Here is a 214,087-nt window from a genome sequence, read left to right on the forward strand (position 1 = left end):
ATAAGCTCAACTACTTAAAAAATTAGTTTATAAAGTATTGTAATTACGAACTGTAAACTGCATATATGAAAACAACCTCGAAAAAAAGGGAAAAAATAAAGTATTATTAAAAAAATATATATATATATATATATATAAATATATATATATATATAAAAATATGATATAATATTATACATTACATTTACTCACTGGTGGAAAGTAACTAAGTAAATTTACTCAAGTAGGCTTCTTTACTTAGGCTAAGTACACTTTTGAGGTACTTGTACTTTACTTGAGTATTTCCATTTTATGCTATTTTATACTTCTACTCCACTACATCTCAGGGGGAAATATTGTACTTTTTACTCCACTACACTTACTTGATAAATTGAGTTACTAGTTACTTTTCAGATTGTGATAATTAAAACATCATCAACAAATACATGATGATATATTATTATAGATTGAGCTAGCAGTATATAAAGTTAAATTAAAATTAGCTCCATCTTTACCAGCTGTAACATTAAAGTGATACATACATTAATTTATGAATGAATATAATACATTATTCTGACATACTATACTTTTACTTTCGATACTTGTATATTTTGATGCTAATACTTTTGTACTTTTACTTAAGAACAATTCTGAACGCAGGACTTTTACTTGTAACTGAGTATTTCTACACTGTGGGATTGTTACTTTTACTGAAGTAAAAGATCTGAATACTTCTTCCATCACTGAATATCTTACATTTCTCAAAGCTTAAAGATGATTCCAGTTTATCTATTTCTTTATACATTTCTAACTGTGACTGGTTTAACAGAATATGGGACAACCGTAAAAGACAAAACCTGGATTTTATCTGTATAAACAGAACATTTATCTAGTGTATTATTACTACACAGAGTAATATTATTGTAGTATTTATATGTGTTTATCATATCTACACCAAGGAAAGATTATGATTGTTTATGGAGCCACAAACTTGCATTTACTGTTGTATGAGGGACAAATGACAAGTACAAACACTTTGTAGTCCTGGACTTTGTAGTCCCTTTGCAATGCATTTATTTCAAGCACTGTTAAGACAATAAAAAAAACACAATGTCACACCAGTCTGCATCAGATACCCACATGGTAGGAATTTCATAAAGGCCAGTTTGTTTTTTTGGGGTCAACAACTTTTAATACAAAAACACACTAAAACAAGTGGGGAAATGATGGAGAATGACAGTTGAGCACCCATATGAAGAAATGGAGTGTATCTCTCTCTCACACACACACACACACGCTGGCAAAACTAGAGATGAGAAGAGTCGCTGTGGAGCTTCATTTCGATGTGTGATGCTGAATCGCTGGTATGGACTGCTGCATGATGATACAACTTGTGGTACAAAATAAAAAGATCAAATCAGAACAACATAACAGGATGTATATTGCATCAGAAATTCAGTGATAAATCCTACACAGACAGTTTTTTTCCCCAAAGTACAACAAACAAACTTCTAACTTCTAACATGAACCCCCGCGGTCTACAACCACCATTCAAGGCTTAGTATGTGCTAATCATCCATTATAAAATTCCCAAATTATCAGTTCCAACTCTACAAAATAGAAAGGCGTGCCTTCGTAAAACTTAAAAACAAAACAAAAGTTTCTTCTGTGTTACAAATTAATCTGAAATAAGATTTTTGGTTGCTGATTCAAACATTTCCTGAATAAAAACAATAATTAAAAAAAAGGCTTAAAAAAAAAATATAGAAAATAAAGAATACATAGCCTCATAACAAAACTTGATTTATCATCTTTCAAGCTCAAATCAGTCAAATTTAAGAATTCCAAGGCCCTTTGGACGAGATTAATAACTTCCAAAATGCTTAAAAAATTGAAATATGTTGTAAAATTGTGGGAATATTATACTGGGATGTGAAGCATACACAATCCTTGAGATTAAGACCCTATGCCACATATAAGTATCCCGAGTCCATCTACCCTTACAAGGTCACTTTCAATTAAACACCATCAACAGCTGTTATAAGGTCCACCATAGTTTATACAATATACATCAACAGCATAGGTTATTATTAGTACTGCAACAAGACTGTTTCCATATCAAAATATACAAAAGGAGATCACCTCTACTCATTCCTTCATCCACTCAGGGCCTCTGGTTGAATTCCCCGTCATTCATCTTTCTTTTTTTTTTCATAATAATTTAACAAAAACCATGACAAGTCCACACACATATTTGCACTAAAATGTAAACATTCATTCATTACACGCATTTTAAAGGAAAACAGCCAAGGAAACCGGTTTTGTGTGTTGCATCCACTGTACAATTTTTGAATCTCACGGAGAAGGAAATCCTGAAATATAAATGTGCTCCAACTGTTACACGGCTACGACAACTTGTGCAAACACTTCAGCTAGACTAGGTTCATAAGGAGCTGGACGGAAGTTTATTAGAGGACAGAGACAACAGTCTGGTTCCCGAAGGTAGTCACAAAGCTTTATCTACACACCTGTATGTTGATCAGGTTAAACCACCGCTAGATGAGTGACACTTTTTTTACAGGACAGACATGAGGTGGAAGTAGAGCCCATGCATGCATGAAGCTTCTTATGTACAACTACAGTACCTCTTTTTTTTAATGGTTCCTATGGCTAAACCATGCTTTGGCACCACTGCTAGGCCTCCGAGTATTGAGATGTTGATATTTTTTGTCCTTTCAAAATGTTTGTACAAGGCCTGTGTTCGGGATTGATGAGTCCAAATGGTCGCCGACCTGTGTGATAGAGAGGCGGCACTGAACATCTTCTGAAATTCTATAATACATTATATGTCGCAGGACAAGTTTGTTTCAAAGACCCAATCTGAACACAAAACAACACCCAGTTCTAGACAGGCATTGAGGTATAAAAACAAATATGGTACAATATCGACTGCCCTTTTCAGCGTCGGCTGTAAAACCACACTGAGAAGTTGTTGCGTGGCTTTTCTTTTGTGCAATACCTGAACTAAGAGCAGCTGAAGCATCCAAGGCATTTTCAGCAACTGAAAAAAACAAGATGAGCATAAAAAGTCATAAATAAGTTTCTTCATTTAAAACAAAATATATTTACAAAATACATCAGTTACAGGTGCCACAGTGATTTGAGAACTGAGAGAGAAAAACAAGCAACGAGGAAGTAAACATAGTTTGGCAGTCATTATTCTGTTAACAGTGTTGCAGGATGCATATATTACTGAGAAACGTCGATGTTAACTTTGTTCTTCAAGCAGTTGCTCGTGATGATTTGGGACTTGGTCACAGTTTTCTGGACACACATGCAAGGCCTTCAAATGTAGGTACAGTAGTAGGTCAAAGACGTATCTTCACTTCTCAGTCTCCTGAGTGAGACTCTTCGTTGACCTGTCATCCCCTGGCTAAAACCCTTCTTTGTCTTTCGACTTGGCTTTCTGCGGCGTTGTTGTACCCTGTGATCCTCTTCCTTCCGGCTTCGCGGCTGATTCTGATGGAGCCGAGTTGATCCAGGACGCCTTGAACCCCTTCGGCTGCGTGACGGGAAACGTTGGGCTCGGCGTCTTCTCTCTCTCCTCCAAATCATCGAAACTCACTTCCTGCACTGCCTCCTGTTTCTTGAAGGAGTCTCTCCGCTCCGACAGCGCCAGCTTCCTCATCACCACCACCTCTTTGGAGTGGTGGTTGCCGCCGCGGTGTTGTGGCGAGGCGGTGGCGCGGTAGTGTTCGTTGCCTCCGCTGGCTGCGTCCTGGTGGCCTCTCTGCCCTCCTATGTACGGACCATGACGTCCGTGTTCGCCGACGCAGACGAACCCAGTGGCGGTGTCGCCCTCCATGTCCTCCAGTCCCTCCCCCTCAGACAGAGGCACCTCCATGGTGTGGCGGCGGGTGCTGTAAGCCTTTCTGTCCCCGTGGTAACCCCCCGTCATCTTGTCTCCCGTCAGCTTCTCTGCGGACTGGACCCTCTTGAGGAGCGGCGAGCGCGGCGGTTCTGCGCTGCGGGGACGCACAGAATGGCGGGTGATGGTGGGAGGCGACAGTGTCTTGCCGTGGAAACCCTGTAGGGACTTGGGGTGACTGGGGAGGCAGGATGGAGAGCACTGGGGAGAGAGGGGCTGAGGAGGAGGGATGCAGGCCAGCGGTGAAGGAGGGATGCTGCTGGTGGACTTGCAGCGGCCGGCTTTGGTGTAGCGACCCAACACGTGTAGGGAACTGGGACGGGCCTGTGGGACAGGAGAGTTAGGGGAGCTGGAGCTAGGAGAGGAACTGGAATCTGACAGGAAGAGAAGGAAATAAAACAGTTTAGCATTACTAGACATTTTTCACAAGACGTGACATAAAAACATAACACACAAAGAGATCGACAGCTTCCTTTTTTGAGATGCAACTCACCTCCGGAGTGATCAGGAGCAGGAGAGCGACAAGGCGTGGACGGCCCGGGAGAGAGACTCTGCGTGGGGGAACCGGAGAGGCTGTCGCTAGATGACTGATGGAAACCCGACGAGAAGCTACGACTGCTCTGCATGGGCGGAGGAGGTGTGTGCTTCGACAGCTTCTTCAAGATGCTACGTCGTCGACTGTTCAAGAGGAAAGAGGTGTCAGGTGTGTTAATATTGTTCTTTGCATGCTTACTTGAGTACAAAGAGTCTCTCTCAATGAGCCAAAAATAAGAATGAGAGGTAAAACAATGAAGAACAAGAAAAAGACACATTTGATCAAAGCTATATTAGTGCATCTGTCTCTTTTGAGTCATAAATGAATGGAAATGTATGACTGTTATCTACAGTCATTGGTGACTGAAGTCTAAGTGGTCTATCTGAAGTCTAATGCTAGGCTTCAGACGGGTAATGCTGTAATGCTGCTGCTGCATATGACTTAATTCTCCCCTCATGTACCTGTCCTGTCCGTCCTTCCTCTTGCTCTTCTTGCTGCGCCGCGCCATCTTGGCCTTGTAGCTCGATTTCCTGGCAGGGCCCACCTTGATGGACGTGTTCTCCAGAGCAGTAGTCTGCAGGGTCACCCTGTTGCCACTCTGTTGAAAACAGATCATTAACATAAACACCTGTCTATACGGCATTCTCTCTGAGTAGGAGCAGAGCCACAAAATGATATATGGATGTATGATTTGTTTGAGAAAGACGCAGCAGTACATTTAGACTTGTCCCTACTTAAAAACATTGTAATCATCAAAATATGTATGGAGAAAGTTATCCTCGTACCTTGAGCAGGAGCTCCACCACCTCAGTGTGGACGAGTCCCTGGACCGACTCCCCGTTGACGTGAGTGATGAGGTCACCAGCCCTCAATCCTGCCTCGTGTGCGGGACTGCCGTCCTCAACACACTGTGGACACAAACACACACACAACCTCAGATTAAAATTACTGGTCAAGCAACCATCCAATCAGCTGTTTCCATGAATGACAGTGTTTCACCTATGCAATTATTACAACCAATGTTTTCGCTTTACTCATTCAGTGAAAAAAAAGAAAGTCTTGACTTTTTTTATAGAATTAAATGTAATAAGTACACTCTAAATGTGTTGAATATACTGTACAGAATCAGCTACAGTCAAGGTTGAGGACACATACCCAGACCATGTGGTGAACGGTGTAGACGTCGCTGTCTCCCATGTAGACTCTGATAGCTCGCAACGCAAAGCCGAACCTCTTCCCCGAGCTGTGGATGACCACGGGAGGCCGGAGGCAGCTGATGCTGACAGAGAGGTCCCTGCTGGGGGACGAGTCTCTGGACGAGGGGTTGGACGACAGGGACAAAGACGATTTGGGGCTCGTAGGAGGACCTGCTGAGTCATCTGGACCGGGAGAAGAAGGCGATTAGAAAGGTCATCAGATGAGTGTTTATGGATTCTTAATTTTTGCATCATTCAGCATTTGATAAAACTACTTCTACCAAACCATCTTAATACTAATGCTAAAAATTGAGGTTATTCTACTATATGTGATTCTTAGTTAAATAATTGAAATGGGAAAACATCATAATTAGTCAAGTGACATTCTTCTAACCTTGGCCACAGTATTAATATTTATGGTTTGTGTGTTTACTGTGTAAATTACACTGCATCAGGCTGTAGAGGGCACTGTAAACACATTAATAGTCTTGGCAAATATAAACAGATTACAGTTGTGCCTCTAAAAGACTTGATTAAAAAAACATGATTGTGGCTGGAATTTGAGCAAGCATTTGAATCTATACTAACTTCAATGGGAACTTGGGAAAGTTACATTTTAAAGACATTACTATCATCCTGTCTACCTGGGGTGATGATGAGGGACAGGCCAGAGACGGAGGCAGACTTGGGGACTTTTCCAGCTGTGGATCTGGGTTTCTCTGGGGTCTCCAGCTGGTGGGCGATGCGCCGGGACGCCCCTCTTCGGAAGGACGGCCTGGTGCCCGTGCTGTTGCTCCGGAGCCGGATGCGCCGCAGGTTGGAAACCATCCCGTCTAGAATATCAGGAGGTGCAGATTGTGAGCACTGGTGTTTCTGAATTGCTAAATAACAGGAGAAGAGAGTCTGTGTTTGTCGGTCTTTTACCTTCCTCCTCGGCAGAGATGGCAAAGCGAGGCATGATGTCGAGGCTCTGGGTGCTGTTCATCACCAGCGGGCTGGCGCTGCGTTCTGACTGGGAGGAGCTGGATGAAGCGCGAGGACGCAAACTGCGAGGAAGACACAGTAAACATTCAGGATGTCAGTAAAACATGTATACTGATGTAGAACTATGGAGCAACTAAGAATTAAAAAAAATCCATAAATCCAGATTTGTTTTAGCATTTCCATATGTGCAGGTGAATGAGCTCTGGTATGTTTCTCAACCATTAGTTATTTGGTTACATTCATTTTGAGGAAAAACATAACCATGTAGTCCCCATTCATTATTTTAAAAATGCTGATCTCATCACACATCACAATTTTTTTCCCAGTATGCACTGAATGGAAAGCATGTCCGGTGGAGGAAGTCAGAGCGTACTGAGAAAACCCACATCAACAAACATACAAACTACATATAGAAAGGATAGAACATTATTCCAAAAAGACCATTTTCAATATCTCATAAAAAATTGCTCATTTGAATATAAAGTGCTTCATATTTAACGAGAGAGTATTAACACTTCAATCTCACATTTTTCATTAAATTGATAGCTAACAAGGCGAGAACGCTCTCATAATAAGGACATCACTCTCTCACGTTTCATGCTCCCACCTCCCCCTGTGTCCATCTGCCCTCTTGTCTCCACTAGCCAACTGTTTGTGTCCGTCGCCAGGGGAGAGGACTCCCCTGCCCTCCCATCGCTCCTCCTTCTCCTCGCTGTGGCTTCGCTCCGACGACGACAGGCTCTGGTTGGACGGCGTGGAGGTGGACAGGTGCTCTGTGCTGCTGTACACCTGCAGTTTGAGAAAGGAAATGTTTGAACAAGATATCTGGAGAGATCACACCAATGTTGTATTCTATCAAAGAGTCGTTAATGTGAGATATATCTTTTAATAATATATCTATATATAAATGTGTGAAATAATCTACAGGAGAAGACCAAGAAGCAGGGCAGTACCTTGCTGAAGCGGTGGGCCACAGAGGAGAACTGTCGGAGCTCCAGAGATGATTCATCATCGTTGGTTTCATCGTCGTCATCTGAGTCCAGGTGACAGTAGCGCTCTGATCGGGCTGGAGGAAACACAATGATAGTGTATTAAATAATGAAAAGCTGACGACCCTTTTTCATCCTAACAGAAATTACCGCGAGGCGTTACTGTATTCTCATAGGCCTGCGTCCTTCTGTGTTTCTAACAAAGGTGTGTCTGGGTTTGTCTGTGTCATGCAGACAGAGATCCATATTTGCATTGTAGTTAGGCGAGTCCATACTAGGATCAGGAAAGGTGTGTAAATCTAACTGGTGTGCCACGTACTGTCAAAGTAACTGGTGTCCTCGTCCGTCTCTAGTTGAGGTATGAATTCAGCTTTCTGTCTCAGGAGGCCATTCCAGTCCAGACCGTGGAAGAACATGTGCATCTTCACCTCAGTGGTTCCACCTGGAGAACAAAATCAACAAGAAAAATCAGACAATTTTGGGCCTGGTTTTCAGCTCCTCCTCAGCCAATATGTGCCCAGCGTCTCCCTTGATACCCTTTGACATACTCAAGTCAATAGTTTCTGGAGCTTTCACCAGTTATCCCAGCCCTCCTTGTTTACCACGGCTCTGCCTCACTCCAGATGTTGCCTTATTAACCCTCATTATCACAGCTTTGATGTAAACATAAAAGTGCGTATTTGTTGAACAATTTCCATCAAATACAGCCACAAAAATAGCTCAAACTGCCAACAAAGTGCTGAGATGAAGTCTTTTAAGGTAAAAGAGCAACTTTAAAAGGTAGGGTTGGTAATGTTGAGAAACCAGCAAGAGTACACCAGATTTTAAAAATTATGAAACCGAAAAACCCAACCCAGTGTTGCCAACTGTTTTCCAATGAAAGTAGCAGCACTAGCTCCAAAAGTCCCTAAATCTACAGAGAAAGTCGGCAACACTGACATACCGTCCCTTCAGGACTTCCTCCAAAGCCACGCCCTCAAAATTAACATTATGAACATAAACAACAAATATGGCTACTGTTAGTACTCACAGCTGTCAAAAGCTAGCAGCTTGTGTAAGACTCCGATGACGCGCAATGAGTGCACTGACTGAGTGCACTGACTGAGTGCGCAGAGGTAGGCAGGTAGGTATTTCATTCGGACCGCATGAAATGATTGGACGGGTTTATTACAGTCCTGCAACTGCCAGAGATACCGGATCTTTTTCTTTTTTTTGTCAGAGCATTTGATTTATTGATTGCCGTCGGGATGTAATGAGAATTTAAACAAATATACCAAAAAATGTTTTTGAAGAACACTACCAACCCTACCTTTAAATATTTTAAAAACTTTATATTTCTCCAACATTCGAGTTGCATTGACTTTCTCTCTCTCTCACTCTCTCTCTCTCTCTCACTCTCTCTCTCTCTCTCTCTCTCTCTAGTGAATCCCCCCCGAGTAAAAGTGATAAGAAAATCTATTTGTGCCCCTTCTTGGCCAGCAGAAGGTCACAGTGCTTTGCAACCTGGGACCTCGCAGGCTATACTCTAGAGGGTCTTTGTCCACCCGTTCATCATCAGTCACACTGCCACCAACCTGTTCCCAGACGCTCCAAAGGGGTCTGTCTCAACAGCCTGGTGATAAGGTCCTGAGCATCAGCTGGCAGAGCGTCCTCCCCTTCTGGCCAGATGATGTCATCTGGACAAAGATGAACATACCAGTGATTCAATGAAGGGATTTAATTACACAGAAACAATGAGGTGATGACCAATAACCCAAGACTAAAACAAACAAAACATTAAACCTGTATTGTGCGAGATTTATGTGTGGAAAAACTTGCATGCAATGACTCAGTAACAATGCACTTACCGTTGACCACCTGACCAAAGAGCTGTTCTGGTGTGTCTCCAAAGAAAGGCACACAGCCCACTAAGAACTCATAGAGGATGATGCCCATAGCCCACCAGTCTACCGGCTTCCCATAGCCCTGCCTCAGGATCACCTCTGGAGCAATGTACTCTGGAGTCCCACACACCTGTAGAGAGGAAATACAGATGAAGAAGAGAGCAAAGATTGATTGTCTGTTAAGGTCATAAACACAACAGACGAGATGAAGAGATGAGAAGAGACGAACCTGTTTGTCAATGAACTCTCTGGTGTCCTTTTCGATGTGTCCTTCATACAAGTTGGTGGTCATGTTCATTAGGCCGATCTTCGACAGCCCAAAGTCTGTCAGCTTAATGTGTCCCATGGAGGTGATTAACAAACTACAAAAGAAGGAAACAGAAATGTTTCATGTTACATCAAACGCCGTCATCCAAAACATAGATCTGTGAAAAATATCAAAGGCTGAACGTTTCTGAAAATTCTGTCCCTACTTCAAAAAGATTGCCAGGCTCTTAAAGATGAAGTCTAAAAATGATGAAAGCTTGAAAAGTACTTTAGGTGCTGCCTGAAAGCAGAGATAGAAAAAAATGAAAGCTGTGAAATGAGGACTCACTTGTCAGGTTTGAGGTCTCTGTGTACGATGCCGTAGTTGTGAAGGTACTCCAAAGCCAGGACAGTCTCTGCAAAATACATCCGAGCCATGTCCACGGGCAGAGGACCGATGTTCTTCAATAGGTTGGCACAATCCCCACCTTAAAGTACAAAGACAGTCAGATGCTTTGTTTAGGTTTTCTGAATGTCTGTGACATAGAAAGACTATAAATGATATTGGTTTTGTGCCATATTCCTGGCAAATAAATGGACATATGCATGGCCAACTCAAACCTCACCTTCCACATACTCCATGACCATGCAGAGGTGCCTCCGCGTCTCAAAAGAGCAGAACATAGAAACCACAAATGGGTTTTCGGCAAAGGTGAGGATGTCTCGCTCCACAAACACCTGCTGGATTTGGTTCCTAAGCATCAGGTTCTGCCGGTTGATCTTCTTCATGGCAAAACGCTGACGGGTGTCCTTGTGGCGCACCAGAAACACAGTCCTGCATGGCGGGAGACGGGAGGGAGGAGGACACAAGAGGAGAAAAAGAAGGAAAATTACAGGACAAACAGGGATATAGGAGAGGAGTTTTATAGAGTTTATAGGCGAATAACAGGTAAGGGGAGCAGGGGGGAAAAAAGGATGAGAAAACACACGCATCACTTACTAGTGAACATCAGTTCAGACTTGAAATGAAATTGCCCAGACAAATTCTAAGTGTAAACACAAAAATACTACGGCAACACATCCTCATTTTAGTTTCTTTTCCGCTTTTATTGGGCTCTCTGTGGTGTCCACAATGAGACTGAGTCAGTTGGACGCAAAAACAAAGAAGTCTGCCTTACTCACCCATAGGCGCCATTGCTAATGAGCTTGATAGTCTCAAAGTCGCTCTCCAGTGGTTTCCTACGAGGAGGGGTGCAGGCTGCTCGGCTCTGAATCACACACGTCCCAAAGAAAACAGAAGGAAAATAACAGGAACTTAGTTGTTGCGTGACTTCTGAAAAGCATGAGTCCATGACTTTATTATGATAATGTATCTGCCTGTATCAACAACAGTGCTTTATTCCCCACTTCAAGAAACCCCTTCGGTGTTGTTCTAAATTTCTTCAGTACAACAGCCATTGCCTTTAACATTACTTCACCCACCACAGTTTATTCTGTCAAACTGAGAGTCACATTACAATTCATTATAACTATTTATAACTGTTTCATCTTATACCTGTTCTCCCGCGTCATCAGACTCTCTGCTGGACGCTCTGTGACTCGGACTCGTCTGCTCCAGGTGGACCATCTCTGTAATCACACATCAAACACCTTTCAGTTTAAATGAACACCATTGACGACAATAACTGCTTCAAACTGACTAATGATGCAAAATTACAACTGTCACTGTATCCAAAGCAGATTTGTTAGCGTTTGCTGTTGTGTTTAGTTTATAATGGCTCTGTTGAATACATGTAGTTCTGTAGAGGGAGTATTTTGCTAATATTTAACAGACCAAACACACAACCTGTTTAACTGAACAATGAAGGGCTCAACAACACTAAGGTGTGAACTAAGACTAGAGAAAATCAACAGAAGTTGGGCAACAGTGTACACAATAAGAACAGATACAATAAAAAAACAGAAAAACAAGTACAAAGACGGCAACAGTGCGAGCAGTAGTAAGTTGAGTAAAGTTCAATGAATGATGAACGCCAGCACACATTTAAGAATGTGCCTCGTATTTACAATTACTTGCTTATCTGTATTTGATGTTATGTTTGTTAAGTTACTCTATTTACTGAGAATGTTGTGCTATTAGGGATGAGAGGGACCGCGTTTGTGGAGGTTGGTTCTGTTTATTCAAAATGTAGGTGGCAAAAAGCCAATAAACATATTGTGAAAAAAAGGATTGTTTTCATTCAAAACAATAAAATGTTGTAATGCATAAAACGCTACATAAAAATATCAATGATTCCTGCAATAATAAAAATGGCAGCAGGAATAGTGCCATTACCGTTTCCCCATGTCATTTAATTTTTTACAAAGTTCTCATATCGAGAGAACAGATCTTTTTTTTAAATCATGATTTTATTCTGGTAAAATAGTGAGCATGCAGTACAATTCATCCAAAACAAAGTATTCTAAAATGCCTAAATAAACCGTTTTGTAGGTTAAACACTAAAAAATCAACACTGCACCTTCCAAGGGATCCCTAGTGAGGCCGAGCTGGCTGATGATGTATCTGGGGATGTCAGTCTTGATGCCCTGGCCCACCTTGGCGTGACCCTCTGCAACCTCCAAACGTTGGTAAAACTCCTCGGGATCAAACTCCTGTAAAACAGAAAGGGAAGACATGTTGTGGTTTCATTTAGGACTGCAACTAACAATTATTTTCACTGTCGATTAATCTGTTGACTATTTTCTTGATTAATCGATTAGTTGTCAGAAAATGGTGGAAAATGTCGATCAGTGTTTCCCAAAGCCCAAGATGACGTCCTCAAATGTCTTGTTTTGTCCACAACTCAAAGATATTCAGTTTACTGCCATAGAGGAGTAAAGAAACCAGAAAAAGGACTATGGGAAAATTAAATTAAAGGAAAAAGCTGAAACCTATACACTAGGAAAAAACAGGAAACACAACTGCTATGTGATGACAGAGCTTGTAAGAAAGAAGGTTGAAAAAGGGGAACTTGTGAACATAAATTAACAGCTACACACCTACTGTCAATATCAAATAGCTTATAAAAAAGGACTAAAACTCCAAACAGCATCCTGTCCGACAAGTTAAACCTGCTGTTGGTTTATTCCAACGGGCAACTGTGTTATTACTACAGCTAAAACTGTCATTACTACACCATATCATCAATGCATGAGTCACCTGTGACATGTGTATTTGAAGGGACAGATATTTTGTGGTAAGCATCATGTTGATATTGTGTCATGATCACTGCTGTGTCTGCCGGTGAGTCTTACCAGACACTCCAGCAGCCTGGCAGGCCTGGAGATGATGATGAGAATCTTCTTGACCAGTTTGGTGATGACGGCCACCTCCTCGCTCTCTGAACGCTCGTACGCCTGATCAGGGAAGGACAAAAAGGATGATGGATTATTATTGTGACTTAATTCCAACTGGCACCAGCCATGAGGCAGCGCATCTCACCCACAGAGAGGCTGTCTGCTCTCTGGCTCATTTTATTTTTAGCATCCATTTCATCTTCTTACATTATCTGTTGGTGATTCAACAGATCAGGGCTGGTATTTCAACAGCTTGCATCAACACTCATTTCTGTTTGCTGCCTTGCCAGATTCATAAATAATAGAAAACACTTGCGAACATACTTTTATTAACATGCACAGTCTCCATATCTTAGTCTAACATTGCCTTGCCTTGGTCAAACAGCAGGTTCAGAGTCAGAGTTCAGGTTAGACAGCTGATCATTTGTAACAGGCTCGGTGTCTTACCCTGTTAAACCTGTTACAAGATTTGTTTTTTTAAAAAAGGTATAATCTTCCAAAAGTTGCAAAGAAAAACAGCATTACAAAACAGAAATTATAATTCCAGAGAAGAACTAGCAAGCGCAGGGACATATTCAAACATTTTAACATGTGACAGCGGGGACCATTTGCTTAAAATAAACTCCCTCTTTCCAAGCTGGAAAACCATTTTATTGGCAAGATGGAAGAATAATTACAGAAATGTGGCTTTAGTGGAAATTACAGACAAAATAATGTCTATCCCGGTTGTATTGTAGGATAAACTATGCTACTAAGAGACTGAATGAACACAAGAACGCATCGACTGTACTAACTGTAGCTGATAAATGAACTTAATGTCAATTTATCCAACTTTCTGATTAAAAGGAGAAAGTCATTTGAGTCTGCAGCAGAAGCTGTGATCTGTTTTGCAGAAGGCGACATGTGCTGCGGTAAAATAGTTGCTGGAAAGGTTATATAATAAGTCATTATATAATCAAACACTTGACCACTGCACAGATCTAAGATATGATATAAAATGACAATTACTGACCAATGAAGTGGAAACAGCGCTGAATGAGAACCAATCAATTCGGTGTGTCCAGTGAAGCTACAGTCTAGCATGCAATGTCCCAGAGGGCAATCTGAGCTACCAACAATCAGAAATCCACTGATGATGTCTTAGGCTGAGTGTCCATATAGCTCTGACTTTTATGTGCGGCCACTCCGAGCGCTTCTAGTTGAAAATCTTTGAATTTTTCAGAAAGCCTGCCAACGCTTTTCAGCCAGAGAAAAACACTACATGGACACTCAGACTTAGAAAGAACAAACACTGGCTGAACAGTTACATGGCTGAATAACAATCACAAAAACTGTGTGTGTGTGTGTGTGTGTGTGTTGTCCAAGAATCAGATAGAAAAACACATCTTTTAAAGATGAGAAACACTCACCTCGTGCAGCAGCTTCTCCAGTTTCTCCTGCAGCTCAACAAAGTACCTGGAGGTGACCAGGCCTTTCTGGGACTTGTCCAGACAGTCTCTGGCGAGCTCCACCAGCTGGTGCTGAATGAATCCCAGCACACCGTCGGCAAGGGGCAGAGTGGTGCCCGGGGATAACTCTGCGATGATGTCGAGCAGCCGACACTCCATCTGGGCTGTCGCCTGGGAAACAAACAAGATGGAAGACTTCATTTAAAATGGTGACAGCAGTATTGCATTCACAGTTTCTTTTAACTCGGTCCGCAAAGGTGACCGAGTCAAGATTTCGACTTTGCCAGGAGCATTAAAATCTCTTGTCCTGGTTTCCAGGTGTAAAAAAAGCTCATGCACACGTCAGTAGGTCGTCTTTTCGCACGGAGATGCGTTAGCAAACTGAAGATGTTAAGTAAATACAAGTCGGAGAGAGAAAGAAGGCAAGGAAAAAAGTGAAAAAAGCACTAACTATATACCTTAGGAAAGCGTTCTTTGTAGACATGATTCATCATGACAATTTCATTGTCAAATGTTCCACAGGTCCGTCCAGGGCTGGAGGAGAACCAGGTAAAAGAGAAGAACAGAAAAAAAGATCAGAAATACAACCAAATAATAAATATCATATTTTTGCGCAGATAAAGGTAATCATTTATGGATGCTACATTTGAATCATATAATGGAACAAATTTGAAAACTGATCAGGGGATGGAGGAGTGACAGTAGTATGTTTAAAGTTGAAATACTAAACAGTGATATATTGAGGCTGTAAAACAATGTCAATCTCAAAACCTGTCATATTAAAGCTACACAAAATCTATCAATTTCTTTCAAGCACATTGCAAATGTTTGACTGAAAGTGTTTACTGCCATCCGGGGTCATAAACACAGCATGTTTGACTATTACTCTAATGTAATTCAGATCAGGTTCTCATCTGCCGTATCCATGACAACATCTGTTGTGTGCACGGAGCTTCAGTTACGAGAGGGCACCTTTAAAACTGTCCGCACACATTACAAATCAATGTACTGTCATCACACATGTTAAAAATAGTAACCCCGGGTGCCCCTATACATCACATACTGCAAATAACAATATCTACATGTGACATGCACTTTACTATTTCTGGGCGAGCACAACAGTTGCAGTTGCACAGCGGTGGTTTTATTTGAGGGCAATAGCAACAGTTAACCCCTTGGGAACTATTCGGGGGCAATAAGAAACGCTTTACACACCCCTCTGGAGCTATTTTAGAGCAACACAGACACTTGTCAGTCATGGATTTCCACAGACGATACGTGCAGTAAATTAGATGTGTTTTTTATAGCATTACAAAAGTCAAAACCCTGGTGGAGATTTCTCTTTGGTGGAATTATTAGAGGGTTTGTGGGATCTCATGTTCCGTCTGTAAACCACTGATCAGGAGTCAGATTAACAGAGCATCTGAAAGAAGATGCCGCTGTGCAGGGTGCATAAGGGTGCTTTCACACGCCATCAGAGTGAAAATTGATACTTTCGGTTCATTTTCTGTTTAGTCCGGTTCGCTTTCACACATTAAAGTGGACCAAATTAAAATATAATTTGCAGAGGGTCATGTACGAAGGAGCAAATTTATCTTTTTCGTCTTGAGATGCAGGGAATCGCGGATCTACTGTGATCTACTGTGAGCAGGAATCCCTTCTCCTTCTTCCTTATTTAGCGTTTTCTGTATGTTTTCTTCTGCCCAGATGTCAAGCAAAAACATCAGACTTCTGCAGAAGTCCTAGTCAGTCCTCTCCCACTCATGTTAACCTGTCATTTACCTGTGTCCATCTCAAACAAATGTGTGAGTGAGTGAGTGTGTGTTGGTTCGCTTGGAAGCGGTCCGAGACCTCCTCCTCGCAAGTGGTCTCGGACCGGTTGTTTTGGTCCGCACCAGAGTATGATTATTGCGTTCGCAACTGCCCAAACAAACCGCACCAGGGGTTGAACCGCACCAGAGTTTGATTAAAACAACCTAAATGTTGCCTTGTGAAAGCACCCTTAGTATTTTTGCTGTGTATAAACTTTTATAACCAAACTAGAAAAGTTAACAAGCCTAGATCCTTGTAAAAGTTTTGACCTAACTATATACTGGACTATTTCACATTATCTCATCAACTTGAAATTAGAAACCCCAAGTGTTAAGAATCAATAAATGATAAAGACCTTCTTGTACAGTAAGTGTAAGTCTTGACTTCTGCATACCTGGAACAGTAGACTAATCTAGAGAGTACCTACAACATACACATATATACTGTATATACATGTATATGTTGTAGGTACTCTGTATACTGTACTGTATGTATATGTATATGTATGTATGTATGTATGTATGTATGTAGCATGGGCAGGGACACGTCACAGAAAAAAACAACCACATCAACATGTTGCCAACACCCTCCCCAGCCCATTATAAAAGTCCCCAGCAACCTCAAAACCCCCCCCACCACAAGAGCTATTTAGAGGGCTTGTTTAAGTGTTTAATGAGAGCAGCCATGCTAACTGATGAGGAAATTCTATATTTTCATCCATGGGATCACTAGCAGAGGCTTTTCCCCCCCAGAACCACATCACATAATTATCGCACCATATTCAAATCCTCCCTAGCCAGTATGCCATTATTTCTAATCACAAATGAAAGACGTAACGGAACATGTGTTGGTTTGATGCCGAGCAGCTTTCTCACCAAATGTGCTTGTTTACATTTGTGTCTACAGCTCTGCTGCTAAGTAGCACACGGACGCTAACTGCAGTTAGAACTTTCAGTGGTTGCAGTACTGTTAACAGTTTGTCTATTATTTCAAATCCATGTTTGAGTAAGCAGCTGTGTAATAGAGGGGGGGATGTACAGGAGGCTGACACTGCTGCTCCTTGTATGCCTAAAGCTTCTGGAGGTGGTAGTCTTTATAGGAGCTTCACAGCTAGCATCTTCAGGTAGAGCAGCAGAAGTTTCCAAGCACAGTGGAGGAAGAGCAGCAGCAGCATCACATTGCAGCTATGCTTAGACATGGCTCTTGGCTGGGCCAAAGAACTGACAGGTAAATGTAAGCTAACAGGATAACTACAATGGCAGAGAAGAAACTTTGGTTCAATAATGAAAAATACAAATGGCAGCCATTACTTATTTTCTCCCCTTTCATTCTCACTCACAGGCTTTGTCTGAAATCACATACTGTGCACTTCATACCCAATAGGTGTACTCTCATGCAACACACTTTTGCATGAATAAACTGTAGTATGTAACTTTTTGGACGCACTGAGCAGTAATTTACGTCGTCACTTCCCGAGAGCCTCCTTGCCCGTTGGAGACGTGTAACCATGGTAACCCGTGCCAACCACCTCAGAATCAAAGTCTGAATTCATTTAAACTATACATTGCGCCTAGCAAAGTGAAATCTTATACGTACAGTTAAATTGAAGCGTTATTGATGTTACAGAGCTGTCTGTTATGAACATTGTCGTCACTACCGCATTGCATTGTGGGATATTTATGCCACCGTAGTGTCCAGCGTTGCATACTGTAATAATTCACTGGAAATAGTACACAATTTGCGTACTATTGGTTTCATACTAAGGTTTCTGACATACTAAAAAAATCTACTTGACAACACAGAACACTTGACTTGTATACAGACGTTTTATTTCTTATTTTATTGTCGGTCATTGGTGTTTTTTATATATAGTTATATAGTATTTACGTAAACACCTATTTTTCCACGGCTTGTGTACATAACAGCCCTGCCTATTCTTTACCTTTATTTGTATAGCGTTGTTGACCTTGTTCATATTTCTATTATGTTATTTCTATTTCTGTGTTAGTACATCAAGAGAGATGCAAAACAGAGTCAAATTCCTTGTATGTGCGCACGTACTTGGCAAATAAAGGTGATTCTGCCAATCATTTTTTTTCATAAATGAATGTTAGAGATGTAAGCAATGCTGGACTTCAGTGCCATGCCTCATGACATCATCCTCACTCATTTTAACCTACAACAGAGGCGTGGCTCTTTGGTTCCCATTCAAAACAAACTAATCTGATGAGATTATCACTTCTCCCAGCGGAGTGCAGTGTTACAGAAATGTTTGTGTAGTCCACACAAACATCTGCGCAGTATAATTATTGTATAATTCAAATCGAGGGCTACCTGAGACTGCGTGAGCGGAGCCTGACGGGGGGCGAGGCCTGCGCTCCCTCTTCGTCCGCCACACTCTCCGTGCTCCGGAAGTGTTTGAACAGGAAGTGGAGATCATCTTGCGTGGGCTGGAAGGGCAACTGGTGCAATAACTCCTGGGAAGAAGATGACTGGAGGGGGTAAAGACAGAGATGGGGAATGTAAAAGAGAGAAGTGGGAAAGAATAGTGTACAGAGGTCAGTGTACTGGAATATATTGTAAATGTGTAATAAAAACAATAATACTGGCTAAATACTTCTTTACGTCTTCTTTTATTTGCACATTTGTATCCATGTCAGGCCGTGCTTCTGCTGCTTTGATGATATAACATCCTTCGTCTAATAAGAGAGTCACACACTGCTCTCACATTCACTCATTATCCTGTTAATGCTCAGAGACTTAAAGGCTTTCATGCTCCACTATAGATCTGATTTAGATGTAACACTTAACAAGGACATGCCGAGAAAGGCCGCAGTAAAGCAGAAGATCCCTTTAGTTTTAAAAAAAAATGCGTCCGTGAGCTTCAGTGTTCTGCTCTCCTAAAGCAGGATTTTTTTCTTCCCTGCTGCAGCATGCCCCGAGGCACGCAGCAACGGCTGTTGTGTTGGCCATGCATGCTTTAGTTTTCTCTTTCCAAGACAAAATGTGTGACACGCAGCCTGGAATTTATGAGAACTCCCATCTGGCTGGGATCTTGTGTTTCACTGGAGGAAGAGCAAAGGGAAGAAGAGTGGCTCATCTGACTGGCGGAGAGAGAAAAACGTGAAAAGGGGAGAAAAGCACACAGAGTAACAGAAAGTAATGGCTAGAAAGAGGGGGAGAAAGATACCCTGAGGAGGAAACTAGAGACGTGTCAGAAGCGAGCGAGAGAAGCATAAAGACCTCACTGACAGCGAGCCTGAAAAGGGGCATTGTGTGGGGAGGAATGACCTCACCATCTCCGAGCCATGTGGTTGGCCGTACAAAATTACAGCCGTGACAGACGAGAACGGGTATTGTTTTTACAGCCAACTGCAGTTTCAGTAATGACTTTCTAGACAAAGTCTCAAGATAATCAACGCAGAAACCGTCAATAAATAGTTGGGCTCCCCATTTGGACTTTTCCCGAAAGGAAAAGCCACGTGAGGAAATGTGAAGCGCTGTGCAGTCCCTACTCACGTGTGATGTCATCCAGGAAAAAGAAGCACATGCTTTTCAACAAGACCCGTGTTATTTTAGAGATAAGACTTATAATGCCTGTACTTTCCCTCGGTTACAAGGGGCTACACAGAGTACGGCTCAAATCGTTTTGGTATGAAGTCATTTATTTAATGGATGGTCACATGGTAAAATATTAACCAACATCACTCTTGTTGTGTTCCCACTAAAAATAATGTTTATTTTTTAAGTCAGGCAGTAACATTTTGTGTATTTGAATTGTCATGTATGTATAAAACACTCCATCTCTACTATTAATCATTCCAGCAAAACTCTGGGAAAAGAATCTGAGGATTCATGCCTATTTCCTGTCTGTAGAGGAACGTGCGATGAAGGGCCGATGATGGAGAGATGCATCATCGTTGGATATATCCTGTTATGACTGAGTCATTAAAGTAGATAACATCAAATTTCCAGTCAGCTGTTCCTGTATAAATCAACTGCCTGCAGAGAGTATGGTCGACCAGACTGTCGAGTAACGCTGTTGTGATGGTGTGAAGTTTTCCACCCACCTCCGAGAATGTATTCAGTGTCTTTTACTTGCATCGGTTAAACAAATGATCTCAACCGTTTGCTCTGCAGACGCCACAAGGTCTGTGTGAAGTGAAATTGAATATATAATGGTCAGGTCACCCCCTGGTTTTTAAGAAGTTTTGTTTCTTCACCAAGAACAGCGTGATCAGCTTGGATCAAAACAGCCAAAGACATTTCTTTTTTTTTTACAGATTATTTTTTTGGGCATTTTAGAGACTGAGACTGTGGAGAGAGAGAGAGAGCGAGAGAGACAGGGGAGGGTATGACATGCAACAAAGGCTGGAATGAAACTCGGGACGCGCTGTAACCCCTCAGCTACAAAGGCGTTCCGCCAAAGACAAAGTCTATGTCTATAAACTGTCTAAATAAATACATTTATAAATGTCTCTGTCTACCTCTTTGTTGTCTATTTTATGCTCAGTCATTGTGGAGCACTTATGTTTTTGCCACTTTAGATCCAGTGTTTGGTTTGTCCATTCTGGGCTACTGTAGAAACATGGCAGACTCCGTGAAGAGGACCCGTTACCCTGTGTAGATACGAAGGGCTCATTCTAAGATAACAAAAACACAACCATTCTTAGTTTCAGGTGATTATACACTAACGAAAACAAAGTTAGGAATATTATATGCAGTATATAATAATATATAGATTATATTTCTGCTAATGGATCCCCTGAAATGCTACACAGTGTGCCTTTAAACTTTTATATGACAAGCTGAATCTATATCACTTTACTCAAGATATTAAATATGCTTGCAGTCTTTTGCTGCCATCAGTTTGTCATAAGGTATAAAACACCACTTTTACAGCTCATCTAAAGTATGGTCCAGGTGCAGCAGAGCCCTTTTATAAAATAACTGTAAAGCGGGGTCTACTGTAAATCAACAAGCATTTATAGGTGGATTTCTTTCCTACACTGTGTGTGTAATCTGATGGGATTTACGGTCCAGTCAGTCAACACCGTAAGCTTACAAGACACCATGGCCCCGTAAACTGATTGATACACTGAGTATAAGTAACACGGGGAGCTAAATGGTCCCATGGCAGTGGTTTGGAAAGAGGTTGAATATCTGATGAAGGAAAGAGGCAGACCTTACTGCCACTGACGACAGCAAGGAAATACAGACAAGGACAGAGAGAGACAGAGAGAGACTTACAGATACTGATGAACTGGGTGCATTGGTGCAGTATCCAGACGAGGGAACCGACGCCACAGACCACCTTCGCCCGTCCGCTCTGCAGAAACAAAACAGCGACAGACTGCTCAGCGGTAGCTCTCCCTATCACATAGGAAACCTACACATCCTGTTGACTTGCTCCAAACTTCAAAGCTTCGCCTTTTTACACCTGCAATCTGCCCATGCAAGTTAAAAGCGATAAGATCTGATGCTTGAAACAAGTGTGTTGATAAAAAGAAGAGACACCAGATTGTCGTTTTCTTACCTTTCAGTGCGGGCCAGTTGGCTACACAGATGCACAAAAAAGGAGGAAGACACAAATGGAGAAAAAGAGTGAGGAAGAGGGGCAGGCGGAGACACAAAGTGAGAAAGAAAATAAACAGTGTTTAATGAGAGTGACAGAGTAAGTCTGGCTGTCAGAGTCGTAGCATTGTTTGTCTGTCACAGCTCGCAGCCAGTGGCAGTCTGCTGCTGAATACCTGCCAAGCTGCCATCACACTGCAGCACTGAGACCCACAGACACTTAACTCGTGACTCATTATATACACACAAACATACACCAACAGAATGCATTAACAATGTGAATTTATGTGTGAAATTTCCACGTGTAACAGCGCCTCTATTTCCATTGTCCCCCTGCTTTTCCCACCTAATATGGCACTCAAAGGACGTGTGCCAATTTCCCTCACTGATTCAATCTGTGATGACAAGGATGGTCAAATGTTTTCTCTCACAAACCGGCTCTTGGGGGACATGCAGCTAAATCAGGGGTGACACAATGAAATTGGATGGTGGCTGAGATCTGAGGATTAGTCGGGCGAATAATAAGACGTGTGTGTTGTTTTCTCATCTGGTTCATTCATATCCGATATGTATGTCATCCGCTATGTGTCATTAAACGCCTTACTACTGATGCTAGGTTGTTGTATTAAGGTCCTGCAAGGCTTAGGGAGGGGAGAAGATTAAAAACAAGGTTTTGAATCGATGCTGGAATCAATGCCTGGGGTGTAAAAGGAGAAAAAAACGTGTTGGCGGTCCTCACATCCCAAGGTTAAAAAAAAAAGCATCTTTAATGGTAAAGAGGGAGCTGCGGCTATATGCTTGAGGTGGTTCCTTACTATGTTATTCCTTCATTTTGCATTAAAAAGATGTATTTATTCTTTACATGAATGCCAAATATTGCTTGTCTGGCTTTTCCATGTTTGATATGACAAAATAATTGCACAAACAGCGGGGCTATAAAGCTTGTGTGAATAACAAATAAACCCGGCGGAGCTCTCAAAAGTGCAGTCACAGCATCTGTCTCCACACCGGCAGCTTAAAAAGTCTCAATAAATTTAGATGAGTCATGCAGGCAATTCTATCAGGAGGCTTCCCCCTCTCCATCCTCCAGCTTATGGTGCAATACGCCGCACTGCACTGCAACATTAAATGCTAATTCACAACACATGATATTTGAGATAAGCAGCATAGAGTACATTCGGTGGGAGAGAAGCAGAACACTGTTTTCTGCTACTGGACGAGGGTGCCAGTTAAAGCTACTATTCCTCTAAACCCCAGCGAGTCTATAGTTGCAAGGAGCATGATGAGAGGGCAAGCTTTGCAATTTCTCCCCATAATCACAGAAGCCCAGAGTAATGAGTGTGTGCAACGGCTTGCTGCCTTAATTGGCTTGACAAACGCCAAGGCCCATGTCCAGCGAGTGGCCCTGGGGCTTTTCAGCTGGTCGAACTTACTTCTCCATTGCCTCATTTCCACTACAGGGGCAAAAGGAACAAGCCAGGGCATGTTCATTATTCATGCAACTCAGTTTCCTCCAAAACCAAGTTTCTTAGGTTATTTTTAGCATGTTTTTTTATTGTATTCAGCTAAAAATAAGTGAAAATATTGGTGCTCTGGTTAACTTTTGGTTTTGGATTGGTAAAGCATTAACCTTGCTAGGAAATGTTGGCGTTTATTTCTTATGTAAACCTGTCGTAAACAGAAAGTTTTAAGCATCATTGGGCAAATATTCCATAATAACCTTTCAGCATATTGTAATGCAAGTGCTATGAGGGAAAACTACACTTCTGCACCTCCTCATGGCTGTTTTCAGGCTTTAAAATATCTTTGGCCAATCACAGGTCATTTCAGTGAGAGAGCATTTTTTTTAAATCGCCTTGCTTACACTATCGCAATATACTGAATTGTAACCCCTGTATCATGATACATAACGTATCGCCACATTCTTGCCAATACCCCTAGCCCTAGTAAAAACGTGCATTTATTCCAGGCATCTTCACTGCATTGTTTCAGTCTTACCAGTTTTCCAGCTATTGTATTAGGTAGGGAAATTACTACTGCGGTAATGTGGCTGAGCTCATGTGCCTTAGAACAACTCCATATTAGAAAAGCATTTGAGTTCATTCTTACCTGCGGGCAAACTGGAAGTTGGCAGAGGTGCTGGCAGAGACATTTCTGGGACTTTCTGAAGGGCTGCTGCCAGCTGAGGAAACAAAAAATGTTACAGTTACAATTCAACTTTGAAAATGAGCAGATATAAACCTACGTATATGACTATTTCTATGTTGAAACATTCCACTAGCTGTCCCCTTGTTTTACATGATCAGTTTGCAACTTATTTTACTTCACAGTTCAACCTGAAACCAAATATTTTAATTACAGTAACACCCCCGCAGCATTCAACTAGGCCTCTTCCCTGCCTAATCAAATAATCTCAATTTCAGCAGAGACTCCTGTTGTTGATCCCCCCACACCACACACTATTGAAAGGGTCATTTAAGGGTTTTCATGCCAGCAAAGCACTGCCACACCCTGAGACACTTAAATGGGTGCAGAGAATGAATGAGCCTCCACTGTAGCACTTTATGCAGCTGGATGAAGGAATGAGTAGCCTGGAGGGAGCTACATGAAAAAACATCATCATGAGGAAAACTAGTGTATGTCTTTTGCACATTATGATCCGACAGCAATTTGATGAACACATCAGAGGGAAACCAGTGCTGGTCTTGTGAATAAAATTAGGCTGAAGGCGCATATACTAAACAAAAAAGCTAATGTGGTGCATCTCCTCATTCCATCTTCACACGATTGTCTGTGTTCCATGTCTGTGTAAAGCATATGTAATTAGCTTCCAGTCTGCCAAACAGTATCATGCACTGAGCCGAGCAGACACGCAACTAAAAGAACCACAAACAAGTACCTGTGGCAAGTGGGAGAGGTGAAAGAGGTCGTGAGAGCGTGGGCGACGGGGTCCCGACAGCCAAACTCCTTCTCTTGTTGTTACGGGAACTGTGAGAGGAGCAAAACAAACGGCAGAGAGAAAACATTAACAAACACAATCACTCAGCAACGGCCTTTTATTATCAGTGCAGTAAACAGTCAGGTAAAATAAAACAGAGTCCACCTATAAACTTGAGTTGTTGATCGCGATAAGGAGGGCCGCTGATAATGATACTAGTGATGGTGTTTATACAAACACATATACACGCATAGCTACAAACATATGTATGTAAATATATAAACACACACAGAAAGTATGCACTGTGTGTTCCTTTTGGCGAAACACTAAACAGGTCACATTTTTTATGTTCTTAAATGTAGGAAAATAAAAGTGTTTCTGACTACAGGAGTTACCGAAATGATGGAAATACCAAACATAAATCAACATCCTGTGAATACTGAGGAGTACGGACTATGTGGTGAGGTATTACATTAAAGTATCAATGATGATTTGATGATGTCTCCTGTGTCTGGAAGTATTTTCATGTGAGAAGTAAGATGGGAAACATCTGGAAAGAGCTGCGCTTGAACCAGTGGGAGCACCTGATCCAATAAAAACAGCCATGGCTGGTGGTTAATGTTATACAATGACGCAAAGTAACATGTGGACTCAATGACTCCCATGATGACATAACTGTGCAGGCATAACATACTGTCCACGCCGTTAAAGATCCATCACCACAGATGAACACAGTCTGCATCCACACGTAAACAACACAAACAGATCTATAGGTCAGAAAATCAATAATGAGGTGGTTTTTGGTTCAGCAGTTGATGCAACTTTGGATTCAAGCTTTTGGGGCTGCTGTTTGTGTTGTTTTGATGAAAGTTGGGTTTCCCTCTGCCTGCTGGTTGGTTTCACTTGCAACCAGTGCTCCACTTGGTTGGACCAGTTTTTTTTAGGGCTGAACCTATTGCTTTGAAACTTCAACCGTTGCTATGGTAATCGACCTCCAAAATCAGTATTCGAATGCTTCCTTTGTTTAATATACAAGTATGTAATAATAATGTATAAATCCCAAAATAGCCCATGAAATAAGGAATAATCCCACAACATTATTCACTATTCATATTCAACATGAATTATTATTATTTGTTATTCTCAGATGGATATCGCTGCTTGTTATGCGTGGAGGTGAATGTGTGTACAGTAGTGCGACAGCGCCACTGTCCCGAAGGTTTGAATACCTTTGAATATTTCTCACTGAAGCTTCGAAGCCCAAAAAGATGGTATTTGGGACAGTATATTTTGTAGGGATGCACCGATATCGGATCGGATATCGGGCCGATACTGACTCAAATAGCTGGATCGGATATCGGTGACAATGGGTCCGATCTATTCAATTCAATTCTATATACTCTATATACCTTGTATTATATACTGGAATTTTTACTAATTTGTTGCTGCATTAAAAATCTTTACGCTTGAATTGTAATTCCTGTTAATTTTTAAGATTTTATTACCAAGTTGCTGGTGTATTTATTTGTTACATTTTGTTTTACAAAGTTAGGAAAACAATGTTTAAGTCAAGCCTGATGTTGCCTTACACATAATAGAATGATCCCAGTCACTTCCACACAGCGAGGCATACAGCTTGTTAATTAAACACTGGTATCAGAGCGGTACTCGGTATCAGCAGATACCAAAAGGCCCAGGTATTGGTATCAGGACTGAAAAAGTCGGATTGGTTCATCCTTAATATTTTATTAGAATTCCTAACATTGCTAGTGTGCAGCTTTTTTTTGACAAATGAAAAAATCTGTCAATCACTTCCTTGCGCTCCTATAAGGAAACATTTCTCTTAAGAAATATAAAAGTGATGACCTGTTTAAAAGCTGGCAGATGCTACTAGGTGACATTTCTCTGAGCATGACTCACCAACATAGATGCCAGTGGAATCAAGATGCAGTTACTTTCAATTTCAAACATGATTTTATCCAATTCCTGCATATTTGTGCATATACGGTGCCTGGAGGCCTCTGTATGCCACTCTATGTGTGCCAATGTCCTCATACAGGATAGAATTTGGGCTCAGTTTTGTTTACATTCCACACTAAACTGGAAGTAATCCCATCATGCTCTCTGTTTCATCCAGAAGATGTCGATGCCATCTCTCTTTCTCTCTGGCAATGACCAAAAATAATTGGAGGGGCTGAGACAACAACAAAGCCTGACGTTTCTGGGTCGATGCTGACGCAGATTCGTGCAGTATATGGCCCCCCCATACTAAAAGGACTCAAAGTGGCAGCAGAGACGGCACAGCAACAGAGAGGAGGGAGAGCCAATAAATGTCTGACTTTGGCTTCAACGACACACCAACCGCAGAATGACGCTGCGAGTGGGCACCATCTTCTTCTTATCAGAAAAATAAGTAAACAGACACCTTTATCACAGGTGAAAACAATGGCATGAAAGCATCACTGTATCACACCATGACCACGAGAGAGCTTTATCAACACATGGCAGTGATAAGCTTACTCATATTTGGGACTATAACACAGTAGAGGTTTGTAGGGACCGTGCAGGCAGCCATGTAGCATGATGAATGTAGGCCACTGAGATGCAGCAGGCCTGCATGTTTCACATGTCTGCTGATGGTGAAGGGCTGCATTTATTCACTGACTGAGCTCCATTCAACGTCACGTTGTGCTGAATGGGTTACATGATTGATGCATGTTCCTAAGCTACATGGAAAAGAAGTGGATAGTTTGATACTTAGACTTAAAGCAGCAGTAGGTAGAATTAGAGCAAATATGAATTAAAAAAGTTATTTTTTATAAAACTGTCATTCCTGACAGTATAGTGCATGAGATAGGTAATCTGAAATAAATCATGCTCCTCTGTGTCCTCCACAAATGAGAAAGTTTGTGATTCGGCCACCATGTTGAGATCAGTTGAGGAAATACCAAGCACCGCCCACCAGCCGGACAAAACTTTCTCATTTTACAGCTAAACAGTACACTACAAGATGTTTCTGAAAACATTTGAGGCGAGAAATAGACATTACATTAACAGAATATTGATTCATATTTGATCAGCGCTGCTTAGTTTGACCGTTTAATCGGAGTTCGCGAGTGATTGACAGCTGCCTCCATTAAATGAACAGCCAATAGGAACGCTCTCCTTCTGAAATGACCTGTGATTGACAAAAGTCTCTCGTCACAGGGGCTAGATTTATTAAAGCCTGAAAACAGAGCCATGAGGAGGTGCAAAGTCTAGTTATCTCACAGAAAACTTTACAATATGCTGAAAGGTTATTATGGATTTTTTGCCCAATCATGCTGAAAACATTCTGCCTACTGCAGCTTTAACACTTAGTTGGAAAAACTAAGCCTATATTAATGCATAAAAGATGAGATGCTTTCTTCCACAACATTAGCAATGGGTGTTGCAGTTTATGTCATTGACAGCAGCATTTCACTATAGAAATATTGGGACAAAAGAACTAACAATGCCATAAATTATGATTAGCTCACTATGAACTCACTGATAGCCAAAGACACACATGGAAGGCACATTTTACTGCTCTACTTTGTGAGGGCTGATTACATTTATCTCGCAGATAAAAAGCACATCTACACTCCTACTTAATCACATCAGTGTATCGATCCGTGCTGGGACTTTATGTTGTGTCGCTTTATGCGACAGCTGGTCTAGCAGACAATGCAGTCTGCTAGTCCCCCATACACAACACAACACTCTACAATGGCCACGTTTCTCCGTCGGAAACAAAAACTAGGGCGGATGTTAGCAGCCGACACATAGAGTAAACGTACTGTAGGGCTATATCACACACACAGACTAAACACCACAATGGCATTATTATCAGTGGGAGAGCTGTGTGTGCTGGTAATGCCACCAAATATCAAACATTAATGAAAGACCTAGAAGATGTCTGTGTTTCTGTATATTTTCACTCTAACGTTGGCTTCAATCACTTGATTTCAATGTGTTTTTTATGATTTTATGCTATGTATTTATTTTGAAATTGTGCATTTATGTTGTGGTGTCTGAAACTTTAATGTATGTTTTAAATGCTGCTGTCTTGGGCCAGATCTCTCTTGCAAAAAGAGATTCTTAATCTCAATGAGTACTACCTGGTTAAATAAAGGTTAAATAAAAAAAAATAAATAAATAAAAAATAAAACACTATGGTGCTACCTGGTTAAATAAAGGTTAAATCATTTTTTTTTTTAAATAAATAAATAAAACACCATGGTGCTACCTGGTTAAATAAAGCTTAAATTAAAATAAATTAAAAATTAAATCACTATGGTGCTACCTGGTTAAATAAAGGTTAAATAAAAATAAATTTAAAATTAAATCACTATCGTGCTACCTGGTTAAATAAAGGTTAAATAAAAAAAATAAAAAAATAAAATAAATTGAACACTATGGTGCTACCTGGTTAAATACAAATAAATAAAAAATAAAACACTATGGTGCTATCTGTTTAAATAAAGGTTAAATAAAAAATAAATAAAAAATAAAACACTATGGTGCTAACTGGTTAAATAAAGGTTAAATAAAATTAAATAAAAATAAAAATAAATAAAACACTGTGGTGCGTTTACGGGCTGTGAATAGCTCAACATAAACGTTCAACAAATTGCTGTTTTGTCAGACAGTGAATGGCTCAGCTCAGCTCAGCTCAGCTCAGCTCAGCTCTGCAGGGAGCTGATGACAACTACAAGGCAGAGCAGACGTTTTGCAGCAGACTGCATTGTCCACATATTCATTCAGAAAGCCTATAATCTAAAACAGGCTGGTTTTACCTTTTTGATCTCTTCATCATGGCTCCAGTCACAAAGCTAGTTTTGTAGCTAGGCAACACGGTCCAGTAGTAGTTCTGGTCAGACATGGTTGATGTTGTAGGTGGTGACCGATTAATCCAATCCAAGATATGAGGAAACGGTGCTACTGTTAGAGTGGGAGCATCATGTTTTCTCTGGAGGAGTTGTTATTACTGCTGGAGGTGGTAGAGGAGGTGGAGGAGGTGGAGGTTGTTAGGCCAGTACGCAGTGTACAGCGGCTGAAACTCCATTTATCTCCGGTACAAACTGACCCAGACCAACCAGGCAGCTCGGGGATGATGATGAGCGACTGCTACAGCCATGTCCGCTCTCTGCTACCTTCTTCTTCTTCCTCTGCTACCGGCTGAATGTCCCAAACAGTCCGTGATCTGCTGGATGTGACATTATCGAGTGATATCTACGGCCAAGATGAAGAGACTCTGAGTGATACAAAGTTTCCAGCAGCAACGCACCAACCACCGCGCAGCCGCGTCAGCACCGCGCGCCGGAGGGAGGAGGGGACTAATGACGCCTTCAAGGACTGTCTGACATATTTATGTTGAGGACAAAAAAAACACACAAATGAAACCACTCTGAGAATAAAACAGAAATAATAATTATAATAATCAATCATTTTATACTTGTTAACATTTTCTCAGATTTTTTGCATTGTACTATAGAAATATTTGGTTGCTATGGTTACAGTGACAAAGACACTTAATTATTAATTTAATTTTAATTCTCACAAAGTTCCACATTCCCAAGTGTAAATTTACTAAAAAAAAAAAAACTTCTTTGTTTTTATGAAAGAAATGGATCTATATCTGTCATGTCTAGGGAAAAGGTAAATAAAGAGAACGCGCTAAGCAGCAGACGTGTGGTCCCTGTTATTGGATTCAATTCGAATATCCCTGCTTAATTCAGGAGTAAGGCAGCGATATAACAATATCTATCAACAATTTTTTCCTCACATAACAAAAAAGCAATGAAAACAATGAATGTATGCAATATCTTTAATGTTTTTAAGTGAAATTATTGTCATACTCTCGCGTGGTTCTTTTTTATTATTATCTACTTATTTATTTATTTTCATTGTGTGTTTTTTTTGCTTTCATGTTTGTTATAGCTCTTAGTTTATGTTTTTGCTATTCTTATTTTATATTTAAATGTTTTTAATATTTTCTGCTGTTACTATGTATACTGTAATTTTGAAATAAAAAAAACAAAACAGAAAGAAGACTTGAGGAATTGTGTATTTCCAGTAACATCAAGCATTTAAGCTCCGGTTACATTAAAGATCCATCACCACAGATGAACACAGTCTGTATCCACACGTCAACAACACAAGCGGATCTATAGGTCAGACAATCAATGATCAGATTGTTTTTGGTTCAGCAGTTGATGAAACTTTGGATTCAAGCTTTTGAGGCAGCTGTTTGTGTTGTTTTGATGAAACTTGGGTTTCCTTCTGCCCTGCTGGTTGGTTTCACTTGCAACCAGTGCTCCACTTGGTTGGACCAGTTTTTTTTAGGGCTGAACCGATTGCTTTGAAACTTCGACCGTTGCTATGGTAATCTACCTCCAAATCAGTATTCGAATGCTTCCTTTGTTTAATATACAGCTATGTAATAATAATGTATAAATCCCATATCCACTAATATGTTTATTGGGTTTTCTTATTTTCACAAACACAATAAGAATAAATAAAACAAAACAGCAACAAACACTGGTACAGCTCAGATAAAAAAATGTATATAGCAGGTCATAGGAAATAGTCCATAGTGCAGGGAAGTCACAGGATATATGAGTTCATGTTCAAGAGACTCCTTGTGAGATAATGGAGGAGAGATCAGGTCCAATATAATTCAGAAAGGGCTGCCATATATTGTGGAACTGATCTACTTTGGCATGTAGAATATTTGTGAGATATTCCAAAGGGACCATCTCAAATATCACTTTTCACCAGCCTTTAACAGAAGGTTTCTTATCACTGATCCATTGTAGTAATATATTTTTTTCTAGCAGCAAATGTAAGAATGTTATATAACCTTTTGTTGGCTGCATAATTATATTTGTACTTGGGATTCCTAAAATCAAAGACATTGGATTAATTTCTAAATCCTTATCAAATATCTTTTCCATTTCACATAATATTTCAGACCAGTACTTCTGTAATTTATGACACGACCAAAGGCAAAGGGTTAAGGTACCTATTTCGGTTTGACATTTGAGACACAGAGTTGGTTCAGCAGTTGATGAAACTTTGGATTCAAGGTTTTGAGGCTGCTGTTTGTGTTGTTTTGATGAAACTTGGGTTTCCCTCTGCCTGCTGGTTGGTTTCACTTGCAACCAGTGCTCCACTTGGTTGGACCAGTTTTGTTTAGGGCTGACCCAATTGCTTTGAAACTTCTACCGTTGCTATGGTAATCGACCTCCAAATCAATATTCGAATGCTTCGAAGTATGTAATAATAATGTATAAATCCCAAAATAGCCCATGAAATAAGGAATAATCCCACAACATTATTAACTATTCATATTTAACATTAATTATTATTATTTATTCTCAGGTGGATATCGCTTGTTGTGTGTGGAGGTGAATGTGTGTACAGTAGTGCGGCAGCGCCACTGTCCCGAAGGTTTGAATACCTTTGAATATTTCTCACCGAAGCTTCGAAGGCAAAAAAATGGTATTTGGGACAGCCCTAGTTTGTTCAAATGTGGTATATTTTGTAGGGACGCATCGATATTGGATCGGATATCGGGCCGATACTGACTCAAATAGCTGGATCGCATATCGGTGACAATGGGTCCGATCTATTCAATTCAATTCTATATACTATATATACGGTATTATATACTGTATATACTATTATATACAAACTCCGGTTACATACCTGCTTATTTATATCTTTTAAAACATCTATAAATGTAAATGTCTTCTTCAAAAAAGAAGAAAAATATTTTTTTGTAATTAAATTTGATGATAATCCTAGCAAAAATATTTTATTCCTAAATGTAAATTTAGAAACCTTGTTTTGGTGTTTTAGGGAAGGATGTTAAACTATGTGTACATAACAAAAAGGTCAATAAAGCAGCAGTGGGTAGAAATGGAGCAAATATGGTTAAAAAAAAATGTGTTATTTTTATAAAACGGTCACTATGTCCTGACAGTTGAACAGTATATAGGTAAGGTGAAAAAATCATGCTCCTCTATGTCCTCCGGTGTTCCTAATGGCATCTGCAATATTTCACAGACCGGAGGAAAACCACCAATCAGAGCCGAGTTGGAGCCTGCCGTCTCTGAGCAGCTGTCAATCACTCGCCAACTGCGACCAAACGGTCAAACTAGGCAGCGCTGATCAAATATTAATTAATATTCTGTTGCTGTAATGCCTATTTCTCACCTCAAATGCTTTCAGAAACATCTTGTAGTGTACTGTTTAGCTGTAAAATGAGAAAGTTTGTGACCCGGCAGCCATGTTGAGATCAGTTGAGGAAATACCAAGCAACCACAACCAATAGGAACGCTCAATAGGAACACTCAATAGGAACGCTCAATAGGAACGCTCTCTCTCTGAAATGACCTGTGATTGGCCCAAGTCTCCCATCACGGACTAGATTTTCTAAAGCCTGAAAACAGAGCCATCAGGAGGTGCAGAAGTCTAGTTTTCTCTCAGAACACTTGAATTGCAATGTGCTGAAAGGTTATTATGGATTTTTTGCCTAATGATACCAAAAATACTCTGCCTACTGCAGGTTTCATTTAAATTCTTGTTTCATTTTAGCTTCTTGTTTGTTTCATAATATTTTGTCTAGTGTTTTGTACCCCTGGCTGTTTTGTTTTGTTACTTTTTTTAATTATATACTGTCCCCTGTATACTGATTTTGTATTTATACATTTATAAATAATAATTAAAAAAACTAATTAAAAGTTTTCATGGATTTCAAGGACTGTGCAGCACATGTCCCCAAGAATTCAAACATTATTTATGATAAAACTGAAATCATCAATTTTCTGGGTCACGGTAGCAGCAGGCTAAGCAAGCAAGGTAGTCCAGGCATCCCTCTACCCAGCAACGTTTTCCAGCTCCTCCTTGGGCACCCCGAGGCGTTCCCAATCCAGATGAGATCTATAATCTCTCCAGCTTCTTCTGGTTCTCCTACCAGTTGGATATGCCTGGAAAACCTCCAGAGGAATGCACCCAGGAGGCATCCTTATCAGATGCTGAAACCACCTCAACTGGCTACTTTTGATGTGAGGGCGCGGCGGCTCCACCCAAGGTTAAGCCAACAGAGATCATCTGCAAAGAGCAGAGAAGCAATTCTCAGGTTCCCAAAACCGGGCATTTACTTCCCCCCAGCTGCACCTTGAGATCCTATCCATGAAAATCCCAAACAGAAACTGGAGGAGCCCAACAAACGTGTTTGACTTCCTCCCTAGAATACAGACACAGCTCTCACTCCGGCTGTATAGACCTTTTCAAACTTGACAACATAAACATTCTAAATGGGTCCCTTTGTTTTTCTTGTTCCAATGTTTACCAATGCAGTAGCTGACAGGAAGTAAACTTGGACCAAAGCTGTTGCTCTAGCAACAGAATGGCAATGGAACGGTCTATAAGGACCCCCCCAGGAACACGGTCGTAAGCCTTCTCCAAGCCACAAAACATATGCAGACTGAATGGGCAAACTGCCATAACCCCTCTAGTAACCCTGCAAGGGTAAAGAGCTGGTCCACTCTTTCATGACCAGGATGAAATCCGCATTGCTCCTCCTGGATCTGAGATTCAACAAATCAGTCGGAGCCTCCTTTTCAGCAACCTCGCAACAGTTTCCCAAGCAGGGTTATACATAAGGGATAATGTACAGTTAAGAAACCCCAACAGGGCGATGCCACACCCTGCTGCAAAGCGGAGGGGTTTTTCATTGCCCTGAAGGGGATTCTTTCACAACAATGACCCGCTACAGTAGCTGTACATTATCCTGCTTATTACACAGCTACTTACTTAAGAAATCAACAATTTGACACAAAACAGTCCACCAGTGTCCGACATCAGAACTGTGCCCATAGCAACGGTCTGCTACCCAGAGCAACGGTCTGCTATAAAGAAATAACAGACCCTAGAATGTCGTGATTGACCAATCAGAATCGAGTATTCAACAAAGCCGTGTAATAATATATTATAATTTATGCAGACCTTCACGTATTTGATTTACATTTGTTTGGGGATGAGTTATGTGCTTCCTTTTCTTAAGTGATTAATGCAAACAGAGGGTCAAAATGGGGCCCACAGCTAATGTAGCCCCTAGTGAGTTAAAGCTGCAGTGGGTAGAAATGGAGCAAATATGATTAAAACATTTTTTTTTTATAAGACGGTCGCTACATCCTGACAGTAGTGCACAAGACAGGTAATCTGAAATAAATCATGCTCCTCTGTGTCCTCCAATCAACCAATCAGAGCAGAGCTGGAGCCTGCCGTCTCTGAGCAGCTGTCAATCACATGCAAACTCCAGTCAAACGTTCAAACAGCGCTGGATAGGAACGATCTCTCTCTGAAATGACCTGTGATTGGCCAAAGTCTCCCGTCACGGACTAGATTTGTTAAAGCCTGAAAACAGAGCCATGAGGAGGTGCAGAAGTCTAGTTTTCTCTCAGAACACTTGAATTACAATATATTGAAAGGTTATTATGGATTTTTTGCCAAATGATACCCAAAATATTCAGCCTACTGCAGGTTTAATCCAGCCCTGCTAGGCTAGCTACAGTTTAAAATACACCATTCTGTTAACACTGAGATCATTGAACTTTTCCACAGACACACTACAAGTCCCTACTGAAATATTTGAGTGAATTGTTCTAAGAGAAACCATTCACCTTTATCAATAACATATTAGTATTATATTGAAGCACTCAGGGTGCAACAGAGAAACACTGCTTTCCATGAACAATGACAATTCCCTTGTTTGTTTTTTTAACTCTTTAAAATATTTAAATCTGTCACCTGATCTGCTGTTAGTTCCTCGTGATTCTAATTATTTCCTCTGACTCACAGAGGGTGAGACTGACCCGGTGTGATTTCTCCTCTAAAGACTATAGGGAAAGTCCCTGAACAGGTTCAAGACAGTGAAGAGGTTGATCTGGGGCAAAGGAAACTCACAAGCAGGTTCCTTCACGCTGTTCGTGTGTGTCACTCTGTTGTTATAACTTGATATGATCTTGTCAAGTTAATCATCAGGTGATTACCTTTGAATTTTGGAGAGGAAGCAGATTTACATAAAACAAACACGGCTGAGTTAATCTGGCTCAGCTTGTTTGCTCAGTTCACATATTTTAATCACCAAATGATTAACTCTACTGTAGCAAAATGGGGAAAATGATTCAGATATTCAATGTATATTCACAATAAGACTTCAACTCTTCCACTGTTATCACATCAGAGATGTTTGCACCTCACCTCCATCTCTGCTCTCCCTCTTTTACGTAAAAAACCTGTCCGAGCGGTGAGACTGCTCTGACTTTCAAGCCGTTACCAGCTTCAGAAGTTAAATGTCAACTGGTGTGAAATGTGGCATGTGTGCACAATAAAACTGACAATTGACAGGCACCTGGCTGGTCTGGTTTGAGGAGGGGGGAAAAGCAAAAGCAGACAGAGACACACACAGAATAAGTCAGTTAATAATATCCTACTTACACATTTCCCCTGCGAGGAAGACTCAGTTCTTTCTAGAAAAAGAAGAGATGGGATATATTAAAATGAGGATATCTTCTTAAATGTTGTTCATGCTAACATTGCTTTGAAATGCAGATATCAGCTGTTTGAGCAGAGAGGATTATTCAACATTTGGCTGAAGGACCTCTTCACAAATCAATTCCTTATCAAGGTACACTCATTATGAACGTCTTTGTGTGTTTCTGCTGTTATGAAAGCACAGAATAAACAGGGAGGATTGTGACTGTGCATTCATAAAAAAAATATTTTTTTTTAAATACAGCAGTTTTTCAGATGGATTTCCCTAAATGCTAACCCCCTCTCTGTCACTCCCACGCATCTTCCTTTTCAATGCACTGTAAATCTCATTAGCTGCAGTATGGCCTAGTTTCTTGCGTGACAAGTGGGTCTTCGAGTCATTTAATGGTGAGGATAAATCCTCACTAGCCCATGGCTACTGCAAAACTACCCTTGCCAGTCGTGATTTGAAGGACAGGGAACATTAAGGGTACTCTGCTAGACTAAGAGAGAGCTTGTTATTTGGAGGCTACTTTCACTGATTTCATCCTCTCCAATTTTCTAAATATAGTCTGTGACAGAGAGTGACATGGCGAATGTCACAGCTGCCACATATAAAAACAATTTGGGTTTCAACATACATAAACAAGGAGTTTTCTGCAGAGAAAAGATGTTTTGAATACAGTATTTTAAGTTTAAACACTAATCAGAACATATCTTTTTATGGGCTTAATGAAGATTATGTTGTGTCTTGGATTTAATGAATAATAATGTCACCATAACCATCATTATCATTATTAGTATAATGACAGGGCTGCACTTAACCTACATTTAAATTACAGATGAATTTAAGGCAGAAACTAATCACAACAACTGAATGGGAACACCCAGTTTGGACCAGTGAGTCTTTCATCACAAAAACACCTCCTCCATAATAGAAACAATGCAGCTTCTTCATTTATGCAGGGAAATATACACATGAATGAACTATATAGAGAGGGGAGAGAAAATATTCATTATTCCCATTCTGGACATTCCTGAGTGATAAACATGGCACCCATGCAGGAGAAGATTATTAAAAAGGATGTCAACCATCCAGGCACCCTTGGGGGTTTTAAGCTCCTATCACCAAGGCAACCATGCAGCTTCACAAAAGTACCAATGGATGGACAGCTCCAAAATAAACACATAAGACCATATAAATTATTATCTGATACAATTCACAACCAGGCATGAGGGGGAAAATGACAGATAATAAAACATTTAGAAGAATAATGGAGAATCAACATGCTACACCCATCCTCCTGGAGAAATATCCTCGCATCCGTCGCCTATATGGCTCATCTTCATCATCATCATCACCATCGTTTGCCTGGAAACAACCACATCAGAGCTGACATGACATGACATGACATGACAGCCTCCATCTCCATCCAGCCTACCTGTAGACCGCGACGTCTCAGGATATTCGGCTCATCCATCATTGAAGACAATTAGAAAAAAAGAAAAGAAGCGGATCTCGGATCAGTCAGCCCATCCTGCGATCCGTCCTCCTCTCCACAGAAGCATGGACAAATAGATAGATAGAGTCCTCCTCTCTGCTGCTGCTGCTTCTGCACCACCACCACCAGCAGCACCACCACCACCTCCAGCAGCACCACCTCCTCCTGCACGACCAGCCCAGAAAAGGTGCCCACCTCTCAGCCAGCTGATCAGGAAGAGGCTGGGTGAGGTTGGGTGGTTAGTTAACCTCGACCCATGTAATGAAGTGAGAAGGCGGTTTGACCCCACCCTCTTATTGATATCCTGTTGTCAAATGCAAAGTAGGCTATTGGTTATGCTGGGTGTCATGGGGATTTTCCAGATCATCACATACACTAATCATCATTTCATGCTCTCTTAAAAAGCTCAGTCTCTGGTCACCATGTTACAGCATCATTTGTGCACTAACTAACCCCCCTCCAGAAACACACTTGTTTCCATATGTTGTGTGGTAAACATGCAGTTAATCTGCCATTCACCCATCATGTGTCTGTCTGGTGGAATAACAGAGACGATGCAGAACAATTGTGCTTTGAAGGCAAGCTGAATAGCAGTGATTGATCTGTCACCCAGTGGTACCATGATGGTTTTTTTTTTCTTTCTCACCCCCATATACAACAATAGTCAGTCTCTTGTCCTGGGATGTCACATGATGTCCATTTGTGTGAGCCAGAGGGACTTGAATCCTTCATTGTTCTCTGGTGAAGTTCACTGTTTATCTGAATACTGCTTATTGGAAATCCAGAGTCTGCTGAGTGTGTCGGTTAGATTCAAGATTTGTTTCAAGTGATTACTTTGTATGAAAGGCATTTGTGACCAAATTAATTTTGCGGTATTCCAGCAATTAGTATTAAATTATGTGAATAATAATGCTCTAATAATAATAATACTGTGTCTTTTTCTGTCTTTCTGTGATTGCTTCATGTACAGCAGAACTTGAAGTGTCAATAAATAAATACTACATATATTTTTTTTTATTTTTATTTGATGTAAGAGTTGTGCCCATATAAGTATTCGAACAATATTTATCATAAGTAAAAATGTTTTCTAAATTTGACTTAAAATTGTATTTTGAAAGATTGAAGCAGAATATTTTGTTTCACATTTTCTGTTCGCTTGTTTAAAATTTATTTGTCTTAACTCTGCAGTAGGCAGAATATTTTTGGCATCATCGGGCAAAAATTCCATAATAACCTTTCAGCATATTATAATTCAAGTGTTCTGAGAGAAAACTAGACTTCTGCACCTCCTCATGGCTCTGTTTTCAGGCTTTAAAAAATCTATTTTGGCCAATCACAGGTCATTTCAGAGAGAGCGTTCCTATTGGCTGTGCTCCGGCTGGTGGGCGGTGCTTGGTATTTCCGCAACTGATCTCAACATGGCTGCCGGATCACAAACTTTCTAATTTTACAGCTAAACAGTACACTACAAGATGTTTCTGAAAACATTTGAGGCGAGAAATAGGCATTACAGTAACAGAATATTGATTCATATTTGAGTAGCGCTGCCTAGTTTGACAGTTTGAGCGAAGTTTGGGAGTGATTGACAGCTGCTCAGAGACGGCAGGCTCCAGCTCGGCTCTGATTGGTTGTTTCCTCCGGTTTGTGAAATCTTGCAGATGCCGTTAGGAGCAACGGAGGACACACAGGCACATGATGTTTTTCAGATTACCTGTCTCATGCACTACTGGCAGAGAGTGACCCTTTTATAAAAATAACTTCTTTTAATCATATTTTCTCCATTTCTATCCACTGCAATTTAAAATACCAATAAAGAAAAGTAAAATTCATTATCATAAAAGAAAGAAAGCGTGTGTCGTGTGTCGCATAAGTTCACACAATCACACAAGTTTTGATTTCAAATCATCTTCTGGTCAAACATTAATGTTTTTTTCCTGTATTATTTCTGTCACTAACCATGAGGTTATTGTTGTATATCACTGTGTATCTGTATAGCCTTCTATCATCAACAAACAAGAAGAGAGTTATAATCAGCTTCATACAAAGAAGAGATTTTTAAGAGGTCCACCCAGGTGACGGAAAAATGGTTAATGTTTCTGTATTTGTGTGACTCGTTTAATTTTTTTAGATGGACATTATCACAAACTGTGCCAAAATTATTTAAATAAAATGTCCATGTGTACAAATATCTAGATGTCCTTCACCAGACTGATGATGCAGTTTGGAGCTACTAAAGGACAGAGTGAGTCCCTATGCGTCCTTTTGTCCTGCTCTCCATGTGATCCAGCATAGGTCATCTTCAAATTGTCCATACTCATTAGTGAAACCAGTCAGGCATGAAAGTCAGCTCTTCCTCTTTTAACTGCCCTCTTTTTACAGTCATGTGCTCTTACTCTTTATCTCTGATCTTAACCTCATTTACCTGCATTGCAAGGCGGAAAGGTAGAAATAAGAGTTTTCTAACAGTCCAGCCACTCGGGATTTGTTTTTTGTTTTAATTCTGTGAACTGGAAATAAAGAATAAAATGAAATAAAACATAAATGGAATCAACCCTGGGGAAAAATCTCTCAAGGTTACAAGTGTTTATCTTTAAAATTGTCTATGAAAGTTTGGCTCAGTCACTGTTTCTTAGTTGAGGGGTTAAATCACAAACCTGGTCAGAACTGCTTGAACGAGATAAAAGAACCAACCAGAACCATCAAATATGAGCACTAACTTCTTATTACATGGCCTTTTCAACATCTGGAAAAGATAATTCTCCCTCTCAATCTCTAATATTAAATGTTGAGTTTCTGCAAACAATGGATTTCCTCTCATTCTCTCAACTCCATATGAGATTCATATCAATATTACGTTTCCCATGCTCCTGCTAACTCCAAATAAAGCTGTACTTGGCAAATTGAAGTCTGTAATGTAGCTTGAAAACCACTAGAGGACGCAATGGAGCTATAAGTCTATTTATGTTAACCCTGGAGAGGACAAGTTCTCCTCTCCTCTGCCAGGTGCAGCCTGGGAATGGTTCAGTCCCTCGCCACTCTGTAGGCAGTTTGATTAAAAGTAAAGGGAAGAGAAAATTGCAAGAAAATAAATAAAGGAATGGATGAATAGATGAATGAATGAATGAATGAATGAATGAATGAATGAATGAATGAAGGTATAGTGGAATGGTAGCACACTTTTCTCCATTAATTGCCATTAACACATTCATCTATGTTGTGAAAAAGTAAAATAGAATCAATATGTAAGTAAACTATTACATGTGATATCAACCTTTTGTTGCTCGTGACCCCGTAAAGGAACAGTGTGTAGGATTTTGGGGGATCTATAAGCAAAGATGGAATATAATATTAATAAGTATGTTTTCATTAGTGTATAATCACCTGAAACGAATCGTTGTGTTTTTGTTTGCTTAGAATGAGTCCTTCGTATTTATATATGGAGCGGGTCCTCTTCACGGAGTCTACCATGTTGCTCTGCCATGTTTCTACAGTAGCCCAGAACAGACAAACCAAAAACTGGCTCTAGAGAGAGCCTTTAGTGTTTTTATGTTACCCTTACTTGCCCACATTCAGACCTTAAAAAAAGGGAGGATTTCAAAACCAAAGTGGGCAGTCTTTTTAGATTTAAGATTCAGAGACTTTGTTTCCTGCATTCTGGTGACTTTAAAAGAGTGAAAATAACAAAATAATAAGTACACAGCAACAGCATTTTGTGTTAAACTTTTAATTTTACCTTTAATTCTCAGGAAAGAAAATTGAATAATTCGCCCCTCTGGTGTGAGCTTGGCGTGTGAATCTCTGGCATAAACTAATATTCATCTGTTTTTATTTATTTTTGCTCCTGCTTGAGTATTTCTTTCTCTTAGCTCTCTCTATATTCTCTCTCCGTCTCTCACTCACTGAAGGCCCTTTCAGACAAAACGCGACAACGTCACCACTGCGCTCTGAAACCCGTTATTTCCAATGGCTTTCGAAATTGCCTCGACAGCTTTTAGCTGCGTCAAGCAGAGCCCAACTCTGGGCGCTGCACGCTGTGGCGAGCGCAGGTCAAACATGAGCTCAAACATGAGCTCAAACTGTGCTGTGTCACGAGCACAGACAGCTCTCCTCCGCCGGGAAACAACAGTTAGTGTTGCTCTCATGTCGTTCACGTGGAAACAGTAGGGATTATACACACTGTTCAGTTCCAGAAACAGGCTAAGATTACGAAAAAGGAAAAAAAAGTGTGAAGATTTGCCATCAATTGGGAGAAATATGGGAGAATTGTGAACCCGGGAGGAAACTGGGAGAGGGCAATGAAAAACGTCAGTTTCCTGGGAAAATCTAGAAGGTTTGGCTTGTATGACGTTACCCCAAGGCCACCATAGTTCTCCGACACGCTTTGAAAGGGAGGAGTGAGCGGACGGGTATTCAATTGGTTGCAATCTGCAGCCTCGCCGCTAGATGGCAATAAATCTTACACACTGTACCTTTAATACAAAGCCGTGCTAATTGTGAATCCTTAAATTTCATGTCTGAGTTGTGAGCAGTTCAATCAAAAGTAAGTTCAGTTCTTAGATTGTGTCAGTTAAATAATTTTATATATATATATTTATAAGAAAAAGCTAAAAACATGATTTGAGTTTTTTAAAAAAAGAAAAAAAAACTTTTCCATCTTATTATCTGGTGACATCTTAGATTCTCCTCGCGACCCTGAAACCCCTGCACTATGCAATGTGCTGTCCTTATCTGACTTCATGTTTAAAACAGCCAGCGTCTCTGCCTGTTACCAGCATGCATGATGAAATTCGCCGTCATTACTCAGAAACTTCTGTCTCATGATGACAAAACATTTTTTTTCCCCCTCTCTGTCTCTCACACGAGACATGAAAAGAGTAGGAGGAATAGCCATAAGAAGAGAGTGACAGTCTTACATGACAGTTTAAACAAGCTTGCCAGTTTGCATGAGTCACTTTACGCCTTTCACACACTTTCAACCCCCAAGGCAGGCTCACCTTGCAGAGCACACGATTGTTTCATCACCTCAGTGACTCACTGCTCAGAACTTCAGTGTCTTCTTCGGTAACTTCTTCATATGTTCAAATATTGTCCTGGCTTTTTTTAATTTAGGGAAAACTATTCTTGATGTTGTGACCCTTTATAGCCTTTTTCAACCCCTCGTCACACATGATGTGTCGGTGAGCTGTGAGAGGTTCACCCAAAGAGTAATGCTCTCATCTCAGTTTGTTTCATTTAGTCCGAAAGAGGAAGTTCTCCAGCATGTCACAAGTAAAGAGAGAAAAGTCAGTAAAAATAACCATAATTTTGTGCAGCAGAAATGCTTTCCTTCTTCCCCACACACACACACACTGCATTGCATGAGCTTTGAATTATGACATTTAACAAGTCATTTAAATTTGCATTCACATCTTAAATTTTATAATTGTGTGGTACTAACTTTTATTGTTTTATTATATCACAATGTACATATTAGCATTGAACGATATTTTTATTAACCCTCTTAATAGTTGTACTATCTGACTTCCAAGCTCACAATTTGGCAAAAAAAGTCCATAAATGCACTTTTATGGAAATTTACCGTAAAATGAAATCTTTATCAGTTAATGTGGGAAAGCCCTCGGGTGGAGAGAACAGGGTCAATGACACAGACGACCACGTCGAAGGGTGGGGAAACTACTTTGTAATTAAGCAGTGCACTGACCCTATTTACTGATAGAAGAGAGGGTTTTTCACATGCTGATAACTGCTCGGCGACACTCAACGCTGCAGAAGCAGCTCTTAAGTCTGTCCCAACTATTGCAACTGAAAGACAGTAGATGTCAGATCAGTCAATTTAAATCGTCATAAAAAAGATAGCACTTTTCACAGGAAGCTCTGTTTGATCGTTTACGAGCCCCTTACATTACATATATGATGTGGTTACAGTAATAGACGGAGATAATTTACTTTGTCATTGGAGCTCCAGACAGTTTCCTCTTTCAACAAACTTTGTTTGTTTATCTCTTTTCTAACCTTGAGGCATTTCCTCTGTGGCCTTGTTAAAAGAGGGAGGGCTAACACACAGATAATTAACCTTTTTCTGTCTTTATTGTACAGTATGCTGTCACAAAAAGCTGATAGAATATACATGGTGAGGCTGAACTGGACTTCAGCGTCTAGTCAGTGAGAATCTAAATAGACTGTTGTACCTGCTCCTGACCTCTGACCATACTTGGCAGAGTTGCAAGGGAACAGAGCGACCCAGCCTTATAGGGATCAATAAACTACCACATTATCATTATTAACCCTGGAGGAGCTAATGTAATTGCCCCATTGTCCATCTCCTTAGAACTGGTAACTGTAAGACATATGGTCTTTTATTTGATTAAGTGACGCATTACTGGACAATCGTGGTGACTCCATGTACTCGTGACGTAACCAAACCTCATCCAGAAATCCCTTTATTTGATGTATCCTATCTCTAATCTGTCTAATTGATGTGCTAATAAAACTGGGGGAAAAAAGCTGTAAATGTTGATATTAATTTCACATATTTCTCATTTAAGTCACACATAACACAATGCTGCTAAAATGTTGCCACATAATGACATATGGCGGCTCACCTGACTAACCAGGGGTGTGGCAACACAGAAGCCCTATAAATGAAAGCAAGAATTTCATTCATAACATGGACAAACCCCATCCACTGAGCTGCAGCACTCTCACACCAGACCTACCTGGCAGGCTCACTATGCTCAGATCACTCCTCTCCTGCACGCTGCTGCTCCTCGCCTCCCTCTGCGGCTCAGGGGAGAGCTGGCCTCACGTGGCCCACGGAGGCACACCTGATGTGGACGGAAGGGACAGCCAGAGGGTGCTGCTCCTGGAGGCGGTGAAGACGGGGATCCTCGGCTCGTTGGGTATGGACAGGGAGCCCAGGCCGACCCGAAGGGCCTCGGAGGAAGAGATGACGAAGATGTATCAGCTCTACAGGGAGAAATTGAGAGAGATGAGAGGGAACTCCAGCCAGCCGATGAGGGAGACCTGGCAGTCCACCATGTCTACGGTGCTCTTTCCAACTACAGGTGAGACATCAGGACTTGTAGTGACTGTCATGCTTCAATGACTGGCGTGAAAAGACAGTTTGAGTGGGAGTAGGAAAGAATGTGACTAGTTCAAGAAAGGTTGCAGTGTGAGTTTACCTGTGCATTTGCAGACAATAGCCGTTGTGCCGGTGTGGTTGTGAATAATCCCTCATCCTCCAGGTGAAGATCGCTGACTTCCTGGAGGAGTTTAAACATATGCGTATGGTTGGAAATAGAATCAAACATTCCTGTAAAGAAAGCAAACACATTCCTACAAGCTTTTAGAAGACATGAGCGTGACAGGCACGCCTTTCTACAGTGATGTTACACTTTGAACACATGTTTTTATCAGGGTCATCAATGATAAACCGACCAATGACAAGAAGGCATTGGAATTCAAAATAAAAGATTTGTTTTTCCACTCTCTCCACGTCATGATGTTTCTAATGAAGCTTTTCCTTATTTGTTTTTAGTGGAGCCGATGAAAGTGGTTCGGAGAGGAGAACACCCACATCCACATTCAGGTCAACGCCTTCAGTGGTACAGAGCTGTTTTCCACAAGAACCCCAACATCCAGACCGAGCTGACACTAGCTCGGGCTGAGCTGAAGATCTCCAGGCAGATTCTAGATAAACCCACTTCAGTTCAGCCTGAGGCAAGACCAGAGATTAAAGTTAAAGTGAACCGGGTGAAACCGGTGAACTCTGATGCGTGGACACACATAGACCTTCCAGTCAGCGCCAACGTGTCGAGCACTCAAGATGTGACGCTGGACATCAGCCCCGAGGCGGAGAGGTGGATGAGGACTGATGGCGCTGAGGCACTGGTTGTGGATGTGGGGATAGTTATGGGTAAAAAAGACAAAGCAAACCCAACCATTTCTCTGGAGTTAGGCCTCACGCAGCCTGAACCGGCCCGGAAGAAGAGGCTGCCTCGCTCCAACAAGGAAGACATCTGCGATGAGCGAGGGTGGTGCTGCCGGAAGTCTGTCACCGTAACCTTCAAGGAGATCGGCTGGACGGACTGGGTGGTGGCCCCGGCTGAGTACACCATGCATTTCTGCGACGGCACCTGCCCCCACAACTACAAGCCTGCGAGCATGCACACGCAGGTGAAGTCTCGGCTGCATCTGATTACCAAAGGAGAGTCGCCTCGGCCCTGCTGCGTGCCGGCGGCCTACGAGCCCATGGTCCTCATGCACTATGACAGTAGGGGAAGGTTGGAGGTGACTCCTTTTGATGACTTCATTGTCACTCAGTGTCACTGTGCCTGAGGAAGTGTGCTTTTTACTTTAATTTAAACTTTTGGAAGAGTATTGCCACTAAAATAACATGTTACATGCTGATTGTGTTCTCAAAGGAAACATGGTACAGCTGCATTATTAGTGGTTAACTAAATAAAAATAGTAATTATCCACTTTATTACTTTATCAATGTTACTCCTGCACTGAGTTTTGTTTTGCATTGTGTGATCAAGCAGTAGATCTGTTCATTCACTTTTATTTATTTAAAGTTCTATTTATGTTATTTGTGTTTTATTTTAATTTTATTAAAGCATATTTTAGTACTATTTAATTTTATTATTATTTAAAGTACTGTATTGTTTTGTAAGGCATATGTTTGCTCTCTTATTCATTTCAATAATTATATGAAGACCTAAATAAATGATTTATTGCACTTGAATATAGCGACATGTACGTTTCATTATGAGCATGATATGTTTTCTCGTATTTGTCATTTTTCCAAAGAAATACTATCACTATTACGAAGGTCACGGCGTGACAGAGAAACCAGCCTGTAAAGATATGATAACTTCTATCTCCCATTAATGAGTTGTGCTGTGGCCTTGAACGGTTAGTTCAGGAACACAAGTGACATAATCATTAGTTTAAAGGGAGACACTAACAGGCAAATACAATTCATGCGCTGGTGAATCTTGAGATTTTGGGCTATTTTGCTTCCATAACACTTCTTCTTTCAGACTAGCAGAAAGACAACATTTAAAATACACATTTAGATGTTTATTTTACTAATACTTGTTAACATTAGATAATGCCTCATTTGCATATTTAAAAATAAAATTTCAGAAATCATGTAATACAAAAAACAATTCTCTTAATGTAAGTAATCAACTGGGCAAGTTTCATGGTGATGTCAATTAGTTAAACATATCTACCCGAGTCACCTGTCGTGTCTTGCAAATTGTAGTGAATTTTATAATCCATATCTTTTTTTTTTTTTTTTGGACTTAGTTTTTATTGCAGTTTCAGCAACTTAAACAATCATCATCACATTATTTTCTACTGTTTTTTCATTTTACAGCTGTCTCTTTGTTTTTACACACAATTTCACAACTTAAAACAAGAGGGTGGAGGGAGAAAAAAACAAAACAAGACTTCCTCTTAAACTATAATTTCAATTGAATTCGGAGAAAAAGGAAGGATACATACTTAGACAATCTAAAGAATTAAAATAAAATAAAGTAAAATTAATTAATAAAAAAAATTAAATAAATGTGGTGAAGGGTTGGAAGGTCAGGGAGGGGAAAAGTATGTGGAAGGGTATGTGTTGTATGGGTGTGTGTATATGCTTAGAGAGATGATCTGGGTCAGGAAGACAGAGATACAAGTATGATCCAGGATATATAAAAATATTCAGATCACAGATCACGGTATTAGTATGGTCATGGCAGGACTCCACCTTTTAATAAATGTGTCTTTTTGTAGTTTTAGGGAATAGGTTATTTGTTCCATGTGGTAAATTTCCCATACCTTCTCAATCCATAAGTTGTATGTTAGGGGCTCAGGTTTAAGCCATTTAATAGTGATGCATTTAATTGCTGCTGTTAGCAATATTTGTAAGAGATATTTTTTAGCTCTTCCATCAATGCCTTCCGGTTTTGCTCCCAGCAGTGCCATTTTTGGGATCTTTGGTGAAGTTTTATAATCCATATCTTTAAAGGTTGTTTTCTCGAAAAAAAGAAATTCTCTCAGAGATGGTACATGTCCACAGCCTCCGTCCCTCCGTGCAATGCATTCTGGTAGCATGGCGGCACGATTCATGATAAAGTTGAGGTCTAGGCTACTTTATGCAAATCAGGGGCGGCTGGCACGACTCTGGAACCTCCCTAGAAACTTTTAAACTAAACGTTGTCGATCTAAAATAAAGACAGATTCAGCAATGTTTCGGTGAACCATTTTTGTGATATGAGAGAAGAAGGTTTCCAAAAGAGCCGCCATGTTGGTTCTGGTTTGAAAGCTGGTAGCAAGCAGCTCACGGGGGAAAGCGTTCGTCCAATCAGGTGCCTAGTATCTTGTGTCTAGTGGCAGCTCATCAAGCATCCAATGCTGGGAAGTGAGGCGATTCCTCACCATAAAAAAACGCCCCTGTGGACACGTACCATGAGCCAGAAATCTCCACTTCAGTAGCACTTACATCCACCAAACTTTCCAGGTTCATTCTGTCTATATTCTGAAGGTTTTTACAGAGGAGTTCGTTCATATATCTTTCATAGCCTGATTTACAGAGCATTTTAATCCTAATATAAAATGACATGATCATTGTATCACTGAGTGATAAAAAGAGATATTCATAAACGTTGACTCTAACATGTAAAAAAATAATAATTAAACATAATTTTCAACCTGGCTTTATCAAGTGTTCAGATTTCTGTTCTGGAAATGTATGACAAAGAGCACAGATAATGCCTCATTTACACATTTAAACATTTAATTTTAGAAAACTTGTAATAATAATAAAAATTGTCTTAATGTAAGTAATCAACTGGGGAAGTTTCATGGTGATATCTATCATTACATTTGTTTTACCCTATTGGTGTGTCCCGAAAAAAAGCGGCTTGCTGTGTAAACTCCAGACAGCTCAGATTACGTATCAATGATAATAATGTAAATGCATTTTCATTACAGATTATCAAAGCTTCTTGTTGTAATATTTTATCTTTCAAGTGCTGTTGAGATAAGTCATTAGAGAAAGAACAAGTGTTTATGTGAGATATTCTACGATAAGTAACGATCGCCAAGAAAAAGTTATTCACGTGAGATAAAGAGCTCAGAAGTGGGACTCAAAAAGTGCAACTCAAGGTTTTTTTTGGTAATGAACAGATGATGAAGTGTGATATTAAGTGAGTGACCTGAAGTGAACTGAAGCAAGTTGCTCTGAAATGTTTAAATACTCCAAGTAGTGACACCAACAACCCAAATGAGTTATTAATAGTTTTTATCTTTGCATGGGTAAAGGTCACTTAAATATGAGCATGAGTTGTTTTACAATTGATAAAGTAGATGTATTAAAGAGTGGGGCGTATTGAGCGATCCTGGACGACTGAATAAAAGGCAGACGAATAAATAGGTGATTAATCAGAGCTTTTCTTATGGTAAATTCAGACCACTGCCCAGTAACCACTCACCCACTTCTTTGTTTATAACCCTGCTACTCTTTGTTTCAGGGATGACACAACTGAGGTTGGATGTCTTCAATCTTAGATTCGAGATTAGAAAGGTGCTGAGTTTGCAGTACCACCCAAAGTATACAAGTCTAAAAAGAATTATGGACAATATTTATCAAGGACCTTCTGTGTGCAATCTAGACAGCACAAACTCATTAGCCTCTTGGCTTTCTCCTGGTTTTAATCCTCACGTAGCCTTCCCGGAATACTATTACTGAAATTAATTCCAGGACGACAGGAAACAAAAATGAAAAATAACAGGAGAGAAAATGTCACAGTCGCTAAACCTCCCTCTCTTGTCATTACCCGTCCAGAGAAGCACAAATCACACTTCTCATTCTGTAACATTTGGACACAGATTTATCTCTTTCTCTCTTTCTTCCCTTATAGGATCTTTTAAGGAATAAGACGGTCTTGACTTCATATGGGAAAGGTTTTCACATCCTCTCTGTGTGTCTCCTCTGAAAAAACTGATTGACCACAAGTCACATAAAGAGGTGCTGACCTTTGCATGTTTGCAAGTCTTGATGGTGTACTTATTAAACATGTTTGTGTGCAACAACCATATTTTGCAGTTTTTGCCATTTTTGCAGTGTACATCTTATCTGCATTTACAGTAGATTATGCATACAGTAGCAAGTAAATTATCTTTCTCTATTCTCACATTTTTTTCTAAAACCTGAACAGGTGGCTATTAGCTAAAGACTTTTAAGAAAACATGAACGTTCACATTAAAATGCAATTGCAAAATGTTCTTCATCAATATTGTGTTATTTGCATCAACTTATCTTAATAATCAGGATAATAAAACCCTCCCAAATAGTCCATAACTAATGTGTAATTTTAACTAATTTAAATCCTTTTAATTGTGGTTGGTAATAAAAAAGTATTTTCTATGAGAGCAAAACAAGTTTCAATGTTCAAACGGAAATAATTTAATGAAAACATTGAAGCAGTGCTGCAGCCGTTGTAAACAAGACAGATAAATATTAAAAATGTGTCACGGCAAAAGTTTATTTACCATATAAAGAAGATCTATCGCTATTAAAACATAATGAACATTACATATACCATATAAGTGCACAAATCCACCTACTTATCAAAAATGTGGATCATTTTATATTCAAATATACCCTTTCTAGGTCTTTCTATTGTATCAAAAAAAGTAATTTGTAGATTTATTTATTTGTATATTTACCTGTTTAACTATGTGAAGAAAATAATATTAATAATCTATGCTGCTAAAATGTTTCTAGAGCCAAATGCAAACTTTCTGATACAAAAAAAGGACAACATGCATGGCAACAAGTGTGAAGAAATGGCCCACACTTCTCCTCACGAAAGGTCAAACTGAAAAGTGATTCATCGGTAATTCCAGACTTATCGAGCTTATCAACAGAGAACCATAAAACCATCAAATGTTATCAGATAATTTATTTAACTTGGGTTGTTGTCAAAATGTGGTTATTTGCGGTACAGTGTGTCTGATGTGATCTTAAATGAACTTTACCAAAAAAAAAAAAAAACAGTAGCAATCAAAGATCACAGTTAACAGAATAGATACAGCTACATATAATTATATTACTAACTTTACAGATGATACAAAATAATAATATTATACTGCATATGGGTGTATAGTCCAGCAGTATTTGTTTTTGTTTACAGGTCAGCTGTATCAAAGAAGCAGCTGCAAATGTTGTGCATTTATAGCCTGAGCAATGAATAGAGATGTGTCCTATAATGAATCTGGCATAATGTACACGTCGTCTTCTTGGGTGTCTGGGAGGATGGAGAGGTTACATGCAGGATCATTGCCGTATATTGCATCATCTGGTGAATCACACTGCAGGTACACATCCTCTTCAGATTCACCGGGAGACCTGCAGAGAAACAATAAGCGCATAGTGGTTAATGTCCCTATTAGAAAACACTTTTTCTGATGTAAAAAACCCATTGTGACACAAGGCAAATAGCATGTAAACTGTCTTCTTTCCCAGTTTCTATTCTTGCTCAGAGGAAAAACTCCCGCACTGAGTCATCAGCTGGCACGTTTGATTAATAGACTCTAAATTGTAGGAAACAACAGAAGAAGAGATCGCCTGCCAAATTGTGTGCATATATTACAACAGGGTTGTGCAAAATGGGGAAATTCAAAACCACGCACACCAGTGTTTCTTCATTTGTTTCCGTTCTGATCTCTTTTTGGACCGCTGCAGTTTCATAAATGTCATTTCAGCCTCAACATTTCCTCTAAAAGAAGGTCCTGCCTGTTAAGACTCAAAACTAAAAGCATGAAAATATTTGCTTACTTCTTCTGGTTTACTGAAGGCCTGTTGCGTCCGGTAGTGGTCAGGTTTTCGTAAATAGGAGTCTGTCCTGTTGGTTCCTCTGTGATCATACTGGTGTAGTGATGGGAATCATCTTGTGGTGTCTCTGTACTATCCTGCTTTTTCTGGCTTCTGCTTTGTACAAACTGCAACGTATTCCTCATTTTACTGTGGTATTTGTACACGATTACACCAACAACGATCATTAGCAGTAGAAAGAAGAGTGTCAGCCCAACAGCCAGACCTGCAGTGGAGCCGTGGGTCGGACTTGGGACAGTGACATTTCCATTGACAAAAGTGGTATTGTCAATCATGATCTGCAAGTGTGAAAGACACAGAATGACACTGAGTGACTGTGTGGCATTGCTCAAACTACTATATATAGTCATTTGTAACAATTTACATTTCTTGATTATCTATTCAAAAGTCACTTATTATTGCTTATTCATATTCAAAAAAGACCTCTACATAAATAAAATACACAGTTTGCTTCAGGATAACAGCTATCTATTTGTAAAAAAAATAATTCAATTAATGATTAAACATCACAATACACTCCAGGAAATGCTGTAAAAACAATCATGCACTTTAAGCCAAGACAAACAGTTTTCTGTCAATAAAAACAGTGGACTTACCATACAAGGCTTCGACGTTGTGGGTCAAGGTCTGAGTTGTGTGTGAAGACATGCAGTTTGTCTTTTAACACCTCACGCATGCGGCTGTGAAGTTCCCTTTTATTGAAATCATGGAAATGGGCTATGAAAGCACTGAAAGCAGAAGATTTCCTGTAAAAGCTCTTTCTGAAAATAGACAGCTGCTGACAGGAGCTGAATTACTGTTATATGCCTTATGACTCAATAGACACGTCTCCAATCTGAGCTCTGAAATAGTTTAGATTGATTGGACGATGTTTATGATTAAATAATTGATTGTGAACAGTATAAAGTTTGGGTATTTATTAGTTTCTCTAGTTGAAAAGTGTCAAATTTACAAAAAGAGAACTACTTTTTTCAGAATTGTGTAATGATTTTCATCATAAAGGGCTTCTTTAAACGTACTATATGTAACTTTCAGAAGATCCTTGTTATTGATGATACCTGTGGCCGTTAAGTGAACTGCAATCTCTCCCATGTCGTGCATTAATTCCTGATAATGGAAAGCTCGCCGTGCATTATCGCTTACATAATGTTCTGTAATGTTCCTATATTTTATTTGGACCATTGACTCCATGATACTAACAGCTTGCCGCAAGCAAATTACTTTATCAGCCAACCAAGCAGATCCGGGCTGCATAAGTTACAGCAAGCTGGCCAAACATAGCTTAAGCACTCAAGACAGTATTTTGCTGCATTAGCTGCACACTGTTGGCGCTTTAGGGGAACTACATTTAATTTTAAATTAGGTACACAAAAACTATTGCACTACTTTGCATGGTTTTTGACTCAAGCTACACACTAGGGAGAGACATTCAATTATGTCTATGGCTAAATTATATTCACATAAACAAAATAGCTGTAAAAATGGGAAGAGGGGGATTTATTAAAGGGACTGTTTGTAACTTTGTAAGCGTATAAATGTAGCGGGTCGGCACACATGCGCGCTCGCATATGCGCGTTCGCGTGTAGCCGCTGTACCCTCCTCCTCTGCCTGCTCGCCTTCACTCAGACAGCGCGTTATCGATCAGCTCGCTCCACCTCTAGACGTGAACGCGCGCTCACTCCACACTGCAGAAGAGTTAGTAGCTCTGAGAATATCTAGTGAATGCACAGGGGACATTTGTGCAGAAATAACTGCTGCAGCTCCTCCAGACAACAGAGGTTTCCGTGTCTTGTGAAGTGACGGAGCTGTGCAGAGAGTTACGTTACCCTCTCGTTACCGACCGGGTGCCGGTGCCTCCTCTGCTCTCTCCGGCTGCGGGCGGAGAGAGCAGGGAGACACGCTGCAGAGCCCCGCTGCCTCAGCCTGCACTTAGGCAGGAAAAGCCAACACTAGGATCAGATCTAAATCATGTTCATGGAGAGACCTTCGTCTGCTCAGCTAACATTACTGCCAAGCAGCTGAAATATGGAGTGTTATTGTGGTTTTAGCTGACGTGTGTCGCCTCACTGTTTTGAGCGATGCTCGTTCAGGTATATTTAGAGCGAGCAAGCGCGAGCCTGACGCTGACTTTCGTTGATTTAACGACCACAGGTGTCGCTGTTAAGAAGCATTTCTGAAAGTTACAAATAGTCCCTTTAAAGGAAGGTGTTCCACATTTCTTAGTCCAAGTTGCACCTATAGCAGGTGATACAAGCTGTAGTTGTCTCATCTTGATTACTGATCAGTAACCTGGTGCTAAAAAAGATGTAGCAAAGCTTCAGTAGAACAGCATGATTAGCTCTTCACTGTTCAGTATGAGCAAGTACAAATAAAATACACACTGATCTCACTGGCTGAAGGTTGAAGATAGGTTTAGATGTAGATATTAACTTTGTTTAGGAAATGTAATAGTTTCGAATCGACCACACAAAAAAGTTTTAATTAGCCGCCTGAAAAATAGATAAGTAAAATAAGCTTCCTTTGATTTTTATCTTTTGGAATATGGATGTTTAGATGAACTGATATTATTGTTGTTTTTACCCGTCAATATGATGCAATGTCAATGTTGTTAACGTTGCAGAGTTTATGTTTATTATCCCAAAAACAATAAACACACACAGATAAAGCTTAAGTTCATCCAAAGTTAAAGTTAATGTTATCTCTCATCTGCATGTCAATCAAGCTGCATTAATAAATGATATGAGATACTGTTAGAGTGAAACTGTGCTGCCAATCCCCCCTCACATACACATAAACATGAACAGAAGGGCTTTCTGGTTAATTCAACAGGAACTTTACCTCCCCCTGCTGTTACTTTCACTCGCCACACGCAGAATACACCAAACCATATTGTCACATTACTTGTGGACTAAATAATTCCCACCACATATATGTTCTGCAGAATTTGAAGAAAAGGGGATAAGCTGTAAGCTAACGGTTGTGTTGGTGATTTGAACCATCACTGTCTGGTTGTTTTCTCACACATGTCACACATGTGAGGGTGTCAGGCGGTGTGAAAGATAGTTTGGATCTTGTTGAGACAGAATCTCACACCACTTAACAGAATTATAGCTTGACATGCAGACATCCTATGGGTCCATCTGTCACCTCTGCTCCTCACTGATCCTTCATATACAAGAGACATCACTCCTCTATTGCTTTTGCTGAGGTTTTCTACATTTATTTTTTTTTTTCTGTTACTGATTTTTAAATCTATTATTATATTTTGTGTTTTTCCTCATCATGATCGAAAATACTATATAAATAAACTGGATCATTGGGTGTTCAAATGCCTGCTGTACCAGGAAAGGCCAATTTTCTATTTTTGATTTAACCCTCTGAGATCCACTGACTGACTTAACTGTCTTTCAGAGGCTCTAGCAGGCTCAGTTTTAAAGCTAGAGTGAAGATAGACATCATATGAAACTAGAATTGGTACCAACTGCGTCATACTAGCTTGTCGGAAAAAGAGGCTAAATATTGCTCCAAAGTTGGGCTAAATTTTAAGAGCAAAAACTGGCATGGCCATTTTCAAAGGGGTCCCTTGACCTCTGATCTCAAGATATGCTATTGAAAATGGGTTCTATGGGTACCCACGAGTCTCCCCTTTACAGACATGCCCACTTTATGATAATCACATGCAGTTTTATGCATGCAGTATAAATGTGTTATTTTCGCCTATTCTAAAATGGTGTGTTTGAAAATTTCTGCATACAGGGGTCCCTAAACAGTCTTGGAATTACATAAATTGGGTATCACTGTAAAGATGAGACTCTTGTGGATCCAATGAGCCCAATTGTATTCATGTGTGATGATCTTAGCCCCCATAGTAGCCATTTCATTGTAGTGAGACCATTTTTTTAAACTTGACATCACTGTATAAAATGACCTGTGGTGACCTCTAGGATAATCACAGCCTCATGAAACTTTACAACCACAAACTAGAGACCTAGAGCATTCAGGGGATGGATGGCTTTAAGGGGACAATAAGGGGGTTTCTGAGCAGTTTCCAGAACAGAAGTGCTTGCCATCCAATCGCCGAACAATGCAATTCTTGCAAAAATCTCCAAATGTCAAAGGTTTTTGATACCAAATCACAGCATGGCCTTTTCTCTGTAGTTTCTCAAGGTCTTGGTGTATTGATGTGGTATTTTGGAGGGATTATTGTTCATTTTTATCAATTCTCGTGTGGTAAAAAATTGTTAAATTTAGCACAAAATCTGTGTAACAAATGGTATCAACCCAAAAATTGCTGCAACAACTCTTGAGACATAGACGAGCATGGGAATGGCCATCATATACTTCTATCAAAATGTTCTAAACCCTTATAGATGTTCATGTTTATTTCTGATTTATGACTAGAACAACTTGACACACAGTGCTGAGCTGCATCTCAAATTAATCGTCAGGTTCCCAGCTTTCAGATGATGTACACCACTTCTATGTGACATCTATTGTTGACCTGCTGTCTCCCCCTAAAGACCCCCTGTACCTCTTTTATATGTTAGTATAACTCGACTGGGTTAACATTATGATTTGGGACAGAGAACAAAGTCAGCTATCGTTGGTGACACAAAAATGTTGCTATGTTTAGGAGAAACACATCTTGTTTTCTGAACAAAGAAAAAAAGGTGTGTATATCTGCTTCCATTAAAATAGAAACGGCAACATTATGGGCTCTTATTGAAGAATAATCCACATGACAAAGGCCTCAACAATGAACTTTCTACACCTGGCCTTTGGTGTTCACATCATGCGTTACGTCCATTATTGTTCCAACAACCTTCTGTAACACCGCAAATAATACTCCGGGAAACCAGTGGCTGAAAATGCTGGTTTAGTGGTACAAAAAAAGAAAAGAGAGAACCAGTCAGAGTTGAGACTTTCAGACTTTCAGGTGTAACTGAGAAAGTGAAGTGAAAGTCTCCCTCTCTGCTGATACTAACTCAAGCCTCTGAGATGCTGCTGCCAATGTCAGCGCAGCGTGTTTGCATGTGAGATAAACATGAACAATATCTGGTGAAAGACAGCTGCATAATGTGGTTTTCCTCATTTTTACAAGCCATTACAAACAGGCTCAACTTCAAGGCCACACACACACCTGAAGGCTTATTCAGCAATAACAGAATAATCCTGTGCACAGTCTCCGTCCCTCCACCTGCCCTGGAGTCGCTTCTTTTTCTACGTTACCATGGTTACCTTACAACCAAATCACACTCTCCTGCATGGCAGGTGATACAGCTTCACTGTGCCTTCAGTGTGCCTGTGAAAACAACACAGAAAAAAAGAAACAATCATTGTCGGTGTGGCGTTTGGACTCTCAGTCTTATGAATTTTACATTGGCAGTTGTTGTTTTTACTGAGCCTGATGTATCATCATATATAAAGCTCCTTTTGTTGTTGTGCATGTAGCCGTTCAGTTTCCTGCTGCTGAAATTGAAACTCCCACTGTAGCGAGGAAACAAGAACGGACATGCAAAGGGCTTTTTCTCCTGATTAATGATTTATCAAAGAAATCATTGTGGGGTGGATGGAAGACTTAACAAAGATGTGCCAGAAATACCTCTTTCTCTCTCATCTAAGAGCTCATTTGTCTCCACATGAGTCTAACAGACAGTCCATTCACCTTTTAAAATGTATTCATCTGGAAAGCTGGGGGAGACACTGTTGTGACAGTTTATATCTTCAGTCAGCGGGGATGCACATACAACTCCAGCGGAGGCAGACATTGACACTTTCTGGCCTAAGACTGAATGTCACAAACATTTAGGCCAACCCAGACAAAGAAGGTCAATTATTGTACATGAATAAAAAGGCAAGTAAGCTGAATTTAGGTTTATACTTCAACACATCTCCAATTTCCTCACAACCCCCCATTTAAGGGTAGAAAAGGTTGACAATCCACCATCTGGTGCCACTGACAATCATCTTCTAATAGACTTATCACACTGGGTGAGAGCATCACCTCAGTGCCTTGTATAGAAATACTACTACCATTATTAGTAATAATAGGCCTAATAATAATAATAATAATAATAATAATAATAATAAACTAATACTACTACTACTACTACTACTACTGCTACTACTAATAATAATGGCAGTAATACTACTACTACTACTACTACCTACTACTCCTACTTAAACTACTAAAACTACTACTACTACTAATAATAATAATAATATTAATAATAATGGGCCTAGTAATAATAATAATAGCAGTAATACTACTACTACTACCTACTACTACTACTACTAATAATAATAATAATAATAATGGGCCTGGTAATAACAATAATAGCAGTAATACTACTACTACTACTACTACTCCTAATAATAATAATAATAATAATAATAATAATAATAATGATAATAAAATAATAACAATAATAATGATGATAATAATAATAACAACAACAACAACAACAAGAACAACAACAATAATAATCATAATCATAATAATGATAAAAAGGTAATATTCTGCCATGGTGTGTGAAGTCACTTGTTATATAACAGAGATAAGCACAAATTAGTGTTTTCTTAAAAAGTGGTATTTGCGGTTGTTCCGCAGTCCAGATGTGCGGTGCGCCTCCACTACACCCCCGCGCAGCGACGTGAGCACGCAAAGCTTCACCGAGGCAGCTGCGTCAAGTCGGACAGAGATAATCGCGTACATACCGGAAACTAGACGATGTTGGCTTCAAAATAAAAGTAAGCCTTGTCGCAAAAAAAAAAGTTTAGTTTTAGTCAGGCAGGAAAAAAATGCTATTAGCTGACTAAATAATACACAGTCAACAGACAAATCAGTTGCGGTGTTGATAGACCTATATATTTCAATATTTTATCAATAACTGCATTTGCTGCATGGGCACGGCTTCACAAATGTGAAGTGTTGTGAAGAGGTGAAGGTTGGTAAACAAAATAAACAACAAGCAAGCTAAAGATGTGTTTTAACCCTTAAAAGTAGCCTCTGGAAAAAAAGAAAATCTGAGATTTCGAGAATAAAGTCATAATATAACAAGAATAAAGTTATAGGTTTATGAAAAAACTTAATATTATGAGAATAAAGTCATATTATAAAGTAGTAATTTTACGTGTTATTTTCTTTTTTTCTCGTAATATTATGACTTTTTTTCTCGTAAAGATATGACTTTATTCTCATAATATTACGACTTTTTTCTCGTAAAGTTATGACTTTATTCTCGTAATAATAGGATTTTATTCTCGTAAAGTTATGACTTTATTCTCGTAATAATAGGATTTTATTCTCGTAAAGTTATGACTTTATTCTCATAATATTACGACTTTTTTCTCGTAAAGTTATGACTTTATCCTCATAATATAACGACTTTTTTTCTCGTAAAGATATGACTTCATTCTCATAATATTACGACTTTTTTCTCGTAAAGTTATGACTTTATTTTCATAATATTACGACTTTTTTTCTCGTAAAGTTATGACTTTATTCTCATAATATTACGACTTTTTTTCTCATAAAGTTGTGACTTTATCCTCATAATATTACGACTTTTTTTCTAGTAAACTTATGACTTTATTCTCATAATATTACGACTTTTTTTCTCGTAAAATTATGACTTTATTCTCATAATATTACGGCTTTTTTTCTCGTAAAGTTATGACTTTATTCTCTTATTATTATGACTTTATTCTCGTTAAATTATGACTTTATTCTCATAATATTACGACTTTTTTTCTCGTAAAGTTTTGACTTTATTTTTTGTAATATTATGACTTTATTCTGTAAATCTCTACTCTTTTTTCCCTCAATGTGGCCCTAATACTCCGTAGTACATTTGCTTTTTGGCCATCACTGCATTAGACTTGTATACTTAGACTATAAACTGTTACCTTCATCACAATGCTCAAATGTTTTGCGGCTCCAGACAGATTTATTTTTATTGTTTTTTGCCTAAAATGTCTCTTGTGATAGAAAAGCTTGCTGACCCCTGTCATAAACCTAATTAACACAACTTTTAAAATTGCACTTCCTCGTTTTGTTTTTACTGCACCCCCCTCTCACACCGGATGCGGTGTGTCCTCACTGCGCGTGTCTTGACGAACACTGACTGACCATTGAAGGAAAAAAACGGAGCAGAAGAGCGAAACATGGCGACTTCGAACAATCCGCGGAAATTCAGCGAGAAAATCGCTTTGCACAACCAGAAGCAGGCGGAGGAGACGGCTGCGTTTGAAGAAGTGATGAAGGACCTCAGCATTACCAGAGCAGCGAGGGTAACAACACCTGCTTTCTTCTTCTTCTTCTTCGTTTGTTTCCTCAGCGAGCTGTCAGATAATATGCATTAGTAGGTCGGAGAGCCGCACGCAGCCTGGCCAGCATAGGTAAACAATAACAAACGACGCTTCCTGCCTGCCAGCTGCAGCCTTTTATTATTATCTCACCACGACTGACCACCAACAGAGCTGGCAGGAGATCACAGTCCTGTAACGTAACATATGAATGAAAGGGAGCCTCGTCCGAAAAAGTTATTACATTTCTTGTCCCACGCAAGTGGAAAGCAAAGGGGCGTGCATGCGTATATTTCACATCCAACTGCAGCTTTTTCTCCTCTGTCTCGTGCAAAACGATGTTACCCACTATAACAGAAATATACACATGTTTTTATGATGTTACATAATAAGGGGAATGTATGTTACTGATGCATGGTGAGGTGTGTGTGTGTAGTAACCGTGGCTTAGTAAACTTGTCTGACAGGTCTTCTGCAGGCCTGTGTGTGTGTGTGTGTGTTTGTGTGTGTGTGTGTGCACTGCTGCAACATGATAGACATTCACACCAAACATGATGAAGGCTAGCAGCAGATTATGTTGGAAATTTAAGCCACATTCAGCACGGGCCTTCAAAATAAATCCTCTGGGAGGCAGGGCTTCATTCAGATGATGATGGGTAGACAGCCTGCAACTACACATGCAGCTACTGCAGTGTTATATGCTTCATTAAACTGTCAATATATAGTAGAAGAATGTGCATAAAAATGTCAGAATGCATCCCTGTTGTCATCTTATTATATCGAGCTGATTATATAATTTTTTTAAAGGCCCCATATTATAAAAAAGTGCGATTTTCATGTTGTTTTATTATAAAGCAGGCTTAAGTCCTATATGAATACTGTGAAAGTATCGAAACGCTCAATCCACAGGGAAATACACACAGCCCGCATTCAGAAACTCTACATTTGAAACATGCTGTCAGGATTTCTGCCCATTTGTGATGTCACGAATATACAATATTTAGACCCTTTACACAGATTTAAACAGTTTATTCCTGGTTGCAGTGTATGTGAATGTCATCAGCTGACAGGAAGTACACATGGACCCAAGCTCTTGCCTAGCAACGCAATTCTGTTCTAATTTCGTCGCAATTCCGTAGAAATGCGCTAAAACGGAGCGTTTCAGACAGAGCGTAAATACAGGCATATTCAGGCTGACAGTATGAGGAAAGTAAAGGCTTTTTTGAACATTACAGCATGTAAACATATTCTAGTAGAAACACAAAATACAAGTATGAACCTGAAAATGAGCATGATATGGGACCTTTAACATTTTTTCGATGTTTTAAAACCGGAAATTTACTCCCACCAACAGGCTCAAAATAATAATAATAATAATAATAATAAACAACTCTTGCTGTAGATCTTTATGACATTATGACATGTCACAGTATAGGAAAAGCACAGGTGTAAATAATACAATTAATGATGGCTGAATTCCATTTAACTGCTTTGGTTTCAGGGTTCTAGTGTTGTGCATGCAAGCTTGTTAATGTTATTATAACACCTGTGCTTGTCAAGTGAAAATGTCCTGTTTATGAAGCTTAAAGGTCCCATATTATGCTCATTATCAGGTTTATACTTGTATTTTGTTTTTCTACTAGAACTTGTTTACATGCTGTGATGTTCAAAAAAACTTTATTTTCCTCCTACTGTCTGCTTGAATATGCCTGTATTTACCTTTCTGTCTGAAACGCTCCGTTTTAGTGCATTTCACCGGAATTCCTACAGAATTGCGTTGTCTGGCAACAGTATGGGTCCATGTGTACTTCCTGTCAGCTGATGTTAGTCACATATACTTCAACCAGGAATAAACTGGGACACATTTAGAATGTTTAGGTTTAAAACCGTGTAATGGTCTAAATATTGTATATTTGTGACATCACAAATGGACAGAAATCCTGAAACGGCTTGTTTCAAACAAATAATTTCTGAAAACGGGCTGTGTGTATTTCTCCGTATATTGAGCGCTTCGATACTTTCACAGTATTTATAAAGCACTTAAACCTGCTTTATAATATAAAAGACATGGAAATCTTACTTTTTACAATATGGGACCTTTAAGCACCTGTGTGGATTCATTCCTGATAAACGACTACCACAACTTATAAAATGGCAAAATTGTAATTTATTTGTTTAATTTTCTACAAACTAATTGATGACTCAGTTGTGTCAGAATTGCCATGTTGTTATACATATGTATATTTCAGGATACATGTCTAGACATGCCATGGTGGAAAGTTACTAAGTTACCTGTAGGCCTACTTAAGTACAATTTTGAGGTACTTGTACTACTTAAGTATTTCCATTTCATGCTACTTAAACTTCTACTCCACTACTATCTCAGAGGAAAATATTGTACTCTACATTTATTTGATAACTTTAGTTGCTAGTTACTTTGAAGATTCTTATTATTAATACAAAATAATAAATTAGGATGTATTATGTTAAAGTTGCAGTGGGTAGAATTGGAGTAAATTTGAAAGTTATTTTTGTAAAACGGTCGCTATATCCTGACAGTAGTGTACGAGACAGGTAATATGAAATAAAACATGCTCCTCTGTGTCCTCCGGAGGAAAACAACCAATCAGAGCCGAGCTGGAGCCTGCCGTCTCTGAGCAGCTGTCAATCACTCGCTAACTCCGATCAAACGGTCAAACTAGGCAGCGCTGATCAATTATGAATCAATATTCTGTTACTGTTTATTCTATTTCTCACCTCAAATGTTTTCAGAAACATCTTGTAGTGTACTGTTTAGCTGTAAAATTAGAAAGTTTGTGACCCGGCAGCCATGTTGAGATCAGTTGAGGAAATATCAAGCACCGCCCACCAGCCGGAGCACAGCCAATAGGAACGCTCTCTCTGAAATGACCTGTGATTGGCCAAAGTCTCCTGTCTGGGCTAGATTTTTTTAAAGCCTGAAAACAGAGCCATGAGGAGGTGCAGAAGTCTAGTTTTCTCTCAGAACACTTGAATTACAATATGCTGAAAGGTTATTATGGATTTTTTGCCCAATGATGCCAAAAATATTCTGCCTACTGCAGGTTTAAGCTACCCAGCAGTATATAAAGTAATTAAAATGAGCTCCATCTTTACCAGCTGAAACATTAAAGTGATGAACACATAAATGCATCAGTCATTATAATCCAATAATGTCATTATTCTGCATAATGAGTACTTTTACTTTTAGTTCTTTAAGTGTATTTTGAGGCTGATTCTTTTACTTAAGTAACTTTTTGAATGCAGGAATTTTACTTTGAGTATTTTTAAACTGTGGTATTGCTACTTTTACTCAAATAAAATATCGGAATTCTTTGTCCACCACTGTAGACATGTTAGTCAGAGTAGATTTTATTGTCACTGAATGCATTGATCACAAATGGTAGGAAGCTCTTGTCTGAGCCAAAGTTAGACCTGTGTGAAGTGGGCCTCTGGTTTAGAGTTTCATCCTTTCCCCCTCTCCCCTTCAGCCTCTCAATGTCTCTCTACTTGCTGTGGTTGAAAAGATTTGGATTGTCCTATTCCCGATCCTGAAATGTAACAATAAGTAATCCTCTGTCAACAGAGCAGGTATGAATGTGGTTAAAGGGAAATGCACTCTGAGGTCGGAGGCTTATCAAAAGACACCAGTGATGCAGGCGTAGTAATTGTTATTATTAGATTTTCTGCCCTGCCAACAGTGAGCAGTGGGCTTGCATGAGAACATTTAATTGACCGGTTATGGGTTCTCTGATGGGAAATGGAACTGGAGGTTGTTTTTGAAATAAACACTGTTGTAAGGCTTTAAGCAAATTCACATTAGACTGCTGTGATGACAGCTGCAAATGCAGCAGCCCGCATCAAACTTTGCTAGAAGACATCTAGCGTTGATTTCAAACAGGTGGTTAATAAAGAAAACATCAATAAGAAGCATGGTGCCGTCTGTAGAACACACACTTATACGTACTTACTTAAGGAATTAAAGGTCCCATATTGAAAAAAGTGAGATTTTCAGGTCTTTTAAATTATAAAACAGGTTTAAGTGCTATATAAATACTGTTAAACTATCAAAACGCTCAATATACATAGAAATACACACAGCCCGTATTCAGAAATTGTGCGTTTGAAACAAGCCGTTAGGATTTCTGTCCATTTGTGATGTCACAAATATCAAATATTTAGAACATTACACGGTTTAAACGTAAACATTCTAAATGTGTCCCAGTTAGTTTCCTGTTGCAGTGTATGTGAATAACATCAGCTGACAGGAAGTAAACATGGACCCAAACTGTTGCCTAGCAACGCAATTCCGTTGAAATGTGCTAAAACGGAGCGTTTCAGACAGAGGGTAAATACAGGTATTTTCAGGCAGACAGTATGAGGAAAATAAAATTTTTTTGTAACATTAAAGCATGTAAACATGTTCTAGTAGAAACAAAAAATACAAGTATGAACCTGAAAATGACCACGATATGGGACCTTTAAGGTTGGATTACGATAAATGTATATAAATGTCCGTCTTGCTGTCATTATTAATTATATTATTGACTCCATCTTGTAGTTGTAGGCCTGTGGTGTGTTTATAGCCAGTTTATTGTATTTCTGTCGCTGGAGCCTGAACTTTCCTCGACTGCCATAATTATTAATTTTGTAAAGTTCTCACTTGGCCTCTTGTCTTACTGGTGTTGTTCTGCTTCCAGTTACAGTTGCAGAAAACTCAGTACTTGCAGCTGGGACCGAACCGTGTGCAGTACTACGGAGGATCTTTGCCAAACGTCAATCAGCTTGGAAACACTATGGATATGTCTTTTCAGGTGAGGGATTATTTGTGTTTTCTTTATTATTTGGCATCTTTGGAACACTGTGTAGATGAAGAGTATAAGTAATAGATTTGCATTGGATGTTGGCGAATGAATATTTAACTTGTACCAGGATTTGTTTTGCAGTAATCTTCCACAGCTGTTTCATATAAATTAATATCCATTGGGCCCCGTCTCTGTGTGGCTAAGTAATATCCTGCAATATTTATACAACCGTCGGCCGCCCTATAAAAATGTTTACATTTGCTTTTTTAAACAGCTGGTTAATGAGTTCCTTGTTTCCTTGGTTAAATACTCTGCTACACAGGAAGTGACATACCTACTGTTTACATATGGAAAAGAACGAGAGCACTTTGTTTAGAATAAATGGCAGATAGCAGAGTAAACATACCAACCCACAGTCTACATTCGGTGTCTGTTTTACTATTGTATGGTGGACCACACTCTCCTCTCTGCGACAACATATCAGCCATGCATGATGCTGGTATTGATATTTATGAGATAAAGCAACAATGTGCCATATTACACCAAAGCTAGTATACCGGTATATATATCAGGGCTGTCCTGAATACCAGCTTTTGGGCTTCGAAGCTTCGGTGAGAAATATTCAAAGCTATTCAAAGTTTCAGGACAGTGCCGCTCCCGCACTACTGTACACATATGCTCCTCTACACATAACAAACAGCGATATCCATCTGAGAATAACTAATTAATGCTGAATATGAATAATGTGGGATTATTCCTTATTTCATGGGCTATTTTGGAATTTATACATTATTATTACATACTTATATATATATATAAAAAACAAAAAATGAAGCATTCGAATATGGATTTGGAAGTTGATTACCATGGCAACGGTCGAAGCTTCGAAGCATTCGGGTCAGCCCTAATATATATATTTCTATATTTTTTGTGGAAAGAGCCACAGGTTTGTGCCTAAGACACATTAAATGAACCAACATGACAGTGAAGTTAATAGAAAGTCAAATGTTTTTGCTTTTAATTATTTTCTGTACTTTCAAAGAGAGAAGGAACTGATAGCAAAATGTTTTCTTATTAAGTATGTGAGGGAAAATAATATTATTATAAAGTTATAATGACGACTAAATGTGTGTGTGTGTGTGGGGGGGGGGGGGCTTTTTGAAATTACATAATAATAAATATTCTAAAAAATGAAAAGAAGAAAGATTTGAAGGTTGTGTGTAATGACAATAATAGATCTTATTTCATCTGGAAAAAATATCCTTGTTATTAGGGCTGTCACGATATCACATTTTCACTACACGATTATCGTAGGCAAAAGAATTAGATATAATCACTATTTCTATAGAAAAATTGAAGGAAAATAAAAAGAAATAATGCGATCAGTAAAATTCATCTTTAACTTTGTTTATTGTGCATTTTGTCTCTTTTTTTGGCGAATGAGTTACACTCAAAATACGAGTGTTGGGAGTAGTGTTGTCACGATACTGGAATTTCTAACGTCGATACAATATCTTGAAAAATATTGATACCGTTTTCGATACCTTCGGGAAAAAAAGACAACGCTGAGGACATAAAATATCAGATTTTTATTAAAAGTTAAATAGCAGTGTGTGTGTGTGTGTCTCAACTTGCTGTCAGAGAGAAGAGAGAGCAGAGAGTGCAGCTGCTACTCGTGTAATGATACTGCGGAAAATGAATATTGAAACCGTTTCAAATATTCAGTATCAAATCAATACTTCGATATTTTTGAAAACACTAGTAGGGAGGTGGAGAGAGTCTGTAAACATAACTGTATATATAAAATGATTTAAGAGCCACTGGATTTTTTTTATCACATATGTATTATTAACATGATATCAATATTTCATTTTTAAGGAACAAGTGAGCCAGTTGAATATCAATATACTCACCTTCTTCCATGCGTTATTTTCAGAGCTGGGAACGACATTAACTTTTATTTTTCACTGTTTTTATTGTTCTGTGTGACGGCAATGCTGTCAACTGTGTCAGTCTGTATATATGATAGAAAAAAAGCTGCTCCATTTTTCTTTTTCGCTTTTCACCCAAAATGCACTGGAAACAATCTCTCGCTCGAGGCGCCAGAGGGATTGAAGCCTAACACAAAGAAATGGTATTTCTTAAACTTTTCTCCCAGCAGGAGTGCTCATCTAGCACTGCAGTGCACCAGGGCAGAAAACCTTTGTCCTATATATCTTTATGTTTCCATCGCCATCCTTGGAAAAATGCAATATGTTGTCATGACATGCATGGGTGGAAAGAGGCAAAGTATAATTTAATGACATGGATTTAGTAACTTGATAAGACCTTTTCGTTTACTCGTGTAGAAGAAATCTGATTCTGTATGGACAGAGGTGTTGATCTGACCGAGACCATCCCATTGACAACCCAGCAAAACTTAAGTAGGGGAAGTACTTATCTGGATGTTTCTACAGACAGGATGGTGGGAGTTAACAGCACTATTGTTTCCCCATCAAGGCTCAGTTCCTCCATGAATCAGCTGATGAATGACGGCCCATGCAATTATTACTCAAGAAAATATTTAAGAAACTCGTGTGTGAACGCAATGAAATGGGCACATCCCAGATCTTCATTCTTAGTTTCACAGGCATTTTCCAATTTCCTATAGTCATTATTGCCCTGAGCTCCGTTGCCTTTCATCCTCGTTCTACATGCATCTCATTTGATGGAAGAGCTCAGAACAGGTTTATTCTCTGTGGGCCAAGGACAGCGTAACTGGGGCTAGGCTACATGAACTAGTGCAATACTTCTTTTTAAATTAAAAACTTCAAAGCTTTAGAAAGGATTTAGATGTGTTTGCATTTCATATTCAGTATTTTCCAATACAGCGAACTGATTAGAGAAACCCTCACACACAAAAAGGTGACTTGGAACTGGAATCACAATTTGATCCGTTAGAGGTCCAGTGTGTAGCATTCAAGGGGATCTATTAGCAGAAATGGAATATAAGATTCATAACTATGTTTTAATTAGTGTGTAATCACCTGAAACTAAGAATCGCTGTGTTGTCGTTAGCTTAGAATGATCCCTTCATATCTACATAGGGAGCAGGTTGTGCCATGTTTCTACAGTAGCACAGAAACCAAACACTGTCTCTAGAGAGAGAGACTTACATGGTTTTATGTTACCTGAATGTCACCGTAGTTTTCCAACACGCCACAGTAACGTAAGCCACAGAGTGCAAAACCGTGGTAACGCCAGCCGCCGTCTGACATCCGTTGCTCCTAGGTAGTGTTATCATGGTAAGGACACGGTGTTGCACTCAGCAGCTCACGTTACCGCAGTCTTGGAAAGGGAGGAGTGAGCGGAGGTTGCAGATTGCAACCAACTGAGTCGTTGATCCCAATTTTCGTAGTGGCCAAACGGCGGTACTACAACTTCCGTATCCGTCACGTAATGACATCGGGCCCAAAAATACTTTTTCCCATAGACTTGTATTGGGAAAGAGACGTCTGTAACTCAGCGGATAATTTTTTTTTAGGTAAATAAACTACCCAGTATGAACACTCTAATAGCCCTTTTTTAAATCATTAGGTCCTAAAAGTTGTAAAACCTACTAATAGCCGAATCCAGAGTTATTTCCCTTCCTCCGTTCATGTGAATGAGACTCAGACTGAGAGTGAGGGTTGGGAGGAGGAGTTAGCAAGCCATGACGACAGCGTGACGGCTGTGACCTAGCCATGTGATCGAGCGGACGCCACTGCGCCTGCTCCATGGGCCCAATGGATGCGGAAGATCGCCGCCAAATCCTACACACTGTCCCTTTTAATTTGATTTTCTTCTGTCTTTATTTTGTCAGAATTCAGGGCTGGACGCGAACAGATCGACGCGACACCACGGGCTGGTGGACCGAGTCTACCGGGACCGGAGCCGCATCACATCACCCCACCAAACAAACAATGACAAACATGGACGCCAGATATCCTTTAAAACCGTATGTTTTTTATGCAGACACTTTGGTTACAGAACTTTAGGCAGAACGCTGTCTAATCTATACCCACACAGGTGTTTTAATCATTCTACTAGTAAGAATAAATAAATTTAACATTAGCTTGAATCAAACTCAGTGTATACACACCAACGCAGTCCCGAGAAGAGGTCTAATCAGGCAACATGAGTGAAAACACCTGTGGGCGTGTGTCTCATCACTGTGCTGTAGAGCTAGGTAATCAATTAATATGAATATCCAAATTGTGATGTTTGGTGCCTTCAAATGAAACTCGTGAGCTTGTGTTTACAATATGGAAAGTCGTGTACACGATATGCGTGGCGTTCAAGTGGTTAAGTCGTGAGAACACCGCTGCTAAGCAACGGGAATATTAGCGTTACTATCAGCGTCTAGAAGCCACAGAGGCTAACAATTTAGTAAGCTAGCAAGTGGGTAACATAATGTAGTAAATGCAAAGGCATGCCAGAGGAAAAAGATGAGGCCATTGGGAATATCAACATTTTCCTCAGACATGTTATAAAATTACATAGAAAAACAATATACGACTAAAATTACAACATATTAACTTATTATGTACCGAAAAATGAACTTCCAAGGCCTACGCCATTTCTGACAACGTCAACAAACTCACAACAACTCGTGAACTCTGAGCTTTTAGAAACTTTCCACTTACGAGGTTGTGAATACCACAAGAGGGGAGCGTTCGTATGGACTCACAAACTCACAAACACGACCCCATTTGAAGGCACCAATAGGTACAGTGTTGTCTGGGATTTATTTACGATAATATTTTGATAGTAATTGAAATTGTGTTTTCCTGGTCTTAAATGCTGCATTGTAGTTGAATTTGCCTGTTATTGCTGAATTAATGAATGGTGCCCTTAAAAGAATCTTGTTATATTGAAATATTTTGTCCATCCCTGTAAACACCTTTCAATATAATGCAATGCAGAACAACAAAATACAAGTGACAAAAATCTGATTTATTACATGGTAATTGTATTGTGTCACATTACATCTAGCTACTTGATAATGAGCTGTCCTCACATTACTTTGAACAATCTTGATATGGATGTAATATTTCGATTTTGTCAGTAACACCCCAGCCTTCATTCAAGAGATCAGAGATCATAAAACTTTAGAAGCGATATGTTGTTTTATAGGAGTTCTTTACTGCGGTGACACACGTACTTAAATGTAGCTCATGGATGTTACAGATGTTTCTACTGCTGCTCATTTTCTTGGCATGCTTGTAAATGGCTTCAGCCTGTAATTAATTAAAGCCAAATTATGATCGTGTTTAGCACGCACAATGAGCCAGTCAGTATAGCAGATTAAGCCCTGAGTGACAAACAGGCCGTGATGTGAAGCTCACTCTTCGTTATCCCTCACTTTCATCACGTGCTGCTGGTTTGTGTGAGACACCACTACCGGTATCACTGTGCTTCTTGATTTTATCTCCTCGTGTTGAAAGATTTCACAGGACTGAATGCACTGAATGTGCCAAGACTTCCAGTCTCCAGCTGTATTTTCTTAACCTGCGCTCTCACATTGACAGCTGTCCATATGGTTCAGTATATCTGTCACCACCACCTGATACCAGCTGGAGGAGGTAAGACAGCCCAGTCCCTGCATGACTGCATAACTGAGTGTTTACTCTTTTAATTAGGATCATAATAAAGCCCTCATAATTCTGACTTGTACCACACTGCTTTCATGATTTGCATTATATCCCTCGATGATAGAAGATGTAGGGTCAGATCAATACAAGACAAACTGGGAACGTAACACAAGACTTTTAAAATCCTAACTGATTGATGGAAACATAATCACACATTTAGTTTCACAGATTACCGTCAGGGACAAAATGCTGCATTTAGATTTTCATCATAAGACATTATAAAATACAGGATCACATTCAGATTATTCTAAATCCTTGTTAACACATGTGATATGGTAGTATGAATAAATTGTGTTGATAATTGGTTGATGTTGGTTAATACTAGGGCTGCAACTCACGAATATTTTATAGATTAATCGATTTTATCGATTAATTTGGTCTATAAAATGTCAGAAAATAGTGAAAAATCTCTATTTCAGTTTCTCAAAGTCCAAGGTGATGTCTTTAAATGTCTTGTTTTGTCAATCCAAAACCCAAAGATATTTAGTTTAACATGATATGAAACAGAGAAAAGCAGGAAATCTCCATATTTGAGAGGCTTAAAACGTCATTTTCTGCCATTTTTGCATGAAAAATTACTTTAACGTAATCAAAACAGTTATTTTTTTGTCGATCGATTAATCGATTAGTCGACTAATCGTTGCAGCTCTTGTTTTTAACTGGTTTAAAGCTTGAACTCATATAAGAATTGTTTTTATGTGCTGTACATTGTATTTGAGTTATAGTTTCTTTGCTTTACAACAGACACAGTATTTGTGTCTTAGATCTTACTATACAATGCACTGTGTGATTGTTTTTTTAATTCTTGTGCTGCAGGACAAACTCTGACTCAGCACTGCACCAGAGCACATTAACTCCTGCCCAGCAGGCCTCGTTCACTGGAGGATCACAGGAGCTCCAGCCAAAAAGAGGTAGAGGCATTCTCTCAAACAATTTCCACTTTAAAGTTGTTAAAGACGACCTATTATGCTTATTTTCATGTGCATACTTGTATTTTGGGTTTCTACTAGAACATGTTTACGTGCTATAATGTTAAAAAAACACTTCAAAAACAGCACCTCTTCACCTCCTGCCTAATTGGTCAGCTGGCCTGCTCTGTTGTGATTGGTCAACCGAACCAAACTCTTCGGACTCCGCTCTAAAGCTTTGTTTATACTCACGCGAGACACTGTGGTGCGGGCCTTCGTAGATGGCGCGCGTGATACGAGCATGCACAGAGGCGTTTATGCTCAACGTTTGTTGCAATGTGCTCTGAAACGCCAGGAGATGTACAAACTAAATATTCTGCAGATAAGCAAGAAGTCAACGAGTGTTACCGGAAAGGAAATCAGGCTGCCTGGCAACACTAGTAAACATAGACGCACCGCCAAACATTGCATTTGTGTACTGTAATTATTAACCCTCGGGTCGCCACTCTTTCAATGGGACCTTTTTTTAGCTTTTACAAAACAATCTCTCATATTCTTTCACAGCCTGCGGCAGTAAGCCTCTTCTTTCCCCAGTGTGTTGCCTACTTCTTTCCAAGTATTTAATGCCATGTGACTGTCCCCATGGTCTCTCAATGAACAGCCGTAGAGGTCGCCTCAAAGGCGTCCATGTTGAAATGAAAGGTGCAGCGCGCTGTGTGGGCGCGTAGTTACAAAAATTCAGAGGTGCACCGTAATTTTTTGGCGTGTGCACCTCACGCTGGCTTCACTACGGCGAGCATAAACCCCGTTTCACTAGCTTTATTTGATGGTGTGCCAAACTAGCCGCTAGGCAGGTATTACGCAAATCTGTTACTTGGTGACATCACCACGTTACGGTAGAGGCGGGACTTCAAGCCATGCGTTTCAGGCTGTTCAGCAGCAGTGTTTCTGTGGGGTAGAGTAACTCCCTTTGGCCTGGACTTTTGCAGACCTTTTACATGCTCACAAAACTATATAACACACTAAAAGAAAGGGAAAAAAGCACAAAAGTGGTCTTAAAATAGGTCTTCTTGATTTAAAACTACCATGAAGTCTGGATATAAAAGAAGAACATGCTCAGAATCATGACATTCATTAAAATATTGACCAGTAGGTTGAGATAAGTGTAATAAGCTCATGTAGGTACATGTTGTATAAACTGAGCTGTTAATCAGGTCAGCTCTGAACCAGACTGCTCAGGTGTTTGTCCTCCTATTGTCTGCAGTAGGTGGTGGTGGGTGGGGCTGTTCTGTTGTAAGCCTGTTTGGTTCTTTTTGTGGTATTTTCTCTCTGCGGTTCAGTCGAGTGCCCTCCAGCGTGCGATGAAAGAGTCTGAATGTGGCTTTGAAGGCAGAGGAGGAAAATGGCTGCTGAGAGAGTGCATCTAAGTGTCCGATGAATTTTACTGCTAATGGACGATATTTCAGTTTCAGAAGCACTTTGATGGAATTTGTATAAATCTTCTTGAAGATATTTTTTGGTTTTGCCCATTATTACCATTAAGTTTTTTTAATTTATTTTTTTATGTTTTTGTTTTGTTAATGTCACATTTCTTGTCTCCTTTTTTTTCTTCTTTTCCTATTTTTCTATTCTCGTCCTTCCTTTCTTCTTTGTGCTTTTTCTTTTGCATTTAAATACCGCTTGATCATATTAACAGAGGACATGTGGGCTGTGATTATTATGAGCTCAAACTGTGTGGACATCTGTAAACCCAAGAGACTGAGGAGATTTTTGTTGTTGTTGTTATTTCTCCATCTCTCCAGTTCTCCTGCTCACTGTGCCGGGGGCCGAACCAATTAAACAGGAGGTTGATGAAGACGGACAAAACCAGAACTGGGAGTGCAAAAAGGTGGAATTTCTACACTTGCATAAATGTTTTCTTTCTATCAGCTTTTATACTCTAATTGTAAATATTTTTTTCTCTATAGAACATTTCAAGGTCCAACCCTTCGAAAGTTCCAGGGATCCAGTGAGTATTTTCCTGGTTTTCCTGTGTGGAGCTGGTGTGAGGAAATGTTTCATCAAATGAACAAGTATGAATACAACATAGCTTTAAATTGAAGCCATCGGCCTGTCATTAAAAATCATTTTCATTTACTCCGCCAAAGTAAATACGAGTGCGGAGCCAAAGCATTTGCAAAAAAGTACCACTGGCCAAATGCATGATGTCCAAATATCTCTGGAGTTGTTTTGTATTGGGAAACATTTTCAAGCATTGCTCATGAGATACCCAGTGTTTAGGTTTCCTTCATTTGACACCAGCCAGCTGGGTGTATTAAGCTTGTCCTCACCCGTTTGTTTTCTGCAGCATATTCCCGTCTCCGGAGCAGCAGCTGACCATTTCACTAAAACCAGCAGCCCACAACACTGGCGGTTCTCTCCCTGACCTGACCAACATCCAGTTTCCTCCTCCGCTGCCCACCCCGCTCGACTCAGACGATGTAGTGGGCGCCTCGTTCAGCTCTCCCAACAGCTCACAGAGTCTGGCTAACACGCAAGGTAACGCCACCGACAGTGTTCCGCTCACATTTAATTTCCCATAGTTGTGTGCAGGGTATTAGTTAACTTTTCAACATTTAGCACTCTCTGGTGCCAATTTCTCTATGACTCTGTGTGCTTTTAAAAAACTCTTTCCTTGTGGCCGTTTTCTGTGTACCGGGTAGGAGTGAACACCTCTCAGCCCACAGTAACCATGGAAATGCAGTCTGGTCAGGACAACATGGTTCCTCTCATCCTGAACGCAGGAGACTCCCACCAGCACCAGAACCTGCAGCTCTCCCCGACATCTCCACCTCTCTCTCTCTCTCAGGTAGTAGAGCCCCGCTCCGTGCTCTGACCTCGGCTTTCCTGAGAAAACCAATCACGCAAGCTTAATTGATCATTGAATGCTTGATTTCATTTGTTTTAGACCATTGACCATGACCTACAACGTAAAAATTAGTGAAAATTAATACAAATTAATCTGAGATTTTGAGAATAAAGTCATAATATTACAAGAATAAAGTCACAGTACTTGTAAAGTTATGACTTTATTCTCATAATATTATGACTTTTTTTTCCTCATAAAGTTATGACTTTATTCTCATTAAATTACGACTTTTTTTTCTCATAAAGTTATGACTTTATTCTCATTAAATTACGACTTTTTTTTCTCGTAATATTATGACTTTATTCCCGAAATCTCAGATTTCTCTTTTCCCTCAATGTAACCCTAATACTCCGTCGTAACCTTTTGTTGTGTTAGGGTTATGAAGTTATGCTTGTGATTTTAAAAAATGCCCAGAATGAGCAATATTTCATAGGTAGATATAAAATAATTTGATTTTAAAATCACTCAACTGAGCAGGAATTAAAGCATTTCCCATAAAGCATCTGAACCTCATGTGTGACATTTTGCTGTACTCCTCCCCCCAGGCGGCCATCAACGCCATGAACCTTGAGCAGCAGCTGTCCCAGTATGCCTTCTTCAACCAGCAGCCGTCGTCCCAAACCCAACAGAGCCAGCAAGTGAGTTTCCCTCCAGTACTCTGTCCACAACTACTCTGTGAATTACAGGCAAGAATTTTTTTTATTTTGTCCAATTATTGCAGTATTTATGCAAAAACTAAATGGTTACTTTGGAAAGTTTGATTTTAGCAATCACTGCTGTGTAATGCAAACAATTGGAAAGCACTGTTTGAAGTCCCAAATAATTGTCCTCTTTGCAAATATATTCAATGGATTTTATTAACCCCAATGTAAGTAGCAGTTATTCCAAAGACTGTGCATTGCAGTTTCTCTGTAAAGCTGCTTCATTAAGATGTTAAGATCTCAAATCTGGACGACTGTCTTCAGCCAGCAAATACTTTTCAAGAGTTAAAACGACATCATCCAGATGTGGGCAGATTGAGAATAAATGAGGGAAATAAAACATATCAGAAATGTAAAAAAAACGTTTAAAAAGTATTTTCCGTCAGTCCGTCCTATTCTCGTTAACGCGATATTTCAGGAACACCTTGAGGGAATTTCTTCAAATTTGGCTCAAACATCCACTTAGACTCAAGATGAACTGATTAGTTTTTTATGATTGAACGTCACTGTAACCTCACAAGACACATTTTTGGTAATAGGTTGGCGGTTTGATCCCCAACTATTGCTGTCTGCACGTTGAAGTGTCCTTGAGCGAGACGCTGAACCCCAAGTTGCTCCCCGTGCGCTACACAGCAGCCCACTGCTCCGACAATGCTTAGGATGGGTTAAATGCAGAGGTCAAATTTCATGTATGTACGCGTATGTATATGACGAATATATTAAAGTTAAAGTTAAAGTTAAGTTTCTAATTACCAGCAGGGCACAGACCTCTGTCATGTTTACTACTCTGTGTTACAGTCTCTCCCTAACTGATCGTACTACATGCAGGGTTCCCACCACAAAACATCTTTGTAAAAAAGTAAAAGCAAATATATTAAGGAGTTGCACCCAAATCCATCAGTTTGCCTCAGCACTGTGGAAACTCTTCTCTGTCCTCGGATCAACTCTTCACATCCTGAAGAAAACCCTCTTGACGAGGATTAGCTCTGATGTACAGTAGCAGCCGTTCATAAATAAAAAAATAATGATTCAAACATGATTAGATGATTTGGTATGATGTCTTATTCCGAGTTATGTTATGGTTTCTTAATACAGTTATCAATAATTAAGTGTAAAAAATTATATTTAATATTTGTTTTGACATAAACACATAATGTAAACAACATTTGTAGATTCCTCAAATCTATCTGATGAACATTATTGTAAACAACGACAGTAAGAATAGATAGTAAAGTTTGAACACTTGAAAACCACTGTAAGGTCCTATTATACATAATAGTGCAGCCGTTTATGTATTGCTAATTCGTTTGACATATATCTGCCAACACACTTAATCTGTGATAAGCCAATATTAAAACTATAAAGGGATACTTGATAACTATACGACGTCTGTATCTATTTATGAGCCAGCTCTTCATGTTCCAGCAGACAGATCTGGTCCAGCTGCAGTCCTCCGTGAACTCCGGCTCCACGTCAAACAACCAGACGTCCTCACAAGCCAACATGACCATGGACATGAACACGGTGAGCAGTCTGCCTGCACCACATCAGTGTATCACAGTGATGATTGGTTCACATTTCTTACCTGAAAATGTGTCTTCAGATGGCATCAGTGTGTTTTGTCAAAGTACTCAGACTCCTTGACGTTGTGCACATTGTGTTGCAGTTATCGTGGAAAGTCTGAGTTGTATAGCAACATCAAAAATAAATATGACTAATGTTTTTTATTTGAAGTCATAACATTAGGGCTGTCAATCGATACAAATATTTAATTGCGATTAATCACATGATTGTCCATTGAACAATCACAATTAATCGCACACTTTTTATTTGTTCAAAATGTACCTTAAAGGGAGATTTGTAAAGTATTTAATATTCCCATCAACATGAGAGTGGGCAAATATGCTTGCTTTATGCAAATATATGTGTATATTTATTATTGGAAATCAATTACCAACACAAAACAATGACAAATATTGTCCAGAAACCCTCACAGGTACTGCGTTTAGCATAAAAAATCAAATCATAACATGGCAAACTGCAGCCCAACAGGCAACAACAGCTGTCAGTGTGTCAGTGTGCTGATTTGACTATGACTTGCCCCAAACTGCATGTGATTATCATAAAGTGGGCATGTCTGTAAAGGGGAGACTCGTGGGTACCCACAGAACCCATTTACATTCATATATTTTGAGGTCAGAGGTCAAGAGACCCCTTTGAAAATGGCCATGACAGTTTTTCCTCGCCAAAATTTAGCGCAAGTTTGGAGCGTTATTTAGCCTCCTTCAGGACAAGCTAGTATGACATGTTTTTTTTAGTTTCATATGATGCCAGTATCGTCACTCTATCTTTAAAACTGAGCCCGCTACAACCTAAAAATCGCAAGTTTTATCTTTAAAGAAATTAGTGGCGTTAAAACGAATTTGCGTTAACTCGTTATTATTAACTTTGACAGCCCTACATAGAATTTTTACAAAGACAAAAGACCAAAACAAAAAGCATAACAAAATGTGCAGAACATCAAGGAGTCTAAATGCTTTTTGCGAGGCACTGCGCGTCCTTCAGATCTCGGCTCTCGCTGCCCTTCTTCTGCTGCAGTGGGAATGTGTTCGGATAACTGCAGAAACGAAGTGCCCTACATTCACTCGGTCTCAGTTATTGCAGTGTCGGGTCAAGTGAAACATTGTGAGGAGGAAACACAGCAAGACACCAGCATAGACCTAACTGTTCTGTTCAGTTTAAAGATGATTGTTTTTAGGGCTTTTATTGCCTTTTGTTAGTGTAGCTTGAGAATGATGAGGAAAGGGGGTAGAGAGAGAGAGGGGATGAAACGCAGCAGATGGCCACAGGTCAGCAGCATCAAACCCGGGCTGCTGAGATGAGGTTTTGGATGTTTGCTTCCGTTTCTAAGCTGTAGATTTTAGGTCCGAAGCAAATCCAGTTACATCAAGAAATTGGAAATTTTCTAGTGGATCATTCCACGAGTTTATATCTGAATCTCGAGACCTTGAACTGTTTTATCACTTCTCTATCTAAATGCTACCAATATTTTGATATCTTATCTCATAGATTAGGAATGTGGAGGTTTGAACTCCTGTTGAGTGATAAGAGATTATCAGTCTTGTTTGATACACCTATAAATCTGAGTGACTTTATCTGTTATCTGTTATTTACTATGATATTCTTTTCCTTTCACACAGTTATGGTCGTGTATTGCTTGAGGCAAGTTGATATTGTGATCACAATACTTTTTTTTAGTATGTGCAAATATTCTTTTTGATTTTGTTGGATGAGCAGATTGAAAAGAGCAGATACGACAGAACTTAACAAAAGAGAGTCGCTTCTCTCTGATCCTCCCGTTTTTACAATATTCAGTCGCTTAGCTTTGGATTGCTGGCAGCATTTTTTCCTCTCCTAATTAATCCCCTGTAGCTTTCTCTGTTTCTCCCAGATCTGTTCCAGTATTATTAATGCATTGATGTGACATGTGGTACACGGTGTTCACTACTGTATTGGTTTTATTTCAGAACTAGATGTTAGTATGCTGGGTTACAACCATGAATCAGTATTTTAGTGATTCCTCTGTCAGGGTACCTGGCTGCTGTTTATGAATTCCAGTCAAAAGGTAAACTGGATAATAACCTACAAGCACCAGACATACATGTGTGTTTCTGCAACTACGGTCACTTTTGTCTCTCCCAAATAAAAAAAATATCAACCTCTATGAATTTTAATTTTAACCATCATTAATACAAACAAGTACAAAAAAATGACATATAGTAGTTTAGATCTTAAGCTGTAACGTGTTTATTTTTTTATGATTTTCATCACTACCGCAACATTAGCCTACAATAATGTTCATTTTATACATTTTGCTTTTTAAATTTCTATAAAAAAAATTAATAAGAATAAAATAATAAAAATATTAAATATTTTTAATTAATTAAAATTAATTTTCATCAAGCTTTGTGCATCATTGTAAATAAATAAATAATAAAACTTTTAAATAGGGGATTTCATTATTTTCTCTACACCCTGAAAAATGTAGCAATTACTAAGCTGTATGGTAAGGACACAACATAAATACTTCAGAAGAAAAGGGTGATCTTAACCTTGTTTTTCTTGATCTTGAGGGTCACCTATGTGGGCGGCCTAAACTTGCTAACTTCTGTTTCCATGGAAACTAGATTTGTTTGGATTTGTATAAAACTTCTACTATGGTATTTGTTCAGGTAAGGACTCAGAAGTTTGGGACAGGCACATTTAGATGAAAAAATCATATAAATGATTTGTAAACAAAACAAAAATGCTTTAATATGGTGTAAAGTAAATATGTATATGAAACAATAACATTTGAAATAATGATAATTTTACGTATCTCATTGAGAACCACAGTTGTGGGGCATGAAGAAAAGTGGTGTTTGGACCCATTAAAATGCTCCATAATTACATTATTTAGTAATTATTTTATGTCAAGATGGGTAATAACACTGTGTATATTTATCAAGCATTGCACTGCTAATTTTAACATAAATCCAAAATGTCATTACTGGGACTTAAAAATACCCGTAGTTGCAGAAACCTCCACATATAACAAAGCTCCATATCCAGTATACATTGACACACACAGACGCCAATAAAGAACATCCTCCAATGTGAATAACTCCAACGTATCCTCTTGTATCAGGCCTCCTCCATCCAACAGTACCGCAGTAGGGTCGGATCCTCGGCCAATCAGTCTCCAACCTCCCCCGTCTCCAATCAAGGCTTCTCACCCGGAGGCTCGCCTCAAGTAAGGGCGTGTGAACCAGCGAGCTGCTGGCTCGCTCTGTATAAACGTCACCGTCCCCCTGCATCGTAGTCCTGTGGTTATCGTTGCCGAGTAGGACTCTGTGGCTGCCCCCCCTACAGCTGCTTGTATTGTGTTGACATTAGCAGATCTGGGCAAAGAAAAGTCTGTTTATTAATCAAAACAGGCTACTAGTAAATAGTTATTTATTTACTTACTTACTTTGCTTCTATAAATATGGAAGGGGAAAAAGGACATAAATCTATCAGTATGCTGTACAGCAGACCTTTTTTCATAGCTGACATTTAAACATGTCACAGCAGGAGATTCACAGGTGTTCTCTCTCAGTGGAACGCCATAATTATTGTTATTGTTAACACCTGTGGTTTCCATGCTATGACATAGCTAAACATTGGGCCTCATGCAGGAAGTGATATAGAACAAATTTCCTCTTATTATTGTTTGTATCCAGGATTTGTTCTTGTTTTGTTAGTTCCCATTGATTTTTGGGATTCACCAATGTTTCCTTAAAGTGTTTAAGGGGCGTTACCTGTGTTAACACCCGCGCTTATATCGCGCTTAGGGGCGTTACTTATGCTAACATTACGTTACCTAAGCTCATAATAAACAATCAGCCACACGCCTCCAATTTATGATTAAGTGGGCATTATCATTCAGCACACCTGGGTAAGAGCAGATTTAGATGGTTAAGAACGTTCGATGCATTTGGAGTTGACTACTCCAAACGTTTTTTCTATTAACAGAAAATTATAAGAGAAATTAAAGAGAATGTCGCTGCATGAGGCCCATTGTCAAGTATTTCAGGAAACTCATATAAAATTCATATATCACAATATACAATTTTTCAGATGATGTGATAATATGATTACAGTACTAATAGCAGAAGCACTAGAAGTAGTCCCTGTTTTGCCCAGATCTGACCACCAGTCTCTCTAAACACTCAGTGTCATTGATGTGTTGTTATGTAGCTGTGTCCCTGACCTTCCTTCTCTGCTGCTTTTGTGGTATTTGCGTTGCATCTCCACTGTTTCCTCCCCAGTCTTGCTACAGTATAAGACTCCGTACCGGAGTTTGTTTTTTTTATGTTCATCAGATCTTTGTGTTTATTATGGTTTTTGCACCAGCATGGGGATTTAAGGTAGCCCGGGAGGGGAGATGGTAATCCTACTCCCTCAAAAGGAGAAGCTGCTAATCATTCCCATGGTTGAATCTCAACAAACTGAACCTTGCTTGCAGGGTGGTGCTTTAAGATAAACACACCCAAGGTAAACATGGATCAGGGTTGTTAATATGTGTCAGACTCAGTGTAAGCATTTGAGATTTCAAACCCCGCCAACTCGTTTACTGCTAGTGTTTGTAGAAAACATTCCCTAAATTAAACCTTGAGTTAAGGTCGCATTTTCAATGAGCATTTGCTTCTACTGTATTGTGACTTTGTGTGTGTTTGAGATACAGATAAAGAGAAAATTCTTTTTTTACATTTTTGTTCTGCTGTTTGCTTCCCCAGCTCAGTTGCGTCCTGCTGAAGTGGCTCACTCGTAGCGCCGAGGTTATCCACGGGCTAAACCACAGCTGACAGGCTGTGTGCTCTATTATCCCGCTCTGCCCTGTGGGGACATCTGCAGCACACACAGATAATTTGGTTTTGAACTAGGAGGAGCACGGGCTGAGAATATGATCCAATTACTTATACATTAAGAGGCCGCGATGAAATAGGAGAATTTCTGTCGCTGGTTCAATGAGGACATTCAAATGAGGAGGAACTTGAAGAGAATTAGCTTGTACTGGATGAGTCAGAGGAGGGAGAATCAAGTCACAAAGGGGATTATATTTTCAATGATTCCCTTTATTTCATGATGTGAATTTCTCTCCATTTGGTTCGTGTTAATTAAAACACCAAGGCCAGGAGGCAGCAGAAGAAGCTCATATGGAAGGAAGTAAGGCATCCCTGTCCGTTTTTATCTTCAGCTGACTGAGTTTTGACATTTAATAGTCACTGGTTAGTGACCTTTAGGATGATGGAATGATTCTTATTCATGTAATTAATCAATTTGTTTGCTTATTCGTTCATTTAGTCAGTCATTTATTTATTTATTTATTTATTACTCGCCAAAGACTTTTTTTGTGTGAGTGCAGGTTTTCAATAATTTCCATGTCATATTTTAGTGTTCTTGAGATAGGAGAATGCCGCCAAAGTGGCACTTGATTTGTAAGTAGCTCTCTTTATGAAATATGCATGCATTATTTCTTGTGATAGTGGATGCCTACTGATATCACAGCAAAGTCTGTAAATACCGCAAGGTTTTTGCAAATATTGCAGGGACTGGTTTAGTTTGCATTTATTATTGAAACTACAAATACCTCAGTGGGTCGTCACATGTTTGGTGTCTCTGTGTCTTAGAACGTCTGTTGAGAATGAAGAAGTTACTTCAGAATTAGGTGTTAATTACATGATTGTTATTACTGCTTCTTCTGTGTGTTGCCATCCCTTTCACATTGATGTTAATGTTTGAGTTACAGAATCATTAATGAGTGAGTGCACAGCTTTATCCTCTCTGCGATATATACACAAATATTATATCACGCACGTACAGAAGACGCATTAGCACACGGAAAATGACTGTGAGTTACTTAACCCAAAGATTTCCAGATGTTGTGAGGTGATATTAAGCATTGTTGTGTCTTTTTCATATTCCACATTTTATGTTAAATGTATAACGTCGGCAGCCTGGATGAAGTACGTTCATCGTTGATGGTCCACACTAGGAGTTTTTATTTTTTTTATTTATTTTTTTAGTCTAAATAAACAGATTTGGTTTGTTGTTGCAGCATAACTCCATACTGGGCAGCGTGTTTGCAGACTTCTACGACCAGCAGCTCCCGTCCATTCAGGCCAGTGCTCTCTCACAACAGGTACAGACAAAAGCCTAAATGTCCATGTTTACTGTTTGCTCTAAACCTGCTCTTGCTTTACACATTCGGTACAAACAGCAGCGACAGTTGTGATATTTCTCTCTGTTGTGGTCGCCAGTTGGAGCAGTTCAACATGATTGAAACCCCCATCAGCTCTGACAGCCTGTATAACCAGACCTCCACCCTCAACTACTCCCAGGCACTCATGATGGGTTTGACTGGTGGCCATTGCAGCCTTCAGGACTCGCAGCAGATGGGCTACAGTAGCCATGGCAACATCCCAAACATCATTCTCACAGGTGCTGCTGTTTCGACGTATCATGTAGCCCACTTAAGGCTTACAGCAAGTGGCACGCCGCTGCTTGTGTTAAAATCCCGCACCAGAATAAAGCTTGTGCTTCACACTTGCTTGTATATCTTGATATAGTGACACTGTGGCAACAAAAACAAAACCTTATAAGATATGATTCATTGCAGGGCTGTTATAATGCATTAGATTGCACCAGTATACCCAATAAACTGGCATTAAATTGCCTGTTGCTTATCTGCCACTCATGCAATGGGCGAATGATATATTTGAAGGTGGTGAGAACGCTTACATATCCCACGCTGCATTCATGAGCTTTCTTTCAAGTAGGAAAGTTCTTTTCCAAATCTATAGGACTGCACATGAACCGTCCTGACAGAGCTTTCACTCAATCCACAATCAGCCGGAAGTCTATAAGAGCATAAAACACATTTTGGTGGGGGGAAAATTATCATGAGTGACAGTTACAGAAACAAAAAGCAACAATAAGCCTATTAAAATTGTATGCAACTGGATTTTTCAGCCCCACTGAGTCAGTTGTTTGTGAAAATTAGCAGTGTCTGTAGTTAACGGAAATGTGTGATTAAGATGTCAAGCGTCCTAAAAGAAAGTTCTTATCAAATCATAACCCAGACTTGTCAACATCCTGTCTCTTCTTGCTGCCATTGATTTCTTTTCTAAATTTAATCATCCCTCTCCCCTTTAAAAACCTCACAGAGATAAATATAATAATAATGTATGTTTTTTCTTTCTTCTGCTCAGTGAGCGGTGAGTCTCCCCCCGGCCTGCCCAAGGACCTTGGCTCGCTGTCCACAGACATCAGCTTCGATGTCGACTCCCAGTTCCCGCTGGACGATCTGAAAATCGACCCGCTGACGCTTGACGGCCTGCACATGCTTAATGACCCAGACATGGTCCTCACTGACCCCGCCACAGAGGACGCGTTTCGCCTCGACCGGCTCTAACCACCCGCATGCTCATGCACAGGTGTGTGAATGCTGCTGCCCTGGGGGGGGGGCAGAGGGGAGGGTTTGCATCTGAGAGGATAAAAACCAAGGGGAGCAGATTTCTGGAGTGTGCTGCTGGTCGAGACCTCGTCCGTGGCAGAGCATCGATTCCACACCAACCAACCCAATCAGACCCCACGAGAGAGCTTTTAATAGAAACATCATGCATTTCAATGTTTTTTGAAGACTGGAAACCGGAAAGATGGCTTACGACTGATGACACTCAAGTTTATGGTATGAATGATCTTCACGGTTCTGTCACCACTTTTTTTGGACACATTCAATTTTAATTTCCTTAGCTTTCATTCGAGGGTGCTTGATGAAAATATCACGAGGGCAGAAGGATGCTGGTCTCTTATTCTCAATGACTGATTAAACCCTTAACAATCTAGAGTATACCTATCACACACCTGCTGACACAGAGTAGCTGGATGACTCAGAGGAAACACCTCCCTCCGTGCCGACCTGGTTGCTCTCAGTAGTACGTTCATTCTGGATATTAATTTAGTGCTATTCCCTGGGTAGTTTCTCATAGAAGCCAAAGTCAGGCCTGGTTTGATTTTTCCCAAATTTCCTCTAAAGTCTTGAGTGACGATGAGTCATTATTTTATTTTCAGGAGATGCTGAATTTTTGATTTTACCATAGTAAATAATCATCAGTTATGCATGAAATCACAGATCACTGTGCATACTTGTTTTGCCTTAATAGCTTGACATTTTGGTTTTCATGCAAAGATGACTATTATGTAAATGAGAAGAAAAAAATCAAGTCAGTTTTACTGTTTTCTAAGTGGTTTGGCCTACATTATTCACAGTTGCATTAGCTGTATTTTTGAGGTGCGCTGATCTTTACCCATCACTCCATCCACTGTCACTACTATATCATTTTTCATGCATCAGTCAAATCTAAAAATGGATTCATGAGTTCTTTGCTATGAATTAGATGTTTACAGGCTTGTTTATACTTTACATGTACAGAATGTGATTAGATTTTGCGTAATGGTATCTATGCAAAACTACAGCGATTGGTTTAGGACTGTAAAATGAAACGGATAAAAATGAACCCTTACGAAAGGAAGCCAACGTGCGAGGTTCTCATAGGATGCACAGCGATGGTGCCATGTTGTATTTCTTTTGATACTTTTGAAACATTTTCCTTTCAGACTGGTACGGTGTAGAGAGAGAAGAAGATGCTCGGTGTGTGTGCGTGTGTGCGTGTGTGTCGTACAGTAGAAACTCTCCTGGATTACTCCCAAAGATGTGACCTCAGTGTAGTTGAAATATATATATTTTTCCAGACAATTGAACTGCCTCTATACTAGAACAGCATCGTTGATGCAATGAGAATGTATTTCGGTCACATCTGTACAGTTGTGTTGTTGCCATCTTGTCATCCTCATTGCCTCTCATATCTAGCCTTCATGTACTGTAGGACCAAATGTTTTTCACCTGGTATTTTTTTTCTCTCCCTGCAAAGGAGATATGGCATACTGTTTTAAGTTTTATATATTTTGTTTCCTTGGCACTACAGTGACACTGAATATCCGTTTCCTCATCATGCTCGTCGTGTTGCCTGAGCCCTTTATCGATTTGTTCCATATCTCCGGGCTTTGGCTCTGCATTTATAAGGCTTCATGCATTTGCTCTTTAAAAAAAAACAAAAAACTCTGTGTTTCTCAGTGAGTGTGTCCCGTCTCTCATATTGCACTTTATGCATTTATTTAAAACACTGATTTATGAGAGTTTATATACCAAACCCCCCTCTTGTGACTGTTATGTGCACTGGACCTGTTTGCCCTGTCCTTGATTAAAACTTGCCTTCTTTTTTAAAAAAAAAAAAAAAAAAAAGAAATATGAAAAAAAGCTAAATTAAATTGTAGTTATTTTTGAAAATAGTCTATTTAAAAGAGCTGTTTTTACTTAATCAGTGAGTATTTTGTTAGCTGTCTACTGTTACAGTTTTTCCAAAATTTTTGAAAACATTTGTATTTTGGGGACAGTGGTGATCATGTCGGTCGTGTTCCTGTGCTGCAGCTCTTCCTGCTATTGATAGCAGCTTTGAGAACAAAATAAACTAGAAAACATGTAGAATTAATCACTGATTAGCAAATTTTATTGTTAAAATATTTAAAGATATAAAGATACAGGTAGTGTGATTTCTCAGATGAGTACATTTGAAATTTGCACATTATCACAATATTGTGCCAGATGGGATCGACCAGTCCCTGAAAAGTATTTTATGGAATTTATATTGTAATTCAGTCCAGGTATAATTATTATTAAAATTCCCATAAAATGAATAGAAGACTTATAAATATCCCACACTATATCAAAAAGGCTACTCTGTAGCTGCAACGTTATTTCTGTTGATGTGTGTCAAGGTCCTCCTGTGCCGGCATATTCCACCATTATTCTCACACAAAGTAATCAAAAATGTCGAATCAGTTAAAATGAAGCTGTTGAGCTTAAAGATTTTTTTTTTTTTTAATACTCTAATGTTTTTGATGCATCACGTTCCTGATTTTTGATGCAGTGTTTTTTGCTTTTTTTCCCCTATTTGAATAATGTTGTGACTGCATGAATATCTGGACATGTTTTCCGCTTTATGTTTTTTATTTCCTTAGAAGGGTGGAGTCAGCTTTGTTTGTCGAAGTGTTTTTGTTCTTTCTTGTTTGGTAATATTGTCCTTTGTCTCTTTTTTTAACTCAGCGTCATGTGTAGGCTATAATGTATCCGCTAAGTGAAGCCTAAAAGCATCAGAAATATGGTAATCAGCCTTTTATGCACATGTAGAAGCTGTTGTTTGGTACTATGTTTTACACTGCAATATACGGTATGTGCTTATTTTCTGTGCAACACCCACAGAGTTTTATTACGTCATGGTAAATCTAGACTAGCTTTGTATATCGCTGTACGGTAGGAACAATGTTTTTCGTGCTTTATGTGATATGATGTCAAAGTGAGAAAATGCACTGAGAAATACTGTGCTGCAATATGTCATTGTGGCTCGATATTCTCTGCTGGGCCTCAGACTTTATAGTGAGCCTGACATCTTTGTAGGTCCATTTTGTGTTTTGGTATTTCTTTTCAACTTTTTTTTGTGCTCTTATAGATAGCTGTGACTCTGATGTGTCACCTGTTACTGCCACCTTTTTTATGCATCAACGTTCAGGTATCCACTGGTATTATACCAGTGTTTACAGGGTTTACAACAGAGCAATGTTTGTTTTTCTCTCCATAAAAAAAATGTTCGTTAAATACTGTATCTGGAATAACGGACTTCATATGAACCACTTGCAGTGTAGAATAGCAAATTTATTTTTGCTATTTTGATTTAACAGTGAATCAGTAATGTAATTTACTAAGACCATAATAATATACTCTATTTCATGAAGTTATATGAATTAATTACATTATATTTCCTTCATTCATAAGCATTTCAAGGCCCTAAAAGCACTTCATTTACAGACTTTTATTTTGCAGAAATTCCCCTTCCTATGAGTTTGCTATGAGCAGCTACATGCCATCAGAAGTTGTTTCCTTTTTAAAGAATAGGTACTATTTAGATTTTATTCAATTGAGTTTTATAGTAAATCTGTCATCAGCACTGTATATTCTTCTCTCTTTAAGTTTTAAATCAACAGTTGAACCAGAAAGCCAAAGTTCAAAACAGCCATAAATGAGAGAATAGTTCTAACTGCTGAAACACACCCTCTCCCTTTGTTTTTCAAAATATTGTAATGGGGTACGAATTATGTCATATATATATAAACTATGAACGTATCAATGCATTGTTTACATTGAACATTATTACAGGAATTCTTGCAGCATAACTTAAAGAGATGCGACTGACATATCCTATCCACTACCTGGGGAATCTCTTTTTTTTTTGCATGATGCTGAATTTCAAAAAACATCTCAGAAAAATACCTTAACAGGTTGTATTGCTTTAAATTAACTATTTAGTTTTGCCTTGTTTTATAAATCTGCTGTCAAACACTATTTTGTTGTTACTATATACAGTTCATATTGTCTGAGAAATAACATAGACATACAGTAAGGAATAAAATAAGAAATAGCAGATACAAATACTGTACAGTCAGGCTATATATATATACATATACGTATATATATATATAGGGAGAGAGATATGTAGACACAACATGTTAAAACACAAATCAGGAAGATGAAACAGAGTCATATAGTCGTGTACAGTCACTCAGTGGGACATCTATGAATCCTTTGTGTGCATTTTGAGGACAGCCCGCTGCTGGTTCAAGCCTCATTACAATGGCAGCTAAATTGTTATATAATGTATTTTGTTTCTGATACTAATCCAAACACTGCACATGCATTTTACTGCCGTGAAGGGGCGCACTATGCTCCCATCCACCCGCAGCAACAGGAAACATTATGCTCATAGAATATGCAAAATCTAGCATTCTGCAGCACAGCTTGGCAAGTTGGTACTTTTTTGAGCTAACCCTTTAAAAATTACTGGTTCAAACCTTTGTTCTTCAAAAAAATTGTGTGTTTTCTATTTTATCTGTCAAATCGGACCAAAAGAATCCAAGTTGGCTGTAAATGTGCGCTATATTTGAAGATGATATACGCTTCTGTTTGAACTGTACCTGATGTATTTTTCTTGTGTGAAGGCTTCTGTCTTTGTATCTTTGCATTATTATTTGTAAATGAAATGAAAATAAATATATCTGACTAAGCAAAGAGGGTTTCTTTAATCTTGTTTTTGTCATTGGGTTGACTACGAAAAGCACTAGAAAACAATGAACTAAAGCAGTAGTTACATGATGATTACAACCCCCATAACTGGCATAACTTAGACTTTCACACCCACTCAAGCTTCACGCCCAGCATTTTGCTGTGCCTCTCCCACTCTGTCCACACTAACAGTTTTAATGAGTTGACACTGGACATTTTGCATGTGGGATGGGTATGACAAAAGTAGTGACCAAGATGACTGCTATTAAGATTTCTGTCTTTTCTACACTAAGGTTCGTGATTATGGTATGACGGTTATCATTTATTGGCTTATATCAGGAATTCTCAACCTTTTGTAACTTGAGGCCCACTTCTGATAATAAACAATTTCCGAGGACCACCTTCCCAAATAAATGACAAACTGGGCTATAAATATGTGTTATGTCACTGTCAGGTGTAATGACTCACAGAAATATTCAATTACCCTCAGCCATCACTGCCTGCCATTATGAATCCAACGTATTCAGGGTCATATTTCCTCACCACACGCTGTGTAGCTTACTGGAGCAGGGTTGTCTCCCACATCACTTTTTTGCTTCCCGACAAGCCAGCGTGACATGGTTACCAATGGATTCCTTCGTCTTTTTTAGTTTCATATGATACCAGTATCGAAACTCTAGCTTTAAAACTGAGCCTGCTACAACCTCTGAAAGACAGAATAGCGGCCGTCAGATTTTGAAGAAGTTAATCTAACCATTTGAAGTACCTCTGTGGCCCACCAGAGGGCCCCGGCCCATTGGTTGAGAATAGCTGGTTTATACCATGGCTGTCAAGAAGCTTAATATGTCTCTCCCCATTCTGCTTTCCTAATACCAGTACTAGACAATGACTTCTAACTTAGCATCCATCCATTATCTGTAACCGCTTATCCTATTCAGGGTCACAAGGGGGGCTGGAGTCGATCCCAGCTGACATTGGGCGAAGGCGGGGTACACCCTGGACAGGTCGCCAGACTATCACAGGGCTGACACATAGAGACAGACGACCATTCACACTCACATTCACACCTGTACGGGCAATTTAGAGTCAACAATCAACCTAACCTGCATGTCGTTGGATTGTGGGAGAAAACCCACGCTAACATGGGGAGAACATGCAAACTCTAACTTAGCAAATAATATAAATGTTTGTAAACCACTTGAAAACGTTGCAATTGTCATACCTGAATGCACTAAAAGTAAGCATGACTGATCCCCCAAGAATCATCTTGGTCATACTCTCTGCATTTCGGTGACTCAAATTTAAAGGCCAAGTTCCCGGGCGTCTTCACCATCTCTGATGCCCTCAAATGGCTCAATGGTGTCTTACAACCAATCTGGTCCAGTGATGCAGCATCTGCTCTTTTAGTAGCTGCTGTACCCTCTTTTGGAAACTGAAGGACTCCATCTGCTGGTGGAGTGCTGCAATATAAAGTAATCAATGTTGATCATTCATAATGGGTTGCATATTGTAGTAAAATCACCTATATCACACCTTTATTTGAATGTCTGCCTCAAAAGTGACATTTGGTAATGTTGTAAATGTAATAGGGATGTATGATAGTTGAGAGATTTTGCAAGCTGTGTGTATTTTACTTTACTTTATCTTTGGTTATCTAAATTTGATTTCCCCTTACTTGTCTATTTATTTAATTTATTTAATTATTTCTTACTATCATTCATTATTATTAATAATATGAATTATTATTAGGTTGTTGTTTTGTTTTTTTATTTAGTTTTATTTTAGTTCAGTTTTCCCTTTTGTCGTCTTCACACTGTCCTGGTATGTGTCCAACATTTTGTTGTTTGTTGTTGCTTAGGGCATTTTCATTATCATAAACACTCCCCCATCCATCCCACCCACCCTATCTCCATTGCAGAAGAAATGATACTAACAATAAAGACACTAAGCAGCAGCACAGTACAAAGAGGTAGGTTTGTCAGGACAATAAAACAAATTAAAATAAAATAGAATAAAATAAAATAGAATAAAATAAAATAAAATAAAATAAAATAAAATAAAATAAAACAAAATTAAATTAAATTAAATTAAATTAAATTAAATTAAATTAAATTAAATTAAATATAAAATAATAAAATAATAAAATAAAAATAAAATAAAATAAAATAAATAATAATTACTTATTACTTGTTATTATTTTCTGCCTTTTTCCTGCTTTAGGTTGTTGTATATTAAATACCTTTGTGACAGACCTTTTCCTTCCCATTTGACATTTATAGACTAAATGCTAATATAATATCCCTAATGTATATATATATATATATATATATATATATATATATATAATTATATTGCTTCTGACATTTTTTTCAAATTATCATCATATTTTCATTTAGGGCTAATTTTATAGGCTGCTTAATACTTGGTTACACACCACCAATATATGATATAGCGCATTAACAAAGCAGTGGAGTCCACCCTTTAGCACACATCCCTGGGTATCTCCAGTTCCTTTAACACACATCCCTGGGTATCTCCAGTTCCTTTAACACACATCCCTGGGTATCTCCAGTTCCTTTAACACACAGCCATGAGGGTATACCCTGGAGGAGTGTAGGTGGACGTTCAGTTCAGGGATGTTTACTTGGTTACGTGCAACAGACGTCAAAGCGCATCCATCGTCTCCCAGCATGCAGCAGGAGGCCGTTGAGCGCATCCAGCAGCTGGTAGTGAGTTACTAGAGCGCCCAGCAGGCAGCAGCCGACCGGTCAACACAGAACAACACATCCAACCACCAACCACTCCATGTGAGGAGGACACACTGAGCCGTCTAACCTCACACACGGGCGACAAGACACAACATGCTGTTCGGCCGCCTGACGTGTTGAAAGACCATTGTCAACCCTCCATCTCCATCCTCTCCTGGATCGCAGCACCGAACAGGCGATGACAACAACGGTCTCAGCAAGCCCGCAGCAGATGAGGGACCGGCTGCTGCAGGCCGTCGACAGCAACAGCAATGTGAGTCTGGAGCTAGTAGCCGGCTAGGAAGCTAACTAGCGAGCTAACATTAGCATGTTTACCTGCAAAACTCAACAAGGCAGTTCACCTAACAGCTGTCAGTTCATTATGTTTAAAAGATGCGTGACTTAGATGACAACCACTGAGCGGAACGACTGTGGAGAGATGCTCGAGAGAGCTCTTTGATTCTGACAGCTATGCTAAGCTAAGTTAGCAGCTAGCTCTGGTTAAACAGAGCTGGTTTATGTAGCATGCTAGCTGCTAGCCTAGCCGTGAAGCTAAAGCGGGTTTAGAGTGTTTAATGTCTAAAAGGGGATATAATACACACATGTAATCTACTTATTTTACTCTATATTGTGTTATATGTTCTACTACCTGATCTTTTTTTCGTTTTAAACCGTTTCACGCCATTAATATCTTGTTATTTAAGTGTGGGAGGTAGCTAGCTAGCTAACGTTAGCTTGTTTACCTGCAAAACTCAACAAGTCAGTTCACACAAACAGCTGTCACTTTAAATGTGTTTCAAAAAACATGCCTGAGTTAGTTGACAACACCTGAACGGAATGACTGTGGAGAGATGCTTGAGAGAGCTCTTTGATTTTGACAGCTATGCTAAGCTAAGTTAGCAGCTAGCTCTGGTTAAACAGCAACCTGGCGTTATGTAGCATGCTAGCTGCTAGCCTAGCCGTGAAGCTAAAGCGGGTTTACAGTGTTTAACGACTGGAAGGAATATAATACCCTACTTATTTCACTCTAAAGTGTTTATATGTTGTACTAAGTGATGGTTGTTAAGTTGTAACCCGTCTCAAGACATTACTTTATTGTTATTTAAGTGTTTAGGTAGCTAAGCTAACTCTTAGCTTCAGTAGCTAGTTCTTAGCTTCAGTAGCTAACTCTTAGCTTCAGTAGCTAACTCTTAGCTTCAGTAGCTAGGAACTAGTCGAACCTTTACTTCTCAACTTAGTTAAAAGCTAACGGTTAGCTAAATTAGCTTAACACAGGTAAGCTAAGTCTGCTAAGAGACTCAACTGTTGGTTGACTTCCTCGACAAGCAAAGAAACTTTGGCTTTGTGCTTCATGTTTTTGCTCTACTGCTCCACTTTGGTGAACATGTTTGCAGTGGTGAGGGTTTCTGGAGTTGACATTTTGCCATGTCAACGTTATTTTTCGATCTGAAGCCAAGCTAATGTGTCTGAAGCTAACTCACAAGCTAACTTACCCCCCCCCCATACTCACTCACTCACACACACGTTGCAGGCAGCACGATTCAACAGCGTTTCCTAGCCACATTAATATAGGAGGCTTGGTTATTAATCATGTGAGTACCAGTCATGTGAATTGTCTTCTAATATATATATTCTGTTCCTAATCTTCTATTTAAATGGTTCATATTTTGTTATACTTTGTTAAGCTTTTTTTTTTTACTGTATTAGCTGACAATAACTTGATATTTTCAGGTGGAATTTCATTTCATTCTCACTGTGCTATATCATTTTCCACTTTGTTAATAGTCTGTTTATTGTCAATACTGTATATACTGCTCCTACTTTTTATTCTTCCTTCTATTTAAATGGTTCATATTTTGTTACACTCTTTTTCTTTTTACTGTGTTAGCTGATGCAGCTTGTTTTTTGCACTATCCCCTTTGCTGCTGTACACTGCAAATTTCCCCACTGCGGGACTAATAAAGGAATATCTTGTCTTGTTTTGATAAATCTTCTTCTATATATCAGGATATCTGATTAAAATTTAAGTTAAACACTGACTTTCACTGGTTACCACTAAATAATCACTTTGTGTTTGAGCAACAATGCAGGTGAAGTAATACAAAATGTCTGTTTGTCCCTTGCAGATATGCAATATGGTGGCTGTATTGGAGGTAATTACCTGTCTTGAAAAGTATCCTATCACCAAAGAAGCACTTGAGGTAAGATTTTTATGTGAGCTACTACTTTATGTAGAAATGATGTTGCTCAGTTTGTTTCTAACTCTCACACATTATTTTATGCAGGATACTCGACTAGGAAAATTGATCAATGATGTAAGGAAGAAGACCAAGAATGAAGACCTTGCGAAGCGTGCTAAGAAACTCTTAAGGACCTGGCAAAAGCTGATTGAGCCTGGGCCGGCTGTGGCTGCCAGCGCCCCTGGGTCCACCAATGGCAGTTCTCATCCCTGCAGAACAGATGCCTCTCCTCCTGACATGTCTGTGTCAGGGAAGGGTGTCCCTGAAGTCAAAATCAGAAACGATGTTCACAACACATACTCGCCAAAAGCTGAGAAATCCGGCAGCCGCAAACGGCGAGCAGAGCTCAGAGACAGTGGAGTGCACTTACCAGAAAAAATCTCCAAGATGTCTTCGTTTGATAACTCTGTTTCCCCACCACCCACCAATGGGATTGCAGGCAGTCCTGATGCCCTGCCTGACCAGCAAGTCGTCCCGTCTCCTGACCGATCTCGGATAGAGCACCTTGATAATGATAAAATCAACAGAATTCCGGTTAATGCCGTCAAGCCTCGCCCCAGCTCCCCTGGAGTGGCCAAACCACCTAGCACTTCCTCTATGATCAAGGTTGCTGTGATGCAGCAACAGACCAGATTGGATGAAGGAGGAGGAGGGGGGTACTATCAAGCCAAAAGTCCCCGTGGCCTCACCACCAGTCCAAGGAGCATGAAGCAAGACACAGTGACCAAGCGCTCTTCAGCATATGCACCGAAAGCAACACCTATCCCAAGCCCTTCCTCTAGAGATTCCCCGTTGTCTTTGTCCCAGCCTGTATCCAATCCAGCCCAAACATCTTACGCTGACAAGCTGCCACATTCTTCTCAAAGGTCTTCAATGCACTGGGCCAGTTCGTCAGAAGTCCCCTCTCATTGCCCACCACAAGACATATCTTCAACACTGGAATCCCCATCAGTCTCCCCTTCACCCTCTCACCCCAAACACAACTCAAAACAACACAGACCGACATCTGAGGTAGCCACGTCTGTGTCTGATGACACTGACGGGACAAAGGTTCCCAGGAAGTACAGGCCAAGAGACTACTCTGTCAACCTAGATGGCCAGAAAATAGAGGACACGACTAAACCTGTACGATTAAAAGAACGCAGATTAACATTTGACCCTGTCACTGGTCAGATCAAACCTCTGGTACATAAAGAACCTTCTCAAACAGAGGAAGCCCCCACTCCTGACCCCGCTGAGTCTAGGCAGAGAACTGAAAGCACTGTACAACAGCCTGCTGTCCCAGCCCTAACCCCAGTTCCAGCCCCAATCCCAGCCCTGGCCCCAGCCCCAGCCCCAGTCCCAGGTCCCAGCCCTAACCCTTTCCACCAAACAAACTGGAAGGAGCTGTCCAGAAATGAAATCATCCAGTCCTACTTGAACCTTCAGAGTAATGTGCTCACCTCCTCTGGGGTCCAGGCCCCTAGTGCACACTTTTTCATGTCTCAGTATCTGAAAAGGGAAGAACAGGAGATCAAGGACTCGCGGAAGATACATGTTCTGCAGACGGACAGCTCAGTAGGGGATTTACCGGGCTTGAGCCGGGAGGTGACAGACGGGGACCTGGACAGGGTACACACACAGCATTGGCCGGGGGTGAACGGTTGTTATGACACCAAGGGCACCTGGTATGATTGGACAGAGTGCATATCATTGGACCCTCATGGGGATGAAAGCAAATTGAACATCCTGCCATATGTTTGCCTAGACTGAGGGGTTTGGGAAGGTTGCTGTCCTTTTCCACTCCTTTCCTTGTCTCCCCGCAGAGACAAGATACTTTGTGATTTTGTTTGTCCACTGTGAGTTCGGCAAAAGCCAGGCCTGCTAAACTCCCGCCCCCATGCCTTTTCCTCGTTCTGTGATGATCTAATGAGATTTTGGTATAAAAAGAGTAAAGATTAAAAGAATAGTTAAGTTTGTAATACCAAGGGCTGTTTCTGTTTTATTTTTCAAACTGAAAGCCACAGGAATGAGGAGGCCCTTGTTGCAGAGTGCTGCTACTAACACTGAAGGCAAGAAAGAGAGGACAGAATTATCCCAGACAACTGGAAATGGTGTTATGATGTGAATTTTTGATGTTCTGGATCATACCTCTATTTCAGGCTCACTGGGACGATACCGTTTTCTTTTTTTTACCTTCTGTTTTCTAATGAGGAATTACAATCTAGGGTTAAATTTGAGGAAAGGCTGGGGTTTAGCCGTCCTGTCCAGACCGCCATGTTGGTGCCCAGAAAGGTGTTGATAGAGTTCATCTAGCACAGGTAGAGCCGAACATGTCCAGAGTATGAACGCTGGATCATATTTGGCAGTTACAAGAAGCTTTATGTGAGATATAAAGAGTAAATTATAAATTTCTTATCATGTATACATCTATTTATTTTGACCAGTTCAGTTATGGGACGTTCATTCAAACAGACGTTCAACGTTAAAGGGGCATACAAATGTTGTTGTTTTTTGCGTGGTCTTTCTTTAAGACTGGCCAATGCATTTGGTCATTAACATTCCATACTACACCCTTCAGCTACTTTCACTCTCTGTTCTCATCACATTGCTCCTGTACTCCCATCTCAAGTCTCAAGAGGAAATTTATTCAGAAAAATCATTTGGTTTCAAAATGGTTTTCATCAAAATAGTGTGGTGCTAATTTAAAATGAATTCAACTCAAGTGGAAAAACTCACGCCTCACTCGAATTCTCTCCAAAGCTTAAAATATTAAAGAATGTGAAATCGGATGGTGCTGATCCATAATTGCATTTTAGAGACAAAAACAAGGAAATGTTTGAATACTGGGACTCACTTTGTTTCTTTTCCTTTAGATATTGTTTGCCTTCTGTAATTCCATCACAATATTGTTCAGAGTTAAACAGCCTTAGTGAATGTACAGGATTGACACCTCTTATGTTCTTGTTCATAAGTTGACAACTTGTTGCTCTCTTCATCCCTGACTTAAATCAAATGTGAATAGTGACTGACGCTCAAAACAATCTATTTGCCCACAGTTTATTCAGAGTTTAAGACGCATTAGCTGCTTATGAGAGTTTAGGATGCTGTTTGAGGAGCATTTCTTTACATTTTCCAATACAGCAAACATAAAAGGGAGAGAGAGAGAGAGAGAGCCGTGTGCATCAGATATTCTCGGCATTTCCCATGTGACAACTAATACTTAATTTTGATTTCCCTTTACACACATCAGTCATTACCACTTTTTCTCTTATGACTTAAATTAAGATTGGCTTCTGCGCAGCCTCTGCCCATTCATTCTTTCAGTCATTCATCCCTACCAATGTGCCTTGGTAAATGGTAAATCTGGATTTGCTTTCCGCAGAAAACACGCCTGTCCGTGGAGCTGGGCGTCTGTGCGAGAATTGCATACCCCACGACCCGACATGACGCTGGTATATGCACCGTTTCTGTTACTTTTTGTACACACTGATCTAGAGAGGGTGAAGCTGCAGACAATGAGAAAACTGCACAACAACGCAGCTGGCAATAAAGGAAAAGTGCTACAACTGGTTGATAAGAATCTGTTTTCTGGAGTTTTGACTGGGGGCATCTTTATTTGTTCAGTGTTTAACATCTCTCAATTGTTTGAAAAATAAAATGATCTGAATCTTCAGCTCAGTCCACTGACTTGTGGGTCTTTTACGGTGCCGTTGTGTTCGACAAACTTGAATAATTTGAAACCAAACGTTCAGTCTGAGCTCTGTTTAACTTTTGCCTTTTGTTTCGAGCTTCAGTGTTCAGGTTGCTTTATGCTGTAATTTGTTGTACTTGCGCAGTTCAACCATGTGGAGGTGCACATTGTCCATTTGTCTCCTTTGTCTGCATCAGTGTGGGATGGTATGAGTAATTTCAGTTCAGTGGGAAGTACTTGATCAGACTTTACGTTTTTCAAGGCCCACAAAGAATATATGGCCCTCTATTTTTAAATAAAAGAATCATACTGAAGATTTAGTTTGTCATCCATCGGTGAAAACCTTGAATTGTCAACTTGAACAGTAAAGAAATGGCCTTGTGTGGACAAAAGTGACTAATTAGATGCAACAAAGATTGCATATCGGGTCCCTACATGTTTGATAGACTCTGGTATTATAACTATTATAGCTACGTCACTCTGTGCTCACGGATACTAGGATGAGTAACTGCCCCCTACCCCCTTGGGTGTGTTTTCTCTCAGACTCTGACTCAGTCCTCTGCACACCTGCATGATGTAATGGCACATGTGTCCTCTGAAATACAGCTGTATTTATGAGGAGAGACACCTGAGGTTACGTCATCATGAGTTTCCAAACTGTTACATCTTGTCTTGTTAGAATCTGATGAGTAGGACAGGAACCACTACGTCAGGCTGATGTTGCACAATCCCATGAAATCAAAATTATGTCATTAGTTGATATTAGGGATTATTTTCATTATTTATTAAAGTGCTGTTGATTTTCTCAATCAATTGGTTTTCTACAAGATGTCAGAATAGCTCCATATGATGTCTTTTTTTTTATGTAACCAACAGTACTAGAGCTACAATGATTAATCGATTAATTGTCAATTATTAAATTAATCCCTAACTATTTTGATAATCGATTTAATGGTTTGAGTCAATTTTAAAGGAGAAAAAAAAGTCAAAATGATCTGATTCCAGCTTCTTAAATGTGATTATTTTCTGGTTTCTTTACTCCTCTATGGTAGTAAACTGAATATCTTTCAGTTGGCAAAACGAGACATTTGAGGACGTCACCTTGAGCTTTGGGAAACACCAATTGTCATTTTTCACCATTTTCTGACATTTTATAGATCAAAGAACTAAACGATTAATTGAGAAAATATTCAAAAGATTAATCGACAATGAAAATCATCGTTGGAGCCAAAAACCCAAATGTATTAAATTTACCATCATATATGACAAAGAGAAGCATTAAAACCTCATGTTTGAGAAGCTAAAAACCAGCAAATGTTAGGCTTTTCTGCTTGAAAAATGGCTGAAAAGATTAATTATTGATTTGTCTGTCAATCAATTAATCGACTAATCATTTCAGCTCTGGTAATATAGACACACTTTTGTTCGCAGATCGACCACAAGAAATGCTTCTCATCATTTGATCACTCTGTAGAGCAGCGGTTTGTAGACAACGTGGGACATCTACGAGTGCTTTGATAGATTTACACCCTTTCAGTGGTTAATTCTAGGTTCATTTTTAGCATGAAACCTCTCAGTCAGAAGCTTCGCGACCTCTAACATACTTTTGCTCAAGATGACACCCAACTCAGTTTCCAACATAAATTAATTCAGGTAAAAAGAAGTAAAGTAAATGTACCATGGAACCAGACTAGCTGAAACAAATGTCCATTTTTAAGGCAACTAGCTGCATCTTTGGCCAATGTCATTTTCCTAACTGCCTAATAGTCAATAGCTCTATCTTTATCAACAGCCCTATTGTCCTTAACTTGATTATGGCTGGTCTGGAAAAACAACTTGGTATGTGACACAGTGAGTAGGCTTCGTTTTAGAAAATATATGTTGGTGCAACTGTTTCTGTCTTTATTATGTGATGATGCAATGTACACGTTTCCTCCAGATGTCTCAGGAACAATCAATAATGACATGTTGCATTCAGGCTGAGGTGTAACTTAAAACATTTAACACTTAAACCTGCAGTAGGCAGAATGTTTTTGGCATCATTGGGCAAAAGTTCCATAATTACCTTCCAGCATTTCATAATTCAAGTGTTCTGAGAGAAAACTAGACTTCTGCACCTCCTCACGGCTCTGTTTTCAGGCTTTAACAAATCTAGACGGTGACGGGAGACTTTGGCCAATCACAGGTCATTTCAGAGAGAGTGAGCGTTCCTATTGGCTGTGCTCTGGCGTGTGGGCTGTGCTTGGTATTTCCTCAACTGATCTCAACATGGCTGCCGGATCACAAACTTTCTCATTTAACAGCCAGACAGTACACTACAAGATGATTCTGAAAACATTTGAGTCGAGAAATATTACAGAATATTGATTCATATTTGTCACTGTTTGTACGGTCAGGATATTACGACGGAGTATTAGGGCCACATTAAGGGATAAAGATAAATCTGAGTTTTCGAGAATAAAGTCGTAACTTTATGGGAAAAAAGTAATTTCCTCCTCCACAAAAGAGTTAGTTTCCCCTCGGTCCGTGTGGTCCTTTCTTTGGAATAAACACAGTTACTTGCACAATCTTTTCAAGGTCCTGATACTTATGATAATGTGGAGCTGATGTGCCAAAAGATGAAGTATTTCATTATTTGTGAAACCTATACTAAAGTATGACTTCACAAGACGCTCCACGTTCCTCATTTTCACACAGGCGGCACGCTGCTCTATTTCCCCTCTAAAATAACATGAAAAATTACTACTTTAGCTGTAAATGCAAAATAAAAATCAAAGTTTAAAAAAAAAAAAAGAAAAATTACTACTTTATAATAATATGACTTTATTCTCCTAATATTACGACTTTTTTTTCTCGTAAACTTCTGACTTTATTCTCATATTACTACGACTTTTTTCTCGTAAACTTATGACTTTATTCTCATAATATTACAACTTTTTTTCTCGTAAACTTCTGACTTTATTCTCACATTACTAAGACTTTTTTATCTTAAAGTTATGACTTTATTCTCATAATATTATGACTTTTTTCCTCGTAAACTTCTCACTTTATTCTCATATTATGACTTTTTTCCTCATAAACTTCTCACTTTATTTACATATCAGGACTTTTTTTCTGGTAAATTTCTGACTTTATTCTTATAATATAATCTCTCAAGCTTTTCATGGACAGAAACGTGGTTTCACTGTCTTCATGGTGCAGGCCATACTTGCTGTTTCAATGTGAAACTAAAAGAAGAGAAAGAAAAAGCCCCTGTGACCCCAAAAAGAAATCCCCTGGCCTCTCCAACTCTCAGTGCGGTTAAATTATACACTGTGTCATTAATATGTAAAGATGCTTCTTCTTTGAGGTATTTATTTATTTCATTTTATCTTTTATTTTATTTGTCTTCTTTGTTAGATAAGTGAAATACATGAAATGTCATGTCTCTCTTTCTTTGAAATTCTGACTAAACATTTCATTGTATACTTGAATTACTAATATTGTTAGTCTGTCTGTATGTGTATATATGTATATATGTTTATATGTAAAATTAAATAAAAATATTGTTTAAAAAAAAAAAAAATGTAAAGAGTGAACAGTTGTAAATCAGTTATTACTCTGGAGCAGATTTTACACATCGTGGCGTGTGAAGGGAAGCTGTGTGTGTTATCTAAAGCCCTCATAGCACCGACATTACGTCATCTCAGTAGCTCATAAACTTCTTTCTTTTCAACAGTGACTCAAAGAAAGTGCGACAACTCGTCTGGTCGGCTGCCCGTCTGGTATGCAGGGTGATGGTGAGACCAGAGACCAGGGTGGGTCCTGGTTCAGGTTCACTCCCACCATTCAAGGAATTCGGGAAGTTTCCTTCCATATAAGGAGTTTTTGATGTCAATCGCGATCTGAGGAAAAGAAGGAGAAAGGTGGAGTCTAGGATCGATTAACGAAGCGTATCACCAAAGAGTGTACAGGAGAAAGCAAGAGGAGTCCTGTCTGCGTATTTCCTTGGTTGCTGAAAGTTCCCTCGTCTGGAAATCAATGGGTTTTCTTTTAATGGGTTTTTAGTTAGAGGTCTGAAATAAGGTCTGTGGTAAACACAAGCGTAAGAGATTTTAAAGTTTTATTCTATGACATAAAATACATCAGTAAATATCTCACTTGTGAATTTTGAAGCCTTTATGTCATAGGCGCAGTTTGAACATTAAAGGTCCCATATTGTAAAAAGTGAGATTTTCATGTCTTTTATATTATAAAGCAGGTTCAAGTGCTATATAAATACTGTTAAACTTTCAAAATGCTCAATATACGGAGACATACACACAGCCCGTATTCAGAAATTGTGCGTTTGAAACAAGCCGTTAGGATTTCTGTCCATTTGTGAGGTGACAAATATACAATATATAGATCATTACACAGTTTTAAACATAAAAATTCTAAATGTGTCCCAGTTTATTTCCTGTTGCAGTGTATGTAAATAACGTCAGCTGACAGGAAGTAAACATGGACCCAAGCTGTTGCCTAGCAACACAATTCCGTTGCAATTCCGTTGAAATGCACTAAAACGGAGCGTTTCAGACAGAGGGTAAATACAGGTATATTCAGACAGACAGAATGAGGAAAATAAATGTTTTTTTTAACATTACAGCATGTAAACATGTTCTATTAGAAACACAAAATACAAGTATGAACCTGAAAATGAGCACGATATGGGACCTTTAAGTATAGTTGACAAGAAAAATGTAAAGTTACAAGTTAAAAATTAAATACAAAAATGAAATAAATGTTCTATAACTTCAAGTTTAGTTGACAAGAATAATTTAAGTTAAAAGCTAAAAATGCATGCAAAAAAATCCCAAATAAATGCATACATATATATGAAGTGGTCAAGGTAGGTAGGTAAGGTTGCTTGTTTTGGGCTCTTTTGGGGGGAAGAGTTGCTTCTTTTGGGCTTGTTTCTATTGACCTGGTTGCTTGTTTTTATTGACCTTGTTGCTTGTTTCTATTGACCTGGTTGACCTGGTTGCTTGTTTTTATTGACCTGGTTGCTTGTTTCTCTGGCATCACTGCACATGTGTCGTTTTGGCGCCCTTGTGTTGCTCTGGTGAAACCATCAGCAGTGAACTATCTTGACTCTCTCATCGCCGCTCTTCGCTCTGAACCGTGGGAGCGCTCTAATTGGAGGCCGTGAAAGAGAAAGGAAGTATTTAGTTCACTCCGAGGAGGTTTCATTGGAAGAGAAAGTCGCAGATTATCTAGAACAGCGTTTCTCCTCAAGTAGAGCTGTCTATAGTTTTTGTTTTACCCTAATAGAAAAAAAACACAACTCTTTGACACAATGTCTTTTAACAAAGTGAATGGCTACGGATTAACAGCGGAAATAAAAAACAAGGTAGGTGTAAATATATATATATATTTTAATAATCATATCATACACAAAGTAACTTTTTCTTCCCATCATGCTCTCTCTCATTGTGCTACTTTTCCTCGGAGCGTCACCTGGCCTCCATTTTGACACGCAGGTACTCAAGAGGTGGATGGAAAAACGATACAAAGAGAAATTAAAAGTTGTTTTTTATACAGGATAAACGGACTTTATATTAGTTGAGTGTGAATACTTTGCAAAAGTGTGTATTCATGTTGAGTTTTACAACTTTAGAAGCAGACTTATTGATTCCCCCGTGCAGGAGACAAAGTTAAAATCAGACTATGGGCGTTGTCCCTCTTGGCAAAGAAGTGTGTCGTTGTGGCAAATTTGTTATCCTCGTTTCCAGCATGATCTATTCCCACAGACAGGGCAGCTGGATGCCCGGCGTTGTGACCTGCATTAGCACTTAATGTAATTCCTATTAGTCCCTGGATTATTGGATGTCATGCATCCACTTTATTCCCCCTCTCCTGTGTCTTTTTATTGCTTCTTTTTGTAACAATAGTTTCCTACTTCCCCCATTCCCTTTGTGGTGTCCTTCTCTTTTGATAAAAACGTTACCATCAGTGCAAGAAAGGTTTTCTCTTTTAGTTTTTGCATTAAAAAGTCCTTTGAGTTGACTAAAGTGACACAAACCAAACAGTCTCCAAAGTGACCTCCACTCTGCGGTGATGTGTAACTTCATTGAGTGCGTCCTTGATGAGGAAAAGCACCTTGTTTATTTGGGCCACCCGGATCCACTTAAAATGCCAGGGCTGATGCTGGAGATTACTCTCCTGACCTCGTTTATTGTGCATAACCATGGGAACTTCCCCTTTAAAAAAAGAAAAAGTGTTATTACTATTTAATATCTTGGTTATCTTTTTCCTGCCTGCTTTGTCCCCCTTTCTTAATGGAACAATAGTCTGAGTTGCAGCTAATCTTGTGTTTCTTTAACTCACCTTCAACTGATTTTTTTTTTTTTTTTCTTATTATCTGCATTCCTTGTCTGTGCCCTTGTATGGGAGAGAAAGGGGTCACGTCCATCTACAGAACAACATGTGCTGGGACGTAAAGAAAACATGTAGATTTCCTCTGTCTGCTACCAGTGATGTCCTTGAAGGGGATGGCGGGTGGGTGGGTGGTGAGGGGGGGAGATGCTGACTTGAGTGGTATTTCCTGCCATCGGTGACGTAGCCACTTCTGTGAAATGTGAAGCATACGCTCCTCCTAGCCCCCCTTTAACTTTTTCTTAAAACTCATAGAAAATCAGAAGTTTTAAGAGGGCTCCAGACTAACTCTTTTACATTGGTTGAACTTGTGCACCTGACTTTTTCATTTAGGTTCACCCAAAATTCTTCGCCGTGTCTTTTGGCACCGCAATAATACATATTAAGCGTTATCTTTTTTGTCAGTTCTCATAGACATTGGCATAATGTAAATGATCAGAAACAGGATTAAAGGTGCAGATAAAGATAAGTCCGCTCGGTCACATGACTCGGTCACGGGGTCCAGACGTCACGGTTTGGCGATCGTCGCGGTTTGCGCGATCGTCACGGTCTGGGTCTCATTCACATGAACGGAGGAAGGAAAATAACTCTGGATTCAGCTATCAGTGCATTTTACAGCTTTTAGGACCTAATGATTTAAATAAGGGCTATTAAAGTGTTCATACTGGTGAGTTGATTCACCTTACAAAAAAAGTATCCACTGAGTTACAGACGTCTCTCTCCCAATGTAAGTCTATGGGCAAAAGCCTTTTTGGGCCCAATGGCATCACGCGCGTCGGACACAGAAGTTGTCGTACCGACCATTTGGCCACTATGAAAATTGGGATCAACGACCTCCGCTCTTCCTGGGGGCTTGAGACAGACCTGCTAAATGTCAGGCGCACTGGTGCGATCAATGAAAATGTTTGGTCGCACTTGACATATTTTTGGTTGCATGTGGAACCAGAATGGCAATAAGCAGCGTATTCATTCATTGCATCAACACACACAGTTGTGTCTTATATCCAGCCGCTGCGGGGTAAATTCCTCACGTTCAGCCCGTCTCTGTAAATTGCATCTGTAGGAATCTTTGTGGGCAATTAAATGGCTCGTGTTTTTTTTTCAATATGGGGATGAAATGTAATTAGAAGACAGACATTCCTTAAGAGTACAACCAGCTGTGAGCCGAGTGCAGCCAGCTTCTATGTATAGGTTAGACTGTGGTTCGGCTTCTCATGGCCCTCGGGACACAGAAAGAGACATTGTTGGCTGATTGTGGGTTTGCACGGAGCTCTGTCAACACGTTATCGTTTACAGGCGGCGAAGAAGTCTATACCTGTTTTAGTCCCACTTTTCTCTCATTTCTGCTTTCCAGTTGGTTGCACAAGCGGACGTTGTTTACAGGACTACAATGCTCTTCCTGAATGGCCTCTTTCAGTGCCAGATTTTCTCACACTTCAGTCATCAACCAAAAAAAAAAGCTTGTAAATCAAAGTCACACCTCAACAGTGACGCCTTTCACAAGAAAGTCAATCTTTGTGCCATGTTAAGCCCCTTTAAAACTCTCCACTCCCTCCCACTCTCAGCTACTGCCTTCCTGTGTTTCAGGGGAGAATTTAGCAGTTCAACAAACAGGATGTCCGTGCGTGTGTGTGTGTGTGTGTGTGTGTGTGTGTGAGGTCATGTCAGTGTAGCCTTATTTATGAAGGCTAAATAAGACAAAACCCCCTCTGTAGACGCAGCATACTACACTGAGGCAAAGTGAAATTCAAGGCTGACCATGAAACATGATCACATGCAGTCATAATAAACTATTGGGGAGTTAACATATTGCGGCTCAGTTATCTTTATGAAATTCCTCTTAAATGGCATGTGTGTCTGCAAGTGGGAGGCCATCCGAGACAGGAAGGTATTTTTTTCATCTGGTAACAAAGAAGAAGTCTGTGACAAACTCTATGAATGCATTTACTGTTTAACAAATCACCTACTGGCTGATGATGATTGCCGCCAGTGGAACATATGTGACCTTTTGACCTCTCCTCCCAACCAGATTGCACAGAAGTACGACGCTCAGAAAGAGGAGGAGCTGAGGGTCTGGATCGAGGACGTGACCGGCGCTTCCATCGGGCCCGACTTCCAGAAAGGCCTGAAGAATGGAATCATTTTGTGCACGTAAGCAGAGATGTCCGTTACACCACGAGGGCCTTGATCGTCTGTTTTATTATGTACAGTTATTCAGAAAACTTACAGTATTTCCTCTTTTTTTTTTTTTTTTGTCTCACAGCCTTATCAACAAACTCTCTCCAGGCTCTGTGAAAAAGACCAACAACTCAACGCTGAACTGGCATCAGGTGAGTTAGTTATGCCACATGCTTTTTAACAATCGAGGGTAACAATCTTTTGATGGCAACGGTGCATTGACACTAATGATAGTCATCAAACGGCTCTCTTGTGCTTTGAGAGCGTTTCCAACCAGTTAGGATGTCGGCACGCATTAATCATGCTAGGTCACGGTGATACTTGCATGTAGGCAGCTTCTTCTGCTTTTGCAGCGCACTGCTCAGAGCAGTGTCTGAAACTGGTTTTGTACTGACATGCAGCCACTCACAGTAAACATACTCCCTCATTTAAGACGGGCTGAATGTTGTAAACACAAACTGTTTTTACAGCTACAGGACTACTTCCTATTGATAAGAAACTTTAAAATGATATGCAAACAGAGATATACTTGCACCTCTATCATTCTAAAAGCAGCACACACGTTGTTGTTTTGTTTTTATTGGTTTTTAGATGGATAACCTGACGAGCTTCATCTCAGCCATCACAAGGTACGGCCTGAAGCATCACGACATCTTCGAAGCCAACGACCTGTTTGAGAACGGCAACATGACGCAGGTCCAGACGACGCTGCTCGCACTCGCCAGCATGGTGAGTCTTGAAAATCTAGCGGTGGGAGTAATGTTCTCCTTTCATCTCTGTCATAGAAAGTTAAATTATTGTTCTTATGGTGAATGGTTGGATTTTGACAACCGTCTATCTGTTCTCTCAGGCAAAGACCAAGGGCTGCCAGTCGCGGGTGGACATCGGGGTGAAGTACGCTGACAAGCACGAGCGGATGTTTGATGAAGAGAAGATGAAGGCTGGACAGTGCGTCATTGGCCTACAGGTATAGTTATGGAGATATATTTTGGAGATTCCTGGGTGAGCAGCAGGGTTTAGATTAGATTTTACTTTATATATGTATATATATATATATATATATATATATATATATATATATATATATTTTTTTTTTTATTATTTCAAACATGTAAAAATATATCTATATAAAGAATATTATATAGAATATAAGAAAACAAAACCATACCCAACAAACTCTCAATAACACTGTAATTCAATATTGCATGTCCAAAAAAATGGTGAGTTGGCAGCAGTTTCAAATCTGAAACTCTCCAACTATGATCAAACCAGGAAAAAGTGAACGCTTCGTACATTTTCTTTGCCGCTAAAGTCTCCATACCTAGCACATTACTACAAGTCAGCATGTCACATGATTGACGTTTATGTTGGTACAGGTCTGACAGTGAAACTCAAGGCTGTGTTCGACAAAATAATCAGATGTGACGGGACAAAATATTCCCAGGTTGTCAATAAAGGAAAAAAGTATGACATGACTGTGAAATATTAATCCATAAAATCAGTTATTAATTTGATATTTTTGGCTGAATCTGACAGCTGCTCGGAAAGCCGAGCTCACTACGGCTTGTGTCGAAACTATTGCGAAACCAGACTTTGTCATGATCTTATGTCAAGCATAACATACTTCAGTATAAATGCTGCTCATTGTTCCAACTCTGTTTTGTTATTTTCCGGTTGACATGAGAGCTACCTACACGGTGATGAAAACTTACAATACAACATTTGTGTATGTGTAGTCATACCTGACAGCTGACTGAAACTTTAAAGTACATGTTTACCTAGTGTCACTCACATTCTTGTTGAGATTATGCAACATGCTACCACTGTTTGTTGTTATACAAGGTCAGCTGCAAGTGCAGAGCTGCAAGTGGTTTCAAGCAGAGACGGTTCAGAAAGGAGACCTTTCTCTGTCTCCGCAACACATTCCTGCGAGATCTGGCAACTAACGTTCGCGAACGCCCTAGCTAACTAATTTTATTAATGCTAAATATGGCTGTGTAAATATCTAATGTTAGCAAAAGAAAATATAAATACATTGTGCAAATATAACTCAATTTGCCTTCATCAATTCACACGACGTTCACAATACTTACAAATGAGGATGGGGGATGGGGGGGAGAGGTGAGCACGCTATGACCGAGACAGGAAGTGTATACCATTTCAAACCATTGGTGGGGCTTAAAATGCATCATCTTTGTTATAGAGCATCTTTGTTTAAAGCAACATGTCCATTTATTGTGGTGCTTCTGTCTTTTTTTAGATGGGGACCAACAAATGCGCCAGTCAGGCAGGTATGAACGCATACGGCACCAGGAGGCACTTATATGACCCCAAAGTTCAAATCCAGCCACCAATGGACAACACAACCATCAGCCTGCAGATGGGAACCAACAAGGGGGCGAGCCAGGTACTGCAACATATTCACAACTTCTCATGAAATCATAATTATAGGACTCCAGTGGCATTAAGCCTCAGGGCATTGATGTCCTTCCACTGCTATAAACTAGTGCCATGTTTAGACTTGTTGGAAGCTGCAAACTCCTGGATTGTCATCAGCAATGTGACACTTGATCTGCTATCAGTGAACTCAGCATGTTGTTTAGACGTGTTTAATGCCTATACAGGGGAACAAAACTGTTCTTGTTGATTCTTATTTTCTCTGTCCCCCCCGTCTCAACCACAGGCTGGGATGACGGCTCCAGGGACAAGGCGCGCCATTTACGACAACAAGCTGGGCACGGACAAGTGTGACAACAGCACCATGTCCCTACAGATGGGCTACAGCCAGGGCGCCAACCAGAGCGGCCAGAACTTCGGCCTGGGACGGCAGATCTACGACTCCAAGTACTGTCCTAAAGCCGAGGAGGTTCCAGAGGAACAAAACGGGGCAGCCGTCGCCCGGGACTACATCCCAGATTTCCAAGACGAGGGTTACCAAGGTTACCAGGAAGAAGAGCAGGTGTACCAAGAGGAAGGGACAGATTACTAGAAGGAAGGAAGGCTGCTGAGGAAGGGAAGGAGATTGTCTGAAGGACACAGAACAGAAAGAAAAACCCTCAAGGCTCACAGGATGTTGCACCCTTTTTCTTTGGTCATATCCTTTTTTTTAGTATTGTATGAATTTGTTTTGTTACCCTGATTAGTGCGAAACCAATGTTACACATATCATGATGAACTGTATTTCTGTGATTTTTTTTTTTTTTTTTTTTGTGTGTGCATTTAAAGTGACCATAAAAGCCAATATTTTTGGCTTAGCTAGTTTTCTATCCCAGGGATTTCTTTTAAATGTGCCAAAGCCCTACTATTACTTCTTTTTTTTGCTGACTCATTAGTTACATTAAGGGAGATCCCCATGGTTTTTGTAAGGGGAACATGAAACTAAAAGTGAAACATTAGGGAGTTTTTTTTAAAACCATTTTTTAAGAACTTGTATTGATCAAAACACCGATGCTTGTGTTTTATCTGTAATCGCTGTATCATCTGTGTAAGCAACATAATTCCTGTGAATGTACATTTGTTTGTTACTTCAGTATCGTCTTCATGCCCTCAGTATTGGTCATTGACTTACAGCAGTGAGCACTTTTGGTTGTTCAGACAGATGAGGGAGCAAAATAGTTTTTAGAACAAACTAACCTTTTCATATTCTGTTTCTTTTCATTTCACTTTTTTTTAATGGTAGAAATATTTCCTTTGTTTGTATAACCAGTCCGACTGGAGTTGAGCTTGTTTTCTTTGGACTGAAGATGGCGGGGGAGAGGATACAATAACACAAGTGAAGTTTTGAACATTCCAAGCAAGAATACTGGATCTGTTTTTTTGTCACGCGTAATGTGTAAGTTAATCAGTCTTAAATATTGGTTGATATGCAAACCAATCATACAATTTATATTTGATCATTTAAAGATTATTATTTATGCATATTTGGGATTTGAATGGGGACCGTTTTGTACCTTGACTCTGAATAACATTTGATATTGGCCTATACTTTTTACTCTGGAATAATCTTTATGCCAGTATTAAAAAGAAATGTCTGCATTGAGAAGTATTTTTTTTTTTGTGAATACGGTGTAATAAAGATTTGCATTCCTTATCATGTGTTCTTTTGGTTTGTAAAAATAATACTAATGTAAAGTTTGCCACAAAGGATTTATTCACTTAATCTGCAGTCATTGTTTAGGCCTCGGATAATAAAGGTAATGCACAAAAATCAGTTAGTAGCTGCATAAAAAATGATGAGATGACAAACTAGTTGACCAGAGATGATATCTGTTACACAAAACAGGAAGGGTCCACAAGTTTCACTATCACTGCAGAACTACACACTACTGCATAATACCTCCTTACTAAATAGACATACGATATGTTTTTAAAGGGTTGGTTAAAAGGAAAAAAGAGCCTCACTTACAGTCTAGTGGTCTCCAGCCATACACATAGTTTTGGTTATAATTGTCAAGGTTCTGAGATCTTGAGATTAGAATAAATACTTTAAAAAATCCACTTTGTATCCCTTGTATTAAGATGGAGGCAAGTAGGATGTCTCAAAAGCAGGGTAAATAAAACCAAAAGTGTCTGAATTACTTGAAATCAGTAGAGGAAGTGAGAAAATACTGTATGTGTTTTTGTGTGGGTAAACTGACCCTTTAAGTTCCTATAACAACTTCATCGTGGTTGATAAAGTGAAGTTACAGGGATCAATCCTTTAAAGCAAAGGCTAATATATTGAAAACTTTTACTTAAGTAATAGTAGCAATAATGAAAGAAATCCTGCAAAACAAATAAAAGTCCAACTTTCACATTTCATTTTAATCATGTGATTCAAAAACTTCATAGATATCCCAAAATGTTCTTAAATTTAATGAGGATAAAGTACCAAATAGTACATGTGTTTTAGGAGCTATTACATTTGTTTTTACAAGTAAAACTTTATTCTGCACTGTAAGTACAGATACAGGCATTGGGTAAATGTATTAAAAATAGATTGTTAATCTGAAATGTGGTGTCTCTCAAAATGGAAAAACCAAAGTAAGGACCCAGTACTTGAGTAAATGAATACTTAGTCACAGTGGTGGAGGAAATATTCACTTTTTAAGTACAAGTAGCAATACAACAATGTAAAAATACACCATTACGAGTAAAAGTACTGCATTCAAGTAAAGTAAAAGTAAAGAAGTATTAACAAAATGTAGTTAAATCAAAAGTCAAATTTGTAATATATTGTAGAGATCTTTGAATGAGTCTGGAGGGGAAATGTATCTTTAGTGGAAATGCTAATGGGAAGGTAAATGTAGGTGTTTCCCACCAGTTTAATCTTTAACGATGTATTTTATTTATAGTTTATCATATGTTTTTTATGTAAAATTATAATCTGAAAATCTGAAATCTGTCAAATAAATGTTGTGCCATAAAAAGTTGCTACTATATTTCCCTCTAAAATGTAGTGAATAGAAGTATAAAGTAGCATCAAATGGAAATACTAAGAACAGTTGTGAAGAAGTACTCAGTAAAAGTAGAAATACCACAGTCAAATAAAAAATTCCTGAATTCAAAATGTTACTTAAGTAGAAATACAGAAGTATTTTCAGCAAAATGTACTTAAAGTATCAAAAGTAAAAGTACTAATTATGCAGAATGGCTTCTTCCACAATGTTATAATATTATAGAATATTATATGATCACAAACAAATACATGTGAGAGTATTTAAATGTTGTAGTTCCTTAATGCTGAGCCAATTTTAGATACTTTGTATACTACTGGGTAAATTAGTAGCATAGTACTGCATCATATCATATGAACATATCATGTTTTTATATGTAAAAAGTAACTATAAGTGTCAAATAAATGTAGTAATCTAGTAAAAAGTATAATATTTTCATCTGAAATGTAGTATAAAAGTATAAAGATGGAAATACTCAGGTAAAGTACAAGTATGACAAAATAGTTCTTAAGTACATTACTTGAGTAAATGTACTCCATCACTGATTAAGTACAAGTAGCCTACCTCCAAATTGTAGGCTTCACAAGTAAGCCATAGCCAAGTACTTGAGTAAAACTTTGTTTTCCACCTCTGATCCTTTCATTAGTTAGTATACATGTCAAAAAATACAATCACATACATTTTCTTTTAAAGCTCTGTATGGTTTGACACCAAGCTACATCACTGAGCTCCTTACAGCCTATATGTCACCGCATAACCTGAGGTCCTCTGACTTGGCTCTACTGGTTGTACCCAGGTCTAGGCTGCCATCAATGACCCTAGACTGTGGAACAGCCTACCTCGGGACCTCAGGTTAGCTAGCTCTACTACCAATTTTAAATCTCTTTTAAAAACCTATTTTTATTTAAAAAAAGCTTTTTAACTCCGTAAGGCAACAGCTTGGTGCACCTTTTTCCCCACACTTTATATTGTCCTCTTTTGGCTCATGTGTAGTAGCTTATTGTTTTGATTGTTTTGTCTTTATGTTTTGTTCTTTTATTGTTGTTTTTATTTTGTCTGTATTTCATTGTATCTGTGCAAACACTTTGAAACTATGTTTAGAAAGGTGCTACACAAATAAAGATTATTATTGTAATTATTATAATTATTATTATTTACTGTTTAATTTTTCCGCTTTTCTTCCTCTTGATATGTAAAACTAATACTGTACAGCTATATTATGACTCTACACGATAATAATAAAAAAGGGACACGTTGGTAAGAAACCTGACACTGTACAGAATGAAACCAGAGTTATTATACAACAGCATCACCTGCTGTTCACACTGGTGAACCACCACCGGAAGTCACCACCCGGATGTTTGATCTCAAATCGCGCGATATCAGGCCTAACGAGACTTCAGCCCGTTCTTTTCCTCCCGGAACTTCAGGCAAGATGGTAGGTGTTCAACCGATCGTGAAGCTTGTCAAAATGCAATCTATGTGCATCTGAACTGTAAAATCACTGATTAGGATAACTGTCAATATCATCCGACAGTTATACACATTCACTGACTATCTAGTAGAAAATCGTTGCTTAAAAAGCCACATAAATGTGTGTTTAAAGGCACTGAATTAGCCGTTTGTTGCTAAGCTAACCCGGTGGTTCAACGTATCCTAGTAACTAAACATGACATGACTTTAATGCATTGTAGGTTCCTGCGAGGGTTAATAGTCCCGTAACTGTTAACCAGTGACATTGAATTACTTTGAAAGCATTTGAACAACAGTAATTGTACAAGCTTCACACTTATTCTGGATTATGTCTCTTCTTCCAGGCGGATACCGAGATCAAGAAGAAGCGTACCTTCAGGAAGTTCACCTACAGAGGTGTGGACCTGGACCAGCTTCTGGACATGTCCTAGTAAGTAAAACACAACACACTGGGGTTGAACAGCTGTGGCTGCATGGTGGTCAGCTGGAGCCACTGGACTACCTGTATTTGACTTGTAAACTGACATCCTCCTTCATAGGGATGTCACAGTACCACAGATCTAGTAGATTCAGGAAATTCAGGTTTCCAGCATCACAGTTCCATAGTGCAAAACATGTTAGTAAAAAGTTAGTAGTGCAAAGTACAAAAAACTATACCAGATATAAAAATACAAGGAGATGAATAAAACTGTTAAAACTGAATATAGTGCAGGGTAACAGCTGTGATACAGGACTATTAAAAAAGTGAATATAGTGCAGAAGAGACTGTTCAAAATGAGTATAGTGCAGGGTAACTCCAGTAGCTTAGTCTATGACAGTGCACTGTGTGCATTCTGTCCTGCAGACCGTCCTCCTTTGTCCCCCCCCTCCCTAGAGAGGTAGTAGTTGATACCAATACCAGTGAATTTACACGATTCTCGATACCAATTCGACACCATGGTTAAAAAAAACAATAAATCCCATGTAATTCAACACGCACTCCTTTTATTAAAACATTTGAACATTACAAAAGACAGTTGCATGTAGCCTTCGAGTATTTAACACAAACAATATTGTCTGGAAGTCTGTCTTTGAGGTGTTTTGCTAAATTGTAATAAATGATTTCCTCTTTGGAAAGACAAGTACGACGGCACCGTTACTGCACCGCATACTGGTTTTTGCGAAACTATTATTACTCCTTGTAAATCCGCCTCGAACGCAAAGTACTTCCATACCTGACTCTTGCTATTTGTTTTCTCAGCGAGTTGAGGCGGTGGTAGCGCTGCAGCAGCAGCTGCCATCTTTCACGTCTTGTGGTGTTGTTTTTTTTCCGTGCTGCTGTTACGGCGTTCTTACACTTGTAAACGTATACTGCCCCCGTTAGATCCGGAAAAATCGCATCTCCAGTACCAAATGACCATTACAGGCATAATGGTACCGAAGAAAACGAGTACCGTCACATTTTTAGAATTTTGGTACTGAAGTATCGGTTCTTGTTACATCCATACTCCTAAACAATGTAAATCTTAGCTTTCAATCCAATGATAAAGTCCCATGCTCAGCCCCTAAAAGAATGTTTTATTGTCGCTCAAATATGAGTTATAATATTGAGAGATTTACAGTCCATCACATTAAATGATTTATAAATTTGGAGCTCAACATTTAACAACGGTAATAATGAGATTGAAGCTGACTGGACATTACACTGAAACAGAAAACACAGGCTCCAACTTAATTGAATGTGAGACGACCGAACGGTTATTTAAAAAATGGCCAGGGGCCTCATTGACGATACCATCCTCTTTCCCTGTGTAGTGAGCAGCTGATGCAGCTCTACTGTGCCCGTCAGAGGAGGAGGCTTAACCGTGGCCTGCGCCGCAAGCAGCAGTCCCTCCTGAAGCGCCTGCGCAAGGCGAAGAAAGAGGCTCCCCCCATGGAGAAACCAGAGGTGGTGAAGACCCATCTGAGGGACATGGTCATCCTGCCTGAGATGGTCGGGTCCATGGTTGGAGTGTACAATGGCAAGACTTTCAACCAGGTTGAAATCAAGGTGAGATGTGCTATAGGTCAGGTGGGAGGGAGAGCATATTTGTACATTTTGAACCCCCAGCTTTCTTGAACCTCCTGTCCATCACCAAGACCTATGGAAAGGAGGCTGGGTCAAGGGTGGACATGGGTCTTGGGGTATGGGGTATAACACATGCGCAGCGTAACTGAAGCTGCGGTCGTGCGTTGCAATTGGCTCAATTTCGGAGAGTGCGGGCAACATTTTACTGCGCATGTGTTATACCCCGGAGATATGACACGTGACCCAGCCTCCTTTCCATAGGCCTTGTCCATCACTTTACCATGCTCCGGTGAAGGAATATCACATGCAGGTCCAACAAAAGTTGACATTTGGGGCTAATGTAGAACATCATAGGCATGAATTTTGGCAACAATAAGGTGGGGGTGTATTGCATTTGTGTATCTAGAGCATGGTAAATGAACGATGGTTCCATTATACACATAGAACCGTCCATAAATGAACAATGGTTCCATTATACATATAGAACCGTCCATAAATGAACGATGGTTCCATTATACATATAGAACCGTCCATAAATGAACGATGGTTCCATTATACACATAGAACCGTCCATAAATGAACGATGGTTCCATTATACATATAGAACCGTCCATAAATGAACGATGGTTCCATTATACATATAGAACCGTCCATAAATGAACGATGGTTCCATTATACATTCAGAACCGTCCGTAAATTAACTTTGGTTCCATTATACATACAGAACCGTCCGTAAATGAACGATGGTTCCTTTACACATACAGAACCTTACATGAACAATGGTTCTATTATACATGCAGAAACTTAAATGAATGATGGTTCCATTACACATACAGATCCGTGGTTGAAGACTTGCTGCAAGTTATATGGGTTGTAAGGATAAATCTGTACTGGATGTATTGGAACATTGATGCATCACATACAGCAGATGATATGACGCTGAAAAAATATTTTGGACAATTGGCATGCCTGTATACGATTCAGTTATACCTACTTGACTTATCCACTACCTGAAGAAAATATCCATCCACGCTCCGAGTACAAGACAAGTCTGAAATCTCGACCAAAGAATTGCAGTGTGTAATATGTGTACGACCTTAAAATATACCTGTTATAACGTCCAATTTGTTTCGAAGGAGGCAGGATAACGGTGCTGATTAAAACATTGCCTACAGGACCTGTTGGCAACTGACACTACTTCCAGAGTACACTAACTCCTAGCTCCTCCATTCAAAAGCACCAATTAAAGCTTCTAGTTCTAAATAGTCACTTTCGTACTACATACTGTACATGCAGCTATAAGTGAACCTAAGGCATTTATCTGGTTACCTGGTTACTAACATGTTTCTCTTCTCCACAGCCTGAGATGTGCGGCCATTACTTGGGCGAGTTCTCCATCACCTACAAGCCAGTCAAGCACGGTCGCCCCGGTATTGGAGCTACACACTCTTCTCGGTTCATCCCACTGAAGTAGAATGGCTGTATTCTTTGTATAAATAAAAAAAACTGGTTGCGCCACAAAACTGGTCTGGTTTGCTTTCTTTATATTTTAAAAAAAAAAATGATGAATAAAACCGCTTTTACACAGGGTATATCTTCAAGCTTTTTACCTTTTTTTTTTTTCATCATTTTCGGGTGTCTTACTAACGATGTGGTCAAGATAACTGTGAAAGAATACACAGAATGGCTTTTGCTCTGTTAGTATTGTCAAAGATGTGATTGGGGAAACCTGAATAATTACATCAGGTAATGTGATTGTTTTAACTCACTATGGGATATCAAATTATTTTCTTTCATAAAGAATATGTTAAATGATACACTGTACAGATGCACACCAGTGGATTGAACACATTGCTTTAATTGGAAAATACTGTAAATCTGTAATAACTAGTACATTACCTGTCATGCTTTTCAATTTTTCTCTTGATTAGTCAAAGGTTAATCTGGGTGGATTGTTACATGTTAAATGGTAATATATAATAAATATATTACTATAATATATATATGTACATATAATAAATGGTTAAAATAAATAACTAGATAATGAACAGTCCTGCCACATGCCGCGCAGCACTGACCATCACTGACGCCTCCTCAGGGCGGGCAGTGCGACCCTGAAAGAGTACCGGTGTTGTGCTCCTCGCGGGGGCTTCTAAGGTTCCTCCTCTTCCACCAACTGGAAGTGAAGCTAGCGTTACATGTTTGTGTGTGGCCGCTGTGGGCCATGGATACAACCTCTAGCAGTTGCACAATCTGTTTATTGTCACCAAGCTAATAAAAACCTACAACTTGGTTAAAGAAAAACAGTGGCCCAATTGGTAAGTAGTCTTCTTAAATTTAAGCTTGTTCCCGTAGAGACGGTCGACAAAAGCGTGTTGTCACAGAAAAAACAGCCAGCGGTAGTTAACGGCTCGCTAGCTTCTGAGCTAGGTAGCAAGCTAATGGTAGCTAACGGCTCGCTAGCGTCTAATGTAGGTATTAAGCTAACGATAGCTAACGGCTAGGTAGCAAGCTAACGATAGCTAACAGCTAGGTAGCAAGCTAAAGGTAGCTAACGGCTAGGTAGCAAGCTAAAGGTAGCTAACGGCTAGGTAGCAAGCTAAAGGTAGCTTTTCTTTTATATATATTTTTTAAATTGTATTAAACAAATTCAAATTTACAAACAACATGGCTCATAGATCATTGCATTCAAGTAAAAGGACAAGGTGCATACAGAACAAGAACAAATAAAATATGTAAAATGATACATGGAAATAATAAATTAAATTAAGGCCTATTTACCTGTAATTCATATTAATAATAATAATCATAATAATAATAATAATAAATTAAACTAAGGGCCATAGGGCTGTACCTGTAATTCATATTATTAATAATAATAAATAAAATTGAGGGCTATAGGGCTGTATACCTGTAATTCATATTCTTCTATTATACTAAGAAGTTTCAATGCATTTTTGTTTTTCATGACTTTAAGGGCTTTTTTGTAAGAAATAAACTCAGAAGGAAACACATTAAACCTATATAGATTTCACTTTCATATACTTGGATTTGTGCAAATAAAATGTTCCAAGAATAAGAATGTTATTCACCAGAAAGTAATCTTTGTTATTGTCAATGACAAGACCATAAACAATGTCCTTTTGAGAGAAGTTTCCCAGATGAGAAACTTTTGGGAAAAGCTAGTCATGTATATCATAAAGCCATAAAGCTCCAGAATACATACAATGAAAAGATAAATGATCAGTAGTTTCAGTATCATCACAAAATACACAGGTATTGGTTTCAATTACAATAACAAATCACTGGATGGATGGTGATACACTCCATTTAATATTTTAAAATGGATTTCTTTTGCTTTGGGAGTTAAGGGGAATTTTAGATATTTAGTTCGTAACATGTGAATAGTTTCTTTCTGATAGATTTGTAAAATTGAGTTTCTGTAATATACTATAGGGTATGAGATGTGATTAAACATATTTCTAATTGTTTTGTTTGGGATTTTGATTTCACTAAAGTCACAGCCACCAAACTAAAAGTTGAGGTGTGATAGGAGTAGGATTTGTTAAAATGCCTCTAAATCAAGCTTATAATAGAGATGGGGATGGCTTTAGTTATGGATTCAAATATGTCACGATTAAATGATATCTAAGACAGAAATTCTCATATGACATGATACAGCCACTATTATCAACTAAGTGAGTCACCGACCAAATTCCTTTATCCATCCAGTCCTTGTTAAGCTAACGGTAGCTAGCGAGCTAACGGTAGCTAACAGCTAGGTAGCTAGCGAGCTAACTGTAGCTAACAGCTAGGTAGCTAGCGAGCTAACTGTAGCTAGCGAGCTAACGGTAGCTAACAGCTAGGTAGCTAGCGAGCTAACGGTTGTTAGCTTCAACAGCGAAAATGACAGAAGAGATCTGTCATGTCAAAAATGTAGCTAAGTAAAGATATTTTAATACAATATAAACATAGACACGGCTTTATTAACTGCTATTTTCTAATAACTTTTATGTTTTTATCATTAACTGTCAATTGTAAGTAACGTTAGTACCGTTTAAAACTGTTAACAAATGAATTTGCCGGTGTTTCTCCCGGTGTGAGTGAGTTGTTGAAATCCGAGAACAAAGATCTATTGTAGGCTCGCTAACTGTTCACATTTAACGGTAATGGTGTTTTACTTTTATTTCATCTGTGTGTTCCTTACTCTTTAACATGAGATTGCTATATAGACTCGAGTAACCCTCTGAGCAAAATAGATAGGGCCTTTTCCATCCATATAACGGTACAAGTTGCAGTGTAATTCTTTAAATTTTAACTTATTTTGTTTATTTATTTTGCACAATTTAAGACTACACTATATAACAAAACAAATAAATGAATAATATACAGTGCAGAAAGAGGCAAAAAACCCACTGGGCTTATCTGAAGCCTCCACCTATTGAGACAAGATTAATATAAAGAAATAATATGACTACATAATAGTGATAACAAACAATTAGGACAAGATATATATATAATAACAACAATAACAATACAGTAAATATATCACAAAGCTCTATTGTAGGCTCGCTAACTGTTCACATTTAATGGTACCGGTGTTTTACTTTATTTCATCTGACTTGTTCCCCCACTATTAAAATCAGATTGCTATATAGACTATTGAGTAACCCGCTGAGGAGCAAAATAGATAGGGCCTTTTCCATCCATATAACGGTACAAGTTGTAGTGTAATTCTTTTCAATTTTAACATATTTTGTTTATTTTGTTTATTTATTTTGCACAATTTAAGACTATACAACATAACAAAAAACAAATAATTGATTAATATACAGTGCAGGAAGAGGCAAAAAAAACAAACACTGGGCTTATCTAAAGCCTCCACCCAGAGACAAGATTAATATAAAGAAATAATATGACTACATAATAGTGATAACAAACAATTAGGACAATATATATAATAACAACAATAACAATACAGTAAATATATTAAAAAAAAGACAAGTGTGTGTGTTGCGTGGAAGTGTATGGTTAGTGTTTGTGAGGAGAATATTGATTTAAATATCCTTAAATATATTTTACATCATACCACTGAGGCCACGTTAAGTTAAAGTTTAATGTTCAGGGGAGGATTTTTAGCGGAATACAACCAGTATAAGACGATCTTCTTGTACGAGTAGTCTACATTTTGGTTAATCTCCATTCATAAATACACTTCGCTCAGTCCACTCCTCATACAAATATCCCTAGTAGGTACCAGGTGACAGCTTAACCTGTGATACTGGTTATTGTTGAAATGACTCTTTAGCAGGTAGAGGCAGGGTCTGAATTTAATTTTTTTCCTCACCTACCACTGTGGCAGGTCACTGGACATTTCTACCGGCCACTAAATGTTTTTGTCTGCCTCTTCTGAAATCTAGGTAGAATGCTTTAGAATTGTAAACATTGAATCATTACCAGACAGTATAAATATGGAATATATCATGCAACTTTAATCCCTGACTATTTTAAACTTAGGAATTGCTTTTTAAAATGATATTTCGTAATATAAGGAAACATATCACCCATGGTGGCAGGTGACCTGAAATTTCTACCTGCCACAGCCAACATTTACCCTGTATTTGGCAGGTGGCAGGTGCTAATTTCATTTCCTGGGTAGAGGTATTATGCTGTATGGTGTATTTGTTGTGAGCTCTGTGTTTCTTAAACACCACAGTGTCAGACCAGTCTGCCAAAACTTCCTAACACTAACATAAGAAAGACACAGTTATTTAGAGAATATATGTTTTTTCCCCACTGCTGTTTGCTCATACTAATCTCTTACCCAACACAGAAGGATAAAGGAAGGAATGTGGGGTATTCCCTGTACTATGGCTATATGGCTCCATGTTTTTGAGTCAATATACTTTAAAGTCTTCATGAATGATTTATATGTTTCCTCTTCTCCTTGAGGTACATAGTGTTGTAGTCTGAAGACTGATACAGAACAACTGTAAAACTATCCCACAGTCATGAATAGGGGTGTAAGAAGAGTATCGCAATATTATGTTGTGTGATACTGTATTGATTTTCCAAAACAGTGATGATTTTAAATTAACGTCTTAAAAATCCAACCGCCTTCCATTGGGCCCATCCGCTATTTGATCTTTTGGAGGTTGTAGCGGGCTCAGTTTTAAAGCTAAAGTGAAGTTACTGGCATCATATGACTAGATGCTATCTAGAAAACCCAAGGAATCCATTGGTACCAAGCATGACATACTAGCTTGTCTAAATAATGCTCCAAAGTTACACTAAATTTTGGCGAGGAAAAACTGGCACGGTGATTTTCACAGGCGTCCCTTGACCTCTGATCTCAAGATATGTGTATGAAAATGGGTTCTATGGGTGCCCACGAGTCTCCCCTTTACAGCTTTTATGATAATCACATGCAGTTTAGGGAAAAAACTCTGCAGTTATTTGCATGCAGTATAAATGTGTCATTTTTGCATATTCTAAAATGGTTTATTTCTGGTGTGTTCTTTATATTATGACAGTTTTCCTAAAAAAATAATTAAAAAAATTGCAATATATTTCCTTGCTTACAGTATTGCAATATATCACAATATATTGAATCATTGCCCCTGTATCATGATACGTATTGCCAGATTCTTGCCAATACACAGCCCTAGTGATGAATGTCTTATCAGTCAAGAAAGGACACTGGCGCAGACAAAAGTATATTCATAATCATACCTAGCTAGTACCCCTGTTAACTCTATTTGTTATAGTCTATTTTGAATGATCTTAGTTCTATACTTTGTTCATAGGTTGCAGAATCGGAGTGAGGTGTGTTGACCGGTGAATGCATAGAGTCAAGAAGGTAAAACTCTGTGACAATAAAGAGGGTATCTGGAAAAGGTACAGTATAAGGTTCATGTTATATCTCCTTTATCTACTTGTGATGCTTAGGAAAATGGATGAATAAACAATTTAACCGATTCTATTAAAGGAATGCATAAGTGCAGGTGTGTCTGGGTTTCTGCACCTCTTACCATTTCTTTCTTATGTCAACATCCAGCTGTGTGACAGTGAGCATGACGGCTGTGGACGGCCTTTCGGACAGCACAGAGGTGGTGGAGATGGAGGACGTCCCATCTCAGTTCTTTGTGGAGAAATACTCTTGGGAGGGCCTCCGTGATATTATCCACTGTAGCAGGAAGTACTCGGGCATGATCGCCAACAAGGCTCCCCATGACTTCCAGTTCGTGCAAAAGAAGGATGAGAATGGGCCCCACTCCCACCGGTTGTACTACCTCGGTAAGCTGATTTATGCTTGCCGATGGGGCACCCTGCATCAGCTTATGATATGTAGCTTATGACCACACCTTTGTACTCCTTACGCTAGACCTCAGTCATGTTTTCCTCCTGCAGAATATGATTGCCTCATGATAGTAAAATAATCACTGTGTCAAATTTCTCCTTTTCCAGTTAGCACAAGCTTTTTTATTTGTTGTTGTTGAAATTGCCTTTTCTATGTGCTTACCAGGAATGCCTTATGGAAGCAGAGAGAACTCATTACTCTACTCAGAAATCCCCAAGAAGATCCGGAAAGAGGCCCTCTTAGTGTTGTCATGGAAACAGATGCTGGATCATTTCCAGGTGAATTCCCCCTCTCTTCCCGTTCCTGCAGTGCCAGTACCAAACAGCATAGCGGGATGTGTCTCACAGTAGTTTTTTTTTTCTTTCTTTAAAGCAAGTGTCACTTTGAGATAAGCAGTCCTTGAAGGTGTGGTAGTATCGTTGGCTTTAGAAACCCGAGATATGTTCTGAAACTGGAAAGATTAAGCATCCATGGTATTAACTATGAGAAGAATGCTTGCACTCCATTGTACGGTTATTTGATCTGGGGGGGATAGGTCAGTTGAATGTGGTTCTGTCAGATATATTTCATAGTAATGATACTGTATATACTAGCACACTAAAACGTATATACCGAGCAAACTCATATATATAAAACACTTCCTTATTCTAATATTGTGCATCTGATTTCCTGTTGTATCTTTAAGGCTACACCGCACCAGGGGGCCTACTCTCGAGAGGAGGAGTTGCTGAGAGAGCGTAAACGTCTCGGAGCCTTTGGTATCACCTCCTATGACTATCACGCCCAGACGGGCCTGTTCCTCTTTCAGGCCAGCAATAGCCTCTTCTACTGTCAGGATGGAGGCAGCAATGGCTTCATCGTGAGTACACTGCTGTTTTTTGTCTTTAATTTGGAGCTCTTAGATACTAGGAGGACATATTTAATTCAGAACAAGGTAAACGTCTGCAGGTACAAAATTCCGTAAAGGTCCGTAAATGGTGCTAACAGCGCTAACAGTGCCAACAGCAGCAGCAGTGCTGACAGAGCATCGGTCAGGAAGATGTCATCAGCTGTTATTGCCATATGAGCGCAGTGCAGAGCGGCGGCCATGAGCTAGCCAGTGGGGCATGCTCACATGTACCCAAAAAGGCACGCGTGGCTGGCTTGGCGATATCAACAAAGCACAAAGAAGCTCAGAACAACACACACAGATGGAGAGCGACTTCATTCTAAGCTCAGGTAGACATTACTCCTCTATATCTTTACATAGCAAGTAGTTGTTTGCTGCTATATTAATGCTCTGGATATTATACAGAGCACCTTGTAAGCAGTCAACAGCAATTTAAAAACAGGAAGGATGTTATTAAGCATCTGTTAGGTAGAGATATGCTGCTGATGTGAATCAATTAATGATTATTTTGTATTTATAATAATAATAATCTATATTACTACTGATCTGCTAGTGGCATCATGCTCACCATACAATGCAACCGATGTTATGGGATGAAAGACGATTAAAAGACCATATCACTTTTTTCTATTGATCAGGGCTTTGTGGTTTTTACACCAGGTTGTTGATCTTTGTGCATTGGCCTTGGATACAAATGACAGCTCTGCTATAAACCGCAGCTCTAATAAGCACATGATGAAGTGTTTTTTAAGGCTGTCTCAGAGATACAGAATACTTTTTGTGGCAATCTATTAACCTATAGTGTGTGGCAAACGTTTTGTTTTGTTTCTGTTTGTCACTGTTAGTGATATTAGTGGTCCACTGTTTGCATTTGGTTTGAATCTGGGATACAGCTCAAGATTGTTTTGAGTGCATCTTCAAATATGACCCCATTTGCATTTTTCCACCGTTTTGTAAACTTTTTCTCAAGTAGGCAGGGTGAGTTCTAATGTGCTACCCCTAAATATTACTCTGTATTTGATTCAGAGTTTAACGGATGTGCGTTAGTTGTACCTCATCCTCTTCATGGGTTCGAAGAGATACATTTTGAGTGAACAAACTGGATTAAAAATAGCTTTTACATATTAATCTTGTTGTTTTCACATCTTGAATATATTTGTGTGCATGGCATGCGTTTATATGCAAGTTAGGTTGTTGAAAAGAGATGGGAGGAGCTGATACTTGAAAAGTGAACATGTCCGTTGATTTGTACTTATAGCTGTCATTTGGTTTTATATTTGAAGAACACAACTATTATGTGAACTATCTATGAATCTTTTCATTTAAGACAATGCTTGCATCAAACAGTTATGCTATATCTTTTCATTCAAAAGTCACTCTTCTGTCTGCCTTGGACTAAGACTGTGTATGTTGGTTTTAGCAGTCTGCTCCTGTAAAGCCTGTGGAGATCAAGACCCAGTGCTCAGGGACCCGCATGGACCCCAAGATCTGCCCCGGAGACCCCGACTTCATAGCCTTCATCAACAATAACGACCTGTGGATAGCCCACATTAAGACTGGCGAGGAGAGGAGACTCACTTTCTGCCACAAAGGTCCGAATGCAATAAAATGTCCTCAAATATCCTCTTTAATTTACAATAGAACTGTGAAAAAAATATATTTAATTAATTTTGATACTAGATCATTTAAATTTTCCTTGTATTTTCATCTCGTACTACAACATGGAAAGAAAATAACATTGAGATGCCTTATTCTATCTTATTTTTTCAGAGGAAAGTGCACACTATTGTATTATCTGTATGTTTAGCAGTATACCAATAATACTACATGGATGTAAGCTTTTTTCCTAACATATTTAATTTTTTCCAGGTGTGGATAATGTTAAGGAGGACCCCAAGTCTGCAGGTGTAGCAACGTTTGTCATCCAAGAAGAGTTTGACCGTTTCACTGGTTACTGGTGGAGTCCCTCAGCAGTGGAAGGTATTTGTTATGCCTTACATTACAAGTTTTACCTCCATCTGTAATATTAGTTATTTCTGAGTTTGCGTACACTATTTTATGTATACACTTGCCTCAAATGAATAATTTTTCTCCCCCTATCAGACCCTAATGGAGGTAAAACAGTGTACCTGCTGTATGAAGAGGTGGATGAGACGGAAGTAGAGATTATTCATGTTCCATCTCCAGCACTGGAGGAGCGGAAAGCAGATGCATACAGATATCCCCGTACAGGTCAGTGCTGCCTATACACTGTACACACACAGGCTTGGATTAGTGAAATGTTTTGTGAATTGTCTATTTCTATATATTTTACATATTTCTTTATTTACAGGTAGCAAAAATCCCCAAGCTACCCTTAAACTGGCAGAGATCAAGACAGACCATCAAGGAAGAGTAAGTCTTTCAATACCGTTTTTTGTCTTTCTTCTTCTCCAAAGTGATAGTTAGATGTTCCTAATATGTGTTTATGGTTGTACTTAACAGATTGTGAGCACGCAAGATAAAGAATTGGTCGTCCCCTTCAACTCCTTGTTTCCTGGGACAGAATACATCGCCAGAGTAGGATGGACGAGTGACGGCAAATAGTGAGTGTTACACTCAAAACTTTTTTATTTTTTAAAAAATGTTTTATTTAGTGAAGCAAGACAAAACAGGTGAAATTTGACAATTCTAACAAAACGAACAAAATGAGAAAAATAAATAACGGATGTTGGTGGAGGGAGGGGGGTGTTATTGACAGTGAAGGGCAGTCTGTTGTGTATGGTTCTAGTGTGTGTGTACAGTTGTGTGCATTTGTATGTATGCAGTGTGGGGGGGGGGGGGTGTTTGTTTGTTGGTTTGTATTTAAAGAGGAGAAAGAAAAACTTTGACTCTGTTGACTCAATGATGTTGTCATTCTTAAAATAAGCCACCAGAAGGTATACAGCTTGTTATTGGGACTAGTATTGCGACATAAATTGAGATTGGGAAACGGTTTGTGTATTCGTACTGTTGAACTGTCACGGTACAGGGGTCACGCTCTGTCGCACGCAGAATACACGGTATGTAGATTCATGTAATATTGAAACTATTAGCAATACGTCGTTAGCAACATATGCTGAGGTTAGCATAACAAGCTGATTGGTGTGCGAGTCAGTAACACTATTGCAAGCGCAAATGAAACGCTAGAGCTGGAAGACCCGCCTGCAGGTTCCCGGTCAGCAACGGAAAGAGAGTTGTGTATAAGACAAGGACGGTGTGTCGCCGTTGCTCTACGGTTGTAGGGGATGTGAATGGAAACACATCCAACATGCTAACGTACGTTCAACCTGCATCACCCAGATGTGCCGATCACCAGGATGGTGCACTCTTTTTAGTTGTGTCTTCTCTGTGTCCCCCTAGTGGCTGGGCAGTGCTTCTGGACCGCAGTCAGAGAAAACTACAGCTGGTGCTGCTGCCTCCAGCCCTCTTCATCCCTGTCACAGATGACCCAGCTCAGAGGCAGGAGAGTCTGGAGGCCGTGCCCAGTAACACACAGCCATACATAATCTATGAAGAGACCACGGACGTCTGGATTAATGTAGGTCTTTCCACATGGCTAATGTCTGTTTCTAATGGACTAATTGTTGTGGTTGTGACTTGCTGTAAGGGTTCAGTAACCGACTGTTCTTCTCTCTTCTCAGGTTCATGATATATTCTATCCCTTTATTCAAACGACAGAAGATGAGTTTACTTTCATTTGGGTAAATGAGTCTAAAACAGGTTTCAGCCATCTGTATAAAACCACATCCCTGTTACAACCGGCCTGCTACCATTGGACGGAGGACCACCAAAACACAGAGAGTAAGACACTAGGAGATGCTTCTGCGTCTATTTAAAATGATGCTATCAGATAATCACAGTTTACGTCAGAGTGTTCGGCATGTCAAGGAGCTTGTTGATTCTGTTATCTGTTTTCTGCAGGAGACTTCAAATGTGCAATCAAAGAGGAGGTTACATTGACCAGTGGAGAATGGGAAGTGCTGGCAAGACATGGTTCCAAGGTTAGACAAAGTCCGTCAGTGTTGAATATAGATATACAGTAGATTCACACCTATAAAAGACGCAGGTGTTTAGAGTGCATTCAGAAAGTATTTGGACGGTTGCATATATTGTGACTCTGTAATCCAACTCATTGACTTAAGGGCTTAAGGTCCTGACTCTTAGCTTTAATTTGAGGGTGTTTACATCTACATCTGATGAAGGACTTGTGCTCAGGATCATTGTGCTGCTGCACAGAGCTCAACACTCTTTGAACGGCTCTGGTTCCAGAAGTGAATTTCCCGTTCATTTACTCCACTGACATTTTAGAAAATCCTTATATGAAGAGTTTTAAGCATGGAATCAAGCCAACCGGCTACGAGATGAATCGTGACAATAAAACATTTGGTTCAGAGCAAAAAAACATTGTATCACTACCGGAACCTCACTGTTGAGCTCTATTGTCCTAAAATAGGGGTACTATGTATAAAAAAAGTCCTAAAAATGCTACATTGCTCATCCAGTTTGGATCTGAACACCCTCAAACATTTCAAACTGAAAGACACCAAGTTAACCTTGAACAAAATCATTTAAATCCAGTGTGCTGAGCTGCAGTAACACATAAGTAATACAGCTGATATGAAGATATTTTAGTGGCTCCATCATCTCTTTATAGTACCTCACAGTATCATGCCTCGGCCTCACTGCTATTGTCTTTTTCCTTTCATGTTTCTCTTTTTTGTTAGATCTGGGTGAACGAGGCATCAAAGCTGGTGTACTTCCAGGGCACCAGAGACACTCCTCTGGAGCACCACCTCTACGTGGTCAGCTATGACTCACCTGGAGATGTGGTCAGACTAACCAAGCCTGGATTCTCTCATAGCTGCTCTGTTAGTCAGGTAAGACCTGTCTAACGGCTGGCGGTTACAGTGCTCTCCCTCAATACTGGACCAATTTCAAACATTGTTGTCCCCATTAGTCAGTTAGACATAAAAACATGGGAATATAGGGTCCAGGTTAAAAAATACTGAAGTTACCCTTTAAGAACAATGAAAGTTAAATCATCTTTTGAAACCTGAGGAAAGCTGTCAAAGCCAGGAATCCTTTGGGTAGTCTGCAGTTTATGGGATAAATGTTCTCTGGCTGTTAGCAGTATTTTGCACCGACAGTAGCTCATGTTGGGCTTTTCAACACAGATCCTTGTAGTATGCGGTGTAGCATTTCAATTGCATCCCCTCCTCCATCAGCCTTTCCGTTCCTGCATTGTCAGTTCTATTTAGTACATAATTCTTTATATTTATTATCTTTTGCACCTCTCTGTTCTCTCATTCTGCAGAACTTTGACTTTTTCGTCAGCCACTACAGTAACGTGAGCACGCCTCCATGTGTTCACGTCTACAAACTGACCAGCTCAGAAGGTGACCCGCTACACATGGTACCTGAGTTCTGGGCCAGCATGATGGAATCACCAGGTAAACAGGATGTGATGCAACCAACCACCATACAGCAGTTTCCTGATTAATTCAATATGCAGAGTTAGTGCTTACATTATTGGGCTCGCTAAGTTTTTATTGGAGAGCAGCGTGGCCAAGTTTGAAGGTTGCCCAACTATCTGTGGTTTTATTTTTGGAACAATCAATAGAGCCGAGTCTGTAGGGGAAAGTTGAGGTCTGGCATTGATTAGATCAAGGACAGCCAGTTCGATCCACAGCGGCGTCCTCCAGACAATCCTGACAGCAATCAGATAATGTGGTGCTCAAACACATTTTGGTCATCATGAGCGATTTGTGTCAGAGTTGATTGTCGTTAAAGATTCATTAAAAGTACCAGGAGTGACGAGGCAATTCGTTACTGTCTTGTTTAAAGAATGTTTCTGCTTTGGTACAGAATTCCCACGGATCCTTAAAAAGTCTTAAAAGGCATTGGATTCATTAATCTAAAAATAAGTCTTCAAAAGTCTTAAAAATGCTAAGACATGCTTAGCATTTTTAAGACTTTTGTCTGAAAAATTGTGAAATCTGTGAAACTGAATGTCACGCAGGTCAGGATATACTAGCTAGCGACGACATGGGGAAGTGAAATTTCAATGAAAATTGGCTATTCAACCAAGATTTTGCAGCATGGCTGCAACAGGTACCAGGCATTTTTTGCAAGGAACGGTGTATTTTTTATGGAAAGTTTTTCCAATTAGGCACGATAAGATTCAACCCAAAGTAATTTATGTCTTTTTTTTTCTTACAATTTGGTTATTGTAATGTTGGTCTTATATTTCATTCCAACTGGCATTAAAAAAAGCCTTTAAAAAGTCTTAAATCTTTCTTGTCTTAAGCTGTAGGAACCCTGTGGTAGAAGTGTAGGGGCCACAGAATAACTGCCACCCTTAGACAGGGTTTCCCCCCCATATCCATTAACTACCCATTAAATATCTGCTGTAAAGGAAAACTAAACCTGCACTAACCCCAGTACTGCAAAATGACATATTGCAGTATTGGTTCCAGAGTACCATTAACACAATCATCACAATCTAATGCCAAATCTGTTATTTGGGTCTTGTATTTTTGTGCTATATAAACACTAGTGTTTTCTTTTTACTAAATACAATCCTCTGCACTTTTAATACAATTTGCGAGCTTTAGTGTGTAGTTTTGCAGACCCGTTGCTTTCAAGTTCCACTACGAGTTGACCCACAATCCCTGATAGTTTTGAAACATGCCAACCTAATGACCACATGTGTTAACATGTCTTCCAGGTTGCCCGGGAGATTACAATCCGCCTGAGATTTTTGACTTTCCGGGGAAGTCGGGCTTCCAGCTTCACGGGATGGTATACAAGCCTCACAACCTGACACCTGGCAGGAAACACCCGACCGTTCTCTTTGTGTATGGAGGCCCACAGGTACGTGGATATATATTCAGTTTAATCTGGGTTTCTGATGTTATTGTGTTCACAAATTGTTACTTTAAACCTGTATTACTGTGTAAATTAATACATTTTGTGTGTGTATTCAGGTGCAGCTGGTGAACAACTCTTTCAAGGGGATGAAGTACCTCCGTCTGAACACGCTGGCCTCTCTAGGCTATGCCGTGGTCGTCATTGATGGGAGGGGTTCCTGTCAGCGGGGCCTCGAATTTGAAGGAGCACTGAAAAACAAAATGGTAAAGTAAGAGTCAGATAACTGAATTAATTCAGTCGGTGAACATCATTTTAATTTAACATGATTGAATGCCATAAAATGGCAGGTTAAATAACACTCGTAATTTGCATTTGTCTCTCCAGGGTCAGGTGGAAATTGAAGACCAGGTGGAGGGGCTGCAGTATGTGTCAGAGAAGTTTAACTTTGTGGACCTGAGCCGTGTCGCCATTCACGGCTGGTCCTACGGCGGTTTCCTCTCCCTCATGGGCCTCATCCAGCGACCCAATATCTTCAAGGTTAGGAGGCTTTTTTTGTTCTTCAGCTCTTCTTTTATCCTTCAACCACACACTCACACACTCTACCAGTCAGCATTCTCTGCTGTTGAGGAGGAAATAAGAAAGCATACCATAGTGATGGCTTGTACCACTATGTAATTCACTTCAAACTGATTTAATTGCTTAATTCCTGAAGTACAAGCTGAACTTGTGATGTAGTTGCAGCTTACAGCCACAGGGTGTCTGTGTTGTACAATGTGCTGGCTAATAACCTTCATTCAGTTAGGATTTCTGCAGGTGCATCCTGTGCTAGAGGGATTGAAAGCTTCACTTTTGTACCATTTACCAAATGTATATCCAACTGAGCCATAACATCAGAATATACTGAGAATTACACAGTAAATCTAAGCCATCACCTTCCTCCTGTACCTTATTTTTTAGTTTCTCTCTGTGCTAAATGACACTTTTCCACAGTAAAATATTTTTTTCATTATTATTTATTTAACATTCTTCTCCTTCTGACTACATTGTGCTTCCCTGCCAGTTGGCTATTGCGGGTGCCCCGGTGACTGTGTGGATGGCGTACGACACGGGCTACACAGAGCGTTACATGGATGTGCCTGAGAACAACCAGCAGGGCTACGAGGAAGGATCCGTGGCGCTGCACGTGGACAAGCTGCCCAGCGAGTCAGTACACACACTTATACAGACACCTTTTTGAGTTTAGTGCTGGAAACTTCTAAATATTTCAGATGCTATTGAAATTTAACCATACTGCATGTCCCGTGTAATTGCATAGATATTCATGTTCCATGATGACACCTATTTCCTGTCAAGTCAGGCTTTATATTCTTTGAAAGTCCCTGACTGCGTAATTGACAATTTAGGCTTTCTGTTTTACACATGGGGATTTTCACCAAATATTTGTGTCATTCTGATCCTTGACCTAAAACTGAACCTTTTGAACTGAAAGCAATGCTTTAAGAAAATGTCTCCATGCCTGTGTGGCTAGTATTTTGTTTAAGCCCTTTCAGGTATGTACACGTTGGTGATATGTTCTTTCCATTGCAACTTAACTACTTAGTTTTATAGCAGTAGTTATTAAAATCTAGAAAGGTGAAATTAAGATTTGAAGTGACAGGCTAAGTGCCAGTAAGCCTCAGTTTTTAGGCACTGAGGAAACCCTGAGGGTCTGACAAACGGCATGTTGGAGCACTTCTCTTGGATGCAGTTTCTGAAGCCCTGCAGCATTTCACCTCAAAATTCAAAATTCTTTGAATGCGTGAAGGCTTTTCCTGTTTTAAATCACGAAGGAGTCTTTCGCTATCGAGCAATATGTGTTTTTGCCTGTCTTACAACTATATGGAAGCCTATCATATTGTAACCATGTAATCGTTGTCATTCCAGGCCCAACCGTTTGCTGATTCTCCATGGATTTCTAGACGAGAACGTGCACTTTTTCCACACAAATTTCCTAGTGTCACAGATAATCCGTGCTGGGAAGCCCTATCAGCTTCAGGTTAGCGTCACAATTACACCCACTTAAGTTGTAAAGTTGCCATATGAAATCTCTCCATACTAGGTTGACATAATTTACATAACATGTAAGGGATAATGTACAGCGAGCCGGTCATTGTTGTGAAAGAAACCTCTGACAGTGCGAAAGGGTTTCTTTCACAACAATGACCGGCTCGCTGTACATTATCCCGCTTATTTAATGGCTACTTACTTAAGAAATCAATAATCTGACACAAAAATGGTCCGCCAGAGTCCGAGATCAGAACTGCGTCCATCTGCTACAAAGAAAAAACTGACCGTAGAATGCTGTGATTGACCAATCAGAATCGAGTATTCAACCAGGCCGTGTAATAAATCATTGTGATCTCTGAGTCTGCAGTACAAAAATGCACAAAATCAACAGCAAATATATTTGGTATATTGGTTTAGATCTCTCTAATATTTAATGGTAGTAAAATACAGTACATGAGTCAATTTCAGGGTTATTAGGCACCAAATAAATAGTTTATTTATTTTTTTCTCTTTTTATGGAAACATTTTGATCTGTAAGATCTTCCTCAGGCAAGTGTGAGAGAGAAAAGGAGGCAGTAGTCAATTTAAATGATTATCACCTGCTGGTTAGCAAACAGCTGGGAAAAACAAAACACATGACAAGATGGCAATCACATCTCCAGGAAATAGAGAAAGAAAAATATATAGAATTCAATGTTAAAAGTACAGTTACTTTGCAAAAAAAGTACTCAAGTAGAAGTAAAAGTACTCATCAAAATAATTACTTGAGTAAGAGTACAGAAGTATTTACTGAGAAAAAGGTACTTGAGTAGCAAGTAACTTAAATATAAGAAATTTAAAAAACACTGGCATGTTATCGTCTTTTCCCCTCAAGTCGTTTAATTTGATGTGGATATGACATGTCTAGCATTATTTCAACCACAGGTGGTCTTCCTCAGGTCAAGTTAAAGAAGAACATACACCTGTATTTCTTTGTGATGAAATGACAAGTCATCATCTCCTTTTTGGATAACCTGCCACATATATACCAGACAATATTCCCAGTCCGTATCTCTCAAGTGTGATCACAAAATATTATGTTAAATGATGTTAATGATGCCTGCTGCAGCTTCAGCCGCGCTGCTTAGAACGGAGACATGCGGAGGCGTCGTTGCGGTAGGATAACCAGCAGACCTGGGACCAGCCGACCACCTGCCTCTTAACAGATCATTAATGCATAAAATAATAAATAAATAAAAGTAGCACGATGAATGTTTCCAAATGTAACAGAGTAAAAGTAAAGATTTTTCTCTAACAATCTACTCAAGGAAGAATAAAACTGCTTTAAATTACTCTGACAAGTACAATTTACTCAAAAAGGTTACTTGAGTTCCTGTAATTGACACTTGTGGCAGATTTTACAGGATATATACATGTAGCACACATCAGTCTATAATTTGTTTTTTATTATCTTTCCAGGTATACCCCAACGAGCGACACAGTATTCGCTGTCCTGAGTCCGGAGAGCACTACGAGATAATGCTGCTGCACTTTCTACAACAATACCTCTGAAATGAGACGACCGGGGAGAAGTGACGCCTAGTTTCCTCTCTGTCCTCTTTTACCCTCTCCAGCTCACCCACCCATCTTTACTCTCCCTGACCTCTCTACCCCCCCCAACCCTCGTCTCCAACTGTTCGACCTTCGACATCGAGAGACTATCAGACACTTTGCAGCCACTCTCTCCTACGAATTAGTCACCCAACTTCCCCACTATACTTCCCTCTTTCGCTCTCTCTGTCTCTTGTTCTGTTACCCACTTGCTCGCTCTGTCTGCTCCATGCCCTCCCTCTCTCACTGTGTACAGTCTGGGGTATGGTTTACGAGCACAGAGATATGGTGTCTCACCCTGAAAAGCTGAACAAAGACAAGGAGAAATATTTGCAGGCTGTGTCACATTGACTCATCGCTCACCCACGTCCTCATCTCTGCAACCATGATGGGTTTTATTTGCCAAATGTTATCGTGATGTTCCCCCCCACTTCCTCCCTGCGCCACCTGTTTTATTCACTCGAGTCAGTGGTAGGAACGGGGATTACACTTCACGGAAATCTATAACGCATATTTGCAGACATGAGCTCACACACTATACATATGTAAAATACAGTTTGTCTCATACACACACACACACACTCACAAGAACACTCACATAGAACTGCAATATCCATACACACTGTGAGTCCGTACCTTGCAGTCTGTGCAACGATGAAGAAAGGAAGAAAACCTCTGTCCACTTGTTTTAAGTGTGTTTAAAATCAAATATTTTATGGATTTTTATCCTTTTTTTTTTTTTTTTATCAGTGCTGACGTGAGCTGGCGGCTCGTTGATATTTTTGCGCCGTTCTCTCCCCTCACATTACATTGCTCGAGATGTCTGCTTGCCTTCTTAACACATAATTTATATTTGCCAAAGTACCTCTTGACTCTTGATCATGCTGGTATTTCCTTTTTTTACTGCAATAAAGACAACAGGAGGGTGAGCACTGGAGTCTTACAACAGCTTTGTACCACCGGAATACAAATTTGTACATGATAATGAATAAATGTATGAATCAATCACATGCTCTCTTTCATTGCCGTCTTCTTATTCAAGCAGTTACAAGTACATGTTCTGTTTCATGTTTTGCAGGCTCTTTTATTAGGAAATGCACTCATCTAAATGTGTTTCCTTATACTGATATTCAACTCTAACCCCTTAATTATACCCTTCACCTCCTGTCCTCCTATTCACACCAGCGGCACGTGACCACCGCTGCTGCAACAACGAGGGCTTTCAAGCACTCCTTGCACAAGTGAAGCAGCAGATGCTTGAAGGCCCTTTTGCTCCCATCCTTTGTTGCCATGGTAACCTTTTAATAATCTGGTACTCCTCATAGGTGAGTGATGAGTATCTGATAACACCACAGAGATCAGATAATGGGAATCTGCTGTCCTTAAATCACCATGAATGAACCATCAAGAATGAGTGTATTTCCCCAAATTAACTTAACAAAATGTGGAAAATATGGGATACTAAACTGCTATGCTCTACATTTTTTCTCTGCAGGTAACAAGTGGTGTCCCCATGTGTTAAAATCCCCCTACTCTGTGGCAGCCAGGCAGTGACTTTCACCGGCTTCACCACCGATCCGCTGAAGGGAGAGGTCAGTTCAGAGCACACTCCCATCAGATCAGCTGTTACAGAGGTTGATCCCGAGCGAGTTGTCCGTGCTCGGAGGATCAGTAGGGATGACGCACCTTAACAGTAAGCCTGACAAGGAAGCAGAAAGTGGTGCAGTGAAAAATCAAAGCTGACACCTCGAAGCTCCTGAAGTTTGCCTCCACGTAATAATGATTAAGCTGCTAAAAAGATACAAGAGCTCTGCCACGTGTGGCTTAATGAAATGGGTTAGTTCTGCTGTGTGGGTTTGGGACCACAGGTTGTTTCCTACAAAAGTGTTCCTGTACAGACAGGTTTGGTGAGATTGGTAAACAAAATTGCATGTTCAGTTGAACCGAGAGGATTATATATAAATCTAAAAATTAAATGCATTTTGAATTGATTGGATAGGGATGGAAATCAAAGACAAATCTTGATTTTTTTTTTTTACATGGAAAAAAATATGCTGTGAACAATGAACAATATGAAATGCCCTCTCAGTTAAACCACAAATTAAACTTATATATTTTTTTGTGGAAAAGTTTTTTTTTCCACCAGTAATAACAAACAAAACTGGCAACTGCAGCATTTGATATGACGAAATGTTAAATAAAAAAAGTCACCTGAATATGAGCCTGTTCCCTTATCTTGACTCAACTTGTTATCATATCTTTCACAATGTTGTGTTTTATTACACGGCTTTGTTGAATACGAGAGCTGTCAATCAATTCAAATATTTAATTAATTGCATGATGGTCCATAGTTAATCACGAAGAATTGCAAATTAATCACGCATTTTTGTCTGTTCAAAATGTACCTTAAAGGGAGATTTTTTAAAGTATCTAATACTCTTATCAATATGGGACAAAACATTTTAACGAATTTGCGTTACCATGTTATTATTGCTTTAGCTTTGACAACCCTTATTGAATACTCAATTCTGATTGGACAATTATGGCATTCTACGGTCTGTTTATTCTTTATAACAGACCGTTGCTATGTATAACAGACCGTTGCTATGGACGCAGCTCTGATCTCTGATTCTGGAGGACCATTTTTGCGTCAAATTATTGATTTAAGTAAGTAGCCGTGCAATATGTGGGATAATGCACAGCAAGCAGGTCATTGTTGTGAAGTAAACCCCTCCACGTCGGGGTCCTGCATCACCCTGTCTGGGTTTATTTCACAACAATGACCTGCTCACTGTACATTATCCCTTACATATTTGTTTCTGTGTATCGGCAAGAATCTGGCGATACGATATATCATGATACAGGGGTTACACTACGATACTGGGATATATTGCGATACTGTAAGCAAGGCGATATATTGTGATTTTTTATTTTTTTTTATTTTAGGAAAACTGTCATAGTATGAAGAACACACCACCATATGCGTAAAGTCTTTAACATCCAACATCATAGCACTACTCTTTGTGCAATCTGAGCCACTGTCAGCCACAAATCTTTGCATGTATACTATTAATTTAAAATTAATCAATTGATATTTTTCGTACATCCCTATTTGCTTCTGTGAAATATTTGTTTTTGAGTTTAATGTAATATGAGTTTTTGTTTTATTTCTGTTTTATGCTAGTATTGTACCTTTAGTTGTATTTGTTGCGAACTTGTGGATACTCTCAAAGTGGCACATAATAGACGGACAAACAGCAATATTAGTTTAAATCAATTTTATTGGCTCACTATGGCCCCCAAAAAGGTTAAAGTCTCTTAAAAAAACAGTTTTACATCTGGTAAACACGACAAAGACAATATAAATTACAAACAGGCAGCACCAGAAACATATATATATACATATATATCATATATAATGATTCTTTAGCATTTAAATAAGGAAAGGGAACATCTACAATAGCAAACTCTCAAGTCACGAGGACAACAGATCACAACAAATCAGTCACAGTTCTGAAAAGACAGATGACATTCCTTCATACACAATGTACAAAACCATGCCTCTCGTATTAAAATAAGTCAATATGACTTAACATCATCGAAGTCTCCACAGAAAAATTAACATCGGTGAAGAAATATGCTTAATTTGATTCAAAATTGCAGACAGAAAATGTATTGTACAAAAGGCTGGAATGGTTTTCAATGCCCCACGAACATCAGTCTGAACACAGTTACTAGTTTACAGTGATTTATAACTTTACATAATGCTTTTGAACACCAATCTCATCATGCTCATGTGGAAAATGACTCTTTGTTTTAATTAAGTCAGGATTTGGTCCACACCATTGGGTTTAAATAATCGGCCTGCGTTCCACGCCGATCTGTTATTGAGCTTACGCTGCTGTTTACTTGCCACAAAATCACATTCAAACCCAACAACAGCTCACATACACAGTTGACACCACATGTCGGGTGATGCGTCTCTACTTGTTGGAGATCCTTTATGGCTTACGGCACAGTGGACGGGCCGGGACTCGCCCTGTGATTTTCTCCTGACTAGGGGCCCCTGCTTCGTGCCAACAGAAGGGATCGTTTTGCATATGAAACTTATGAGAAACTTTCCACTGCATGTTTTATTTGTGTCTCTTTTTCCATCTGTTGGCTCTAGGTGCCGGGGAGGAATCTCGGAGAACAGAGCGGTGGAAACCTGGAACTCATTTAACATGAGTTCTTTTTGCTTCTATTTTGAGGGCCTTTGGCTCTGGTTTAAAGTCTTCCTTGCAGGGAGACAACCAGAGAAACCTCATCAATTAAGCACCAAGAAAAGAAAGAATCCAAAAATGTACTTCTTCCTCCTCTTTCTCTTTGTCTCAACATTTTCTTTCTGTCTGTTTCTATTCTTTAGGACTTGTTTACGACGGCAGCGGGGGCGATCATCATCGTGCTGGACTTCAGAGGGTAGTAGCGGCCCTTCCAGGTCTTCCAGAAGATGCTCTGCTTCCTCTGGTGCCGCTGCTTGGGAGGAGGGCTCTGGAAGTATCTACCGTTCAGGTTGGAGCGACCGCAGTTGCTGAACCACCAGCCACCTAGCAAGACAAAAGAAAAGATCAGGTTAGGTGTGCGCTATCCCATATTGGAAACTGGAAAACAAACGGGCATTTATCATTGTCATTTGTAACTTACCAGAGAGGTGCTTGGCGCAGTTGGTGTCGTTTTTCCGGTCGTTGTCTTGGTCGCTGGTGGAAAACGGCAGGCCGGAGGCGGCGTCAGTCCCCAGGGATCTCTCCAAGGGGCTTAATTCGCCACCTTTCTGAATCTTAAGCGAGTACTTGGTTTCCTCTCCGCCAAGTTGGAAGGGGAGGCGGACAGTTGCAACGTCACTACCCCAGTCAGCGAGCTTCATGTTGAGGATGTAACCGCCATCTTTAGCGATGGAGTGGATCTTTTCTAACCCCAACCAGAACTCGCCTACACGAGCAGAAGAAGAAGAGAAATGGTGAGTGAACACATTGACTTCTGCTACTGTGTTGACTTCTGTTTGCCTTTGATCTGTTTTAATCTTATCAGCGATAAGATGCTTTTGGGGGACAGATCCTGCTCTCTTGATGCAGTGGTTGTAAAAGACAGTAATGCTGTGCGAACTAATCTGACCCTGGCAAGGCCGGCGAGCACCTGTCCAGTTAGTGAGAGTGAGATCAAAGTCAAAAGAACATTTACCATTCAGGCCGCCAAAGCCTTCCTTGTAGGCCTGCCATTGCTGGTCAAAGTCCACTGAGCCGTCTTGGCGCCTTTGGATCACCGTCCATCCGCCATCTGGACAGAAAGACAGAAACAGATTGATCAGTAAACGTTCTCAAAAAACAGCAGCTTCTTGTGCAGTTTGGAGACTTTGAACCGTTTTAAGTCAGTGACTGATTGTCTAAGTAGTACCACTTACCAGTTTTCATCTCACAGAAGACTTTAAAGGGCTCTGCGTTTACTGGCTGGATGGTGTAGACGCCGCTTGTGGTGTCTCCTCTCAGGAACAGCTCATGACAGTCTGATGCCATCTCTACAAGAGAAAGAGGAGGGGAAAAAACAATGTTAAGGCAACCAGCTCCGTACAGTGTGATCACCTTTCCACTATGGACGCTGGCCATGCTGTTTCATACATGACACATTTAACAGATGAGTTTCGCTTCACCTTTCGAACTCTGGCAAAGAAAGTTGTTTGTAAAAAAAATGTGAGGCTGAAAGGTCGCTGGGCCGCTGCCAAATTCTAACTGAAATCTGAGCTTGTTTACAGCATTGATAAGTAGGTCACTCACACTCTCGGCGGCATGTTTCTCTGCACTGTGAGAACAGCGCGTCTGCAGATACGACTATCGTTCCGAGTGGGCTTATCAGTAAGTCTGGGGATGTAAGTATGTACCCGCAGATAGAGCCTTTGACCTAACAAGAGGGAGGGAACTTGTATCTCGGTTATAAATATGACCTTTCTCCCAGTTCCCAAGCAGACTTCCCTCTCTACGGCTGCACACTACTACCCTTTTTACATTCCTCAACCCCCTTCTCCCCGTCACCGATCCCACCCCCCTCCTCCTCTCTGGCATGTCACACCTCCCTCACGTGCACAGCAGCCAGTCGGTGATGCAGCAGTGCATGGTAGGTGCATGGTCGGTGCATGCATGGGGAGTAATCAAAGGGTGGAGAAGGGGGGTACAGGGGCTGTTGCTGTAAAGCGACATCGGAGAAGGCAGTAACACAATGCCGGGGTTCTCCGGAGCCAATTGGAGCTGTCATGTGCCTGATGAGGCACAAGTTCAATAGCACCTCTCCAGTAATCCTTTCTTATCAGGGATGACATCATCATGTGGTGCTATTGAATATCTTTAAACAACAAAAAATTGCTCTGATATTGGCCCGCATACTGTTTCAATGTGATAACCACAAAACCTCATTTGTGTGTAATGACCTTTCCTCTAGAGGCCTGAACTCTTGGTGGCGGCCAGTCGTGGCTGTAGTCCGCCTCGGGGTCAGGGGTTCTCCTGAACTTTGGCACACTTCTTATTCATCACAATGGGAGAGGAGGACGTGGGGGTTTGTGTGCAGGGATGGGGGAGGAGAGGAGAGGATGACTGAAGAGGAGGAGGAGGAGGAGGAGGAGGTATGTCTGACTCCCTGACAGATCTAGGGGAAAGGTTGCTCATTCCTAAGGGATGTACAAATGTTTTACACAAAAAGGTGGGAGTCTTAAGAAAAGGGGGGAGGAGGCGAGTGTCTTCAAAACAGTAGAGGATATCTGTACAAAGTTCACCTTTAAATATAGACCGCCTTTTCCCATTTCCCCCTTGTTTGCCGTCTTTTTTTTTTCTTGGCTCGGGCACAAGGACAGTAATCTGAGGAACATTGCATGCTAGATCTGTACAAAGCCTTCCCTCGTCGTTTCCAGCAGCGCACACACACCACAGAAGCTGAACAGTGTGAGTAATCCTGCTGAGCTGTGTGACCTGACTGAACGCTCTCAGAGACCAGCGAACTTTCCCCCAGTTGAAACCGTGCCACAGAAAACTTGTTCCTTTCCTCATTCCTCAAATCCTGCTGATGTCAGAGCTCTGAAGGGTTATTGTGATTTGCACTGGCTGACTGGTCTCAACTGTTGCCTCAGCCATGTTCACCTTTCACCTAGTTCTCATCTATGGCCGTCAGAATCAGAGGGGTTGACTTTAAATTAATCCAGTTTTAATAATCTGTATTATTCAGCATTTTCCTCTCAGCATCCCGTAACCGTCCTCTTTGACGGCTAAACCAGACTTTTTAAGTGAGACCAAAGTGTGGTGGGTAAGAAAGCTGAATGAATCCAGACAAGTACAGTCTGAATGAAAGCATCCATTATGACTGCTGGTCCAGTCACAGATCAGATGAGATGGGAACAACAGCTGCTTGGCGTGGCTGCACACTGAGGGCATCATTTACTGCCTGTTATTAGCTACAGTATGAAGTGGCATTGACTAAACTGAGTTTCATTCTGACAATGTTAATTTCCCCCTTTTTTTAAGTTTCAAATAAGGCTATAAATAAAAAATGATGATATATATTTTAATTTAAAGGTGCAGTATGATGCCTAATTTATATTTTTAAATAATTTTGTTTTACTCATTTAATTGTGCAAATGTTATCCTGTATTAGCTGAATAATGCCGTTAGGATCTCCCATGCAGGCTCAAAGGTTGATATTTTTGGTGCCCCGCCGAGCGGAGAAGCGCGTCCCAAATTGATTAGATTCCTTGATTGTAATTGCTAGTGATTTTAAGCTCCTTTTATAGCCGTACTAAACAGATGGCCCGCCACATTTGGCGTCACAGTCGACTTAAGCCAGTGTCAGGAGGGGATTTTGGGCGCTTTTTTTCTTGGCTTTACTTACCGACTGGTGAGTCGCGTTGCTCGGCGACGCCACTTTCCAGATCAGTGTTGCTGCTCCGCGTGGACACTCTCTGTCGAGACTGTTGGACCTTCAAAAAAAAAGTTACGAACCAATGATGAGATTGCAGAAGATATGACAAAATAAAAAAAATTAAAAATTCCTCTAATGTGGAATTCAGAAACGTGCATTTTTGTGTCCTCACCTGACTCTGCAGCGTCCTGATGCGCACATTCTGCTTGTCGAGCTTCTCCTGCTGAAGTCTGATCCTCTCCATCAGATCGTCGATGCGTTTGTTCTGAGCCTCCAGCATCAGCTGACAGACAAATGACACACACACTTTTTTTTAGCATTTCATCAACTTTATTCCACACAGCGCCTGTGCGTAAAATGTGCCCAAAGGGGCCCAACTTGCAGGGTTTCATTGAAACCCCCATGAGACACATTTCCACCCCTCAATGACAAGCATTTGTCCTTTCCAACCGACCGTGCTGTGGTTATGTAACTCGCCCACGGTGAAGGATTTTCCATCCCACTATAATACTGCATTGTAAAAAGGGGACCTAAAAAGAAAGCGCAACTCTCATAAGCTGCTTCCACTGTGCCATATGGCCGAATACTCTACAGGTTGTGAAATGTTCCAGCTGTGAATAATTATACACACATTCTTGCAGCTGATGCGTGCAGATTTCTTTGTCTGGCAGCCTTTTAGTGCTTCACTGCACGTACTGCACGTTCTGCACGTTCGTCCTCCTCCCTGCCATGCAGGCTTGTTAACTAACCCCCCTCCTCCTCTCCACTCTGCTACACCGACCACCCACCCACTGTTTGCCCTTTGTGCATTTTGATTTAGTGCCTTTGAGCTTCCATAAAAGCCAACAGCCCGTGCATACTGTACAGACACTCACTTGGCTTGAGTCCCTTTAACCATCTGCTGCAGTAAAATAACATTTTGTACTTTCTGGGGCTTTATGGTAATGTCTTTAAGTGGTATTTTGCAAACAGTGGAAAGCCTCATTTTTCTCCCAAACTAACTAATGTCACTCCTCTTTATCTCAACATGCTCCTGCCTACATCATCTTCAGAAATCAAAGCCAGAAACAGTTGCATTCTCACCTGGATGTTGCGAGCATCACTGTTGTTCTTGGCACCAGCGTTGGTGTCAAGCAGCACGACGTCTCCCTGCAGCATGCTGTCCACCCTCTCCTCCAGCCGGCTCATCCTCTCGCTTATCGTCCTCCTCTCCTGCTGCATCTCCTCCGCCTTCTCCCTCAGCTCGGCAGTGACATTGAGCAGCCGCCCCTCTCTGTCCTCTAGCCCGTGGGCTCGAGCCTTCAGGGCCTCCCCCTCCACTCGCAGCTTCTGGCTCTCCTTCCCCAGGTCGGTCACCGTGCGGTTAAAGACCTTCAGCTTGGTGGAAATGTCCCTCATCTGGACTTTGGTTTTGTCCACATGCTCCTTCAGCCCCTGACCCAGCTGCAGCAGGCCATGAGCAATGACATTCACATCATCCCACGCCGCGTACTGTACACGCTTCTCCTTGGCTGAACTGCTGGAGGATGAACCCCCTTTCTTCTCCAGAGGGAAACCTGTGGCCATGAGCACCACCAGGCAGAGAGTCAGAGTTGCTAGTGTTGTCTTCATTGCTGCCGTTCTCCAAAAACTGTTGAGATTCTGCTTTAAATGTTGTATATTTTCCTGTTGCAGAAGTGTGCAGCGTCCTGTTCTGTTCTGTTCTTTCTTTGAGGTTGGATTTGTGAGCTCAGGCTCCTGGCTGAGCAGTCAGAGCACCACTGTTATATAGTTTCACAGCCCTCAACTCTGAGCCGTGAGCTGCCTGCCATTGGCCAGCCGTGGAGAGGGAGGGGTGCAGTCACTCTCAGGTTTCTGTCCCTCCTCCACCTCTCTCTGTTAACTATTCATGTCAGAGGCGGAGGAGGGACTCATACTACAACAAAAAGATTGGCTTTCATCTCTGCACCGTGGGAGACAGAGACTACATTATCTACTGAGGGAAAACAGTTGATATTCCCAGCAGTGACACAAATGTGTTCCTTTATTGTGATGTATTACTGGGTGTAATAGTGATTCTGAATAAGTGAGCTGATCTAAGTCCAAGTCCAAGTCCATCTATTCGTCAGCACAGGAACACCCTGAAATTGGTTGATAGTGATATCAGAACCCCCATTAAGCTCATACAATAGAGAGTGTGCCTGTGTGGTTATAATAGTCAGTCAGTCCAAAACATATCATAAAACATCTGCAGAAATCTTGCAACCTTGTTTAACAGTCCATTTTTAAATATCAGGAAACTGGCCTGATTTGAACTGAAGTGTTCAACACACACATACACACAAACACTGATGCCAATGAAAGATGAAGCCCAGACCGTTATAGAGCAGACTCATCATCACTGTATGAGGGGAGAATTTGAGCCTCTTCTTCAGGCCATTTAATTCACACAGCCATGAAGGGAAGATCTCTATGTGTATATATGTATGTATATATATGTATTTCATGTCCTGTAACCTCAAATTCAGTGACATTCAGTGTATGGAGGGGCATTAGGAAAAGAAGTAATTTGTAAGTTAGTTATAAATCAAATCTGTACAGTATTATCAAGGAAACTGAACATTAAATCTGAGATCTTTTCCTCACAAGACTGAGAAAGAATTCAGGCAAAAGTAGGGAACATGAATCGATCTGCACAACAAGAAAGACATACGAATCAATTTCTTCACATAAATGGCCAACATTTTAATTAACATAAGGGAAAATACATATCATGATACAGGGGTAACGATTCATTATATTGCGATCATTTCAAATTTTAAATTGAATTTTAAGGAAAACTGTCATAATATAAAGAACACACCAGAAATAAACCATTTTAGAATAGGCAAAAATGACACATTTATACTACATGCAAAAAAGCAGCATGGTTTTTGCCCAAAACTGCATGTGATTATCATGAAGTGGGCATGTCTGTAAAGGGGAGACTCATGGGTACCCATAGAACCCATTTACATTCACATATCTTGAGGTTAGAGGTCAAAGGACCCCTTTGAAAATCGCCATGCCAATTTTTCCTCGCCAAGCGTAACGTAGCGTAAATTTGGAGCGTTATTTAGACAAGCTAGTATGCCATGCTTGGTACCAATGGATTCCTTGGGTTTTCTAGATAGCATCTAGTCATATGATGCCAGTAACTTCACTCTAGCTTCAAAACTGAGCCCGCTACAACCTCTGGAAGATCGAATAGCGGCCGACGGAAGGCTGTCGGATTTTTAAGAGGTTAATTAAAAATCAATATCACACAACATAATATCTTGATACTCGTGTGTATCGATATTTTCTTACACCCCTAATAAACACCTACTCTACTCTGACTTCCAGTCACAAGGGAATAATTGCCTTAATCCTTCATTTCTCTTAAACTTAATTAGCCTGATAACAATCATAAGACTTCACAACAATCCCAGTAACCTTAAACATGTACACTTTACTGTTATTTGATAGAAAGATCATCATTTAAAAACCCCTTTCTAACAGCTATTGTAGAAACCGTATATCAGGATTACGTGAGGAATGAATGAAGTCAGTGACACCGCGGAGCACGTCAGGGGAGGAACATGCGTACAAATTTGGCCTGAGGTGCTCTTCAGCAAAGATGTGCTGCTGCTGGGAGGCCGTGAGGACTGTGAGAATTAGGGGAAAGTTCACAGCACAGAGAAAGCCCTCATTGCGGGGCGTAGTTTTTTTTTAACAACCTCCGCTGGGGAACTCTAGGCCATGCGTGATTCAGGCCCAGACCACAAAGAAGGAGCAGCTTTAACCCTCTCCTGTCTGCGGCCCAGACTAAGTAGGTGAAAGGTAACTGGGAGACTGCTGACAGTGCTGGGAGGGGAAACAGAGGAATTACAGGGCCCTCACGTACACCTCTGGCATGTAACAAATACGCATTATTCTCCTCAAAGCCTCGACAGTGAGGGGTTTCCACTCAGACAACCTCGTCACGCTGGGCTCCAGTTGGTGTTTCTAATTCAGTCTTTTCCTTTTAATAGGAGCCCTGAGGTCAATTCAGGGTTGTTTGTTCTATGGTTTGAAGTGTCAGACTGCAGTACAGCAGGATTATCACTGAATGGGAACACGTTTTTTTGTGCTGAAGTATTAGGTAAAGGCTAAGTGGTTGAAAGGTATCCGTCTGCGGCAGGTACAAGCAGGAACATCTCAAAAGGACACCCGCGTCTTGAGAGAAATACAGTGACAGTTATACTTGACGACCGTCTGGTACGCGACCGTCATGATTGTACATGTAAAGAACGTAGGCTACGTGCCTTGTTGCATTTCTTCTGGGACATTACAGAGCTCAGCAGGCATGTGAGAGCGGGGTGTCCAAGACTGAACGCCTTTAGTTTTTGGCTTTCTGTGCCGATGGAGAATTCCTTTTCGGTTTTGAGAAATATGTCTGTGGTAGGTTCAGATGAATTACAGCTGTGCGTCAGTCAGGAGGAGCTGGTTATTCAGGAATAATCAAGTACAATGTAGGTTTATAAAACGGCCTGAAGTTGATTGGGATCCTGTTTTTGTGGTGCGAAGTTGCAGTTGACATGAGTCAAACTGTCTGGGAGAAATCCAGTTTTACTCGACATTGTGATCGTACTGCAGCTTTGGGGATGACTCACGCTTGTTTCCATCATGACCTTAAAGACAGAATTGCATAACAAGTCGACAACATCTCGTCAGGAAATGTTTCAAACCCGTTCAGATCTCTTATATATAGTAATACCACAGTGTACAGATACTCCATTACAAGCAAAAGTCCTGCATTGAAAAGCTTACTTAAGTACACAAAGCTTTTATCAAAGAGTAAAATGAACTTAAAGCGCCAAAAGTAGGCTACAAATGATGCAGAATAGAATATATCTATTGTGATATTATTACAGATGAACAAGAACAAAAAGAACCAACAGGCTGCTCCTCATATTGTAGTCACAGTAGACAATTTCTACAGTAATGAGCGTGTCTTACAGGAATCCGTCTCCTCCCATTATCCTCTCATTCCAAGCCTCAAGCCTCACAGTACAGTCGTATGTTACTGATCATCACCGGATCCACACCTCTTTACAGCTGCTTATCCAATTTCCCAAAATGGCCGCTCCCATCTCTAACCGGCATGGTGACCTTTTACCCAGATTCCAAACGCAGAACATCTGTAAATCCCAGCGCAGCCCCCTGACTTCCTCATGTACGAAGCCGTAAAACCTCTGGTTCCCATGGATAGACTGTGATCTGTGATCTTTTTCCATTTGGGATTTAATGAGGTTTTTTATATTTTACTGATTTTTCCACTTGTTTTTGCCAGAAATACTGTAAATATCTGAATATATTCCAATTAACTAAATAACTTCCAATAAAGATTCTGACCACTTTTGAAGAGGAAATTCGGAGAAAAAACGATATAAAATGTCAAAAACCTATGTGTTCTCAGCTTCTGAATATCCAAAGTGAGATTTAATATTATGACGCGTCCATCATCAGATAGAGCACCCATCACATTATCACATAGAAACTATACGTCTGGGAAGTGTCACATGGCCACCATACTTCTCTTCAAATGTCACCTGCCCCATGTTCCTCATTTGGCAACCAAGCAGTGACCTTTTCAGCTGACTGCACGATCACTGAGTTTCATGGTTAGTGGATGGAGCTCATGACTGCCTTGTGATTGAGTAGAAACACCACCAGTCAGGGTGGTGGATGTAGAGGAGCTTCAGGGAGGCGACACGACAGGATGCTGCTTAACTGAAGATAAAAATGACCAATAAAAGATTTATGTTTTTTGGTGGGAGTGTGGTCAGGTATGTACAGTATGTTAAATACCTTTTTTTAAAGCCGGATTCACAGGCAGATGTTTTGACTTTCGCAGCATGAAAAGCACAGGTGTAACTGTTTAACGATGGCTCCGTTCCATTAAGTTTCCCTGTAAGCCATGTTGGTGAGTCAGCATGCATAATACCAGGAGCCTGTAGCTGGCACACATAGTCGCCAACCCTCCCGATTTTCCGGGAAGACTCCCGTTTGTCATTGCCCTCTTTCGGTTTCCTCCCGAGGTCACAGTTCTCCCGAATTTCTACAGGGGGTATAAGCTCTACTGTTTCCACCTGGATGACAATAGAGCTACACCAAAAGTTATTTCCCGGTGGAAGATATGCTGCGCTTGCCACACATCACAGTATGCAGCGCCCAAAGTTTGCAAAAAGCCGTCGTGGCGCAGCACAAGCAATTGAAAATAATGGGTATCAGAGCGCAGTGGTGCTGTTGTCACGTTGTGTCTTAAAGGGCCTTCAGTGAGTGAGAGAAGTAGAGGGAAATGGAGAGTACTAAGAGAAAGAAATACTCAAGCAGGGGCGAAACATAAAGGAATGAATAAAAAACGATGAATACAAATTTATGCCAGAGATTCACACAAATTCAAGCCAGAAGGGCAAATTATCAAATTTTCTTTCTTGAGAATTAAAAGTTAAATTAAAAACCTTTTTAACATAAAAAGTTCTGTTGCAGCGTACTTATTATTTTGCTATTTTCATTCTTAAAAAGTCACTCACATTTTTCTGCAGGACTCCCAGACAGCCCGCTTTGCTTTTGAAATCCTCTCTATTTTTGAGGTCTCAAGGTTGGCAAGTATGCTGGCACACCTAAATGGAAGGCAGCCATCATGAATTATTAGTAACACCTGTTCCTGGAAGTGTTCCACTACTCAGGAAGTGATGAGATGAAGACATTTTTAGTATTTTCATTGTATTTAGAAAGAAATTACCTCTCAAACTTTGATTTAACCACGCCAGTTTACAGAAAGGTTTAGAATTGAGAGACATAAGACTGCAGGACAGACGAGCATAGTTACAGATACACATGTCCTGATTCATACACGCCATCCATCCATCCATCCATTATCTGTAACCGCTTATCCCATTCAGGGTCGCGGGTGGGCTGGAGCCGATCCCAGCTGACTTTGGGCGAAGGCGGGGTACACCCTGGACAGGTTCCAAGACTATCACAGGGCTGACACATAGAGACAGACAACCATTCACACCCACATTCACAGCTACGGGCAATTGAGAGTCAACAATTAACCCCCGTCTCTTTGGACTGTGGGAGGAAGCTGGAGAAAACCCACGCTAACACGAGGAGGATATGCAAACTCCGCACAGAAGGGCCCAAAGCCGGGTTCGAACTTGCATCATGCACACCATGCGGAGGAAAATGTTAAACCTTGAACCTGTTCCCATTCTCCAGTATGTTGAGAACATCAGCCAGCCAGGTAAAACACACTACTGCCTCCCAGTGGTGCAAAGCGAGAGCATATATAATATCTATTTGTTCAGCCTTGACCCCTGACCATTTCACCAGTGAGGCCCCTTCAGGGACTGCTCTGCTATTGTTGCCCCAGGAGTTGTATGCTCCTCTGGATTGAACAGGTCCAGGCTGGGAGACCAGGCTGAGAGGATATGAGAGATTTCCTGTGAGGACTCCGACACGCTGTCCTCGGACAAGGATGGTCCCCATTTGGCATCAGTATCAAGAGACTACCACACAAATGTTTGACTTCTGCCTTTTTATGACGCCAAACTTCAAATATCTGCATGTGCTTAGCTTTTGTAACGTCCTGTAAAGTTTGCAAGAAGAAGCACAAAGCAATTTCTTCTTTGAGGTCAAATCCAAATTTAAAATAACGTGTGTCCCAGTGCCCTGTTTGTGCAGCTGACCACAGACTTTCACTCATGCATGTATCTTTCTTGCATGCTTAGATGCACACACAGTCGTCTCCTTTTACATTCCTTACATCTCCTGCTCAGCTGACACTTGCACAGACATGTGTTACACGATACAGATGGATGTGTTTTCGTTATTGCTTCTGCTCGACTGGTCCAGTATTTGTTTTCCGTGAGATGCTTTTACTTCTTGGACTGGTCGTGAGGAACGAACTCCCGCTGATTGACGACATTGGCCTACATCTTGGCTTCCCCAGACTCTTCATGATGTTCCCTCTGTGCTTTCACTGCTCGTGGACTCAATGAGTGTCCCAGCTGGCAGGAAGCAGAAAAGTACAGAATGTACATATATCCCAATTTGGATAATGTAAATAAGTATAGACCGTGGTTGACCTCAGCAGCTGTGTATGCTGTTAGTTCTTAACGGTGCTGGAAATCGACACTGGTTTACAGTATTTTTGGGTAAGGCCCACTTCTATACACTAAGCAAAGAAATGATTGGAAACACTACATTTAGGAAAGACCACACTCAAGAAAATATTCTTTTTAGTGAGTTCTCAGATATTTAATATCAGGGCAGTTGGGTGACAGATTGCAGAGAGTCTTTTCTGCCGTCTAGCCTTGATCTGTCTTTACTTCCAGACAGGAAATCTTCAAGAACTTGACTTGCTGAGTCTGTAAGTCATGCATGAAACCATCTGATGACAGAATAGACTGTAGCCTAACGAAGAACTACAACTGATGTATAAAGTGATAGTTCCACGTTTTGGATGAAACACTTTCGCACATTTGTATTCTTGCCAAGAGTTAGATGAGAAGATCGATACCACTGTCTTATAGAGGCTGGTTATTTCAACCTGTCTCCAGTCTTCATGCTAAGCTAACCGGCTCCGGCTAACTCCAGCTACATATTTACTGTACGAGAGAGGCATTGATCTTCTTATCTAACTCTCGGGAAGAAAGCTGAGAAAGCTGAAAAAGATCAATAACACTAATAATAACACCATTAATACAGGGGCGGAAGCAACAAATTACATTTAGCCTACTCTCGTTACTGTAACAAAGTCTTTTTTTGTGTAATTGTAGGCTACTTTTGCTGTAGCACCAGAGAGAAAGAGTGGACTGGTTATACTGGGATAGAGAGGCCGAGTGGACTGGTTATACTGGGACAGAGAGGCCGAGTGGACTGGTTATATTGGAACAGTGAGGCCGAGTAGACTGGATGCTTTGAGAATGAACGAGTGTAGAAGTTGAACCAGGAGCAGATTATGGAGGACTTTGCGGTGCCGTTTAGACAGGTGAGTACAACAACACACTGACTGGACTCTCCAGATGAGAACATCAACAACCACTTTGTTGCCTAGCAACATAGTTGCACGCTTTTCAACGTAAGAAAACATATAGCTTGATATGAAACAAACTGTGCATTCGTCTTTTTCTATGAGTCTCTCCTTTGCTATAATATGTGCGTTAGCGGCCGATGTGGCGTTTATATCGTTCGTCCACGTTGTCTGCTTGGTGATGTTTTATTCTACTATTGATTCTAACATAATCATGGTGTCCATAGCTTGTTTTATTTATTGTCGATCATTTTTGTTTAGTTGTTTGAGTTTTGCCTCTTTTCTGGTTAATTGTTGTGCGCCTACACTGAGGTAGGCAGTTGTATATTTTATATAATTGGTAATCAGTTGTGTGCGCAGACTGCAGAGTACCTATCTGTTGGTTTGGACGTAAGGGGCCTTGTTGCTGATGTTGTGCCACTTGATAAGTTGTCATTTAATGTAATCTATTTTGTAGCCTAAAGATGTTCTTTAATTTATCGTCGTACCACCACCCCCTTTTACTAATGTAGGCCAACGCAGTACCATTTACTCACAGTCAATTTTAACTGACCTACTTTTTACTTTTACATAAGTACATTTTTTACATCAGTAGACTACTTTTACTTTTTCTTGAGTACAATATACTCTTTCCACCTCTGGTTAAATATTAAGCGGCAGCCAGGAGATATTTAGCTTTGCATAAACTAGAAAAGGGGAAACCGTTATAGCCTGACTGTCCAAAGTTAAAAACATCCGCCTACCAGCACCTATAAAGCTCAATAATTAACATATGTCATGTTTGTTTAATCTCTACAAAAACTAGCTAAGCTAACACACAGACGTGATATCGATTGTCTCATCTAGCAATAAAGTGCTCCTATTCCTCAAAATATCAAAAATATTATATAAAGTGTTACCAAAATATTCCTTTGAAAGTGTACAAATGATTATAAATTACTGAATTATCTTTGTCATAACAACATAAAAAGCATGTATTTATGTCCATAATGAGGAACCCTGCTGTAGTATGCTGTTTGCTCAGAAAGAAATCCCTCTGGAGACCAAAACAAGTTACCAAGGTCAAGGATGAATTCCATGCTAAATGCAGTGGCTGTAAATAACTCAAACACATATTTACATTGTCTGGGGATTCTGCTCAAATGAGGCAGCTGTGGGTGCTTAAACGAGCTCTCCAGAACCCTTTTTTTTTTTTACATTTCATGAACCCAAAGCCTCAGATGTGATAAGCTGTAGCTGTTTAGTCTCCCCAGAGTTTAAGAGGACACATTCCCCCCCTGTTTGTCCCCAAAAATTAGCCCCTCGGTGGTGCGAACCCCAGTTATCAAGCCCGATTCCCATGAACTAATTGGCCTCCTGTGGAACATTCAAACACGCACACTGTGTTTACCAGAGTGAGGAGCACTCGAGGCCACTGGGTGTAGGTTACTGATCACAATGATACTAATTCATCGCCCCATTAATTTTAATCAACGGGAGTGGAGGTGGAAGCAGGTCGGATGGGAGAGACACTCGAACTGAAGAGGGATCTGACTGTGAATGAGTCCTGTTCTGGGAAAAAATGTGGGTAACTGGCAGACAGCCTCTTACTGTCAAGTGCTAAGCAGCTGGTGGTTTGGAGAAGGAAAAGGAAAGAGGGCTTGAATTACAAAGTGTTCTTCCAGAACAGTAGGGGTCCTGACCTATGACTGTACCACAGCAGCTGTGCACAGTTTAGCACCGACATTGCTTCAGAAATTGAACACTCATGTCTCTTATATATACTGTACGTTTGTTTGGAAACCACCCACCCTCTGGAAGTCCTGTCGTGCAACATATAGCATCAAAAGGCTTATGTATTACAGACACAGTCTTGGACACTGTCTTGCCTCTATTATTTCTGAGGTTCAGTTATTTAAAGGAACATTTTGGGAAATGTGCTCATTTGCTTTCTTGCTGAGATCAGAAGAGTGATACCACTATCATGTCTGTACGGTAAATACAAAGCTACAGACAGCAGCCAGTTAGTTTAATAAGGCAGACAGACTGGAAATATTGGGAAACGGCTAGACCAGCTCTGTCCAAAGGTAACAAAATGTGCAACCCAGCACTGGCGGTAGCTTCATATTTATTGTACAAACTTGAAAGAGTATCGATCTCCTCATTTAAAGCAGGAGTGGGTAGATTTGGAGCAAATATGATTTAAAAAAAAGTTATTTTTATAAAACGGTCACTATATCCTGACAGTAGTGCACGAGACAGGTAATCTGAAAAAAAGCATGTGCCTCTGTGTCCTGTGGTGCTCCTAATGACATCTGCAAGATTTCACAGACCGGACGAAAACAACCAATCGGAGTCGAGCTGGAGCCTGCCGTCTCTGAGCAGCTGTCAATCACTCGCAAACTCTGATCAAACGGTCAAACTAGGCAGCGCTGATCAAATATTTGATCTGATAATTCTTGAAGTGCAATATTTGATCAGTGTTGCCTAGTTTGACCGTTTGATCGGAGGTCTTGAGTGATTGACAGCTGCCTCTGTTGAATGAACAGCCAATAGGAACACTCTCTCCCTGAAATGGCCTGTGATTGGCCAAAGTCTCCCATCACAGGCTAGATTTTCTAAAGCCTGAAAACAGAGCCATGAGGAGGTGCAGAAGTCCAGTTATCTCTCAGAACATTTGAATTACAATATGATGAAAGGTTATTATGGAATTCTTGCCCAATGATGCAAAAAACATTTTACCTACTGCAGGTTTAACTCTCTGCCAAACAGCAAATAAGTGTATTTCCCAAAATGTCAAACTATTTCTTTAATGTTACCTTTATTTAAGGGCGTTGTGTCTGGTTGCCTACATGAGACTAGAACGAGACAGGTAGAAACAAGAGTTTGACAAGGAGGTTTTTCTTTTACCATTTAAGACGTTTAAGGGCAAAGCCACCTATGCACTTCAAGAATTATCAGATGTCACATTGAGCCTCTGACCATCTGTTCTTTGCCAAGTCTCTAACGACTACCCTGATCCACGTTAATCTCAAATCCTGAATCCTAATTGAAATTGAATGGCCTCACAAAGTGCTTTCAGCTTTGTGTTTTTCTGTGTTTTCACCAGTAAGGGTGGCAGCAGGTTGTTTTGGAGGCACAGCCGGCCTTGTTTTGTTAGACTTCTCAGCGGTCTTAGGATGGAATTACCAGAAACAGTCTTGTGATTACAGTTATTACTTTAGCACATGTAACAGTTTTAGTCCAGCTAGAATGACCTGTTGTGGTTATTAGTGTTATTTTGTTTCACTCCAGAGTCTTAATTTATGTTGATACATTCTTTGTGCATGTGTTGAAAATACAAAATTGCCAACTAGTGGCGCCCTCATTTCTGAGAAGTCATGACAAAAGTCATGCCCACCGTTTGTCCCACTGACTCACTGAGTAGATATTTAAACACCGGCGTAAATGACAGGTCAAAGCAAACTTTCACAGCCAGAAAGTCAGAGTAACCTGTCATGGAAAGAGTTTGTAAATATTATCATCTAAAACCTTTGATTTTAACTTGTCAAATCCCATAAAGGTTTGTTTTGCTGTGCCTCCAGAGTGTACCCTGCTGATCTCTCATTAGTCGTGTCAACAGCTCAGGGTTATGCGACTGTATCATTTCAGTAAATGTGTGTCAAATTCTTCCAGGATAATTACATAAAAGCAGTGTGACACCACTGAAACTTCACCCTGCAGTGAGTTCAGATTTTAGCACGTGTTATTGACTGCTGTGTCTTGTATTGTATTCAAAATGACACAGTCTGTCCCTTTCTTTAGCTGAGAGAACAAACCTGAACACCCAGTTTAGAGAGACAAAACAAGCAGAGCATCAACACAAACTTTAACCCAGAAAACATTTTTGAGTCATTCTAGTGTGATGACAAGTAGGCTACATTCTGCATGTTAGATTACAGTGAGCAGAGGTGGAAATGTCACAAGCAGTCTTGAAAGGCCTGCTGAATATATAATCAGTGTTTCTCAACCACAATGTTGACATTTACAGTTAACTACTGACTCACTGTTGTCACTACAAACTACGCTACTTCAGCATTTTGGGAAATTCATTTTTTTGACGAGAGTTCGTTGAAACTTCATATTTAGACGTCCCAGTTTGTCCGGGATTGTCCCAGTTTCAAGCTGGGTGTCCCGAGTCCCGACAAATATCTGTAAAACACTCAATTGTCACAGTTTTCAACAGTCGCTACCAAATTGTCCCGGTTTTCACCACAAGTCTTTCACCCTAGTCTCCATTCTGGGCAAAATGAGCTCCACATTTGTAATTATAATAGTCTACAAGTAGATGTGTGGCTGTGGTGAGCAACATTATGTGACCGAGATTGTTCGGATTCAAAACTCAAAGTTTAAAAATAATTTCTGTCCCAAGTCCCAGACAACAATATGTTTCCTCTGAGGAAAACTCTCTACAGGACTCCCAAACTGTCAGTGCGTTCTGACAGGGATAGCCCTGTGATTAAAGGGGGTGAAAGTAGTGAATGTGATAAACCTTTAACAATGCCTTCTTTCTGATCTTTCTGGTGCGTGCATAGTGCGTGTGCATGAACGTGCGGTACACTTAAGGGTACCGGTTTGGGGGTTTGAAAATATGGTCCCCCTAGTCTGTAATGTAAATATGAAGCTATGGCACGCATCCATTTAGCTTAGCTTTGCACACAGACTGGAAACTGGGGGGAAACAGCGAGCCTGCCTCCGTCCAAAGGCAACAAAATCCCCCGAAATGTTAGACACTGTTCCTTTAAGGACCATTGGTCTCTTGCTCAATAGTGAGTAATCTGTGAGCAAGTAAATAATCTCTCAGGTGAAGTTGAACCTGCGGCTAAGTTAAAATCACAGGTCTCGTGTATGATACTCATTAAACAAGCCTGGTCACATCATATTTGCCCTCAGTGCCACAGAAGCACTTCTACCTCTGGGACAACACGTGACTGTGTTGATGCAGCCAGTTCGCTGTGCCAGTATTCATGTCAGTCCAGGGGACAGAGTCCACAAAGATTTGTTTTTACAGTGTTTACTTAAGGTCGTGTGCCACAGGGCTTCAAAACGGCTCTTTCTGTAACCCGGCCTCCACGTCGCCATCCCTCCACAGCAGGCCTCATTATTATCAACAGCCCAGCACCTGACCCTGTGTTTCAGAACGCCACTTTCTCTGTCTGTCTGCGCACCTGCTGTTTGTGCTGTGACATTGTTGTGCAGGGAATTGTGGGAAAAGATATTCTACAAGTCACATGCATCGCAGGGGATGGAGCGTTCAAAAAATAAATGGATGGCTTGTTTTTCTGACCTTCGCACGATGGAGTCTCCCCCTTTTGCACTTTCGTCCAAGCTGTGTTTGGCTTTTTTTGGTCATCCTTCAAGTTCTCTTCATTTGACTCTTTCTGGTCTTGTATTTATTTTTCTTTTATTTCTGCAGTACATTGCTCTTGCTCACACAAATACACAAGGGTTTCTTTTCATGCCTACATCCAAAGCTATTTGTTTAAAAAATGTACCTCTTTCAAGGTCTCCTATGTTATTTGAGCATGATTTCCTGGACAGCAGTGAATTAAAGCCCTGTGCTTTTGCAGGTAAACATAATTAGCATGTTTCGGGTGAGAGATGTGCTATGCATGCCAGGTTTTTAATCTTTCGTTTCAGCCTTTTTTTTCCTTTCTAAATTCCCATCCCATCATTGCAGCGAGCTGTGAAAAACTTGGCGTGCCCTCCTGGAGCCTAATTAGACCAGTCTCACCCTTTGCAATTAATTGCAGGAAACAAGGATAATCTGTGGAGAGACTGGGTGTACTAAAGTTCAGAGGGTTTGGAGAGGGACAGAGAGGGTAAAAACAGTTTGAGAGGCTTGTGAGAAAGAGAAGGACAGACACCAACAGAGGCGAAAGAGAGAGAGAGAGAGAGGGAATGTCTTCTAGTTACCTCTGGGGTGATTATCTTCTCTGGGCGTCCCCTCTGTCTCCTATGGGCCTCATTCGTAAATTTAAGGGCTGTGACCCCGGTCGCAGCCGGGTTCAGAGTGTGTAAATCAGAGGCCTCTCTTCCCCCCACCCCTGGATGCTCCATGACCTCCCTGCTGCACATCCTGTTAACCAGCATGGGAGAAACAAAAGCCCACAGCCTTCTGCCAAGTTCCTCCAATCCCAAAGAGCCCCTTCACGCCCCTGTCACTGCGCGGTACATTTGTCACACGGATCATAATCTGCGCAGAATTTTATGACTTTAATTCTAACATTTGTCAGACCACTGGCACATAGTGGTAGAAAGTAAGTGCATTTACTTAAGTATTTCTGCTCTGTGGACATTGTACATTTCTCATTTATTTGACAGCCACAGTCACTAGTTACTTTATGGATCAAAAATGTCACTCAAAAAATGAGCAGTATATAAAGTACAAAGCATTGTTACGGATTAAAGTTCCAAATACTATATTAAGTAGTTAAAAGTAGCTCTACCTTCACCAGCTACAGCATGCTTTCAACACATTAATGCATCAGTATTAACCATCCAGTAATATTATACATAATAATACACTCAAAGGGGTATTTTTTCTGCATAATGAGTACTTTTACCTTGATAATTTAAGTACATTCTGTTAATAATACTGTTTTCCCATTTCTTCCCTAAAAAAGAATTTGAATACAAGACTTTAATTTGTCGTTAAGCAATTTTAGATTGTTGTATTGTTACTTATACTTACATAAATAAAGAAATGCAATTAATCATAGGCTATTATTGCACACTTTTTGCGGCAGGGGAACAAGCTGTTAACAGCACTGACATGTTATCATCTTCATCAGCTGCCTGTTTACACATCCAGCAGATATGGAGCAATGTTGGCATTCATGTGGAGTCGTGTTTCTGGCCTCTTGGTGGATGCTCACTCTCCTTCTAGCTCTGTTTTCTAGCAAAAATAGTTTCATCTTTAACTGTTAATTGCTCCACTATGTTCACCAGCTGGTTGCTTACTTTGTCTGTCTGCCGTTTGGTGCTGGGTAGGTAGCGTACAGTGGTTGTTTTTGGAGCTTTTGGAGCTTTTGGAGCTGCCTGCTGTGGCTGAAAATGACACAGATGAGCGCAGAGAGAGTGAACCAAAACTGCAAAAAGTCGTCGGCTGGAAAAACCCAAACAATGAGCTGAAAGACACTAAAATGCTCCGAAGAGCCGAGAGGAACTGCAGTGATAACTCTCTGTAACTCTTTCAGCCTTCAGTATTATAAAACCATTGATTACAACTGCTTTATGTAAGGATCCAGTGGTGTCTGAGGGAGCAGGGGTGGGGCACCAGCGAGCAGAAAGTTGTCTTGCGTGCAGGGCAGCCTATATGGCACTGCATCACGTTTTCTCAATGTTAAGGACACTCTAGGGGGCACTTCATCATGCTTTCTCCACTGAAATGGCACCCTGGAGGGCTCTTTATCATGTTTTATCTACCACAGGGGCATCCAAGAGGGCAATTTTTGCTGCAGTTTGTTCAAACACAAAGGATCTGTATACTTCTACTGCAACTACTGTCATTTATGGCACATGCAGACAAGCAATAACTTCGTCAACACCTAAATTTCCTGTCAAAGGAATACACTGTCAGCACTTTAATTCAGATTTCTTCACAGCTTTCACTACTGATCATTGAGTGAAGGCAAACTAACAAAGGTGTGACCCCTAGACAGGAAACATTTGATTTATCTCTTTATAGATGCCAGAAATAGGATTTTGAAATTTAGAGAACGAAAAGGAGTTAAGAAAAATAGTTTTTTAAGGATTTAAATATGAGTTGCTTTCTGAGCAGTTAAAATGCTAAAATAAACCCTGGAGCTGCATGTTTTTCCAGCATTATATGATTAATTGAGGCACAAGAATAATTGCATGCACTAATGTCTAATTCTGGAAAGCAGTAAACACCTTTCAGTGTTATGATAGCAGCTACTACACGTGTACACCTCGAGGCACAGCGTCCTTGTTCCAATTGATATTTGTGTGTCTGGTATAATGTTGCAGATGCTGCCTGCAGACAGACAGACAGACAGACAGACATGTCCACTGCTGCTGTTTTCTCCTGGCCGAGTTAGACCTTGGTGGCATGCAGACAAACAGTGAGTGACCTTGGGATACTGTAGATGTGTTTCCAACCTGGTATGCTTCAGAGAGAGAGAGAGAGTGGGAAGATGGAGGAGGAGAGATGGTAAACACATACCAGACGTAAGTCTAAACGGGAGGGTGAGGCGGCGAGACGGAGGGGAGTGGGATGATGATGATAGGGGATGTAAGGTGACTCCAGGTTGTTTTCAAGCAGAGAGCTGTTGTTGTCGTCTGTAAAGCTTGCTGAATAACATAGCTGGAATCTCCCCTTTCATTATCAAATACTACTTCTCTTATTCTTCCCTTTCTGTTTCTGTTTTACTGTCAAAAGGCAGTTAGAGAATGAAGCAGGTGCGGCTTTATTGAAAACCAGCTTTGTGAATAATAGTCAGGCTGTTTTTCTGATTTGCCTCAGGCTGCAACATGAACTTGTTCACTTGTTTATGTTCACATGCAGCACTGGAGGTGGACTCTTCTGTGGGCGAATGCTGCAGTAGCATGTGGGCTGATTTCTGTAAGATAAATGCTGTTTATCCAGAGTTGTTGCCTCTTTTCTGACTAGATTTGTAAAAGAAGATGCCTTTATCGCTGTCTTTATTTCAAGCGCCAGCATGCTTCTTCTCGGTCTTGCAATGTCTTACATTATTTAATGAATAGCTGCCACAAACTAATTGGTGGGTTTGTGTCAGTTTCACACCTTGTTTTCACATTACTTGTTGATGCTCTCTTGGCAAAGGCCACAGTAACTCCTCAAAGTTTATAGGCTTCAGGAACTGCAGCTGCGATACTGTATGCAGTGCTACATGTACTGTAGATATGTGATGGTAAATAATCTGCACTATGAGAACAAAATGGGTACACACCTGTGTTGCTTTTGGCAATGATATGCAGATGTTTTAACTGTGAAAAACAAAAGTACAAACCTTGCAAAGTTTTTACAGTCATTATTTAGCACCTCTGTTTTCCACTACAGCCAAACACTTCCAAATGATGCCGTCTTAAAGGGACAGTGTGTAGGATTTGGCGGCATCTAGCAGTGTGGTTGCAGATTGCAACAAAATGAGTACCTCTCCGCTCACTCCTCCCGTTCTAAGACTGCGGTAACGTGAACCGCCGAGTGCAAAACCGTGGTAATGCCGTTCGCCTCACTCAGAGGAGAAACACAAGTCAGACGACGGCTGGCGATACCACGGCTTTGCACTCTGTGACTCACATTACCACAGTTTCACAAGCGTGTCGGAGAACTACGGTGGCCTTCAGGTAACGTAAAAACGCAAAAGGCTCTCACTGTTTGGTTTGTCCGTTCAATATTCATGTTCCATTTCTGCTAATAGATCCCCGAAATGTTACACGCTGTTCCTTTAAGAGTTTTGGGCTGACCTTGGTAAAGACTTGGTCTGATGCATTTACATAGCAGTGAGAAGAGAGATGAGAGACGGCGGTAACAGTTGCACGAGCCACTTGGTTGTGATTTACTGTGTCTTTGAACCTGCAAAAGATGACACTCTCAGCAAACCAAAGCAAGCAAGTGTTGCCAAATTCAACTGTACTGTGTACACATATGTGTGTTTTGATAAATGTATTACTTATTAATGACTTCAAAATGCTGTTAAACAAATACATGAACGACCTCATCCAAGCACTGTTTATACACATATTAGAGAAGTATGGTATGGTACCTGGCAGTCGCACTGCTTCCACATCATATACAGTATTGATTTTACAACTAAAATAAATTCTTCTCTCTCCACCAGCAGGTCGATTCAAAGCTCTGTGCAAAGTAGGTCAAACTTGAGATGGAAAATGTAAGGTCATTAAACCTACAGAATACATGCAGCAGCCACATCCCAACACATAACTCAAACAGGCCTGCTTTCCTGCTCAAACACTGGGCTCCTTCATGAGCCCCGAGCTGGAATTCACCCAAATACCTTCATGTTGAAAAAACAACAGCATCGACTGACATTTTTAAATGTATAGATGTGAAGTTAGAGACATTTACACAGAGTCCTATAGTGTAGAAGTAGAATGGGCTTTAAAGGAACAGTGCGGAGCATTTAGAGGGATCTATTGGCAGAAATGGAATATAATATTAATAAGTATGTTTTCTTTAGTGTATAATCACCTGAAAATAAGAAGGAGCCGTTTATATCTACATACGGAGCGGGTAGTCTTCACGGAGTTGCCCAGCGTAGTCCTCCTACTGGCTTGGCATACAGGAGAAGTTTCAGTCGCCGCTAGATGTTGCCAAATCCTACACACTTCTTTGATCCCCTGTATTTAAACAAAGCCATGCTAGGCCAGGCTCATCAGGATCAGATGTGGCCTCGTACACGTAACGCATCGTAAGAAGAAAAAGTCGATTTAGAAGACAGAGGAAAAGAAAACTGCATGAAATATGGTGGGAAAGAATTGAAAAAAATCACACTAAACAGTCCAAACCTACCGCCGGGTTTGCCAGCAGCACTCATCTGTACTCATTATTCAGGATTTTTCATAAAATGCAGGAAAAATTGCTGCAAAATGGCAACACATGAAACATACTTTGATGCAGCTTGGTTATAACCAACACCTTGAAATAACAATCCACATGTTAATGCATGAGAATGTGTCTTCTTTCTTCAGCATCCCAACCTTTGATGCTGAAGCCATGAATCCACGCAGCCAACAGATAAGTGGTTTCAGACCAGTCGATGTCTCGCACTGTGAGCAACAGTGGGAAGTTAAGAAATGCAGCCCAAATTGGCATCAGTTAGGTTTTTCCGTTAATTTATTAGATTTTTATCATCCACAAGTTGAAGTTAGGGAAAAGTTTTTTTCAGGGGTTAGTTTGACAAGCAGATTGTTTTGAAAAAACTCATCTGACAAGACAAAGCTCCTCGAACAGTTTGAGATCAGCGGAGAGAATGTAAACTCCAAAATCAGCTAAGAGTGATGCTACCCTCTGTTGGACTGAATGTAAACTGCACATCCTGAACACTTATAAAAATGTCCTTTTCTCTAGATGTAGATTGAAAGTCTTCCATATATCTGCCATGGCCCTGATGAGCTCTGGGAGGAGCCACAGGTTCACCTGTACTAGACACAGGTAAGTAAAGTCCTGCATTCAAAATCCTAAATATATAAGTATTTGCATCAAAGTACTGATTTTGCAGAATGGCCCGTTTCTGAATGTTTATTGTTGGACTACAGTTATTGATGTATTAATAGGTAAGCATTATTGAACCCTCATTCTACCGACTGGATAGGTGATATATCATATCTCACAGGGGCTTCCAACTTTTCATGACTTTATCAATAAATGTCACTGTTTCTGTTATGAGTGCTTTTTAAAAAGACTAAAGGGGTCCAGGGGGACTTCAGTCAAATGGTCCCAATTGCAGCCTATGTAGTTAAAATAGATAGAATAGATACAGTATATCACACTATCAGGGGACTAGGGGCCCTCTGTTGGTTATTTTGAAGGTGGAGAGACACAGATGCAGCACGCACAGATTTCCTCATGTGCTTTGTCCATTTTCATTTTACACAAAATGCAAATTAACCAACTTTCAGAAAATATTAATCTTTTTTTCCCTTTAAGATTACATTAATTACATAATGTTTTATGATGGTTGCTTCTTACAGTGGTTTAATCTCAGGGTCCCCACTTTGTAGTCCTTGTATGTTAAATAGGTTGGATGAGGGTTAATGTTCCAGCTGGTAAAGGTGGGGCTAATTTAACTTTACATACCGCTGAGAAGTTTAATCTATAACACATCAGTTTACTAGATGATTTATATTTTTTGAATGTGCAAAGTAATTAGTTAACAATTTAAAATAAATGTAGTGAAGCAAAAAGTACAATAATTTTCCCTGAAACATAGTGGAGTGGAATTATAAAACAGCTTAAAATAGGAATACCTCAATTGTATTTAAGTACAGCACTTGAGTGAATGTTCTTAGTTGCATTTCAATTACTGACTAAACTTGATCAAATTAATTTTTACACTTTCAAGGGAACATCATTAACTCATTACTTCACAGATATTTTAAATGTTTCTGTTATCACAACTCTGGACTACAGTCACATTATCAAATAAAGATTTTACCGTAGTGTATCTATTGAAAGTAAATAAGCTGCCACTGTTAAATTAGAAATATTAAGTATCATAAATGAATAAGTTCACAGTGCATTTACAGTCGCATTGACTCTATAACTTGACCACAACTGACAAAATCAATGATGAGAAAACAATCCTTGTGAGCAAAATTGATCAGACAGGTCAGTTCACCTGTTGCAGCCTGAAGAAATATGAATTATGAAAACACACTACTATAAACACACAGTAAACACAGGACATCCACTCTCATCTTAATAACCAAATTTATTTCAAAGCATCTGAACAAGTGAGATCGAAAGCCATTTCAAGTGAAACTGACGGGTCTTCTGGTTCACAGTACTGGACCTGCACCTCACAGCGTCAGCGGGCACTGTGAAGAGAAGAAATCAGTCACACACACACACACACCATCTCCACAATACACCAAAACAAATAAAACACATCAAAAGTCTCTGTATAGGGGTCAGTTCAGGTAATAGATTTGCTAAATCTCATTTGTAATGTGAATCAACAACAGTGATTCCACGTTTTGTTTATTTAAAACCCAGCCACCTGTCTCCTGAATTGAGTGCAGTCCAGCTCAGAGAACTAAACCCATGTGCGGACACGACTGAAATGCACTGCAAACCGCAAGTGACTCTATGTCAACTATCACTGAATTACATGTTTTCACACCCCAAATGAGTGTTTGACAGTTGATGCTTCAACATGCGCTGAGCAATGCATTTCAGCTACAAATGTCTGTTGGGTTAAAACCTATTTACATCTGTGGTAAAGTGACCCTTCATCATCAGGGGTGGGAGTTGGATGTGGGTCAAAAGTACACTTACTAAGAGAAATATGAAACCCTGTTACATAATACAATACATTTCAAAATACTCTGCAATAATCCTCCATTTGAGAAGCTTAGTTTTTATAGATGCTGCCTCAAAGAGCTCTAGATTAAATTCTATGGTAATTTGAGGCCACAGACTGTGGTGTTTTTGTATTTTACTGTATTGAAAGAAGTTTTATTGAGTTTTGTCCACCGCCATTTACAAACAGGACATTGGAAGCACCTTACAATACAACACAACACTGATTTCAGTAGGGATGCCGGATCGGATATCAGGCCGATACCGACTCAAATAGCTGGATGGGGTATTGGTGACTATGGGGCCGATCTATTCAATTCTATTTTTATATACATTATATAATGGAATTGTAATTCCTTTTTTTGTTTTGGCCAATTTATTGTGGCTTTAAAAAGGTAGACACTTTAATTGTAATTCCTGTTAATTTTTGTAGATTTATTACCAAGTCGCTGGTTGTGCGATTGATTATTTTAACAATAAATAACAAGTACATTTATATCCATGTATTTATTTGTCACATTTTTTACAAAATTAGGGAAGCAATAAATAATAAAAATTAAATTTAATTGCATCGGTGCATCCCTAGATTTTCAAATTAAGACTTTTTAATAGTGTTAATAGTAGTAGTAGTAGTAGAAGAATAATACCCTTATTGCAGGGTTGTAATATGAAATTGCTTTACATTGTGCTGGGGTTTAAGTTATCTCTGGTCATTGATCATACACCGATATATTCTCTTGCAATACACCATCACCAGATGAGATTCAACTAATTGTTTTCATTATCTATTAATCTATAATTTACATATTCTATTAAATGAGACAAGACATGTGCCTAATTGAAATTACCAGCCCAAACCGATGTCTTCAAATAGCTGATAGGCGTCTCTAATGCAGACACTTTGGGTGATGCCAACTGTACTCAAAACACCTATTAGTGTAAAGACTGGATTTATGAGCCCGCTCACCTATCGCAGCCTCCTGGCTTCTCTTTCGGACTCCAGGAGTGTCAGCACATCTCCCTCTCTGACTGGGCCCTTCACGTTCCTGATGATGGAACGGTTGCTGTCGTCCATGAACTCAACACGGACCTGCAAGAAGATCAGATGAAGTGAATAAAATACAAGTCAAGGTAAAAATCTGACAAAGTTATTGGGCCAATCTAATGCAAGTATTAACATATGATTAAAAATTAAACACAAGTTTGTGGAATTTTACAGCAATCACATTTAATAGAGTACCTGAATGACTTCAACTTGAGCCCTTTAGTAGAGCTCAACTACCAACATTACTATATTGCAATATCATTTTCCACTTGTGCAATTGTGTTAATAGTCTGTTTATTGTCAATACTGTATATACTACTCCTTTTATACTTCATTCTATTTAAATGGTTCATATTTTGTTACTTTGTTTAGCTCTTTTTTACTGTGTTGGCTGATGCATCTCGTTTTTTGCATTATCCCCTGTGCTGCTGTACACTGCAGGACTAATAAAGGAATATCTGATCTCATCTTACTGAGCTCATTTACCAGTTTTAAACATTGTTGGGGTAAAGTTACCTTGCATAAAGGTGCACCAAGACACACAGATGAATTTAAGACACGTAAAACCTATTACATTAATACACAAAGTAAAATAACCCGGACCTACTGCAGCTGTTCTTCTCATTTCGAGGGTATTAACCAAAGATGGCATCAAAGAGACTCCCTGTAGTTAAACTGTGTAACATGCTAACTGTGAGACTCTTAACAGCAGCATACCTGTGTACATTGTCCCTGGGAACCAGTTCTTCCGAGCACCTTGGTGACCTGAAAAAAACAAAAAACAAAGTTACATTGACGCTAAACATTGTTTTCTGATGTGATCGAAGTCCAGAAGAGTCTACAGCAGGCTACAGCAGGCTAACAGAGAGCTAACAGAGAGCTAACAGAGAGCTAACAGAGAGCTAACAGAGAGCTAACTAGTAGCATGTTGGGCCTCCATGAAGGGATGCACGTGTCGACGTCTAAACAGCCTATAAAAGTACATTTAGCTCCAATGTTTCTGGACCGTATGAAACACTAGTTGTTAATGTCTGCATCTATCCGCTCGGATGTGATTATTGTCATCATATAAACACATTTTCTTACTCTTGCGAGCTTGATCGGCTGCACGCGGCTGGCGTCCATGTTGTCAGGTTAGACCGGAAAGGACGTCACGTGGTGCGCGTCACTGATATATCCTAAATGTAATTATTATTTTTTCTTTAATGTTATAATTTTATAGTGACTGTTATTAAATAAGAAAACTATTGACCCAATGTGTTAATAAAAAAATACCTCCAATATATATATTTACTTTTAATTTAAATTGTATTTAAGATCCCCACTTCCGTTTCCGGTGAATGGCCCGTACCATTCACACAGACTTTCATGGGTGGAGAAGCCAGGGCCGTACCATTAGGCATTGTGTTGTAATCCTTTTTGTTTTGTTTTTGTTATTTTTGTGGCCTATTCAAATTATTACAGCACATTTTTTACTCTCATTTTAAAATATTGATTTAGTAAACTGAATCATAGTTTGGTCTATAAACTCAGTATTATCATTCAGTGTCATTTAATATAATAATCAAAATTGGACTTTATTTTGACTTTGCTTTGTTTTGAACCATTATTGTACCATTAGATTCAAGATTCAAGCCCTTTATTGTCATTGTTTAGTACAACGAAATTAGATTGTTACAATCCCATAGGTGCTAAAAAAGATAATACAATAATAAAAAGAGATAGTGCAATATAGATATATATATAAAAATATAATACAATATAAAATATAAAAATACAATATGCATATTGATGAGATGACAGTTTTGCCAGATTACAATTTTGCCAGATTATTGCACAAAGTGTCCATCAGATAATTATATATATATATATATATATATATATATATATATGTATATTAGGCATTGTGTTGTAATCCTTTTTGCCATATCAATAATTTTGATTTTACAATGTCGAATGATAGACCAAATTAATTGTCTATATTTGTTTAACTCCTATTTTGTTAGTGTATGCATGCAATTGTTAATTACTTCCTGTTATATATTGAATTCTTTCAGAGACTACAAATATTTTCTTTGATTGGGATGTCTGTCTAGCTGCAGGACACAGACCATAAGGAAATCCCATATGCTATATACACATTAGTCTATATACTGTGTAAAAATCTGAGCATGTTTGCCATAGATGTTATCTTTTGCATCACAGTGATTGATGCAGTGACAGGCGGCATAAAATACATTTATTTTTGTGGCCTGTTCACATTATTACAGTGCATGTTTTACTCTCATTTTACAATATTGATTTAGTAAACTGAATCATAGTTTAGTCTATATACTCAGTTTTATCATTCAATGTCATATAATATAATAATCAAAATTGGACTTTATTTTGACTTTGCTTTGTTTTGACAAACTAATTATCCTCTTTATAATTTATTATAAAGGGATCAATGTCAAACAGGGATTTGATTATTAAGAAAATATATGTTTATAACAGACAAAAACAGGGAAACATTTATACCAAATATTAAATTCTGGGGACTGAAATACAAATCCAAGTTTATTTTTTACTGTTCAGACCAAGTTCATAAAAACGGTGTAATCTACCTGCAGCATTAATATGAGCGTCCTGTGCTAAAGCTTTCCATAGCCTTGTTAACAATGCAACACTGTCATCACACCACTCTCTCTGCCTTTCCCCCCTCTCTCTCAGAACTCAAAGCCGTAAATCACAACACTAATCCTCGTGAACAGTATTTTTAACTTGCGTTTGGATAGAAAGAACAGCAATAGGATTAGAGAATCAGTAAAGAGGCTGAATCCCTAACTCATGCAGTTGATCTTCTCGCACGCTGAGAGACAAGTACGGTAGCTCTTTCTTTATCTTTATTTCAACTGGAAAGCGTGTTTTTTCAGAGGACAATATTCAGCCGAAATGGAGATCTTGGATTACTGTTGTTATTGTTTTTATCACTGACTGATTGACTTATCGGCACAAAACTTTTTTGTTGGTTATCGTGCGAGGAGCTGCCACGATGGCGGCTTTAAAGCCCAAGTTGAAAGTGCTGAAAAAGCGTCGCTCCAGTCTTTTTGCAACCATAAAGCGGGAGATTAGCTTCACGCAAAGCACTGAAGAACAGGAGCTTGATTTCCCCTTTTCTCAGGACAGCTCTGTGAAAGCATGGACATCTATGGACAACCTTGATGCAACTGCTGAGAAAAAGAACGCAAGGAAAGATCAGAAAAAATATCCGTCAAACCCAAGGAAATCAAACGTTGTCAACCTCAATGTAGGCGGAAAGGTGTTTCACATCCCGATTAAACTGGTCCTCAAACACCCAAAAACAAGGATTGGAGTCCTTGCCCTCTGTAATGATCCGGTCAAGCGTCTGACGCTCTGTGACGATTACAACGTTCAGACCGACGAGTTCTTTTTTGACAGAGACCCCAGGTTTTTCCACTACATCTTCCATTTTTATTGCAGTAGTGTCCTGTGGGTGATGGACAGTCTCTGCCCAATCAACTTTGAGCAGGAGATGTCGTTCTGGGGGTTGAAACTGAAGGACACTCCAAGGTGTGCTGTATATTGTATAGCAGTTGCTCTTTGTGTATTTCAAGCATGCTTAGCTTTTGTAAAACTAGATGATGTTCTTCTTCTCAGGTGCTGCCGCATTCTGTTCGAGGAGAAAGTGGACGACATCAGAGACCAACTGAAGGTGAACCAGGAGTTGATCGATGAGATCAAGCCCGACCAGGATGGCGAGGCACACAAGAAAATGTTTCTCGGAGGCTTACGGAAGATCCTCTGGGACTTGATGGAGAATCCTTACTCCTCACTGTCAGCCAAAGCCTTTGCCGTGTTTTCCAGTCTCTTTGTGCTCATTTCTATCGTTGCCATGACAATGAATACAGTGAACGAACTCAGGCAGTACAAACTTGGTGGCAAAACCTACATGGAGTGGATAGAGGTGGCCTCCATCCTTTTCTTCACCTTGGAGTACTTTTTGCGGTTACTCACCACATCCAACATCAAACATTTTGTGAGGAGCGCCCTCAACTTTGTTGACGTGGTGGCCGTGATGCCCTACTTCCTCCAGATCATTTTTGAGACGTTTGTTATGGATTCAGAAGACGTCGGTGCAAAGGAAGATTTGAAGGCCATGGCGAGGGTCAGTAAAGTCAGCAAGGTGCTCAAGGTCGTCAAGTTGATGCGCATCTTCCGCATCTTGAAGCTTGCCCGTCACTCCACGGGCATGAGGGCATTTGGTTTTACCATCCGACAGTGCTCTGAGCAGGTAAGGAAGAGACATCAAACAACACAAATATAACAGAAACACAAAAATACATTTAGTGAGGGGAAATGCACAAATAAAACAATGGGACACAAGCAACTCCCATATTAGCTACAGTTAAAGCAGCTACATTAACAGTGGATCACATGACTACTTGTATATGAAAGTGGTTATTCATAGTGATGAACTCACACAGAATTGTCACCCATTTTAGCTTCTTTCAGCTCGTTGTTTTTGTTTTCAGGTCTGCAACTTTACTGTTGTGGTGTGTCTTATCAGAATTGTTTCCAGCTGTTTTCAGCTTTGCACTACTTGCTCAGCACCAAACTGCAGGCAGACAGAGTAAGCTGCTATAGCTGGTGAACATAGTGGAGCATTTAACAGCTAAAAAGGCAGATATTTCCCTCAGGAGTTGGTGGAGACCAAAAACAGAGCTAAAAGCAGAGTGAATATTGGATTTATTTCCAATATCTATTTGTCAGGTGGCCAAAATCATGACTCCAAAATGAATGCTAATGTTGCTCCGTAACTGCTGGATGTGTAAGTAGGAAACATTTTGCTGACAAGCCACCATAGTGACGTATCCTCATATAACGGTTCTTATGATATCTTACGAAAAGTTATTCCTCATTTTTTGTGCATTTTCCTACGAATGTCCAGCAACATGTGACAAACGTGTCAATTCCGCTTCAGTCTTTTCAAGATAAACTTCCGTCTTAGCAGGAAACAACTTGGTTAGGTTTAGGCAACAAAACTGCTTAGTTAGGTTTAGGAAAAGATTGTGGTTTGGGTTAAAATAACTCCAGAAGTGGCGTAAGTTAAGAACGGAAGTTACATGACAAATCAACATTGACTTCTAGTTTCACACAGGGTACGAATTTGCTAGCTTAGGACCTTCAATCTTTATGGAAACTTTCACCATTGTAGGAAGAAAAGCAGCACGGAAAAGGTTATGAGAAATTTCATATAGCCACCTAGACACCATAGTCAGTGGTTATTTAGCTGAGGGGATAAACATTTGCTGTCATTTAACAGCATAATAGGTTTTTAAATCCATAATTTACATAGCCCATGTAAGAATTCAAGATGCTCCTCTTCTTTTCTTTTGTCCAACGTACTACCGTTCCCCCTCAGTGCTGCCACCTGTGGTGAGACAGATCTAACACATATGACTCAAGGTTCTGTATAGGAAAAACCTCAACCTTATCCAAACAAGCATATGTGCCATTCTTGGCTCAGTGGTCCTTGGTAACTATGTATATTAGCCAAAATACTGTATGTACATTTTGTGGTAATACATATAATATGTAGGTATTCTAGGTGAGTCATAATAAAGCTGAAATTATCATGTGACCTGATGTGGTCCTGAATAAATTGATTTTCTAATTGTGAATGGGCACTGCTGTTAACATGTATTCTTCTCTCATTATTTAGGTGTGCTGTCTGTTTCTGTTCATTGCCATGGGCATCTTCACCTTCTCTGCTCTGATGCACTCTGTGGAGATGGACCAGCCTGGAACACCATTCAGCAGCATACCAGATGCCTGGTGGTGGGCTGCGGTGAGTAAACTTCAACATTGAATTCATTAAAAATTTTTTTTTTTTTTACCAGACTGCATTAGAATGTGAGCTCTATTTTTGTGATCAAATATATGCGTTTTCTTTTTTGGTAAAATGTCAACATATTCATATAACGTAACACCTGAATAGCCATTATTATTAATGGAACAAAGTATGGTGCATTTAGAGGATTTGACCAGCTCTTATGGCTTCCTCTTAGAGTCTTCCTGATCAAGTAGCTTGGTAATGAACCTTGCTAAGCTCTTCCTCTTGACGGAGAAAGAGCTCAGTAGGGGGTGTGTCAGTATGATCCAGCAATGTGGTGCATTTCAGTTGTCAAGGATTAGGCCTACTGCGATTTGCGTGCCTGCCTAGTCAGACACAGTGCACGGTGCAAGGCAGAGGCATGTTCTGTGCTATTTTTGTGGCTCTACCAACCAACAAACCCATGATGAGATCGTATCTAACTGGTGAGGACCACCAAACTGGCCTGTGGTTAAGCACCAACTGTTACTTTGCTCTTTGACAGGGCAGCAGATCTCTTACGACTAAAGAAACATGGGAACCAAATGTGCTCTCTCCTCCCAAGTTGATTTTAGGGGTGCCACACTGTGTGTTCTCTCAATTATGCACATTCTGCTCAAGAACATCCGTTTCTTCTTTTGAGTGGCGTTTGTGACAAAGCATTTGCTTTGATTACCCCATGACTGTGTCCAGCCTCTACCTCTAACAGATGTAACTCACTGTAAAACCATAACTTGTACATTTCTGTTTGTGTATGTAGTGAATAAACGAGACATAACATGCAGATTAGTGCACTTTAGAGGTGCTGTTAGGCACATTTTAGAGAGGGCCAGGCTAGTGTTGCTCAGTGGCGCATGAAGCCAAAATGGCTTGAATGCCGAGAGATAAAGTATCTGGATTATCCGGCGATCTTCTGCATCCATTGGGCCCATAAAGCAGGCGGAGTAGCGTATCATTTAACTCCACCTCCCAGCCCTCGATCCAGCCTTGGTCTCATTCACATGAACGTAGGAAGGGAAATAACTCTGGATTCGGCTATTAGTATATGAGGAATACATATTCAAAGGCTCCACCACTACTTTGGGTTCTGTTTCTACTTGTAATTTAATTTTACATGACAAACTGGAAAGAAATAAGATGTAGTATTAATTTCCTCTGAAATGGGTTGTGTTGTCCAGCATAATTACATCCTCAAATTTTACTTGCTTCATTTTAATTCACTAGCGTACTCGTACATCATCAGCCTGGTTCCCTGCATTTCATGCACTCTCATTTAGGGACATTTGGTTTTTATTTATCTGGTGGCAGCTGTTAACTTATATGTGTCTAATCCCCTCTAATGCGGTGTAATGCGTCTTGTTTGTGGCCAGACACAGTGATTGCATTCGAGAGATGGAAAGTGTTGCAGTGCATTCTTGGAGGTCTATTTCATCCTTTTCATTCTCAACTTTGCAACAGACCAACTGATCAGTACAAGAAACATTTTAAGTGTTGGACTCTTCATGGCCAAGGGGCGTTTTTTTCCCTCCCTCTTTGGAGCACAAAAGGGAACTCCCAATATGCTCTTAATGTCTTCATGTTAAATGTAAAAAATGTTAAATGAGTATTGAGCATGGAGTACCCTTTCCCTTTTACATTTTCTTATTCAAATAGTAAAGCAGAGTACAGACCATCACTCTATTCTGCTCTTCCTACAGGTGAGCATCTCCACTGTAGGCTATGGCGACGTCGTCCCCATCTCCTATCTCGGCCGCTGTGTGGCGTTCGGCTGCATCTCTTTCGGCATCATCCTCAACGGCATGCCCATCTCCATCCTGTTCAACAAGTTCTCTGACTACTACGCCAAACTGAAGGAACAGGAGTACACGTATTCAAACGTCGAGCGCACCTTCCAGCTCAAGGCACGTCTGAGGCGCAAATTTGACACCTGTTTCACGCCCCAGCCAGATTTTGATGACGAGATACACTATTGGCCCAGTGGAAGGCACAGTGATTCCGAGAGCGAGGATTCTGCTTCCCAATAGTTGCAAGCTCGCTCACCCTAAATGGCCTTATGGGTCTAGAAATTGTAAGACCCCATCTGCCTCCAACTCTGAGCCTATGTGATAAACAATCTAGGGGAGGGGGCAGCAGCAAGTTGAGATCAGCTTTAAGCTTCAGCTTTGCAGTAGGTGCTGTGTGCACGCTATGGGTGATGATGACTCCTCTGTCAAATGGACAAAATGCTTCCACTGGACAGCTTGTTGTCTGTTTCCAAGAATAGCACTCAGCCGCTACTAATTCCGGCTGAACTGAAAAAGATGCTTGACACAAGGAGGTCAAGCAGTAACATTATTAAAGAAGTGATGTCAATCACTCTAACTTGATGCTTGTGAAGAACTCTTCTCATTGGAAGTGCTATTAATGAACTATATTGGACAACTACATTTTACTTAATACTCCGCACAACAGACAGTATAACTTTGATTTTAATACCAAACCAGTTTAAACACCATGGTGGATTGTAGTAGATTTAGACTAAGGAAATACAAGCGTACATGCAGTGAAATCCCCTCAGATTTACGTGCACCTGAGAAATATTCCCTATAGTGCAAAGCTCCTCCGTGTGCCATGCTTCATGTGTCGGCAAAATGGTATACCTGTCGTCCAGTCACTCACTGTGCTCTTGAGAGGTGCAGAAGGGGGGGTGTCAGAAGCGATCAAGAGCATGAGTGTAATTTTCTTGTCAAGGATTACCGGGATTTGCGCTTGCGCCTCCTGCCTGGTCAGACAAGGGCAAAAAGTCAGTCATGTACTGTACTATTTTAGTGGCAGAGGTAATCTGACCATCAGGTTGTATGTCAGTGCTTACTTTCATGAATGATGGCAGATCAATTTGATATTGCAGGATAAAAGAGGTGCACCTTTTTTTTTTATACTAGTTACATGTGCAATGGCACTTATAAAGGTCATCCAACATGTCAGTATTTGGCATAATCGCAGCAGGGAGTGAGAGCTGAGCTCCGTGTTCTTGGCCTGTAGATGTCAGGATCAAGCACGGCCCTGTCCTGCAGTTAAACCGTCCTTGCAACGTGGTGATGTCACCAAGTAACACATTTACATAATGCCTGCCTAGCTGCTAGTTTGGCATGCCCTCAAACAAAGCTAGTTAGAGCGGAGCTGGAGCGGAGTCTGAAGAGTTTGGTTCGGTTGACCAATCACAACAGCAGGAGCTCAAACAGAGCGTTTCAGACAGAGGGTGAAAAGAGTTTCTGCAGCACAGCCGGTAGGAGAAAAATAAAGCGTTTTCTGAACATTAAAGTAAACATGTTCTAGTAGAAACCCAAAATACAAGTATGCACCTGAAAATAAGCATAATCGGTCCTCTTTAATGCACCCTATTGGCTACTTGCTCAATGAAATGGACTACAGTTTCCTCTTGAAACAAGTTTTTGTAGCAGATCGGCTCAAGACTGTTCTGTTCAGTGCACTGGTTTTAAGAGAAAGGGACAGATTTAAGGGAACGGAAATAAGTTCTTTGTTTGGTCAGGAACTCCTATATGCAACACCTGCTGATTCATTCATTCTTTACAACTCTACGGAAGATGTGTTGCTGGTCACTCCTGATCTATGAAAGCAGAGCCCTGTGAAGCATTAAACCTTGACTTCACCCATATGGAACATAATTACTGCATATGTCTAAAGACTGTATTGTATGTTCAATGTGATCGGGGCAAGTCATCAGAATAACATAACTAATGCTTCCTTGTTTTCCGACCTTTTCTGCATGCAGTGCACTTTGTCCACTGTCCAATTTCTGTTTAAATTTTTTCTGTTATGACACAACGGTAGCCTAATAGTTGAAATATGAAGACCAATTTGACAGCTCTTGTGCATGAACATGTGTAACTTAATATGGTAAAAATTGCATTTAAAGGCATTTTTAGTTTATGCAAATTCTGTAAAATGTGTTAACATTTTATTGTGTGATTATTTTTCTTTGTTGTGCATAAAAAATACAACAAAACATAATCAAACAGGCTGGAAAACTTGAACAATTATGTGAAGCCTTTAGATGTTATTATATATAGGCAAATAATATACAGTATAGCCTACATGTTCTCAAGACCCTTCAAAATGGAAAAAAATGAGAAAGTGTATTCCTTGCTTAATAAAGAAGAAAACTGTTCTTCTGCATAGCATTCTTGTATTATCATAACTATTATTATCACCATCCACATTCCCTTTAGATAGAAGTGGATCTTGAAGTCCATCTCTATTAACAGACACTTGGCTCATTCGTCTGAGGGACGACGCTGTCTGTCTAATAGTATTACAGGATAAGGTAATGGGAAAGATGCCAGTGGTTTAATAGTGTCGTCAGCATCAATTAAAACTCTAGTACTGAGAGACTCTGGCTGTCTCATGTGACAGGAATAGATGCAGTCAAGAGGGACAAAGTGCAGACACAGACAGATACATGTTCACATATAATGTTGGGGATATATAAAGATCAACAACTTGATTAAAGGTTTTGCATATAAAAAAGTGATATTTCACATATAATTTTTAAAAAATAGTGTGATTACCATATGTACCTGATGCACTGATACACAAGGATATAACTTTGAATGACCTTAAAGCAGTAATAAGTGATTTTAAGTGATAAGTGTTAGCAAACAGGTGGTATTCAAATAGCCAGCAGACACACAGAAACAATTGCATTTATTTGGAGTCCAGTACTCTCTCTCTCTCTAGCTCTGTTTTGTTCTCCACCAACGTGGTCTGCAGACTAGAAGTAGCCTACAGATCAAATCTAACAGGATGTCACTTTTTCTGTGACTTCCTGTAAATTCTTTGAAGGCCGCTGGAAACGGCTGGAAACTGTCCGACTTGACCGTAGCTTTTTGTCACCGCCTCATGCTGCCGCCGCCTGATCTCGTCTACTTTCCAGGCGAGGCGCAGTTCATCTCGAACGAGCCTATTGACACATGAGGGCACATATATAGGGGCTTGGCCAAACCAAATAGTACACAAGGGGTAACCAAGATGGACACTAACTATAACTAAATACAAAGCAAACTAACTAAACCCGAACCCCCTACCCCCATGGCATTGGCAGCACATGGTTTGGCCCAACGAGCTGGCTCCAGGTTTTAAGAGTCCTCAGCCTGTTGCTCATCTAGGAAGACACCTCATCCCCCAACAGCCGCGGTAACTCAAAGACAAAGAACAAATGATTAATATCACAAAGAATAGCATGTGTAACCCTACAGTGTTAATGTGTGCAACTAAACAATGTAAGGTTAAAAGCAAATAAACAGATTCCAAATCAAACCCAATTATGTGATGTTAATTGTTTAGGTGTGGTTGACTGCACATTGTAGATGGCAAACTAATGAGGATTACACTGTGTGGCTGTGACCATCACAATTATGAAGTCAGTGGTACAGCCAGTATTGTGATGATCCAAATCAATTATAATATGTGGCTGCACTAACTTGAATGACACCTTCTACAAGAAATACAGAATAAGAATTCAATGAACCGATCACTGCTTACCAGCGAAGGATATCGTCATTAGAGGTTAAAATGCCAAGCACAGCCAGAAGTACATTTATGACGTTAAAGTGCCACCTGTCATATTTTTCATCAGTGCTGGAAATATGAAACAGTCATCTCTGGCGTGATCAAGCAACATACAGTACGTCCTAGGGTGACCATGTGGTTGCGTCAATATCCTTGACATCTCTTCGCCCGTCGCGCTCCGTTCCAATTAGCTGCCGTCCCTCAAGATATGTCGAGATAAGGTGCAAAAGCAACTCATATTCAAGGAAAATGGTTCACTGCAATAACATGAATTATGACGCTTTGCTGTGAGCAAAACAGGAGTTTTGGAAGGATGTCAATGAAATGAAATTAAGAACGCTAAAATGACATTAAAATCTATAAGCACAGTTTATTATTAGCATCTGAACTGCTTTTTACTTCTACTTAATGAACAACCTCAGACCTCTGTTGGGTTCCAAAGTGCAGTACAATGTTTCTTAATGGCCAAAACAACTCACCAAAACTTCTCGCTTAATACCGCTGATGTTTTTAAGATGGAGCCGTAGATCACTGTCAGACCAGGTTTTTATCTCAATGAGAATTTCAGCCTTGAGGAGAAGGCTTCACCAAGGCTGAATACATATTTTCGAAGACTCTGTGGCCTCAGCATTTTTGAAACCACACGGTGACTATATAAACCCCCTCAAGCCCCTCATAAGTCATAACCTCACCTCTCATCCACTCTGACCAACTGAGGAGCAATAACAATTGCACAATGTCTGCCGCTAAGTGTCTGGTGTCTCTGATGGTGGTGCTGGTGGCTGCAGTGTGCGTGGTCCATGCACAGGAGAGGATTCAGATGTGTGGGAGAGAGCTGATACGTCTGGCCGTGTCGTCCTGCGGTAACTCTCGGCTGAGGAGAAGCATCCCGGACGTAGCACATGGGCAGCATCAATACACCTCCTACTGTAAGAACTTTTTTCAGACATCAGATGCATTGATTTAGAGCCATTGCATGCTTAAAACTTCTGCTTTGTGGATAGACATGAGAAATATTTTACATTTTAAACATTTAGAGACGGGTCTGAGATGTAGGAACATGTAGGAACTTTTTGAATATCTGACCCCTGACCTGGCTCTACATAATAACCTTTTTATTCGCTTAATTTCACAAGAACTTTCAAGCACAAAACCACAAATGTCCAGGGCTTTCTCTAAATCCCAGATGTCTTTTCCACCTCTTCTGCACAGGGAACCAGGCCGCCTCCGCAGAGGAGCTCCAGGCTGCAGAGATGGACCACATCTCTACAGAGTCTGACGGGGAGAAGGGTGTCTCCACCTTGGTTCCTCACTGGTACCCCATGTCCTCTCGGATGAGACGAGCTACTGGGAAAATATCTGATATTTGCTGCGAGAAAGGATGCAGCATGAAAGAGTTGATCCAGTTTTGCTAGATGTAGCTCCCTACTTGTCATACAATAAAAATATTGTCTTAAAATGTTCTGATCTGTTGTTTAAAGGAACCTTTACTAAGTTGCCTTATCCTTGAGAAGAATGATTTGCTATATTTCCAATGATGTAGCATTCTAGCAAACACTTCACATTATAGATACTTGATCATATTTCATAAAAATAACTATTTATTACATCCCATACTGCAGGGAAAAAAATAACATCACTCAAATTGAAATGGAAATTGTTGTTTATTTTGTGTTAATATAATTTATTCTCTGTATAATTGTAGAAGTTTATTTGCAGCCCTCAAACTGCACTGTAATAAAGCTTTTGATGATTATTTATGAGCGTTTATTTATTGTCAGTAATTCCTCAGCTTTTTTGTGAAGTTTGTCTAATTAAATGCAAAAAAAAACTATCAATGCAAGGTCACAATATTACAAGATTGCGAGATATCTTGACTTTTTAGTCTCCATGGGTCAAATTCTAAAAACACTGGATCCTACACTTCCCATAATTCAACTCTATTAAACGCATCTTTTAAAATGTGTAAAAATGTTTACATTTCTCTAACTGTACAAGACTTAAAGGTGCTATTGATAACATTCAGTTACTAAATATTGCGTTCTCCCTCCCCGTTCCATTGCATTTACTTCACAACAAGACGTTGCCAGACACTTACCGTCAATCTCAACCATTTATCCGTTTTTTCCACACTAACTGACGACCCAGAGATACCCCGTGATACCAACGTCGTTATACTACTGGCTCACAAGCCTTGTTAGATGTAGGAACCAAACGTCAGATATCTTCCACAGATATAAACAAAACGTTTTTGTACCTGCAAAAATTATTAAAATGATTAATTCACAATCATAATAATCTTTTTCAGGAAAAGCCATACTTTTATTCAGCATCTTTCTAAAGGCTCTGTAGATTTATTATTATTATATTTTTTTTATATATTTGTCTACATAAAGATGTTATCAATAAGACCTTTAAACCCCACATTGGATACGTTAGAGACGTTGGCACCTGGACAATTGATTCAAGATAACAAGTACTTCCTGTACTTTAAACCAAATCAAAAGTATATTTTTTTGTGTGTATATATATTATATATATATATATATATATATATATATATATATATGTATTTAGGTTTTGCCAGTGTTTGCTGTAATTCATCTGTCATCAGTTAATTGCACAGTTTAGTTGTAGCTTAGATCAGTCAACACTGGTGCATCTTGATTTAATAAACTAACCACCGACACACCAATCAACATTAAGTAACACAGTGTTTTTCCATCGTTAATTAAAATAATCAAACCTGCAGAGAAATTAACCTTGAAACTGCAAATGGGTCAATTAAACTAGATTGCAGGTATAGACACATCGAGGAACATACAAGCACACACATGAGTCTTGAGTGATGCGACAGTGTGAGTGCAGTTTACAACACTGGTGCTCTCTCCGATAGTGCTACTAAATCGGATTGAGGCCTTTGGCCGAGCCATTCAGCTCCGTAATAACAGAAATAATCTCTGTAAAGCGGCCAAGTTCCTCACACTGAGCAGTGTATAATTCTCTCAATGGATAATCAAATGTGGGGCTGATTATCTGCCACTCTATACTGCAGCCTTCACTAAATGACGCTTAATAGCAAATGGAATCAGCCTACAGTGACTGATTGGTTAATTGGTTTTATTTGGGGAGGGATGGATTGCGTTGTGCGTACAATTGGTTTTTGGATAATTGGTTTTATTTGCTGTGTGCGTTATCAGACAAAAGAAAAACAAGATGAATTTTAAATTTAGATCAAGTTGTAAGCAGATAATTTAGTTTGGAAGTATTTAAATGCAGATGCTTGGAGAATACAAAACTCTGATAATGTTTACAACATCTAGCAAACTGCCTCTGGCCATGGAATAGACTCCACATTCATAAACAATATTTTTAAACAATAAACCAATTTCTAAGGCTGTGTCCTTGAGCCTGCAATAATTAAAAAAATAAATGAGTAAGCAAGTAAATAAATGGATATTATGACATTTGAGGACATCTAAACTGAGAGAAATAAAATGTTTTCAGTTACATAAAATGTTTTAACTATAAATTAAACACTATATTTTACAGGTCTGTAATTTCCTAATTAATTTCAAGGAAATAAATAGGTGGTACTAATTATAAGGAAATAGAAAGAGTGTTCACTTGGTACACTTCCAAATACCAATAATTCTTTGCTCGTATAATTTAGACAGTATTTTAGCCAGCTGAAAATGCAAAAATGTAAAATGTGTCCATAGACAAATAAACAATAATTCAGCATATATGGAGAATCAAGTTTTCAATAACAAAAAGAATAATTAATAAATATTTGCGTCTTTTGAATTCTTTTGAGGAAATTCTACTGGAAATCAACAACTGTGTAAAAACATTTTCCCTATAATTAGATCAAATTATATAATTACAATTATTAGAAAATTACTTGTAAAATACCAAAAATATATCAATCAATCAATCAAACAAATCAAAAGCACTTCAAAGTGCTTTATAAGCGATTAACAAATGAATTGTCAAATGTCATAATGATCAAGTTACTCAAAGTAGTAAAATGTTGATAAAACATAATGAGTAAAATAGAGTATAAAATAGTATAAATAAATAAAAATAAAAAACACTAAAATTGTAAAACACTACATGAAAGCCAGACTAAATAGATGGGTTTTTAGTTTAGAAATATCAATATTTCCAGCTCCTCTCAGATCCTCTGGAAGGCTGTTCCAGCAGCTTGGAGCGTAATGGCTGAAAGCATCTTTGTCTATAAATCTCAAATATATAATCATATAACACATTTATACAGAGTGCATGCAGGACAGAGCAGGAAGTGATTTAATGAAGAGATTTTCTGCAGTGCCTTGTGTAAACCAGCAGAGAGCGACAGATATCTGATTTCCAACGATGTGCTATTCCTCATCTGACTGCAGCTCTTACCTCTCCCAGTTGTCACTGGTGAGGAACTGGTTCACTCTGCCAACTCGGGCAGCGTCACCTCTGAATATCAATGCTGCTGTATCAAGTTCAGTCATTACAGCCCCGTTCCCCCTCCTGCTGTAATGATCAGTCTCTCAAGGCTCATTATTGTGAAATGCTCAATCACCTCAAGTGATCCTTTATCTCCTTGTGACAAGAGGAGAAATCTGATCAGAGGACACTTCTAGGCCTCAGCCCGTCATTACTCAGTGCCAACAGGAGATGACAAACACCAGGCTGCATGGGGCCCTCTTTGATGGGCTCCTGTTTGTGGCCGTTTTGTCGGCTGAAAAAGCTGCTAAACCGAATAGGGAAAATGAAATCAGAGCCTCTATCTCTTTCTGTCTCTTTGTGTCTAGTTCCAGTGAGCAGGAAAAGCAGCAGGACAGAATAGCACCTTCGCTGAGTGCCAGCAGAGCAGCTACACTGCTCACACACATGCAAACACACAGTCACACACACACACACACACATACATGCCAGGCAGTCAGGAGACTGTGTGTGGTGGACCGGTGGGTGTCAATTTGCATGTAAATGAAATGGCTCTCAGTGCTCTTGTTTCCAACAGTAAAAGTGTCGAGGCTAAAGATGCTATATTCGGTTGTAAGTGTGTGTGTTCATGTTTTTCATGTGCATATACTCTGCATGTGTGTCCATGTTTGGACATAATGGTGTGGGTGTGTGCAAGACCGGGGAACCCATTTGAAGTCTATCTATCAAAGCACATTTTGATTTATTTTGGGAGCAGAAGTAAAGACGATGACTGATGTATCTGTTGTTATTATTAGTGCTCCAGGCCTGTTTCTATACGTAACACAATCTGTCAGATGTTGGGTCACACAAATCCTCAGCATCGGGGTCTTTGTCTTTGCATGAAGTGTCTCAATCTTAAAACCCTAAAATGAAATTTACACTGCAAGCTTATTTGTTTATTCAACCTGATCTGATCCATGTGAGAAATAAAAGTATAGTGACAACATCAAACATCACATAAAGTCTCAAATCAAATCTGATTTTATTTTGTAGGACACACATTTACTTGTATTCATATAAATTGTACATCTACTGTACATTGACCTGGTGCTACAGTGTGTGCTTATTTGTTTCAGATGCCAAAGTTTGAATTTTCATTAATAAACTCTCCCATGACTTTATATACTGCCATCTGCCATGATCAGAGGATAGGAGATGTTTTTGCGGAAGCTTTCTTTTAGCTCCTCCTGATATTTACAACTCATCATGCGGCTCAAAATGGGTGTTTGATTGCAGTGTAATTGCAGAGATTGCTGTAATAACCTGTCAATACAAACAATGTTTGGGATATAACGTTGTAAAAAAAAGCACTTATCCTCCAACAACATGCTGCTTGCTTTGTCTTTTTTAGCAATAACTCTTCATCAGGACATTTGACCACTTACCTGCTGGAGAATTGCTGCAAAGGAACTTTTACAGCAGAAGTTTTTGATTTGCGATTGCAGGAGAAGCTCAGGTGTAACTAATGGCCTACATTTAACGATGGCTCCAGTCTGTTTAAAGCTGCAGTGGGTAGAATTGGAAAAAATATGATTAAAAAAGTATTTTTTTATAAAAGTAATGCATGAGACAGGTAATCTGAAAAAATAACGTGTCCTCCGGTGCTCCTAATGGCATCTGCAAGATTTCACAGATCGGAGGAAAACAACCAATCAGAGTCGAGCTGGAGCCTGCTGTCTCTGAGCAGCTGTCAATCACTCGCAAACTCTGATCAAACGGTCAAACTAGCAGGCAGAGGAGCAGAGACTACGGCCCTGGAGACCAAAGCTACGGTCTCCCCCGCGTCCTCCGACCGCGGCCAACACTGTTTTGCAAGACGGGCTTCACTAGATGTAACTTTGCGGTTTTGGTGCTTCTGTGTAGTTTGTGTTGGAGTCTGAGTCTGAACAGCGTAGCCACACGAGAGCGCGCATGGGACACCGACCCGGATTGATTTATACGTATAAGAAGTTACAAACAGTCCCTTTAATTAGAATGAAGAATAATTGTTTTAGTGCTGTGTCAAAGTGTCTGCGAAGTAAAGGGAAAGTACTGCTGGTCACATTTAAAACGCTTTGTTTTGTGTGTTTGTACTTTTTTGAGTATTTTTTTTAAAATAATTGTATTATTGTATAATAATTGTCGCATCCGTTACAAAGTAAAAACAAATGTCACATTAAAAAGTCCTGATCAACTGTGTGAGAATAAACAGGAAAAAAGGAGATAAATCATCAGCAGCAGCAGCAGTAGAGGAGAAGCTGCAGGTGTGTGTGCGGCCACTAGAGGGCAGAGCTCGTTAAAACAGAGGTTACATCTACAGTAATTAACTCAATAGAGCCACTAAGTGACGCACATCAAACACATCCAATTAGCGTCAGCAGCAACAGGTGCGTGCTGAGACTAGCTAGCATGCGAAAAGATGAAATCGGTGGAGCAGCGATTTCTATGTTCACTGAAGAACTTTTACCTTCATTGAGTTGTGTGAGGACTTTTTTTTTTGTTGTTGACAATAACAGCTGTGACTACAGAGGCTCTTTAGCTCAACATTTTTGTAAACTTTGAGGAGTGAGGTGGGACAGATAGAGACTGGGACTGTTTATACTGGGGGATAGAGACACTGAGTGGACTTTTGCTTTGAGGATGAACAAGCAGAGAAGTTGAACCTGGAGCAGATTGTGGAGGACTCAGGTGAGTACAACAAACTAATTTAAAGGTCCAATATCATGCTCATTTTCAGGTTCATACTTGTATTTTGTGTTTCTACTAGAACATGTTTACATGCTGTAATGTTAAAAAAAACCCTTTATTTTCCTCATTCTGTCTGTCTGAATATACCTGTATTTACCCTCTACCTGAAACGCTCCGTTTTAGTGCATTTCATCGGAATTGCAACGGAATTGCGTTGCTAAGCAACATTTTGGGTCCATGTTTACTTCCTGTCAGCTGATGTTATTTACATACACTGCAACAGGAAATAAACTGAGACACATTTATATGTTATGAATGTTTATGTTTAAAACTGTGTAATGGTCTAAATATTGCATATTTGTGACATCACAAATGGACAGAAATCCTAAAGGCTTGTTTCAAACGCACAATTTCTGTATACGGGCTGTGTGTATTTCTCTGTATATTGAGCATTTTGATACTTTCACAGTATTTATAATGCACTTAAACCTGCTTTATAATATAAAAGATATTAAAATCGTACTTTTTACAATATGGGACCTTTAAGCTACGTTTCCTTGCAATGTAACGTCAGCGCTGAAGGTTGTGTAGGCAAACGGTCCTGCTCTTGATTTTTTTTGCTTGGATATGTGTGTGTTGTGGCAGCAGCCGCTGTACAGTTTATATAGTTATATTATAGGCCTATAGCATACATTTCTGTGTTGTCTGCCTTGATGATGTTTTATTACATTCTCAATGTGTCCCTTCATATTTCCTGTTCAGTTGGTTATTAATGCAGTAGCTGACAGGAAGTAAATTTGGACCAAAGCTGTTGCCCTAGCAACAGAATGGCAATGAATGAATGAAAGACTTTATTTCGAACATAAAATAAATAAAAACAGATAAAAAATAATAACAAACAAAACAAGAGTAATAGTGTCTGAAAAGGAGTAGGTAGAAGAAAACTTATATTTCTCTATACCCCTTTCTCACTTCTCCTCTTTTAACTCATATATCATAGAATGATAATATAATATAATATATAAACTATCCCAGATTTATTTACATCCCAAATTAAATATATGAACAGCATCCCAAGTTTATTTACAACCCACATATCCATCCGAAGTTAAAATGTAAATATAAACCAACCCTTAACACAACCCTTATTACAACTCTTAACACAACTCTTCCTCAACCATATACCTCACAAAAATATATATTTTTGTATAGCTTTTTAAAGTGATTTATATTTGTGCTCCGCTTCAACCCATCACCTAACCCATTCCACAAATCCACACCACAGACTGAAATAAAAAGGTCTATATTGTGTCAGGCTATTTCTGTAGCTTTATTGCTTGTTGTACTCACAGCGGTGTCCGTAGGCTATAACATTAGCTCTTCTTACTTATTGTCGGTCATTTTTCTTTTTAATTGTCTGAGTTTTGTCAGAGTGCCTTCTATAGAAATGGCATTTTATTGTTGGTTTGGATCATAGACTGTATACAGCGTCTGCGTTAGGGGCGGGCCTTGGGGGTCCAGGCCCCTCCGTCCAAAAAGGTCACTGTGCCCCCTCAGCTGAATTCACAATACACACACATTTGCCTTTTTACATATAGATAGCCTTCACATCAAATCTTGTCTTTGCAGCCGTGCTCAATGCCTCCAGGGCTCCACATTAATTACATCTGAACACATGATGAGGCCATTTGGACTTTATAATCCAATGGACACACCATCAACTGAGTATATGTGGTCCTGCTCCTGAACCTGAGTGCTCTAAAAAAGACAGAAGACCTCCGCTGATGCACACTATCCACTCAAGGCCCAAGTCCTTAATCCATGTCTAGTAAACCGGGCCCCCCTAACATCTTCCCATATATTGTGCAACTTCTTTCTATCGGCACCATCCACCATCTCCTGCAGTGATGTGACAGGTCTGTCTTCTTCTCTGCATGGCAACATTTAGACGTCCTGACCAGCAGTGACAGCTTCAGGAGCATCGTGTGATTAGACGCTGCTCCCATGGGGACGAGGGAGAGGAAAGACAGAGCCACCAAAAGAGCTTTCTTGTTGTCTCTGATCTCCCCTCATCTACCTGGCTGCATGCCTGGGGATGGTGTTTCACTATCTTTAGCATTGTTACTATGAGATACCGCAAATAAACGGGAAAACGGTTGGAAAGTCGCACATATGGTTTTATTAATAAAATGCAGCTTCATATCTTCATATTTTTCCATATTCAACCCTTGTTTTTGCAGATGATGCATATGTTTGCACTTTTCTAATAGCCATGCTGTGATTGAAAAAAACACACAGTTTATTATCTAATAAATCACAGGATGCCAGGAAACTCTTCATTTTATGTAGACTCATAAATTAAAATATTATAATAAAGCTCCATTAGAGCAGTGTCAAAAACTCTGTACTCTCTTTATATTTTGGAGTTCATAAAAAATCAACATTTGTGCATTTAGTGTTTCTTTCAACATCCCATGCCATTCTTACAGTACAATTGTCTGTGTAATGTCACATATTTGGCTCCTCAGAAGTATTTTTGTCCTCCCTATCATTTCATAGATCTAGGCTACTATTATTTTTTTGGAGGGTCCTCATTAATATTTTGTAAATTGTGTTCTAATAGGCCATGAGCATATAGTGTCACTTTTCCATTTTATTCTTCTACAACTTAAATGTCCCCAGATTCCCATAGCGGGTGGCCTCTGAACCAAAGCCAATTATTACCTCAACTTCCTTAATTAGTTTCTCGCCCTATACGCTCTTCCATATGCATGTCATTATATCCGCTTAATCTGTCCAGTGAAAGAATAGAAGCACATGCAGGAAACACACACACATACAGAGACATTAACCACCACTTTGTCACAACCTTGGGGCCACTGGGAGGTGGTGAAGCTGAACTAATGGAGCTGAGCTGGTAGAGGGCAGTGTGGCAGCGGCAGCCGGCGCTTTAACCAACTGCAGGCGAGTGTGTTCTGCAGCTGCAGAGCTGAATGCCACCAGCGCAGCACAGACGATGTGACGCTCACAGGCAAATCTGATGGCATAGCACACTGAATAATTGAGGATCTGTAGTTTGTTTTTGCATGTGAGATACTAAGCCAGAACCATTAGCAATACATTTAAACCTCTTTCTATAGTGTTATAATACCTAGTGTCAGTTTAGTCTGATTTTTATTCTCTTCTCTGATTCATTTGAAAGACAGTTGGTATAATATTTAATTTTCAGTTGCTTACTCTGTGATTGGATTAAAATAAAAACACTTTCTTAAACATCCCCAATGTAGCATTCAGAAGTCTCACATTTACCTTCAGCATATGTTTTGTGTGAGCTGGTACTATTTGAAATCGAGATGCTGTTAAATGTTAAATCGATGAGTTTGACAAAGGCACTTCTGCTGCTGTTGTACTACTGAAAGCCTGCAAATGTACAGTTACTACAAATCATTCACTTCCCAATTCTTTGTATGCTGAACAACAAACCATGTTGTACCTTCTTGCACCCTATCCCTTTCTTAATCCACTGTTAACTTCCCTTGAAGTAACCCTAGAACTGTCCTGACAATAACTGTGACGTGATGCCACTTCACCTGGCAGTCAAACGTGATGCAATTACATGTCCACCCATGCAGCGCGGCTCTCAATCTGATGCTGGAAAGTCACGAGTGTCTTGTGAAATTGAGGCTGATCGGAGTAAGCACCAAGACTGCAGCTTGTTTTCTGTACATGCGTATCCGTCCACATTGTGTATTTGACACAAGGGCTGCACATTAATCGAATATTAATTCGCGATCACGACTTTGGCTCCCCACATTTACATGAACATGATCGACTGCGATATTGACGTTTAATATGCGTGCTCCGCTCATAGAAAGCTCTGCTGGATCAATCAAGCGCTTCCTAAACTAACAGCTAGAGATGCACCGTCAATCAGCAGCCAGCCGGTTTTCAGCAGTCTCATATTCATATATCCAAGTTTTTTGGCCGTCAGACACACATGTGCAGCCACCACATAGTGGTTTTACGTCGGCACACAGCGGCACAGTCAGTAACGTCACACACACACACACACATGTCGTTGGTGTGGAAGTTCTTCAGCGTGAGTGAAGAAGACATAAAGCTGCAATTTGTCACAACTGCAAGTCCAAAATAAGCCGTGGAGGAACAACCTTTAAACATTTAGAACAACTAACTTAATCAGACACTTGACTCTGCTGCTGAGAGTAATCACAGTGAGCGGCTCGTCTGCCGACAGCACGGAGCACATTATGGTGCATTCAAACTCTACTTGGTAACAATGAGTATTGGGCGATGGTAAATCATAATGCTATCATAATGCGTTCAAATGTAATTTTTTAAAATGTCGTCTTTGGTGAGAAACTTGAATAAATCCAGTCGTTTGAAGCAGATGTTTTCACAGCAATATGAAATAGATAATAGAGAGTATTATGACCTGTTTAGCTTCCTAACACTAGCTACAAACAGCTCATAATATATAATTAAAACTACTCATGCCAAGATAATAATCAAATCACATGTTTAAATAGAAATGCAATCATTTATTTCCTAACACTAAAGATGACAATAAAAAATTAACATTTAGAGTTTTTGACGGTTTGAATGTAGCACAACATGGATATGAAAGCAGCGCTCTGTTTATTTGAATGTGAAATTTCAATAAAAATATTTGTCCCTTAAATCAATTAATAATCAATCTCGATCTCAATATTAATCAAAATAATTATCATTTGCACACACATGCATTCTGTATTTCAGAGCTCGCACACACATGTAGAAAGTGTGTGAGTGAGTAAGAGGTGAGAATCGAGACAGGAGAGAGAGAGAGAGAGAGAGACGGAGAGACGGAGAGACGGAGACAGCGGTGGGCAGGCCCAGAAAAACGATTACTCCAGCTGCTCTTTCACAGCTGCTCCCAATTGCTCCATTGCACCTCTTTTCTCTCCGTCCATCACTCCCTCCTCCGTCTCATCCCTCCACACACTCATGTGTGACTGGGCTGTTTGTAGCTGATGTGATGTTGACAAAATACTCCTGAGTGGGAGTACTTAGCTGGTGTGGCGCACTGTTTCGATGATGACGAAGACGTTGCGTTGAAGATGTAGGAGAGGATTATACTTGATGGGATGGTAAAACACTGTTAGTGAGTTTAATAATGGAGTGGAGGAATCATTGCTTTTATGGCTGTCTATCACTTTTTGTTAAATGTGTTGCAGTATTAAAATATGTATTCATTACATCTGACATATAAATATCTTTTATGTCTTTAGATACAGATATTGAAACACACACACACACACACACACACACACACACACACACACACACACGCACACACACACACATACACACTGCATCCTTGGCCGACCTCCTTCGATATTCCTGTCACTGTTATCGGCCGGGTCCATCTCAGGGGGGGAGGCTGCTGTTAAAACATGAGCAGTCCATTCAATACACTTCACCTAATCAAAGCTAAGCTGCTCGTGTAACTTCCAGTTCTCCACCCCATCAGGGCGCGTGATGAAGACGGGATGAGAGTGCATGGGGTTTCCTGGCCAGCTGAGGTGTGCATGTGCGTGTCTGTGCATGTTCGGTGTGTTTTCGTGTAGCACACTCTGGGCTTCGTTTGCCTCTCTGTGTGTGTGTGTGAGTGTGAGTGTGTGTGACTCAGTGGGATACCTAAGCCCAGAGGAGTAGAACAACAGCAGGTACAGTGTCTCAGTACAGTGAGGTAGCTTTTTAAGAAATTGAAACACAGCCGCTTTGTCACTTCCAGTAAGTGGACCCATAAATGAATACTGAGGCCTAATGGTTCAGTGTTTGGCCCCCGTCTGTGGTAAAAGAACGAGGGTTCACCTGAACCCGGCAGGTGCAAAAGAAAGACAGGGCGGGGACACACCATGTTAGTTGTCTTATTTTTCTGCTCTACAAAAACAACAACAAAACAACTAAATCTATTCTCTCGCATAATAGGTGGTGCTTGGTGACGTAGTACCTGATTGCAGTTCCTGCAGTGGCTTCCTGTCGTTGTAGTTGGCAAATGGATACAAAGAGGAAAGCTTTATTGGTGTTGGTTGGGAAGGGTTATGTTCAATTGGATGTATGACTTAGCCAATATGGTAGCTTCCTCCATCATGGACTCTGGTTCTTTCCCTCAAAGGTCAGCACTGCTAAGAGCATTTTGGTCAACCGTGTGAGTCCTTGTTTTAGCTGTACTTGCGTATCCTTCCGTACATTTGTTCCTTGTGCTGTAAGGAAATTGAGAGCCAGTGGAAACCGGAATCAAATTCCTTGTATGGCTAAACATACCCGGCCGCCTGTTCATAGAGGCCAACAGGTGGCCTGTTGCGTCGCCTCACGTCGGCTATGTTTTGGCCGACAAGTTGCACTCGAACACACCGCAGAGACTGCAGCTGACGGCCAGTTGGCACGTACGTTCTGCGTACGAAAATATCCGTGTATTGGAATGATCATATGAGATGAAGATGAAAAATGAGAAGAGCCTTCTGTGTGCCCTCTAGACTTTACTCGTTGGCTTGCTTTCCTCACTTCTGTTCCTCTTCTCATGCACTGATTCATTTGAGCTGAACCGCCAATCAGAGTGATTTCTCTCACCGGCAATTCAACATGCTGAATCAGCCGAAAAACCTCCAACAGGTGGGTAAGTCGACGGTCCGCAAAAACTAGGCCGACAGACGCTCACCGACATCCCCAAACTGTCCGACCGTCGGCTTGGTGTGTCAGGGCCTTAAGGCAGATCTCTGCACTGGAAGAAAATTGCACTCGATCCCACATAATTATCAATATAAATTGATCTGTTTTTGTTTTCGCAACATTTTAAGAAAATAATGTTTTAGGACTGTAATTTCTTGTCTTTGCCTCTGTTTGACATTTTTGTCATTTGTGCTTTTATTATCTATAGTTGAGCAAACGTCTACACATCTGGATAGATGGCCCTGTATTAATGTAAAGATGGCTGTCTGTGTCACTGCAGAAAAAATACTGAATAATGAACATTGTTTATTTTTGAGTTTTCTCATAATGTCCTTCCTTGATTCCTTAACCGTTGAGAAGAATCACCTGCAGATCAGTCAACACGATGGCCTCTCTTGTGTATTTGCAACTTTCACCACCCACAAACACCTGACAGAAACACCCCCTCACCCCCCGTCCTCTTACTCATTTGTATCTCCATCCTTTGCCCTTCCTACTCCCCCTCCTCTCCACCTGCCCCCTATCCATCCCTCTGCGTAGGTGGGTCCTCTCCTCTCCTCTTTCCCTTTCCATCCATCTCTCTTCCTCTCTTTCGCTCCAGCTGCCCTGCCATGCATAATTAAGTTTCAAGTGGAAGTGCACCCTCCCTCCCTCTCTCTCAGTTTTCTCTTCCTCCATTTCTCTCGATATCGTTTTGTCTTCCTTTCTTGCTCCCCTGTGAATAAGAAAGGTAAGAATGGCCTGGCAACACTGGACATCTCTCTTTCTCCTCCTCTCTTTCTCTATCTTTCTACCATCCCTCACCTCCTGCACTCCTCTGACCCACACTGGGGCCGAGTGCCAGGCCTGTCTTGTTAAGTGATAATGTTAAAATGCTAAATCACACCACCACAGCCACCACTGTCGCCTCCTCCCTCCCTGCCTCATTCTGCGAAGGGTCTCTGGTTTCACTTTGCGCTGTCATCCTATCCAGTCCCACTCATCAATACACAATGCAGGAGCTCCATCAGCCTGTGTATTTGTCTACCAGCGTTAGACAAGGTGATGTTTGGGGCCTGACCAACTCCATGTTAATGTGCATGTTAATGAGTTTGAAGTATCGGACTTCCTTCTTTCTTTCAGTTTCATGTCTTTTTCATTTGTTCAGCAAGTAAAAACATCGGGTCAAATCCAGGGTTTCTCAGTTTCACTCCCACATCCCGTCTCCACTATACAGCAGGAGTTTGATGGAGGGTTGATATCGCTGTCGTCTTTCTGCGTTCACCGGACAGGCTGTTGTAGAACGTGTTAGCTTGAGGGGCTTGAGGCAGCTAGCCAAAAGTGTAGAAATGCGACACCAGCTAACTCTAAAGTTGTCTTACTTACGCGTTGTGTGGTCTTAGCTGGCGTGCTAACGTTAGCTACATACAACGCCAACATACAAAAATCACATGGTTTTGTTCAGACTTGGAGGGTGTGTGAACGCAGAAGCTTCAATGTGAGGATACGTGAGGCTAACATGCAGGCTAATGTTAAGCTTGCTGCTTAACCCTTATGCAGCATTAAGGACATTATTTGGATTTAAATTTATTTATTTTTTATTTTTGAAGTTGAATCTCAGCTCCTATAATAAGTCTATAATAAACGGTGTAGCCAAAACACAGACACTAAAGCCACAATTAAAACCACGATTTTTGATCCCATGGCCATTACAGCATAAAATCATGCATTCTGTTATATCAGGCTTTCACTCTCGAGCCCTGGCTTCAAAATTGTGGTTTTCACCATTTTCCACCAGATTGAACCATTCTCTCATGTTGGCCTTTAGGGGCAAATGCATGCTATTTTTCCACAAGGGGCATTGCTGGTGTACTATGGAGCACTGCAGTGTTTGATGCACTGTATCAAAATCAATGTTTTTGCTAATAATTGACAAATCCCAGACTGTGGAAAAAAATTCCCCCCTTGCATTTATTATACAGAAAAACAACAACATTGGCAACAATAGCATTATGTAAACAAACTGGTATTTAAAGGGTTAACATTTTGAAAATGAATATTTGGTAGTTATGATGACTGATCTTTTAAAAACTATGGATAATTATATGGATTTATTGTCTTTTTGTATGATTTTAAAAACAAATGCATGAAAATCAATGTTGTATTGCATCTAGTATACAGAAAATAATTTAACTTTTATGGGTTTTTTCCCCATAAAAAACAATAATGGCATTATTATAAAAATCCCCCCCTAGCAGTTAGTATACAGAAAATAATATATATTTTTTTCATAACAACAGTGGCATTATATGTAAACAAACTGGCATTTGAAGGGTTAAAATTCTGAAACTGAATGACTATTTGGTAGTTATAACCAGGACTGATGCTGGTTAAAAGATTTAACTCAGTGAAAGTGGAAATGATATTAATATATCATTTTATGGCAGTTTTTTGACGTGGACATTTTTGCCCTCTAAGGACATCAGAGCAACTGTTTTAAAGGGATACACAGGGTTAAACCACAATGTTTTCTGTTTCTACATGTTAAATACAGAAGTTGTGATGTGTGGCTGTGACTTTGTAGTTGTTCAAATGCGTCATTAACGGAGCTGTGCTTAGTAACAAAAGTAAAGTAACGAGTAACGTAACTAATTACTTTTGCTGTTGAGTAATTAGTAAAGTAAGGTAATTAGTTTTTCAGTGAAAAATAAGAGTAATTGATCAATTTCTTCATTAAACTTCATAGTCGTGATATGCAGACATGAGACAGTTGTTTCATCATTATTGCGCAGCAGTGAGGCTGTTTAAACTGGGACTTTATCACATTAGCTCTCAGGTTCGGTCCCCATGTTAATGTAACCCTTCGCTGCTTGTTAACCTATACTGTTTTAGTACTATTACACGAGGTAGTCCGTCTTATCAGCTAATGCATTTTCCGGCAGCTACTGTACCACTGACCCACTGGTGGCCCTGTCACCAGCTTTAAGGCTTTACGGGATTTAGACTGGTAATGTACCTGGCTGGTTGCTCAGCCGTAGCTGATTAGGGTAGGATATCGCTGATTCATTACATAGGCATGAAGTAATTCAAAATGTCTGGACTGTATCAAAATATATAGCATTTTTTGGACTCAGACACAAACCACTCTGAGTCACTGCAGAGAGAATAATTCAGACTTCATCCTTTGTAACAGAATACAAATGTACTCAAAGTTAACCGTTAGCTCGCCTCCACTGGAGGGTTTCCAAAGAAACCCTTTCCTGGAGATCAGGTAAGTGTCTATTCATGATTATAACATGTATCTAGTAGCCATGAGCACACAGAGAGAGGCAGTTCCTGTGTCAGACATTTCCATCGCACTAACTTGAGCCAAGCCTTGAATATAATCCAAGGCCATCTGTTGGGTAGATCCTTCGATATGCTAATTAGGTTGTGCCAATCTTTTCTATTTACAATTGAGGCCTGACAGTGTCTTTGAATAGGGGAGCTCTACTATGTCACATTTGAATATGAATTAAGTTGAAAATGAACCTGAGGTAAACCCCTTCCTCAAGAATGCAATGTTACAGATGTGTGAACGTATTGTTCATTATTAAATTATTTATTTATCCATGCTAGATGTGTTGGGATAGGTTAGGGAAACTTGGATCAGGTGTTTCATTACAGTGATTATGAATATGTACAGTACATTGTTTCAGTGTTCAGTACATGAAAGAACAAATATTTAATACAGAATCTTTAAGCTGAGAACTGTCTGTACTGATCACCACTGTCGCTGACTGAATCAGCACATTTTTGGGTTTAGATTACGGCCCGCAACGTACAGCGTAGTTCTTCTCAATTTACAATGTAATCTGGGAATTTAGATTTGATACTGCATGTATTTTTTAACTAACGGGTACCTTAATTCTATTTTTACGGGGTACAGTATGAACATTACTGAGCAACAAAGCTGGAAGTTTGGGGGAAAATGAGGTTAGGAGTTCTGTAGTACTACTATAATTCTGCTGTGGTTTAAAATGTACCATATACCACTTACCAACACTGGTGGGGTACAGACAATAACTAAAATAGAAAAGGCAAATCTTCTTTTTAGAGTTTGGGTACTTTTACTAATCAACTGCGGGGTACATTTGTGTTTTTGCTTTTGAAAAAAACGGTCCATGTAAAACGTTATTGTCCGGAACAAACTGGAAGCCTATACCTATTTATAGTACATTAACGGGTAGAACATTGTAATTATAGGGGACTTCTGTCCCAGTGTAACTGTCATGGACAGTGAAGAGCATCGAAAATGAAATATAAAGTAAATATAAGCCTTGAATGACTCCGTTTGCGACACTCTTAAGGGGATTATAAAATGTATATATTTCAAACAAACCCATGACCAAGAGCGTAGGTTTCTTTTTAACATGTAACATGTACATCTGGGGAAATTTGAGCATCAAACACTTAATTTCCTGCATTCTGATGAATTTGTATGCATTCATTTGTTCCTTTTTTTTTCATTAATTTATAGTATGATAATGATTTATGTTGCAAAAAAAACACAAAAATCAGATGAATTTATTTATTGACATCATTCCACAATATCAAAATCAAAATATGACACAACACGCTATAGGTCATGTCATAAATTTCAACCTCAAATCCAAAACTGAGCAGACCCAATGCCAAAACCAGAGCCGATAGCTATAGAAAACATCTCTATAGCGTCCCTCAACAACGGCTCGACGGAAGACAGTCTCAGCTGACTTCACCAGCACACGTTGATTGTGGATGCTTGTATATGACCTGCATGCGGATCTCAAGAAGGGACACGCTCATGTACCCCGTACTATTAGAATAGGTACCCAGTAGTTAAAAATACTCACCGTATAAGTTTTCTTTAAGTTCCTCCCAGGTTGTTGTTCAGTAGGTCATATTGAACTTTTTTTGTAGCTGCGTGTGATAAAATGTCCTGCTTCTGCTGGAAACAACGCAGATGAGAGAGGTGAGAGTGAACCTAAACATTAAAGTTGCAAGTGGCCAAAAGACGCTATAAAGCGCTGTACAGCTGTGTGGAACTGAAGCGTTGGGAAATAATTAGCTGTAGATTTGTTGAAGTGTATAATATCATACCACTAGCATGACGTTTTGTTTGTTAGCTGTTTAGTAGGGTTTCACAATTAATCAAATACTAATCGCGATCACAATTTTGGCTTCCCACAATGAAATGAACATGATCGCCTGAGATATTGACGTTTAAAATGCGTGTTCTGCTCATAGAAAACTCTGCTGCATATCAAATGAAGCACTTCCTAAACTAACAGCCAGCCAGCCGGTGATCTAGATGTTTTGGCTTCACTTTTGGGTATATATATTATCTTTACAACCAATGTGTTTATGATTAAATTAAAATCATAAAATTGTTTATCTAGCTCTTAATGTTGCAAATTTTACTCTTGAAGTGCACCAGATTGAAGCATTTAACTTTAAAGTGTAGTTAGCAAAGGTTTAGGGTGAATATTCCTGTATTTTTTCATATTGCAATATATATAGTTGAAAAAAATATTGCAATGTCAGTTTTTTACAACATCGTGCAGCCCTAAATGTACATTAACAGAGATGTAGTAGAGCATGGAAATGAAAACAATGCTCTGTTTATTTTAATGTGAAAGTGCAATAAAATATGTTGTTGCTAAAATCAGTGAATAATCGTGATAAATAATTGTGATATCAATATTGATCAAAATAATCGTGATTATCATTTTGTCCCTAATCGTGCAGCCCTATACTGTTGTTCCTTTTTGTGAGGGCAGTCTTCTGCCTACAAATTACCATGTGGAAATCTGTGAAGCCACTGTGCTGTTTGTATGTGACTTGTTGGATGCATAGAGCTTATTTGAGACGTCTAGTACATTCACGTTGCTATTGATAGCTTGCAATCAGAAAATGTACTGTATGTGATTGCAGAAGTACCTGCGCACTAAAAATGTATTCTCTTATATGTGAAAGGAAATTAAATTCTTGGAACAGAAAATGTAACGTAATAGGAGGCTCAGCAAACTAAAAAAACTCATCTAAACCAATAAAACAGGAACATTCTTGAATCTGATGCAAAATGTGTTTTACTTTGAATATAGGAACAAACCGAAGTCTAGCAGTTTTACCAAGTGTGCTACAGCTCCCAATAGGCAGAAAACAAGAGCAGTTAGCAGACATAGAACAAACACACGATGTAACCACGAGGGTGTTCCTCCGGCTGTGTGTGGAGCAGCTTGAATAAACATCGCTCCATGATGTCACACTTTACAGTCTTGCCTCTTACAGTAGGTAGAAACCTTCTCCTATACTATGTGTTGGTACTTCTATACATCCTATGCGTAAGTCTACTCGCAGTAGAGTTTTGGGTATAAAAGTCATATTAGTGGTAGGGCCAAAAGTCGCCAAAAAATTGCCAAAAGTGTGCATATAGTTTTTATTTATTCACATTTAGTTAGCACGGTTGGTAACCTTGGTGAATAAAGCTGCATTCTGCTTTGTATCAAAATCATTCCAGTAATTTCATATTTATTATTTTTAATTTGAAGCAGGAATTAGGATGTGAATTTTATGTTTTCCTTAAAGAAACAGTATGACATTTTGGGAAATACTCTTATTTTCTTTCTTGCAGAGAATTAGATGAGATTGAGACCATGTCACGTCTGTACGGTAAATATGAAGCTACCACCAGCAGCTGGTGATCTTAGGTTAGCATAAACTGGAAACAGGGGGAAACAGCTGCCTAAAAATCTGCCTATAAGCACCTTTTTAAAGCTCCCTAATTAACATTTATCGCACAGACATGAGAGTGATATCAATCTTCTCATCTAACTCTCAGCAAGAACATGAATAAGACAAATGCACAAGTGTCAAACTGTTCCATAATAGGACTCCGTTACAGCTCAGACAGAATGACAAATGAGAGTGCACAGGTCATGTTGCCTGATTGTTCATGTGGATCAGATTGGACCCACTACTCTCTGTGTCAGGGGAAACCCCATATAGAGTGTTCATGTATGGTACGTCTGGCATTATGCCTGGATGTAGCTGGATAACATGGGGGTTGTGTCATACAGTACATGTGGAGCTTGTCAGTCATATACAATGAAGCAGTCTTGTAATGTGTCAGCATCAATTACTCAAGTCCAGTTCTCTCTGATCTGGATATAAATTAAAGCAACGATGTCAACAAATCAAAATTTAACAACACCATGTGCGTGTTAAATAAATGATATGGTGTACGCTATGTGGATTCTGTTTCAATCTGTTTTACAGCTCTGCTTATTCAAATCTCCAGCAAGAGCTTTAGTCAGTTTCTAAAAAAAGGACTGACTTGACGTAATGGGAACATTGTCAAAACAACCTCAATCTTTAACTCCTCTCTTAAAGGTCCAATCGGTAATTCTTTTGGCTATATACATCGAGGAATTTCCACTTACATTATTGAAGTGTTTGAGTTGCAGATGAAAAATCTGAATTTCGTGTGTTTTATAACTGGTCCGAATTCAAAATATGGGCTTGATTAATACAAGTCTTACACACATTTCTTTTGTAATAAAACCTTTTATAGTGAGATTTAGTTGTGTTTTAGAGCTGGACCTTGTATGAAAATAATGTCAATCAATGCGAGTTTCATTGGAGGTTGCAGTTCATTCACCGATATGTTTATAATCGAATCACAGATTTTGGCTTTATGCAATGCATCCTCATACAATGGCTCGTATGATTTATTTATTGTGTTTGATGAAGTATTTAATACTCTTATCAACATGGGAGTGGGCAAATATGCTTGCTTTATGCAAATGTATGTATATATTTATTATTGGAAATCAATTAACAACACAAAACAATGACAGATATTGTCCAGAAACCCTCACAGGTACTGCATTTAGCATTAAAATAAGCTTAAATCATAACATGGCAAACTGCAGCCCAACAGGCAACAACAGCTGTCAGTGTGTCAGTTTGCTGACTTGACTATGACTTGCCCCAAACTGCATGTGATTATCATAAAGTGGGCATGTCTGTAAAGGGGAGACTCGTGGGTACCCATAGAACCCATTTTCATTCAGATATCTTGAGGTCAGAGGTCAAAGGGACCCCTTTGAATATTGCAATGCCATTTTTTTCCTCGCAGAAATTTAACGTAAGTTTTGGAGCGTTATTTAATTCCTGACTAGCTAGTATGACATGGTTGGTACCAATGGATAAGGTTAAGTTTTCGGGTTTCATATGCTGCCAGTATCTTCATTCTAGCTTTAAAACTGAGCCTGCTACAACCTCCGAAAGAGGTTAATTAAAAATTGTAAGTTGTGTTAATGTGTTAAAGAAATTAGTGGAGTTAAAATGAATTTGCTTTAATGCGTTATTATCGTGTTAACTTTGATAGCCCTAGTGACAAAACTACTTTTGTTAGGTTTAGGAAAAGATCGTGGTTTGGGTTAAAATAACACCGAAAGTGATGTAATTTAAGTACGGAAGTTACGTGACAACTAAATCAACGTTGACTTCTGGTTTCAAAAGGGGTATGAACACTGGTCTCCTGGGCGAAAGTCTGCTGTTTTTTGACCCGCCCATCCACCCCGACCTCCTCCCTATAGGCGCCGTTTGTCGCTCTTTATACTTCCTGGATCACAATTACGTGGATTAAATGTGAATGGATTTTATGGGATGTATACGAATTACAGTGCATTATTTTTTTCGTAGGTATAACTACTAGCGGTATATGAGAACAGCCTGAATGGGTGAAATGGGCAAACTCGAGAAAGAAGCTGTCCTATTATTTATGCTGAATAATTCCATATTCAATTATTCGTCCTCATATGCACAACTGCATGTGTGCCCATACAGACAGTCTATCACATGCATGGATTGTATTCCAAGGCCACACATCCATATGTATATACAAAAATCTCTGACGCACAGCTTTTCTTCTCTCCTTGTCATTCTCACATATAACTAAAAAAATTTAAGCCTTGAAATCCTCCTCTTACAGCCGGGGCTTTGGAATACAATCCATCGCAGTTCATGATGAAGAGGCAACTGCTGTAAAATCCAATTGGAGGTTTATGGAGATAGATGGAGATGAATACCTCTCTTCGTCATCCCTCTCTCTTTCTCTCTGCCATACTAATGCACAAAATATGGGCTCGCACACACTCGCACATGGACACACTTCCTCTCACTCTCAGAGTTTCATGAAATCCGCCCACAATTATACAGCATCCCGCTCACAACTGCAGGGGAATCTTTCAGCAGCCGGGGTTTGGTCTCAGCGGGCAGCGCTTCACCGCTGAGTGTGCAGCCTCTCTTGCCTTGGTGGGGGGAAGGCCTCCTCTGTCGAGGTATTATCCGCTCCCATCTAATATTCATCAGCTACTGGGAGATTCGTGACGACAAGTCAATTTGATAGGCTAACAATGCACCGAGGTGGTCGGTGTTGTTGTGTGCACATGCAGGTATGTGGGTCCACATTAACAAGGTATAAACAGTGCACACATTGGAGGGCATGTGCACGGAGGCCGGGGTGCGTCATGAGAATTAATATATACTTTTTCAAGTGGTTAGTTGTGATCGGTTAATTTATTTATACAAACATTTCTACAAAACGTTTTTAAAATGATTCTACAAAGATTTTAATGATAAAGTGAAATAAGTGAATATGTGTCCATCATTTAAAAAACACAATAACATGAAATTATTACTTTTATTTTGAATTTGAATAATTTTATTATACATTTATTTTAACTTATCCATTTAAATGTAGTTATTAAAATTTTTCTTTTTTATAAAACAATAATTTGCTAATAATTTACCACATTTTGTAAAAAAATTGGGTCCCTCAGTGCATGTGTGTGCATGTTTAGCAGAGTATGACATGTGATGATGGGTCATGTAACGGCGCACGTGTTCACTTTGTGTTTGAAGTGTAAATGGATGGCCAAGTGTTCTCATATATGGTACACAGTTGGCTGTAAACACAGAGAACGTCACCACTTGACTATTTCTAAGTAGCATCAGCCCAATGTTTACACAAAGGCACAAAGTGACATATTGCATTTGTTTTTTTCCTCTTATTTTTCATCTTATTAATAGACTTAGTAAGAAGTAAAATAGGGACAACATGTGACAAAGATCATGAGATTAAACTTAGATATATCATGGTGAAACATGGTGGGCACTAAACCTACTGAGCCATTGGAAAAGTTGCAAATACATGCAAACATGTAATAAATAATAACTGTATGAGATAATACCTTTTCATATAAGTCTTAATAAACAGTAAATGTTCTCAGAGAAATTATATTGAATAATAGAACAGATGACTGGCGCATCGCTGTATAAAACACTTTTCCTAGTCTCTATACATACGTTTCTTTTCTATGTATTTGTGCATAGGTGCCAGAAACAAAAAGTACAGCTGCAAAACATTCAACAGCGGAGTTTCTCACTGATTCCCACAGTGTGTCTGCACACACACACACACACACACACACACACAACTAAATCACCCCGCGTCCCCTCCCCTCTCTCTTCTTTCCCTCTCTTTCTTTTTGGCATCCATCACTGTCCGCGGCAATGGACTGCGAAACAAATTTCTCTCACTATACATTACAGGTTAAGAAAGGGAGCTGGGAATGTATTATATATGCCGGGTTCGATTTTTATGTAGCGTCTACGGGCTCGTCCATCATTGCTCCGCTAGGCACCCTTGTGCACCGGGCCCCTGACGAGATGTTGTCTTGGCACCGCTATCAATCACCCCCCGCGCTTGCCCGAGCCCCGTGCCCGACGTGCAGGAGGGGGCATGTGATGTAGCTGCGGGACTCCCTCCCTGCCGCTCCCTCCGCCTCTCCTGTGGCGGTGACGCCAACACTCATAGTCGTTCGTCATTTGAATGGTGCGTTAATAGCATGGGTTTCTACTAGGTGTCTTCGTCCCTGCGTGACCTCTGTCCGTCTTCCTTTCTGTCTCAATACCGCGAAGGACGTGATGCTTTTAATGACCGGAGACGATCGGGTAATAATTGCGCAGACCGGAGGGAAAACGAGTTTTGTATAGACCCACCTGGCGCCACTCACCCATGCAATGATACTTGGGTCAGAGCCATTAAGAAAACATGAGGTCACACCATCATATGAAATATATGTAAACTCAACTGTATGGCCAACAAGGGGAGCCTCATAAACCGACAGCAGATTGACTTTTACAGTATATACGAGGGCTGGACGCAGTGCTTTGATTTGTGGCTTCATCGCCTGATATAATTGCAGTCCATCAAGACCATGGAGGTATAAACCCTCACCGCTCTGATGCCTTAATATGTCCATTAACTCTCTCTGTGTCTTTATAGATGACATACAGGGTTAAACAGACACGGGATGCTGAAGCGTGTGCCTTCGCATGGCTGCTCAGGCTACTGCTAGACTAATCCTTTTTCTCCCAAAGTCAGGCGGATTATGATTTGAGGAGTACTCCTTTGCCCTTCACACTCCCCGGTGAAAGTCACGACCTATCAGAGAGCATGGGGGGTAGAGGGGGTGTTGGGGCGGGTGGGCTCTTGGAAGAGAAGGTGGAGGAGAAGGAGGGAGATGGGGAGAGGGCTTAATTAGGCCAGATCACCGCCGCTCTCCACCACCACCACCACCACCATCCCCAGTCCCCACACTATTCCCTTAGATCCCATCCACTTAATGTTCTGTGAAATCATATTCCACTCCCCAGAGAAGAGAGAGAAATCAGAACAATAAAATGACACATTTTAAAGAGAGGCAGCACCACGGGGAAATAGACTGTTAGTGACACATGGAGGATGTTGTGGGCTGATGGATAGCAAGCACATCTGTCTGGCCCATTACCAACAAACAGCATCAGGCCCAAAACACAGCAGTCTGGAAGAGGCTCCTGCACTTCAGTCAACTAAAAACAAGTTGTCTGTATCATTTTTATGTCCAGTTATATCGCTGATAGTGTCTAGCAAACACGTTTGCCTTAATAAGGGACATCTTAACAAAAGAAATATCCTCACATGCATTTCTATTTGAATTTTGTGTTTTAGAGCACATAGCTGCATATTCTGAGAAACTTGGTTTAAAGTTTTCAGGCTGGCTAGCAAACTGCGTAACAAATAGAAAAGTAATACCTTCCTGTTATCCTAATAGATTACATTACAATTTAATTATGTGATTTAGATATGTAGCTTAACTATATTGCATGAGTTCTACTCTGAGCAGGTTTAGCTGGGTGTTTTTTCTCCATTGGGATTGGAATACGAGATGTGGAATAAATAACTAATTCTTTTAGTAATTACTAAAAGATGATATTTAGCTTTTATTTTTTAAACTGATGTTTTCATTTACGGATAGGGGAAACATCAATGAGTAAATTCAGTTTTAGGTTTTAAGGGACAGTGTGTAGGATTTGGCGGCATCAAGTGGTGTGGTTGCAGATTGCAACCGACTGAGTACCCCTCCGCTCACTCCTCCCTTTCTAAGACTGCGGTAACATGAGCCGGCGAGTGCAAAACCGTGGTAACGGCGTTTGCCTCGCTCAGAGGTCATCATTACCATAATAACACTACTTTAGGAGCAACGGAGGTCAGACGGCGGCTGGCGATACCACGGTTTTGCACTCTGCGGCTCACATTACCGCAGTTTCACAAGCGTGTCGGAGAACTGCAGTTTACCGCTGATCCAGAGCATGGTTACTATGGTTTGGTTTCTTAGCTCCATTTTGTGGCAACTGAAATGTACAGAAATTATACATTTCTATGGCATAATATTTTTCAAATAGTAAAACAGATGTCAAAAAGTCAGATTCAGGTCGTAACTCAACTTTGACCGAATATGTAGTTACGATGTTTGGTGTTTGCAGTTTGGACTCTTAATGCACAGAAATCAACCACCTGACTAAACTTTAAAGAAATGACAAAAAATGTGTCCAACACATGTGAACCCATGTGCGCAGGTCTAAAATCATTTCATTATGTTCTGTTTCTTAATTTAGCTTCTATGCACGTTTTGATATTGAGAAGTGGAAAAAAGATAAATTCCTCGTGGTGACAGTGAATCTCCAGGGTGGTTGTCTGCTAAAAATACTCTGTAGCCTTAAGGGCTCGGTGAAAAAAATACACCAGAGCAAAAATTGAAATGTCACAGTGTCCCTTGAAGGTTAAAACAATGCTGCTAATAGCTGATAGTTGTTCCACCATACTTAAAGATTATGAAGATGACGTCAGCTTGTGAATTAGGGCTGCATCCTGCAACAGACGATTCAAGGTACGGAGTTAAATTCTCTGATGAACGGACCTTGTTACAAATTAAACCTAAGCTGCTTTAATTCCTTAATTAGAACTGTGTCTGTGTCATTGTTCTGTCGTTTCCCTCAGCTCCATTTTAAATTAGCCACGGTTACACGTGCAGAGCAGTCAAACTGTAAACTTGTATTAGAAAAGGCTGCATTGTGAATAACAAAGTAACGTTGCTTTCGGGGTGGGGCTGAGCCTTTTCTTTCTCTACACTTTATTTTTTTATTTTTCTGAGAGCAGAGCAGAGGCAGTGAAGCAGACAGGAGGCCCGGCATGCAGCGAGCAGCGGAGACGTCCAGCAAAATGGAGGTAGTGAAACAGAGAGAGGCAACCGGCGTCAACATACAGACAGATATGAGAGGGAGGCTGTCAGGGAAAATACACATGGAATATAAATAATACACAGACTGGACAAACAGCTGGCCAGACAAACAGACGAGTTGACACACAAACACACACACACACACACACACACACACACATAAAGACTGATGGATAAGGAGACATGCAGGCAGGCGGGGCCGAGTGGAGGAAATCCAGACATCCATGCAGAGTAGATGGAGGACAGAAAGTCCAACAGGCAGCAGCAGGGACAGGCCATGCTGCCTCTCCACACCTCGAGGACACTTTGGCAGTAAAGAGAAGCTAAAGCTAATCCCCCGCTGTGTTTAGCCAGTTAGGGCCCTTCAAGAGGAGAGAAAGTGGCCTTACCCCCCACCAAGTAGAGAGAGAGAGAGAGAAGAGGTCCAGCATTTTCCAGCAGTTAGATAGCATCTAGTTTTTTTTTCATTAGGACACGAGGCAGCATTATCATCCAGAACATCTGAATTTACCCCCATCCACCAGCTCGTTCTATCGCTCCCCTCCAATCATTTCTAATGCACTCTGTCTCCCTCCCTCCCTCCCTCCCACGTCTCCCACTCAATCAGACAGCCCTGTTTTTATCCCTCACTACCTCAGAGTCCTCTATTGTTCTCAATTTCCGTCTTTTCACTTCACGTCTTTTTGCTTTATTCCCCTCGTGCTCTCGTTACTTCTCTTTATTCTCCTGTTTAGGAGGGGAAACGGCACCATTAAGTCTACTTCTCAAGATCCTTTCAGCTCTGTTTTTCACAACCAACGTTGGCCTAAATTCTCTGTGGTGAGAACTTGGTAATTCCTTAGAAGTTAGGGCTAATTATTTTTTTGCAGAAATACAGCAAGGTATCTGTTTCTATCTAGGAAAGGTTGCCACTTCACCGTGTGCTATCAAAGCACCCTCACCTTAAGCATTTGAGATGCAAAGCAATGAACAATTGTGTAGGCGAAATGATGCAATGATGATGAAACAGCAGATAGTATACGATGTGTTTCTAATTGAGCTGTGTCTTAATGTCATATGCAACCAAAAACAATAAAGCCCTTGTATGAATTTAATATGCCAGACAACAAGCAAGGAGAAGAAAACTTGCTTGCAGATCAAGTTTGTTAATTAGTAATTTAACAATATATAAAAAAAACTAGGTTGTGATACCCAACATTTAAATAGCCTATTGCATGAGTGGCTATGTCTTTGTTCGCCGCAGTAACATCCTGTTCTAATTAGCTGTTGTGCGGTCACAGGTGTGCTTTTTGGCTTCAAACTAGCTTTAAGGTTTCGAGACGATCTGCTTTATAATTTTAGTTTTTCTTCATCACATGTTCCACCATACATACGCCCCCTCTGCGGCAGTTTGGCTGCTCGTGTTTCTCTCAGTAATTATACGGCTCTGATTAAGTGCGCGAGTGAATAATGCAACCAGCTGGAGTCCTCTGTGATGCCTGCGTGATTTTTTTCTTCCTTTTCTTTATCTGGCGGTATGGTATGCCTGGGTCTCCCCCCGCCGTGTGACCTGCGGGTGACGGGGAAACCTGCCACCAATGTGCCCGGAAACCCTCGACGCCAACACGGCAGCACGAGCTAAAAATAGTCTGCCTGTGATAAATAATAAAACCCCTCCCCATATGCCAAGCGTCCCTGTACTTTCCTCCTGATTTGAGTCTGTGCGGCTAATTGTATGACTTCATTTGAATTGGGAGTGTTCAGGCTGTTTATGGTGGGCATTGGTTGGACTGGATAGGATGGGGAAAAATAGACCTAAAAGCAATAAATCTTTAATATATTTTTTACAATGGTAAACACAAGCAGTGAGTATTATTATAAACATGTGTAAAAACACCATCAGGTGTGTATGTTTATAGCCTGTTTAAATTCAGTTTAAGGAGCACAGACCTCTAATAAATCAATATTATATTGCCCTAAGGGTGCTCAGTAAATGGTTGTGTACATAACAGGTCTAAAATCAGACATTTAAATGACAAAGAGCTATGAAATATAGGCCTGCATTAATAATAGCTGTGAAAATACTGTATATTATAAAACTAAATGCCATTATTACTGCGGTTTATTACTGAACACTCTGCCTGATCAGCATCCCCACATATCCCTCTCATTTTCCACAATATAATTACACTCCATAATTCTGAATGATTTTTTTTGTCTGCCATCATCTTTATCAAAGAGCTGTGTAATTTAAGAGTGGTGTAAAAGAAATCATGCTAAATCAATGAAAGCAGTACCGTCCTGTGTGGAGAAAATGACACGGCGCTCCCTTTTCTGTTTTTCCTGGCTGTCTGGTCACGATTCAAAGCCCTCACAGCGGGGAGCTTTGTGTTGATGCTGCTGCAGTCCGCATGGGAACCCCCCCCCTTTACAAACCCACCCTTACTCCTCCTCTTCCTCCTTTTTCTCTTCTCCTCTTCCATCTCTCCCTCCTCTTCACCCCCTCCTCCTCCCCTCCTCCTGCTGCTCCTCTTCCTTCTCCTCCTGCTTCTCTTCTCTTTCTCTCCTCCACCCACGCATGGCTCTCCACGACCGAGAGGCTAAAAATAGCATCAGGAATCCCCGCATCAATTCAGAGAGGGGAGGAGGAGGAGGAGGAGGAGGAGGGGGGGGGGGGACGTCAGCACACACACAAGGTCATAAAACCCCCCTCCAGTGCTTTTCTTGATTTGTCACAGCTCCCATCAGCGTTTTTTTTTTTGTCCGGGAGACCCACACCGTGTCAGATTTTATTTTATCGTCCCGAATTGATAAAAAAATTGTATCGATCTCCTGTAAATCACATTAAACGCCATTAAATTTCATGACCCAGAGGTGGGAATGAGATTTCACTGTGGACTGAAATAATACAAAATAAAAACATAGCTTTTTTTTTTTTTTTTCTCTCAGAGCACAAACAGGTGGAGGAGATGGGGAGGAAACACACGAGGAAAGAAGAGGGAGCAGCCAATAGCGGGAACAATACGCTGAGCATGTGCTCGCAAGAATCCAGAGCGTGTATTCCCCGTTATTCCGTGCTACGAGCGACAGGAGACTGCAATGACTGGGAGAGCCCCTATTCTTAGTAGGAGACTATTGATTTTCTTGCTGTCATTTATAATCATCGCTGATGTGTCTTCTGCAAGGAGAGAGCCTGCATGTGCAACCTCCGTCAGATAAAAGGTATGCTCTTCCCTTTCCTTTCACTTCATTCTCTTTTCTATCAGTATTAGTTAAAAAAGAGGGGTGTGATAAGATTGCGTGATGAAATTGCAATTGCAGGCTCTAATATCTGTAGCTAATAACCTTTATAGCTCACCTCATTTGCATTTTCACACCTAACAGCACTAGTGCATGACTTTTTTTTTGCAGGGATGAATTTTCTTATCTGACATGGCTACACCTTGTAGCCTTTCTGTGTTACTGGTGTGCAGTGTGAAATATAAAGGGATATTCCCGGCGTTGGATTACTCTGATGCAAGGTGTACAGTATTTCAACTTTTTGTTGTCCATGTGCAGATGGTGTAAGGTGATCATATTTAAGTGTGTGTGTGTGTGTGTGTCTTCTTGAGACTGTTTCTAAGGGATGTTTCTTGAGGCTTTTCCCAGAAGAGTGTACAGTCCACCTCAGCCTGCTGGTGGTGAATACGGGGGGTCACTTGGTCATCTCCTTTGTGTTTGTTGCGGCTCTGATGATGAGACGCGGTCCGAGTCTTTGAACCTTTGCATTAGTGATGAGCTTTCTCCTCTCTTTATCTCTCATCACCATATTTTACAACTGGGCAAACCTCTCTGAGCCTCTCTTGTCAAAACGCCGGTCCCATCCGCCCACACAGGTATGCACATGTGTTTACATGTGCACGTTGGTGCACAAACACACACCCCGAGGCACATGTTTTGAACACACACATAAGCATGATAACGCCATAACCATCTTTACCTCACACACACACACATACACACATCAGACTGCGTTATAAATGGGCCTTTCCCTGTTTGCTTCTTTCTCTCTCTTTGTCCTCTTCACTTCCCCTCCTCATCTACTGCTCCATTCAATGCAGTGACATCATTGTGCTCTGTGAACAGAGGTTGATGGTCCAGTGCTTCTGCCAAGACTACGTCGGAGAAAACAAGGCAGGTGTTTGCTGTTGTATTAGCAGAGAGGGCATCATGTAGGACCAGCAGCAGACGAAACCCAGAGACATCTCTGCCACTGCTGCATTAACACTGCCAGACCCTGATTAGAGGTAGGAGAGAGTATGACGTACAACGTTTTAAAGCTAGTGAGATAATGTCTCACAGAGAGATAAACGAGTTAAATGAAAGTGGGAGCTATCAAATGGGAAAACAAATCTTTGAAGAAGCTTTACATTTATCTGTAACTGTCTGTTTAACTGTCTATTTCAGAGGGCTCCAACCTTTTTTTTCTCTGAGAGCTAATTTGACAAAATTTAAGTGGCCGAGAGCTGCTCGTAGCAGCAAGTTGTACATCGTCAACAGCAGACATCATTTCTGTCTTACTTTTATGGTCCTTTCAATAACGTTTCAGTCACCACTGTCATCACCTCTATTACAATCCCGCCATAGGCGACGTGATGAAGTTACACCATTGGTTGGCCGAGTGTTGGAGTTTCCTCATTGGCTCATTTACTCTTTCAAAATGAAAAGGCGGGAACAGTCCGTGATGCAAATGAGCCCGTCCAGCGCGACGCGTCTGGATCACGAAACTTGGACCAAGCTGTCAAACTAGGTGATCTAGTTCTAAAATTAAACGAGATTCAGTTGTGGCACAGCCTATTTCTCACTTAAAATTTTCAGAAGAAGATTTTGGTGGATTGTTTAGACAGAATAACAGAAAGTTTATGAGCAGGCCGCCGTGTTATTTCCTGTTTGAAACGGCAAGCAGAAAACAAGGGACCAATCAGGTGCATTCCACAAAAGGGTACATCACCGCTTGAACGGCCAGTTGAGTGGAGCGGAACGTCCCCTAGTGTCCTCGCCGGACCTGGTGGACAGGTACCGCTGGATTTAACATTATAGACATGACCACTGACTATCTGTATAACAATTTAGCCACAAATTCAAAGACTGACCAGACACGGTCCAGACATATACTCAGTTTTGACCGAGTCTTGTTTGCTTTTTTTTTTTGGCCTCGCTATTTTCTGCAGTCATTGTCAAATCTGGTGCGTCACTGATTTAAACTTGTAAGCAGCATAAGTCGTTGAATTGACAGCTGGCAAATAATAATTTTGTGTCCGAAGGGTACGAGATGTGTGCATTTGATTGGATAGAAATTTAAACAAGTCTACAGTGACTTTGTGGTATCAAATTTATATACATATTCTTTGAACCTTTAGTGATCCACTCAGAAATGGGTGTAGCTCGCGACCTATTTGTTGGAGACCCCTGGTCTATATGAAGATTTAATTCCTCTTCTTCTTGCTAAATATTTTAGTCATTATGGGAATAATTGTCACTGACAATAAGATTTTCCTCATAAAGTCATTCATAATCTCATAATTAAAACCCGAGCAAATCTAATATTGCAGTGAATGAATAGAGCTGTGCCGAAGAGGAAACGACCATAACAAGGTGCTGGTATCTGTGCGTGTGTGTTTGTGTGGACTAAGGTGACTAATTGCCCTCTTGTTCATCCTCTGAGATGGATGAGAACACTCACCCCTCTGCTCCTCTAAGCTTATGGCTGTGCATCAGGATTATCCAGGATGCTTCTTGAGTATCTCCTCATTCCTTCAATGGAATCTCCTCTCATCTCGGGTGTTACCTGGCATGCCCGTGCGTTACAGCTGCTGCCTGCACGGGCCACTTTATCACTTCCTGCACCTTGGCTTAGCTTGTGGCGGTAATAGAAAACACTTCATCACAGATGTCCGCCTCGCGCGGGCCTTTCCACTCATTTATGGGACTTTGGGATGCTAACATGTCAGCTGATATTTAACAACGACTCTCCCCGTACCTGCCTCTTCTTGAATGATGGCAAAGCTGCTTATTCATTTGAGTAGCCGGAGCAAATCTAACTAATGATCTTAGCTGTCAGAGATAAATTCCAGCATTGGGCGCAGGGCCCTGCCGCTGCTGTGGCTGGCAGCGTGTATCTCCCAGACGCTCTGTCTCAAGCATGCCCTCTGTATCATCTCACACTGGCTGCGCCGAGTGTTCGATGACGCCGCAGCCCGGGTTGAGTCACGACTCGCCTCTTATCTCTAGGATCGCAGGTTGTTTATCATGTGCGGAGCATATCAGCGTTTACGCAGGCCAGCCGCATCCGTCCAGCTGAATATGTGTCACATTATTCACTGGTCATAACACTGTATCAAAGGCCGCTGTGGCTCCCGCAGCACCTAACTCTCTATCCTTGAGGCATCACTCACAGTTAGTCATAGTTGAGTAAGATGACAGCCATAGCCATGACATGCAGGGAATTGACAGACTAATTCAAGATGGCTGCCTTACACTCAGCTGTCATACATGACAAACTCGGGGCCAAGAGGAAGTGTTTTAGAAACCTCTGCTGCCTTTTTTTTTGTTTTAGCAAAGTCCTCTCTACTCTTTTTATTTCTTTCTTCCTCGTCTCATTTTCTATCGTACGTCTTTGTCTTCAGAACAGCTGTTAGTTGCACTTCTGCAGAGATTCAGCAGTAAATATGAACTGGTATTTGTAATGTCGAGGGCAGAAGAGGTCACGCTCTTTCTCTCTAAATTGCATGCTCAAAGCCATGATATTATATACAATACCATTTTTAATAAACAACATTTTTTCTTAGCTCATTAAAAGCTGATAGTTTGGAGATGCATAGTTTTCGAAGCACAGTGACGATACCCAACTCAGTTTTGTTTGTAGAGCCCAAGATCACAGATTTGTCTCAGAGGGCTTTAAAAGCTGTACAACATGCGACATCCTCTATCCTTAGATCTTCCATTTGGAAACCCTTGAACAGGACTTTAACTACAAACTTAAAAAACAACGACAACAACACGGCGGCTCTCTAAAGTAAGACGGCGTATTAAGGCCATTGTAGGTAAAAAAAAGTTAATTACATAGCTGGTGGAGGGGGGGAATATTCTGACAAATAATCAGGATTTTCCAAGAAAAAAAGTCCTAAATTTACGAGAAAAAAAAAGAGATTATAAAGTTATAGATTTATGATAAAAAACGTGGATATTCTTTGGAGATTAATGTGGCAAATTTATGTGAAAGAAAAAATCACAAATTTGCAAGATTATAAAATCATAAATTTACGAGAAAAAAAATGGATATTCTCTGAGATTTAAGTAACAAATTTATGAGAAAAAAAAAATAAAAAAATTTGAGATTATAGTCATAAATCTACGGGAAAAAAACGTATAGTTATAGTGGAGTGCAAACCACGACCCCCGGCTCCTACAGTGGCACTACTACGCCATCATACTAAAGTGTATTGTTAACAGAAATATATTTCGAAAGGTAAATGTGGGTCTATCTTTGTGGACGCAGGGGCCGTTATCTGTGTCATATCAACAGGACATAGTCTTACTAACATGACTGTGATCACTATTAATGAGAACAAACAAACATGGACCGCAGTTCATTATTAGAGCAGCACAAACTTATGTCCTGATGACGTCATGGCAGTCTGGTGTTCTGGCGGTCAGAGAGATAGTCTAATAAGCGAATGGACTCTAGCTTGAACCCCAAAGCAGCCATGTGTTCTGCCAAAGTAAAGGCAGAAGTGCTCCGATTAATATTCATTAAAACCTGGTGCATTACACACTATACAGTCAAGATGCCAAGAACAATGAGATACCACTCGGAGGCATCTGTAAGAATAGTGATTATAAAAACACATATGACTTTATCTTCCAGCGTAGATGGTTCTGTATTAAGATAATAGGCTAATCTCTGTACCTGTGTGTAATTATTTTTGGTTCACTTACAGTACAACACATTTTCTATCTTCCTCTTCTTTTTTCAATTGAACTCTTTTGATCTATTCTGTGTTGGCGCACCTGCTCTTTTTAGATATCGCTCCCACTCGGTCCGGTTTCCCTCTCTCTCAGTGCACACTATCAGTTTCTCTCTCTCTCTCGTTCTCTCACGCACACACGAATACTTACACATCTCTCTGCTTCGCCCTGGTCGGTTTTCTCTTTCTCTGTAATTACAGGCTTCTTATCTACTTCCTATGTTACGTGCTGCAGCCATTGGCCTCCTCAATGTTTCCTCCTCTACCATTTTAGTGTCACAGATCTTCCGCTGCATCTCCCTCCAGGAGCCAACAATATGCTTTAACGTGGCTGGAGCGGCCAAGTTTGACGGCTGCATGGGACAAATCCAAGAGGCACTGCTGGAAAGAGGCCGTTTGAGTGAAATATTGTAGCGTCGTTATGGTTGTGGGTGTGTGTGTGAGAGAGAGGGAGGGGGGAAAAAAAGCAAAGATGGAGAGAAAATGTGGTCTTTGGCGTTCATAGCCGCTTGTTGAATGAGTGTTTGTGTGTGTCCAGGAGTTGTAAAGTTTGATTTAATTATTTATGTGGAAGCAGTAACATTGCTTCCCAAACTAGCAAATGAAACTCCATCTTGCCAAGGAACTCGCACAGGTCACAGCGATCAATTACTTAATGAAAATGATCAGGTTTCTAATGCAGCCCCGGCCAGAGCTCCACTCCAAATTCCTGCAGTACTTCACGTAGCTATAAAACAAGAGTGTAGCTCAGCTTTCTTCCAGTGGTTAGGCAAAGTGTGCCACCGCTGCAGTCTTTTTAGACCCATCAAAACTCCAAATGGCTGAACCAGCTTTAAGGAAAGGATTATTACTTATTAAGAATGGCTAATGTATGATGTAAAGTTGGCTCCCTCTCCGTCTCTATCCCCTCCTGTCTCTTTGGCTCAGCCTCAACGTCTCTCTCTTTCGACTAAAATGGTGCGTTTGTGTTGCTCATATTTTTCCAATACTAACCTATTCTTATGAAAGAAACACGGATGTAAAAGTCCATCTTAATACAATACTCAAATGCCTATGTGTACATTATTCTAAGCGTTATAGCTAGAGATGTTCCAATTCCATTTTTTCCTTCCCCATACCGATTTCGATACCTGACCTTGCGGTATAGTCCGATACCGAGTACCGGTCCGATACCAGCGTGATAAATATAATATCTTTGTCGCTTTTGGGCTATCTTTGTGGAATCAATCTCGTTGTTGGAAAGTGGTTTCAAGCATTTGCTGCTGTCCTTTTTTCCCCTCCTTTGCCTCGGTGAAGTCGTCGTGCTCTTTCTTGTGATGCGTCTTCAAATGTTTTATAAGATTGCTGGTGTACAAATTGGCAACACTCGAGCCACCCCTGGAAGCGGAAGCCTTACATACTGTACATATTGCTGTTTTACTTGTTGGATTTTCCACTGTGAAATATCGCCAAATGGCTGACATTTTCCTCGCTCTGACTACCATCAGACTCTCCACTAGCACCACACTGTTGCTGTTTGCTATCGTCATGTGACAAACTACCTGCATCAGTTCTTCTTCGCTGCTCTAATACAGTAGTTGTCAGTGGCAGCCACGATACATCCAGGGCGACAGCACAGTGAAGGCTACCGTTTTGGAGCTGTGAAGAAGAATTGATTTTCGGTTAAACAAGTTGATTTTTTTCTGGGTTAATAAATGACGTATCGGATCGGTGCATAGACTGGCGTACTCGCCGATACCCGATCCTGAATTCTGGGCAGTATTGGACACATTTCCGATACTGGTATTGGTATCAAAACAACTCTAGTTATAGGTTGTAAAGATTCCTCCTCTCCATATTGGCTGTGAAGTGACCCTTTACTAACACAAGCTACACTGTGGGAGTCCACAGTCCTTGTTCCACTCCACAGACACAAACCAAAGGACCACAGTAGCTGAAAGCACCCACACCTCACCTGGATCTTATTCTATAGAGTTTAGAGCTACAACAATTAACCGATTTGTTGTCAGCTATTAAATGAATCCCTAACTATTTTCATAATCTATTCATCAGTTTGAGTATTTTTTCAAGAAAGAAAAAGTCATAATTCTCTGATTCCAGCTTCATAAATATGCATATTTTCTGGTTTCTTTTCTCCTCTATGACAGTCAACTGAATATCTTTGAGTTGTGGACAAAACAAGACATTTGAGG

The 214,087-nt window shown here is 40.0% G+C and overlaps 12 protein-coding genes across 25 annotated transcripts in view; 9 read left to right on the forward strand and 3 right to left on the reverse strand.

Moving 5' to 3' along the window:
- Nucleotides 1-1,014: 1,014 nt before the first annotated feature.
- On the reverse strand, nucleotides 1,015-38,170 carry mast3a (microtubule associated serine/threonine kinase 3a). 5 transcript variants are annotated; one of them, XM_037787161.1, is made up of 28 exons: nucleotides 37,856-38,170; nucleotides 36,378-36,409; nucleotides 24,810-24,898; nucleotides 24,020-24,092; nucleotides 21,873-21,893; nucleotides 21,587-21,665; nucleotides 18,671-18,828; nucleotides 14,983-15,058; nucleotides 14,486-14,695; nucleotides 13,035-13,136; nucleotides 12,260-12,392; nucleotides 11,296-11,369; nucleotides 10,923-11,008; nucleotides 10,367-10,575; nucleotides 10,090-10,228; nucleotides 9,724-9,856; nucleotides 9,459-9,624; nucleotides 9,186-9,287; nucleotides 7,931-8,053; nucleotides 7,576-7,688; nucleotides 7,215-7,411; nucleotides 6,563-6,684; nucleotides 6,283-6,471; nucleotides 5,598-5,821; nucleotides 5,228-5,350; nucleotides 4,904-5,040; nucleotides 4,401-4,585; nucleotides 1,015-4,281 (listed from the first exon to the last, which is right to left on the reverse strand). In XM_037787161.1, exons 1-28 carry the CDS (start codon nucleotides 37,895-37,897, stop codon nucleotides 3,413-3,415), a joined length of 4,206 nt encoding a protein of 1,401 aa, XP_037643089.1. In that variant the 5' UTR covers nucleotides 37,898-38,170; the 3' UTR covers nucleotides 1,015-3,412. The 5 variants fall into 5 exon arrangements, with proteins under 5 accessions (XP_037643089.1, XP_037643088.1, XP_037643092.1 ...); XM_037787160.1 differs by lacking the exons at nucleotides 36,378-36,409; nucleotides 37,856-38,170 and adding an exon at nucleotides 29,666-30,189; XM_037787162.1 differs by lacking the exons at nucleotides 36,378-36,409; nucleotides 37,856-38,170 and adding an exon at nucleotides 29,666-30,189 and having other exon boundaries at nucleotides 3,413-4,281; nucleotides 7,230-7,411.
- Nucleotides 38,171-44,008: 5,838 nt separating this feature from the next.
- On the forward strand, nucleotides 44,009-46,663 carry LOC119497936 (inhibin beta C chain). The gene is made up of 2 exons (XM_037786374.1): nucleotides 44,009-44,979; nucleotides 45,453-46,663. The coding sequence occupies exons 1-2, from the start codon at nucleotides 44,583-44,585 to the stop codon at nucleotides 46,250-46,252; spliced, it is 1,197 nt and encodes a 398-aa protein (XP_037642302.1). The 5' UTR covers nucleotides 44,009-44,582; the 3' UTR covers nucleotides 46,253-46,663.
- A 13,210-nt stretch (nucleotides 46,664-59,873) lies between these two features.
- crtc1a (CREB regulated transcription coactivator 1a) lies at nucleotides 59,874-88,889 on the forward strand. Of its 6 annotated transcripts, none has more exons than XM_037786657.1 (15): nucleotides 59,874-60,101; nucleotides 64,834-64,947; nucleotides 68,780-68,899; nucleotides 70,480-70,541; nucleotides 71,427-71,521; nucleotides 73,321-73,406; nucleotides 73,486-73,526; nucleotides 73,866-74,056; nucleotides 74,221-74,366; nucleotides 74,972-75,064; nucleotides 76,556-76,651; nucleotides 79,815-79,919; nucleotides 82,767-82,850; nucleotides 82,969-83,149; nucleotides 83,920-88,889. In XM_037786657.1, exons 1-15 carry the CDS (start codon nucleotides 59,976-59,978, stop codon nucleotides 84,120-84,122), a joined length of 1,743 nt encoding a protein of 580 aa, XP_037642585.1. In that variant the 5' UTR covers nucleotides 59,874-59,975; the 3' UTR covers nucleotides 84,123-88,889. The 6 variants fall into 6 exon arrangements, with proteins under 6 accessions (XP_037642585.1, XP_037642583.1, XP_037642584.1 ...); XM_037786655.1 differs by having other exon boundaries at nucleotides 59,875-60,101; nucleotides 76,538-76,651; XM_037786656.1 differs by having other exon boundaries at nucleotides 59,875-60,101; nucleotides 76,553-76,651.
- A 2,612-nt stretch (nucleotides 88,890-91,501) lies between these two features.
- crsp7 (cofactor required for Sp1 transcriptional activation, subunit 7) lies at nucleotides 91,502-97,530 on the forward strand. Of its 2 annotated transcripts, none has more exons than XM_037786653.1 (3): nucleotides 91,502-91,904; nucleotides 93,757-93,831; nucleotides 93,916-97,530. In XM_037786653.1, exons 1-3 carry the CDS (start codon nucleotides 91,830-91,832, stop codon nucleotides 95,620-95,622), a joined length of 1,857 nt encoding a protein of 618 aa, XP_037642581.1. In that variant the 5' UTR covers nucleotides 91,502-91,829; the 3' UTR covers nucleotides 95,623-97,530. The 2 variants fall into 2 exon arrangements, with proteins under 2 accessions (XP_037642581.1, XP_037642580.1); XM_037786652.1 differs by lacking the exon at nucleotides 91,502-91,904 and adding an exon at nucleotides 93,099-93,222.
- A 5,201-nt stretch (nucleotides 97,531-102,731) lies between these two features.
- On the forward strand, nucleotides 102,732-110,207 carry cnn2 (calponin 2). Its single transcript, XM_037788472.1, has 7 exons — nucleotides 102,732-102,914; nucleotides 105,969-106,090; nucleotides 106,203-106,269; nucleotides 106,709-106,846; nucleotides 106,968-107,084; nucleotides 108,378-108,524; nucleotides 108,801-110,207. The coding sequence occupies exons 1-7, from the start codon at nucleotides 102,861-102,863 to the stop codon at nucleotides 109,104-109,106; spliced, it is 951 nt and encodes a 316-aa protein (XP_037644400.1). The 5' UTR covers nucleotides 102,732-102,860; the 3' UTR covers nucleotides 109,107-110,207.
- Nucleotides 110,208-112,847: 2,640 nt separating this feature from the next.
- Nucleotides 112,848-116,595, forward strand: rps15 (ribosomal protein S15). Its single transcript, XM_037788473.1, has 4 exons — nucleotides 112,848-112,990; nucleotides 113,370-113,455; nucleotides 114,820-115,054; nucleotides 116,433-116,595. The coding sequence occupies exons 1-4, from the start codon at nucleotides 112,910-112,912 to the stop codon at nucleotides 116,544-116,546; spliced, it is 516 nt and encodes a 171-aa protein (XP_037644401.1). The 5' UTR covers nucleotides 112,848-112,909; the 3' UTR covers nucleotides 116,547-116,595.
- Nucleotides 116,596-117,207: 612 nt separating this feature from the next.
- Nucleotides 117,208-134,858, forward strand: LOC119499212 (dipeptidyl peptidase 9-like). 4 transcript variants are annotated; one of them, XM_037788467.1, is made up of 21 exons: nucleotides 117,208-117,390; nucleotides 121,879-121,969; nucleotides 122,130-122,368; nucleotides 122,598-122,710; nucleotides 123,118-123,291; nucleotides 124,742-124,913; nucleotides 125,191-125,301; nucleotides 125,425-125,553; nucleotides 125,654-125,715; nucleotides 125,806-125,906; nucleotides 126,703-126,880; nucleotides 126,984-127,143; nucleotides 127,264-127,343; nucleotides 128,067-128,219; nucleotides 128,657-128,792; nucleotides 130,070-130,215; nucleotides 130,329-130,475; nucleotides 130,597-130,749; nucleotides 131,273-131,415; nucleotides 132,136-132,247; nucleotides 133,717-134,858. In XM_037788467.1, the coding sequence occupies exons 2-21, from the start codon at nucleotides 121,914-121,916 to the stop codon at nucleotides 133,807-133,809; spliced, it is 2,658 nt and encodes an 885-aa protein (XP_037644395.1). In that variant the 5' UTR covers nucleotides 117,208-117,390; nucleotides 121,879-121,913; the 3' UTR covers nucleotides 133,810-134,858. The 4 variants fall into 4 exon arrangements, with proteins under 4 accessions (XP_037644395.1, XP_037644397.1, XP_037644398.1 ...); XM_037788469.1 differs by having other exon boundaries at nucleotides 124,745-124,913; XM_037788470.1 differs by having other exon boundaries at nucleotides 121,879-121,931.
- A 2,253-nt stretch (nucleotides 134,859-137,111) lies between these two features.
- angptl4 (angiopoietin-like 4) lies at nucleotides 137,112-143,531 on the reverse strand. Its single transcript, XM_037788471.1, has 7 exons — nucleotides 142,864-143,531; nucleotides 141,953-142,063; nucleotides 141,751-141,838; nucleotides 139,286-139,399; nucleotides 139,066-139,161; nucleotides 138,532-138,816; nucleotides 137,112-138,434 (listed from the first exon to the last, which is right to left on the reverse strand). Exons 1-7 carry the CDS (start codon nucleotides 143,389-143,391, stop codon nucleotides 138,250-138,252), a joined length of 1,407 nt encoding a protein of 468 aa, XP_037644399.1. The 5' UTR covers nucleotides 143,392-143,531; the 3' UTR covers nucleotides 137,112-138,249.
- A 19,771-nt stretch (nucleotides 143,532-163,302) lies between these two features.
- rps28 (ribosomal protein S28) lies at nucleotides 163,303-166,165 on the reverse strand. The gene is made up of 4 exons (XM_037788626.1): nucleotides 166,042-166,165; nucleotides 165,673-165,720; nucleotides 164,878-165,000; nucleotides 163,303-163,426 (listed from the first exon to the last, which is right to left on the reverse strand). Exons 1-3 carry the CDS (start codon nucleotides 166,078-166,080, stop codon nucleotides 164,878-164,880), a joined length of 210 nt encoding a protein of 69 aa, XP_037644554.1. The 5' UTR covers nucleotides 166,081-166,165; the 3' UTR covers nucleotides 163,303-163,426.
- A 1,630-nt stretch (nucleotides 166,166-167,795) lies between these two features.
- Nucleotides 167,796-173,196, forward strand: si:rp71-39b20.4 (potassium voltage-gated channel subfamily V member 2). Its single transcript, XM_037788625.1, has 4 exons — nucleotides 167,796-168,528; nucleotides 168,616-169,249; nucleotides 170,681-170,806; nucleotides 172,528-173,196. The coding sequence occupies exons 1-4, from the start codon at nucleotides 167,990-167,992 to the stop codon at nucleotides 172,852-172,854; spliced, it is 1,626 nt and encodes a 541-aa protein (XP_037644553.1). The 5' UTR covers nucleotides 167,796-167,989; the 3' UTR covers nucleotides 172,855-173,196.
- Nucleotides 173,197-177,066: 3,870 nt separating this feature from the next.
- LOC119498000 (insulin-like peptide INSL5) lies at nucleotides 177,067-178,156 on the forward strand. The gene is made up of 2 exons (XM_037786467.1): nucleotides 177,067-177,327; nucleotides 177,611-178,156. The coding sequence occupies exons 1-2, from the start codon at nucleotides 177,135-177,137 to the stop codon at nucleotides 177,811-177,813; spliced, it is 396 nt and encodes a 131-aa protein (XP_037642395.1). The 5' UTR covers nucleotides 177,067-177,134; the 3' UTR covers nucleotides 177,814-178,156.
- A 28,595-nt stretch (nucleotides 178,157-206,751) lies between these two features.
- Nucleotides 206,752-214,087, forward strand: part of kcnn1a (potassium intermediate/small conductance calcium-activated channel, subfamily N, member 1a) — a 77,030-nt gene continuing 69,694 nt past the window's right edge. The window contains exon 1 of the mRNA XM_037786408.1: nucleotides 206,752-207,111. The gene's annotated coding sequence lies outside the window, so the exon portion shown is untranslated. The remainder of the gene's footprint in view (nucleotides 207,112-214,087) is intronic.

This window comes from Sebastes umbrosus, chromosome 12 (assembly GCF_015220745.1).
Source record: "Sebastes umbrosus isolate fSebUmb1 chromosome 12, fSebUmb1.pri, whole genome shotgun sequence".
Lineage (NCBI taxonomy): Eukaryota > Metazoa > Chordata > Actinopteri > Perciformes > Sebastidae > Sebastes > Sebastes umbrosus.

Coding starts and splice junctions, on each gene's coding strand:
- cnn2 (XM_037788472.1), top strand. CDS start 102,861: ATGTCTTTTAACAAAGTGAATGGCTACGGATTAACAGCGGAAATAAAA. Junction 106,847..106,967: donor TGCTCGCACTCGCCAGCATG/GTGAGTCTTGAA, acceptor CTGTTCTCTCAG/GCAAAGACCAAGGGCTGCCA. Junction 107,085..108,377: donor AGTGCGTCATTGGCCTACAG/GTATAGTTATGG, acceptor GTCTTTTTTTAG/ATGGGGACCAACAAATGCGC.
- rps28 (XM_037788626.1), bottom strand. CDS start 166,080: ATGGACGCCAGCCGCGTGCAGCCGATCAAGCTCGCAAGA. Junction 165,721..166,041: donor AGCCGATCAAGCTCGCAAGA/GTAAGAAAATGT, acceptor TGTTTTTTTCAG/GTCACCAAGGTGCTCGGAAG. Junction 165,001..165,672: donor CCCAGGGACAATGTACACAG/GTATGCTGCTGT, acceptor ATCTTCTTGCAG/GTCCGTGTTGAGTTCATGGA.
- si:rp71-39b20.4 (XM_037788625.1), top strand. CDS start 167,990: ATGGCGGCTTTAAAGCCCAAGTTGAAAGTGCTGAAAAAGCGTCGCTCC. Junction 168,529..168,615: donor AAACTGAAGGACACTCCAAG/GTGTGCTGTATA, acceptor TCTTCTTCTCAG/GTGCTGCCGCATTCTGTTCG. Junction 169,250..170,680: donor TCCGACAGTGCTCTGAGCAG/GTAAGGAAGAGA, acceptor CTCATTATTTAG/GTGTGCTGTCTGTTTCTGTT.
- mast3a (XM_037787160.1), bottom strand. CDS start 29,751: ATGTCTGACCAGAACTACTACTGGACCGTGTTGCCTAGCTACAAAACT. Junction 12,393..13,034: donor CCAGGCTGCTGGAGTGTCTG/GTAAGACTCACC, acceptor TCTGTTTTACAG/GAGTTTGATCCCGAGGAGTT. Junction 8,054..9,185: donor TTTGGAGCGTCTGGGAACAG/GTTGGTGGCAGT, acceptor TTTGTTCTCCAG/GTGGAACCACTGAGGTGAAG.
- LOC119497936 (XM_037786374.1), top strand. CDS start 44,583: ATGGACAAACCCCATCCACTGAGCTGCAGCACTCTCACACCAGACCTA. Junction 44,980..45,452: donor GGTGCTCTTTCCAACTACAG/GTGAGACATCAG, acceptor ATTTGTTTTTAG/TGGAGCCGATGAAAGTGGTT.
- crtc1a (XM_037786655.1), top strand. CDS start 59,976: ATGGCGACTTCGAACAATCCGCGGAAATTCAGCGAGAAAATCGCTTTG. Junction 70,542..71,426: donor CCTGATACCAGCTGGAGGAG/GTAAGACAGCCC, acceptor CTTGTGCTGCAG/GACAAACTCTGACTCAGCAC. Junction 83,150..83,919: donor CCCAAACATCATTCTCACAG/GTGCTGCTGTTT, acceptor TCTTCTGCTCAG/TGAGCGGTGAGTCTCCCCCC.
- LOC119498000 (XM_037786467.1), top strand. CDS start 177,135: ATGTCTGCCGCTAAGTGTCTGGTGTCTCTGATGGTGGTGCTGGTGGCT. Junction 177,328..177,610: donor GCATCAATACACCTCCTACT/GTAAGAACTTTT, acceptor TCTTCTGCACAG/GGAACCAGGCCGCCTCCGCA.
- LOC119499212 (XM_037788467.1), top strand. CDS start 121,914: ATGCATAGAGTCAAGAAGGTAAAACTCTGTGACAATAAAGAGGGTATC. Junction 127,144..127,263: donor GGACCACCAAAACACAGAGA/GTAAGACACTAG, acceptor TGTTTTCTGCAG/GAGACTTCAAATGTGCAATC. Junction 130,216..130,328: donor TTGTGTATGGAGGCCCACAG/GTACGTGGATAT, acceptor GTGTGTATTCAG/GTGCAGCTGGTGAACAACTC.
- rps15 (XM_037788473.1), top strand. CDS start 112,910: ATGTTTGATCTCAAATCGCGCGATATCAGGCCTAACGAGACTTCAGCC. Junction 112,991..113,369: donor CCGGAACTTCAGGCAAGATG/GTAGGTGTTCAA, acceptor CTCTTCTTCCAG/GCGGATACCGAGATCAAGAA. Junction 115,055..116,432: donor TCAACCAGGTTGAAATCAAG/GTGAGATGTGCT, acceptor TCTTCTCCACAG/CCTGAGATGTGCGGCCATTA.
- crsp7 (XM_037786653.1), top strand. CDS start 91,830: ATGACAACAACGGTCTCAGCAAGCCCGCAGCAGATGAGGGACCGGCTG. Junction 91,905..93,756: donor CCGTCGACAGCAACAGCAAT/GTGAGTCTGGAG, acceptor TGTCCCTTGCAG/ATATGCAATATGGTGGCTGT. Junction 93,832..93,915: donor TCACCAAAGAAGCACTTGAG/GTAAGATTTTTA, acceptor TATTTTATGCAG/GATACTCGACTAGGAAAATT.
- angptl4 (XM_037788471.1), bottom strand. CDS start 143,391: ATGAAGACAACACTAGCAACTCTGACTCTCTGCCTGGTGGTGCTCATG. Junction 141,839..141,952: donor TCAGGACGCTGCAGAGTCAG/GTGAGGACACAA, acceptor TTTTTTTTGAAG/GTCCAACAGTCTCGACAGAG. Junction 139,400..141,750: donor GCAACGCGACTCACCAGTCG/GTAAGTAAAGCC, acceptor TTTCTCTTGTAG/AGATGGCATCAGACTGTCAT.